Source organism: Pleurodeles waltl, chromosome 4_1, assembly GCF_031143425.1.
Source record: "Pleurodeles waltl isolate 20211129_DDA chromosome 4_1, aPleWal1.hap1.20221129, whole genome shotgun sequence".
Taxonomy (NCBI): Eukaryota; Metazoa; Chordata; class Amphibia; order Caudata; family Salamandridae; genus Pleurodeles; species Pleurodeles waltl.
Window position 1 is genome coordinate 558,017,863 of NC_090442.1, and position 288,358 is coordinate 558,306,220.

Genomic DNA, 288,358 nt, shown 5'->3' on the forward strand with positions numbered 1-288,358 from the left:
TCATCTATCAAGACTGTCATTGAGGCTGCACCTTAATCTGTGACATCCATATTTGAGAAATCAAGGGGTTGTTGCAGAGCCGGCAAGAACTTCATCAACAGACTAGAGACCAGGAATTGCAATAAAAAAATTAAGACAACATATCTGTTATAGGGCAAACGCAGGGCGAATCACCCTGCCACAAGTCCACCACACCCCAGTCATCCTGCGCTTCAGGGAAGAGCGCAAGACACTCCTTTTCAAGTCACCTCATCTACATTTCATTTCTGGGCCATGAAGCTATCTAACAAAAATTCTGTACCATTTCTTCCTTCCACCACTAAACATTACCATGACATGTGGGTTCTTCAGCTACGTGCCCACCTTCTCCCTCTCTCCTGACTCCGATTTCCATGCCCCTTGCACCTGCTCCCAACTCCACTGTTTTGAATGGCCTGCTGTACAGTCCTCCTTTGCTCTGTATCTAGGGTTGCGCTGTGTAAATTCACCACCTACAAGAACTTGGTAGCCCCTGTCGATGGATTGAATATGACGAGGAAATCTGGAACAGGTCTACACTTCTGCCATTACCTTGTAGCGCTGTGGGCTTCCTGTTGGTGTATTTCCACAAAGTTGTGGTTGTTTCCTGGGAGCCGTGGAGTGTCTAGTGGAATGTTGTCTCCCAGAGGCCGCCTGCCCTCCTAGAACCTCCCCCTTAGTGACAGTGGAGACTACAATGTGCTAAACTTCCAGGCAACACAACTGACCTTCAAACTGATCTAAGCCTCTGTTTCTCCCCCCCCAAACTCGACACAGCATAACACCAAGGCCCTCATTACAACCCCGGCCGATGGTGGTAAAGCAGCAGTAATACCACCAACAGGCCGACGAAAAAAAAAATGAATCACGACCATGGCGGAAACCGCCAACATAGACAGCCACTTTAACACTCCGACCGCCACAGCGGTAGAAACTAACACGCGGCGGTAACCGCCAACAAACAGGCGAAGGACAAAGTACTGCCCACTGTATTACAACAGGCTTATCCGCCACCTTTTCCGGGGTGGAACCAAAGCTATCAAAAGCACGGCGGAAACAGTACACAGAAGGGAAACAACTCACCTCTCGACACCCAACGAGGAACCAGGACGCCATGGAGCCAGAGTTACACGTGCTGCCCATGCTGGTCTTCCTCCTGCTGTATCAGGAATAGGACAGACGCCGTCGGCAACCACGGTGAGTACTGCACCTACAACACAGGGGAGGTGGGGAGGGAAAAGAGTGTGACACAAACATGCAACATGCAATACCCCCACCTCCACCCTCACCGACAACACCATACACACAAATACATGCAACAACATTACATATACCCCCCCCACCACCTGGAAGAACGCAAGGACAAAATTAAATGATTGTAATCATGAAAAATCAGATAGTGAAAATTCAAAAATCAGAATATATAATTATGTACACCAACTACACAAGTCCGGATAGTGTACCAATCATTGTCCGTGGACCAGTGGTCCCAAAATGAATGGGTCAAGTCCACACAAGATACCTAAATCGAAACAGAGAGAACAATGCAGGGGCATCAGGTGGAAAATAAACAGGCACCTCAGGGGGAGGGGGGCACCTCAGCCGGAAGAACGGACGACGCCACTGCTCCTCGAGGGGGCTCCATGCCCATTGCTGTATCCTGGGGAGTGCAAAGCCACAATCTCTCAAGTGTATAACAGTCTCCACTGGTTCTGGAGGGGGGCTTGTGCCCAGAGTGCTTCATCCTGCCAAGGACTGAGGTAGTGGATGTGCTTCTCCACTGGTTCTGGAGGGGGCCTTGTGCCCAGAGTGCTTCATCCTGCCAAGGACTGAGGTAGTGTATGCCTTTCTCCACTGGCTCTGGAGGGGACCTTCTGCCCAGAGTGCTCCACATGCAGTATGGCAGGTCCCATTTCCTCACCTGGGTGTGTGTGTCATGAGATTGCCTGGGAACAGGTAGCATGATACGCCATGGAGGCAGAGACATACCCCACCCTGCTGCGGCTTCGCCTTCCACTTGCAGGTGCAAACATTGATGAGAGTCATGCCTCATGGAAGGGTAGGGTCCAGGAAGTCTCCTCCAGCCTCGGACGGCTGCCCACTGGGGATGGTAGCCATGTCAGCTGTGGTGTCACTGTCCGAGCACGTCACGGGGCTGGTGGCGTGCTTGCGGCAGTGTCTGTGGCGGCGGTGCTAGCGGTGGTGAATGTGTCAGCACCTGTTGAGGGACACAGCAGGACATCTCCTGCAGCCTCGGACAGCTGCCCACTGGGGAAGATGCTGGGGACTGTTGCTGAGGCTGCAGACGTACATGTGGTGGTGCAGGTGGCTGTGCAGGTGGCGGTGCTAGTGGCGGTGCAGGTGGCGGTGTTTGCCGCCATACAGTTCGGTGTAGTCGTTGACAGAAGGGGTGACACTAGTCCCTCAGTCGGTGCCACCATGCCCTGTCCTGACCTGCTCTTCTGCTTTTGTCCCTTCCCCACCTTTGATGGTGCCGCAGGTGTCTTGCCACTGTCCCCTTTTGTTTTGGCGGAGCCCTTGGTTGCTGGTAGGTGCAGCTGCTTCCTCTGGGTTGTGGGCACCTTCTTCACCTTGGCAGGTGGCGGAATGTCCTTGGCCTTGCAAGGTAGCACACTGGCAGCCCTGATGGGTGGCGTACTCGATGACCCCGCAGTTGCTGGCACCACTGTGCCTGGGGATTTGGTGGCTGAGGTGCTGTGCTGGGACTTGGAAAGCCTGGCCCTAGGGGAAGGACGGGGGGAGGTGTAGGGAAGAGGTCAATGTTAGCCAGGAAAAGCTTCTTAGACACACGGGGATGGGATGATGGAGGGGCTTTGGGAGTGGAGGAAGAGGTAGTGGTTGTAGGAGGTGTTTGTTTGCTTAATTTGGGTGAAGGTGCATGGGCCGGAGGCTGTTGTGAGGTAGATGGCTGTTGGGTGGATGTGTGCCTGCGTTTGTGTACTTTGGGAGGAGGGCTCACAGACACACTGGGAGAGGACACTGGGGATGTGTGCATGGTAGAGGGGGTGGTATTTGCACGTGAGCGGTGTGTGGTGATGGGCGTGCTGGTGATGGAGGTAGTGGCTGAGGATGTAGTGCATGCAGGTGTGAGTGGAGATGAGACAGGGAGGGAGGCAGAGGCTATGGAGGAGGAGGACACAGTGGAGGCAGTGGATGTTGCTGTGTCTGCATGGGGATGGTGCTTGTGTGATGTGTGGTGCTTATGTTTGCCATGTCCACTCTTGTTTGTTGATGAGTGTGCATGCTGGTCTGATGGTGAGCTTGGGATAGGCTGAGGTACAGGAGATTGGGTCTGGGTGTAGGAAGTTGGAGGGAGGAGGCTGGACACAGGGACAATGGCTGCCATCAGTGCTGAGGCCAGATCCTGAAATGCTCTCTGTTGGGCTGCCTTCCCAGAATGGATGTCCTCCAGGTATGCATTTGTTTATTGCAAATGCCTCTCAACACCCTGGATGGCATTCAAAATGGCAGATTGCCCAACAGTGAGGGATCTCAAGAATAGCCTCCTCACTGAGGGCAGCAGGGCTGACTTGGGCAGGGCCTGAGGTGCCTGGGGCGAAGGAGATGCCCACCTTCCTGGGTGAGCGTGCACAGGACACACGCTGAGGGGCTGCTGGGAGGGCCATGCTGGTAGGGGGGGTGGCAGAGGTGCCCGCCACCGCAAGGGAGCTCCCATCAGAGGAGGAGTCTCTGTCGCTGGTATATGCTCCAGTCCCCGTCGTGGAGCTCTCCTTGCCCTCCGTCCCACTGTGCCTTCAGACTCTGTTGCTTCACCCTTCATGGCCAACTGGGTTGCAGCTCCCTCCTGCTCCAGTGCCACTGCTCCTCCGTCAGATGATGCTATTGCAAGCAAGAACAGGAAGACAAAACAAAAAGTGGGGGAGACAGAAGAAACACATGTTCAGTTCATGCAACACCACTACCGTTGGTGGACACAACACACAGGGAGCAGCCCTCTGCTCTAAGCTATGCACTAACAGTTTCTAGCAAATTCACATGCACATGGGGGACGAGGCCTAAGCCCAATTGCTGCACACCTGGAAGTCACAGGAGCCTGACTAGGCGTAGATGGCTATTACCAGTAGCCACAGAGCCTGCCTGACAAGGGACCTAGCCTACCAAGTTCGCCCTGGCCTAGGGGAACCCACAGCCCACTTCGACCACCCAGACACCTCGTAAAGCGTGCAGTCAGCTGAATTAGAGTTTACCAACTCCCATGTGGTTGCTGTGATGCCCTCAAGCGCCCATCAACTACGGAAAGGCTGGATCTGGTACATCAGGGGGGTCATGGTGCGACGGACACCCCTTCCACGTTGGGAGGCCATCCCCAGCTGGGTCTCCGCTGTCTTCTTGCTCCAGCGGCGCAGGTCCTCCCATCTTTTACCTCAGTGGGTGCTCTGTCTATGATAGACCTCCAGGGCCCTTACGTCCTTGGCGATGGCACGCCAAATACCCTTGTTCTGGTGGGTGCTGACCTAAAGAAAAAGTGAAGTAAAAATGGATGTTTCTAGCCCGTACATTTCATCTCACGCATTGCCAAACACCTCCCATCCTGGCCCAGCCATACATACACACACAATCCTGACATGTTGGCCTGTCCCCCTCCCCGCCCTCTTCCATCCACGACACTCCATACACTCAGGTGCCATCCACCAAGCTCACAGTGTGCTCACCTGTTTGTCTGGAGGACCGTACAGTTGCGTGTACTGGGGGAGGACCCCATCCACCAGTTTCTCCAACTCCTCCGAAGTGAAGGCAGGGGCCCTTTCCCCAGACACTGTAGCCATCGTCGCTTCCAGACACAGGTCACAGCAGCACTTGAAGTGTAGGTCCTCTCCTGTTGAAGGTCAGGTATCAAGTGGGCAGATAGTAAGAAAATGGCGGCCACGTCCGCAGCGCTGCGTACCATCACTGCCGACATACATCGTCATTGGCTCCTGGGACGCATAGGGCCCATTGTTAACCAATGCTGAAATGCACTGCAGTCTTCGACCGCCCACCGCGCCAGTGTACAATGCCAGCGCAGTTACCTCATTTCCCCTTGTCCCACCTTACAGGTCAGTCAGCCGCCATTTCAGGGGGCCACATGGGATGGAAAAAAACTGTGTCACACCTATTTAGGCCTGGAATATAGACAGATACCTGCACATTTCGATTTTCCAACGTTATAGCAACTAACACATTGTGATACCTAAGTATTGGATGACCCTCTTCTCGCTGTTCTCCTCCATAGGGCACGTCTGCTGGGGCAGGTGATGAGATGGCTGCATCCTCCGGTGTACAGACCCATGGTGGACCTGTAGACAATGGAAGAGAGACACATCTTTATCACATACAGACTTGATTGTGCAACAATTCTGGAACTGTGTGCCCAGTTGGAGCCAGACCTGATTTCAGCTATCCGCCATCCCACAGGAATCCCCCCTCTAGTGCAGGTTCTGTCTGTACTCCATTTCCTGGCCAGTGGGTCTTTTCAAACAACAGTGGCCATGGCATCAGGAATGTCCCAGCCAATGTTCTGTAACATGTTGTCCAGAGTGTTATCTGCCCTGCTGAAACACATGTGCAGCTACATCGTTTTCCCTCAGGTGGAGGATTTGTCCACAGTGAAAGGGGACTTCTATGCCCTGGGACATATCCCCAACATAATTGGTGCCGTTGATGGTACACATGTGGCATTTGTCCCCCCGGCAGGAATGAACAGGTGTACTGAAACCGGAAAAGCTACCATTCCATGAATGTGCAGATGGTGTGTTTGGCAGACCAGTACATCTCCCATGTGAATGCCAAGTATCCTGGCTCTGTGCATGATGCTTACATTTTGAGGAATAGCAGCATCCCTTATGTGATGGGGCAACTCCAGTGGTACCATGTGTGGCTAATCGGTGAGCCCAAGGTCCCAACACAGTTGACATAGGTGTCTGGGTATGGGGTTGTCCCTAAGGGTTAGTGTCTTACTGTTGTCCCTCAACATTTGCAGGTGACTCTGGCTACCCCAACCTGTCATGGCTACTGACCCCAGTGAGGAATCCCAGGACAAGGGCAGAGGAACGTTACAATGAGTCACATGGGTGAACTAGGAGGATTATAGAACTCCATCTTACAGGTGGCTCCCTATACTACTCACCGAACAAGGTGTGTGTCTTATCCAGGTGACTGATCGACACCTGATCTGTTCAATATAAGTCAATAGGGACGCTCAATGAAGGACCACATGCCAATTATGAACACGATTTGGCTTTACTAGAATTTCAGGTAAATGTAAGCATTTGGCACATCAACGACAGTAGAATGAGAAATAGCAATAAAGGGCATCTATTTATATATGAGCCCACGACAAAGAGCATCTATTCATATATAAACAAAGGATTCATTGACAGATATAAGCTTTGATTAACTGTATGCGAAACGCGTATTTCAATTACTGCAGCAAGCTCACACTAAGATGTTCAGGAAGAAAAATATAAACAATCTGAATACTTCAGATTATAAACATAGTGCAGGCATAATAACCAATCATAGTAATAGAGCAGAGAAACAAAGGCCATTCATCCCTGGGTGGAACTTAACTTAGTCCACGAAATGCTGGGAAGCCCTCTACCGCCCGCTTGGACCTCTCTCCCCCTTGAGCGTCACGGTCTCTGAACAGCAAAACAGGGAGGCAGCGTTTGGGCCTGGCTATGGCAGCTTTCACAACCCCATCTGTGAGCTTCAATCCCCTCACCCGCACTTCAGTGCTTAAATAACCTGAAGTTTGGATTCTATCCCTTTCTCGCATTTTCTAGCTATAATATCAGCACGTGTCCCTTGGCTGCTCTGCCATTCCGTAGCCAGTGTTTTCATTCCATCTTTTTCCTGTACTCCCGTTCTCAAGGTTGAGACGACCTCCGTCTTTCTCTCCTACACATCCTGTTTCTTACACATGCAGCTGCAAATAATTTTATCAATGGAATGTTGGAAAACAAACTTGAAAACGACATTGTGGACTTTTCCACGTTGTTCAGGTTTCAGCAGGCATCCCGCTCATCTACACTGTTCAAGCTAATTAACCCTTCGCGTCACAATGTCTTCCGCACCTTTCCCTATTATGATCACTCCACCCCTTAGATGAGCGCGATGCATGCGAAACAAAATCATTTATTTTGAAGTTTCGCTAGCTAGGTTGCTATGAATACTTGTCAGCGTTATTCTAAGCGCCTGCATCTTAGTATAAAGCTGTTTTGTGCGTACATATATTCTACATAGTATAGTCATTAGCGTGACACAAACAATCAATAACCAAATTAACGGATGTAATACTATATTTAGCGTCTTTGTAGCTCCTGGTGCCCAGCCTAAGAAGATGTCATACCAATGGTGCTCGGTTACTTGCTGGATGTGTGAAGCAGTGTGCATAAGCTGCTTAGCGTCTATGGTCATCTGTATGGCGGTATTCTTGGTATATTTAGCTGCCATACCAAATTTAGCAAATGTGGCTTATGCGTAGCGCCTGATTGCCTCTAGTCGAGTTAGCTTAACAACAAGCGGGATGTTCCATTCTAACTGTGCTCACATTTGCGTCTGTAATATGGTTGTAGTGAACTTAGTCGGTCGGTATAAGATGTGAGTGCTTCTGTCAATAATGCTGGTAATATTGCACATACAAATTACTTGCTCTCTGGTGGTTTGTACAAATCCGTTAATAAGTAAGGGATGATTAGTAACGTAACATATACTCTCTGTCCCTATCTGATATAAGTCTGTGCCAATAATAGGATAAGGTAACCATTCACATTCTACTGGTATTGGGTGAAGGCATGGATCTAACACCCAGCCAGTGTGGGTACATACCCACCCCTTAGACCAATCTGCACATCTAGTGGGATCTACAGTGTGATTTGTTTGATCAATCCACTTTTTGTCAGTGTGAGGTATCCACCATTCTTTACCTATCACTACGGGGAGCAATATAAAGGGGCACCATATTTCAGGAGGAAGATCACTTCTTGCTATGTCAAAATGAGCATAACACATTTCTCTCTGACAGTGAAACTGTATGGGCTTTACCCATATTTCTTCAGGCAAATGCAGTTGTTGTCTCCAATATTCACCCTGAAGCTGTCCCCATTCCGCTTTAAAGTCTGCATACTGTTGATTAACAATGCTTTGCCATAGTATGCACTGGATGCCTTTGGACACTGTTTGTGTGTTTTGAAAGCTTTTTCCGAATTGTTCATAAGTGAAATTATGCAATTGCCAATCACGATACAACCCACGCAGGACCTTCCATACTTCTTGTGAGTGTGTGGGTCCCCATTGAGAAATTTCTTTTATAGCCTCTCCTGTACTATATCCTGTAGAAGATAGATTATTCCTAATGGCTTCAATATCAAGAGAATTCAGGGCCCCTACCCCGATTCCGGTGGCCCCGGCTGTCAAGAATCCTAGATCTCTTCTAATGTGTAACTTTGGCAACGGCCATAACTGTGGTGTCCATGGCATAATGGATCATACTTTGAGACATTCCCCATGGCAATATTTATCTGTAACACAATATGGTTAATTATGGTTGCATGCAAAGTTTGCTTACATCCTATTCTATATCGAACTATGGAAACGTTGCCTAAGTTGCTAACCATGCGTCTTTCGGCTACATAAAACATGAAGGCTGGTGGTTTGTAATATCTAGCTCCTTTAGTTCCATTGTTCATCGTAACAACCACCATATGTCCTGGTACGAGACTTTGTTTGTCAGCACAATCATAGGGTGTGCACAGATATGCCTGTGCTGGTTTAAAAGGCTCAATGGTATCACAATATTTACATATCATGTTTAGCATATAATTCAAAGCCTGTACTGTTGCTGGCGTTCCCTGCAACTCGTTCCGTCCGTTGGCATGTTGGATTTGCTGTCCAGTTACCTTCCAGGTCACAGCTTTGGTGGCCATCCACTTGCCTCCAGGTACCTTCACGTTGCAAAGTGAAACATTTCCCTGGTCATCAGTTACGTTAGCAGCTTGAGGTGCACAAGTGACATGAAGGTCCGTAACGACATTCTCTGCTACATTCAGTCGAACCCAAACACCCCTTCCGGTTGTAATTATGACCGCAAACAGGAACCACGTCATTGACTCAGATGTCATCATTTACGACTGTGGGGTAAGTCTCACTGCAGGTACAAACACAGGTACATTAGAGTTCTTTAAAAGTACAATATACGTACTCCCCACCCCTTGACTCAATATCTCTCCTGCCTCTGGCTTTTTCCCTGGATGGTGCACCCATACTTTTCTTCCTGTGCTTCCAAATACACCCTCACCTCTCTGGGTGTTATCAGGGGGGCATATCTTTCTTCAATATGGGGGGTGTACGCTTGTTCACAAATCATTTGAACAAGTCTGTTATGTGCTTGATATGATACAGCAGCATCTCCTTGGTTCAACAATACTACTTTAACTTCTCCTCTTTAATCTGGGTCTATGACTCCCCCTAGCACCGACACTCCCTTGATGGCTAAGCTGGATCGAGGGGCAATTCTACCATATGTTCCAGGTGGTACTCTTACTCCTATTCCTAGGGGAACAGTTTTAACCTGTCCTACAGATATTTCTCCATCCTCTGGAGCAAACAGGTCCAGTCCCATACCGCCAGAAGTAGCCTGCAAAGGTAATCAAGCTCGAGGGTTTGTTTTCCAGACAATCATTGTATGGGCGGTTTCTTTATCATGCCCTGGCATCCGAATGAAAGGAGTCTGCTGCCCAACTGGTCTATTGTTTAATTCAAACAAAGCTTTGTCTAAATTGCTACTCCATCCAGAGTCTGATGTGCTGATAACTTTTTTAGCTGTTCTTTCAACAATCCATTATATCTTCCAATCATGCCTGCAGCTTGTGGATACTAACTAAGGTGCAAAATCCACCGAATTCCCTGTTCCTGTGCCCAGTCCTGCACTGTTTTCCCTGAAAAGTGTATGCCCCTATCTGTTTGGATCTCATCAGGTACCCCATGATGTTTTATCAGGTAGTTTAACCCTCGCAAAGTGGACTTCTGGTCTGCAGACTTACAGGGCATACCCAACATAAGGCCAGAGTAGGTGTCCACCATGGTCAATATGTAGCTTTTTCCTCCTTCTTTTGGTAGCGGCCCGATATAGTCCAATTGCCACACCGTAGCAGCTGCAGTTCCTCTTCTGATATGGCCGCTAGGATTCTTTTGCAGGGGCATTTGTCTAATCTGGTTGCATGTGGGGAATTCCTTTACTGCTTGTTGCACTTGCTATTTAGTAATAGGAATCTGTCGTTGCTGTGCCCATTCATAAGTGCCATTCTCTCCTAGATGTCTGGATGTTGCATGGGCTCAGTTTGCTAAAGCAGCTTTAGCTTCCTCATTGATGACCACTGTTCGTGTTTTGGTCATCTGATCTGCGGTATTGTTGAATAGAGATGCAAGTGAAGTGTCCGATGGGCAATGGGCATCCACATGTCCCACATAGATTTGAAATTTTTGCCCTTTCTCCCACATCTCATCCCATAGCTGCTTGCTTCCCCAAATGGGGGTGCCTTTAATTTTCCATCCATCCTTGCGCCAAGCCAGGGGCCCAGCTTACTAGTCCTTGGTAAGTGGCCCAGCTGTCAGTGTACACAAATGTTTTCTCTCTGATGGGGGCCTGTTCGATCACTGCTGCTACCCCCTGCAGTTCTGCAAGCTGGCTTGATCCATTATCTCCTCCTTCCAGCAACAGCGTTTCTGTAGCAGGCTGGAATGCGACTGTTTGCCATTGCCTTTTTCCTTGATGGTACCAGGCAGTGCCATCTGTGAACCATGCATTTTGCAGTTCTTCTTCAGTGAGTTGTTCAAAAGGTGGGGCTGTTTTAAATGGTGAGGATTCCATTTCAGAAGGTTCTGGTGAGGGGGCATTGCCTGCAAGTCCACCGCCCCTAGCATATCTTCTTGTAACTTCGACACTGCTGCTGGCCCCAGCTTTGCCCTCTGCTGCAGATACCATTTCCACTTTACGATGGTAGACTCTTGCGCCCTGCCTACTTTAGTGCCAACCCCTCCTTCTCTTATCCAGCCTAGTAAGGGGACCCGTGTTCTTAAGGTAACCGGACGGTTACCAGTTATGCGTTCTGTTTCCACTAATGCCCAATATGCCCCTGCTAGTTATTTTTCTAACGGGGTGTCATTTCTTGTGGATGGTGTTGATCTCTTTGACCAGAATCCTTGTGGCACCCTGTTTTTCCCCTGCCTCTGCCATAGGCTCCACATCACTACATCATCCTGTACTATTATTTCCAGCTCAAACGGGTTTCCTTCTGTCATGGGACCTAACGCAAAATAGTTTTGTAATGCATCATTTGTTCCCTCAAAGGCCTCTTGCTGTTCAGGTCCCCATTGGAAAGCGTGCTTTTTTCGTGTGACTTGATATAATGGTCTCAGTATTAATCCTAAGTGAGGGATATGTTGTCTCCAGAAACCCATCAAACCAATAAATCGTTGTGCTTCTGCCTTAGTTGTAGGAATCTTTAGCTGCTGTACCATATCAATCAGTTTCTGTGGTATTCGTTTTACCGGCCCTGACCAAATTGTGCCCAGGAATTTCACCTCTTGTGCAGGGCCTTGGACCTTTTTCGAGTTAATAGCCCATCCCCTCTGCTGTAAGTACTCAATTAACATTTCCAGTCTGTCTGAAACGTGTTCTTTGGTTTCCCCAGTGATCATGATATCATCAATGTAACATGCAAGTCGGGTGTTTCCTGCCAAGAAGTTGGCTAAATCTCTGGCTATTAGTCCATGACACAATGTGGGACTATGCATGTATCCCTGGGGCAACTTCCTGAATGTGAATTGTCTGTCCTGCCAGCTTATTGAAAATTGGTCTCGACATCAATGTCAATTGAGAAAAAGGTGTTTGCTAAATCAATTACGGCAGGCCATTCCCCCACATCTTTACTCAACTATTCCACTAGCGTGATGATGTCTGGGACTGTGGCTGCCAAGAGTGGAGCCACTTTATTCAGTTGTCGACAGTCACTCGATGGGTATCATCTGGTTTCTTTACGGGCCATGTGGGAGAGTTAAATGGGCTCACAGCCGGCCTTAACACACCTGCATCTAGCAGCCCCTGAATGGTTTCTGAAATCTCTTTATGACCTCCAGGTATGCGTTACTCTTTATTGCACACCGGCTCCTTTGGAGGAGGCACATGTAATGGGCTCCACTTTGCATGCCCAACCAGAACTGTCCTAGATTTCTTTATATGTACGCTCCTCACACCAAAAGTAAATGTTCCCCATTGGGTGTCAATAGTTTTGCCTAGTAACACATCCATGCCAATAATGTATTCTGGTACTTCAGCTATTAATACCTCTGCCAAGAATGGGGGTCCTTTACCAATTGACAATTTGATTTTAACAGGTTTGGCCTCTGTCTCTGCACCCCGTAACCATTAATGATCACACCCTTTCCTGGCAGCCTCTTAGGGTTTCCATTTATCAAAGTTACTTCTGCATCTGTATCGAGCAGTGCCATAACATGTTGTGTTCCTTTTTGCCAATAAATGATGAGAGGTACATATGGCCGTCTGTCCCCGGGGCTTACCTCTTGCACTGCTCTGACTCCCGGGGTTTGGCCTGACCTCCATAATAAGAGGTCTGGGACTTCCCAGCCATCGCTGGACAAGTCGGGATATAGAGTTGAGACAGGCACCTTCCTATTTTTCCCTGATTCTGTTTTTTCTTTCTCAGACTCTTCCATTGGTAGTGCTGAGGGCTGCTTCTCATCAAATGCCTCCTTCTCTTTCTGTCTATGCTGCAATGCTTTCCATTTATTAAGCAGATAAGGGGTAGGGTTCCCATTTATCTCTTCTTTCTTCACCCCAGCATTCAATAAATCTATCCACATTTGTCGTCTGGTCACTTTTATGGTAGACTCTCCTCTCTTATACTTATTGTCCTGCCCCACGGCTCTTGTTGATTTTTGCCTGTCAAGCCCTTCCAATTGTGCCATTAATAATACCACATCCCCCACTGGTCTTCCCTGAGTGGGTCCTAGAAGAGCCAACAAAGCACCTTTCATTTGCGGAGGCGCATTCCTGATCAACTGTGCCCTGATCCCTGGTGTTACAGGTTCAACGTCAGGTCCTAAAAACTGTTGGGAATACACTGTGTTCAGCATCCCCATTTCTCGCAGTTGTTCATTTACCTCTGAAATTGTATGCCAAGGGCCCCAACTCTCTTCCACATCTATAGCAGTTGGGTACAATTGCTTCACTCCTTCCATCAACCAACCCATTAGAGAGAATGCTTGTTGCCCGCTGTGCACCTCGTAACCATTGACCTAACATGGCATGTGTAGTTACTGATCCCATTTTCAAAAGTTCATTTGGTGATAAATATGTACCATCTGCTCCAGTGTCCCACAATCTCACCAACCATTTAAACAAAGGCTCTGCAGGCATCTCCCTAAACATATGGGTTATCTCCAACAACTCACTCTGTGTATAATCTTACCAAACGAAAATTCTGTATTCGCCCACCATTCACTCCCTTTGATTTGTTTTGCACGAGTGGGCGAGCCTCCATTACACTTCCTCTTCCACCTTCTACTTCACCTACACTTCCTTCTCCACTTTCAACTCCACCTAGTTCTGCTACACGTACTTCCACCTCATCCTCCCAATTCCAGTCATCATCATTATCCGAGACTGTTCCATCCCAAGTATAAGGATCCCAGTTGTCTTTGCATACCAATGCCCTCACTTGCACAGCTGAGGGTATTTTAGGCTTCTGCCTACTCTTCTGCTACTCGTACTGCTAATGCGTGCACCTTGCCTCCATTTGATCACCCTGAGTCACTGCACTTTCTATAGTCTCTTTCATGAGTAACTGCCTTTCCTGCAAGGCTACAACCTCAGCCCGCAGCTTCCTTATTTCTGCATCTTGGGTTAATGTCTTCCTGAATACCGTACGGAGCGCAGACAAGAAAAGCAATCCCACTTGCCCTGCTGCTTTCAGCTACAGCGTCGCCCCTCTTAGCTTCACACTCTCAACCGCATCTTCCACTAAGAGAGGAGTCACTTTCTCATTTAATGCTTCCCATAAAACCGGCGCTGCCCACCGGTTCAGGAGTCCTGCCACACCAGAGAACAGGTCAGTTGCTAACCACCGGGGAATGGATCTGGCTATTGCCCCATGCTGGCTTCAACTCTCTGCCCCACTCTTCTTACGTCCCCAAAGAGGTATTACTGACTTATACTCCACTTCTGGTACCCTCTTATCAAGTTGACTGATTGACACCTGATCTGTTCAATATAAGTCAATAAGGACGCTCAATGAAGGACCACATACCAATTATGAACACAATTTAGCTTTACTAGAATTTCAGGTAAATGTAAGCATTTGGCACATCAACGACAGTAGAATGAAAAATAGCAATAAAGAGCATCTATTTATATATGAGCACACAACAAAGAGCATCCATTCATATATAAACAAAGGATTCATTGACAGATATAAGCTTTGATTAACTGTATACGAAACCCGTATTTTAATTACTGCAGCAAGCTCACACTAAGATGTTCAGGAAGCAAAATATAAACGAGCTGAATACTTCAGATTATAAACATAGTGCAGGCATAATAATCAATCATAGTAATAGAGCAGAGAAACAAAGGCCTTTCATCCCTGGGTGGAACTTAACTTAGTCCACGAAATGCTGGGAAGCCCTCTACCGCCCACTTGGACCTCTCTCTCCCTCGAGCGTCATGGTCTCTGAACAGCAAAACAGGGAGGCAGCGCTGTGGGCCTGGTGAGGGTAGCTTTTACAACTCCATCTGCGAGCTTCAATCCCCTCACCGCACTTCAGTGCTTAAATAACCTGAAACTTGGATTCTATCCCTTTCTCGCATTTTCTAGCTCTGTTATCAGCACGTGTCCCTTTGTTGCTCTGCCATTCCCTAGCCATTGTTTTCATTCCATCTTTTTCCTGTACTCCCGTTCTCAAGGTTGAGACGACCTCCGTCTTTCTCTCCTACACATCCTGTTTCTTACACATGCAGCTGCGAATAATTTTATCTATGGAATGTTGGAAAACAAACTTGAAAACGACATCGTGGACTTTTCCACGTTGTTCAGGTTTTAGCAGGCATCACGCTCATCTTCACTGTTCAAGCTAATTAACCCTTTACGTCACAATGTCTTCCGCACCTTTCCCTACACTGAACAGTGTACCAGATAATCATGGCCTGCTGTATGCTGCACAACCCGGCTTTGCGACGCCAGGTGCCTTTTCTGCAGGAGGATGGGCCAGATGGTGGTCTTGTGGCAGCAGTGGAGCCTGTGGACAGTGAAGAAGAGGAGGCAGAAGAAGAAGATGTCGACAACCGAAACAACATCATCATGCAATACTTCCAGTGAGACACAGGTAAGAAGATGTAACTGCTTCTCACATCTCATACTATTGTTGGAGCTGTCATTTTCACTCGGTGTATGGACCCTGACTTGTCACTTTGCCTCTCAATTTCACAGATCTGGGTCCCACTTTGGGCCCTCTGCTGTGTTTACTGCTGGCCTACAGCTGTGTTACATTGGTATGTGAACAAGTACATTGACATTGCTATATTCCAGAGGTTTTGCAATTACACATTAGTGAAAGCACAGACAGACTCCAGATTGTATTGTGATTCAAATGTGTTTATTTCTGTGCAAATAAGTGGAGGTGTGTGTGTGAATTGGCCTGATGTGATGGTGGCGGAATGTCCATGGCAGAGTCCAGTCTATTTATTTCACAGGTGCATTGTCCAATGGGGCATAGGAAGTGGAGCAATGGCAGTTTAAGGTAGACAGGGTGACAAAGTGAGACAGAAGGGTGACATTCATGGGGGTCTTATTTCCTGGCAGGGGTCTTGGTAATGTTCTCTGTCTTGTTCCTGGATTTCAGGGACTTTTTGCGAGGTGGTTCTCCTTCTGCAAGGGGTCTGTTGTTCCTGTGGTGGTGCTGTGGGCTGTTCATCGTCTAGGCTAGTGTCAGGGGCCCGTTGGTGTGCCACTGTGTCCCTCCTGGTGTTGAGAAGATCTGCCAGCACCCCTGCAATGGTGACCAGGGTGGTGTTGATGGACTTCAAGTCCTTCCTGATCCCCAGGTAGTGTTCTTCCTGCAGCCGCTGGGTCCCCTGAAACTTGCCTAGTACCATGCCCATGGTCTCCTGGGAATGGTGGTAAGCTCCCATGATGTTGGAGAGTGCATTGTGGAGAGTGGGTTCCCTGGGCCTGTCCTCCCCCTGTCGCACAGCAGTCCTCCCAGCTTCCCTGTTATCCTGTGCATCTGTCCCCTGAACCGTGTGCCCACTGCCATTGCCCCCAGGTCCGTGATCGTCCTGTGTTAGTGGGGTTGCCTGGGTTCCCTGTAGTGGTGGACACACTGCTGATTGACGTGTTGTGGACAGAGGGATTGGCCCGCTGGGTGGGTGCTGTGGTGGTGTTTCCTAAGGGGGGAGGTTCAGTTCTGGTTTGTGACTGTGTCAGGGGAACCGACTGTCTAGAGGTCCCTGATGGGCTGGGCTGGTCATCTTGATCCAGGCGTGCAGAGCTGCTGTCATCACTGTGGGCCTCTTCTGTGGGGAGACTGGATATGTCTGGCACCCCCTGTCCGGTGATGTTGGGTATGGGTCCTGTTGGTGTGTGAATGTATAAAGTTAGTATCTGTGTGTGCCATCTTGTGCAATGGGTGAGTTACCCTCTACTCCTGTGCTTGCATTATTGCTATGGCCCTTGTATGATTGGTGATTTTGGGGCATGAGTGAGTCTCTCTACTGGACATGCTTTGGTGATGGGTGTCCATGCATTGGTGTTACATGCAGGGCTTGATTTTGGGATGTGTGGGTTGTGTTAGTGGGGTATCTGTGGGTTGTTGGGTTGATGGGTGGGAGGGTGAGGGTGGGAGTATATGATGGCATGTGGGTGGGGGGATAAAGTAGTCAAGATTTTCCTTACCAGAGTCCAGTCCTCCTGCTACTCCGGCGAGGCCCTCAGGATGCAGCATTGCCAGGACTTGCTCCTCCCATGTTGTTATTTGTGGGGGAGGAGGTGGGGGTCCACCACCAGTCCTCTGTACAGCAATCTGGTGTCTGGATACCACGGAAAGTACCTTCCCCATATGTCGTTCCACCTCTTCTTGCTGTCATCCCGTGTTTTTGGATGCTGTCCCACTGCGTTGACCCTTTCGACAATTCTCCGCCATAGCTCCATCTTCCTTGCAATGGACGGCTGCTGCACCTGTGATCCAAAAAGCTGTGGCTCCACCCGGACGATTTCCTCCACCATGACCCTGAGCTTCTCCTCAGAGAACCTGGTGTGTCTTTGAGATGCCATGATGTGGTGTGGGTGATGTGTGAGGTGCTGTCTGTTGTGATGTGTGAGGGGATGTGTTGGTGTGTGTTGTTTGAGGTGTGTGGATGTTGTACAAGTGATTGTGTTGTGTGTCTGTGGATCCTGGTGTTGTGTTAGGTAGTGTCTCTCTCTGGCCTTCTTTCAGAATTTTGGTTGTAAGGGTTTCTGGGTGATGTGGGTGTGTGCTTTATATTGGAATGTGTGTCAGGTGTGTGCATTTTGGATTGTCCAATATGGTTGTGTGTAGTAAATGTGTGTGTATTTTGAGGACGGCGGTGTGTACCGCCAATGGATTACTGTGGTTGAAAGACAGCTGCATTGATTCGTGGGTCGTGATAGTGTGGGCGTATTCCTGTTGGCGTGACGGTGTAGGTTTTGGGATCGCCAGTTTATCACTGACCTTTGGTGTGGCGGACTTGTGTGGGTGTCTGTATCACCTGTCGTGTCGTAATACCTGTAGCGGAATTCCGCTGCCGCAACGGTATGTTGGCGGTCTTCTGCACGGCGGAAAGCGGGATTTACCGCCAGGGTTGTAATGAGGGTCCAAATGTTTGAGGAAAACATGACTCCGGTCTTCAAATATTTGTGGAAAGTGTTAGATTAAAATGCATACACGTGTTAGGGCAGCATTCGTCCAGATGTCACAGTTCATTGAAAACAATTCCATACTTTCAGACTAACAAACTGCACTCCGCCCAGGAAGTGGCACTGAATCAGCACTCATAGCAATCTGAGATGATCTTAAAAACAGTGGTGCGCAATGGAGTTGCTGCACTACTTCTCTTGGACCTCTCGGCTGCCTTTGATACGATTGACCATGACACCCTAATTCAAAGACTCGGAAGCTGGCATAGAAGAGACTTCTCTCGACTGGATTACATTCTACCTTCAAAACAGAGCTAACATTATCTATTCTCCCCCCTTCTAGTCCAAACCCTACCTCACAAAAGCAGCGGTCCCCCAAGAATCAATCAGCTCACCTTTGGTTTTCAACATCTACATGATATCATTATCAGAACTGATCAATGATTTTCAACTCACATGCTAAAACTATGCAGATGACACACAAATACTACTTAAATTGGAATGCCCCATAGACATTGAAAACTCACAAATCTTCAATTGCCTCAGAGCCGTTGATCAGTGTATGACTTGAAGCCATCTCAAACTAAATGCTTCAAAACGTAAATACTCACATGTGGTGACTGGAAAAATGATGACCCACTGTGCGCCTGGCCTGGCGATCTCGGACCACCTCCTCAATTATCTGAGGAAGTTACAAACCTTGGAATTACCATGGGCTCCAAGTTAACAATGAATACCCAAGTGGACAAACTAGCATGAACAAGCTTCATCACCTTGAAGACTCTGCGACTTATCTTCCCCCACCTCGGATTTCCACACAAGGTGCAGGCTACTATAAATGACAACGTATTCAGAACTCCGTGCCAGGCTACTATTACATGTAAAGCCACAAGCCCACATCTCCCCTGCCTTGAGAGAACCACACTGGTTACCACCTACAAAGCTATACATGGAACAGGACCACTTTTTATCAGAAACAAAATTACCAAATACATTCAACAAAGAAACCTCCACTCAAGATTGGCACCCCACCTTAGAACACCACCATACAAGGAAAAGACAATAGGCGGTACATCCTTCTCTGTTCAAGTAGCCAAACTATGGAATTCATTACCTCCGAATATAAGATCCAGAGATAACTATCTTATCTTCAGAAGACTACTCAAGAGTTGGCGCTTTCCTTCATGGCCACCATATTCAAACAGCAATGAATGTGCCTGTGTTGATAAATAGTTTTAATCTGATTATGTGTATATACTAAATATGTATAGTTCTTTAGGAAATATGTATTGCTATTACGTCATAACAATAAATTACACACATACTCTTTAAAATGTATATTTAATCATGGTTAAATGTATATATATATATATATATATATATATATATATATATATATATACGTGTGTGTGTGTGTGTGTGTATGTATGTGTGTGTATACATATATATTTGTTATGCTATACTTAACATGTTCATAGGTCATTGCATAGCTCCTAGATAAGTTGTTATTAGATACTTATGAAGCCCTGCTCTAGTTTTAATATCACAATGATCAAATGTTTTATTATCATAAGCATTTCCCTATTCAAAAAATGAGGAAAGATAAATAAATGTTAGAAAAGTACACTTATTAATTAACTTCAAATATTACAAATCTTGAAAGTCTGTGTTTATATAATACTACGTGTCTTCTCATATTATTATACCCACTATTATATTCCTTGAACATATATTCCCTTACTATGTATTTACAGATCTATTTATTTGTCCTCTCCTACTGTACTAGGTAAACTATTTAATACAAATAAATAAAATAAAACCTATAAATACATTTCAAATTATAAATAAGTAAATTAAAGTTAAATAAATAATGTATAAATAAATTAAAGAAAAATAAAAGTGATTAAAAATGTATATATATAAATAAAATTATAAATAAATTAAAAAAATAATATAAATGTACTTTATATTGTGTGCTTTACTTTGTCTACCCATCACCATACGTCAAGTCTCTATCAATCTCTCCTCCATCCCCACTCTGACTCATCCCAAACCCATTCTACTACTTTCATCTCCAAACTAACCCTGCCTAAGCTCTTCTCTCCTCTTCCAAATCTAGCTCACACAAACCTTGGTTTACTACCATGATCTCCCCAACAACCCACTAAATTCTTCCTCATTTATCTCTCTTTTGACTCATCCAAGACCCCTCCTGCTACTATGATCTCCCTAACCCTTTCCACAGACTCCTCCCTCCTCCATCTCTCCTTTACTCATCCAAAGCCTCATCCTATTACTATGAACTCCCAATTAACAGTTCTGGATTCTTCCCTCCTCTATCCCTCCATTACTCTAGTCAATCCAACTAACAAACTTGCATACCCTCTGCTAAAATTAAACCATAATAATACAAAAACGTTACTCATATTTCCCTATACTAATCCACCACTAATTTCTCTTAGGTTCCAGAGTAGCGTGCTCTGAAAAGTGCTTTGACGCCTCGTCAGGGGTAGTAAGTTCTATACCAATACTATCACAATACAATACAATGCAATTAGCCCAAATATTGAGACACTTTTTTGCAGTTAAATTGTTGGTGACATAACTGTGCATGATGGGGGTGCAAGTTATAGTTACCTCAGCTGTAAACTTTGTTTTTTAAGTGACTAAGGCCCATATTTATACTTTTTGACCCTGAACTGCGGTAACGCAGTTCAGCGTCAAAAAGTTTACCGTCAGCTAGTGTCTTACCAAGACGGCAGCCGGGCGTCATATTTATGGTAAGGCCCGGCTAGCGTCATAGAAAAGGATGCTAGCTGGGTGGGGGAGGCATAAGGGAAACTGAGGGTTTAGCATCAGAGGATGACGCTAGTAATACCTCTGCCCAGACTAGCATCATTTTCAGATGTTAGAACCCCATGGACATCACTCCATTCTCAGTTAAGACAGGAGTCATGCGTCCCAGCCCGATGGCCATGCCCAGGGGACTTAAGTCTCCTGGGTTTGGCCATTGGGCCCCATGCCATGTAGGGGTGCCCAAGTTAGGCCCCCCTATTGCACTTCGTAAAATAAAAATTAATACTCACCCATACCTACCTCTACATACCTGGGATGGGGTCCCCCCATCCTCAGGTGTCTTCCTTGTGTGGGTGGGGGTGGGGGGTGGGTGAGGGTGTCGCTTGGGCCAGGGAAGGGCACCTGTTGGCTCTTTCCATGGTCTCTGACCATGGAAAAAGGCCCACAGGTCTCCTAACTCCTGCCCTGAACCAGGTGTTAAATAATGGCGCTAAGCAAGCAAGCTTAGCGCCATTACTTAAGGCCCCCATCCCCTGTGCTAGATTTTAGCACGGGGGATAAATATGGCACTAAGGCCATATCATTTTTTCTACATGGGAACGCCTACCTTCCATCTCATTGATGTAAAGTAGGTGTCCACGTCCAGAGAATGACATAAACTCCATAACTTTGGCGCTAGATGTGTCTAGTGCCAAATTATAAATATGGAGTTAGATTTGTGCTGAATTAGCGTTTAAAAAAAAAGAAATTACGGTAATTCAGCACAAACCGAGTATAAATATGGGTCAATATATATTCATTCATTTCATTCACTCCCAGGTGATAGTGGCTTGAGCTCCCCTTGGGGGCAGTGCAGCCTAGACTATGGCCAATATGCTCACCAGAGACCCCTGCATGAAGCTCTGAAGAAACTGACCTGCTGACCAGTTGTCATTTTTGGATTTGAGCATGTGCATTCTGGGAGTTGGAGTCCTAACCCGCAAGGAGCAACTCAGATCTTCTGGAACCTTACAGTGAGTTATGGGCTCTTCAAGGTCCTTCAAAGACCTTCTGGAAGAAGATCCAGACATTTGGAGAAGTCTTTCCTTCCAATGCATGAAAGGGGTTAATCAAGTTCATATATTGTTCCTTTGTTTGTTGAAGTGGCTAACTTGAATCAAGTCAACAAGAGAGTTGATGCTAAATTCTGCCAAAGGTGACCCCTTTCTTTGACATAATTGTGCACATTCTAGCACCACTGGCAGAGGGTCACAAATCCAACATCCTTGCTTCACCTAGAGCTTTAAAATGGGGAAAGTATACATTTGCAACACTAGTAGCTGTATGTACCTTTTGAAATGTCTTGGTGAAAAATATATATAGGCAAGATATGAAAACAAGTAAAGCACAACAACACATGACAAACATAAGGGATAAACCAGAAAATGTAACAGGGACAATAATCTAATGCTCCTTAATCGGTTCAGTCATAATAAGACCAGCTGACGGGATAAACAAAGCTCACTAAGCATGTGGAACATTCAGAAGTGATCAACCAGTGTCGCTACGCGGTGGGTCAAAGATGAGCTTTATGGGTTAGATAAACCCTGATGTTCTCATTGTAATTTACAGTTCACAGATGTCAGAAATAACCTGCATCCATTTTTGTTCATTAGGTTTTTTCTGTTCACCTCCAGAAGAGTACTGTATATGGCCAGACGATCATGCATTACTAAGTATAAATCATGTCACATTGGCCAATACATGTTTAATCTTGAAAGCCTATGTTTAGTTAAGAAATTAACAATGCATGAACATTGCATAGAGATTATTCTCTATTTTCATTTTACTATTTGTTTTGTTTGCTTTCAGAAACCATTGTATAAAAGTGGTTTCTAAAGGCACCTGATGAACAGCAACCTCTGAAGGACAATGGGAAAATGTTAGAAACCAAGAGCCATATTGTGATGCCATTGTATGCACTGTGCCAGCGCAGAAGGGACCTGTGCTCTTCTTCTTGGTGTCATAAACATATCATGACTGTGACATATTTCCTAAATGATACACATATTTTTTACAGCAGAGCTCAGAAATACAAGGGCAATTGCTGTCTTGTCTTTCAGGGTGTTGCATCAGAAAAACATGCATTAACTCTGAGATATTTCAAGTTAAAGTAAGCACTCAAAATGGCAATAAGAAGTGCACTAACCCCTTTGGTTTTGTGATGTATAGAAAACGGCATCATGCAATTCCCCAGGATCCAACAGCTTTTTCAATTCAAATAAAAATTTATGAAATGAGAAGCACAGTTGGGTAAAGAAAAAATTAATAAAGAAAGGTGAAGTTTGTAGTGCCTTCTGGTGTATTTAAGTCTGTGTGACAGGAAACACACATACGTTTGTAACGTGTGCTCCACCATAACTTTAAGGTCACATCTCATCTTCCTTTTTGCCTTGGGTCTGATGTCATAGTACTCTGTGCTTGGTACAGACTTTTTCATTAAGCCACTTTTTTGAAGCAAGGTATGTTATTATTAGCAGAGATCCAAAAATCCAAGGATAAAACAGACTGAATTATATTGACCAATGCCTCACGATATTGTTACCATAACTATCACACTGTCAGATACTTCTTCATACATTAATAGCACATACTGACTAAGAATGGTGACTGCTTTTCTAGCTTGGCAGTGAGTTCTTATTCTACAGAGATAGGTTCCAGACACCAATTACAGGGTGAATTCTAATCACATGTATTGTGAATCATGCACACTTTGTGTTGTTTTGTTAACAGAAAATCCCAAATGCCCTAGAAATATCACATAAGATGAATATTAAAACTATAATCAATCAATGTATCATTTGCCATAATTGCTCTGTTGACCTGGCATTTGCAGCTAGCTGCTCCTTTATTTATTGTGTCTCAAATCTCATTTCCTATAGTAGAGAAGGACCAGTGATCTGCTGTTGACACTTAGGATTTTCTCAAAAACTACAGGGGAATCCTCCAATAAGTATTTTATTCTACAGCAATCTCTGGAATTGAATTCTTACACAACTCTTAGCAAAGAAACAACCAATCTAGCATCAAGTTTCAACATAACTAAGCCATTTGTGCTATGTCGATAACAGAAATATCAATTGACCACAATAAGTTTATTACAAATGGGACCTTCAACACAAGCCCAAATGTGACACAGTGCCAACATATGGGGTGTCTGAGGAACTACAGATTTATTTCTGCAGCTGTAGTGATTTCCCAGGGCAAAAACAAGTATGCCTTAGAGAAGTCTCTTCTGAAAAGTAATGGCAGGCTACATAAACCTTCTGTTTTTGCATGCAACATAACCTATCAGACACATTTATTCAAGCATACTTTTTCAGTGGTGTAACAGCTAGGTAAGCACATCAGAACTATTTATTATTTACATAACTCAAAACCAAGAACAAAATGTCCAAAATCCAATTAGTAGAATTTGAGATATGAATTTTTAAAGATTAAGGGCCTGATTAAGATCTTGGCAGAGGGAATACTCCATCACAAATGTGATGGATTTCCCATCCACCGTATTATGATCTCCATAGGATTTAATTCCTCAAACTGAGCTCTTGTCGAAGTTGAGAGACTGGTGTGTTGCCATTGAGCTGTGCAAAGAGGGTCCCACGTCATCATTGAGCTCATTTGAAATTAATGCAGTGCGTTGTCATCAAGCCGGGCTTCATGGTCAAACCACATAGACTGTGAATCTGCTGCCATCAATGTTGAGCTACTCAATCTGTCGGCATCAAGCCACGCCGGGCGTTGAACCTATGTTGTCAGGCCACCACTGTGTCGGCATCAAAGGGGAGATGTGTCGACTCTGGTCAGTGCAAGTCCCCAAAGCATCAACATTGAGGGGGAAAAGCTGCTAAAACCTAGTTCTGAGGCCAGTACTGGATGAGGGCACCTCGGGCAAGGGAAGGACTCATAGATGGCAAAGTCCAGAAGCACCAGGAAAGTTGCAGGCAGTTGTTGATGTCCCTCAGACTGCCGGAGAACAGGGGGCAAGCCAACAAGCCTTTGGAGAATCTTGGGTTCAAGGAGTCCAGTCCAGTCCTTCTCACTCCAGGCAAGATGCAGCAGTCAGCAGGCAAAAACAGCAAGTCAAGTAGCAATGTGGCAGTCCCTCCACAGCACAGCAAGCAGTAGGCCAACAGAGCAATGAAGGGGCAGCATGGCAGTCCCTCCTGGCACCACAGCAGTCCTTCCTGGCAGAGTGTCCTTGGTTCCAGTAGAGATCGGATTTGCTGGAGTTTGGGGTCCAGTCCTTATACCCAAATGTGCCTTTGAAGTGGGGGAGACTTCAAAGGAGGCCTTTTAAGATCACATAGTCCCTGCCCTTCCCTTCGCTTGCTCCAGACATTCTAGGGGGGGGGTTATGTAGCCCTTTGTGTGGGGAGAGGCATAGACCTATTCAGGTGTGTCAGCTCCTCCCACCCATCTAGCCCAGGAAGACACATCAGCCTGGTGGTAGGCCACGAGGATGGAAATGTCACACCCAAGCATCCTTTGTGTGTGACTGTCTATAGGGAATTCACAAAGCACAGTTGTCATCTAATCCAGACATGTATTGAGAGACAGGCACAGGCACAGAATGGTTAAAGTATGAAAATATCAACTTTCTAAAAGTGCCATTTTCAAACCTACAATTTAAAATCTGACTTCACCATAAGTTATGATTTTAAATTTAGAGTCCAGAGACATGAAACCCCAAATTTCTATATTTTCCCAATTGGACATTACACTTAAAGGATACCTCAAGGTAACCCCAATGTCAACCTTTGGCAGAGATAGGCCTTGCAGTAGTGAAAAATGCAAAAATTAGCAGTTTTTCACTACCTGGGCATGTTAAAATTAAAAGTACATGTCCAACATGTTAAATACACTACACCCTGCCATTGGGTCTAACCAGGGCCTATCTTACCGGTGACTCAGAAAATGTAGAGTTTGGGCATGGCAAGTGGGTACACTTTCTGGGTTTTCATGACAGTTTAAAACTGCACACATAAGCTGGGCAGTGGCAGGTTTGAGACATGATTGAAGCGCTACTGTAGTGGGTGGCACAATCAGTGCTATAGGCCCACAAGTGGCATTTCATTTATAGGCCCTGAGCACATACAGTGCACCTTACCAGGGATTTACAAGTAAATGAAATACGCCAATTTAGGATAAGCCAGTGTTACCATGTTTAGAGTACAGAGCACTGATCAGCAGTGGTAAAGAGCCCAGAATTCTAAAACCAACCTGAAAAATGGGAGGTGAGAGGGCAAAAAGGGGAAACCACGCCAAAGATGCCAGGTCTAATACAGAGAAACCTGAAGGGCTCTCTGTACCCTTGTGGGATTCTGAACCACATGAGAACTTTACCCAAAAACTGAAATGTAAAAAGAAACTGAAAATCCTCATGTTATCCCATTAAAAAGAATGTTTGGCACAAATTGATGACTGTGTACTATTCTGCTTCTGATGGAATCTGGAACAATATTACTGCTGGATTTGGCACCACTGGGCACCAAGGAACCACAAATGTGTTTATCTTTCAAAGATCTTGAACAGTTCTCCATTTGCCACTCAGCTTTTTAATTGCCTTCACCAGAGAATTGCAAGAATTACCAAGAACTTATTGAACGATTCCCTGATTTATAATCTTCTCAGTTACTAGCTTCATTACCTCTTCAGGCTTTTTAGGTAATCCATATTGCCTAGTTCTGGAATGTATTGCATCTGATTTCACCTTAATCTTTACTGGTTCTGCTGTTTTAATCAAACTAATTCTATTTCTAGTAAACTCCAATGTCTCTTCTCTGTTAGTAGGTCTTAAATCCAGAGGTATGTCTTCTTTTGTCATTCTTTTGTCATAACTGGGTACATTTCTACTCTTGTGTTTTCTGAACTTAATTTGAAAATGTAGGGCCTCATTATGAGTCTGGCATCCATGGACCACCAGACTCACGGTGGTGGGCGGACTGCCGCAGTAGTGGCGGTCACCCACCATGTTATGATTGCAGCATTTGAAATCCAACAGGGCTCTGTGGATTATGAGTCCCATTCTTCCAGCTTTTTCTGGGTGGTGTACACTGCCAGGGCAAGACTGGCGGAATGGGTGACTCAGGCCCCCCCTTGGGGTCCCTGCACTGCCCATGCACTTGGCATGGGCAGTGCATGGGCTACCACTCACAGTCCCGTTGTGCATTTCACTGCCCAAAGTACAGGCAGTGAAATGCACTACAGGTGCTGCTGCACCCACCACACCGCCACATTGACGCAGGCTCCATTAGGAGCCGGCATCAATGTAAAGGCCGCTTCCCACTTGGCAAGTGGGAAAATCCTTGTACGGCAGGCGAGGGCTTCACCCTACTGGCGGTGAAGTGGCTGCAATGAGTTCAGCGGGCAGTTAATGACCCCCTTAATCTTCATCTTGCATTTCTACTGCAACTGCATCAGGTTTGCAATAAATAACGCAGTTCATCACCAAAGAGGATTCCATTGAAGAAAGTTCACTGTACTTGAATCACCCAAAATAAACTGATTTTTATTCTCCATTTGTCCTATTTTAGCTGTAACATTTGCTGAAATCTGATTAACCTGATAAACAATTTGGGCATATTTATGAGCCCCTTGCACTCTTTAGTGCTGCTGTAGTGTCATTTTTTACGCTAACCAGCCCCTCACCGTGCACTGCATTTACAAAATGGAACAATGCTACCATTGCAGCACTTTGTAAACCCTTGCACTGCATTGTACCTGCGCCAGGTATAATGTATGCAAGTGGTGCTTTCCCCTGCAAGGAGTCCCAAAAATGGTACAGTGAAGTTTACAATATTTCAATGCACCATTCCAGCGTCATTTATTATCGCCTGCCCAAAGCAAGGTGTTAAAGTGCCGCCATGCTACTTCTTATGGGCCTCCCCAAGCTTTGCTGGAGTAACATCACATTTTTGGCACTAGTTCAGTAAAGCACCACAATAGCATCAAAGATATTGACGCTATTGGGCTAACGTGTCAGGGTGCGCTGAATTGTAAATGCAATGCTACCATGGTGTTGTTAGGGGGGTGCAGGGCGGCACAAAGCAATTGGCGCATCTGAGTCAATGTGCCAGTTCCTTGTAAATATGCCCCTTTGTTTCTTTTTTTTTCTCTTCTTTTTTTTTGTTTTGCAATTCTTTATTATAGAGATTCAATAGTACATGCGGAAACTGCTCAGCGTGAATGACATTTTAAAGGATATTACAAGGTCTATCATGGCGGCCAAACGAAACGGCCAGAACACATTTCTCATAAATGAAAGACCAGAAAGCTAGGTTGGCAATTGTCCATTCCTGGAATGAGGAAAATAGTACTCAGGACAGGGAAAAATGAGGGGAGGAACGGATAGAGGGGAGAAGAGGAGGGGGGCCCTAGGCCAGGGGGATGTGGTAGGGAAGCATAATACTGTCGCAGACAGTGGAGAAACGTAAGCTGTCGCTTAAGACATGTTGCCCTGTGTTCCGACATATTGGGGTGTACTAACCGATCTCAACCCGCTCGTGGTTCATATGCCCGATAGAGCAAGAGACATAGGGGGTCATTCTGACCCCGGCGGGCGGCGGTTGCCGCCCGCCTGGAGGGAACCGCCATTTGGCCGCCCTGCGGTCAAAAGACCGCTGGGGCCATTCCAACTTTCCCGCCGGCCCAGTGGGAAAGGGGCCTGCAACACTGAAGCCGGCTCCGAATGGAGCCGGCGGTGTTGCAGGTGTGCGACGGGTGCAGTTGCACCCGTCGCGCTTTTCACTGTCTGCTAGGCAGACAGTGAAAAGCATGCTGGGGCCCTGTTAGGGGGCCCCTGCACTGCCCATGCCATTGGCATGGGCAGTGCAGGGGCCCCCAGGGGCCCCAGGACACCCGTTCCCCCCATCCTGTTCCTGGCGGTAAAGACCGCCAGAAACAGGCTGGCGGTAAGGGGGTCGGAATCCCCATGGCGGCGCTGCTTGCAGCGCCGCCATGGCGGATTCGCCCAGCCGGGGGAAATCCGGCGGGAAACCGCCGGACTCGGTTTTCTGACCGCGGCTTTACCGCTGCGGTCAGAATGGGCAAGGAAGCACCGCCAGCCTGTTGGCGGTGCTTCCGTCACCCGCGGCCCTGGCGGTCTATGACCACCAGGGTCGGCATGAGGGCCATAGTCCTGATGTCCTACATCCAATGACAGAGTATTCCCTGTATGTGGTTCTACAAGCAGGCTGTCCATCTTGGGTGGCAGTGTAGGTGCTAGGTGTTGGCCTTTAGGGTAGAGCTTAAGTGGGGAGGGGTCACTGGTCCGTGAAAGGCATAGTCCTTAACAGTATGTGTCAGTAGGCCATATCTTCTTGCTAGCAAGGGTAGGGTTTGTCCACAATGAGGTGAAGGGAGGGCCTGTGGGGAGTGGAGGAGGGTAGGTGATAGAAAGAGAAGATAAGAGGGAGAATAGAGAAAAAGAGTAGAGAAAAGAAAGAGAAAAAGAGGGAGTGGGAAAGAGGTAAGAGGGCAGAAAGGAGAGGGGATGGAGGGGAAAGGGGGACAAATGCTAAGGGCCCTATCGCAATTCAGGGGGTAGGGTGGGATGCAGCGAGGCTGTGGTCGAGGGTCCACAGTTCTTTGTGTGGATTAGGGGGGAGGGAAGTAGATAAGGAAGGAGTTATGATGCCTCCACTAGGATGCCTGATCCTGTAGATTGTAAATAACACGTTCATTGGTGGCTATCATAGCCGTCATCCATTCTTCTGGAGTTGGGGATACCGGTGATCTCCAGTGCCGGAATATGCAAATCTTAGCTGTCGCAAGCGCCACATGTAGCAGTCATTGCGGGTGAGAAAGAGTGGGGAATGGGTCCAGATCGTGAAGGAGGATGGTCGAGGGGGAGAGTGGTGGTTGAAGTGGCATGAAGTCTTCGAGGGTGGAGCTCACCGCTTCCCATAGGGGCAGGACTGAGGGACATTCACACAGAATATGGAGTACGTCGCAACGGGTCTCCGGACATCTCCAGCATTTCGCATGTAGTAGTAGTCCAGCTCTGTGCAGTTTCAGGGGGTTCCAGTACCAGTCATGTAACACCTTGAAGAGACTGAATTTTAAGCAGGCTTCTCTTGTTCCCCTGTATATGGCATCCAGTATGTCTGTCCAGTCTTCCACTGAATAGTCCATCTGTAGACGGACCTGCCATTTAGAGCGTAGCGTTTCGAGGAGGGGGTTGCGAATGAAGGTGACGCGTTATGACATTGTATAGGCCTGCCAATACTCCTTTGTGGTGACCCCAGGTGTTTAAATAAGTGACCACAGGAGAGGCCTTGAGTTCCCAGGGGGCAGCACTCAGTGTTTGTCGGAGACAGTGTTTGAGTTGCAGGTAGCGCTATTCCTGCCTCATGGGTAGATTGTATTCTGCACGTAGGCTGTTGATTGACTGGAGGGATCCCTTATCGACTATCTGAGCTAGGCATTTAATTCCCGCTTTGTTCCACTGTGGCCATTTAAGGGTAGTTCCCCTGAACTTGAAGTTGTTGTTCCCCCAAATGGGGGCTTGGGTATGTATGAAGCAGTGTACACCAAGTAGGCGGTGTGCTCTGCACCAGGCTGCACGCATAGCCGCTATCATCGGATTGGCTGGGTTACATTGTGTAGGGTCCTTGCAATATAGGCCATTTAGGCTGCCAAAATGGGAAAGTAGGAGTTTCTCCATAGCTACCCATTGTGGTTGTTCAGGGCATCAAGGTATTATGTATGCCAATTGTGATAAGTGGAGAGCCAGGGAGTAATGCTCGATGGAGGGGACACCCAGGCCCCCACAGGATCGACGTGCCAGAAGTTTTGCTGTTGTCAGTCGTGGGCATATAGAGCCCCACTCGAAGGCTCATAGTGCTACGTCTATTTGTCTGAGGGTCGAGAGGGGGACTTGGAGAGGGATCATGCCTAAAATGTAGGTTAAGCGTGGGAGCGTGATCATTCTCACTGCTTGTACCTTACCCCACGTGGTGAGGCCAAGTTGTGACCACTTCGCAAAGTCTAGTCTCATGCGCTCTATAAGGGGGTCCAAGTTGTCTGGCACCATACGTTCTAAACCCCGGTTGACAAGTATTTCCAGATACTTGAGATGGGACAGGGTCCACCTAAACTGATAGCCGTGTAGTGTCGTTCTCGTCGTCATGAACGAGAGGGGCAGTGCTTCACTTTTGTCCCAGTTAACCAGGTAACCTGATTGCAATGCAAAATCGTTAATGATCTGCAGTAAAGCCGGCAGGGATCTCGGCAGGTCAGTTAGGGTGAGTAGGACGTTGTCCATGTATAGGTATATTGTGGAGGTTTCCCCTTTCAGAGGTATACCTGTAATCTGTGGGGACTGACGGATAGTGGCCGCTAGAGGTTCTATCACCAGCAAGAACAGGAGCGGCGAGAGAGGACATCCCTGCCGTGTCCCTCTTTGGATTGGAAATGGGTCTGATGTAAAACCCCTGCAGTTGAACTGAGCGATAGGGTGGTCAGAGTGCAGGCGAACTTTGGCTATGAATTGTTCCCCTAATCCAAATTATGACAAAGTGGCAAAAAGATAGGGCCATTCAATCCGGTCAAAGGCCTTCTCAGCGTCTAAGGACAGGGTGAGAGCCTCTTCCGGGATGTACCTGGATTCCCACAGGGTGTGGCCGAGAGTGCTCAAATAGTTCCGGGAAGTGCATCCTGATACAAATCCCACTTGGTCATAGTGTATCAAGGACGGGATGAATTTGTGCAGGAGGGCCGCCAGGACACTGGCAAGTATCTCAATATCTCCATTTATGAGAGATATGGGATGGTAACTACCACATAGTAGCGGATTCCATCTGGGTTTAGGTATGATTGCTATTGTCGCTCTATTGGATATCCCACCAAGAGAGCCTTCTCTACAGGCCTCATTGAGTGCATCATGGACACCGGGCCATTTATAAAATTCAACAGGGAAACTGCCTAACTCCCCCTCTAAGAGAGAGCGGCCTCCGTCCGAAAGGCACGGCAGAGCTGTAGTGTCGAGAAATGCTTCTATATGGGCAGGGTCAGAAATTGGTTCTGGGGTATACAGATGTTGATAGAAAGTTGCGAATTCGTTTATTGTGTCCTGGGTCGGGTGAGTATCTCACCATTCACGGATATGATGGTGGTATAGCAAGAGCAGCCTCTCTTTGTCTGAGCTGCGCCGCTAGTAGTCGTCCAGCTTTCCCCCCCTGTTCATAGTGTCTTCCCTGCAGACGCTGTAGCGCATATTGGGCTTAGGATGTGAAATGCTTGTTGTGCGCTATTTGGGTGTGTTCCAGGGAGCTGCGAGTACCCAGAGATGGCTAGATGGTATATTGTCTCCTTCAGCAGTCTACCAGACCCACGTCTGCAGTCACGTCAGTTAAGAGGGCTCTGTCGTGGTTATTGCAGATGTTGAGAGGGCCCGTCCTGTCCAATACTGTGTCTTGTGTCAAATTCCAGCCCCCCCATGACATAGCTGTCACTCCTATTTTGTCAAGAGGGCGGTTGAGTTGCAAGAGGAACTGTCTTTTGGGACCGGTTGGCATGTAGATGGAGCCCAGGCAGATCGATGAGTCTCCCAGCCTCAATTTAGTGAATACAAATCTCCACTCGGTGTCTTTCCATGTTTTGCTAACCGATATGGGCAGTGTCTTCCGGAGCAAGATTGAGACCCCGCATTTCTGTGGGATGCCACCTCCCGCATCTTGAGTTCGAGGGTAGTAGCTAAAGAGTACCTTTCCCACCCAAACCCTCTGTAGTTTACTGGATTCAATGCTATCCAGATGTGTCTCCTGGATAAGAGCGATATCAGCCTGTTTGGACTGAAGATAGGACAATATTTTGTTTCTGTTTCACAAAATGCGTCAGGCCATGGACATTCCAGGAGACAATCCGGAGGGCGCAGGCCATAGGAGAATTAGGGCCAGCCATGATGGTGGGGCCAACAGAGGTTATTGGGATAAGGGTGGGGGAGGTAGGTGCTGTGTAGAGCAACAGGGCTGCCAAGGAGGGGTCACGGAGGAAAAAGAAGGGGAGAGGGAGTGACTAGTTTTACATGTCTCCCTGTGGGGAAGGGGGAGAGGGAGAGAAGCTGGGGGGGGAGGAGAAAGGATGTTGGTGGTAAAGAGAGGAAAGAGATATAGATAGCAGACATAGAGAGAGGAGGAGCGAAGAGGAGGATAGATGGAGGGCAGAGAGGGAGAGGGTAGAGAAAAGGAAGAGCTAGGGAGCTAGGGAGAATAGAGGAACAAAAAACTCCAAGGGACCGGATCTATAGACTTTGGGTCCAGACATATTGGGCTCCCATGCTCAGCCATATGATCCCCACTTGGGGCAGTAGTGTCCAGGGCCTATCTGCCCAGGGAGTAGAAGAGGGCAGACCACTGGAGTGGGCGGAATCACCAAGTGCCGCAGGAGTGTGTGTCATCTGAGAGAGGGGATGGGGGGGGGGCATCCGCTATAACATATGATTATTGAGATTCTTATTGCCTAAGTAGAAGTAGGAATAGAGGGGAGGCGAAGAGGGCATACGGCTGCCCCATGGACGTGAGGATACAATCCGATCATATTGGGGTGGAATATCTCTGATTTGCGGGACTGTATTGGTCGCAAGCGGGGGTCATAAAGGGTTGGGTCTCCCTCTAACGTCAGTAGGGTGAAGATGCTGTGTAATACAGTGTGAAGCAGGGCGCGGGTACTGCCAGTGCCGACCGTATTGCTAATCATCTTGTGGCTCAGTTTGTCACACAATCAGGAGCGTGTGTCAAATCTGAGGAAAGGATTAATCGCGTAGGTCCATGGTCGGGTTGGGTCACATCAGAACTGAATCCTCGTCGTGGGGTGGGAGGGGATATCTGGGCTGTGGTCACGCCCACACATGTTAGGGCGAGGGGGAGGGGAAAGAATGGGGGAAGGTGGGGAAGGTGGCGAGAGGATGGGGGGAGCGGCGGGTCACAGGAGAGCCGCTCTTGGAAAGCATAAAAGGTGAAACAACGGCATAAAAGGACCCATCAACATAAACATTGATATATACATTGAGAGGCAGGGTGTGTGTCTATCCACACTTGGTTTACTTGTAAAACTCAGTTAAGACCATATTTAGGACCAAAAGCTAAATGTATAGCACGCATTTAAAGTATGATGCGAGAAACCAGAAACATTGTAAATATATAACATTATAACTTCAGCATGAGGGTAGATACTCATCTGTCTGCCAGTCAGTTGACGAGTTCTCCAGTCTCTCAGCAAGTCTCTGGGCTTTCGAGGTCTTCACATCGCGACCGCGAGTATGGGTAAGTGCGGGTGGGGCAGATGAGTTCAAGTTCAGATGGGATCCTGTGTGGGCTTCATGTGGGAATGGGATTTTGTCTCTGTCCGAAAGCTGCATGTGGAGCGCCACTGTTTGCAGGATCTGTCCCCTTGCATTGTGGGTTTTTGCAAGTCTATCTAGGTCTCTGCCTCTGGGCTGATGGCCGGGTTCGAATCGGACAGGCCCCTCCTGGCTGGGCAATGGAAGCGAGGTGTCTCGGTTGTCGCAAGGTGGACGCAAAGGTCAGTCTGAGTCCGTTGTGTCCATGGACTGGGATTGTAAGCTATTCAGGTGAATTCGCAAGTCTTCTAGGTCATAAAATTTCTTGGATACTCCATTCTTGGTGGTCAATAGTCTTGCTGGTTTGAACAGGCCGTATGTTACTTCCAATTGTCTCATTTTAGTTCGGAGTGTCAAGAACCCCTTCCGGCGTTTGTTGGTTTCCTTGGAGAAGTCGGCCGTTATGCGGATCTCATAGCCAGCTGTTTTGAAGGGTCTGTGTGTTCGGGACGCTGACAGGAGTTTGCGGACCTGCTCGTGTCTCAAGAGACATGCAATGATCGGGCAAGGTTTGGAGGTTTCGTCTTTCCTCTTTGGGCCCAAACGATGTGCTCTCTGGAACTCCAACGGCGGTTCAAAGACTATTCCGGTAAATTTTGGGAGGACGGAGCAGAGGAAGGAGCAGGTGTCTATGCCTTCTGCGTGTTCCGGAAATCCAAAAAGGCAGATGTTGTCCCTGCGACTCATGTCCTCCAAGTCTATAAGTTTACTACAGAAGAACAGGAGTTCCTGGTCTTTATCTAGGTCTGTGTGAACGTGATCCTCCATGGTTGCCATTCGGTGTTCCACTCCTGTTACTCGAGACTGAAATCCTGCTATTTCTAAGCGCATTGATTTGGTCTCTGTCATCAAGGAGGTTATAGCTGTATCCATTCCTTCGAGATTTGGTCTCTGTCGTCAGGGAGGTAATAGCTTTATCCATTCCTTCGAGTCTACGACTGACCGCTGTAATCTCCTTGAGTATGTGGTCCATTGTTGTTGCTTGCTCCGTGCTGGCCATCTCTTGGGGCTGTATGAGTGAGGATGCCGGTTTGTTAAGCTGGAGGGCCTCCAAGAAGAGCAGCTGTCGTGCCGGATTGCCTGAGGGTTTACCCGTCGTCTTCCCACCAGGCATCGCAGGACATCGATTTTGGAATGGCCCTCGCGGCTAGAGGTTGGAAGCCTAGCCTATGGTCCCAGGCCTGATGGAGCGGTGGGAGAGGAGGAGGTCTCAACGTGGGGCCTCTTCTCTGAAATCCAAAATCTCCTCTGTGCAGTCTGGCAGGTGGGGGGCACGGGGCCCTAGTACAGGATAAGCACAGAGGAGCCATATTGACGCACCATTGATGCTGAAGGAATAGTGTTCAGATATGCAAGCTGGTACAGTTGAAGGATACAAATTGTTGAGCGGTGGGGTCTCTGCCTGTCTTCCACTCCCTCTCTGAGCCGCCACATCAGAGCATGGTGCCCCCCCCCCCCGGGTGGCGAAGGAGGGAGGGCGAGTGAGGGAGAATGGGACTGCGATCTCTCTTCGATGTAATGATAGAAGGGAGGGAGGGAGGAGTGGAGCGGCAGGAGCGGTCCTCTTAGGTATGGTCGGATCCCGTGCGACTCGAGGCACCTCCCAAGGCGATGTGGAAGGGGGGTGTAAAGGGCACAGCGGGGGGGGGTGCAATGTATCTGCAGTCTGTTAGAATAAAGATCCCTTACGACCCCGTTCCCCTCCTGGGATAAGTTTCAGCTTTAGGTCATTCAGCCAACTTTCTTCGGGCATTGTAAAGGATCCACTTGGGGGACATATATATATATATATATATATATAGGAACGTCCGGGTACCTCAGGATCTACAGGTCGTTAGCGCTCCCATCGGTTCTCCAAAGCTGCTATTGGGCTCGCGGGTGAAGGTCCGGGTAAGGAGCGTCAGAGCCTCTCCCCTGCCGCGCCGCCCCTCCACCGTTCCGCCGTGGCCTGCGCCACATTCGCCTGCAGGTTCCCGAGGTCATCTGTCTCCCAGGGGGGGTCCTCCACTCACCTCCCCTCCAACCCTGTTCAGTGTGCCCCACACCCCAACCAAGTCATCAGACAGTTTCCAGTATTTCCAGGATCCCTCCAGGCTCCGCGGTGCAGACACGGAACCTCTGTGCCTCCTACACCTCTCACGCGTGCACAGCTGGCCCGATTCAGTGACCACATCCCGGTCTGGCCATGGGCCGCGGCTCGCGATTACCTCGCCCATCCCTCTTGTGGTGTCTCTCCCCTGATATAGGGCTCTGCTCGAGGTTCCGTTGCCTGTGATGTCTCACGGCCACATTACCGCTGGCCCGCCCCAGCAGCCACGGCCCTCAGGGCTCCGAGGTGTGGACACGGAGCCCCCCTGCCTTCGTTGCCTCTCGCACGCAGGGCCAGCCCATTCCAGTGGCCATGCCCCGATCCTATTGTGGGCCGCGGCTCGTGATTCCCCGGCACACCCTTACTTCATGCCTCTCTCCCCCGGCATGGGGTTGTGTGCTCTGGCAACTGCTCCACTCACACCATCCCTCATCGTCAGAGGGAAGCTCATGGGTCAAAATGAGAGAGTTTGCTGCACCCGGAGTGCATCTTGCCCCGATCAAAGCCCAGAGCCTTGCAGAGCTCCAAAACTAGGCGGCCATCTTCTTTTGTGGCCAGGCCATGCCACTGCCCCTTTGTTTCTTACTAATCCCTACAATTTGGACTTCTCTTCCAGAGAAGGGTCGAACTGGGACAATTTGTTGATAGCCTGTATTGTATGCCATTTTATTTCTCAGGTTTTGTTGCATTACTGTGGATGGTTGCATTGGCATTCAGAATGTTTTCCGATTCTCCATGTTCTGACCCTTTCTAGGCCTAACCTCTTTCTTAGGTTTTGTAAATATTCCACCCATATGGTACACTGAAACAAGCTCAAAACAATAAAAAAAAATCATCCACTGTAAACAAGCTTAACAAACAACAACAAATAACAGTGCGGCTCTGTCAACGGTCAACCAATCAGAGAGCGACTTTGATGTCAATCCCATCCCAGCACAGTTCCCTGGCTAAATACATCTGTTATTCACATAGTATTTTTCACCATTGGATTCTTGAGATACTGAAATCGCCCACTATCGCCTGCATGTGCAGGTAAGAATTCTGTCAACTGAACTTCTCAATTCACTATTTGCCCCACTCTGATCTAACATAGCCACTCCCATAGCAAGAGCTACAATGCAAGAAGGTCTGCCTAATGATTCAGCATATGTGCCTTTTTCCATAAACTATGCAGCACTCACATAAGAGGTAAATATCTACAAGAATGTAAATGTTACCTTCAGTGAGCTAAAATCCATTTAATCAATTTTTTCAGTTTTCGCTGCCCTGCAGCTGTGCCTCAAAAACATACAGTAGTGAGCAGCAGAAAAATGTAACACAGCCACTAGTATCACTTTGGTTGACAGTGTCTTTACAGCTCTAGATGGACTGAAATTATGTGGGGCTAGCCCAGCCATCCTAGCAACATGTTATGCAGACTGTACATTGTTAGCAACATTAGTTATTAAAAACACATTTTCTAAATCCAATAACAGATGCTGTTAGTTACCAACTGAAACAAACAGAACAATGTGCGCCACATGTACAAAGCATATTTCTAGTTGCAAATGGATCAATTCACAGAATTGGCCTGTTTGGGGATAGAAAAATGCTTTTTGAGATGTTCAAAGCCCAAATTGTGATTTGGGAGCTTGTTACCAAATCACAATTACGGTTTTGCAATTCATTGTTAGGGAGGGGCTTCTTTAGGGCATCCCTTCCAAATACCGAATCTGAATGGTATGTATGATTGTTTTGGGGATGTGAATGCAGTCACAAAGCAATCCCAGTTAACACCAATTTCAAATTGGTGTTAACTCATTAGCAAATAGAAGCAAATGGTAGCAAATGAATGGTGGCAAAAATATTTTTTCAGAGCAGGCAGCAGTCCCATGGAGTTGGCATGGTCACACGGTTAAGAGTGGGTTTCTGGAGGAATGGTAGACCCTAACCTGTATTGAGAGAACTTTTCGAAAGATGCCTTGCATAAAGGATGCATTGACAGTGGTAAGTAGAGGTGACAGTGCATCTCTAAAGAGCTTTGATGAAAGGCAGTGAGACATCCTTATACGGAGTGGCTTTGAGGCAGTGGACTTTGTTGGCTAGCTCTGCTAGAGAGAGGACTTTCAAGAATGGCAACGGATGAATTTTATAGGAAAGGGTAGTAAAAATAGAAGAAACAGGTTAGGTGTTGTTGATGTGCCATTGGAGCTCCTGTATATTTTCACTGCAGATGACGTTTCTGGTGTTGCCCTTTTCAGTGGAGTGAGGAAAATGTGAGTCTGGCAGTAGGGGTTAATGCAGTGCTCAGGTGTCTTGAAGAGCATTCTGATACTGTTGGTGGCTACACTGATAGTGCTGGTTTGTTACTTTTCTTAGGCTGATGTGATGAGCTGTTTGCATGTTGAACAGAGGGAATTTGTTATCAAAGTAATCTGTAGTTTTGTTTTTCTTCCATTGCCTTGCCAGTGAAGTGGTCTCTCCAGTTCAGGAGAATGGGTGTTTTGCATTATGTTGCTGGTGATGTTGAAAATACAATGAACAAGAATGTGCCATTTGAAGTTTGTTAGGTGCATGACATGACATGCTGTGTGTTGATGAATTTGAGGAACGTATCTCTTGTTTTCTTTGTCCAGGAAGTTAAAGTCACCTGAGGATAGTGTGGCATGTAGGATGGAGGAAGTGGTGAGGAGATCTGAGAATTCATCAATGAAGTTATTTTTCAGCTTGAGAGGCCTATAGATTAGATAGAAGGTAGTGGTCTAAGTTGCAGAGAGAGAGAAATGGCATGTAGTCTTGAATGTTATTCTTCCCTCAGAAGGACTTGTGATTGACAGTGAGGCCTTCTCCCTTCTTATGTGTTGTCTACATGATAGATACTAATGTCGATGGTAAGGAGGACATGTAGAATGCATGAGGATGTGAGAAGGATGAACTGTTTCTGTGATGAAGAAGGCATCATTCTTGTAATAGGTGATGAGGACTGTGAGGTCTGGTGCATGAAGTACAGCAGAGTGAGTGTTAGTAAGCATAATTTAAAGCATGAGTTCTGTAGTCTGAGGGTGTGTGATAGTAGGTGGTATATATTCAATGTTGGGTCTACATGCTGTGTGAATGCTATGTGAGAGTTTGAGTTGTCGAGGTTTGGGTGTGATTTCGGGGATTGGCAATATGTGGCACTGAATGAAGCATATCTTATATTTTAAGTTGCAAGTCTCTGTGGAACAGTGGTTCTGGCTGTCAAGTGAACAAGAGCGATGTCACCTCTTGGATGACCATCGATCAGTAATTTTCACAGACCGTAATTTAGCCCTACTGTCCATTGTCCGTGAGGCATGGGTTAACGGACTGCAATTGTCCATAATTTTAGCCTTTCAGCTAAAGGACAAAAGGTAATTAGGACAATTAGGTTTCTCCAGCTGGAGTGGAAAGCAGGGAGTCTCCTGTGCTCTGATCCCAAGGGAGGGGCAGACAGATAAGAAACAGGCCTTCTTGCCTGGGAGCCTGCTTCCCGCAAGAAAAGCAAACATGTGCGACTGCGGTATATGCAAATGTAAAGGGCTTAGAAACATGTACTGGCTTTAATTGATGGAGTGGCTTGCAACTTTCTGCTGGCAAAGATGTTTTCTTTTTGAGAGGTACTGTAAATATGTTCCAAACTGAGCTGTGGAATGTGTGGAGTGTGTGCTTTTGCACTAGGTGTAATCTGTTTATTATTGAAATTAATAATTTAGAAGCATATTATGCTGTGTATAATATATGTTTAAAATAATGACTTATACATTCACAGTGCTTCCAGTGACTGTGGGACCTCATAGAACTAACAAGCAGTGGCAAAGCCAATAGGTCTTGTCTATGCAAGAGCTATTGGCTATGCCAATGTGTTTTAGCCATGTTGAACACCAGAGTGGATGCTGTCCAACACGGCTAAATGTTAGTGGCATAGAGGAAAGCGGTGGGCAGTGTCTTAGAGTAGAATGGCGAAGAATAGAGCACAGTGTTGTGGAGTGGCAGAAATTGTAGTGTTTAGGAGTGGCATAGTGTGGAGTCACGTATAGTGGAAAATGGTGGATTGGCATGCAGTACACTGAACTGGTGTAGAGTGCATTGGTGTACATTGTTGCAGATGATTCAGCTGCCTTCGATGCAGTGTCGTAGAATGCAGAAGCACAGATTAGAGTGGTGCATAGTAGACTGGAGAAGTGCAAAGTAGAGTGGCACAGAGTGCGGTGGTGTAGAGTGCAGAATAAAGTCAACTGGCATAGAGTACAATGGCATAGAGTGGTGAAGTGCAGTACAGAGCTGAGTATAATGCTATAGTATGCAGTGTCGTAGAGTGGAGTGACGCAGAGTATAATGGCATAGAGTGTATTGGCATAGAATGCAGTAGTAAAGAATAGAGTGGCATGTAATTCAATGGCGGAGACTGCAGTGTTGCAGAGTAGAGTCTCATAGAATGCAGTGGTATAGGGTAGAGTAGAGTGGCATATAGAGCAATGGTGCAGAGTACAGTGGTGTAGAACAGAGTGCAGTGGCATTGAGTGCCGTTGTGTAGCGTGCATTGGTGTAGAATGAAGTGGTTTAGAGTCCAGCAGCATAGAGTGGAGTGTGACCGAGGGGGAGTAGAGTGGCATAGAGTGCAGTAATGCAGAGTAGATTGTTTCAGAGTAGAGTGAAGTGGCGTGGAGTGGAGTGGTGCAGGGTAGAGTGTAGATGCATAGAGTGGCAGAGAGTGTAGAGGCATAGAGCAAAGTAGTGTAGAGATCAGTGAAATAGAGTGCAGTGGTGCAGAGCTGATTAAAGTGACTTGCAGTGGATTGGCATAGAGTGCAGGAGCATAGAGTTGAATGTTACAGAGTAAAGTGCATTGGCACAGAGTGTATTGGCATAGACTACAGTGGCAGAGATTGCAGTGTTACAGAGTGGCGCAGAGTGGAGTTGTGCATTGTAGATTAATGTGACCTGGACTGGAGAAGCGTAGTGTGCAGAGGTACACAGTGTGGTCATTTAGAGTAGAGTAGCACAGAGCGCACTGGCATTGAGTAGAGTGGTATAGAGCAAAGTAGAGAGGTGTAGCGTGAAGTGGCATAGAGTGCACTGGCGCAGAGTGGAGTGGTTCAGAGTGGAGTACAGTGCAGTGACACAGAGTGTCATGGAGTGGTGTAAAGCAGAGTGATGCAGAGTAGCGTGGAGTGGTGTAGAGTGGAGTATGCATGGTGTGGTAGCACACTGCCATTACAGACAACACGTTTGATTGAAATGGCCATTACATTTGCACAGACATACACTATTACCAATAAAATTATACAGTACACAGATGATATGTGGAGATTACAAACCTAGTGTTACAATTTGTTCCATCATATTAAAGTATTTGTTTCCAACACTTCGGAAATAACAAAAATGTGCTTCATTTGTGTGCCTAATTTTGATATATTATGAAATACTTGCAGTTTATTTAAATCTTGTCGCGTGATAGAAAAAAACTCATTCATACCCCCAGTATCTAGTAACATTGTCACCAGCCACGGCCCGTCCTTTAGGGCAGACGGGCCACACCCACCCCACCTTTTGCCCTCATGAAGAGTGCCTGTTAGGCTGAGCAAAGGTCAGCCTGACAGACACTCTTCTTGTTCAGCTCAGGCAGCCAGGAGCGAGACAAGCATGATTTGCGAAGACTCCTAGCTGCCTGAGCTGAACCTTGCTTGGCTGAAGAGGTCACAGATCCCATGGGTGTGACCTCCTCGGCCCAGCAAATGTGCCTCAAGGCCCTCCCCTTGGAGATGAGGGGAAGCGTCACCCAGTGACTACGACCTGGGCGCTTCAGGTTTAAGCCCTGAAGCACCGAGGGCAAGTGTCAATCAGTGACACCTCGTCACAGAGTGGGGTGGGGTCAGAAGTCTCACTGACCCCATCCCATTCTGTGACGAAGTTAGGACTGCTGCCTTCCCTCACTGGCTGACCTAAGGCCTCAGGTCAGCCAGTGAGGGAAGGCAGCAGTCCTAACCCTCATTGGACCTCCGAGCTGAAGGTAAGTGTGTGTGTTTTTTTTTAATGTTTGGTGCGTGCGTGTATGTTTGAAAGTTGATGAGTGTTGTGAATGGATGTGCATGCGTGTGTGAATGAATGAGTGTGAGTGTGCTTCCTGCCCACCCTCCTAAAATTACAGGCCGTCACTGATTGTCATATAAATCCTCTAACTTTGAGTCAGCGAAAGAAAAGTAAAAAATAAATCTGCTGAGATTTGGCCTTGTTCTTTGAATGCACAGCAAATGTGACGAGATAAGAACAAGATTTACAAGCCTATTTACAGAAAGGGAGCGCTCAGAAGGATACTGTAAATAAGGTTTGGACAAGTGAAGGGACAAACTCAAGCTGGGCAGCTTAAAATAAATAAAGCCAGCAAATCAAAAGCAAGGAAATGTGTTAAAAAACAAAGAGTCCATGGTAAGCAACTGGTAGAATGTGCTCCCATGGAAGCTCTCTGACTATACTTAAAGTGGCTGCTGAAGATACTTTGTATGGTATAGTCTAACATTTTAGCCCAGTCTATATCTTGCCGAGGTTTGGCCATATCAGTTTCCCAGGTAGTATAGAGAGAAGCCCTGGCGTGGTCTCCATGTTACAGGAAAAGTCTATATACCAATCTTAACAGTTTGTCACTAGACCCTATGGTGTAGAGCTTCTGGCACACCTCATCTGGGGTTAGTGTGAGGTACCAGACATGAAATAGGGAATGTAATGATCAATTAAGGTGTTTGCAAGTAAGGAGTTGACCTGGGTGAAGACTGTAGTCTGGAAATCTAGTAGTTTGCTGTCCACAAACAAATCCCCCAATTATAAGACCTCTGCCTCATGCCACTGACGGAGTTGCCCTGAGTGCAGCCATCCAATGTGAGTGGGAAGGCTTAGCAAAGGGTGTGCAGGAGCGTAGGGTTCCTTCATGTTAGTGAGTTTACTGGTTCTAGCAAGGCAACAGAAAGCTGTTCAGGATAACTCTAGATGGCAATGATAGAATGGTAAGTAGGAAACAATGATTAGTGCAGTAGGCCCTCCTTAAAAATTCATAATGGACAAACCCCCATCTCATGCAGGAGGGGGCCAGACAGTCAGCGAGCCACCGGGTGGAGCTGTGCAGCTAACTAATTGTGTTCCAAGTCCAGAAAGGTTAATCCACTGGCAGTCATGCATAGCTTTAGAGTGGAAAGAGCTTCTCTATGGTGCCCCACCAACCACATTAAATGTGGGGCATCTCTGAAGAAGGAGTGAGGGATGAGCGGGGAAAGTTTGCAAAATAATACATTAATTGAGGTAGCAAACCATCTTTACTGCAGATCGGTGGGGAAATGGTAGATATTAATCCCTACGTATCAAAGGATTACTGTTTCCCAGTTCAATCTGAGGGCTAATTGTATAAAAAGGGGAAAACACAACCATATGTTAAAGAAACACCAATTGCATTTTACAATATTTTTTCATGTTCTTGTATTTTGTTTGTGAAATTTGCATGCCAAATATTTTGAAGATTTGCTCAGTTGCAAATCCATTTTAAGACATGGACAGAGTGGGCAATTGCCTAGCATACAGCATTGCAACCGGTCTAGGCCCCTGTTCACCCTTCACAAGCACGAACAGCAGGCCATTGCACCAGAAGAGTTTGCCATGGGGGGTGGGTGCTGCTTGTTCAACCACTTGACAGTGCCTCTTTTATTTCTCTCCTCTACGCTGAGAAAACTCTCCAGGTACGCAACACTTTCTGATACTCTTGGTGGACCCATCTTGTCTGATTTTAGAAATTGCCCCACTTTGTTCTTCTCTTCCTTATTTATCCACATGTTAGCAACAACCATTTGAATAAGTAGCAGTGGATCTCCCACCTGATTTCCATTTCATCCTCCTCTTTTATTCTCAATGTCATCCTCCTAGTTCATTCTCTTTTTATTTAAAGACCACTGGAGGTTGAGATGAGCCAGATGTTTTTGTTCAATTTGTTTAAACTAGCATAAGGTTACTTACCTTAATTTTTCCCAAATTGTTTGCCATGGGTTTTAAATTGTCTAGACACATAATCAATTTTTGCTGTTGTTTTCTCTCCAAGAAAGAATGGGTAGATTTGGGTAGGGGTGATGGCCTTGACACTGTGCTGAATGGAATTAATCTACTACTGAACAACAATGTAATGGGACACCTGAATGTAGCATACCAGGAAGCAATCACAAAAAGACCATAGTGAATAAATAATTCTATGTAGAAAATAGTAAATAAATGCACTGATAACTTAGTCAGGTATGGCCTCTCCTTTGATGTGTCTGTAAAGCTGTTATTTTTTTCTCAAATTTCTTTCCTGAATTTTGACCCTTCATCCTAAATTTTTGACCTTTTGTCCCGAATTTGCCTACATGCCTGGTGGTCAACATAGTCTCTTTCTATGCAGATTGGTCCTGGGAAATGAAGTCCTCTTGTCTAGCTGTCCAAGTGAAGTCACAGGGCATGCGGGAATAACTATGCAAACTCTGATTTTCTTTGTAGCATTACTCATGGCATGCCTAAATTCAAGGGATTTAAAATATTTCCATTTACCACCTGCTGTGAATCGGCATTACATTTCTGGAAGGCGGGGAGTGCAAGGAAAGAAAGGGAGAATAGATATAGTTGTGCAAGATGAGAGGACAATGCAGCCTGGCAGTGGCCAACATTAATTACATGCTCCCGCTTTGGTGCTATTCAGGCAGGGATTGAGACAGAAGCCAGGCTGCACTCTCACAAAGCGATTATAGTAGCTGTAATTTTGGGGCGTTAAAAGTGGGTCAGGTGTTCCTGCACCCAGTAAATCCTGGGACAGAATCACAGGGGAACTTCATCACTGAGCAGTGCGGAATTTCACACAGTAATTCTGGTCACTTAGGGCCAGATGTAGCAAAGGTTTTTACCCATTCTGTGTCTATGGGAAAATGTGTTCATACATACGGCCCTTAACTCCTAAATGTGGCACATTCCATTCAGCCTTCTTGGTTGGTGCATAAAATGCTGCGAGTCTCTGCTTTTGCGCGTTAGGTGTGTCAGTTTGCTATGTGATCCACGACTGCCATCTCGGGACCTCTGTCCTACTACCACTATCAAATGGCCTGAGAAAACGTGAGAAAAATGTTGTGGAGGAAAACCTTACAGTGTTGGTTCAAGTACGTGGCCACTGGGTGTTGAAAGCATGCCCGAGATGCAAGAAAGCTGGGATTCAAATGATAATGCAGCCGCTCCTACCTGCTCCACTATCACTAAAACGCATGCCTCACTAATGGTCGGAACTGGGCAAGGAGATGCCACTTCTCAATAAGAAGGATAACAAATCCTACTGTCGGTGTTTCTTTAAAGAAAAAACGTGTTTTTAAATGTTCACATCAAGGCCTTGAGCATTCGTTCTCAAACTAATGGAACTCTCATGATATCGCTAGCTTAGCCTAATTCGCACCTCCACGAACAATAGTATGGCTCACGAGTCTGCAGTCACACTAGCAAAAAAGATGCACACATGCACAATCCATATGGACTGAAACTCGTAAGACCCTCTCTGAAACGGTAAATAGGTAACTTGTAATGCCCTGCAGTTAACAAGGCACAGAGAGTACATTCATAATAATCAATGCACGATGACAGGGACGAATTAATGTGGAATTCCGCTCAACATTCGCCAATAATCCTTTTGCAAGAAGACAAAACATGAAGAAGCCCAGATATAACTTCAAACCAAGAAAATAAAGATTTCGTTTTTTTATTTTAAAAAAAGTGTTTGGGTTTTAACGGAGCTCAAATCCATTTGAAAATACACGCAACAATATAAAAATATCAAATAGCTTCAAATTTGCATCCTTGCGAAAGGTACAAGAAATTGTAATCAGGTTAATTTCTCATTAAATATGGATAATTATTGCAATGTTAGCAATACAGCTTCACATTATATAATTGTATTTGTCTTTCCTTTAATACACTGGGAGCATATACATTTTGAATACAAAAATCATAGAAGAGAAGTTAAATTTAAAAATAAAAATGTCTAATAATATAAAACCTAATGTTACAAACAAGAGATTCATATTGCAATACTGCTAGAAGGTATGAATAGATTTCATGCGTCTATACATTAACAAAAATCCACTGATTAAAACAACTATTGTTAGTAATAAACGTTACACTACTCCATGGACTGTTGTTGATCCAGGCATGCATACTGTCAATTAAATAAAACACTACTTATTTTACAAATCGAGAGGGTCAGGCAGAGAGAGACTTGGATGAACTCAGTGAAAAAAGAGCAATAGTGAGAAAGAGTGTACATGAGAGACTGATAAATGTTAGACAGAAAGGCAGTGATGGTGAAGAAGATGCTTCTAAAGAGGCAGGATTAAATGTTTGTTCTTATTATATATTCGTGCTAGGTTAGCATTCGGAATGGCCCCTCGAAAGTCAATTACTAAACAAAAATTGATCAAACTCTTTCCAGCACGTGGCTATTTTCCATGAACCGACACAGCAGTGAAAGAAAAGCAATAGAGAAGTTGAAATCTAAAACGTGTGAACATATGTGACTGACTTGCTTTACTGCATTTCACCAATGCATTACACTTTGCCTGCAAGGCACTTCGTAACCACATGTTGCTAAAAATATGGGGTTTTAAGTAAAATATAAACATGATTAAAGAAGGATGGGGCTGGTGTGGTGCGTTTAATTCTATTTAAATGCTTAACAGTATTTCCAGATTTGATTTAGGAAGTCAGATTAGCCGATAATAGAAAATTGCTCATCTTCTGCGTCTAATAATAAAAGGATGATACATTAATAGTCTGAAATTAAAGAATTGTAAAAAATAAAAATCTCTCCAATTCTCTTGCTACAATACAGTTTTGAGGCAGACTGATGCACGCAAGCAAGAGTAGGACTGCACCTACACAATCCTAAAATAAATATAAAACAGCTTATATTTTTCATGCAATTGACTATCATGACGAGAAGGGCGTCACAGTGCTTTAAAACATGTAATAGTTACAAGAAGATAGAAAATAATTATTTTTATATAATTATTGCCTTTTTAATGACAACAAAATATATGTGAGAGGAGTTGTCGCTTTCAGACTGGGCACAATAACAGAATAATTCAACGAGCACGTTCTTGGACCGTGGAGCCCTCCTCGGTAAACACCAAGATATCTTTTTTATGTGGGTGCCAATGTAACTGAATGCCTTGTGTCATGTTCGTAGATCAATGCGCATCATTGAAATGTACTACAGTTCAGTGCAGACGGAAGGTGCCTGAGCATCTTAGTGGACACTCGTATGAGTGACATGGCAGCTCTCTCCAAAGGCGGAGTTGGAGTACCTGTAAATATTCATTTGCAGCATCCTCCCATGTACCATTCATGCATGAGTCATTTGAATTAGTATCCCGAGACAAATACATTTGGATATGTCACTAGCCACACCCTTACATGCAGAATCATTATATATTATAAAAATCTACCACCGTAAATGGATGGCCGGGTAAGCATCACCGTAAATGCAGTACCACAAACACAGTAACTTCGCTGCTTTATTTCTATGGAAAACCACAGCAGTGTAAATTGCCAGCTCATTTGCTGCATAGTGAATATAACATTAAAACGAAGGAGACTGAATTTCTATCTTTGAAAATCATTTGATCGGGTAGAAACATTAAAGTAACATCGGACAAGGTTTGCTAGTCAACACAAGTGGACAATATTTTTAAGAGTTTCCGCTTTAAAACAAGTACTCTATTGTGAAAAGTAGGCAATAAGTTGCAACAATCAGACCCAGCTAAGGGGCTTATTTACAAGACCCTTGTGCCACCGGAGCATCACTATTAGCGATGTTCCTGTGGCGCAGTGCCCTGCGCCATATTTACAAGGTGGCGTAAGCTACTTTTTGTGGCTTAACGCTGCCTTGTAAATACGGCCCATTTACATGCATTACTTAGTGTGAAAGGGGCATACCAAAGCAAAGCTGTGGGCGTTCCAAAGCAAACACCTATTGAATTTTGACGCTGCCCCAGATTTATGAGAAATCATAAACCTGAGGCAGCACCAAAAACTAATGCCACCCCAGGGGCATGGTGCAAAAAGGAGGAATACTTTTATTTGTCCTCACTTTTGCTTTTTCTATGTGTGCTGCATTTGCTAGAAGTAACAAATTATTGATTGTCTACGTGCAGGAAGGGACACCTTTCTGCACATAAACAATCATTCCCTGCAACACAGGCACCATTGCTCTAAGGTCCAAGGGTGCCCACGTTGGCGCTAGGCAGCTAAAGTTAGCACCAGTGCTTGGGAAAAAACAGGGGTGCACTGTATTGTCTTAAATACGGTGCATCCAGGTGTTTCTGAAGTGATGCAGCGTGGTGCTGCCAAATGTGGCTCCGCACCGTGCCACTTTCCAGTAAATGAGGCCTTAAGTTTAATCCATCCTTATTGAGTTTCTGCCCATGTACGCATATTCTTAAGGTAAAATATAAACCAAAAAAACAAAAAAAAACTTTGGAAGGTTCTACGCAATAGAGATGTTTTAGTGAGCCATGAACCGTGAAGTATGATTTGAAATTGAAAATACTTTTAAGCAATACATGTAGGGTTCACAGTGCAACAATTCTAAAAATGTTAAAAATATTTCCACATGCTACCTTAGCTGAAACTTCAAAATGAAAATAAACTCCAGTTTTTAATTACATTGAAGAATAAATATCTCATGTTGGAAAGCAAATTCCGCAGCATTCCATACAGATTTCCAAGCAGTCCGATGATTCGCAACAGGTGTCCATGATTCCACAGTCCATGTCGCAAGGACAGTTGCAGTCATCCCCCATCTCCTCTCCGCAGCAGCAGCAGCAGGCCTCCGAAGTGCAGACCCCGCACGAGGCTTGTCCAAGTACAAGGTTACAAAAGGCGAAGAACTCACAGAACAGGCAGGCCAGGATACAGTGCACGCAACAATCTTGACGTTGACATTAGTTGGAAGCCAGGCATTGAGAGAAAAGAGAAAATATATGGAGTTAATGTGCAGGCTAATCCTTCAGGAAAAATGAACACTTAACACAGGCACACTTAAGCTGGTATCCAAACTCTGGTTCTGTAGCTGACTGGTTAACATAAATGTGAATATTATTATATATTTAAATTACATTTATTGTGTTTTCAGTTCAGGGTGTGACACGCTGCCTTTAGGACAAAGGATAAGAACACATCTAGTTTTCGAAACATCTACTCAGACACTCATCCTTCTGAAATATGACGAATAACAACTGTATTCTATTACTTTTATGATACACAAAATAAATTGGGTGTAATCTGCTGTTATTAGTTTACACCACAAACCAAAACAGTAGGCAAACCATGTAGTTAACGGTGTGTACAAAACCATTATGTTAAAAAATATTATAATAAATACCCCCCTGCAAAATGGTAACCCTTTTGGGTCTGAATAACAGCAGAGCTGTCTTCAGACCTTAAGTGATCAACAAAAAGGAGCTTTCAGTGTATTAATGAAACAAAGGGTTTAGGATCAACCCCCAGGCGGGGTCCCCGAGTACAGGATTTGATTGCTCAGAAATTTTGCGCTTCCACTGAAAAAACTGCATGAATTGCAGTTTTTGGCTTGTGTCAAAGTTTATACTCAATACTACATGACTAAATTGATTATAGTCCTGATCTGTTTATTATGAAATGTTACAATAAAGGTGGGTAGGCGCTTATTGTGAAGAGCATATGTTAAGTTCAATTAATTTAAATGTTGATTATTATTACCCTTTATGAAAGCCGGTCAAATTACATGGAATAGTATGGATTGCAAAGGTTTTAATGTTTGTTATCTCTTGTGACAAACAACTGACATAGAAGATTGGCTTGTTAGACCCTCCTAGAATTCCTTTGTAATTTTATGACTGTGTGTCAGATGATCCCCTTGTGGGAAAGCTTACACTCAAAACAGTAGGCCTGAGTTGTCTATGGTGCACCCTATAAGCCTAATTTGGTGTACTGGAAAATGCTATGTCCAATGTTATAGGTGTGATCGCTCTTTATGAAAAGTTATGACAAAGGAAATAGGCCTAGTTTATTTACTATGAAAGCATTTGTGAAAGACAGTGGCCACTTAATAGTGGGTAGTTATCGCATTGTGTTACAGGTAATAGACAAGCATTTTCATACAAGTAATCTCAAAGACTACCATAGTAGGAGCCCCACTCAATGGGTTTTCACTGTGATAATACTTAAGAGGAACTGTATATAGCTTAGATAAATGCATTTTCTACACATAAGTAATAACTGAATGTGTGATGGATGCCAGTTTATGTGCACTGGAATAGGTCAGTGCTGGTTATGGTGTCAAGCCAAGGGTACAGGCTTTAGGCCAAATCAGTTATTTGGGAACAGTGTTTGGACTTTGTCTTTTCCGCAGGGTTATCTCCAGGCTTTTTGCCTTCACCAATCCTGTTTTCTGAAAACGTTTTTGTTGGCTTTTAGGACTTTGCACTACCACTGATAACCATTGCTAAACTGCCTGTGCTCTCTCTCCCCTTTAAACATGGCAGAATTGGCTTACAGCTAATTGGCATAATTAATTTACTTGTAAGTCCCTAATAACGTGGTACTACATGTACATAGGGCCTGTAAATTAAATGCTACTAGTAGGCCTGCAGCACTGATTGTGCCACCTACTCAAGTAATCCTTTAAACATGTCTCGGGTCTGCCATTGCAGCCTGTGAGCACAGTTTTTAAAAAGTCATTTCGACCGGGCATCATAAACCTTTTGCCAGACCCAAAAGTTCCTTTTTAATACATGGAAGTCACCACTATGGTAAGCGCCAGACAGCCCAGGGGGCAGGGTACAGCACATTTAAAACTTTATACATGTCCTGGTAGTGAAAAGCTACTAACTTTGGTTTTATTACTGCAAGGCCGTCCTCACCCTCTCCATTAATAATCTGTAACATCCGATTGGGAACAGGTATCAAGTACATGTTTGGTGTCTTTGGAACTGCAATGAAAGTCTCTTACGATAAAGTCGGATTTTAAATGACAATTCTGAAAATGCCTCTTTTAGAAAATTGCCATTTTCCTGCTTTAGCCATTTAGTGCCTGCAGCCTGACATTGTGCCACATGACTGGGTGCTGCTGGCAATTAGGGGTTGTGTATTCCTCCTGCACAGCCACACACAATAGAGAGCTGAGGTGTGCCAGGATGGGCCATCACTGGCAGGATGGGAGGGCAGATTTCAGCAAATTTGAATAGGCTGTATCCTGACTCCATACAAAGGGTTGCAGATCCCCTGTAGTTATTCTGGAGCCAGAGCAGGGAAGGCAGGAAACCTGTGCACTTTGACATGAAACCTCTAGAGGCATCTCCCATTGCAAATGAGGCACCTTATATACATATTGGACCTCAGACACCAACTCTTCACTGCACTTTTGAACCTGTGGAAACTATGTCAGGAAGGACCGCCACTATGCTGGACTGCTGCTCTACTGGACTACTGCCTTGCTGGATTGCTGCCCTCCTGCCTGAGTCAGAGGGATTGGTTCTGCATCTGAACCCAGTACTCATACAGCCACAGGGATATTACAAGCTCACAACCACCTTACTCAGCACCCAGATGCGGCTGGAGCAAGCCCCTGACCCCCAAGTGGTGACGCCCATCAGGTCAAGGATTGGTAGGGTGGCCTCAGAGGGGCTGATCTAAAGTTTTTGGGCTCTTTGCACCCGCCAATAGACCCGTTGACACCAAATCCTTGTAACCCACACAGACACCCAACACGAAGTTCCATCAACCTGACTCTTCGTGCCACAGAATTGACCACTCACGGAAAGCAATATCGCAAAGCTCCAGCCCATCAGCTTGTGAAGGCAACAGGATCTTCCCACTACAGAGACGACCATACATGATGCCAGGCCTCCTCTATGTGCTACATCAGCAAGTGTTCACAACAACTCTCTGTTCCTCGTGGGCCATTCTACTGTGATTGAGACTTCTTTAGCTAGACTGAGAAGGTAACTTTTCAGCAGGACTATGGTGGTCGCAGTATTTGACCTGTATGCCATTAAGTTGGACCTTAACTTGTGATTTTCTCCTGGTCTCAAAAGACCAGATAGCCATGAGTGGTGCTTTGTACTTTTTGGCACTATTTTCACTTAAATATTTAAAATTGCATCTCGCTGGGTTCTACTGCTTGGACTTTTGTTGTTTTGGTCTAGTTTTATTCGTTAAACATCACTCTGTTTTTTAAGTTGGAGAGTGTAAGACCTGACAGCCTTAGGGTGATCATACCCCAACTTTGTGCCTTCCTCCCTTCATTTTCTGGACATTGTTTTTGCTGGTTTTAGGACTCTGCACACTTTACCACTGCTGCCCAGTGCTAAAGTGCAAATGCTCTCCCCCCTAAACATGGTAACATTGGTTCCTACCCAATTGGCATTTTAATTTACCTGTAAGTCCCCAATAAATTGCACTAAATGTGCCCAGGGCCTGTAAATTAAATGCTACTAGTGGACCTGTAGCACTGAATGAGCCACCCACATAAGTAGCCCATTAGCCATATCTCAGGCCTGCAAGTGCTGTTTGTGCAGTTTCACTGCCACTTTGACTTGGAATTTAAAACTACTTGCCAAGCCCTAAACTCCCCTTTTTCTGCATATAAGTCACCGCTAAGGTAGGCCGTAGGTAACCAATATGGCAGGGTGCCATGTAGGTAAAAGGCAGAACATGTACTTATGTGTTCTACATGTCCTGGTAGTAAAAAACCCATACATTCGTTTTCCACTACTGTGAGGCCTGCTCCCCTCATAGGCTAACATTATAACTTTTAAGAGGTAGAATCTAATCTGAAAGGAGTAGCCATGTCTTGTTTGGTATTGCTATAATGGTAACAGAAAATCCTGCTTACTGGTGAAGTTGGATTTAATATTACTTTTAGAAATGCCACTTTTAGAAAGTGGGCATTTCCCTGCACTTACTGCTATCTGTGCCTTAAGCCTGTCTCCAATCCATGTCTGGTCTGTGCTGGTTGACAGCTCTCCTTGTGCATTCCACCAAGCCAACCACAAACACAGGACACTCAGTCACATCTGCATTCATTTGCATACTGAATGGACCTTCCTGTGCAGGAAGGGTGGAGGGGCTCACACTTACATTTAAAAAGCCAGTGGCCTGCCTTCACACAAAGGACTGATAACCCACCAACAGGGATCCTGGTAGACAGGACTGGGCTGACAGGGGAAATTGTACACTTCAAACCCTCTCTTTGATGTCCCCCTACTTCAAAGGCATTTTTGAGTATATAAACTGGGTCTCTGACCCCACCAAATCAGATCTGGATCTGCACCTCAATTCTGTCAGAGGAGCTGCCTGGCTGCCCAAAGGAATCATCTGTACTGCTTTGCTGAGAAGGGCTGCTGTCCTGCTGTTGCCCTGCTGCTCTGCTGGCCTCAGACTTTGCTGGAAAGACTCTGCCTTCTCCAAGAGGGCTCTCCAAGGACTTGGATTGAGCTTACCACCTGTTTTGAAGTCACAGGGACAGCAAAGACTTTACCCATTAGCTTTTAGCTAGTTTTCTGACTTCAGTAATGCAAGGAACAACTTCAGCGACACCAGCAATGATGCCGTAGCCTGCTCCCACTCCGAGGACATCACTGCACGCCACAACCGTGGCCTGCAATGCACGTCCAATGTTGCCTCAACACTGCAAGGGTCATCGCGACACCACGAAGTTGACACATCACATCTTGACCGACTGGATCCATCGACCCCGTTTGGTCACAAGGGACTGACGCATCACCACCAATGCTGCACCAGCTCTCCCTGCAACCGGACAGAACTGATGCCTCGCATCCACCTGTCTCGCAGAGCGGAACTGACAACTCATCTCCCCAGATGCCATAAAGGACTGACGCTGCACTGGCCCAGCGAGGCCTCATCTCCCCGACTCTGTGTGACATCTTTGTTCTCAAAAGGTACTGTACCTGCGGGTCAGTGCGACTCCGTGACTGGCACCTATGACGTCTGATTTGGAGTACGACTCCATCAATGACACCGTGATAGCCCCAGTTGGAGCTATTGTGTTTCAAGGCTTTTTAGTAGGATTTAATCTTTAAAAATTGATAACTCTGCTTGTGTAAATTGGATTTTCATTGTTTCAACCTTATTTTAGTCAGATAAATATTATCCATATTTCTTTTAGGTGTTTTTGTGGTGTTTTCACTGTGTTACTTTATGGGTTATTGCACAAATACTTTACACATTGCCTTCTAAGTTAAACCTGACTGCTCAGTGCCAAGCTCCCAGTGGGTGGCCACAGGATAATTAGGATTGCGCTGTGGTTTATCCTGACTAGGACTGTTTTGTACATACCTTTACTTTTATAACTCTACGCCAGATGTTTGCACTGTCAGAAAACATACGCTTAATACAACATACAACATGCCTGAGTTGGTTATTGTGACCAGCCAGACATAACATCTATATTCTTGACTGATTCACTAGGAGAAGGTACTTCAGATGCAATATGTCTCGTGTTTATTTTGAAAAGTTCTGACAAATGCAAGCAGTAGGACTGAATTGTTTATTATGTAACACACATGTTAAATCCAATTCACCTTTGAGGGTGATTTGTCTTTGAACAATGCTCATGCCTGCTGTCAGGTATTTTGTAACATGAAACCTCACGGATTACCATTGTATAGAAGGATGTTGGTGTTAATTACCCCCTGTAACAAATTCTAATGTTATAAGATTTGCACGGTAATAATTCTTGCCAGAATCTCTTCTAAAGGGCTGATAATTGTAGCTGTCTGCCAAGATTATGTAATAAAGTCAATATACAATGCGTACGATAGATAGATAGATAGATAGATGGCTGTTAGTCAGCCCTTGTCTGCCATTGGTCTCTCTGTCATTTACATTTTGCTTTCATCCATGATAGCGAAGAGCAGCATGGAGTAATAGTTCAGTCCACATCAGTCATTGGCTCTCTTGGACTGTGATAATGGCATTTTCTGATCACTTGCACTTTCACCTGGAAATGAGTGCAATTCAGTGTCAATGTTGGTTGATCAGTTCTTCACTCTCCTTTTATAGCTTGTCTTTCATTTCTTTGCTTCCCCTTTTTTATTATAATTGTTCTTAGCCAAATGCTGCAGCTTCCCAAGCAGCGATAATGAGCTGCTGCTTGACACTCATTTGACCTGCAGAGTGCCACATTCTGTGTGGCCACTTCCTTTAAACCAGATGACCATTATGAATGCTGTTGTCCATAGTGTATCAGTGTTTTATCATTCCAAGATGGGATCTAAAAGTGTTGGCCATGCTAGAACTTTGAAACAACAACAAATGATGTAAAGCACCCCTGAAAGATGGATATGCCCACTATGTTCAGTTTAATTATTGCAAGTAAATGCAAGCTGTGGTTAGACTGCAGAGTGTTTTATTTTTTTGCTTGTATTTTTTTAACTTATGTTGTATATGTTGTTCGGTTACTGAGTATTACTTTGGTTGTGTCAGGCGATGAATGCAAGAAAGAGTAAGTTGAAGGATGAATTGATGCATGAGTGCAGAATGAGTGACAGTGAGAGTGAATGTATGATGACTTTAGTGTCTAAACCCACCAAGGACACAGAAGGCATTTCGTAAGTCAGATCTACTGGCATTGCCAATGCTACTTACTTTTGCATTTTTCACTTATGTGCTCATCACGGATACTGTGAAAAATGTCTATTAATTAACAGAACTTGCAATTAACAATATCTGACGGTGCAATAGTTACGCATGAAACATTCTCATCCACTTTCAACGTTTTCCTTAAAGTAAGACATTATATGCAGAATTGCTGTTTTGCTCAACAATTACCTCACATTTTTCCTCTTCCTGAGCAATTTTTGCCAGAAGAAAATTAAACGTTTTCTTGGTAAAATATATCTGGGGAAAACATTCGATGTGCAGTGTTTGTTTGCCTCACGAATTGAAATCCCAGTTTGTGCATAAACTCTGGTTTGCACATAGTTCAGTAATCTGTCAGAACCCAAAGTAAACCTGTTAGCCCTAAATGTCCGTTATTCCAAAGAACAGTTTTGCACAGTGTTGTTTGATATTCCCATAATCTTGGCATGGAACTCCTAAATAGCTAATACTGGCAATACTGAGAACTTTCAGTTATGTTGAGTATGATGCCCCTGTGGATTATGCACTAAGAAAAGTGTCACAATGCTTCACAAAAGAAACTGGCGAATTTAGGGTGCAAATAATCACAGTGTTAGTAGTACACATCAGGTCATGCAAATGCATGTAGCCGCAATGATTTGAAAATATTAGAGGTCGAACGAAATACACTTTTTTATCATGTCAATAAAAGTCCAAAAATGTGGTTACTGTTATTTAAAAAAAATACATCCGTGAAAACTATTTTGGAGACTTGAAATTAATTTAAAATGAAAGACTAACATTTCGAGCCCTGACACATTAAAAGGATCCTCTAAAATTATCCTAGGCACTCTGATGTAGCGCAGCAACAACATGCTCATCAAACGGTGGTCCAGGAGAGCCCTTAATTGGGATGGAAAGATAGCATTCATCATTTTCAACCCTGGGGTCTATTTTTCCACTGCATTTACATTCTGTAGAAAACTTCAAACTTACTTAAATCCTACCTTTCGCTTGATACCCACCCAAATACATAAAACATTCTCATTGTGTATCTCATCATGCAGATAAAATTCATGTATTTAAAACAAATCTCATAAAGCATTCAAACCAATTGCAAAAAGGTGTTTTTTCCTGAAGAGAGATTGAAGATGCAACAGAATGGTTAATTTCAAAGAGATCTTGATCTACTGTTCATCTATTTCTTAACAAGAAACATGCCTTATAAATATAATTAGAAATTATTTACTTTACCACACATTACAACAATGCATGTTACCTGTACAGTTCAGGCACTGTACAGTAATTTAGCTACATATATGTGAGAAAATGAGACAATCGTTTAATTTAAAAAAATGGAAATGTTGACCTTGTTGCATTTTCAACAGCGCTTTTCATTTGTTTTCAAAATAATTTTCGATGCACGCGCATGTGAAGAAAATGCATATATATATATATGTATTTTCTCTTTTCAATGAATGCATAGATCACGTATTTATGAATACCTTTTTCCCCCTAATTAAATCATATTCTCTGTGTTTGACACAGTGAACCGTGGCAGTCTCTATGGCCAGAGGTAAGAAGACAGTAAATGTGAGTAACACTTAAAGAAAGGTGAAGACATGTTTGTTGTTTTGCCCATCAAAATATTCAGAACCTACAAATAATTTCACCCAAATGAAAAGATTATATGATTATTCACAGGGTCGCTATCAGCATGAACATTCACAAACAATTAACTTGATTGTTAGTTTACCATCCTTTTGCCACTTATTCAAATCCTGACCCTTCTAGAAGTTGTGGATTACTAAGAGAATATGACTATCCCATTCATGTTCAGAATTCAGTGTCTCTCTTTGTGTCTGAACTTTTTATTTTTACGCCCACTTCATAAAAATGAATTTCAGGTGTTAGAATTATCAAAAAAAATAAAGGCCAGGTCAACATCCTTGTTTGAAGAATCCACCAGAAGCTCTCAGCTTGCCTAAAAAGCAAATGGTAAAAAAGAGGCCTTTGAATGTTACACCGGCATCATAATGACAAATCAAATTGGAAAAAAAGAATACCCTATGAAATGCACCAAGAAGGACAAGAAACTTGCCCACTGGAACAAAAGGACCATTGTCACCACTAAACAAATACACCCGGGGCAGTATTTCAAATTGGGCATAATGCCCCAGTTCGAGCCACTGAGCACCTTCAAATTGGAGTGCTGGACGCAAACAGGGAAAGTGCGCCATATTTCTGAAAATGCATTGCCACCGGGGCAGATACAAACATGCAGCTGCCCAGGAGGTAGCATATTAGTGAAATACAGAGAAGCTGATTGAAGATCTACTCCATATTTCCCTGTGCAGGCGACATCCGTCTGCACGTCAGAGGGAGGACAGGGACATCTCTTTAGCTGGGTGCAGTGAGTGACTGCACATACTGGCAACGGGATGTCTGTGGTTTCATGGACCCTCTTTCCCCCTCCTCCAAGAGGTCTGCACCTGTAACTGTGCACCACCTTTTTGAAGTTTGAAAGTCAGTGCACCTCCTGAAGGTCACTTCGCCTTTGCACCCACGTCAGAACTTGGCGCGGACAGAGGCAAAGTATTTTCTTCACACACAATCTGCTATGCCCCAAGCAAATGAGGGAACATCCTCTTAGGATAGCACTGGCAGTATCAGTATTTCAGAAGGGGCTGCATACGTTTCTTTTGGCCCTTCTGTAATACAAGTGTCCCGGGGTGCTGAAAATAGCCACACATGCTCTTTGAACCCCTGGTCACTCTCTTTAGTGCAGCCCCTGGAAGAAAATCACGTTACTTCTAATAACCATTTGGTTAGTCTAATAAAATAATTCCTAAATTTGTACTTGTTCCTAAACTGTTCACCAATCAGAAGAATTGTAATCTCAACTGTTATCTGGCCAGACCCTAAATCAAAAGCTCAGCACCTACTAGAACTACAGCGTGGGACCTTCTAACTTTGGTAGGACACTACAGCAGCAGGTCATGTACATTCCATATGTTCACGTTACTTTTGAGCACAAAGAATATAGGTTATCCTACAGCTTAGATAAATGAACATACTTGGAAGTGTCAAGAACATATTAATGAACCTACAGGTTTTATCAGGTGGAAATCCTAACATTTTATCTAGTCAATGAGTGTCTGGGACAAACCACAGCAACAGAACTTTAGTTGCTTCTTGTCCCAAATAATTTCAAAATGTAGATGTTAGATCTGTGACTCTTGGCATGGTTTCCCCTCTCGTTTTGCTTCTGACCTCCTGTCTTTGATTCTGTGCTGAATTTTGTTTTTGCTACCTTTAGGTCTCTGGGCACTGCTGACCAATGCTAGAGTGCAAATTCTCTCTGTCTAAATTGTATTGGTGATTGGTTTATCCATTATTGGCATATTTGATTTACGAGTATGTCCCTAGTATAGTTCACAATGTGTGCCCAGGGCCTGTAAATCAAATGCTACTAGTGGCCTGCAGCACTGACTGCACCACCTATATGAGTCGCCCTGTAGACATATCTCAGGCATGGCATTTCAGTGCCTGTGTGTGCAGTTTTACACTGCCATGTAGACCTAGCAAGTGCACCCACTTGCCAGATCCAAACCTTCCCTTTTACTACAAGTAAGTCACACCTAAAGTAGGCCCAAGGCAGCACATTGGGCTGGGTGCAGTGTATTTAAAAGGTAGGACATGTACTGGTGTGTTTTACATGTCCTGATAATGAAATAAGGCTAAATTTGATTTTCACTATTGCAAGGACTATCTCCCATAGGGTAACATGGGTATTACCTTGTAATATATTTTAAGTGTAGTTTCTCATTGGGAGCAAATAGTGATTTGGAGTTTGGGGTCTCTCAACACACAATTTAAAAATCCATCTTTTGGTGAAGTTGTTTTTTGAACTGTGAGTTTGAAAATGCCACTTTTATAATGTGGGCATTTTCTTGCTTAACCATTCTGTGTCTCTGTCTGTCTGCTGCATATGTCTGGGTCAGGATGACACTTGAGCTGTTTGTGCATTCACTCTAGACAGTCACACAAAGGTAGCTGAGGTGTGCCCTGCATATTCTGATGACCCATCACCAGGCGGATGGGTCTTCCTGGGCTACAGTAATGGGAGAAGCTGACACCTACACCTGAAGAGGGTTGTGCCTGTCCTCATACAATGCAGTCTCCAATCCCCTTGAGTGTGTCTGGGGCCAAAGCAGGAAAGGCAGGGTCTTGTACACTACAAAGACTTTTGTTTCAAGGTAGCCTAATTCAGAGACAGAAATGAGTATAAGTACTAGGCCTCTGACACCACATAGAACATATATGGACTGAGACATTCTGACAAGAAGAAGAGCTGGAGGGACGGTTGCGTTGTTGTGGTGCTTGCTGCTTCTGTCCTGGGAGTGAAAGAACTGAACTTGGCTTTCTATAACCTGCAAACGCAGGCCTGACGCCACAGCAGCGCTTCCGAAGTTCCACCACAATGTGAGTCCCAAGTGCTGTGTCACTGACATCTGTGACACCCTACTCCACTGCAGCACCTGTGGTTCCATGGTGTGATTGCGACACTGTGAAGTCAATGCCTCGCATCTTGACCTGCTGGATTCATCGACCTCGCGTTGTCATAAGGAACCAATGCCTCACAACTGATGGTGCATCACTTCCCTTCCACCTGTAACAAACTGACGCCTCACCTCCCCTGCCTAGCAGTAAGGAACCAATCTCTCATCTCCCCTTTAGCAGTAAGCAATCAATGTCACACTGGCTCCAGCGAGGCCGGACCACCCTGACTCCATGCAACGTCTTTGTTTCGTCATTGTTTTCCAAGGTAATGTACCCAGGGTCCGTGCTACTCCATGACGGAATAGCACTCCCTCGCAAGTGGCGTTATGCTGTTGGAAGTGACTCCGTCCAGTTACCGTGATAGAAGCACAATAGCTCCAACTGGGGCTAAGTGTTATATTAAGATTTAGGGGGTCATTAAGAGGTTGACAGACAGAAGAGGCCGTCCGAAAAACTCCAGCGGTCAGGTTACTGCCAGTGCAGTACCCGTCCTGCGGGACCCATTATGAGTTTTCCGCTGGCCCAGCAGGAAACAGCCCACAACATTGATGCTGGCTCATAATTAAGCTAGCGGCAATGTTGCGGTGCGTAGGGTGCACCAGCACCCATCACGCTTTTCACTGTCTGCAAGCCAAGCGCATTAGCAGTGCAGGGGCCCCCATGGGGCACCCCATCTCTGCCAGCCTTTACATGGCTGGGCAACTGCAATGTAAATGCTGGCGAGGGGGGCGGGGGGATCGTAATCCCCAGGGCAGTGCTGCTTGCCGCCGGGTGGCCGAAAAGTGGCAGTGCTGGCGGTCCAACCGTGGCGCAACCGCCACAGTTATAATGTGGTTGCCAGACTGCCACATTGGTGGCAGTTTGACTGCCCCGCGACCCCTGTTATAATGACCAGCCTGATCTTTGAAAATTAATATATTTTCTTGTGTATCTTGGATTCCTGTTATCTCGTCTTGTTTTACTCAGATAAATAGTGGCTATTTTTCTAAACTGCTGTGGAGTACTCTTGCAGTGTGGTCACTGTGTTACTGTCTGTGTGTACAAATACTTTACACATTGTCTCTGATATAAGCCTTATTGCTTGAGCCAAGCTACCAAAGGGTTGAGCAGGGGTTACCTTAGCTGTGTAACTCCCTTACCCTGACTAGAGAGAAGTACCCTACTTGGACAGGGTGCAAACCATTGCCAACAAGAGACCCCATTCCTAAATGTGGGTACAATAATCTTCTGTAGATGCTACATTAAAGGAATACAATAACTGCAAAAGAAAATAACAAGGAATTATTTATTTGGGAAAGCCATTTATAATCTCCATTTAAATGGAAGCAGATTATATATGGATTTTTTATCGTCTGAACACATCTGTGGAAAGACAATTGTTTTACTACAGACTGGTGATAGCTTATGACAAGAAAGTGGTAATGGCATGGCACTTTACCATTTTTCAATCTACCAGGGTAAAGGCTAAAATGTTCCTCCCTCTGAGATCACTATCATGAAGGAAGAGAATGATTTACATTCTTGTCTTTCAGAGGAACAAGTCAGCCATGCAAAGCAATACCTGCCTAATATGCATTACTCTTCTTTACCCAGGGAAAGGAGCCAGGCCTGCATGTCAACGGTTGCTCTTTCAAAGACTGGAGACAATTGTGCATGGTATAGTCTGCCCAGCCAAATTTCTCTTTACCTACCTGTGGCATTGAAGTCTAGGAGCACTCCATTTGAGCTGGAAAGAGCATCAACTATGCCTTGCTCACCAGCCAGCAAGTCCTGAATGTAATTATGTCTTTAAGGTAGGCCAAGAATCAAACGGTTGGCAGTGGTACACTAATGACATGGAATAACATACTGTCTCTCTAGACATAAAAAATGTTGCAAGCAGCTTTGGTGTTCCATTCTACTCATAAAGGCGCTGTGCTTTTGGCGCAGGCTTTTATCAGATCATGGAACTTTTTGGTATCTTGTAGTACCCTTATAAGCTATGATTTGGGTACAATGTCCCATTTATTTACCAAATTGTTTACCATTTACAAGTCACATTCTAGAAGGTTGCTTTCTGATTGGCATTTTGATTTACACCTGGATAAAATACTATACCTAGATAAAGGGTCACCAACCGTTTTTGTCATAGGAGATATTAATGTTCAATGAAAATAATACAGAGCTACTAATATTATTAGTGTGGTAATAGTGAATGTTTCAAACAAGATTACATTAGTAGCCACACCATGCAAGATTACCTGAAGTGATCACCTGAGTGTATTAGGCAGGGTGACCAGCAGTAATACAAAAAAGTATTTACCAATTTGCATGGCTCTAAAGGGTTACATTATGACAGCCATAGTTGTAGTGCCCCTGGCAGCAATGTCCCCAGAATCTCATAATTTATCACTCAAATATCAGCTTTAAATATTTTTTTTGAAATACAACCATTTGTCTTGAAATTATTATGAGTTCTGTAAATAAACACATTTTTTTGCTCAAATACATACTTTTCAATTGAGTATACATATGTGAACTAGACCAAGCAGAAACGTATACTTTATTTAGTATCTATTTATCTCATAATTTGAGATCCACATTTCTGGTTTTGTGGTCCTTTTTTCATATCAAACAATGATTCGTCCTTATATTTCACTTATTTATATATAAATATAAAAAGATTATTTTAGACTTTCTGTATTGGTATACTTTCTGTCCTCCAAACTTAAACACTCTAGTGGAATAGCTAATTTTAGTTATCTTGAAGCTGCCACATGGTGCACTTTCAAAGCTGCTGCCAAACCAGAAGAACGAATTAGAAAAAAGAAAAAAAAAAAAAAAAAAAAACAATTCCATGATATTTTCATTATCCTTTTTAAATAATCGTTAATATTCTCGATTCATGACCCAATATATATCCATGTCATAAAAGATTTCAGAAGCATTGTAGTGAAGCAATTTTAGTGATGTTTATGGGCATGTTATTTTAGCAACTAGGCCTGCTATCTGTGCCCCTTAGCCTAGTAACACTTCATTTTATTTATTCTTTTAGAAACTATCACATTTGTGGTGATGTTTTATGTTCCTTTATCTTTCTTTCCTTTGCTTAGAAAAGCATTTGCATTTCTTAGCACAACATTCTTTCACTCTGTGTTTTATGTAAGACTGTGGCAAGATAGGATTGCCGCCACAAAGTAATACGCATCTCTAACATTTCAAAGCAACATATATATTTTAACATTAGGACACTTTTCTAAGAACGCTAGCTGTTTTATTACAAAAACATCTCTCTCTCTCCTACACGTTGGAGGGAGGTTGCGGCCAAATGACTACTACCGCATGCTGTCTGACTTCTCCACAGCTGCTTGCTGAGACTGCCGGTTTCCTTACTTATATGGGGAAGGTGTCCTAAAAGGCCACAGAATTCTTCACTACTGTCATACTCTGGTAAGGGGAATGATGTCTTCCCAAGGGGGCCTGAAGGGGAGATTAGGGCTTATCCTGCTGTGCTCTAAAAGAGAACATTAGTGGAGTAGGTAGGAATCACACATCTTGTGTAGTGACAGTATGGTGGGACTTTTCTTGTGTTTCACTTTTCTTGTCACCATTCTGTTTCTAGTATGTTTCATCATCCTTGTTATTGCTGTTAATGTCATTTTTATCTAGGATGCAGCTGAGTCAATAAATCTTATTGAACCATCCCTTGCTTCTGTTTGTATTTGCAAACAAATGTAACTGAGAGAAAAAGATGGGATCTGATCAACCACGATTTCCCTGAGAAGTCACAATGTCATGCACCCGGTTGCCACAAATCATCCCTGCCCTTGGGCATAGGTGAGGCACTGCTAGCTGGCCGGAAACGGATCAAGCTGACAGTTGTCACATGGTGTGGGATTGATTAAAGTTCCCCACAATTCAGGTGATGCCACCACCCAAATCCAGCAGCCTCATTAGTACAATGAGAGCCAGTGCAATGATAAAATCATTTGTATTCAAGTTCATTTCTTGGCAACTAATATAACATTCCAATACAAATGAAAGTTCTAGCTTATGAGTGCCAATGCATTCCAGGTCACTAGGACCTTTCATCAAGTCAAAGCTATAAATAAACACAAAATAAAATACAGTCTTGATTGAAACTGGTCAAGACATATATAGAAAAATGAAACATCTAATTTGTACTAGTCGTTTGGTAGTATCTGTGACAGTGCAACTTGGGACTGGTTTCCTATTTTTTACATCCACATATTCAGGATCCAAATACCTTCAATGCTGATTTAAGATGGCTAGCAAGGTATAGCATTATCTAATCTGTGGAAGTGTTCTGGCTAAAGAACTTCAATTTAATAATCCCTAATTTCTTCTCATTGTGGAGCCCAATAATTTGCAATTGTCCTCAAGCCACCTAAATATTTGTGATTACCCTCCTTTTCCATGTGGTCATGCAAAACCTTACTAATTTGTAGGTGACCACACCTGACAACCTCCTTTCCTGCTTCTACCAATAAACTTGCAATGTTTGAATGTCTATTGTAATGTTAGACTCTATGCCAATGTAACTGTAGAGTACAATTCTAACATTCCAGTTAGATGGGGACTTCGGCTCATAAATTATTTTCTGTGTACATAGATTCTATTGTGTTGTATAAACAACATTGTGACTTGGGTCCTAATCATTTATAGAAATGCAATCCAACATACTATGCATTGTACAACCACTTAATTTACAGATGCTACCGGAAGCCCATTTGAAAATTATCATTTGCTTGACCTTTTCAAGGAGGAAATGTTGAGTTAACATCACAGATATCCAACCTGTTACTTACATGTGTTACAAATATATGCAATAGGCAGAGAAAAACATTGAGCATCCTTGTACTTGGTATTGGAACTGTTAATGTTACAGCTTCAAGGGAAGTGAGTCATGGCTTAGGTCCGCCATGTGAAAATAGATCAGGCAATATGAAGTGGAAAAATTATCATATGTACAAGAATCCACCTTTTTGTGGCCTTACACTATCATCTGCATCTGGAATTGTAGAATTATGGCACCCCACTGATGATGATGCAGTACGAATATGTCAAACAATTTCACATCTTCAAATTTACTCACATGACATAAGGCAACTGTAAAATGTGCCTAGTAGGCAGAGGACCTGCTGCATAATATTCTGAAGTCAAACATTCAAGTTGTGCTAAGGTCACTCGGGGTACAACCTGGCTGGCGACTGAGTTGGCCGCCTCTGTGTAGAGCTTTGCCAGTCTGTGGAGAGAAGCCTTGCCCAACTCTGGCACAACTGTCATCCTTCAATGAGGCAGATGGTGAACAAAAGCATCAGGGCTCCCGCTGCTGAGATGCACACCTGTGTGGCCCAGAGGCCTGCTGCGACATTCCCTGCATGCGGCTCTGGTTGCCGGTGTTGCGCAGCAGAGTTGTTCAAAACCATCACAGTTGCTGGTGGTATTCAGTAGAGATATTCACAACCATCAGAGGACTCACTATGAAGTGGGAGGTTAATAGAGACTCCAGTGCTGGACAATGCCCCTACTACCCAGACCCCCCGGCCAGGCTTCAGAGATACAAATGGCCATACCCAGGTAGAGCGCAGTGCCACCCTCAGGAGCCTGATTCTTGAAGCCTCTGTACAGCAGCACCCACTACAGGTCCTGTGTTGTCCTTGGCAGGCCTGCACATCACCTGGTGCATGGCCCTAACATTGATGAGTGGCCCTCTCAGCCAAACCTGCAACCAGATTCTATACCTCCTCCTACCTGGGGCCTTTCAAAGTGAGGGGAGGGAGTTAGACTGTCCTTCTTGCCCTATCCGACTCTATTCCGTGGCCTCCGTTCAAGGTACCATAAGCTGCACAGCAACACTGGCCTTGTGAATCTGCACCACACTGAGGATACCCCTCAGATGAGGTGGAGAACAATATGGCAGAATGTTTTCCGTATCCTACACACAGGACCGGCTAGATCCTTTGCAGAGTTGTGATATGGAGCAGTTAGAACCTTTCCTGTCTACCTACAGTGTCGCTCGCTACAGGGATGAAGTAGTTGTCAATGAAAACTAACTAGAGAATGGACCCCCAGGACCCCATCCCCTCTCTACCACAGAGTAGAGTCAAATGGCTGATGAACCAGAAAGTGACTGCAGGGATCCATTTCACCTGCACATCGCTGAGGCCCCACCAGTCTGAAGTTCGATCAAATACGCCTGAATGGTAAGGACTCTGGGTCCTCATCTGTGCCCCCTTACTATCTTGCTTCTGAGAACACTAAGACAGGAGTCCCAAAGTACATTACCCCACTTCCACCACCCAAGAAAAAAGCCTTGACTACTGACATGGCCAGTTGCAAGGATAGGAGACAACTGTTCTCAACGGAGGTGGTAGAGAGCACAATATCACTAGGCACCACAACCATGGCCCCGCAGGATGCCTTCATGGAACTCCTCCTGAAAGAGGTAGATATGGTGGGAACACAACTAGGTTCCATTAAAGTGAAGATGTTGGACAACAGAAATGAAAACTCTATGTGTGGACATGGGTTCGTTCAATGCTAAAGTGGACAGTCTGGACAAACAAATTGCACTGTTAGAGGAACAACTGAACAACACAGGCTCCTGGGGTCTGGCTATATGACACCTCAAACAGAAAGTGATTGATTTGGAGAACAGGGTGAGACGGGGTAGCATCAGATCCCACTGGATTCCAAAAAAGATGGAAACAAACAATGACATGCAGCACCTAATGATGGAACTACTGCTGCAACTACTTGGCATGACCTTCTCCTACCCTCTTGAGATACAGAGGGCCCACCGAATATGCCCCAGAGTTCTGCTTAGATACAATACGGCCAGATCGAGACTAATCATAGCCTGCTTTCTCCACCACCAATAGGTCCACCAGATTTTAACACCAGCCTAGAAGCACTGCTCCTATGGTGTTGATGACAAAAAATCCACATTGCTGCAGACTTCTCAGTAGAAATTAATACCTACCAGAAAGTGTTCCTGTAACAGAGGCCAAGAATCTATAAGTGGGGCTTAAATATGGCCTCCTGGAGGCAGCCATGAAGTGGATTATGATGGATAGGAAATTGAGAGGTTACATGGAACCAGAAGACTTGATCTGATTTTATTTTTACAGTCTTGATGGCCAATGGAGGGATCTCGGCCCACCGCAACCTCAGGCCAAGGATTAAATGGTCCCCAGGTCCCCAGGCCATCGCTACAGAAAGGCGCAACTACGTACCATTCTGGCAGACTGCATGATAGGTCTTCCAAAAAAACTGATGGACGGGGAAAAGAATGTCCAAAGTGTGGAAGAACTCACTCAGGACACCCACAGGGACAAATCCAGATCATCATTAAAACCAGCTTCAGCTGACCAACAGAGGAAGTGATGAGTGACTGTTCATGATTGCCTGACAGAAGCAGCGGAGTATACGCACAGATTGCTAGAATGGTTATACTGTCATTGTTTCCTGAGGTGCCTAGGTCATTTACACACTGCTGCACCATCATTTCATCTGATTTGAGAACTACATGGAACTGGTAGACTATGACCCTCTACTCCAAGCCACACAGTCCATCAACTCCATTTGACACTTAAACATCTGAGATTTGTGCCGTGCCCCACCTCCTCAAAAGGGGATGTGCCCACCTCCAACTTTGGAAATAGTCAATTTCTTCCCCTTGGAGCATGGCATTGTGCCGGAGCTATAAACCTGACTGATGAAAGATGTTAGCCCACTGGGACCATCACTGTGGGCAATCGAAGGATGCCCTGTACTACAATTTCCAGAAACATTGGGGTGTGCCTAAAGGGTGGTTTCTGGATTCTACAATCTCACAGTACACCACCTTCACTCACTTTTAAAAGCAACTGAGCAGTACATGGAAAGACTGCTACAAATTGACTATGGGGGCAACGACTGGACTGATGCAATTTGGAATGTGGACAGGTGGGTGAGAAAAGCCAGGATAAAGTTTGTCCTCTTGAAAAAACACTCCAAAATTGGCACTGGCACTGGAAACCAAAAAAAACTTCGGGACAGCAGATCTACAACATCTAGCCACATGCAGGCCTGAGGGAATAGTATCCTTCCATATGGGGCACTTAATATGCCAATCGCCTTACTGTGCAAGCTAGTTCTGCTGCACAATGCAGTTGACTTCCCAATCTTAACAGGTCACACAAGATGGATGTAAGCCACTGCAATAAACACAGCAAAAATATGCATACTGTACCACTGGAGAGCTCCACAAAGACCTACCCATGATGAGTGTCTGATCAAAATGTATGAAAATGCATTGTATGACAGGCTTATTGACAGACTACAGGACAATGTAGAGGTATTTATATGAATATGGGAACTATTCATAAATGGTTTGTGTTGGAAAATGGGTTATAGGTAAGGGCAGGTAAGTACCTACACTTAGCAATAGGCCACCAACCTCCACTTAGATCCCGTTAGGTCTCAGTAAATTAAACCCAGCTCAACCCTTGGTAACTTGGCAATGAGCGGCAATGAGCGACAAGGCTTAACTTAGGCGACAGAGTGTAAAGCATTCAAATATCACAAAACAGTAATTAAATAAAACACAGGAAACTGTTTAAAAATCCAAAACCAATTTATAAAAATAGATTATATTTGTATCTTTAAAATGACACAAAAACAAATAAAATCGGATAAGGGGAACCGTAGATATGAATTTTTAAACAATTATTGTTTTCTAGCACCTAGAAACAAAAAGCGCCAATCTGGTCATCTGGTCGCACCTTGACCGGGGCAAAGTCAAAGTTGAAGGCTACCCGCGATGGAGCCCGGCTCGGCTACAGCCCACAGGAGGCCCCGGTCAAATGTTTACCTTCGGACTTAGTTGTTTTTCTGAAGATTTTCTTCAGCGGGACGAACCTGCCAGTCCAATCCGACCTCCTAGAACCCTTCTCCAGATACGCGTCGCGGGAGCCCTCAGTGGAGATCTTTACCTTCGGACTTAGTAATTTTTTCGAGGTGAAAATCCTTCGACAGTGGCAAACTTGGATCTTGATCCGACGTCCTTGGAGCCCTCCTCGGATACGCTGTCTGGGAGGTCCCGGTCAACTTCCTACGTTTGGACTTAGTCTCTTTTTTGGAGATTTTCTTCACTGGGACGAACCTGCAAGTCAGACCGGGTCGCGGTTGAGGCAAGCCGGTTAAAGTTGCCGTGGCGGGTTGGTCCCTCTATGGAGCTTTTTTAAAAAGTTCTTCAAACTTCTCCAAACTTCTTGGGTCTTTTGGGGTCCACAGTTCACCCCAAGGTTCTAGAAGCTCTGAGACGATCCTTGGGAGTGTGGACTACAACTCCCCGAACGCACCTGGCGCAAACTCCTTTTTGGCCACTGGACAGTAGTCAGCTGGTTGGTTTCTTCAGTTGGTGCAGGGGACTCTGGTTAGCTATTTTTCGCCTGTAGCAAACAGGGAGTCCCTCCTTGCACCAGATGAAGCCAGGCAAAGTCCTTCTTGTGGTGAAGCCCAAATGTGCAGCTGGTGCAGTCCTTCAGAGTGCAGGGTCCAGGTGCAGGCCAGGGGTCCAGCAGGGCAGTCCTTCTTCTCCTGTGGTTCTTCCTTGTTGGAATCTGATGGGGATCTGAGGTGTGGGAGCAGGTCTGCCAGTTTTATCCCTGCTCCTGGGTGAAAAATAGGAGGGTCCTGGTTCTCCAATCAGGTGCAGGGTCCTTCCCCCTGTGATGACCACTTCCTGGGAAGTGTGGCAAAAATCAATCCCAGGGAGCAACATTCCTCAAAAATTCATTATGACTGAAAGTGATTTTTGGAGGTCACATCTGGCTGAGCCCACCCACTGGTGTGGCTAAAAATCCTAAACACACCCCTCTCCTGCCCTCTCCTAATCTAATCAAGGGGGCACCTAATTGTCTGGGTTTGCAGGATGTGGGGGCGTTGCTGGGTTGCTCCAAATGTCCTTATCTGCCTTTGAAGACCAGCTTGGTTGCCCTCCCCCTTCCTGCCTCACCATCTGCTGAAGGGAGACCTCCTCCCACAGGCACATCTCTTTGTGCGAAGCCAGGCCACTTCACACCTCATCAAGGCAGCCTTGTCAGGCTGCCAGAAGCTGGCCAATCAGAGCACAGCAGCAGAAACACTGCAGGGCTGAAGTTGTCAACTTGTCAGGTAATGTTTAAAACTCTTTACCTGAACAAGTTATATTAAATCCCACAACTGGAAGTTGTGGGGTTTATTATAACAATTAATTTGATACCAAACACGTGGTATCTGTTACTTAAGGGGACTTTTAAAATTAAAATAAAGTCTCCCCATTCTAGCCTATGGAGGCCATTCACTACAATGAGGGAAAAACAAATTTGGCTGTTTTACCTCACCAGAGCTTATAAAACTATTTTTATAAGGTCCCTGCTTATAGTTACATAGCACCCAGCCTTAGGGGCACATAGGGCACACCTTAGGGGTGACGTATATGTAAAAATAAGGTAGTTTAAGACTTTGGAACTACTTTAAATTCCAAAGTCGAATGTGCATCTAACTTTAATTTAAAAGCAGCCAGCAAGGCAGGCCTGCCTTTAAAATGACACTGGGCACCTCAGCAGTGCACCTATGGGGGCACTACCTATGCTGGGTCCCTAAACCTCCTTGCCCGACCATATACTAGAGACTTATAGCTAGGTTAACTTTGCCAATTATAATTAGCCTAATTTACATATCCACTTTACACAGAGCACTGGCCCTGGGACTGGTAAGCAGTAATCAGGGCACAGCCAAGAGTTAGTAACCATCAGTACCTGTCCAAAAAGTGTGGGGGTGACAAGGGCAAAAAGGAGGACTTTCCTACAGTTTGACCCCGTTGATAATGGCAATATCCCACTCAACTCTCAACCAGCCTTGGTCAACAAGCCATCCTAATGTAACAAGATAGACACACAGGGCTTCCTCCCCTCTGTTGCATATCCCCTCCCACCGATGCTGATGACCATCATCTCTACAGTGTAGTTCTATACACCTTGTGTAGAACGCCCACAGCAACACCCACTATATGCCCCACCGCCGCTGAAAACTACATCAGGGGCATATTTACAAGGCTGCGTTAAGCCACAAAAAAGTGGCTTACCTCCACCTTGTAAATATGCAGAATGCACAGCGCCACAGGAGTGTCACAAAAAGTGATGCTCCAGTGGTGCCATGGGCTTGTAAATATGCCCCACAATACCATCAAGAGCTGGCCAAGGGAACTAAACATGTTTAGGCAAACTAACGTTTAAAGAACTAGGGATTAAATAAAGGTAACACAGAATATCAGCAAAAGTATCAGAAAACAAGTGTTGCTCAGTTTTAACAAGCACCTAGTCAGTTTGAATCATTAAAGTTCAATTTAGCTGGGCACAGGAAAACTCTAACGATTAGCCAATCAAGGAATAACATGTGTGGGGCAGAGCACACGTGGATAAAATACAAAAAGAACAAAAGGGGACAAAAAGAAATAGGAAAAATAATCTTGGGCATTATAACACTAACTATGGTGGAAAAAACAAAGATAAAAAGAAAAGGAAAGTGTCAGCAGGTCAGAAGCTCAGTTAAGAGTTTTCTGTATGGGCTAGGGAGAAAATCTCTAGGTCTCAGCATGGCATTTCTAGGGGTGTGGAATTTAATAAAATATCTACTTGTCCTTAGGACATGTTCCTTCATAAATCAACATGTCCTGTAAACATCAACTTATGCCTTTGGTGTCATGTAGAATGGCTACACATTCTGGGAACAATCTCAAAATGTAAAAGCTCTGCTAATAGCCTCTCTGATTATTCCAGGGCTAATACTATAGTAAGGCCTGAATACTAGCAATTCCCTTATTTTGCCTTCTTTCAGCAGATCTACATACTTGGGCAGGAGCCAGCAGTAAGCAAATGTTTCAGGATTGGAATGGCCTTTAGAGTCTGTGCAAACCTACTATTACCTTTTATGGGTTTTCACAAGCGCTTGCCTAAACGTCTACCAGGGTTGGAATATACACATGTATATGTGCTTGTGCTAAACTGCAGTTCACAAATACTTTCTAGGAGTATGATTTCCTGGCCTACTTCTGTGAATTCATGTGAATTAATGAAATATGTAAATCTGCACTACTACAAAGACATGTAGCATGGATGCACTTTCGTGACTCCCTTTAACAGGTGGGCCCCTACTTAGGTCTGGCATTAACGAAGACAGTTTTTTTTTTTAAAAAAGAAAGATTTCTATCTTTCACTCTATCTATCTATCTATCTGCTGGCTTCAATGTGAGTGATAGCAATCTGCTCTTTCACAAGGAGGATTTTGGCACACAAAGTAGTTTTGTTCAGTGCCAGAAATACTGAGGCAGGGTGTGCTTTTAGAGATCAAAAATATCTTTACTTTTTGCCAATACTTGTTACACAAGTTTTACAAAAGTCGTGTCAAATTAAGACACCAAAAGACTGACCACCAGCTTTGGACCTATTGGCTTTGTCAATGCTTATTTATTTTCATGTTTCTCATAATATTGTTGAAAGTTTTTTCACTGATTTTCCATTATGAATATTTTTTGGAAATACTAGCATACATCAAAACATTTCACTGAATGATGCTTCAAAGAAATGGTTTCTAAAATCTCACAGTAATTCAGCAAAACATGTTTTTCCCCCAGTTGCATTTTTTGTGAAAATTTTATTTTGAAAGCAATGAATCATCAATCTTGCTTTTAAGCTTCTGCAAATAGTTGCATCTCACCGGAGAGCATTCTGGGAGCATTACATGTAGCCTCATATTGTTAAACTTTGCAACCATGTGTACACATTATTTTTTTGCTGGAACCAGCAGCTGCAGTTCGAGCTTGAAACATGTATTTAGAATGTTCACTCTAATAATAAATGCTTTACATTAATGAACCATAAATGCAAGCTCAAACAGTTTTAGTTTATGGACAAGTGTTACCTCAACTGCAGACAATCCTTTTTTGCCTGATCCATGATGTGGTACTGTATACTGTCAGCCAAAGGGTTTGTGCTGCAGGGGGTTGGGCCTACCTGTCACAAAACACAATAATCATGAAAACTAGTTGCCCTTGACTCCAAACAATATGTCCTGGGTGTTAGGATACAGGAATTCCACACCCCTGAATTTCAAAAGGGCAGGGGCAGAGAGGAAGATACCTCTTCAAGGCGTTCAGCATTTGTGATACAAGAATCTAGAAAATCTACTTCTCATCTCTCCTTCTTGTCACCAAAGTCCAAGTGGTCATCGATATTTTAAAGTTCATACGGCATTATGATTTGTCAGTTCAACTGACGTTGATAGGGCATCATCCAATAGCAGTCGACCATGTGTCTCCAAAATGAAACATTCACATTTCTTCCCAAGTCTGTCATGGGAACATCATCCATCCATGTAGCTTCACACAAGTTTGAAACAAATGTTTATATTGCTAGCCCACAGTCCAGGATGGTTCACTTTCAAGGTCAAAGTTCTACATCTCTCTAGGTGTAAAACAATATGGGTGCATTACCAAAGCTAGACTTGTCATGAGAACGAAGTCTGCAAGAAAATTCACGTTAAGGAAATTACTTTTCATTTTTTTGCACAATCATGAAAACAGGGTTTAGCAGGCCTCACTTAGACTAACACAAGTCAATTAATACAGCACATCAATAAATCCACTGAACACACATTTGAATATGCAATTATAAACTCTGCATTAATAATTCTTCATTCGCATTCATGTTACAGTAACTTTAAATAAAATAGCTGTCAATACATTTCAGTCAGTACAACGTGGAACTGCATTTTCTCTATTTTTGTATTTATATCATTAAGCATTAGAAATTCAATACTGTTTCAATACATACTACTAGTCTATAATATAATGTTAATAATTTTTTTCAAACGTGTAATTAAACCTTAATACCACATGGGTTTCTAATGTTCCCCTAAATGAATGTCCATTTAAAATGACTTCTCAAAGCATAATTTTACAAGTAAACCATAAAGCTGGGCGCCACATTTAGTTAGGAACACACAGCCAGTCAGCACATAGCACACAAAGTGACCATATGGTTAACATAATGACTAAACTGTCATTTAGGTGCGCACCGTGACATGAGGGAAAATACTAAGATTTTGATTACATCAGTCCCTTCTTCCATGGCAAGCCAAGCCATCACAATAATCTCAACCTCACATTTTCAATGAGGCAGCTCAAAATTTCAGAAGCTTATTCAGGTAAGGTCTTCTAAAGTCCTCTAACTGCTTGATGTTACTATAGTAAATGCTTCTCCTAGTCTCCATCTCAATCACCTCTTTTCACTGTTTGTTCTTCGCTCTTTTCTACTTCAGCTTCTTGAATAATTTGTACAAGCCAACTGCAACTAGGGCACACAAAACCATTATCAACAGGGGTCTCAAAATGGTTCTTACATTCCCTTTTCCTAGGGTTCCAAACCACTTTCCAATAGCTGAAAAACCACCACCTATTGCTTCCTCTGGACCTGCCGCTGCTAGGCCTTTCAGGTCCTTTTTCAGATCAGTCATGTTTGTAATGTCTTTTTTTATCTCCTTACTTTTACTATTGTCAGATATGTAAATGCAACAGTGCTGGGCAGGTAACATTTTGCAAACTCCGCCTTCCTTTGTTCGAAGAATGTCTAACGCAATGCAATTTTGAAAAACGATTGATCTTACAGCAACTATTTCTGTGTCCATTAATAGTGTGGCACCTGCAATGTCTGTAGATAATTTATCTATTATAGTTGACAACTCTCTAGTCTTGAGATAATTCAAGTTGACTCCTACTGATGAAGTTCTGGTACCAAAAATATCTCCTACAATCTCTGAGGCACTAGCTCTTCTTTTAAATCTAGTGTTTGATTTCTCACTTCAGACTTGATAAATAAAATGGTCCACAAGATATATCCTTGGAAAAACTACTCCCAGGTAACATTAAGAATACCAACATTTCAGCAGCTTGTAATAGGTGTTTTCCCACATTGAAAGTAAACACCTGGTATGGCGAGGTCTTCTCCATTCAGCATAAAAGTCCAAACACTCCTAAACAAAATTAAATCTTTACCTTTGCTACTTTCTACATAACATGTCAGTCTTTGATCTGGGTCTATATATACATAATAATTTCCCTACAAGTTGAACCTCTATAGACAGGAATCCTTGATTTCCAGCAACTGCCTGTATCTCAACTTTTGCCTAGTTTAGTAAAACTATTCCTCTTTCTATTTTAACTTTCATAGCTTTTTCGCCTTTCCTCAACATGTCCAATGAATTCCTTCTCAACTGGGCTAAGAATACAGGTCAAATTGTTCTTGTGGGCATAAACTGCACCAAATGTCAATGTGGCTCAAAGAAACCTACCAGTGTCTCAATGTTCATTGTCATTACAATGCTGCTTAAATGTTTCATAATGGGGACAATTTAAAACATGGGTCATAATTTGAGTAGAAGTAGTCATAATACTCCTGCCAATACAGCAATGGTATTAACAGGCTATAGGAACTTCTATAGGTTAGATGTAAACTATGGTATGTCATTCCCTCTCATTATGATGATCACACCACTGTGTGCAAACATAACAATCTCTAGCTTCTATGTTATAATAAACATTTGTAGATAAATCACCTCTAGAACCATCAGTTTGTAACTGTTTCTCATCACTGTAAAGTGAATTCTGATTAACAATAGAATTAGCTAAATTGGGAATACTTCTGGATGTAACCTTCTCAGAAACACATGCTATGGGCAAACTAAACCAAATGAGCATTAATATAATTACAATGACTACCACTACCACTAAACCTATATATGTGTATTTATGTTTACTACATCTACTTCAATTCAACTCCATGAGTTCTCTAATTTCAGACTGAAAATCCAAATTCAAAATAAAAGTAAAAAATGTGAGGCGGTCTAAAATATCACTGTATCTTTTCAGTCCTTCCATTTTGCATGCAGAACAAATAAAAAATAGGGACTTCAATGATTCAAATTATTTACAAAAAGTTCCTTGATATTCTAGAAAGTTCATCAAGAGCAAATGTTCAAAAGCTTCTACTAATTGTTCAAATGTCTATAATAAAGGCATAGCTCATAATCACGGATAATCACTTGCAAAACATAATAGCCCTCATTACAACCCTGGCGTGGTGGTTTTGTGGTAATTACCACCAAATTATGACCATGGCGGTGAGAACTCCGATAGACAGCCACTTTACCACACCGACCGCAAGGGCGGAAACAACAGCCACTACGGCGTTAGCCGCCTACAGGCAGGCAGAAGCCAATGTCCCGCCCACCGTATTAAGACCCTGTAATCTGCCACCTTTTCCAGGGCGGTACCAGCAACATCAAAACCCTGGCGGAAACACTGCACAGAAGTGAAAGGACTCACCACTGGAGACATAGGGAACAACCACACTGCCATGGATCCCAAGCTGCATGTCTTCCCAATGCTCTTCTGCGTGCTGCTCCACCACCAACACCAACGACGGCGAATACGATGATGGTGTGTACTGATGCCTAGCACACAATGGGGGGAGGAAAAAGAGAGTGACACACACACGCACGCACAACATCCCCCCACACACAAACCATACACACAATCAGCTGCAGTAATAAAACATATATACCCCATACCTCAGATGGAAAATGCAAGGACAACATGAATTTACAAAAGTGAGTGTAATAAGATCAACACAGTAGAAATAAGAAATATGCAATGTAACTGGTATATACAAATGTACAGTTCAAGGGACACTGCCCAGACCTCAGTGTGCATGGGCCACAAGCCAAAGTCCAAGGCCCCACTTGTCACCTGCACCAACACGGAGAGAACACTGCAGGGGCATCAGTTGGAAAATAGGCAGGCTCCTCAGGGGGGTGGGAATGGGGAGGCACCTCAGCTGGCAGATGGAACAACACCACTGGTTCTGCAGGGGGCAACATGCCCCCTGCTTGGTCCTGGGGAGTGCAAGGCCACAGTCTCTCAAGTGGGTGACTTGCCCAATGGCTCTGGAGGGGGCAACATGCCCCCTGCTTGGCCCTGGGGAGTGCAAGGCCACAGTCTCTCAAGTGGGTGACTTGCCCACTGGCTCTGGAGGGGGCAACATGTCCTGTGCTCTTGATCCTGGGGAGGCTGGGGTTGGTGGGTGTCTTACCCACTGGTTCTGGAGGGGGCATCGTGCCCTGTGCTCTTGATCCTGGGGAAGCTGGGGTTGGTGGGTGTCTTACCCACTGGTTCTGGAGGGGACATCGTGCCCTGTGCACTTGATCCTGGGGAGTGCAAGGTCACAGTCTCTCAGGTGGGTGTCATACCCACTGGATTGCAGGGGGTAGGCTGCACAGCAGCCCATGGAGGCAGGACTACATACTGTCCGCTGGCGGTGACGAATGCTCAGTGGTGGTAGCGCGCTGCTGCAGCCGCTGGTGGGGGGAGGCTCCAGCCCATCCCCTGCGGCCTCGGTTGGCTGCCGACTGAAGGTGGAGGTGCTGCTGGTGGGGGGAGGCTCCAGTCCATCCCCCGCAGCCTCGGACAGCTGCCCACCGGTGGTGGTGCGGTTGCTGCAGCTGCTGCTGGTGGGGGGGGGGGGGAAGGTCCTGCCAATCCCCTGCACCCTTGGATGGCTGCCCACTGGAGGTGGCGGTGCTGCTGGTGGGGGGAGGCTCCAGCCCATCCCCTCCCCTGCAGCCTCGGACGGCTGCACAACCATTGTTGGTGGTGGGGGCTCCGTCTGAGTCCCTGCCCCTGGCTCCTTGCCCTTCCTGGCAGCAGCTGGGTCTGGCTCCTTGCCCTTCCTGGCAGCAGCTGGGGCTGGTTCCTTGCCCTTCCTGGCAGCAGCTGGGGCTGGTTCCTTGCCCTTCCTGGCAGCAGCTGGGGAAGGCTCCTTGCCCTTCCTGGCAGCAGCTGGGGAAGGCTCCTTGCCCTTCCTGGCAGCAGCTGGGGAAGGCTCCTTGCCCTTCCTGGCAGCAGCTGGGGAAGGCTCCTTGCCCTTCCGGGCAGCAGCTGGGGAAGGCTCCTTGCCCTTCCGGGCAGCAGCTGGGGAAGGCTCCTTGCCCTTCCGGGCAGCAGCTGGGGAAGGCTCCTTGCCCTTCCGGGCAGCATCTGGGGAAGGCTCCTTGCCCTTCCGGGCAGCAGCTGGGGAAGGCTCCTTGCCCTTCCGGGCAGCAGCTGGGGCAGGCACCCTTTCCTTGAGGCTGCGTGGTGCAGGTTCCTTCACCCTCTGCACAAGTGTTCTGGATCCTATCCCACCACGAGTGGGTGTGGAGACTACTGGGCCCATGGGCTGGGTGGCTGAGGTGCATGCCTGGGTTTTTGCGGCCCTGGCCAGATGTCAAGGATGGGGGGAGGGGTAGGGAAGGGGTCAATGGTGGAAAGCTTCTTAGGGACAATGGGGGGAATAGGGAGAAGGTTTGGGAGTGGAGGAACAGGGAGTGATTGTAGGAGGTGTCTGTCTGCTGATTTTGGGGGCAGGTGCATGGGATGGATGCTGTTATGAGGTGGATGGCTGTTGTGTATCTGAGTGCTTGCGTTAGTGGGGGGGACAGACACAGTGGGAGAGGACACAGGGGACGTGTGCATGGCTGTTGTGGAGGTGGCTGCCAGTGAGTTGTGTATTCTGCTAGGTGTGGTAGTGATGCTGGTAGTGGATGAGGATGTAGTGCATGCAGGTGTGAGTGTAGACGCTACTGGGAGGGAGGTGGAGGAGGGGGAGACAGTGGAAATTGTGGATGTTGGTTTGTCTGCATCTGGATGGTGTTTGTGTGAGTGCCTGTGGGATGATGTGTGGTAATGGTGTTTGCCTGTGCCACTCCTGTGTGTTGTCTTGTGTGCATGCTCATCTGCCTGTATGCTTGGGATAGATTGGGGCTGAGGGGACTGGGATTGGGATGAGGAAGTTGGAGGGGAAGGGTGAAAACAGGGACAATGGCTGTCATCAGAGAGGAGGCCAGAGCCTGGATTGATCTCTGTTGGGCTGCCAAGCCAGTGTGAATGCCCTCCAGAAATGCATTAGTTTGTTGCATTTGGGCTGCCAGCCCCTGGATGGCATTCACAATGGTTGACTGCTCTACAGAGATGGATCTCAGGAGGTCAATAGTCTCCTAACTCAGGGCAGCAGGGCTCACTGGGGCAGGGCCTGGGGTGCCTGGGGCGAAGGAGATGCCCACCCTCCTGGGTGAGTGGGCACGGGCAACTCGATGAGGGGCTGCTGGGAGGGTGGTGTTAGTACGGGGTGGTGGCTGTACCTGTAGCTGGGGTGAGCACAGAGGTGTCTGCCACCATCAGGGAGCTTCCATCGGAGGAGGTATCAGAGTCTGAACTGTCTCCGCCATGGTGCTCCCCTCACCCTCCGTCCCACTGGTGCCCTCAGCGTCAGTGTATTTGTATTTTGTATTTGTATTTATAAAGCGCATTCTGGCCGAGGCATGGAAGCGCTCAGAAGGTAAGGTGAGGTGCCAACAGAGTAGAAGTTAATACAAAGAAAACTAGCGCGGAAAAAGCCACGTTTTGACTAGCCTCCTAAAAGCCAAGAAATGTTGTTCCTTCCTGATAAAACAGGGGAAGAGAATTCCAGCATTTGGATGCAGCCACTGTAAATGCTTTATCACCCCATTTCGATTTATAGGTGCGGGGGACCTGAATACTGAATGCTCCTATCGAGCGGAGTTGCCGATTGGGTTTATACCAGCATAGCAGGGAAGCCAAATATGTAGAACCATTTCCATGTACTGCTTTATAGGTCAGACATAAGGTCTTAAAAATAATATGTTGAGCCACTGGAAGCCAGTGCAGTTGTTTTAAATGAATGGGGAAGATTTAAGATAGCCTGGGCAGCAGTATTCTGAATCAGCTGAAGCTTCTTCAGAGATGACTTATCCAAATTGAGCATCAAAGCATTGCAACAGTCTAACTTAGATATTGCCAATGCTAACGTCACTGTAATTCTCGATTCCCTTTGAAGAAAAGGTAAGATCTTTTTCAGCATTTTCAATGTCCAGAAGCTAGTTTTAACAATATAATTGACATGCGATTTAAAGGAGAGACAGTTGTCAAAAGTGACACCTACATTTTTGGTGGCAGTAATAGGAGCCGGGGGAGATCCAAAGTCTATCAGCCACCAAGAAGAGTTCCACAATTCCTTTCCAACCTGCCTCCAACGCAAGTACTAACTGTTCCTTCTTAATACAAGTCTGTCATAGGAATATCATCCATCCGTGAACGTTCACATGATTTTGAAACAAATATTTATATTGCTAGTCCATTGCCCAGAATGTTCCACATTCAAGGTCAAAGTTCTACATCTCACTGTGTGTAAAACAATAGCGGTCCATTACCAAAGCTAGATTTCTCATGGGAACGAAGACTAAAAGAAAATTCATGTTAAGGAAATGACATTGCATTTTTTTTGCACAATCATGAGAACAGGTTTTAGCAGGCCTCACTTAGGATAACGCAAGTCAATTAACACAGCATCCATTAAACACGCATTTTAATATGCAACTATAAATTTTGCATTAATAATTCTTCATAATTCTTCATGTTGCAGTAACTTTGATCGAAATAGCCTTGTCAATACATTTCAGTGAGTATAATGTTGAACTGCACTTTCTCTATTTTTGCACACGTATTCAAATCATTAATCATTAGAAATGTAATATTAGTTCAAAACATACTATTGGTCTAAAGTCTAAATTATAACATGTTATCAATTAAATTCTTCAAACATGTAATTAAACCATAATACAACAAGGGTTTTTAACATTAGTCTAAATAAATGCACGTTTAAAATGACTTCTCAGTGCATCACTTTACAAGCAAACCGCCAGTGCTATGGTTAACATAATGCACAGTCTGTCACATTTAAGCGATTACTGTAACATGAGGGACAGTACTAAGATTTCGACTACAACAAACACATTTTGATCCGTTTGCAGTAAACTATTTATAATGCAAAACACAAAATATTCAATTAGGTGTGACAAAAAAAGTCTGTTTTCCAAATTAAACTAAAGTTTCTTAACCCATACGAAAAATGTATGATTCGAGTAATGGGTAAAATGTCCTAGGAGACAATGAAATTAATACACAGCTGTTTAGTTTATACCCACATGCATGGTTGTCAAGTGGAAAACATAAAGAGGCCAGTGGTATAATGAAACCTGAGGGGGCACCCCAGCACACTACATGAAGGGGCCCCCTCTCCGGACTCCCTCAGAAGGTCTTATGCCAGCGCAGTGCTGAATTTGTGCTTGTTGTTTCCGGTGCTGAGCACCGGCACTTATTTTTCGGGGCTGGGGCTTATGCTTCTGACTCAAGCATTTGCTGCAACCAAAAGACACACATGGGAAAGATGGAGGAAGAGAAAAATTAAAAAGCGTCACTAAGGGAGAATGCAGAAAGCTGCAAGAGTGAGATGAAGGTGCAGGGAGTGGCTTTACATGGATTGAAGAGGCCCGAGATGGCTTTAGGATTAAGCTACCTCAGTATTCTGTGTTCGCACATTTAATTGCAGCAGCTGCGTGTTTAAGAGGAGGGCTTTGGATACCAGCACCTTTTTATTTACAAATGAAGCACTGGGCCAGCGTACTGTGCTGAGGGGCCCCCCTGGAGCTATGGCCCGCCCTGCACCTCAGGAGCTGAGGGGACCTTTGTTACGCCAGTGAAGGATGCCTACTTGTGTTGGCTTCGCCAAAGCTGGGAGTACACTTTGTGAGATACTTTAGCTTGTTCTGCTCCCACAGTAAGATGAAACTGTGTGCCTGAGTACAGAAAGATTACTATGTTCCCATGTGGCCCAGCAAAGTGTATACAATCACGTCCTGCCTGCCAATGGTTTTCAATGTCCAAAGGCAGTCACTTGTCCTGCCTTTCCAATACCTGAGTGGTTGCAAGGCAAGGTTCCACCTTTCTGCAAGTGGTAACCAAATGTCTGCAGCCTGGACTGCTTTCAGTTCGCCAATGACTTGTCTAATATCCATTATGAAACACAAAGATGCAATAATGAGAGACTCATTTTTGCATGATTAAGTTTGGTCTAATTGTGGAGCATTGGGTTTAAAAAGTCGCACAGGTATTCAAAAGGTGGCAGTTCATGTGAACTATTTTTCATGCACCAGTCCCCCACTCAACAATATGGAAGCTTTCAACTTACCTTCAGGAGAAGCGCCTCCCTTTTGAGAATAAGTCGAGCTCTCTCTGCTCTTTTTGCTGCCATCGCTGCTTACGGATAAACTGGACTGGAGCTTCCGGTGCATTTTCTGAGAAACAGGAGCTGAAAGCTTTCTGTGATCTGCGGTTCCATGCCTGACCCCGTTGTGAATGCCATTTCCGTTACTCAAACCTGCATGGCCATTTTGTATCATAGCAGTTTCTTCCGGGCTTTGTTCCGGTACTGAATCGTTGGGCTTTGGCAGACGTTGAGGTTGAGCTGAAAGGTTAATAAAAGCAGAGCGGACATGTAATTTCAACGCATTAGCGCTCTGATTATTTCTCACATTGAAAAACAGCATATTAAAAGAAAAGGTAAACAGTATTAGCAGCAACAAATGCTCATGCTTTGAATCACACGTAGACCCAAGTGGTCAACGTCCATCTTCAAACATGTTTCAGTTTTATGCGGAACCTGTTTGACTTGCACTTAAGTGGAAAAAATGATACATCTAGATTTCAAATGTCCCACGTGCAAATAAAAAATGAGAGTTGTAAAATAAATTACACTTCATGATTGGAGTCGGAGCATAATTCAGAAATTGCACCCTTTATTTTTTCTGCAAAGAGTGGGTGTCTTTCCTGGCTTTATTCTTCTCTTTGAAAACCCGGGCCGCTTACGCTCTTTTGCTAGGTAGAGTATTTTACAGCCAATGTAAGATTTCTTATTTTGTGAAGTACCAAAATTCTAGCGAGAACAAATATGTGTACAATCATATTGCTCACAACCTGGCTGATGTGCTCCGAAGAGATCATTGTAATACCCATTTGCACGAATGGAGTTCGAAATGTATGGTAGTGAGCATCCTTTTATAAGGTCCACACAATAAGTCATACATGCCAACAGACTCGATTCAGATGGGAGATTCCAGATTTGTTTTAAGCCAAAATCGTCTTTATTTAACAGTCATAGTCTCTCACGTGAAATTGCTCCTGTTTTCAATAAAAGTCTTTGTGGAAAATACAGACCCCCCCAGTTCTAATTCCAAAATGTTGCCATTCATGCAAAGTAGTTAGTTCCATTCGGTGTCATTAATTTCTAGGCCAATATGAGTTTTTGGAGAGCAAACGTTATTTTAGTTTTCAGGGATTTTTTCTACATTGACGCGGGCCTGGCAGCTTCCCTAACAAAGTTTTGCAAAACCCATGAGACAAAACAAAACAAGCATTGACAAAGCTAACAGGCTAGCATCCAACACCAGACCTATTAGTTTGTCAATGCCTGTTCACTAAAAGCTTTCAGTATAGGCCTAATTGCAACGGGACAAAATTCCAAGTTGCGCAGACTTTATTACGTCAAATTATTATTGGGTGCTATAAAGTGTGAGTCCCTGATAAATTTCAACAGGCTAAAGCTGTCAGAACTTAACAGGAGGAAAGGCATGGTATTTGACTGATGAAACAGGGGTATCCCAAGACCTCATACAAGTCCAGCAATGGGATTTCAGCATTCAGTTAGATATGGCTGTCAGTGTTCTGGAATACTCGTGCAGGCCCAGCATAGGCCAGGAGTAAAAGAAAGCTGCTGGCACAGGGGGCCAATAAAGCAACCATGTTAGTTATGGCAGTAGAGGCAAGCAACGGTTAGTTTATTGTCTTTATTCTGTGTTGTCCATAGCCCTTCATCTGCCAAGTATTGTATAGCTGCTGCAGTCTATCAGAGTCAGGAATTTACGGAAGGGAGGCTGTAGGTCGCCACAGTTAGAGCATATTGTGCATGTATATCAAAGGTTGCATCTTTAGAATATGTTGTTTTCATATACTACAAGTAAAGTATGGCTGTAGCATAGAATATGTATACTTGATGTAAGACTGGTAGCTGACACAGGTGGGTGAACTCCATGCCGTATACTTCTATAAACAATTACGGAAAAAAATGCCACCAAATTGCATGAGTCAAAACGTTTCAACTATAAAGAGTTAGTTGTACATAACCTTGGAATGTTGTAGAAGGCTTAGTAGCTATCTGAGCTACATGAATTAACGAGTTGGAATAATTATCTCAGCAACACTAAACTACCTCTTCAGTGCTAAATATGTATTAGATAGGTTAATACTATAATTTTGCAGAAAGTGGTCATTGATGGGAGACTCCCTACACCACTCAAAACAAATACGAAAGGTTATACCTGTAACAGGTGAAACAAAAAATCCTGCCCATGCAGGTAATATATAATTGAAAAGTGCTCCATGTAGATGGCTAAGGGAGCGGGAGATAAACAACTGCTTTGACATGTTTACCATTATATAGTTTAGAAAGTGACAGAGACATTTAAAAATTATTTCCTTTGGATTCAACAAGCACACCGCTCAGCAAAAAATGCTTGAAATCTACTTTTCATATTGTTGTGCGTGGACATTGGCAAATTCTTTGTCAGAATCAACAAGGTTATGACTAAGTCACCTCTATTCAATCTAGTAGGCCAACCACTATAAATTGGTGGGTAGCAGTGTGTTGCCCGTGCACAAATCTGTTTTGAAAAGTGCAGCAAATTTTATGTTGAACAGAATTAATCTTTTAATGATCTGGTAAAGACTTTAATGTTATCAACCATCATGCATAATTTCCACAAAATATGGATCGCTCATCACAGTTAGGTCCATAAACATAGTGGGGGGGGGGGGGTACAAATATGTGTAACATTATTATTAACATTTTCAAATTACACTTTGGAGCACAATGTCATTGTCTGGTATTTTGCACTCCTGTTTTTTTTTTTTATCCGAGAGTTCGCTTTGCATGATACATTCTCATAAAATACCTGCTGGAGGCTGGCCCAGGCAAACCAGTCTTTCACTGGTATTTTACAGAAAGTGCGCTAATTTAAAAATGTTACAATGTATTTAGTATTTTTAAATTTTGAGTAACTACTGCAATATGAAATTCTGAAGTTTTGTGGTTTTGCCACCATATTTAGCAATTAACCCCATCTTAAAATAAGACTAATTAAATAAGGAAAACCCAACACAATCTAGCACAGTGATGGGAACTCCAGACGCCCCACCCCCGTGCTCTAGCAGCTTAAAGGGGGGTGGGGGGGCTTGATAACTAAACTTTGATTAGTTTTACAATGGCACTTTTCAGTCTACAGGGCTGCAGACAAAAGCTCCTAAAGCACTTCAGGGAAGGGCAGAGCTAAGAGGTGCGGGTGGAGAAGTGTTGTAATGTGACCTAAGTTCAATGAAGGGGATAAAGAAATAATGCAAACAGTAAAAGTGACAGAGAGGAACAAACAGCGGAGGTGGGAGAGAGAAAAGCATATACGAAAAATAATGGGAGAAAAGAAAGAACTGGGATAGTTTGAAGTTGGACATGAAAAAGGAAAAAAGGAATAAAGGGATAAAGTAATTTGTTGCAGGAAAGGACATGTTAAAGGAAGGAGGAAAATGAGAAAGTCAAAGTGAAAGCAAGGGTGGGAGAAAAGAAAAACAGGTGAGTTCAGGAACGGATGGTTCAAGAATGGGGAGAAGGATGAAAGGATCATTTGGGGAAAGCATAAAAGGAAGGGGAAATGATTGGTGAAGGGATGGATATGCAGGTGACAGTAAAGGCTGGAAAAGTGAAAGCATGTATAGATATATGGGTAAAGCGAATGCTCACTGGATGGACGGAGAAATGGAAAGGTGAACTAATTTAAAGGATTGATGAACGTGTGGACAGTCAAATGGGAATTAAATAGGTGGTGAAAATAATGAAAAGATGGATTAAAGGATGGAAAAGTGAATAGATGATAATGGGTGAATGGAATGATGGGAGGGTGGATGCAAATCAAATTCTGTGGGATTCCCTGGCATGCATCCAAAATCAGGATTTTCTATACCGAAAAAGAACCTGATAGAGAGCCTGTCTCATTCTCTCAGTATCTGCCGATGGACGGACAATCTGCCCCTTAAATTTTGACGGGTGACTGAAGTCCCCTTCCCCAGTAGAGCAGGCACAGTCTGTGAATGCTGGCACTGTTGTAGAAGCCTTCAGAGTAACACTCGGAGTCTGTTCGGCATGTCGAAACTAGCAACAATTTGCTGGTCAACATCTATTCAGTGTGTACTACACAGTTTTTTATACTTGAAACATTTTTGGAACACTTTCAGAACATCTTTGCTTTGTATAATGGGTGCCTGAGCCACCCATTTAGAGGCTGGTCAGGATAATCTGGAGCTCTATTCTAATTTAGTAGGATGGCTTCCTTAGACAGACTGACAAAATTATTTGCATACACGGATCCACCAGATGAATATCTGCATGTGCAAAAAGAGCTGACGTATGCTGATTAGGTTTCTTAACTGCAAATGCCTCTTATGCAAAGTATGTACTATGGGTAAGTGACAATGGTGTAGCTGGCACTTATCTTGCTGCATTGCTTTTTCACAAATGAATGGGAGTGATGAACAACTCTTTATCCTGAGCAAAATCTATCTGATGCATGGCTGGTAGAGTTGAATGCCAAATAGTAACTGGGGATCGAAGTACGCAATGGTTTCCGACTTCCATCTGCAATCAGGAAGTAAATGTATTTACCTTTTTACCTTTCAGGGTAGCTAAGAAATTGTTCCTCAATGCCTTGATGTGCTTCTCGGCTTTTAGGCCTGTAGATCCAATCCCACACCCCTAGGTGATATGTAAGCAGGCCCACAGCAGATTAAATGTAACACACCTGGGTGATGTAGACAGAGGAATGGACCATAGCTCCGTTTTCTATACACACATAATACATGGGTGCAAATGAATATCTGAACTGAAGGTGTACCCAAGTAGCTCTAATGCGTCTTTAGACTTCATCTGGGTCTGGGAGCACAGCATCTCCTCTCAGGCCTTTGCTCTGTCTCCAGGCTATAGTTATTAAGCAGAACGAGCAAATCTCAAAATGTGGTCACACATTTTTGAGAGGCTTGTCGCTGCTCTCAAATGTGAAGCCATATTTTCATGTTGGGAACTCCAATGTTTTTAAAGATAAACCAACAACAATTTTATTTGATCCATAAAACCGCTAAATAATTCCTATTGGCTTCAAAGTAGTCAAATATGACCACAGATTAACCCATCATTTGTCTCCCTCCAACCACATGTACAAATGTATATATTTTCTCCGTACATATCATATTTATTATCAGGTTTCTCCGAGGAGAATTAAACTGCATGTTTAAAACACTCAAGATTCCAATTAGGGATATTGCAGTGTTACTACATGACAGCGTTACCCATGACACCCACAAGATTAAGACACTATGCTATGATTAAATTTGCCATGTTTTAGTTAAACACACATATGGCAGGATTGTGTTCGAAAACAGGGAATGGGAATAGGTTGAGACAAAACTTGCTTCAAACACTGTGATGTCGAGGGACCCGAACTCTTTCTTTAATGATCCATTTCTCTCATTCAGCTGTCTTTCGTTTTTCAGATTTTACATATGTGACAGCTCAGAAGTAGACCACAGACCATCTGGCATTTTCAGAGGTGTAACTTGTGCAAATTCAGCTCTATTGGGAACACAATGCTGCTATCTTCTGCCTGCGTTATAAAAGATACAATAGAATGCAAAACTTATGGGTTGTTTTGAATTATTCATTTCCTGCCTTTACATTCAACACATTTTACAAACTCTGCATTTTGTACTACATAATCGCACGCGTTAAAGGTACAAAGAAACTTTTTGACACATTTTTTTTTTGTGGAAAGCTAGCATTTTGTTTGATATGTGAACTTTCAGTGTCTGCGATATCATTCTAAACAGACCACGCGTTTCTAAAAAAAGATTCCATTTTGCTCAATTTTTGTGCAAGAAATGTTTGTATTCTTCCTTTTCAGGAACTAATTCAATACACTTGACAATTTCAAATACCAATTGTCCTGACAACATCAGGATCGGACTGGCCTGCTGCTATATTTTTAAAGGCATGTGCAATGTATTCACTTCCTGACAGAGAGACTGAACATCTAATATCCATGTTGAAGAATTCCAAATGTCTTAAGAAATATTCTGCTTTCCAGGGTATTTTTAATCTGTAGCAAACCAGCTGATTTAGATAGGTCTATATTTTATACACTGCTGAGTTGAATTTTCAATAAGAATTATAAATATTGGATTAATGATTCAATAGAGAGAACTTCTTTTCAGGGAAAACTAGCAGATATTGTAACTAGTAATAACTATACATGAAACTGCTGTCTGTGGTGCAGTAATAAAAAGATAATATATTTCTATATCATATATTCTATTACCATGTTCCTCCGCTAAAGTACATTGTCACAGGTCTCTGCGCAAAGAAGAGTTTAAATGTTACATAGAAACTTTTCAGGACGTTTGCAAACTTTGCACAGTAATGTATTTTTAAGCTAGATAAACATTGCCCCAGCTTTAACAATTCTAACATTTTAATAAAGAAATCGTACAGCAAAGTCTTCTGTGGCGTGTACTAAAGTATAACGTGAGTGAGGAAATATGTTTAAACTATTCTTGCTTAGTTTCTGATTCAATGTTTTTTAGGCATACAAGGGACCTCATTATGGACATAGCAACAGGAACTACACCAACAATAATTAGCAATTAATACTAACAGTAAATATCAAACGTTACAGAAGGAGAAAATATCCCTTGGGAGTTAAACCAACTCTACAGGGCTAATGCCAGAGAAAGACATACTTGCAATAACAATTAGGAAAAATATTTCGTTCTGAATGGGTTCAATGTGTACTTTTTGACTTGCAATGTTTTACTGCCCTGGACTACATTGTATTCTTGGTAACACTTTGTTGCCCGGTGCCCACACACTAAATGCATAGCACAATGTATTGCATAACATAAACCACGTTTTATTATGTTTATTTAGTAGAATATAGGGGCAGAACACTGATGAAAGATTAATATAGTCGGTTTTATATTAAAGGAACATGCACAAGGCCTGTGGTTTAGCCACTGGCTAACTAAAGACAAAATAAGTAGAATGCTAAACATGGAACTTTCACTGTGCGAACTATGCACTAGAAGCTGGAACACTGTATGCCTAGTACGAAATGAATTATGCCAGAATTGAGTACAAACAGTGGCTTAACTTACACTGCTTTTGTATTTAGAGTCTTTGAATTTTAATATTCGGTATGGAGAATAGCCAACATAATGCTGTACACTAATGTAAAGTAAATCTACAATTGTATCTGTAGCTGGGGGTTTTGGCAGTATAAAAATGCTCAAGCAGTGAAAATTAATTTGAAATATTCTTACACCTACATTTGTTGGTCTTATGTTTTCAAAGTAACAATATCATCAATAATGGCATTTCTGATACAACCAATGATGTCATGTAAGAAGATGAGAGCACAGGATGGCAAAGGGCATGATTTATGGCCACATACGGAACGTCCGGGTTTCTCCTAAATATAGATTAATAAAAAGGAGAATACATATTTTCACTTTAAGGGAAAGATTGGGGCTTTTTATAACTACTGCATTCATCTCACAAACAACCGACCCATGCTGCATTCGACCCTCAGCCATGCACAGTAAATGCTGACACGGGGCTAGACTTTGCTAGTCAACACCACCAGTGCAGCCAAGATCAAGCTGCGAGTGGTCTTATGCAGGACTGGGTGCACAGCACACCACATTGTATTCTTCACCTATCCCTATATGTGTTTAGTTTTTTCTCGTGTCTCTTTACTCTAGCTTCATTTTAAAGAACTGAAAGCGGCTAGGTTTCACTGACATGATTTTAGTAAAACTACAAGATTAAAAAAAGCAATAAGAGAGGAATAGAAACAACTTTTTTTAGAGCCAGATTTACTAGTTCCAAACAGACTCCTTTCTGTTTTGTTTACATTGCTTCTTCTGCATAAGTATAAAGATTTTTCTCTGAAAACTTGTGATTTGCTATCTTTCTGTTAGTGTAACCAGATTAATGAAAATGTACAATGACAAAGACCATTCATAGCCAGAAGCTAGACATTTTAATCAGGTGCCATATGCATACAACGAAAAATGGGATTACTCCAAGGAGTAATCAAGAACAAACGCAAATTGCTGACTCCTAAATTAAAAAGTGTTTTTTGGAAATCTCAATATATGATTCTCTTCTCAGTTCAGCCCACTGATTCGAGAAGACTGGCGAATGATATATTTGTCTTTATTCTTTCATCTTCCAACATATACTTTTTCATCCCAGCCAGTAAAGAATATAACAAATATATCATTCACCAGTCTTCTTGAATCAATGGACTGAACAGAGAAAAGAATCACATATTTGGACTTTAAAAACACTTTTCAATTTAGATATCAATAATAATTCTTAGAGTGCTCCCCTTTTTTGTTGTATGTATTTGATAAGTTACAGGGAATCTGTTGGCAGTGAGACCCAGGGGTGTAAGTAACACAGTTTGACAATCTTGTGATTGCAGATCAGTGTGGTGGATTGTAGCCACCCCTGCTTTTTCTTATTGTGCTTTTTGTGAGTGCTATATGAGGCTGAAGTTTCCTGAAGGGCATGACCTCTGCCTAAGCTTTAAGCATGATGCCTCACCATGCAGGCAAAGTGTGCTCACGGCACACAGTCTTTGACCATGAGCAGTAGCAAGGGGCCACAGTATTAGGCTGTAGACCATGCCCTGTGCCCAACCACATGTATGACCAACAAATGTAGCTCAGAGAGTGCAGTGCCCAGTGAAATCCAAGGTTCTAATGTTCTGTAAATATTAAAATTACTATAGGAGTTTGTACCTCTGTGGAAGACATGGATGTCCTTGGAATGCTAGAGATTACACAGACGTTAAAAAACTGCATTTTAGTTATAATATGTGAAGACATTTAGGTGTCATTGGCCCCAGTCCAAATTCTCTCAGATGTCAATGGATACTCGAAACCACCACATGAGATGAGGGCTTGGATGGTCTTGCACTGTGTAATGATATAAAAAAACAGACATTTCCTAGTGGCAGCCAGCCATTTCAATCATGCTAGTCAGTGGACACTGTCAGTGTATGTTTGATTAATTTGTTTTTTAAAACTCAGAGTCCAAAAACCATCCACAAACCCAAGCATGTGGAAAAGATTGCAAATTAATGCTCAAGAAATACAAACTTAAATTTTAAAAGTCATTAACACTGATTTGTCACACAAATATCTCAAAAACATTTAAGAATGGATTTAAATCAAAACACAAAAATAGTCTGTTCTGAATTAGGTTCTAGTTTTGTGCCAAATCTGGTGTCCTTTGCTTCAGTGGTTTTGCTGTAGTGGTGAACAACAATTCCAATGGTATCTAAAACATGTTTTTTTACCCCCTCCTTTCACTGTTTCCCATATAGATATATGCAAACCTTGATATGCTAAATGGTAACATCCAACAAAACAATGTGCTGTTCCTACAAAGGGTTAAAATAAACACCAATCATGTTATCTAACAAATCTAAGGTCAGAAGGGATATTGATAATAACGGAGCAAGAGCCCTCACCCACCACTTAGGGGTGGAATGCTTCATCACTGGGCCAGCTCCTCACTTGTCTGGCGTTGTAATGTCCGACAGGCCAAAGGTTAGCCAACTGCATAACTTGTTTGACACATTTTGTACAGATTCATCAAATGGTATCAAAATTATCAGCAAAAATATTTCCTTTCAGAGAAAATAAAGACTTAACCATAACTACTCAAGCAAAATAGCCATCTGTGGTATATTGTGGAGGAATTGTTGTATGGGACATGTAGCAGACAATAAAACTAGCTAATAGTCAATCATTACTTTTTATCAAGTTTGTTTATTGGTGGGAGATAAAAAGTCAAATAAATTAATAAAGCCTATTAAAAAAAGTCTGGAACAATCCTCAGGACTGGGGTTCCCTTCTGAACAATGCCTCAATATCTATATATCGGGCCACTATAGAATGATCATTCAGTTAATGGTGCCAAAAATCGAAAAGGATGAAAACAGCAGACATTTAAATTAGAACAATAGGGTAGGTTCCCACAAAGTTCCTAATTGTTTCAGTTATTTCAGACCATAACCTGCTTTTTTAGTTAACTCCCATGCCATTTTCAAAAATGCATTCGTTTGTGCATTGAAATGAGGGCCATTCATCCTTCCTACAGTGGTTCCAGCTATGCTCTGTGGTGGAATTTGGATTTATGTCAATGCCAGAGGTACACTGAGGCCTGATTGACCACATCTAACCAGTCTATAAGTAACTACTGAGTCTTCTAAGCAGCCTATAAGTATCTACTGAGTCAATTGGCATTCAAGGTCTGTCTCCCAACCCATTTACGGTGAACCATGTAGCATGTTTCCTGGGCTTTTACAGATAGAGTGCTTCTTATAGCATTGGATATTTCTTGGGACAATTATGTAGGCCAGATATCATCTGGAGAAGGTAAGTAGTTTGGTGAGAGGGCGGTAGCATAGTTGTTAACCAGTTTTGCTTCAACATACATTTGAGTTGTTCACAAGAAAAGAACTGTAAGCAATGAATATTCCATTCTACATTAAGAGTATTAAGTCTAGTAAACAGTGTAAGAGGCATGGTAGTTTGTGCTCGCCTTTTATACTGTAATCTGTGTGTGACAACATTTGAGCAGTCAACAGTGATATCCCTGGGAACTGTTACTATTTTGCTATGTTAAGCACCCTAATTCTGAATGACACTGGGAAATTGTGAAAGATATTCCTAGTTTCACTTTTGTGGCAGACAACACGACCAAGTGTGATCATTTTGACTAGTGCCTCCTATTGTAATATACATATTGACATTTGATACGATGTAGCTAATGTGTTAACAGAGACAACGAGAGCAGTAAAGAACACTTGTTGACCTGAATTAATCAAAAGTAAAAGATCATAAAAAGTGATTAAACAGTTTGGAAACCCTCACTGAAAGGTAGATGGATTCAAGTGGAGTCAATTTCTTAATTCTCTATAATACCCCACATTCTAAATAATAAGACTGAAGCTGCATTCAGTAAAACAAATTGTGGATTTTCATTACAGCAATTCAAGATAGCATACATGTCCACATGGCCAGTGGAAAAGGATAAATAATAAAATTGACAGAAATTGTTAAAAAGAAGGTTTACAAATTAGTTGCAATACATGCTTAGCTATGTGAACTCAAAATTAATGTAGCCAAACCACTGGGTATTCAGTTACTGGCATTATTGTGGGACAATATGAAAATAGCACACGGTTGAACCCTCATCATTAACATAAAATATGAAATCTCTAAGCTGACATTGGAAATCTATTTTAAACCCTAAAGTTTATTATATTTTGCAATGTAAGCAAAAAACTAAGATCAAGATAGCTAAATGGAAATTGTGAAATATATCTTGTATGTCTGAGCATTGTAGAGTGATATCCAGAAATCATGTGAGCCAGAATATAGATGGGGAAAAACACATTATTTGCATCGCAAAGGTTATTTTGTTCAAAGCATTCTGAGGCCAAAACAAGAGGACATGCAAAATGTTACCAGTAGTGCAATGTAGTAGGATTTGTCTCTCTCGTTAATGTTAAATAAAAATATGTTTGTAATATTAGATTTGTCAAGACAACATTGCTTGAACCTGATTTGTATTGCCTTGGTTCTGAACCTAAGGTGAAACAATATTTTACTTTGCTTTGACTATGAGGTACGCCTTTGAAATTGTATTCCTCTCTGATCCTCTGTGTGCATAGAATGTCATAGGTAACAGGGTTGTACACAGCATTAGTTGTGCGCTGTAGAGGTATGCTGTGAATGGGTGATTTCTTTTTTTTTTCCTACTGGGCTTCAGATCCGTTTGTACCCGCATATCCCTCGCAGGTACCCAGAAATCTGCAGGGGATCCATGTACCTAGAGATACAAATTTTTATTTCTTCAATGACCCCAAAACAGATTTGCACCAAATAAGAAAGAGAGATGTGTTTTGCATCAATAGCTAGCTTTCTGCCAAAAATATATAAATTGAAGTTCTAATTGTAAAGATTAAACAATAATCTGTGCAGCCAGTTGCATATACATTATTACACAAGGGATTGAAACTATATTTATAACATTATATAAAGAGCTTTGGAACTACCTCTGCACATAAAACATGATCTTTATTTTCAATGTTTCATATGTACTTGACCAGGCTTAAAAAAAAATAAAAAATAAAAAAACTTTTTTTTTGGGGGGGGAGGGGTTCTCCAGGAGCCAAATGTAACCCTATTGTGATTTCAAAATTTTTAAAACATCATCTATGGATACTGCACAAGAAACCCAATGTGTCCAATAATGCTGTATGTTTTTCAAAGAAAATCACAGATAAGCAGTACACAATATTTTAAACTATATCAATATGTAGTGTGCATCCTAAAGACTGCTAACATTCAGATTACAAGATGTACCACTAAATCAGTCACTGAAATGGCTTTTGTCAGCAATTATCTTTGAATATGTTCAAGGCAGTAAATAGCACATACTGCATCTTCTGTAACAAAAAGTGCATACATTAAAATTAATAACAAGGTGCAATCTTATCTTTTACAGTGAGTTTTCATTTCACACTGAATTTTTTATGCATTGCTGATTTTAAAAGGGAAACACAGTGACAACTAACATCATAAAGAGGTGTGAAAGAAATATTTTCATGACCTAAATATAGCAATTTAAAAGGACATGGTATACTTTTTTCTACACACTGACTTTTCAACGATTTAATGCAAAAAATTCACAATACAGTTTTGCTTGATTTATTTTGCATGCTGTTTCAAATTTGAATATGACAGTGCCCAGATATGAATGTTTCACAACAAACAACTGGTAACAGATACTAAAGGTATTCAAATACACTAGTTTACTTGAATTACATTGCTAATTTATAAAGTAACGATGGTTGACTTTTAAGAAACATCAACATGAGATACACAAATAATTTAGTAAATCACCCGCTCCCCTTCCCTGAAATGACTGTGACTGCATGTTCTAAGCAGTACAAATGTAATCCTATGTGATTCATTGGATACATTGCAGGGGGGCACGTATGACCAGGTGTCGCCTCAGCAATTGCCTCAGTATATGGCACTTGGGCCCATATTTATACTTTTTTAGCGCCGCCTTTGTGCTGGTTTTTGACACAAAAGCGGCACAAACTTACAAAATACAATTGTATTTTGTACGTTTGAACCGCTTTTGCGTAAAAAAATGATGCAAATGCGGCGCTAAAAAAGTACAGATATGGGCCTTGGTGTCCCTGAAGACTGAAAGACGGATGCTAGTTCTATTAACATTGGCTAGCTGTGCTCCTAGGTCACAAGGAGAAAGCAGTGGAAGGAATGGCTGTACTGAAAGTCTATTTCATGGCACTCAAACTCATCCAACAAGCCAAACCTGAAACTCTATGCAAGGAATAGGCAGTGAAATCGGACAACTTTGCTACAAGCTCCCCTGGATGGCTCTGGTAGTCATGGGGGTTCAAAATATCTACAAGTTCAAATTTTTCAGTCTAAGGCTCCCTGAAGCTCCGGAACTATATTTTAGGTGCAGGACTCAAATCAGCATATGCCACCAGCAAGGTACACTATGGGCCTCATTACCACAATGTGGCTGTCAGACCACCACATTACCACTGTGGGAGTGTGAATTTTCTAATATGTTTATTAATGATTTCCATACTAATATGTGTAATGAATTAACGTGTAACACGAGTGACTTTTTAAAATGATCGTTCATGTTTGTTTTCTGTCCTTAACTGAGCAAAATTCTAAATAAATGCTGTGGTTATTTTCCATAATACAAAGCTTACAAAAAGTGTTCTTGAAGTTTGTGTAAACGTGCCCACAGCTACCCCTAGTGGGTTGCAGCGTTATGTCCTACAAGGTCATGTTTTAACCGAGCATTGCATAAGTTGGAATGTCCTACTGTTTGAGAATGTTACTAATATCTGGTCTTTCCTCGAGGATAGAAGTGAAGTGAAACAGTAAAAGTTTCTTCCTGAGATAGGACATTTGGGAGGCGATGAAACAATGGAGCTACAGACAAGACAGAAGAGGAATTTATATTACTGAAGAAAAAGTTACAGTCGTGTAAATTTGTTGTGTTTTAGGTCATCAGTTTAGTTGTTGACTGGCTGAAACGTAACCACCCCACAGATTGCCCAATCATAAGCTTACTAGGATTTAATATAACAACTGGGTAGGATCCTTGGGGGTTTGCGAGATTTGAGGATTTGTGAGAGCAGAATTAGAGGTCCTACGTTAGAAAGTTTCAAGTTTAGCTGAGTGGGTTTAGCTGTGTTAGGCCCAACTCTTCGGACGATACAACTGATGGTGTCCCCTGGCTGAAGCAAGCTATTGACTGTTCACTATTGGTAAAGTATGTCATTGAATTATATGATGTGTCACTTTTGCTTTTCAGGTACCAGCTGCAACTAATCATTACATTGCTTCACATTAAAAATATGTCTTTCATTAATCAGGTTAAAGAGTTTTCTAAATTTGTGTAACTAAGGGCCAGATGTATGAAAAAGTTTTGCACTCACAAACGGTGCGAATCGGTAAATTCGGCCGTTTGCGAGTGCAAAACAGTGGTCTGCAATGCATGAAAGGCATTCACAGACCACAAATAGGAAATCCCTAAAATTGCGATTTCTTGTGTTGCGACCTCGCAAATTCCAGGTCACAAGGCAATGCTGCAAAAAATCGCAAATTGCGATTTTTCACAGAATGGCATTTTGCACATGCAAAATACCTTGGACTGCAACCAGGTGGTAACCTGGTGCAAAATTTAAAAATGCATTTAAAATGCATTTTTAAATTGAACATGTAAAGCACACATGCCCTTATGGCATGTGTGTACTTTACATGTCCCCCAAAACATTTTTGGGGTGCAGCAGAGGGGGCCATAGGCCCCCAGCACCCTGGGGATTTGCATTTCCAAAATTGCGATTGCTGGTTCAGAAATCGCAATTTTGGAAATGCAAAAAATTCGGAATGGGGCCGGTATCGCAATTTGCCATTCGGTAATAGCATTTGCGATTTTTAAGAAATCGCTATTACCGAATCGCAAATGTGATACATGGCACTTTGCGAGTCGGTAACCCTAAATTCTTTTTACATGAAGACCAACATGTTGATGCTAATCCGTGGTTAGTGAGGGAACTAATTTGAAATGCTCATGACTTATTTTGAAATCATTTTAATGCTGAACTAATGTATACTTTGCCATTATTACTGTTTTTTGCCATTATTGCTGGTTTTTGTATTATTAATCCATTATTACTGTTTTTTGTATTATTAATAAGTGTGATTCTTTTAGAGGTAATTGGTTTGATTGTCCTAATCAGGTTAAGATATATAAGACACTTTAATCAACCGCTATTGATCCTATATGCTTGTCATTTGTGTTTGAGAGTTATTTTCTTGACATTAGCATTGTTAATATAGGGAAATAAATTCATATATTCTTCTAATAAGCTGGTGTGGTTTTTGAGTGTGGTTTAATATTATTGAATTGTGATTGACTTTTGTTGATGCTCACATTGCTCATTGACGACATCCCCTTAAACCTATGTCGCTACGATCCATCGTTCTCTAGCGCAGAATACACTATTCACTGTAAATAATAGCTAGGATTCTGTGGCGATGCAGCACCACCATGGCGGTAGAGCCATGGTCGGACCACCAGCACCACCAGTTTTCATCCATAGGAGGGGCTGGAAGTGCTGGTGGTCCTAATCCGCCAGGGCTGAGCTGAATGGAGCACCGCCCTGGAGATTACGACCCCCTTCTCCGCCAGTGGTTACATGGCGGTAGCAGTGCCAGGTAACTGCTGGCAGAGATGGGGTGGAGGGGGCCCCAGGGGCTTTGCAGACAGTGAACATCGCAACGGGTGCTGGTGCGCCCTACTCACTACAGCATTGCCACCAGTTCTGTTATGAGGCCCACGGAAAGGCGGCCGCACTAGCGGAAACCTGACCACTCGGGACTTCGGCGGATAGCTTTTTCCATCCGACGATGATGTAATGATCCCCTATTTGTCCAGTTGGTACCAGTCAACTGACCTCTTCAGGAAAGAGGAACATGTCTATGTAATTTCTCACAATATTCAAAAGCATGGGTATCCCACCTCTCAAAAAGGGTATTTTCACAGGTCTGTACATCAGGCTTCATACTTCACAGCGTAGGTCTGAAGCTATGTTTTCTCTTTCACTCTAGTTGATGTCACAGTCAGTGCTACAGTCTACAACTGGCATTTAACATCCCATGCTATAGGTTATTTGTGCACTGAATACTATTGCCTTATAGGAATGTTAAATGTGCCAATTATGGTTAAGCCAAAACAGTTAAGATAAAAACTGGTGAGACCAAAAAAAAAGGTCATTTTGTTAATGCATGCATTGTTTGAGGATTATTATCATGGACTTTAGTGGGATGTAGGCGCAAGGCCATTGTCCTTGAGTATCAAGGTCATAATGCAATAAACAGAAGCACTTCATTATATGGCTTACTGCATGGAAGTTGGTCTTGAAGCGGTTCTTTTTAATTGAGTCTCTCTAATTAATCTGTCATAAATCTCTCTTGTTTCTTATAAAAACATTTTCTAAGGAAGTGGAGCCTTACTGAGTGGCTAGGGTTTGGCTGCCAGTATCTTGAAATTCTAACTCTGGTCACTGAAAGTCGGTACTCAAGGGACTTCACATATTTAAAGCTACAGAATTCCAATTAATAGTAATATTAATATTACCTTTGGGACTAGGATGTGTCATTTGAGGTGACACACGTGACATGTTAAATAGGCATTTGATGTTATGCAGAGAATATTTAATACAATCTTAGATACTAGTCTGCATCAACAAACTCAGAGATTGTGCAAACACGTATGGTACTTAAAGGAGGTTTACCAACTCCACAGGAAAGGATTGAAGAAGTAAAGCTACATGTTCCATCTCAAAAAGCATGCTCTGTGATTGCAATTAAGTATCACGGGTAATAGCGGAAGCGTTCCAGTCTTTAAACCTCCTAAGGAAGTAGAGCGACAGAATGATACTAGCATGCACCTTGTTGCCAGAATGTTGGAATAAATTAATTACGTTGTCCCTCCATCCACTTTGGCATTATCAATGACATTTGTCACTGCCTTGAAAGCTTTTTTAAATCATGCCCCAAGGTATATTTTAATTATGTATTTGTTTCTTTTTTTATGCATGTATTTAATATGTTTTATTTATCAACACGTTTTAAAAATGCGTTAGATACGTTTCCAATATGAAAGCCTTTAAAAGTACTAAATAAAAGTTGTTTGGCGCTTTGAATGAGAATCGGGGGCAGTATGACTGAGGAACACTTGGCATTATCAAAGGCTAGTCTGTGCGGAAATCGAGTCTTGTAGAGGGTAGCCATTTTAAGTGCTCAAAAGGAAATTAGTGAAATTAAATTATTTTTTAATAATGTCTTTATCAAACCGCTTGAGTACACTAGCAAAGCCAAACATAAAGACAAGGTTTTCTAAAAAGTTCAGTGGGCAAGAACGTTACAATGCGAGCAATTAAACTATATATGTAGCACAGATGAAATAGTAATAATTTATTGATACGAATAGTCACTAATATAAAAAATGAAAACATTGCATGAACCACTTAATTTTATAGTAGAAGAATATGTATTGGATAAAGTACACTCACTAAACATTATAAGGATATTGCAAGTCACCTAGGACTTCTGTGGCCACAAACAGAAACTAGGCAGAAGGCTGAGTTCCTTTATAAAGTCATAATAAACGTATGACAGATCATTTTAAATTTCTTATAACGCACGGTGACACCACTACTCTTCACTAAAAGTTCTAGGTCTCTCGCTCCATCATACGGGTAAGTATGGTTGTTAATATGCGAATCTATAGTGCCGAATGAAACAAATCCAACACAGTTGGTAATGTGTGCAGTATACAGTTTTTAATTTGTTGAATAAACAAAGGATATGCAGTTCCTGTTGTCACTTTAAAGAAACTGCTACGGTCCAAAGTGTGTGGTAACAAGCTGAGCCATTTCTGCTCTTTTCTACTGAACTACTGCTATTCAAAACATTGATATGCAACAAAAAAAATCCGTTCTTTTTCTGTTCATTTTAGATAGTCAGTTCGGAAGAGATGAAAGGCTAGTAAATATTTTCATTTTTTTAATTGCACATGTAAATCTGCTTTTTTACATCATGTCTGCTAGCTGTGATATCAGGCACTGAGAGTCAAAATTCGACAGTAATATGATATTACAGTTGCCTTCATTGAAAGCGTTAATCTGCCTGGCAGTGCCAGCACAGAACACAAGAAGGTAGCCCTTGACTTTCTACCTATTTTGCTAAAAATACATTACCACATTACCAAGCTTATTCACTGAAAATGCAACATTCTGGACCTCATATTCTCAGCACTCTTCAGCATGCACTGTCAGGTGCAATACTCCTATACCAAACTGATCATCTCAGCATTCCCTTCACTATTACACATGCCACTCCTCCATATGAAGAACTTTAATCTACTTGGCAACTGCAGCACAGAAAACATGAAGCTCTTCCTTGAGTCTCTACTCATCCTAGAAATAAGTTAGAATATCAACCTAATGCACTACAAAAGCAACTCATGGGACCTCATCCTCCCAACTGTGATAAAGCTGCACTGGACTGATCATCTCACCATCCCCTTCACTATCATACACGCTACTCCTCCTTGTGAGGGACAGCATAAAAGATGACATTTACGGCATTCATTTAAAGTGTTCATCACAGTCTGTGGACCTGCCCCTTTTACCAAAAAACGATAATAAACATAGTTTCTAATCGTTTTTTGATTAAAGGGTTGCAGGGGCGACACTCCTCTGCCCTAGCAGTATTTGTTAGGTTTGCTTAGCTCGGGGCACTATATTGAGCATCTCAACTGTGTTGCATGGATTTGCAGGATAGTATCTCACATGCTGTGTTCAGTCTTTGTTGCTGCTTTGAGTTAGTATTGTGGCGTGGTGAAACGCATCAAATGGTGTAACTGCACTGTGTTGGATGCATTATAGGTAGTATGTCTAATGCTTTATGTTGGAGGTTGATTCGTGTATTTGCATAGCATTGCATGTATAGGAACATAGATATTCAGCCACCTCTCCTTTTTGACCTCCCACTCTCCAACCTCATGTCTGTTGCAGCAGCTCAGTTTTCTCATCATAGTTGGAGCAGCACTGTTTTTTCCACCCAGAGTACAAGGGACAGAGTCTCACACACCAGTCTGTCTCATCAGTTGACTCGGATTTCTAGTATTCCCCTTTAAATCCTTCATTTTGCAGATGGGATCATTGGCAATTGTGGATTTGCAGTGTCTGTAGACAACATTAAGGGTAAAGCTGAATCTCCTGTGAGCTGTGCTAGTCACAACTTAAACCCTGAATATCAGCATGCACAACAAACAAAGGTATGTTCTATATGTTCTGCATGGACGGGGGGCAATGAGTAATATCACAAAACAATTATTCACTGTAGCCTTTTTCTAGGTGAGGCAATTTAATCTAATAGGGTGATGTATAATCAATCCAAAGAAAATCGTCAGATAAACATATTTCAAGGTCATCATCACAACAGGGAGTGTTAGTCCGTCACTGTCAAGAGGCTAGGTCTCCAAATGTTTGGTAGCAGGTTAAGGTAAGAACAGCGTCCCGGATAACCAGATCGAAGCTCAACTTATTCTGCTGCCGCTTTCGATTCATTACTTGGATTTAATCTTTTTTTTCAATAGTTTACTTATGGGGGCACTCATTTTGCCTGCCTATTCGCCTGCAATTTGGAGGATCCGGATACCTTGGGTCTCTAAGTAATGGAGTACTCCATCACCTTTGTGAAGAGGTCTCCTCAGTCGCTCTGCTTTGTTTTCTTGTTAGGTGCCTAAGTCTGTACCAGAAAAAGTTGGCCACAAGTTTGTCGCAGGCTTAAGAGACTTATAGGGCTGCTATGAGTAAAAGCTGTGTCTCCGTTTAAGTAGGAAGCCCTGAACAGCCTGGCAGCCTCAACGGGGGGGGGGATGGGAGCTGGATACCTGGAGGGAGAAGATCTATAGCACTTCACTGTTTAATGCTTTTTTAAATGTAATCCTTTCCAACAAACTGAGTAGCATTTTCTTCTGCTTTATTGTCGCTTGGTGAATTCATCCATCGTACCCCAGTCTGCTATGTGTGTTGGGTACTAGATACTGCAGGTGACTAGTCGCTCCCTAGGCCTCTTGGTGCCCACTTCGCCCCTCTCCACCCAATAGGATCACAGGTGCAGATGTGGGTAATAAGCCTGAGCTGCATGCCCTGTGGAGCTTTTGTCTCGGGTAGCACGAGCAGTCAGGCCCTGAGTGTTCGGAGGATGGATGCCAGAGACTCACCATACTGCACTGCTTTGGATGCCTCCATACTCCTGCCAATGATATCAGATATTTGGTCAGGTAAGATATCTCTGATGTGAGCTCTTGTACATTGCCTTCGAGTTCAACAGTCCGGCCCTCTGTCTGCAACACCCACTACACAGCATTCTGAAGATCCTGATACAATGGGGCCATGTCCACTCCCACCTCTCCGATTTTTGTCTCCAGCACTAACATGGAGTATTAAATGTCCTGTTGTATTACTAATGGGTTATCACTGTTGTGTGGGATTGACTTACAGGGTTCTCTCCCCATAGTGCCCTTCTCACCTGCTGTGGGGGCAGTGAATTTATCCATTTTAGTTTGTACTTGTTGGCCCTTATCGTGGCCCATAATGCCCCAGGCTACTTCATGTGGTGGGGTCCAGATACTGCAGGTGACTAGTAACTCATCACACCTCTTGGTTTCCACTCTGCCCCTCCACACAACAGGACTATAGGTGCAGATGTGGATAGGGAGCCTGATCCGCTTGCCCACTGGAGCCTTCTTCTGGGGCAGCATGAGCAGTCAGGCCCACAATATTTGGAGGATTGATGCCATGGGCTCACCATCCTGCACAGCTTGAAGTCATCCACCCTCCTGCCAAAATTATCAGATTCTCCAGCAGGCAGCCCTAGTCCCAGCCTCCAGGACCAGTGCCCAAGCAGTTGGGCCATCCTGAAGGGGCACTGCACGGGGCCATAGCTGTGGCCTGGGAATTCACCCCCGGACCTCAGTGACCCCACTGGTACACACACAGCCCCCAGTGCAGAGTCAACAGGGGGCCTCCTGATGGTCTCAAGAGAGCATGAGAAGCCGCAAGCTGCCCACCACCTCGGGGGCTGAGCAAGCGTGCAAGTCACCACCTAAGCCCCCAAAGAGTGTGCGCTGACATCCAGGGGCTGAGATCCATAGACAGTCTGCACAGGAACCTGAGTAGGTGCTGAGGCAAGGTGCCTCCCTGCACAATGTGCCTGCGAAGCGGCCCTGCCGGTTAGATACACATGGCAGGCCCTCTACTCTGGCAGCCCGGGACCTCAGCAAATGCTGCTAGGTACCACAGAGTCAGCCCAGAACACAGCCCTCAGCCCTGGGCCAACATTGTGGCCTGCTTGCAGTCCATTGCCCGGGTCCCTTGGGGCCACAGGAAAGCTACACGGAAGGAAGTTTTGTGCCACCCATGCATCTCAAGGTTAGGTGGGTGCCCAAATCACTGCTCTGACCACACAAACACATGCCAGCACCCAGGAAGTCAGTCTTGAGCTGCAGCCAGGTGGGAACTCAGAGAAGCCACACTGCACATTTTTTAAGGGATGGTGAGATGAAGTGATCTGTCTAAAATCACAGAATGCTGAGCTGACACTGGGCATCAAACCTGGTTCCCCAGCTCCAAAGTCAGCACCTCTGACAGTTAGGCCACATCTGCTTCCCAGTTACTGCTAGCAGTCTTTCGAAAGGCATTAGCTGAAGACCATTTTCTTTTATCTCATCACTGATAAGATTTGTGGACGTTATGAAACAAAGTTCAGCATTTGCGACTGACCAAGAAGAATGTTGATTATTTCCCGTGTGACATATATATTTCACATTAAGTATGATATGGGTCAGCTAAAGCTCAAACAAGCCAGGGATCTGCACATAAGCTGTATGCTTAACCCTCCCTAACAAATAACCAGCTCACTGGCCCTGCCTACGGATCCAACCAACCTTTCCACTCCTAATGGGATCAATGGTAGAACTCTTTTCATAAAATTAATTCAAACTCACGCTTTCTGCTTCAAAGCATTTCAGTAATTTTAATCCTTCATACTAATATAAAGCATTTTTATATACCCGGTTGCATTCAGAGCCTCCCAGACTCCTTTGTATCATTTTCATATTTGGAGATAAAAAAGCTTATCAAATAGTATATGCTTTTAAGACATCCAATTGAAACCTAATTAAAAATATTTCAACATTGTTTTTCTGTTCTAAGAATTCCCTTTACAATCAACACTTTTTAATTTCCTCGAACTTTGAGTCAATATGGGAGCCAAGGAGGTGTTCCCGATCAAAGGTCACATTAACCAGATGATGCTGCACCTCAGAGGGGAACAATGATACTCAAAGGCATATGTATCAGTGGAAGATCACACTAGAGTTGAAATCTCTACAGTGTTCCCTGCATCTAAGGTACATCTAATTTTACCATTATTCTTTCCCTCCTGCACCAACACCCTGCCTCTCTTCATGTATGTTTTCAGAAGGTGTTATACAAGTCATTTCATCTCCTACCAATGACACGTGTTGTACCTTTAAAGGAGACCCACCAAGCATTCCACTGTACCACTGTGTTGCTGATCCTACTGCATCATTGTTCCTTTAATGTCAATATTTTGGCATTCCCTGTTCGGAGGGAGTGCATCACCTATGTTGTGATCCAAGGTTAAAGTTTCAGGTGTGTGCACCGTCAAAGAAACTGGAGGCACATGAACTTAGATGCAAAGTGGGTTCTCTGGAGCTGCCTTATATGTTTTCCATTCTAGGAGTGATGTCCTTGATATTCACCTGATCCTTTTCTTTCGACTGCACACCTTGTCATGCCTCCTCCTCCTCACCAACATGACATTTGACCTTGTGGTGGTAACTTGCCCTTTCAATTACAGAATGATATGCTGTGGTGCTGACAATGGTTACTGCATATGGCTCTAAACCACAGTGGTCTTCCCACGGGTCACCCCATTTATGTGATGTGATTGGGTGACAAAAGGAATCCTGAATGACATCTTGATTATCCTGGTCAGAGCCTGAAAAGTATGAGATGTGACTTCTGTTGGGATGGAAACGTGTGGTATTTGTGATGGAGCTGGCATTGGGCCCAGAAGTCTGGCAGAAGCTGTGGTGCATGAGATTCTGGACAAGTGTCTGACTGACTGTTTTTTTGGGAATATAGTATCCCTCAAGTTTTTTTTTAATTGCCTCCTCAGCGCAAGTCATCTCTTCTTGAGAAACATGGAGGAAGGCTCCTGCAGTGGTGCAGGCCATGTGAACATCTTTCTAGAAGTTAGTGTTTCCTCCACCTTACATCTGGGACCTCTGGGAGATCAGTAAATAGAAGAGATTCACCTGAAACCAAAACTAACTTCAATTTTTTCTTTAGCACAGATTTCAAGACTGACTACAGTGTCAAATGTGTAGGGTTCCTTTCTTGTGGTCTAACCAGTATCTTATCTGGGTAAGGCTCTTGGCCTTTTGTTCAAGCTTCTTCAAGTTTGAGGCTGTCTCTCAGCACCAGACAAGCTTGATGATCTCAGTCAAAGCCAAGTGTCAAGGCCTCTTTGGTTGGATATCTTGGTTCAAAGTCAGACACCCTTGCAAAAGGTGCTAGGTCTCTGTCAGGAATCCCCAAGGTGCCTCCTGCGTTATCTGTCACCATCCCCAGGGATTAGGGGTAAATCATATCATGTTTCTAAGTAAACATAATGTGCTGTGTTACACAATTGGTTTTATCAATGCTTGTTTTACCAATGCTTGTTTGCTAATGTGAGCAGGTGTAGACATGGGCTTCTAATTGAGTGTGGTGTATACATGTGCTTCTAATTGGGTGTGGTGACTCATCCACATGTGGAAACTCAACTGCTTGCCTGATTGGCTATAAATAGCAGAGTGAAGCATGCCTCCCTGCTTGGCTTTGTTTTGCTTCTTGATCTCAGCATCTGATTTGGCAGTCCAGACCCTGCTGTCATCCTCGTATTCAGGACTTTTGAGGCAATTATTTTCTTTGTTCCTGTACCAGCTTACACCAGGCATTCCTCCAGCACTCCGGAAAAGTCTGCAGCTAAGTGACAAGTATTCTCCAGGGAGTTTCTTCTTTGAGCGCTGCGCTTTCGTAGAACAGCTGGTGTAATTCAGACCTCGTATTTTGGCAGAGTACTTATCTTGAAGAGACAAATGCATTTCTGAACATTCTACATTATTACTGTAGTTACTTGCCTAAATGTGCTTCAGGAAATCTGCTTGAGCTCAATTACTACAAAAAGTGACCGTCCAATTTTAAAAGAGCATTTACGTGACATTTCTTTCTCTAATAGCATAACTCTTGGATTTAAATTGTGTCATTCATGCCTGTGTTTCAGGTTTGAGGAATTTGCGTTTGAATGGTTTTTCACACACACAGTGAAACCAAACCAAACTGTGACACCCTAACTGTTTAAACCCAGAGTGGACATTTGTATTTCTTGAACTGTTTTTGTTCCTTTTAGTTTAACCTATGCATGCAGGAAAGTTATATGTGATACAATTAATGTCCTTGTTTGTCTTTCTTGTGCATGATAAGTGCAAACACAGTTCTAATTGTAGTGTGCAACAGTGAATCTCTGTGAAGCCGGCCCTAGTATCGCAGTACTTATTGTTATGGTACTCAGTTTGGGTTTTTGGTAATGCAGTGTTAGTAATTGTGCCAACAGTTATTATTATCCAAGAAAAGTGCTGGAGCACCCCGGTGTTCTTCTACCACCCCCTTGCCCATATCAGAAAGAGTTTCAGTTTCAAGGAAGGTGAATGCACTAACTGTACTATCACTCTGTCAACAACAACCTGCCCCCACCCCCCCCCCCGAAGATACAGGATGCCTGGCTGGACCGGCAGGACGTGGAAGTGTTTTGTCTCTTTCTCTGCCATTCCCCCTTTCCTTCTGGGACACCTGCCGGGGTTTCTGTGTCCACCAGGATGTGCCGGGAGGTGTTCCAGGAGGTTGGGGGGCATACCATCGTCCCTGCAGACATCCTTCTTTTCAGGTGAGTGGCCCGTCTCGACAGTCTCTGTGTGATATGGTTTTTGATGCTGAATGAGTATCAATTCTCTGGCATAGGAGAAGCTACTGGTACTCCTGAGGTGTGTTTTGTCCTCAGTGCTGCCTGCCCCTGAATGATCTTCCTCCTCTATGTCAGAGTCTTCTGAGAAAAGGGCATCAGGGCTTTCATCAACTTGCCCAGCTGGTGCACCTAAGGACCCTCTGTCTGCAAATTCCTTGAAGTACTCCAGACATAAGAACAGCTCTGACTCCAACTGGTCTTGCTGCAGCATCCTATAATGTGCCCAATCATGTTCTCTTGTGTATCAAATGTTTTTCACAATTCTCAAATTTAAAAAAATGATACATTTCTGTTGCAACATTAATAGGACAGCGACTCCCGCTTCATGTCCGCTCCAATTTGCGAATCAGAAATGATCTCAAAAGTTCTTTTGTAAGTTTTGTTATTTTGCACATAAAGAAGTATCCTATAATTGCAGCACAATAGTTTTCTGCCAGCCATTTTGAGAATATGATGGTGAGAGGACACCATTTATCTCTTGTGCATTTAGGTGAGGAGAGGGAAAAATATTCCAAAGAGTGTTGAGAAAAGTTGGCAAGATGGCAAAGTATTATTAATAAGTAGGCAGGTGGAGGATGAAGGATGAGAGGATCGCCAAACGGTGGGGGTGGTGAGGGGAATACGAGAACACCTGGTATACTCTATTCTTGCAATAGATGTAGGGTGGAAAACTTAGAGATAAATTGGGCCATTTTATGAATGGAACCCCCATGAATCATCTACCCATATGCTCCTGATCTATTGGATTAGGTTAACAGCAAAAGATAATTTATGTCAGGGCATACACAATATAAAAATATATACTGAAAGCTTTTCATAACATGGAATTTTCCAAATTGAGTTCAAAGTAACATTACAGGCAACTCAGTCTTCACTCTTATTGACTAACTCATGTCAGTTTGAAATCTTCAATATTATGCATCCCTGGTACTGACAACTACACATGTATGATTCTATATAAAATCAGTTATTCCCTTACTGTAAAAAACAGTCACTGCAGCATCTAAACTGTGTTTGAAAACAAGCTGCAAAAAACTCATAGTATCACAACCAAGTAGAGTTAACTGATACAAAATAAAAGATCATAAGGCATAAGAGACTATTGGATAGAAAGCTCACAGCAAAATAAATATTAATTGCAACCTATCATCAAATCAGTAGTGGTTATTTGGTTTCCTTTTCTAATGGTATCTGTGATAGCTGATGAATACAAGCCATCAGTTAGAATAAGTGGTAACTCTTACCCACTTAAATTGTGTCACAACCAATACCACAGTAAGAATGTTTTACCATTCAGCACTAGCAATTGTTGTGCAAATAGTGTTGGAATCGGCTCTCATTAAAACATTTAGTTTTAAAAAACTCAAATGACCTCTGAAATAGGAATAAGAACAAAGCTTCCAAGAAGCTTTCTCTTGCTTTGAAAAAGAAATAGAAGCAGACTAGGGTATGCAAGTTCATTGGTTCTGAGTGACAAGCAAGTACATAAATCCATTACCTTGCTTACATCCTTGGAGAACAACACACAAAAACATCTAAACTTTTCAAGTTCTTAATGTTGATTGTGCAAACAGCTCTGAGGCGTTGAAATATAACTAGACGAGTACACATCAGTCCAGAAAGCAGCTACAACCATACTTAATGAGTACAGCTGGAAACATTTTGAGCGTGAAAATGAAACAGCTAGTATTACAAAAAAGCATGCATGGACACAGTGTGGGGGTGGACAATCTGTTTCACACAAAAATAAGGATAGCATGGTTGTTTAAAGGACTAGACTGGGCCCTCATTTGGACTTTGGCAGTCAATTCTACTGACCGCCAAAGCCCAACCCACCAGACAACCGGCACTGCTGGTGGTCAGCAGACCACCATATTACAAGTGCTGGCTGCTTTCCACCATTATTGAGGCGGACACGAGCCAGCAGTCGTGCTGGCGGTCAGCGCTGCAGCGGCGGGTCCCTCGTCGGCACCGCCACGCCAGCTGGACTCCGCCCTCCATATTACAAGCCGTAATATGGCTTGGCAGAGTCCTGCTGGTGTGGTGATGGCGGGAGGGAAGACTGACAGAACCCATCCCCTCCCATAAGTCCTCCTCAACGAAAGAGGTAAGTGGGTGTCCGAAAGGGGGTCTGTTGTGTGTTTGGGCATGTGTGTGTTTGAGGAGGGGGGAGGAGGTGCTGAATGCGTGCATGTTTGCGAGTGTATGTGCGTGTGCATGTATGTGCACGTGTATGGGGGTGTCTATATGGATGAATGCAAGTGAGTGGAGGTGTCTGTGTTGATGAATGTGAGTGAGTGGGGGTGTCTGAGTGCATGTATGCGTATGCTGAATGGGTGTGGATGTGAGTGCCTGTGAGTGTGTGGATGGGTGGGGGGATGTGTGGATGTGTAGTGACGTGTGTGTGTGTGCCGGTGACAAGAATGAAGATTCCTGTCGCCGGGTGCGTGACCGCCAGGCTTTTTGTGGCAGGGTGACCGACACGAAAAGCCTGGCGGTGTGCAACCTCGTAATTCGGATGGCATGCTGAGGCCTATCTCCAGTCTGGAGGTGCTCCCTACCGGCCAAGGCGGTGTAACTGTACCGGCGGGCCAGGCGTGGTTGTGGACGCTTGGCAACTGCCAAGCCCCACAACTCCTAATGTGGCGTCCATTCCCCCGGCTCCATGGTAGGACCGCCATGACAAGTCTGTCGGTCTCATGACCGCCAGTCTTGTAAGGAGGGCCCGGGTTCTTTGTTGCAATTAATTTAACCGCAAAAATGAATTATATGAGTTAGTAGATTTACGTAAATTATTTGTATACTGATATTTTGTGTAGGAAACATTATTTGCCCAACCGCATGCTTGCCTGTCTGTTTTTTAATAAATGTGCTTTCAACTTCAAAGGACATATTTTATGAGCTGCATTTAATTACTTTAATGTCAGGTTGAAGTACCTTTATTATGAAATATTTTTAAGTATGTTTTCATGAGAAATCTGTTCTTAAAATAGAACTGGCGAAAAAATAGAGAGGGGACTCTCCTGTATACAAAATACCGGCGGGAAACAGGGTACCGTAAAACAGTAAGTATATAGAAGACCCCCATCGGGCAAACTAATCCAATCACACCTCACTCACACAAACGATGAATCTCTCTATTGATCAGCTAAGAATCCGACAAATCAAAGTTAAATATTTAATAAAATTCCGAGCAAATACCATAACAAAACAAACACATAAATATTAAAAGATCAAGAATATAAAATTGACATTGAGTGCCATTACATAAAGGGGAAACAGACAAAAGACATATACAATTATCTATAAAATGGAACTGTCCCAATATTGATAGGAATCAACCTATCGATAATTATCAATACTCCTTATTGGATAGGGTCCAGTAAAGGTAAAGCGTCAACGCGTTTCAGTGGTCTTCCAAACTTTTTTACCACCTTCTTCAGAACTAAATATTGTACTCCCCAAAGTTATTCATTCATACCCCCAAAAAGGCCAGTACACAACAGCCACATTCATATATATGGAGATACTTTCCTTAACATCCACCGTCTTTATGGTTTGTGTTTCATGGAGTCCAAATTTGTGTAAGTAATTTATGGCAGAACCAAATATTATTCAACTGGTTCAAACCTTAAATCTTCAAGTCGGCATTCTACTTCATATTCTTATTTAAACGGTTGCAAATGGCCTACCGACCCCAAAACGGATACAATTGTATGTACCATAGACACATGCAATCTGCGAATGAGTCTGCGACTGGTTTGTGAGTCATAAATTATGACTTCAATTTGCGATTAGGTGCAATTTGTCACGTTTGCAAGTGCAATTTACCACCATTCCAGAACAGATCGTAAATTGGTGCAAACCATATAAAGTGGCCCACAATGCAAGGGCCTTTCCATAATGGCTGTCCTGTACCTGTGCATTCCGGCCCTGCAGCAAAGAAGAAGGTGAAGACAGGAAATAATATTTTGCACCAGGCTCACACTATTCAAAAAGACCGTGGAGGAAATATACGATCAGTACAGACTAAGGCGCACAGTCATAATGGACATAAATGAGTTTTTAAGGCCACATCTAGAAAGCACTACTCAGCGCAACTATGCTATCCCTGCCCATGTGCAGGTGTTGTGCTCATTACACGTGTTAGGTAGTGGAAGTTACAAGGAAGTGATTGGCCAGAAAGGATGTGTGTCACTAAGTCCGCTTTCTGTTTCTTCAGGAGATTCCATTTCTTCAGGAGATTTTTAAATGTAATGCTCTGCTACATGCACTACTACTTATACCTGCCCAGGAACGCGCAGGAAATACAAACCACCAAAATTGATTTCTATAGGATTGCCAATTTCCCACAGCCCTAGGGGGCACAGATGGGCCACCATCCCAAATTGAGTACTTATTCAGGAACTGCAAAAATACACATTCCGTTAATGTACAGGTTGTGTGCAATTCCCAAAACCTCATCACTGATATCTTTGCACAATTTCCTGGAGGCACCCATGATTTGTATATGCAGAGCAGCATTTACCGACGCCTTAAAAATCGGGCATTTGGTGATGGATATCTATTAGGTAATGCAAACACATCACACACATATGTAGCTACATGTGACGCATCGTAAGTTTTCAGTATAACACATTTGCACTTCTTGCATGTGACAGCGCTTACACCCTACACCCATGGATCTTCACGTCTTACTTCTTGGCCAACAACCAGAATGAGTGGAGATACAACACAGCCCATCTTTGCGCACGAATAGAACACACATTCGCCTGCACAAAAGTGGGGGTGCCCTGTAACATGCCCCAGAGCTTGCCTGCAAGATGGTGGCAACATGGGCCACCCTAAACAACATTGCCTGACGCACGGGTCTACAAACTCCTGCCTCAGATTCCGAGTCTGAGGGTGAACAACCTTCACCCCCAGTTCAGCTGCCATCAGAGAGTAGAGCAGTGAAGGAAAGGCAACACAGGGGACACATTGCCACACACTACTTTGCAAGGTACATCATGTCCATGTCAACCAGATGAATCAAATTAACTCCACAGGATATTGAATGATGCTTCCAAATAAAATTGTATTGACAGCTTTGGGTAAATGTATTGTGCAGAAGTATTGAGCACCTGCATGTGTTCAACAGAAGGCAAAATGTGGGTTGGTTGCACCACCACCCACACAACATTCAGATATATGAATACCAGAAGCCATACCGTCATTTTTTCTTCTGTGTCATTCAGTATGTTTAGCCACATCATGTGAAGGTGCAGGGGTATGGGTAGAACTGCGGCTCAACACTCAGCCTAGAGTGGCAGAGGAGCAGCTAACACTTGGCATTACCTCACTTTCTTTTTGTTGCTGCACACCCCCACCACCAAGTTGGGGTCTGTGTACGGCCTCCTCAGCAGTGGGAATCTAGCCAAGGGCCCTTACCATATCCCCACTATGCTGACCCATTTTGGCCTGAAGTACATGGTGCACCTGGATAAGGCTTAGGTGACATGCACCAGGCATCCATTTAAGCTTGTCAAGGCAGCCATGCACACATCATCGCTCCTCACTCTGTGCCTCCTGTTACTGCTGCTCTCTGCCAACTGCATGCATGATTTGTCAATCACGGTCAGTCTGTCCATTTTGGCAACCATCAAGTTAAATCCTATTGACATTGCATGCTGCATGGCATTTCATTTTCTGTTCACCCCTTCCATTTCCTTGTATTGCAGGCACTGAATTCAAAGCATGGATGCCTCCAGATCCCCAAACATCCTTTCCTGTTGTGCACTGGGCTATGAACCAGAATGCACATAGACCTGGGCTCCTACACAACACCTATGGAGAGGTACTGTAGTATGCAGGGTTGTGGTGTGACAACCTGACTGGGGATGGTCTTCTGCGTCTGGATGGGCTCCACTTCATCACCTGACAGTGGCTGTGGTGAGAATGATGCACTGCTGGAGTGAGTGTGAGTTGTTGCAAAGTCATTATCCACAAAGACTGCTTCTTCCTCATCCATTGGGGCCTGTTAATCTGCCTTACCTATTGGAGGATCTATTTCCTCATCACATGCAACTAATGTGTGAAATGAAATGCTATTAATTTTGTGTTGTGGTGATGTCATATATATTGCACATTCCAATTAAATAAAATTTCTGATACTGAGTGCATCTTTCAGATTTTTCACTTCAAGTCCCATGATGCACCATGATGGCTACTGTTGGTGTGTAATGATGCTATGTTAATCTGCCTGTCTGAGTTCTAGGTTCACATGCATCTACCATATTGTGACACAGGGCAGCACTTACCTTCCGTTGCTGCAGGCTCAGATGTGTCAAGGCTGCCTAATCCTACAACTGCCTCAGGCTCCAGTATAGTCTCCACCATTGCCTCCAGTGCTGTATAGAGGGGGTGGAGGGGTAGCTGATTGACCACCTCCTGTTGCCAATGAACCATGAAGGCAGTTGGCCACTCGTTGCTTGGTGCAAGACTGGAGGTTGAACCACCTCTTCCGTATTTCCTCAACTTAGTGCAGGGCAACACCAACATCATTTATTTTCAGCTGTATGTCCCTCCAGATTTTGTGCTTCTGGCTTTCAGGCACAGTCTGGGATCTCTGTCCAAACAACTGCTTGCGATAGATGCAGCACTCCTCTGTCAGGATCCAAAGTTCTTTCTCTGAAAACTTGAGTTTGTGCGTCCTTTCAGGTGTCTCCCTCTGTGACTGTGGGCTGGACATATCTGCGTAATTTAAAAAATGCCTGTCACACTCAAAAGCTTACGGGTGTTGTGCTGCACCTCTGACCTACACACTGTGGCTGCTTCGTAGGCTTCTTGTGGGCAGCACTTCCTGCCGCTTGGGTGCTTTCCCATGACACAGGACGCTTTTGGTAGGCTTGGGGTCAGTTCAAATACAAATTGCGGCCGTGGTAATCGCAAGAAAGCAAGCCATGCCCTTTTGCGAATCGCAATTTGAGAATCACAATAATTCACAAATTTCAATTCACAAACTGGGGAATGGATACATCTGGCTCTTAGAGGATATGTTTATTTAGTATGAATGTCTATATTGCCAACAAAGCTACAGGACTTCCTTGTGTAGCCTGACTATTGCAATGAAAAACCTGCAGATCGAACCTGTTTGAAAGGTATAGATCACCATTTTTATTCATATTATTAAGACACCACTATGTACGACTTATAGCCCAGGAGGCAGAATGCATGGTATTTAAAAGGGGGACAGGCAGAAAATTAATATTGTCATGTCACTACATTGACAAGGCCCTAAATGCTATTTTCACTATAGTGGGACTAGCTGTTCTAGGTTACAAATCAGAGTACAGATTAAAATACTGATGCTTTATCTCTAGAATGGACCTGGCTAGAGAAATTAAGCAACTACTTTTAATACTTATTAAAAATCCAATTCAATGGTGAAGTTAGAATTGTAATAATATTAAGGAAAGTAACTTGTATAAAGCTCCCTTTCCCATAATCTAAAGTTGCTAGATGCAAATTTGAATTCCTCTCAGGAGCACAATATAGGCTGACCTGAATGGGGAGAGACACTCCTCTGTGCTCATTAGAATATGCAGGGTGGGGACCATAGGCATTCTTTTGACACCACAATATTGAATTCTACCCAACTGGTCTGTTGAGGCACATGCAACACTGGCATACTTAGAAGTGAGGGAACAGGAAGCAAGGAAACTTTTTTGTGTATCCCCAGTCTGGCTGTGGAAGGACTCTCCTTTTGTCCTATCAGAGTTGTGTCTCTGGGTTAGCTGTGGATATAGTGCCTGTTTCTAACTTCATTTTAGTGTTAGATGTGGAAGTACGCTAGTGATTATGCATTCTCATTTACACCCTCGGCGCTCAAAGACCAAGTTAAGTCTCAAGTAAGTGTGACCGAATACTTTACTCTTTCTGAAAATGCCGTGATGCACAGCATTTGTGACCTGCTTGCCGTAAAGCAAACAGGAACTATTGAAAAAGTGGGACGGGTTTCCCCCTGGAACTTGTACCCCATTGGTCAGGGAGTGCCCAGGTGCCACCCCACCCACTAAGATGGCATCAGCAATAATTGTAGTGTCATGAGGACCTCCTGGACCAGACTTGGTCCCCTGATTTTGGCTCCAATTTATATTTACACTTGCATGCATTGAACTGTATTGCTTTTAGCATAGTCTTCTTAGTGAAGATCTTTTGCACATTTTTATCAGCTTGAATTTATTCTAGGAATGTACAGAATGTGCTACTTGTTTAGTTAGCCTCTGCATAACATATAGGTCATCATTACAACCCTGGCGGTCGGTGTTAAAGCGGCGGTAAATACGCCAACAGGCCGGTGGTAAAATAAATGGAATTACGACCGTGGCGAACACCGCCAACATAGACAGCCACTTTAACACTCCGACCGCCACAGCGGTACAACCAAACACCGTGGCGGTAAATGCCAACAGACAGGTGGAGGACAATGTACCACCCACAATATTACAACCCACCAATCTGCCACCTTTTCCGGGGCGGATTCACTGCAAACAAAAACACAGTGGAAATAGGACTTCGAAGGGAAAACGCTCACCTCTACACACCCCACGAGGAACTAGGACGCCAGGGAACTGGAGCTCCAAATTCTGCCAGCCTGTATCTTCCTGCTCCTCTACCAGGAGCACGAACGCCGGCGGCGAAGACAACGGTGAGTATTGCACCTACGACACAGGGGAGGGGGAGGGAAAAACAGTGACACACACACACGACCCGCAACACCCCCACCCCCACCCTCACCCACTACAACACACACACAAGTACATGTTGATACATCACAGTTACACCTCCCAAACCATCCTGGAAGAATGCAAGGACAAAAGAAAATGAGTCGAATAATTGGATATATTCAAAGACATGAATCTAAAATATATACAAATATATACATTTATACGATATACAATTATATACACCAAGAACACAAGTCCAAGGGATTCCACCATCATAGTCCGTGGATCACTGGGCCCAAAAGGCATGAGCGAGGCCCACACTCAATACCCAATCAAAACGGAGAGAACACTGCAGGGGATTCAGATAGAAATAAAACAGGCACCTCAGGGTGAAGGGAAGGGTGGGGCACGACGCCAGATCCACGAGGGATCCATGCCCATTGATATATCATGGGGAGTGCAAAGCCACAGTCTCTCAAGTCTCTACAGTGGGTGGTTTGCCCACTGTTCAATCCTGGGGAGTGCAAAGCCACAGTCCCTCAAGTGGATAACAGTTGCCACTGGTTCTGGGGGGGCCTTGTGCCCAGAGTGCTTCATCCTGCCAAGGACAGAGGTAGTGGATGTATCTCTCCACTGGTTCTGGAGGGGGCCTGGTGCCCAGAGTGCTTCATCCTGCCAAGGACAGAGGTAGTGGATGTATCTCTCTACTGGTTCTGGAGGGGGCCTTGTGCCCAGAGTGCTTCATCCTGCCAAGGACAGAGGTAGTGGATGTATCTCTCCACTGGTTCTGGAGGGGGCTGTATGCCAAGAGTGCTTCATTCTGCCCATGGCAGGCTCAGTAGCGTCTGAATCATTTGCGCTGACTGGCCTGCGGAGCTGCTGGCGGCAGGGTCCTGGGCAGCGGTGCTTGTGGCAGTGGTTCAGCTGCTGGCGGTCTTGTTCTGCCCTGAGGGGCTGCTGGCGGCGGTGTCCTGGGCAGCGGTTCAGCTGCTGGAGGTCCTGTCTGTGGCAGCGGGGCTGCTGCTGGCGGTCGCTTCCTGGGCAGTATGGCTACTGGCAGTCCTGTCTGTGGCAAGGGGCTGCTGCTGGTGGTCACTTCCTGGGCAGCGGGGCAGCTGGTGGTCCTGTCTGTGGCAGCGGGGTTGCTGCTGGCGGTCGCTTCCTGGGCAGAGGGGCTGCTGGCGGTCCTGTCTGTGGCAGCGGGGCTGCTGCTGGCAGTCGCTTCCTGGGAAGCGGAGCTGCTGGCGGTCCTGTCTGTGGCAGCGGGGCTGCTGCTGGCGGTCGCTTCCTGGGCAACGGGGCTGATAGCGGTCTTGTCCGCCATGCTGATCTTCCCAGACTTGCAGCTTTTACTGTGCCCCTTTCCCCCCCTTGGATGGTGTTGAAGCTGTCTCCACACTCCCAACTGGAGCCCTAGGAGCGGGTTTGGTGGCTGGTTTCTTTCCCCTCTCCCGCCGGGCACTGTCCAACTTTTTATGCTTGACAGGTGGGGGACTGTGCGTGCTCTGGCTCCTTGCCACACTGCCTGCCCTGCTGCACTCCATAATCCATTGACTACTGGCACCACTGGTCCCGCCGATGTTGTGGCTGAGGTGCTAGGATGGGACCTGGGAGTCGGGCCCTAGGAGACTGACGGGGTGGGGGACTGTGAGGGAAAGAGGTCAAGACTGGCCAGGAAAAGTTTCTTAGGAACACTGGGATGGGTAGCTGGAGGGGGTTTGGGAGTGGAGGAAGAGGTAGTGGTTGTAGGCGGTGTACGTTTGGTGACTTTGGGTGAAGGTGCATGGGCTGGAGGCTGTCGTGAGGTGGATGGCTGTTGGGTGGGTGTGTGGCTGCGTTTGTGTACCTTGGGAGGTGGCCTCACAGACACACTGGGAGAGGACACAGGGGATGTGTGAATGGTAGTGGGGGTGGTGAGTGCACATGAGCAGGGTGTGGTGGTGGGTGTGTTGGTGATGGACGTAGTGACTGAGGATGTAGTGCATGCAGGGGTGAGTGGAGACGAGACTGGGAGGGAGGAGGGAGACGAGGAGGAGGGGGACACAGTGGAGGCAGTGGATCTTGGTGTGTCTGCATGTGTGTGATGCTTGCGTGAGTGCCTGTGGGATGTGTGGTGCTTATGTTTGCCAGAGTTTTCCTTGGGTGTGGAGGTGTGTGCATGCTGGTCTGATGGTGTGCTTGGGATAGGCTGAGGTACAGGGGTGTGGGTCTGGGTGGAGGAAGTTGGAGGGGGAGGCTCGAGACAGGGATAATGGCTGCCATAAGTGCTGAGGCCAGAGTCTGAAAAAGCTCGCTGAAGGGCTGCCTGACCAGAGTGAATGCCCTCCAGGACAGCAATGGTTTGTTGCAACTGTCTCTCTACACCCTGGATGGCATTCAAAATGGTGGACTGCCCAACAGTGAGGGACCTGAGGAGGTCAATGGCCTCCTCTCTGAGGGCAGCAGGGGTGACAGGGGCAGGGCCTGAGGTGCCTGAGGCGAAGTTAATGACCACCCTCCTGGGTGAGCGGACACGGGGCAAAGGCTGAGGGGCTGCTGGGAGAGCGGTGCTGGTAGGGGGGGTGGCGGCTGTACCTGTAGATGCGGGGGGCACAGATGGGGCCGCAACCGCAATGGAGCTCTCATCAGAGGAGGAGTCCATCTCGCTGGTGTCAGCTCCTGTCCCCGCTGTGGAGCTGCCCTCGCCCTCCGTCCCACTGGTGAATTCTGAGTCCGTAGTCTCACCCTCCAGGGCCATGTGGGATTCAGCTCCCTCCTGCTCCGGTGCCACTGCTCCTCTGCCTGATGATGCTAATGCACACAAGTACAGGGAGACCACAAAAAGGGGGGGGGGGAGCAGAAGAAAGACATGTTGAGTGCATGCAATACCGCTACCATTGGCGGACACGACAGACACAGAAGCCCCCCTGCACTACGCTAAGCACTTGGGGTCCACTTTTCAATCCCTGGGACATGGCTTACAAGGCTATGGCCGATTTCTGCACACATGGATGTCACAGGAGCCTGACTAGGTGTAGTTGGCACTGTACACAGGTGGGGTGGGGTGCCACAGGGCCTGCCTGAAGTAGGGAACTTAAATAGCAAACTCGCCCTGGCCTAGGGGAACCCAAAGCCCACCTCCCCCACCCAGACACCTAAAATGCGCGCTGAATCAGCAGATTGAGAGTGTACTCACCCCCTTGTGGCTGCTGTGATGCCCTCAAGCGCCCATCCAATTCAGGATATGCCACCGCCAGGATCCTGAACATCAGGAGGGTCATGGTGCAACGGGCACCCCTCCCACGTTGGGAGGCCATCCCCAGCTGGGCCTCCGCCGTCTTCTTGCTCCAGCGGCGAACGTCCTCCCATCTTTTCCAGCAGTGGGTGCTCCGTCTGTGGTAGACCCCCAGGGTCCGGACTTCCTTGGCGATGGCACACCAGATGTCCTTCTTCTGGTGGGTGCTGACCTACAGGAATTGTACAGGGGAAAAGAGAAGTAATTACCAACTGCACCGTCACAGTCATTGGCCCGCATCCCTACCCTTGCCATGACGCACATGCACTCACCGTCGTTTCATGAATGCCTCATTCTCACCCCCCTATCTTTTATCCACACCACTCCACACAGGCATTGCCCATACAGCATGCTCACAGTGTACTTACCTGTTTGTCTGGAGGACCGTAGAGTAGCGTGTACTGGGGGAGGACCCCATCCATGAGTTTCTCCAACTCCTCCATGCTGGAGGCAGGGGCCCTTTCCCCAGACACATCAACCATTGTCTCTTCCAGACTGAGGTCACAGCAGCACTTGCAGTGTAGGTCCTCTCCTGTCGAAGATCAGGTATCAAGTGATTGAACAGATAGAAAATGGCGGTCACGTCCGCGGCTGTGCGCACTGTCACCACCGGAGTACATCGTCATTGGCTCCTGGGACCAGTAGGGCCCAATGTTAACCAATGCAGAATTGCACTGCGGTCTTTGACCGCCTACCGCAACAGTGTAGAACGCCAGCGCAGTTACCTGATATCCCCCTGTCCCACTTTACAGGTCAGGCAGCCGCCATTTCAGGGGCCCACATACCTAGGCCTTGCCTAACCACTCATACAGGCAAATTTAGATTTATGAATACTTTCAGAGTAAGTTGTGTTTACGTACCTCAGAGTTGGTTGATTCTCTGCTTGCTGTTCTCCTCCACAGGCACCATCCGCTGGGGCATGTGAGGAGATGGCGGCATCCTCCGGTGTACAGACCCCTGGTGGACCTATCGACAATCGAGGAAAGACATGTGATCATCACCTACAGGCTTGATCATGCCACAACACAGGAACTGTGTGCCCAGTTGGAGCCAGACCTGATATCAGCTATCTGCCATCCCACAGGAATACCTCCTCAAGTGCAGGTGCTGTCAGTACTCCATTTCCTAGCAAGTGGGTAATTTCAAACAACAGTGGCCATAGCATCAGGGATGTCCCAGCCTTTGTTTTCCAACATGTTGTCCAGAGTGTTGTCTGCCCTGCTGAAACAAATGCGGAGCTACATCGTTTTCCCTCAGGTGGAGGATTTGTCTACAGTGAAAGGTGACTTCTATGCCCTGGGACATATACCGAACATCATAGATGCCATTGATGGGACATAAGTGACCTTGGTACCCCCATGCAGGAGTGAACAGGTGTACAAAAACCGGAAGAGTTACCATTCGATGAATGTGCAGATGGTGTGTTTGGCAGACCAGTACATCTCCCATGTTAATGCAAAATTCCCTGGCTCAGTGCATGACGCTTACATCCTGCAGAATAGCAGCATCCCTTATGTGATGGGGCAACTCCAGAGGCACCGGGTGTGGCTATTAGGTGAGCACCTGGACCCAAATCAGTGGGAATAGTTGTCTGGGTCTGTGGATGTCCCTATGAGTCAGTGTGTGTCTAACAGTTGTCCCTCGCCATTTGCAGGTGACTCTGGTTACCCCAACCTGTCAAGGCTACTGACCCCAGTGAGGAATCCCAGGACAAGGGCAGAGGAACGCTACAATGAGGCCCATGGGCGAACTAGGAGGATTATAGAGCGGACCTTCGGCCTCCTGAAGGCCAGGTTCTGGTGCCTCCATATGACAGGTGGTTCCCTATTCTACTCACCAAAGAAGGTGTGCCAGATCATCGTGGCCTGCTGTATGCTTCACAACTTGGCTTTGCAACGGCAGGCGCCTTTTCTGCAGGAGGATGGTCCAGATGGAGCTGTTGTGGCAGCTGTGGACCCAGTGGACAGTGAAGACGAGGAAGCAGAAGAAGAGGACATCGACAACAGGAACACGATGATCATGCAATACATCCAGTGAGACACAGGTAAGAAGACAACACTGCCTGCTACATCTGATTTTAAACCACTACCTCTCTACTGTGTCATTTTCACCCAGTGTATGGTCACGGAGTTGTTACTTCCCCTTACGATTTCACAGATGTGGGTCCCACAGTGTGACATCTGCTTTGTTTCCTCATGGACTAGAGCTGTGTGACATAGGTATGTTGACATTACATTTGAAAGAGCATTTTGCCACTAATTGCTAATACACTATTTCAAAATCACAGACAGACTCCTGATTGTTTTGTGCTTTAAGGGTGTTTATTTAAGTGCTCAATATTGGAGGGGGTTGTAAAATGGTGAGGGGTGATGGTGGAGGAATGTCCATGGCAGAGTCCAGTCTATTAGTCTCACAGGTGCATTGTCCAAAGGGGCATAGGAAGTGGAGCTGGGGCAGTTTAAGGATGGAAAGGGTGACAAGGTGGGACAAAAGGATGACAATCAGGGTGGTCTCATTTCTTGGTGGGGGCCTTGGTATTGTTCTCTGTCTTTGTCTTGGATCTCAGGGACTGCTTGCGGGCAGCTCTCCATCTGCAGGGGGTGGGGTGCTGGTGTTGTGGTCCTGAGGCGGTGCCTCCTGTCCACTAGCGCCGGCGGAGGTGGTGGGCAGTTCATCATCCAGGCTAGTGTCAGGGGCCCCTTGTTGTGCCACAGTGTCCCTCCTGGTGTTGAGGAGTTCCTTCAGCACCCCTACAATGATGCCCAGGGTGGAATTGATGGATCTGAGTTCCTCCCTGAAACCCCAAATACTGTTCCTCCTGCTGCCGCTGGGTCTCCTGAAACTTGGCCAGTACCGTTGTCATCGTCTCCTGGGCATGGTGGTAGGCTCCCATGATGTTGGAGAGGGCCTCGTGGAGAGCGGGTTCCCTGGGCCTGTCCTCCCCCTGTCGCACAGCAGCCCTCCCAGTTCCCCTGTGTTCCTGGGCCTCTGTCCCCTGAACCGTGTGCCCACTACCACTGCCCCCAGGTCCCTGGTGTTGTTGGGGTGGGTGGTTATCCTGGGTTCCCTGTAGTGGTGGACACACTGCTGCTTGACCTGTCCTGGGGACAGAGGTATGGGCCCGCTGGGTGGGTGCTGTGCTGGTGTTTCCAGAGGGGGCCAGCTCTGTAGTGGCCTGTGCCAGTGTGAGTGGAACCGACTGTCCCGAGGTCCCAGATGGGCTGGCCTGGTCATCTACATCCAGTTGGACACAGCTCCTGCCATCACTGTGGGAGTCTTCTGTGGGTGGAGTGGACATGTCTAGACCCCCCTGTCCGGTGGCGTTGGGTAGGGGTCCTGCAGGGGTGTAAAGTCATGATTATTGCATCTATATGTGCCATGGTGTGCAATGTGTGGGTGACCCTGTACCCCAGTGCTTGCATTCCTGTGTAGGACATTGTGTGATGATGGTTTAGGGGGGTGTATGGGTATGTGCAGTGGCCATGCATTGGTGATGGGTGTCCATGCTTTGGTGTTGCATGCAGGGCTTGGTGTTGGGATGGGTGGTTTGTGATATTGGGACATGTGTGAGGAGTAGGAGTGATGGGTGAGGGCGAGAGTGGGGGTATGTGATGGCATGCAGGTAGGGTGGGGGATGTAATAGTAAAGAATTGACTTACCAGAGTCCATTCCTCCAGCTACTCCTGCGAGGCCATTAGGATGCAGAATAGCCAAGACCTGCTCCTCCCATGTTGTTATTTGTGGGGGAGGAGGTGGGGGTCTGCTGCCAGTCCTCTGTACCGCGATGTGGTGTCTTGAGACCACGAAACGCACCTTCCCCCATAGGTCTATCCACCTCTTCCTGATGTCATCCCTATTTCTTGGGTGCTGTCCCACAGCATTGACCCTGTCCACTATTCCTCGCCATAGTTCCATCTTCCTAGCTATGGAGGTGTGCTGCACCTGTGATCCAAATAGCTGTGGCTGTACCCGGATGATTTCCTCCACCATCACCCTGAGCTCCTCCTCAGAGAACCTGGGGTGTCTTTGCCGTGCCATGGGGTGGTGTGGGCGATGTGTTGTGTGGTGTGTGTTGTAATGTGTGGGGTGATTTTAGAGGTGTGTTGTGTGAGGTGCATGGATGCTATGTGGGTGATGGTGTTGAGTGCCTGTGGATGCTATTGTTCTTTCGGATGGTGTCTCTCTCTGGCCTTCTGTCGCAATTGTTGTTGTAAGGGTTTGTGGGTGATGTGGGTGTATGTTTTATATTGTATTGGGTGTGTGGAAGTGGTGTCTGTATGTGTATCAGGTGTGTGTATTTTGAATTTTCCAATGTGGATGTGTTTTGTATATGTGTGTGTATTTTGAGTGCGGAGGTGTGTACCGCCAATGGAATACCGCGGTTGAAAGACCGCCGCGTGGATTCGTGGGTCGTGATAGTGTGGGCATATTCCTGTTGGCGTGACGGTGGAGGATTTGTTATCGCCAGTTTATCACTGACCTTTGGTGTGGCGGACTTGTGTGGGTGTCTAGATTTTGGCGGATTCCGGGCTTTGGGTCTTAATGACCGTGGTGGAATTCTGCAGCCACGGCGGTGTGTTGGCGGTCTTCTGCACGGCGGTATGCAGCTTTTACCGCCAATGTTGTAATGACCCCCATAATAAGTACTTTCTCTCCAAAGCTAAGAACACTGTACATGATATTCTAGTTTGTTTTGCCCATGTAGGAGACATCTTCTAACTCCTACACACAGCATTGCACCAGGGCTGTGCTTCCAACAAAGTATGAGTTTATTATAAAAATGATGCACTGCCCCGGAAAGGGCAAAGGACATTCCAGCCAGACAACTTGCTTATGTCTCAACCTTGACATGCATGAGTAATACCACAAAAGGTAAGATTTGTTTCCATTACTTCCCTGGGAATTCAGAGTGTTATATTCAGGTAGACATAACACCATCCACCTAGTTCGGGGGTATACGTGAGGCACAGAGAGGTAGCCAGGATTTGGGCCTACAGATTCTGATGGTGTGGATGGAGCTAGTCCCCCACATTCTGAACTCCTGTTGTCCTAATACACAGTCAGAGGTACCAGTATTGGCAGTTCACCAACGACTTGTGCAAGTTCCTTTAATTTATCAGAAGCACAAGTTACGAAATATGACTGCCCAAACCTATACATCTATAGGTCACAATAACAAATGGGCCAGACCAAATAAGCCACAGCTTAAAGGTAATACTGAAAGGGATAGTACCAAGAAGCAAAAATCAAATAAAGGTAATATAAAATCACAGGGAAAATCTTGCCACCGGAAAGCTCTGAGAAACATAATAATTTATGTAACTGTGAAAATTCAAAACAGCCTGACAGGTATATATACACTGGTACATGATCTTCTTGTTCCTTTCAGGTGTCATCTGACAAACTGTCCGAGAGAGTGGGGCAGACAGAGCACATACAAGAGAGTACGTGAAACCAAAAAAGGACTCACAATGCTCATCTGACATAATAATAAAGAAGGAAGAGAAACTTCCTTAACAAAAACCTCAATTCAAAAACAAGAAGGTTACAGGAATTTTGGCAAAATATGCCACACATACTGAGAATATTACTGCGGAACAGGACGTGGGCAATGACTCTGCTAGACAGCATGGCAGCAGTCACAATAGTTGGTTTGAATCTTCAGGAGTTTCTGGATGTGTGAGCAATGAATGACTACATAGAAGCTGAAACTCCAGATAGGCAGATAGGTGTCACCCATCCAGTCCGGGTCTATATACTAAACATACAAATTGACTGGGACATATCGTGCACAATTAAAGACATTTTCTGGGAAACACTAACAATCAGCTATTACATTCCCTTGGATGAAAAAGATTGGCCACCAGAGTTTGTCAGAACCCTCCCTCAAGAGGAAGATGTGATTTTACCATCTTTCGTAGTCCTCGTTCCTGAGCAAAGCAAGCATACGATGCAGAATGGGGTCTTGTACAAGCCCCGGCACTATACCGCAACCATGTGGGCTGGGATAGGGACATATAAATCACATTTATATTCCGGTGCTGAAATGTGTTTTGTGTCCACTGAAAAAATACTGGCTGCTGTTCCAGTGGCCGTCATAAAGGAAATACCTCTGGCTTGGGAAAAACACATTATTGTTGTTACTGCAGTCCCAGCCTTAGAGGGTGTCCCAAAGACTATCATTCCAAATGCAAAATCCTTCTATCCTAGATAGGTACAATGGGTCACGTCATTGACCGCAACTGATATAAACTGTATGTTTGACCCTACGCTGCAAATTCAAGAATTTCCACAGTATGAGTTGGGATACTCCATGCCCACTAACATTTTGGCTCTTGGTCAGTATAAATATATATTATCTATACTGATAGTTCAGCCCAAGAAGCAATAGGTACCAAACATCAATACTCCAGGGCTTGCACAGCTGTTTGTGGAGTAATGAGGGATGAGAATTTCACCCTCAAAAAACTTTCACGCAGTCCCTTGGGTCTGCACCGCACATCTAGCTCAACTAAAAGCTTTGATTCCGGCCCTGGAACATATGGATGCTGAATTCCCCACTCTCATAGTATGTGATTCGTATTACTATTTCCAGTCATTTAATGAAAATGGACTTGCATTACTGGCACCTAAATGGATTCAGGGACTTTAAGGGAAATACCATCAAGTATAAAGTGCCTTGGGGAAAGGTTGCAGAACTCAAAGACAGTCTGCAACAGGCTCATGTAATACATACAATGGGTCATCAACGTATTGGAGTGTACGTTGTTGGAAATCCATTGACTGTTGAAGCTGCCAAATCTGCAGTTATTACTCAACTGTAACTGTGATTACTTAATCTCATACGCGGGTGGATTAAGAAATACTGTCTGCCGTAAACGCTTCAGCTAAAGATGCCCCGTTACATAAGGCATGTCGAGCAAAATATTCCTACCACTTAAGTGCACAAAACATTCCTTATGTAACCATTCCAGGACTGGGTGATCGGGTGATCCTCAGCCAAGACCACAGACTAGAATTAATTAAAGCAGCCCATGAGGGGGTAGCATTTGTCTATGCTGGTGTGGCAGCTACAGTTGCTTTGCTACAAAAACACTATTGGTGACATGGTCTGTACAAACAGACAAAGCAATATCTCCTTAGCTGTGACATTTGCCAACAAATTAAAGGTTCCACCATTGAGCAACCACAGCAGACAGCCATTGTGGTCTCTAACAAGCCACTACAGTGTGTATATCTAGACCACTGCAGTGCTCTGAATTGTGGTGGTGCGTTCAAGTATATACTACTTGCAATTGATACTTGGTCCAGATTTCTTTGGGTTTGGCCACAGTAATTGGTTGATGCTTGCACTAAAGATTTACAAGTCTTCATCAGGACATACGCAGCAGCTGCATCCACTCAGACCAGGGCTCTGTCTTTCCCTCCAAAGCATACAGGGATAACATGGGAACCCTGGATGCAGCTACGCAGTATTTTTTTCCTATCATCCCAAGGGAAATTCGATAGCGGAAAATAAAAAACAAGAATTAAAGCAATCCATAGCAATAAGAGTATTATGTTCAGGTCACAGGTGGATCTACCAGCATTACGGAGTCCAACGTTCATTAGTTAATCTGCCTAGAAGATCTTTGGATGGCCGTACCCCATATGAAGTCCTGTTTAGCATCCAGATGTATGTTCCAGAACTTGGTGGTCCTGGTTCAATGGCAGCAGAAACACCTTTTGCCATAAATGAATGTCTCACTGTCTTACAGGAACTTCAAGATGTCCAAGATGAGTGTCTACTATGAGGGAATGAGGGATACACCTGCACCCACAGACTTGATTCAAAAAGTTGGGGATCTAGTTTGAGAAAAGAATGCAGTAAAGAAAGTATTTAGCCCATCATATCATGCACTGGTACCTGTCCTTGGAATTCAATGTACCAGAACTGTGATTTTGCCAATCCTTGATGGTTGTAAAGAAAAACGCTTTGTCTCAATTGAGCAAGTCAAACTGCATTATGTAGCTTATCCTACACAGTAGGCCTCGAGGACTCCTGGGTATTTTTCTGACCACTCTCACTACCAAACAGGAAATACCTCTTCAATCATTGAGTAACACCAATATTGTTTCCCCTATGTTGGGGAGGGTGGAGATTGCACTTCTGCTCACTCCATTTACCACTACAAGTGCAAGAAACACACCAGACATAAGTCTACAGTTCTCAACTAATTCTCAAAGAAACAGAGTTGTTTATGATAAACCACATATAAAGGCTTCTACCAGTTCTCTTTCACCTGCTGCAGCTCCTATTTTTAGACACAGTGCTTCTGGGTACATTGTCAACATTGATGACTTCTCTTCTGACTCTACTGATACTTCTCTTCATTCATACGTAAGCTTTTTCATTAGGTTAAATGCACTTATCTGATCAGTCCATGATCCTATTTTTTTTATTATACCTGCTTTGTTTGCCCTTTTCCTGTGGATTAGATTTGTGGGTGTTTTTGTCTTGCTTTTAAATGGCCATTATCTTCCTGAATGCTTTGCTGTTCAACTGATTTATCTTTCCATAAGGTTCAAAGAGACTTGTCCCTTGTGAACATTTCTGCTGTTCCAGTTCCTGATGGCATTGTTAGGGATAAGGTTCCATATGATATTTGTGGTCCTACAGAGACTATTTATATTCCATATGTCTTTAAACTTTCGATCGATGATGTAATCACACCTGGGATTGTGTTGGAATGTAAAAAGAGTTTCATCAATGCTTTCTGAGCTTGAATATTATACTGCATTTGAAAGTGAGGATTTGTACATTAACTCTGTAAATTATGGTAAATTGTTTTGTTACCATCACTATGCACACCATTACATACATAGAGCTAGCACACCAAGTACAGTTATTAGTTGCACACAGTGGGAACATTGTCTGACTGCACCAGTGGGGAATTTTAGAACATATTCACATATTTTTCTGGGCATAATACTTCAGATCTTCAGTCCTATTATTTCAATTACCATCAACAAAAGCAAGGAAAAATATGCGTACTGGTACTACATTAATTTACTCAAATTCATTTGTTTCCCAATTGATTACTGGGAAAAACAATTGATTTTATATCAGTTTGGAGAAAAAACATTAGTGAGTGCAGGGCATGGATGTCTTATTTAAAGCGTCTCTGTTCCCATTATAGATCAATTTCCTGGATGACACATTTCAACTGACTGCTTCCCTAAGTCTAGCAAAAATGAAAGAAATGAATGTGCCCAGTATCCCTTCAACTGTAAAATTTGACAACTGACAAAGTTTAGTAAATTACGCAGAACAGCAGTTCTGTGTGGTAAAGAAGGGTACATTTCATTTGACATTCCATTTGACATTTTCAGGTCCCGATAGGTGGTTACTGTCGGCAATTTGGCATGTTACTTGAAGGGTTTTCAGTCACCTTGATTTGCCCAGTGTTTCAGTTGCTTTCAAACAGAATTGATTTGATGCTGATTAAACAAGGATGTTGTGGGATGAGAGCATGTGTTGATGATGTGATTTATATTTCTCAAATAGTGACCTGCTGTGGTAACATAATATTTCCCCCATGCATGGGGTTAGGGCACCAAGTCTGTGGCCTTCCATTTCTACCTTTAAAGTTAACTTTGACAAGCTGAGCAGGCTAAAAGCACTATTTTTTCAAAAGCATGTGGAGCTTACATCTGCCCGTTAAACATCTGAATTGCATTAGGCAAGGTCATCCCCAAACATACACTTTCTTATAAATACCTACTTTCCAAGGTACTTCGGGGTACTTCTTAGCTACATTTTTAATGCTCCCAACTCCAAGGATGTTGTACACTTTTTTAAGGTGATTGAGTCTGGTTTTGTCAGCAGTTTCAGGACTGTCTTCAGAGTGATTCCATCTTTTATACATTCTATGTTTTCAAGTGTGTTTAGAGGCATGTTGTTCTTAATTGGTGGTAGTTTATTACTGCTTTTTCTGCTCTGCAATAATGTCCCATTTCAAAGCACAATGGTGATGGAACTACCACCCATCCAGCTGTGTCATGAATGCATGATACGTGATACTTTGGAGTCCCTTTGTTGAATAAATGTAATGACATCTAGTCTTTGTCTTCCCAACCAGCATGGTTCTACTGCGTGCAGCTTATATTCTGCTGTCTTTGTATGGCCTTTCAAGTGTGCACTGGATGTATGTCTGGCAACGCAATTGGTACTTTCAATGGACATGAATCTGCTAAGTTCCAATTGAGGGCTCATTTCCAGAGATGCCCTATGAGTCTACAGTTGTTTGAAGATGCCTTTAATGAGCCACCTGACATGGATATGGGTGCTAAGGCTCCAGGAGTATTTTTGGCTTTACTACTGGAGCCATTACACATGATGCTCCTTCTCAGCGGAGTCTGAGGCTTTCCATCATCTCTGTTCCTTTAACTTACTTACACAGGCTTTGGTGGTTATGTCTTCTGCAGGTGCAGGATCCCTCTTGGATTCCATCCCCAGTGATATGGATGAGATCATGGCTGCCTCCAATGTCTTTTACATTCGGCCTTTGTTTTTAAGAACCTTGCAGTTTTTGTTGGATTATTTTTGTTTTGTGTGCTTGTTGGCGTGAACAGTTTAATGCTTTTAATTTTGATAACGTTTTAGAATCTGTTTTTCCTGACTGGCAGTAAGAGGGTGCTGTGAAGGCCTCTTGGACCCGAGTTGGTTCCCCTATTTTTAGCTTAATTTTATATTTTGCATTTACACAATTTTAGCCGCATTGCTTTTAGCATGGCCTTTTTAGTGATGACCTTTTGCATATTTTTATCCGCTTGATTGTATTCTAGGAATATTAAGAACAAGCTGGCCATTTAGTTAGTCTCTGCATAACATATAATCAGTACTTTCTGTCCAGCGCTAAGAAACTGTACACCATACTCTGCTTTGTGTTGCCCGTGCATGAGACAGCTTCTAACACCTAGACACAGCATTGCATCAGGACTAAGCTTTTAACACAGTATGAGTTTTTTTTAAATAAATGATGCACTTTCCCAGAAGGGACAGAGGGCATTACAGCCACGACCATCATGGAATGCATGCCGTGTTTGACATGCAGCTCTGCTGGTGCTAATCTATCAGCCCTGAGAAGATTGCCATCTACACCTCCGGCTGACTCCTAACACTGTCTTTGTCAGGAATCCCCAAGGTGCCTCCTGCGTCATCTGTCAGGATGCCCACGGATTAGGGTTAAATCAAATCACTGTTCTTAGTTAAACCTTCACGTTTCTAAGTAAACATAATGTGCTGTGTTACACAATTGGTTTTATCAAAGCTTGTTTTACCAATGCTTGTTTGCTAATGTGAGCAGGTGCTTCTAAATTGGGTGTGGTGTAGACATGTGCTTCTAATTGGGTGTGGTGACTCATCCACATGTGGAAACTCAACTGCTTTCCTGATTGGCTATAAATAGAGTAAAGAATTCCTCCCTGCTTGGCTTTGTTTTGCTTCCTGATCTCAGCATCTGATTTGGAAGTCCAGCCCCTGCTGTCATCCTTGTATTCAGGACTTTTGAGGCAATTATTTTTTTCGTTCCTGTACCAGCTTACACCAGGCATTCCTCCAGCACTTCGGAAAAGACTGCAGCTAAGTGACTGGTATTCTCCAGCGAGTTAGTTCTTTGAGCACCGCGCTTTCCTAGAACAGCTGGTGTATTTCAGACCTCGTATTTTGGCAGAGTGCTCATCTTGAAAAGACAAATGCATTTCTGAACATTCTACGTTATTATTGTAGTTACTTGCCTAAATGTGCTTCAGGAAATCTCCTTGAGCTTAAGTACTACAAAAAGTGACAGCGCAATTTTAAAAGAGCATTTACATGACGTTTCTTTCTCTAATAGCATAACTCTTGGATTTAAATTGTGTCATTCATACCTGTGTTTCACATTTGAGGAATTTGATCCTAAAGGGTTTTTCACACACACAGTGAAACCAAATCAAACTGTGCCACCCTAACTGTTTAAACTCAGAGTGGACATTTGAATTTCTTGGATTGTTTTTGTTCCTTTTAGTTTAACCCTATGCATGCAGGAAAGTTATACGTGATATAATTAATGCCCTTGTTTGTCTTTCTTGTGCATGATAAGTGCAACCACAGTAATAATTGTAGTGTACAACAGTGAATCTCTGTGTAGCCAGCCCTAGTGTTGCAGTACTTATTGTTATGGTACTCAGTTTGGGTTTTTGGTAATGCAGTGTTAACTCCTTCTGTGCCTTGGACGAGATGATCTCGTCCAAGGCTACAGTTCCCCTGTGCCTTGGACGAGATCATCTCGTCCTAGGCACAGGGGAACTTCGGGGCGCGCTAGCGCGCCCCCCGTGTACCCCCCTTCCCGCCCCAGGTGGGGATGGAAGGGGAAGACCTTCCCCTTCCACCCCCGCCCCCCCCACGGCAATCCGATGACGTCAGCGCGCGCGCAGCGCGCCGACGTCATCTAGTGTTGCCGGCGCGCTGGAAGCCATTTGCTTCCAGCGCGTCTTCGGAGCAGGAGCTCAAAGGTGAGTCCTCTCCGTTTTTGGGGGGTGGGGGGGTTGAGAAAACAGACACAGTGGGAAAGGAAAGGGTCTTTCCTTTCCCCCTGTGTCTGTTTTCTCAAGATTCCTGCTCGTGGAGCAGGAATCTCCACTAGCCACCAGGGATTTTCTTTGTGGCTAAATTTGGGGGCGACCCCTTGGGCAAGGGTCGCCCCCCCGGGGGCAATTTTTATTTGGATTTCGCCCCCCCTGGGGGCAGATCGGGCGTTTTTTCGGTGGATCTGCCCCCGGGGGGGGGCGAAAACCACTAGACACCAGGGATATATTTTTTTATGTTTGTTTTTGGGGGCAACCCCTTGGGCAAGGGTCGCCCCCCCGGGGGCAAATTTTATTTGTATTTCGCCCCCCCCTGGGGGCAGATCGGGCGTTTTTTCGGCGGATCTGCCCCCAGGGGGGGGGGGGGGCGAAAACCACTAGACACCAGGGATAACCTTTTTTATGTTTGTTTTTGGGGGCGACCCCTTGGGCAAGGGTCGCCCCCCCCCCGGGGGCAATTTTTATTTGTATTTCGCCGATTTTTGGGCTGATCTGCCCCCAAGGAGGGCAGGGATTTTTTTTGTTTTGTGTTGTGCTGGGGGTTCCCCCTTGGGGAAGGGTCGCCACCTGAAAGGGGGCACAGAGGTGTTGCCCATTTCTGCCCCCCTTGGGGTCAGATTGGCCAAATCTTTTACGCCCATCTACCCCGAGGGGGGCAGGATCCACTTAGGTACCAGGGACAACTGCTAAGTTCTTGGTGGTGGGGTGTTTGTCAACTGGCAAAGTATTTGTATTTGTGATTATAACAATTTATTTCTTCTTTTTCTTCTAGTTCAACGCTTTTGCTTCCTTTGCTGTGGATCTTTGCGGTTTTGGCAGTAGTTGTCCTGAGGTTTGCATAGTTGCATGTTTTAGGTAAGTGAACGCAATTTACTCCAAAGCAGTATTGTTGACATGTTTGTAGGTGGTGTACTAAATGCAGTATTGTGTGTTTGACATTGTCCTTAGATTTGAGCACAGTGGTGTTTGTGTTGTCATATGTCTAAATTGCTTTTTTCTTTTTTCTTTTTAGTGGGATATCATTGGTGATTGCAGAGTAGTTGCTTGGTGAGTAGCTATTTCAGGCAACTGTGTGGTATTGTTTTTTGTAGTACATAACTCTTTGTGATAAAGCTACACTTTGTTTATTACTTATTTTAGTGCTAGTTGTTGTTGGCAATCCATTTGTTGTTAGGATCATGGCTAGCCGCAAAGTGACCGCTCAGCAGGTTGTTCGCATGCTCTTTGAGTCGTCTTCAGACCATGATTACGACACTGACTCTGCATCTGAGGCAGAGGAGGAAGCAGGAGATTCTGGAAGTGAGTTTTCTGTCCGAGAGTATTCTTCTGATGAGGAAGCTACTCTCAGTGCAGATGAAGGGCCTGTGTTAGAGGAGGACATTGATGTGCCAAGAGTGCAGCAGCCTGGGGCTGCAGGGTATCCCATTGGAAGACCTGACACCTGGATTGCCCCAAACATGGAGCAGCCACAGTTACCTGCATTTACTGGTCTCCCAGGGTGTAGAGTTAATACGGAAAACTTTCTGCCTGTCCATTTCTTTCACTTGTTTATGGACGATGTATTTTTGGAAGAGATTGTGGAGCCGACAAATGTGTATGCAGAGCAATATTTGCGGGACAACGCTGCCAGACTTAAACCTCAGTCTAGAGCTACTCATTGGGTTCCCACATATCTGGAAGAGATGAAAAGGTTTTTAGGTTTGTCTTTTTTGATGGGGTTGATCAGGAAGCCGTCACTGGCTTCTTATTGGTCTACTAGGCCCTTGATGGCAACTGCTATATTTCCTGCAACTATGACACGTAATCGGTATTTGCTTCTTCTTCGTATGCTGCATTTTGTAGACAATGCTTTAGCCTTGCCACGAGATCACCCTGATTGTGACCGCCTTTTTAAGATTAGGCCTGTCCTTGATCATTTTGTGGATCGGTTTTCAGAGGTCTATGTCCCAGGCAAAGAGATAAGTGTGGACGAGTCTTTGGTCCTTTTCAAGGGGCGTTTAGTTTTTAAGCAGTACATTCCTAGTAAGAGGGCACGGTATGGGATTAAATTGTATCTGCTGTCAGAAAGCAGTACAGGATATGTGTATAATTTCCGGGTCTACACTGGTAGGGATTCCAGTATTGACCCTCCTGGTTGTCCGGCCACTTTTGGAGTTAGCGAAAAAATTGTGTGGGAACTTGCTAGACGGCTGTTTAACAAAGGTCACCATTTGTACGTAGATAATTTCTACACTGGAGTGCAGTTGTTCAAGGAGTTGTTTAGGGTGGACACTGTTGCTTGTGGCACAATCCGTTCTAACCGGAAAGGCTATCCAAGGGAGCTTGTCTGTAAAACACTTGAGAGGGGACAGTGCAGTGCCTTGCGGAATAATGAGCTGCTAGCTCTGAAATTTTCAGACAGGAGGGATGTGTACATGCTATCGACCATCCATGATGAGAGTACTTCCCCTGTGGCTGTTTGGGGTCAGGTTGCGGAAGTGCGCAAACCTGCGTGCATTTTGGACTACAATAGGCACATGGGTGGTGTTGATAGAGTAGATCAGAGGTTAGAACCTTACACTGCTCTTCGTAAGTCATATGTGTGGTATAAAAAGTTGGCCCTACATTTATTTCATTTGGCAACTTTTAATGCCTTTATTGTATACAAGGATTGTTCACCCGAGTCAAGGATGACATTTGTTAAATTTCAGGAGTCAGTGATAGAAAGCCTTATTGTGGTGGAACCGGCAAGAGTTCCTAGAGTAGAAGTGGTGGAGGATGTGGCTAGATTGAAAGATCAGCACTTTCCAGATCACATTCCTCCCACTCCCAAAAAAGACATGCCCACAAAGAAATGTAGAGTATGTGCCCGGAGATTAATCCGGAGGGAGAGCCGGATGTACTGCCCCGAATGCCCTTCAAAGCCTGGGCTGTGTGTTCCCGGCTGTTACAGAAGTTACCATACCCAAAAGAATTTCTGGGAAATACCTTGAGCGTAAGCTGTCTGTTTTATATTTTCATATGTTTCACGGTTGGCATCTGTTGTGTATTTAGTTAGAGCTTTTGTGTTTGTAGTTTTGTGCTTATTTTATAATTAGTAGTTTCTTTGTTGTTTATAAATAAAAAAAAGTGATTGCGGTGTGGGTGGGGTGGCGCTTGGCTGGCGGTGTGCGTGGGGTGGCGCTTGGCTGGCGGTATGCGTGGGGTGGCGCTTGGCTGGCGGTGTGCGTGGGGTGGCGCTTGGCTGGCGGTGTGCGTGGGGTGGCGCTTGGCTGGCGGTGCCAGCCGAACGGCAGTCCACACTCCCATCAGCTGGTGTGATTCTTGTATCAGGCATGTGGGCGTATGTAAGTGATGGGCCCTTGAGTGGCGCGGTCTGTCGATGTGAGTGTTGTAATGTGCTGGGCCCGTGGCTGGCGGTGTGAATGGTCTTGTGCGTGTCATGTATGAAAGGTGTGTGAATGGCCTGTAAAGCGGTTGGTGCCTTGTCGCGGCTTTACAGCTCACGAGCTGTGAGTCATTGGTTCACTTTTTTGCCTTTCAGTTATTAGCAGTGCATTTCATTTTTGTGAAATCTCTTGTTAATAAAATTTGATCCACTGAACCATCACTCACCCTCGTGCCAAATCCAACCAGTATGTGTTGTAAAAAAAAGACAAAACCTGCTCCGCTGTAATCAGGCGTCGCAGCACACCTGTGACACGCTAGGTGCCTCGGGTGGGACCCCGATGATGAAGCATGCCACCAACTTGGTTGGTGGGTGAGGGGTCTTCTTCACATAACCTAAGTGTGTTTCTTTTCACAATTTTAGTGTTTGGCACATCACGGACGTATGTGCACACATCAAAGTGATATATTCCAAAAATGCCTGTGTTTGGGGGGGGAGGGCCCACCTATGTTTTTGGTCCAGGGTGCGGCTGTCATGTAGGGAAACCTACAAAACCAAGATTTTTTTTTAAAATAGGCACCCCAAGGAGTCCAGGGAGGTGTGGCTTGCGTGGCTCCCCCAACTATCCCTTCTATCCCTTCAGGTTTTGGGCCTTATTCTGTTCCAGGCACCTGGCCCACCCACACAAGTGAGGTACCATTTTTATCGGGAGACTTGGGGGAACGCTGGGTGGAAGGAAATTTGTGGCTCCTCTCAGATTCCAGAACTTTCTGCCACAGAAATGTGAGGAACATGTGTTTTTTTTAGCCACATTTTGAGGTTTGAAAAGGATTCTGGGTAACAGAACCCGGTCCGAGCCCCGCAAGTCACCCCTCCTTCGATTCCCCTAGGTCTCTAGTTTTCAGAAATGCACAGGTTTGGTAGGTTTCCCTAGGTGCCGGCTGAGCTAGAGGCCAAAATCCACAGGTAGGCACTGTTTTCTTTCAAAAAATGGGATGTGTCCACGTTGCGTTTTGGGGCGTTTCCTGTCGCGGGCGCTAGGCCTACCCACGCAAGTGAGGTATCATTTTTATCTGGAGACTTGGGGGAACGCTGGGTGGAAGGAAATTTGTGGCTCCTCTCAGATTCCAGAACTTTCTGTCACCGAAATGTGAGGAAAACTTGTTATTTTAGCCAAATTTTGAGGTTTGCAAAGGATTCTGGGTAACAGAACCTGGTCCGAGCCCCGCAAGTCACCCCTCCTTGGATTCCCCTAGGTCTCTAGTTTTCAGAAATGCACAGGTTCGGTAGGTTTCCCTAGGTGCCGGCTGAGCTAGAGGCCAAAATCTACAGGTAGGCACTTCGCAAAAAACACCTCTGTTTTTTTCCAAAATTTAGGATGTGTCCACGTTGCGCTTTGGGGTGTTTCCTGTCGCCGGCGCTAGGCCTACCCACGCAAGTGAGGTATCATTTTTATCGGGAGACTTGGGGGAACGCTGGGTGGAAGGAAATTTGTAGCTCCTCTCAGATTCCAGAACTTTCTGCCACCGAAATGTGAGGAAAACTTGTTATTTTAGCCAAATTTTGAGGTTTGCAAAGGATTCTGGGTAACAGAACCTGGTCCGAGCCCCGCAAGTCAGCCCTCCTTGGATTCCCCTAGGTCTCTAGTTTTCAGAAATGCACAGGTTTGGTAGGTTTCCCTAGGTGCCGGCTGAGCTAGAGGCCAAAATCTACAGGTAGGCACTCCGCAAAAAACACCTCTGTTTTTTCCCAAAATTTTGGATGTGTCCACGTTGCGCTTTGGGGTGTTCCTGTCGCCGGCGCTAGGCCTACCCACGCAAGTGAGGTATCATTTTTATCGGGAGACTTGCGGGAACGCTGGGTGGAAGGAAATTTGTAGCTCCTCTCAGATTCCAGAACTTTCTGCCACAGAAATGTGAGGGACATGTGTTTATTTAGCCAAATTTTGAGGTTTGCAAAGGATTCTGGGTAACAGAACCTGGTCCGAGCCCTGCAAGTCAGCCCTCCTTGGATTCCCCTAGGTCTCTAGTTTTCAGAAATGCACAGGTTTGGTAGGTTTCCCTAGGTGCCGGCTGAGCTAGAGGCCAAAATCTACAGGTAGGCACTTCGCAAAAAACACCTCTGTTTTTTCCCAAAATTTAGGATGTGTCCACGTTGCGCTTTGGGGTGTTTCCTGTCGCCGGCGCTAGGCCTACCCACGCAAGTGAGGTATCATTTTTATCGGGAGACTTGGGGGAACGCTGGGTGGAAGGAAATTTGTAGCTCCTCTCAGATTCCAGAACTTTCTGCCACAGAAATGTGAGGGACATGTGTTTTTTTAGCCAAATTTTGAGGTTTGCAAAGGATTCTGGGTAACAGAACCTGGTCCGAGCCCCGCAAGTCAGCCCTCCTTGGATTCCCCTAGGTCTCTAGTTTTCAGAAATGCACAGGTTTGGTAGGTTTCCCTAGGTGCCGGCTGAGCTAGAGGCCAAAATCTACAGGTAGGCACTTCGCAAAAAACACCTCTGTTTTTTTCCAAAATTTAGGATGTGTCCACGTTGCGCTTTGGGGTGTTTCCTGTCGCCGGCGCTAGGCCTACCCACGCAAGTGAGGTATAATTTTTATCGGGAGACTTGGGGGAACGCTGGGTGGAAGGAAATTTGTAGCTCCTCTCAGATTCCAGAACTTTCTGCCACAGAAATGTGAGGGACATGTGTTTTTTTAGCCAAATTTTGAGGTTTGCAAAGGATTCTGGGTAACAGAACCTGGTCCGAGCCCTGCAAGTCAGCCCTCCTTGGATTCCCCTAGGTCTCTAGTTTTCAGAAATGCACAGGTTTGGTAGGTTTCCCTAGGTGCCGGCTGAGCTAGAGGCCAAAATCTACAGGTAGGCACTTCGCAAAAAACACCTCTGTTTTTTCCCAAAATTTAGGATGTGTCCACGTTGCGCTTTGGGGTGTTTCCTGTCGCCGGCGCTAGGCCTAGCCACGCAAGTGAGGTATCATTTTTATCGGGAGACTTGGGGGAACGCTGGGTGGAAGGAAATTTGTAGCTCCTCTCAGATTCCAGAACTTTCTGCCACAGAAATGTGAGGGACATGTGTTTTTTTAGCCAAATTTTGAGGTTTGCAAAGGATTCTGGGTAACAGAACCTGGTCCGAGCCCCGCAAGTCAGCCCTCCTTGGATTCCCCTAGGTCTCTAGTTTTCAGAAATGCACAGGTTTGGTAGGTTTCCCTAGGTGCCGGCTGAGCTAGAGGCCAAAATCTACAGGTAGGCACTTCGCAAAAAACACCTCTGTTTTTTTCCAAAATTTAGGATGTGTCCACGTTGCGCTTTGGGGTGTTTCCTGTCGCCGGCGCTAGGCCTACCCACGCAAGTGAGGTATAATTTTTATCGGGAGACTTGGGGGAACGCTGGGTGGAAGGAAATTTGTAGCTCCTCTCAGATTCCAGAACTTTCTGCCACAGAAATGTGAGGGACATGTGTTTTTTTAGCCAAATTTTGAGGTTTGCAAAGGATTCTGGGTAACAGAACCTGGTCCGAGCCCCGCAAGTCAGCCCTCCTTGGATTCCCCTAGGTCTCTAGTTTTCAGAAATGCACAGGTTTGGTAGGTTTCCCTAGGTGCCGGCTGAGCTAGAGGCCAAAATCTACAGGTAGGCACTTGGCAAAAAACACCTCTGTTTTTTTCCAAAATTTAGGATGTGTCCACGTTGCGCTTTGGGGTGTTTCCTGTCGCCGGCGCTAGGCCTACCCACACAAGTGAGGTATCATTTTTATCGGGAGACTTGGGGGAACATAAATTAGCAAAACAAGTGCTATTGCCCCTTGTCTTTCTCTACATTTTTTCCTTCCAAATATAGGAGAGTGTGTAAAAAAGACATCTATTTGAGAAATTCCCTATAATTCACATGCTTGTATGGTCACCCCGGAATTCAGAGATGTGCAAATAACCACTGCTCCTCAGCACCTTATCTTGTGCCCTTTTTGGAAATGCAAAGGTTTTCTTGATAGCAATTTTTTACTCTTTATACTTCAGCAAATGAATTGCTGTATACCCGGTATAGAATGAAAATGCACTGCAGGGTGCAGCTCATTTATTGGCTTTGGGTTCCTCGGGTTCTTGATGAACCTACAAGCCCTATATATCCCCGCAACCAGAGGAGTCCAGCAGACGTAACGGTATATTGCTTTCCATAATCTGACATTGCAGGGAAAAGTTACAGAGTAAAACGTAGAGAAAAATTGGTGTTTTTTTCACCTCAATTTCATTATTTTTCTTTTTCAGCTGTTATTTTCTGTAGGAAACCCTTGTAGGATCTACACAAATGACCCCTTGCTGAATTCAGAATTTTGTCTACTTTTCAGAAATGGTTAGGTTTCTGGGATCCAGCATTGGTTTCATGCCCATTCCTGTCACTGACTGGAAGGAGGCTGAAAGCACAAAAAATTGCAAAAATGGGGTATGCCCCAGTAAAATGACAAAATTGTGTTGAAAAATTGGGTTTTCTGATTCAAAAAGAGTAATGTGACAAGTGCAGCTCTGCTTTGCAGATACATATGTTAGACCACAGAAAAGTTCAGAAAGGCATGGCTTTTAGTTAGGATTTACTTGTTCCCATTTGGATGTACCTTCTCTGAAAAAACAAACACAGCCATAGACTATATTGATGCTGCTGGGTACATAAGGAAGAACAGCTGCATACCACAACCCATTGCAAGCTTTGTTGATACAGTAGGTCATAGGTGCAATCAGTAATACATTCATCATAGTCAAATTATGTTAAACCCATACATAATCTAGCAGCATGCTTTTGAATTTGCAGCAACTATTTTATTTGTGTATTGTGTAGTTCTGAGTATGCAATGTTGCATTATTCCAGTTCTAAAGATGCCAATATGTTCATCAGTAGTATGGGACACTCCCCGTGCAGAAGTGGAAGCACTTTCATGATTTTATTACCGTCTCTAATATTGTGTTCAGTTTAGAGCACCACGTCGGACAAAGTGCACAGTGTTTCAGTCTTTCCCACCTAGATTCAGCATGTTGCTTGGTTACTTTCATCAGGATTACTGATCTTTATAACGTGGTAGATATGATTAGCTTGTTTCTTAGGTCCATCTCCATTCAGAAGGTGGCGCTCAATGTATTTTCATGTATTTGTAATTCTAGTTGTATCAGGTGGATTATCTCAAATATTAGTCATAGGTGAATATTTAATCTTTGCCACCATGTTAGAGACTAAATACACCTTTTTCAAAATTACTAGGATTCAATAGGAGATAATGAACAACTTCCTCGTGAGAACAGCTGATTTAAAAATCAAAATTACCAATGTAGCATAAAATAAACAATCCTCTTATTAATGACCTCCATAACAGAGTGGTCTGAGTCAAAATATAATATACAAATCAAGTGCATTAAATTAGTATCCGAGCATCTCTTTGCATCTTAACCCTTCTTTCTTTAAAGTCATCATCAGTTATTTAAAGTCAAAAGCATCATTTTGCAGACCTAACATAGAAACGTCTAGACTTCTAACTATTTAATAAACTATTTTGATTTGTTTCTTAAAAATAGGTTATTACATGTTACATACGGAAATATTAAATATGCACTATTTTATATTTTTTAAACATTCGGTTATATTTATTTATATTTTACCTATTTAAATCACTTAATTAAAGATTATTTCAACCGGGGTTTTATTTCAAGTTCCTACATCAATTATTATCTTTGGGAGGATGTTGCAGTACCAGTGGCCGGCCTTGAGAAGTCCTGGACCTCACAAAAGGGAAGGTTAATACAAACGTGTAGTTTGTGAATACCAAAAAGTAGTAAACCTACTCAAAAGGGCGAACATACTTGAAAGTGTAAGATGCCTTTGTGAATCAGACCCAAATTGTTGAGGAACTCAAAGTAGCACCACACTTTTTCACAGGTAGGTTACTTCAGTATGGCCACGCAGCATTATAATGGTCTGTGCCTATTCCATTTTGTTTTCCTTCTTCACTTAGCAGTAAAATATTGTTAATTTTTCAATTAGGTAAATTGCCTTTTATTTAAACAGCTAGTGCAGGACAGTTTTCACTGCATTAATCTCATAACATGAAGAGGTACTGTCAGTTAAACTCCTGAGAGGAACTTAACTCTGTTAATGAAAACAATTAATGCACATAATAATGATCACATACTTGGCATACATAACCATATATGTGGAACGTTGCAATATAATATTTCACAGTTTATTATGAAAATATAATGTGCTTGATTAAAGGTATGGTGGTCACCGTAGTCAGTGGTGATTGATATGTTTTCCTTCAATTATATATGAAACTGAGAAGAAAGGCAAGTTTGGCTGAAGCATAGGTGTGGTGTTGAAGTAGTATTTTTTGGGCTAAAATAAAATCCAGAGGACAGGCCACAAGCAACCCATATGTCATAATTAAATGGGTTTTCATCAGCTGTAGGCAAATCGTGTCATTTTGAGGCACCGAAAGGGTACTAGGAAAAACGTTTAAAAAAAAAAAGGCAATTATAGGCTCATTGAGTCCAGGAATGAAGAGAGGCACTAAAAATCAATTAATGGTAGATAAGGTAACAAGTGTGTATACTGTAAAGTCAGCCTGATAGAATATCCCTAAAATCACTGGCAAGTGATATTCAGCAAGTGACCACTTCCCTTCACCTGTGAGCTTGAGAACAATTGAGAATTTGGCGCCAATATGCTGTATCCAAACAAGCATTGGCAAAGCCGATAGGTTTTGTTCAGCGAAATTTCTTTGCGTTTGCCAGTTTTTTATTACAGGTTGCACAGTAGCATGGGCTTCTGTGCAACAAAACATCAAAAGTGCTATGAGGTGGTCAGTGCTGGCTGATTCACACAGATTTTTTTGTTTTAAGCCACACTGCAAGCAAAAAGAATGGCAAAGCGAATAGATCTTGCATAGGCAAAACTTATTGGCTTTGCCAATGCTTCTTTTCTTGGGCACAGGACTATTATGTGATTTACCCAGCATCAAAAAAACAAATAGCTGACTTTGAAAGCTGAAAGCCTGATAACATGCACTGACCCTAAGGCTTTCAGAAATAATTTACTTTCAAGCCAAAGTAATGAAAATTAAGAGCTAAAAGGCACTTGTTTTGCAGTTTTACATAGGGCAAAGTCGGACCAAAGGAATTGAAATGGTTTACATGAGCACCAGTTCCTTCACACAAAGTTAGTTTTTTTGTTTTTAAGGCATAGGGAGGTAAAGTGATTTGCTCCAAATCACATGATGTTAACCCCAACGCGAGTACTTAAACCTAGTTCCTCTATTCCAAAGTGGGCAGCTCCTGCAGTAACACCACCTCCTTTTCCAGTTGTTCGTAAACATCGCATTGCACTGTGAAAGGGCAATAATAAATATGCCAATAGGCTTTCTTTCAATAATGACAAAAATAAAATAGAGGATTCAGGTAGTCAACTGCTGACGGTACTGCAACAGACAGTATGTGAATATCAAACATTTAATTTATTGTGAGAAAGAGGGTTTCATAAGTATAGTAAAAAAACAAAGAGAAATGCAGAGACTAAAAGGTGTTGTACTTAATGAGAATTTGCTGCAATTAGATCATAGAGTGGCTTTAATCCCCTGTTCCCCCACTCCCCATGATAGAGCATGCAGGACAACTCTGAGGCCACCTACTTGAGAGGTTCTCAAGTTCGGGTGAAATAAGGATTCATGCTCCGGTGGTAAAAAAAGAACAAAATTGATAATTCAGTGCTTTGGATTATAATGTTTTGAAGACCATTACCATCATGCAATTAGGAAATATGAGCCTGAGGGATGCTCACACACTAAAAACCAAACACATGCTGTCTCCTAGAGTGCAACCCGAAAAGTTGAAAAAACTACCTTCAGGAACATGCGGTCTCTGGAAGGACAATGGCCACAAGAAGTTGTAGTTGGTCCATGCTCCATGCCAGGGACAACACCAGAAAAAGTTAAATGAAAGCAAGAAAACACTAACATTGAGAAATAAGGAAAAGACAGTGATGTCAAAATGACCCAATGTAGGTGAGGGTAAGTATTGGCAGAGCTTTAAGACAGTTTTATTAAGCTTTTTGTATTTGTAATAGGATTTGGCAAGCACAGTGCGAGTGCTGTGCAGATAAAACCTGACAAGGGCTGGTTGAAATAGTCTTTAAATTGGTACAGCCACAAAAAATGGCTGAGTCATGTGGGGTGGCGGGGGGTAGTGGGGAAACATTACAAGGTTACCCTGCAAAAAAACATCAGGTACAAGAGGGAAAGGCAAATCATAACAGATACAGTGAATAATGATGTCTGCAGTCAACATTAAGAACGTGAGCATGGTGGACTTCAACTTTTGCATGGTATAAGGGAATGTTCTATGGGAATGTACTAGGGAGTACATGAATATTGAACAGATTAAAAAAAGGTTTTAGACAATCATGATTACAGATGTTCACAAACCATTCAAGACCAGATTGAGAGTCAGGCAGAGTGAAATGTATCTTATTTTTCACCTTCCCTTTGCCTTATAACAAGTATTTCTCCCCTTGCCGAATTAAAAGAATTTCCACATGTGGGTAATTCACATATGGAAATACAATCATTTAGCATATGTAGAAAGTAATCTGTAAAATTGTATTCAGCATTCCCATACTGAATAAATGAAACTGAAATTATGAGCTGTGTGGTAACTATTACCAAGTGAGGAATTAACACAAAGTTTTTCCTCCTGACCTTATCAGATGCAAATCATATCCAGATTCCAAATAAATAGTGAAATGAACATGTAAAGCCCACACTCAACCAAATGTGAAGCATATCATACATTTTGTTCAAGGTAAAATAAATATTTGTTGCATACATTGTCTTCTTTATTATAAACACAAATATCCGGAAACAAATACTTATGGAAGAAACATATTAGTCATAGACGCTACAAAAGTAGCCAACGCCCATATGTACACGTGTAACTTTTCATCAGACCATATTGCAGAATACTTAGCCCTGTTTGATGTAAAACTCATTGTTAACAAGCTCTCATCCAGGTGCAGGAGAAGGAAAGGACACAGTTTGAAAGGGGCAGGGCAAACAGAATATTGCCTAAAGTTCCCCACAGATGGCTATACCCTTTAATCTTGAGTCAAATCTATGTTTTAAAAACCTACGTACAGGATAGAGCCACCAACAATCACATCCACTCTGCCATTGAAGACACCTCTGAATAAAACATTACTATGAGAACGGGGGTACCACTTGGCCACCACAATACTGTTGTCCAGAGCCCATCTTCTTGAGTATTCTGTCTGATCAGATGTGCAGGACTAGTGCCATCAATGTCCTCTAATAAGAATCGGACAAAGGTGTTTGTGGCACCATCAATTCAGATGCATGTACCATAAATTATGAAGAAACAGTTGGAAAGCAGAAAGGCATGCAGGGCAAGGTTCGATTGACCAGACTGAAATGGAGGATGCAGTTTTGAAGTGAGTGGTGCACAAATTTACAGACCATGTAAGAGATGAAGGACGGGACAGTTTTAGTTAGGATATACTTAAAGGAGGTAAAATATTGATCATCTTTAATCTTGAAGTGGAGGCAGCTGTGATGTACCATGCACTCCCTTTTCCTCTGACTTGGTCTCCATTATAAAATAACATCCTACAACTAGTTGGAAGAAGGTTGGCAATATCATTGCGATATGGAGTCTTTGATTCATGTTTCAGAGGTGGTCAAGATATACAAACTTTGTTGAATTATGAGGTTGCGGATATTAAAGGATTTTTTATATGGTAAACCTTGCATTAAGAAGTCCATCCCAACTATGAACTTTGGCTAGTGATGTAAAAAAGATAAGAGGGGAATAGCCTATCCCTGTGATATGCAAGGGCAGAATTAAATATATAGTTTAGTAGTCTGGTTTAGATTTAAAATTAAGGTGCTGGTGCAACATCATGGGAAAGGTCTCTGGGCAAATTAGTAGAGGCAGAGTTAGTTAAATGCGGTATCATAGGTAGGCTGTCCTGTCTTAGGGTTAAGCGTGTAACAACTGGGAAAACCCCACAGAAAGGAAAACAATGCTTTTCAGTGTAAACATTTAAACACGGATAAACACCAGAACAAATACAACCTGAAATGCATTTGAAAAAAGAAAATTGTAAGATAAATGACTCATTTTTATTCCTTTCTGAAGGGGCCAACACAATGTAACTTTTGTATACCAGTTAGCAGCATTAAAAGACTGGTCTAACATTATGCTGCTTGATTTTGTTATTTAGGGATGTTGCTAAAATATTGTTTTGTGTGCTTACATAAAAGGTGTAGATTTTAGAAGCATGTTTTAGGTCTGCCCTATTATTTTATACACTGTAGACAGCATGGGAATATTAAAATCATATTTGATCTTTTGCAGTATTCAATTAGTTCAGTGATTAGTGAAACTGATTGCTCATAAGAATCATAGTTGATATGTACTATAACATTTACCCACAGACACACAATGGGAAAACACTCTTTGACTCATAAGACCCTTTTCTAACAAATCAGTATTGATAGTAGGTTGCTGGCCAAATCCCACTGGCTTTAAACATTAAAATCATTACAGGTAGCTGTGAAAAGAATGCTTTCACTATGCACATGGGATAGTAGTAAAAACATGACAAGACTTTCCACATACCAACAAAATTCATAGCTGCAAGGTGTCCCATTGTCATGTGTCATACCTTCAGCTAATCCTGGCTTTTTACCCGAGTGCAATTAACTGCTTAGGTTTTTGAGACTATATTTACAATTTTAACCGCAGAAAGTCCCAGACTACAACGTGATGTCTGTTAAAATGTCAATGAGACATTTGTCATTGTGACACTTGGTAGCAATAAATGTCCACACAACAGCAGTACCACCTTAATTTAGTCAGGCAAATATTGCAGAAAAGCAATGGCAAGCAAGTTTATAGCATCAACTTTCAGGTACCATAATATTCAGGGCTACAAATGAATACAGTGCAATTCAAAATTTTAAAGGCGGTTTTACAAAGTACTATGCTGTTGGTGGGGTTGACCACCGTTCAGTGGTGAATAGGTGAATTACCTCCTCAACTGTGTCCAAAAAACTGTTTATCAAAACATTTGAATATAGCACTCTCACTTTGAATCCACTAGTTATCCCGTAAACCAGACAAAGATTGAGAGGAAATGAGATTTGAGAAATGGGAACGTGAAATAACAGTGTAATACAACCAGTTTCTATGCATAAAACAGTCAAGTCTACTGTAGAAACTGTTGGTGAGAAGGCTCTGCATACCTTGCATTACAGTTCCTTTAAATTAAATATGTGCTTTATAATAAGGACTGGAAAAAACTAGAGGTTTTTTAAACACTGGAAAATCCCAGTTTTTGTCTGAATAAACACTGGTAAGCACGGATTTCAAAAGATTTGAAAAACACTAAGAAAATAAACTCTGAAAACAGGACAGACTATGATATGTAATGTTGGTTAATTGAGCTGTCTAACAATCAGGTGTAAGTTATCAGGTCAGCAAGGCTATAGCCTTGGAAGATTTTTGTTTTAGAAAGTGCCATTCCATAGACCAGTCAGCTTGGATTTTTATTGTTGTAAACAATGATTGTGATGGTAGATTTTTTTTCAAGGGGAGAAGACTACTAGTTTAAGACTTTTGAGAATCATTGATCAAAAGGTCTGTAGTTGTGCTGCCTCTTACTGGGTTTGTGTAGGTATCATCAACTTGTGTCTTGAAAATGTTGATGAGGATATCATATTTGTGATTCTCTTTACTTTGTTTTAAAGTCCCCAATGCTGGATATTGGACAATGAAGCATGCAGGGCCTATTGGGATGAGCTGTATATAATTGCTGAGCGGAAGGGTCGCGATTTACAATGACAGACATTATTAGTTGGCAGATACCAGATTGAGGTAAAATAAGCCATTGATGTTAGGTTCTTAAATTAGTAGTTAAAAAGATGAAGAATTCTTGTTTGTATATGAGAGTAGAGACACCAGGCCATACCCAAAGACATTTTCCTGTTTCATTTATCACTGTAAATTGGTTAAATTATTGATCACACCACATTTGACATGACCACCAAAGAGGGCATGCCTATGAAGTCTGGTGGGAAAAGGAAGAATTAGCTACAAGAACTAAGGGGAGATTTAGCATGAATATTGTGTGTCAGGTGCAAGATGTCAACTTAAATATATACAGCTCATTCACTGACAAAAGGCTTCAGCCACAAACCATGCCAGTCAATTATTGATATCCACGTGTGAATCACATTAGGCTCACCTTCAATGAACGTTAATACAGAAACAACTTATGGTAAATTTTAAAAATGGCTTTAACTCAAATCCCTGACAAAAGTGGCTGAGTTATGCATGGTTGAGAGCTAGGCCCGGTAAGTTGAGGGTGGAACCAAGATGGCCACCCCTGCATTATAAAAGAGCGCAGAGGTACTGCTTCACTGTGATTAAGTCCATGCTCCATGCCAGCACAGGCAAGAAGAGCATCTAAAGTCACCAGACACTGCCAACATGGATCAAAATGGTGGTGCGCTGGCGCTTGTCCACTGTATCAGACCAACCATCATGGAGGAACGCCTTGCTCCCAAGGCACATGGGATGCAGCAATCTGCCAAAGCTTTTAGGTCCAAGTCAATCACAGGAGACCGGGACACAGATTCCAAATTGTACCCAGTGTAAGAATTGCTGTGGATCAGCGGTGGATTAAACAACCTAGCCTGAAAGCAGATCGGGGACGCATCTGCTGATCTGTCTCCATTCCTGCTGCAGCGCACCAGTACACTTCCATTGCACTGCCCTGACCAACATGGCTCGACAAATCCCAAACAAGACTGGATGCATCAGGAATACTTCTGACCGCCTGGACAGCAAAGTGGCTTAAAAGCATTGTGATCCCTTGGAGGCTGTCATCAAAGTCCAGAAGAAGATGCTTTATGAGGGTACCAGGGACCTACTATGGTCAAGAGGCTCTTCCCTCCATGATTCACTGTGCTGCTAGTAGGCCACCAGCTGGATAGAAATGAACACTAGAGCAAGCATGCAAGTCACACCAGGGCACCTCTGAATGAGGTAAATGGCTGGTGCATGGAGGAGGGGTGCTAGATGTTTCCTCAATCCAAGAGTTCCAAGGGCACCTCTGCCATCTTGAATCAGTATATTGTAAATGTTGTGGGTTAGATTTTTCATCCTTGGCGTGGTCTCCCTTAACTTTTTGCCTCTGTTCCCCAGGTTGTTGATGTGTGCTGGACTCTGATTTCGCTGTTTTTGTTACTCTGGGCACTTTACCACTGCTAACCAGTGCTAAAGTGCAAGTGCTCCTTTACAAAATGTGTATGTAATTGGCTTATCCATGATTGGCATATTTGATTTATTAGTAAGTCCCTAGTACAATGCACTAAATGTGCCCAGGGCCTGTAAATCAAATGCCACTAGTGTGCATGCAGCAGGGGTTCTGCAACCTACATAGTAGCTCTGTAATCATGTCTCAGACCTGCCACTGCAGTGTCTGTGTGTGCAGTTTTAACTGTAAATTCGACTTGGCAAGTGTACCCACTTGCCAGGCCTAAACCTTCCCTTTTCTTGCATGGCTGACACCCCTAAGGTATGCCCTAGGTAGCCCCAAGGCCAGGGTGCAGTGTATGGTTAAGGTAGGACATCTAGTAATGTGTTTTATATGTCCTGACAGTGAAATATCGCTAAATTTATTTTTCACTGTTGCAAGGCCTGTCCCTCTCATAGGTTAACATGGGCGCTACCTTCAAAGTGTAGATTCCCTTTGGGAGCGGATAGACATGTAAAGTTTGGGGTCTCTGAGCTCACAATTTAAAAACACATCTTTTAGTATAGTTGATTTTAAGATTGTGTGTTGGAAAATACCACTTTTAGAAGTAGCATTTTCTTGTGTATACCATTTCTGTGACTCTGCCTGTTTGTGGATTCCCCGTCTGGGCCAGTTTGACAGTTGGGCTGGTTGCACCTCACAATAGACAGTGACACAAAAGGTGCTGGGGTGTAATATGCATTTCCTGATGAGCCATCTGTGCTAGGAGGGAGGGGAGGAGTGGTCACTCACATCTGAAATGGCTGTGCCTGCCCTCACACAATGCAGTTTCCAACACCCTGGTGAGTGTCTGGGGCCTGGCTTGGGCAAGGCAGGATTTCACATTCAAAAGAGACTTTACTTTGAAATAGGCCTACTTTAAAGGAGAAATTGGGTATAAGAAGGGCACCCAAAACCACAGATTTTAGAACACTTCTGGAAACAAAAGGAACCTCTGCCTGTAGAAGAGCTGAAGAGCTGAGGAAGAAGAGCTGCTCTGCCTGTGACTGTGCATTGTGGAGCTATCCTGCAGTTGCTGCTTCTGCCAGAGTAAGCGGGCAAAGACTGGACTTTGTGTGCCTTCCATCTTGTGAAGAAATCTCCAAGGGCTTGATTTAGAGCTTGCCTCCTGTTGTTTGAAGTCTCAGGGACAGCAAAGACTTCTCTCTGCCAGCACCTGGAGTCTCTGGAGAGACTCCTGCTCTGACAAGTGGTGCCTTACCCAGTCCCTGGGCCCTTCAAAGGAAAAGCTGGTGAAAATTCAAGGAAATCGACTTCGGACGACTCTGGACCGACGGTGCTGCTAAATCCAGTGACGCCGCCTACAACTGACTCCTTGATCCTCGCTGGAACGCGGCAACCTTCGCAGGCCCGACACCGCTGCAGCCCCACCGAAGTCCGCGACTCCGTGGAAGTCGCCGCACCACATCGTGACTGACGCTGCTTGAAGTGCGCAGATTCAACAGACACCGCAATCCCAGTCTTCGCGCATCACTCTTCACCAAAGGTACTGTACCTGGGGGTCCGTGTTAACACCTCATCGAAGCATTTTGTGTTTCCAAGCGCTATTTTTGAGTTTAATCTTTAAAGATTCATAACTTGACTTGTGTATGTCAGATTTTTTTTGTTTTGGACTTGTATTGTTTAGATAAATATTTCCTATTTTTCTAAAATCGGTGTTGTATTATTTTGTAGTGTTTTCATTAAGTTACTGTGTGTGTTGGTACAAATACTTCACACCTAGCACTCTGAAGTTAAACATACTGCTCTGCCAAGCTACCAAGGGGATAAGCAGGGGTTAGCTGGGGGTGATTCTCTATTAGCCTGAATAGAGTGAGGGTCCTTGCTTGAAGAGGGGGTAACTTGACTGTCAACCAAAGACCCCATTTCTAACACTGGTAATCAGGGGTTGGGATTTGGACTTGTATTTGTACTTGACATACAGTGATTAAGTGTACACTACTGTTTGAGTTCAGACCACTACGTGACCACATACTACTTGTCTTGTGATTTTGCTTTTTTCTCTTTGGGACTATTTTTGTTCTACTTCTATTTTTGCTGATCCCTTGATTGACTTTTTTTGGAAACTTAATTTGGGAACTTGTTTTCTGCTTTGGAACTTTGCTCTTTTGTTTAACTCTTTATCATGTCTCAATCTGGAGATACATCAGCTGGAGCTGCTTTTGACATGGAGAAATTGGAGAGCTACACCTTGGCTCAGTTTAAGCAGTTCTGCAAAGATTTGGCCTGTCCCATTAAGAGCTCTTCCAAGAAGGAGGATCTGCAAAAGGCACTGAGGGCCTGGGTGACAGCCAACGAGGTTGGTGGGCACACAGAAGGGGAGCAGGGTGAGGAGGAGAGGGTGCAAGTCACTCACAATGATGTAGTGGGTGGGCCTGTTATGTCCAGGCAGAGAGACTCCAGGGCAGGTAGCATTGTGTCCTCCAAGGGTCTGACACCTGAAGATTTACAGGACAGACAGGCAGAGAGGGAATACCAATTGGAGCTGAAAAAGTTCAGTCTGAAGATGGAGATGGAAAGGGAGATGGAGCAGAGAAGGCTGGTCATTGAGGAAAGGAAGCTGCAGCTGGCTCATGAGCTTAGCTTAAAGGAGTTAGCCACAAGGAGCCAGTGTAGCAGAGATGGGGGCAGCAATCCTACAGTGCAGCCTGAGAGGAGGGTGCACATTCCTAAAGACCTTGTGAAGGATTACAAGAGGGAGGATGACATATACTTGTGGTTGAAGGGGTTTGAGTCTGCTCTCCACATGAATCTGGTCCCTGAAGCTCATTGGGGGGGGGGGGTACGTGGAAGCACTTTGAGGTAGAGGGGAAGGATACACTGACAGCCTTAGGGGATGCTCAGAATCTCACCTAATCTAGCATGAAGGATGGCGTGCTTACAAGGTATGGTCTTACCCCTGAGGAGTACAAGGATAAGTTTAGGTCCTACAAGAAGAAGGAATCCCAAGCATGGTTGGAATGTGTGGATTCTTATTGCAGGTCACTGGATGGTTGGGTGAAGGACAGTAAGGTAACTACGTATGAGGGGCTTTACAATCTGATTGCTTGGGAGCACTTATATAGTTTATGTTTTCCAGAGCTCTGCCAGCACCTGATTGACAGCGAGCTGACTGATCCCAGGAAGCTTCCGCAGGAAGCGGACTGGTGGGAGAGTACCAGGGTCCAAAAGAGGTATGGGGGAGACCACACCAAGGGTGGTCAAGGTCCCTCTCAGAAGAAAGGGGGGGGTAAGGGTAAACAGGGGGAGTTCTCTAAAGGGCCTCAAACTGATTCCCAGGGTAAGGATTCCCAACCCCCCCAGTGAAAAGAAGCCATGGTTCTCCAAAGGGAAGCCAGTGGCAGGTGGTCCCCCACGTAGGTGCTATGCATGTGACCAGGTAGGTCATGTGAGGGGGGACCCCAAATGCCCCAAAAGTACACTGGCACCCACTGGTGTGCCGACCCATGGTTTGGCCAGTGTAGCGCTTGGGGAGGAGTTGGTTTCAGGTGGGTGGGAACCAGCTGAGATGACTCTTGTCTCACTAGGGAACAGTGAGATGGTCCAGAGAACCCTAGTGCCTGAGAACACTAAGAAGTACAGGCAGTGGGTGACCATTAATGGACAGAGGGTGGAGGCTCTAAGAGACACAGGAGCCAGTGTGACTACAGTGAGGAGTCAGCTGGTTTCTGAAGAGCAGATAGATCCCCGGGTACTTCACCAAGTAGTTGCAGTGGACAACTCAGAGCGCCTGTGCACAGTGGCGCAGGTTCCCTTTGAATGGTGGGGGGGGTCTCAGGTTGCTTGAAGGTAGCTGTGAGTCCAACCATGCCTGTTGATTGTTTGCTAGGCAATGATCTGGAGGATTCCCCTTGGAAGAAGGTGGAACACAGGTCTCACTTGGAGATGTTGGGTCTGCCTGGGTGGGTATGCGTATCCACCAGGTCAATGGCAGCCCGTCAGGGTGGTCAAGAACCCCTGGAGTCTGAAACAATGGCCCAGGGGACCGCCAAGAAGAGAAAGGGCAGGGGGAGCGGGAAACCGGCCCCCGAAGTTCCCACGGTCCAGGAGGAGGCAGAGCCTGAGGGTGACACCCCAGAGCCTACAGGGGAACAGGTGGCTGAACTGGGGGAGGTCCCTGAGCTGTCACAGTGTCGCTGAGGCTGTAGACATGCCGGGGGCGGTGCAGGTGGCGGTGCTTGCGGCGGTGTCTGGCGCGGCGGTGCTTGCAGCAGGGTCTGTTGCGGCGGTGCTTGCGGCGGTGTCTGTTGTGGCGGTGCTTGCGGCGGTGTCTGTTGCGGCGGTGCTTGCGGCGGTGTCTGTTGCGGCGGTGCTTGCGGCGGTGTCTGTTGCAGCGGCGGTGTCTGTTGCAGCGGTGCTTGCGGCGGTGTCTGTTGCAGCGGTGCTTGTGCCAGTGTCTGTTGCAGCAGTGCATCGGTCAGCACCTGCTGAGGGACACAGCAAGACGTCTCCTGCAGCCTCAGACTGCTGCCCACTGGGGAAGAGGTGGGGACTGTCGTTGAGGCTGTAGACGTGGCGGTGCAGGTGGCGGTTGTGGTGGCGGGGCAGACAGTAGTGTTTGCCGCCGTACAGGTTGGCGTGGTCATGGACAGAAAGTGGGACACTGGTCCCTCAGTCAGTGCCAAAATGTCCTCTTCTGACCTGCTCTTCAGCTTTTGGCCCTTCCCCAGCTTTGATGGTGCTGCAGTTGTCTTGCCACTATCCCCTTTGGTTTTTGCTGAGCCCTTGGCGGCTGGTACTTTCGGCTTCTCCCTCTGGGACGTGGGCACCTTTTTCACCTTGGCAGTTGATAGAATGTCCTTGCCCCGCTACGTGGCACACTGGCAGCCCTGATGGGTGGCGCACTCCATGACCCCGCAATTGCTGACACCACTGTGCCTGGAGATATGGTGGCTGAGGTGCTGGGCTGGGACCTGGAAAGCCTGGCCCTAGGGGAAGGACGGGGGGAAGGTGTAGGGAAGAGGTCAATGTTAGCCAGGAAGAGTTTTTTAGACACACTGGGACGGGAAGATGGAGGGGGTTTGGGAGTGGAGGCAGAGGTAGTGGTTGTAGGAGGTATACGTCTGCTGAATTTGGGTGAAGGTGCATGGGCCAGAGGCTGTTGTGAGGTGGATGGCTGTTGGTTGGGTGTGCGCCTGCGTTTGTGTACTTTGGGAGGAGGGCTCACTGACACACTGGGAGAGGACACTGGGGATGTGTGAATGGTAGTGGGGGTAGTGAGTGCACGTGAGCGGTGTGTGGTGATGGGCCTGCTGGTGATGGAGGCAGTGGCTGAGGATGTAGTGCATGCAGGTTTGAGTAGAGACGAGACAGGGAGGGAGGAGGAGGACATGGAGGAGGGGGACACAGTGGAGGCAGTGGATGTTGCTGTGTCTGCATGGAGATGGTGCTTGTGCGAGTGCCTGTGGGATGTGTGGTGCCTATGTTTGCCTGAGCCACTCTTGTGTGTTGATGAGTGTGCATGCTGGTCTGATGGTGTGCTTGGGATAGGCTGAGGTACAGGGGCTTGGGTCTGCGTGGAGGACGTTGGAGGGGGAGGCTGGACACAGGGACAATGGCTGCCATCAGTGCTGAGGCCAGAGCCTGAAATGCTCTCTGTTGGGCTGCCTGCCCAGAATGAATGCCCTCCAGGTATGCATTTGTTTGTTGCAAATGCCTCTCTACACCCTGGATGGCATTCACAATGGTAGATTGCCCAACAGTGAGGGATCTCAGGAGGTCAATAGCCTCCTCACTGAGGGCAGCAGGGCTGACTGGGGCATGGCCTAAGGTGCCTGGGGCGAAGGAGATGCCCAGCCTCATGGGTGAGTGGGCACGGGACATACGCTGAGGGGCTGCTGGGAGGGCGGTGCTGGTAGAGGGGGTGGCGGCTGTACCTGTTGATGTGGTGGGCACAGAGGTGCCCACCACCGCAAGGGAGCTCCCATCAGAGGAGGAGTCGCTGTCACTGCTGTCTGCTCCTGTCCCCTCCGTGGAGCTCCCCTCGCCCTCCGTCCCACTGGTGGCTTCAGACTCCATTGTTTCGCCCTCCAGGGCCAAGTGGGTTGTGGCTCCCTCCTGCTCCGGTGCCAGTGCTCCTCCGCCTGATGATGTTGTTGCACACAAGAAGAGGGAGACCACAAAAAGGGGGGGAAAGACAGAAGAAAGGCATGTTCAGTGCATGCAACATCACTACGTTGACGAACACACCACACAGGGAGCAGCCCTCTGCACTACGCCATGCAGTGACAGTTTCTAGAAATTTCAGCTGACCATGGGGTACGAGGCCTAAGACCAATTGATGCACACCTGGAAGTCACAGGAACCTGACTAGGTGTAGATGGCTCTTACCACTGGTGGGTTTCGGGTGCCACATGGCCTGCCTCACAAGGGACCTTGCCTACCAAGTTCGCCCTGGCCTAGGGGAACCCACTGCCCACCTCCCCCACTCGGACACCTCGTAATGCGTGCAGAGTCAGCTGAATGAGATTGTACTCCCCACCCTTGTGGTTGCTGTGATGCCCTCAAGTGCCCATCCAACTCTGGATAGGCCACCACCAGGATCCGGAACATCAGGGGGGTCCTGGTGCGACGGGCACCTCTCCCACATTTGGAGGCCATCCCCAGCTGGGTCTCCGCCGTTTTTCTTGCTCCAGCGGTGTAGGTCCTCCCATCTTTTCCGGCACTGGGTGCTCCGTCTGTGGTAGACCCCAGGGTCCGGACATCCTTGGCGATGGCACGCCAAATACCCTTATTCTGGTGGGCGCTGACCTAGAGGAATGGTACAGGGGGAAAGGAAATGACTTACCCGTCCGCACCATCATACTCATTGCCCCCCAGTTCCCACCCTTGCCCTGACGCGAATACACACCCCATCCGCACATGCAGGCCATCTCCCCCCCCCCATGTATCTTCTATCCACACCACTCAAAACAGGCATTGTCCATGCAGCATGCTCACAGTGTACTCACCTGTTTGTCTGGAGGACCGTACAGTTGCGTGTACTGGGGGCGAACCTCATCCACTATTTTCTCCAACTCCTCCGAAGTGAAGGCAGGGGACTTTTCCCCCAGACACTGTTGGCATTGTTGCTTCCAGACACAGGTCACAGCAGCACTTACAGTGTAGGTCCTCTTCTGTTGAAGGTCAGGTATCAAGTGAGTGAACAGACAGAAAATGGCGGTCACGTCCGCGGCGGTGCGTACCGTCACCACCAGCGTACATCGTCATTGGTTCCTGGAACCCATAGGGCCCAATGTTAACCAATGCAGAATTGCGCTGCGGTCTTCAACCGTCCACTGCGACGGTATAGAACGCCAGCGCAGTTACCTCATATCCCCTTGTCCCACCTTCAGGTCAGGCAGCCGCATTTCAGGAGGCCACATGGGATGGATGTTAACTGTGTCACACCTATCTAGGCCGGGAATATAGATAGATACCGGCACATTGCGGATTAATAACTTTTCTGAGTGATACCTCAGTGTTGGATGACTCTCTGCTCGATGTTCTCCTCCATAGGGCACGTCCGCTGGGGCAGGTGATGAGATGGCGGCATCCTCCGGTGTACAGACCCCTGGTGAACCTTTCGACAATGGAAGAGAGACACATCCTAGTCACATACAGACTTGTTTGTGCAACAATCCAGGAACTGTGTGCCCAGTTGGAGCCGGACCTGATGTCAGTTATCTGTCATCCCACAGAAACCCCCTCTAGTGCAGGTCCTGTCTGTACTCCATTTCCTGGCCAGTGGGTCTTTTCAAACAACAGTGGCCATGGCATCAGGGATGTCCCAGCCAATGTTCTCTAACGTGGTGTCCAGAGTGTTGTCTACCATGCCAAAACACATGCGCAGCTACATCGTGTTCCCTTAGGTGGAGGATTTGCCCACAGTGAAAGGTGACTTTTATGCCCTGGGACATATCCCCAACATCATCAGTGCCATTGATGGTACACATGAGGCATTTGTACCCCCCCGCAGGAATGAACAGGTGTACAGAAACCGGAAGAGCTACCATTTCATGAATGTGCAGATGGTGTGTTTGGCAGACCAGTACATCTCCCATGTGAATGGCAAGTATCCTGGCTCAGTCCATGACGCTTACATTTTGAGGAATAGCAGCATCCCTCATGAGATGGGGCAACTCCAGAGGTACCGTGTGTGGCTAATAGGTGAGCCTAAAGTCCCACACAGTTTAATTTGCTGTCTGGGTATGGGGCTGTCCCTAAGGGTTAGTGTGTGTCTAACAGTTGTCCCTCAACATTTGCAAGTGGCTCTGGTTACCCCAACCCGTCATGGCTACTGACCCCAGTGAAGAATCCCAGGAAAAGGGCAAAGGAATGCTACAATGAGGCACATGGGCGAACTAGGAGGGTGATCGAACGCACCTTCGGCCTCCTGAAGGCCAGATTCCGGTGCCTTCATCTGACAGGTGGCTCCCTATCCTACTCACCACAGAAGGTGTGCCAGATAATCGTGGCCTGCTGTATGCTGCACAACCTGGCTTTCCGACACCAGGTGCCTTTTCTGCAGGAGGATGGGCCAGATGGTGGTCTTGTGGCAGCTCTGGAGCCTGTGAACAGTGAAGAAGAGGAGGCAGAAGAGGAGGATATTGACAACCAAAACAACATCATCATGCAATACTTCCAGTGAGACACAGGTAAGAATATGTCACTGCTTCCCACATCTCATACTATTGTTGGAACTAGCATAAGTCTGTCATTTTCATTTAGTGAATGGACCCTGACTTGTCACTTTGACTTTCCATTTCCACAGATCTGGGTCCAACTTTGTGCCCTCTGCTATGTTTACTGTTGGCCTACAGCTGTGTTACATTGGTATGCGAACAAGTAAATTGACATTGCTATTTTGCATAGTTATTGCAATTACACATTTGTGAAAGCACAGACTGACTCCAGATTGTTTTGTGATTGAAGTGTGTTTATTCCTGTGCTAATAAGTGGAGGGGGTTGTAAAATGGGCTGGGGGGATGGAGGAGGAATGTCCATGGCAGAGTCCAGTCTATTTGTTTCACAGGTGCATTGTCCAAAGGGGCATAGGAAGTGGAGCAATGGAAGTTTAAGGATGGACAGGGTAACATAGTAGGACAGAAGGGTGACGTTCAGGGGGGTCTCATTTCCTGGCGGGGTCTTGGCAATGTTCTCTGTCCTGTTCCTGGATCTCAGTGACTGTTTGCGGGGTGGTTCTCCATCTGCAGGGGGTGGGGTGCTGGTGTCCTGTTGTTCCTGTGGCGGTGCCTCCTGTCCACTAGCGCCGGCGGAGGTGGAGGGCTGTTCATCGTCCAGGCATCGTGTCAGGGGCCCCTTGTTGTGCCACTGTGTCCCTCCTGGTGTTGAGAAGGTCTTCCAGCACCCCTGCAATGGTGACCAGGGTGATGTTAATGGACTTCAAGTCCTCCCTGATCCTAAGGTAGTGTTCCTCTTGCAGCCGCTGGGTCTCCTGAAACGTGGCCAGTACCGTTGCCATCGTCTCCTGGGAATGATGGTAAGCTCCCATGATGTTGGAGAGAGCCTCGTGGAGTGTTGGTTCCCTGGGCCTGTCCTCCCCCTGTCACACAGCAGCCCTCCCAGTTTCCCTGTTATCCTGTGCCCCTGTGCCCCTGAACCGTGTGCCCACTGCCACTGCACCCAGGTCCCTGATTGTCTTGGGTTGGTGGGTTTGCCTGGGTTCCCTGTAGTGGTGGACACACTGCTGATTGACGTGTCCAGGGGACAGAGGGATGGGCCCGCTGGGTGGGTGCTGTGCTGGTGTTTCCTGAGGGTGGAGGCTCTGTGATGGCTTGTGACAGTGTCAGGGGAACCGACTGTCCCGAGGTTTCAGATGGGCCGGGCTGGTCATCTTGATCCTGGCGTGCAAAGCTGCTGTCATCACTGTGGGCCTCTTCTGAGGGGGACTGCATATGTCTGGCACCTCCTGTCCAGTGAGGTTGGATAGGGGTCCTGTTGGGGTGTAAATGCATAGTTATTGTATCTGTGTGTGCCATCGTATGCAATAGGTGGTTGACCTTCTACTCCAGTGCTTGCATTATTGGCTTGGTCCTTGTGTGATTGGTGATTTTAGGGCATGGGTGAGTCTCTGCACTGGACAAGCTTGGGTGATGGGTGTCCATGCATTGGTGTGACATGCAGGGCTTGGTTTTGGGATGTGTGGGTTGTATTGGTGGGGTATCTGTGGGTTGTTGGGGTGACGGGTGTGAGGGTAAGGGTGGGAGTATGTGATGGCATGCAGGTGGGGTGGGGGGATAAGGTAGTAAAGATTTGACTTACCAGATTCCAGTCCTCCTGCTACTCCTGCAAGGCCCTCAGGATGCAGTATTGCCAAGACTTGCTCCTCACATGTTATTAGTTGTGGGGGAGGAGGTGGGGGTCCACCGCCAGTCCTCTGTACAGCAATCTGGTGTCTGGAGACCACAGAACGCACATTCCCCCGTAGGTCGTTCCACCTCTTTCTGATGTCATCCTGTGTTCTTGGATGCTGTCCCACTGCGTTGACCCTGTCGACCATTCTGCGCCATAGCTCCATCTTCCTTGCAATGGACGTCTGTTGCACCTGTGATCCGAATAGCTGTGGCTCTACCTGGACGATTTCCTCCACCATGACCCTAAGCTCCTCCTCAGAAAACCTGGGGTGTCTTTGAGGTGCCATGATGTGGCGTGGGTGATGTGTGAGGTGGTGTCTGTTGTGATGTGTGAGGGGGTGTGTTGGTGTGTGTAGTTTGAGGTGCGTGGATGTTGTGTAAGTGATGGTGTTGTGTGTCTGTGGATGCTGGTGTTGTTTTAGGTAGTGTCTATCTCTGGTCTGCTTTCAAATTTCTGGGAGTAAGGGTTTGTGGGTAATGTGGGAGTGTGTTTTATAGTGTTGTGGGTGTGGTGTATGTATGTGTATCAGGTGTGTGTATTTCGAATTGGCCAATGTGGTTGTGTTTTGTATATGTGTGTATATTTTGAGCGCGGCGGTGTGTACCGCCAATGGATTACCATGGTTGAAAGACCACCGTGTTGATTCATGGGTCGTGATAGTGTGGGTGTATTCTTGTTGGTGTCACGGTGTCGGTTTTGATATCACCAGTTTATCACTGACCTTTGGTGTGGCGGCCTTGTGTGGGTGTCTGTATTGTTGTGGATTTCAGGCTGTGGGTCGTAATACTTGTCAGGGAATTCCGCTAGCCACAGCAGTATGTTGCCAGTCTTCTGCACGGCGGTAAGCGGGATTTACCGCCAGGGTTGTAAAAGGGCCACAGTAATGTGTTTTATATGTCCTGACAGTGAAATATTGCTAAATTCATTTTTCACTGTTGCAAGGCCTGTCCCTCCCATAGGTTAACATGGGGGCTACCTTTAAAGTGTAGATTCCCTTTGGGAGCGGATGGACATGTGGAGTTTGGGGTCTCTGAGCTCACAATTTAAAAATACATCTTTAGTAAAGTTGATTTTAAGATTGTGTGTTTGAAAATGCCACTTTTAGAAAGTGGGCATTTTCTTGCTTATACCATTTCTGTGACTCTGCCTGTTTGTGGATTCACCGTCTGGGTCAGTTTGAAAGTTGAGCTGGTTGCACCTCACACTAGACAGTGACACAAAGGGAGCTAGGGTGTAATATGCATTTCCTGATGAGCCATTTGTGCTAGGAGGGAGGGGATGAGTGGTCACTCACACCTGAAGGGGCTGCGCCTGCCCTCACAGAATGTAGCCTCCAACCCCCTGGTGAGAGTCTGGGGCCTGGCCTGGCCAAGGCAGGAAATTTACATTCAAAAGAGACTTTACTTTGAAGTAGGCTTTCTTCAAAGGAGAAATTGGGTATAAGAATGGCACCCAAAACCACAGACTTTAGAACACTTCTGGAAACAAGAGGAACCTCTGCCTGTAGAAGAGCTGAACTACTGAGGAAGAAGAGCTGCTCTGCCTGTAACTGTGCTTTATGGAGCTATCCTGCAGTTGCTGCTTCTGCCAGAGTAAGAGGGCAAAGACTGGACTTTGTGTGTCTTCCATCTTGTGAAGAAATCTCCAAGGGCTTGATTTAGAGCTTGCCTCCTGTTGTTTGAAGTCTCAGGGACAGCAAAGACTTCTCTCTGCCAGCACCTGGAGTCTCTGGAGAGACTCCTGCTCTGACAAGTGGTGCCCTATCCAGCCCCTGGGCCCTTGAAAGGAAAATCTGGTTAAAATTCAAGGAAATCGACTTCGGATGACTTCGGACCGATGCCGCTGCTGAATCCGGTGTCACCGCCTGCAACCAACTCCGTGATCTTTCCTGGAACGCAACGACCTTCGCAGGCCCAACACCGCTGCAGCCCCGCCGAAGTCCACGACTCCGTGGAAGTCGCCGCACCATGTTGTGACCGACGCCGCTCGAAGTGCACGGATTCAACGTTTCGTACAGACACTGCGATCCCCGACTTCGCACATCGGCTTGTTTTCACTCTTCACCAAACGTACTGTACCTGGGGGTCCGAGTGACTCCGTGGCCGGTGCCGCTGGTGTCGGATTGTTGAAAACGACTCTGTCACGACTGTTAACATCTCGTGGAAGCATTTTGTGTTTCTAAGCACTATTTTTGAGTTTAATCTTTAAAAATTCATAACTTGACTTGTGTAAGTCGGATATTTGTCATTTTGGTCTTGTTTTGTTTAGATAAATATTTCCTATTTTTCTAACCCTGTGTTGTGTCATTTTCTAGTGTTTTCATTAAGTTACTGTATGCGTTAGTACAAATACTTTACACCTAGCAGTCTGAAGTTAAGCCTACTGCCATGCCAAGCTACCAAGGGGGTAAGCAGGGGTTAGCTGAGGGTGATCCTCTTTTACCCTGACTAGAGTGAGGGTCCTTGCTTGAACAGGGGTACCCTGACTGTCAACCAAAGACCCCATTTCTAACATTGTGCATTTTAGAGTATATGCACAAAGACTGTCAGTCTTTGGCTAGATGGCCTTAAAAGGTCAGCTAGTGCTCCAGTGAGCCAGAGATGTAGCACAGTCACTGGGGTGGCTGCTCTGATGTATTCTTCAGCAGACTTAACCATGAACTTTGTAAGGAGTAATGGGGTGCCCCCTTCAACTTGGGGCCTGTTGCAATTAACCTTGGCTGCTGGGGAAGGTGAAGGCACCAGAAGTGACCCTGGCTCTTAAAACCGGGCCCAAAGGGCTCCAGGCCACCGGGAAAATGTCCGGTGGATTAAAAGGCCCAACTGTGTGCAATTCATATTACGTCTGTCGACGAGAACCTATCACAATATGTACAACTCACATTTATGTATGCAATCATACATTATGCACACTGCAACAGGCACAAACACTTCTTCCAACCCGTCGACTTAATATTAGTTGCTCATTGACTGACTTTGTATGCACATGAGTTAACTATATTGCAGACCACTGCAAGGCAAATGGAAATAAACGGCACTGGAACAGATTATTTCATTTCTTTCGATGGACACAATTTTTAGACAATATAAAAAGTAAACTATTTATATAACACAAAACATGATCGTTTTAGACCTCCTCTATGATATTGTTCCTTCCAAAAACACTACCACGAAGTAATCCTATATAAAGAGGATTAGAAAGTCTTTCAAAGCAAGTTCAAAGTATTCTTGAGTTTACCCTTTCTAATGTTCACACACACAGTTTTTCAATCATTGATGGTTAGATAATCATGTGAAAATACCCACAGAAATAATTTCCCATAGCCACAGAGTAAGGCATGAACATCGTGCCATTTTTTCACGCTGTATCAAATTGATTCATCATTTTGTATGGCGGAGTAGATTTTACACTCACCTATGTAGAAGATGGTGTTTTGAAATCACGTAAGAAATAGGTGAAAATAATTTTGCAACACTAAACCCACTATTGTTACATTTGTCCTGACATTCTTTATTATTTAAGCACTTGACACATCTTGGAAAAGTGAAATATGATTCTGCACACAGTAAGTGAATGAAAGACCCGGTTCTACAAAATCCTGCTTGGAGTTTAATCTCTGTGTCGATAAAGTAGCCTTGAAAAGATGCATGCTGTTAACAAACTCTGTTATATACACCCATAATATGTGGGAAAACAAGAGTAGAAAACAGAAGGCTATATCCCAAATGAAAATCTTCAATGGCACAAAATGAATTAATTATATTACTTAAAAGATATCAAAACCTCTTGCTGCTCAATGTTTTCTGGAAAAGAAGGGTGTTGCATCGGACGAACATGTGAAGTATTCAGCAGAACCTTCATTGCATTAGCAAAGCAACATCAAAAGCAGCAATATGATCTAGAAAAGGACTTACTTTTGACGAGGTCGCCATAAGCGTGATCTCTCCAGACAGACTGGTCTTGTGTTTCTTTTGTAGTGCTTCGGTTCATAGAGGATTGCTCTAATTCTCTCCCATTTAAAGCTGTGCTTTCCTTTTCACATTTTTCTGAGGTTTAAACGAAGAGAACACAGATTTACCCTGTTGGTAAGCACTGAAGTTATGTTATACTTACCTTACAGTATGAGGTTTAGGGTCTTGAGATGAGTATAACTATTGAATTTCTAACTCGCGCCCTCACCATGCACAATTGTTTTATGAATAATGAGTGCTGTAATATCTGTGGTAATTAGCAATGCATGACAAGGGTGCGAGGTATAGTTACCTTAGGGCACGTGTTATGCTACTTGAGATAACTTAAGTATAAAAGGTGCATTTCTGTGGTTTCGTACATTTAAAATGTGAGCCTAACTATAACGGCCATGTAACCTTTGTTTTTTTCTGGTTCTGGTGACATCATAAACCATGAGTATCATAACCACAACTCTTTCACGCCCACAAATTAACCATATCTCAAATGACTGCAAAATTAAAAAATGTATTCATTTATCATTAAATGTTCATAAATCAACTAAATACAATGCAGACAAGGTCTTTAACAGCGCACACAACAGGGGCCTTGTTTTTAATTTATGGAGTAAGGTGGTTCTTGATTTGGATTGTGTTGTTGTGGGACTTTGTGAGTACAGAATGAGTTGTTAATGGAATCAGGCTGTCTTTAGAGTGATTTTTGTGGTTAAAAATTGAGCCTTATACAAAGAAGAATATAGGGTCACGAGATAAGTTGTGGGGAAGAACCAACTTCTCTCCCTAAAAGTTGTATGTTTCCCTGTACTGCAGACTCAGGCCCAGATGTAGAGTTTGGTGGATGGGGTTACTCCATTACAAGTGTGACAGATATCCAGTCCATCATATTATAAATCCATTATATCCAATGGACATTGTAATACAGTGGTGTTTGTGACAGAGTAACTTGTCTGCCAAACTCTAAATAAGGCCATTAGTCCCAAAACCAGACCAATTATCTTCTGGTTTGGACTACAGGCTCAACTGAGTTCCTACTTTACTTTTTACCATGAGCATTAGTGTCTGAGTGTATGGAGTCTTTTTACAGATAGCTATACAGTCCTAAAGGAATGAGATCGCTTCTTCAATCAAAAGCTATGTGCACTGGAGACTTACACCCTGGTCTGGATTATCTGGATTTCTTAGCCCATTTGCAAAACGTATGGCCACTATCCAGGTCCAAGTAGGTTGGTAGTGAGGAACTCAATGCAAATGAAATATAAAACAAAATATGAGGAGTAGCCCTATCACAACGCAGGTACAGCCAGCCACAAAATTATAACTGAAAAATATTTTCAACACTTTGAGAACCGTCCGGCACTGGTCTGGAAAATCTTCAGGCTACAAGACTCAACATTACTTTATTATATCAATAGAAAATCAAAACTTGCAGCCTCATAGAAATGCTGCCCCAAGCTTGCAAAGCCCATATTGCCTTTTTGGCCAGTCTTTGATAAATAATTAATTTAATTTTCAATTTGAAAATACTTTATTTAGCAATCAAGTTCGTTAAAGTGCCAGTAGCATGAAGTCATAATGTAAGTAACTGTGGGAATAAAAAAATGGAGCAGGCCTTGCCCTCGGCCATGGTTGCCCGGTGCTGAGGACGAGACCAGCTCATCCTGCTATGGGCCCCCAGGGGGAGCGCTAGTGCTCCCCCCAAGAGCCAAGCACCCCACTCTTCTGGGCAGGGATAGAAGGGGAATTGCTTCCTCTTCCACCCCCACACCCTGTGGGGCAGATTGGCCTAATTATTAAGTGTACTTTTCTAACATATATTTATCTTTACTCAATTTTTGAATAGCCAAAAGCTTATGATAATAAAACATTTGATCTGTGTGATATAAAATGAGAGCAGGGATTCATAAGTATCTAATATAACAACTTATCTAGGAGCTATGCAATGACCTATGAACATGTTAAGCATAGAATAACATACATATATATATATATATATATATATATATACACACACACACACACACACATACATACACACATGAATACACAAATATATATATATATACACATATACATACATATTTAAACCGTGAGTAAATATACATTAGTTAAACAGGTTTAAAGACTATGGGGGTTATTACAACTTTGGAGGAGGTGTTAATCCGTCCCAAAAGTGACAGTAAAGTGACGGATATACCACCAACCGTATTACGAGTCCATTATATCCTATGGAACTCGTAATACGGCTGGTGGTATATCTGTCACTTTACCGTCACTTTTGGGAAGGATTAACACCTCCTCCAAAGTTGTAATAACCCCCTATGTGTGTGATTTATTGTTATGACATAGAAGCGATACATATTTCCTAAAGAACTATACATATCTAGAATATACAAATAATCAGTTTAAAAATATTTATCAACACAGGCATATGCAGTCCACAGCTGTTTGAATATGCTGGTTATGAACGAAAGAGCCAACTCTTGAGCAGTCTTCTGAAGACAAGATAGTTATCTGTTGATCTTATATTTGGGGGTAATGAATTCCATAGTTTGGCTGCTTGAACGGAGAAGGATATTCCACCTATAGCCTTTTTCATGTATGATGGTGTTATAAGGCGGGGTGCCAATCTTGAGCGGAGGTTTCTTTGTTGAATGTATTTGGTTATTTTGTCTCTGATAAAGAGCGGTCCTGTTCCATGTATAGCTTTGTGGGTGATACAAAGCAGCTTGAAGGTGTATCTTCTGGCAACAGGTAACCAGTGTAGTGCTCTCAAGGCAGGTGAGATGTGGGCTTGTGGCTTTACATGTAATAGTAGCCTGGCAGCGGAGTTCTGAATACGTTGTAGTATTTTCATATTAGATAGAGATGATCCATGGTAGAGGCCACTGGCATAATCCAGTTTGTATAGTACAAGCGAGATAGTAGCCTGCACCTTGTGTGGAAATCTGAGGTGGGGGAAGATGCATTGTACAGTCTTCAAGGTGATGAAGCTTGTTCGTGCTAATTTGCCCACTTGGGCATTCATTGTTAACTTGGAGTCCATGGTAATTCCAAGGTTTTTAACTTCCTCGGATAATTGAGGTGGTGGTCCGAGATCGTCAGGCCAGGTGCACGGTGGGTCATAATTTTTCCATTCACTACATATGAATATTTCTGTTTTGGAGACATTTAGGCGGTCATTCTGACCCTGGCGGTAAAAACCGCCAGGGCCGTGGTCCGCGGGAGCACCGCCAACAGGCTGGCGGTGCTCCTTTGGGCATTCTGACCGCGGCGGTACAGCCGCGGCCAGAAACGGAAAGCTGGCGGTGTACCGCCGGCTTTCCGCTGCCCATGGGAATCCTCGATGCTGCGCCGCCATGGGGATTCCGACCCCCATACCGCCATACTGTTCCTGGCGGTTTCGGCCGCCAGGAACAGGATTGCGGTATGGGGTGTCATGGGGCCCCTGGGGGCCCCTGCAGTGCCCATGCCAAAGGCATGGGCACTGCAGGGGCCCCCGTAAGAGGGCCCCACTTAGAATTTCAGTGTCTGCGAAATTCGCGACGGGTGCTACTGCACCCGTCGCACCCCTTCCACTCCGCCATTCGGAGCCGGCTTCCTCGTGGAAGGGTGTTTCCCGCTGGGCTGGCGGGCGGCCTTTTGGCGGTCGCCCGCCAGTCCAGTGGGAAACCCAGAATGACCGCCGCGGTCTTTTGACCGCGGTACGGTCTTCTAGTGGTTCCCGCTTGGCGGGCGGCTCCCGCCGCCCGCCAAGCTCAGAATCACCCCCTTAGTTTGAGATGGCTCCAAGTCATCCACTGATGAAGGCTCGGAGGCAACTGAAGATTTGTGAGTTTTCAATGTTTTTGGGGCATTCCAATTTCAGTAGTATTTGTGTGTCATCTGCATAGCTGTAGCATGTGAGTTAAAAATCATTGATCAGTTCTGGTAATGATATCATGTAGAAGTTGAAAAGCAAAGGTGAGATGATTGATCCTTGTGGGACCCCTGCTCTTGCGAGGTAGGGTTTGGACCAGAAGGGGGAGAATAGATGATATTAGTTCTTTTTTGAAGGTAGGATGTAATCCAGTCAAGAGCAGTCCCTTCTATGCCAGCTTCGTGGAGTCTTTGAATTAGGGTGTCATGGTCAACCATATCAAAGGCGGCTGAGAGGTCCAAGATAAGTAGTACAGCAACTCCATTGCGGTCAACTGTGTTTTTAAGATCATCCCATATGCATATTGTTATGAGTGCCGATTCAGTGCCTCTTCCTGGGTGGAATCCAGTTTGGTAGTCTGAAAGTTTGGAATTGTCTTCAATGAATTGTGACACCTATCAGTTTAGTTGTTGGGGTCTTGAGGGTTTAGGTTTGTTTTCCTTAATAACGGTCGTATGTATGCTTTTAGTCAGGTCTACAGGAAACGTTCCTGTAGTTAAAGACTTGTTGATGATTCTTCTTAAAGGTGTGGCAGCAGAAGTAGTTAAAAGAATGTTCTTGAAGATGTGTGGTGGGCAAGGGCCTGAAGGGCACCCAGAAGATCTGCTTGCTTTGACCAAATCCATAAATTCACCTTGTGATATTTGTTTGAAGGACTGTAGAGGGAATGACAGAAGGCTGCGCATATTATACAACGAATGGCTGAGAGTGGTCATGGTTTTCTCAGTGAATAGGCAGGAGGAACCTACAATACTGGGTCTTCTAATAAGTCAGGTGGATTCTGATTGCTTGTATCTCATTATGCACTGTTTTCCAATGCCACAAGCACTACAAATTCTTCCCACCCTCCACTCCCAAAATGCTTTTTTTTTTTTTTGCTGAGAGGCTGTGGACTCGTAAATAGAAAAGCAAATCCTAATGTTTTTGGGCAGGTCGAAAACTGTTTTACACTGAAAAATACAATTACCTTGTTGTAAAAGGCTTTGAACTGAATTATTTGGGCAACAGTGAGGAGAGTGCCCTCGGGGCAGGTAGGGGAGTGTTTCTGGTGGTTTGCATTATTCTTGCATTTTGTGTAGCAGAGGATTAGATTCACCTGGGTGCAGATTACTTGTGTAAGCTGAGTGAGAGTACCTGCTAGATGATTGTCAGCAGATAAGAGAAAGAGTTTAAAGAGATGAGCAATCATGGAGTGGACGTAGAAGAAGCATGTCCTTACCATAGAATATATCTGTTGTGTTAGCCTAAGGTCCAGGTCCATCTGGATGACCAGGTTTTTTGTCACCTTCAACCGTTCAGGTCTTGGCCCTATGAGTTCCAGCCAGGGGAAATGGTCTGGTAGTCCAGTTTGTTTTGGGGTCAGATCGGCCTATTGTAATTAAATCGATCTGCCCCCAGGGGGCGCAGAAACCCCTAGGAATCTTTTTTTTTGTGTTTATTTTTTTATTTTTATATGTGGGGAGCGACTCCTTAGGCAAGGGTTGCTCCCCTGGCAGGCAAATTGTCTTTAGGCCATTTCTGCCCCGCTTTGGGGCAGGTCTGCCTATTTTAATTGTTACAAGCTAACACGGAGTTTATAAATGGATCATGTATGTTTTTTTTGTTTTTTTTAAATCTGTTTATTGAGATTTTCAGTTGTTTTACAATGAGCGCAACATTTTGTCGGGCTTGTGTGACAGGTTACATCACCTGAGTTGCATTTCCATTTATATCACAATACGTTATCTTGACCGACATTCTATATTTAAATAATAAACATCTCTTATCAATATATCGCTCGAGTAAGAAAAAAAAAAAGGAAAAGAGGGAGGCGAAGAAGAAACAAAAAAGGAAATGAAGAAGATATAGGTTCGCTCTGTGGGATAGCCGAGAGCTGCGCAACGGACGGCCAGGGGAGGGAGGAGGCACGCAGAGACACAGGGGGTGCGGCGGGTGGGCCAGAGGACATCGGCGTCGTTTTGGGGGGGGGCGGTGAAAGAGGAGGGAGAAATACCTCAGTCGTGGCGTCGCAATGACCCATCCCGGCTTTGCATTTTCACAGTTGTTGCCTGTGATCTGTGTGGCATGTTGGTCTGTGTGGTCGGCCGCTTCCTATGTTTATCTAGTGTGGCGTTTTTTGAGTGAGTGTTGTGCCAGCAGTCTAAGGTGGACGTGTGTCATCTTTTTCCTTCAACTGATCTAGGAAGGTTTCCCATATGTCCGCGCCCTTGATCTCGACCCCGATGTCGCGGAGTGTACACAGTACTTGTACCTCTGCATTGGTCCAGTGTGTCAGGTCTTTTGTCCATCTGTGTATGTCTGGGGCGCTAGATGACTTCCATTGTGTTGCGATGAGCCGCTTAAGCATGACAAACGCTAAATCTGCGCATCTGTGTTTTTGTTTATCTTTATTACGCCTATGGCCTATTCCTAATATGCAGGATTCGGGTGTGGGGGTGGGAGGCAGTCCCGACCATGTAGCGATCTGTTTTGTGACATCGTGCCACACGCAGAGCAGCGTCGGGCAATTCCAGGTCATATGATAAAAATCTGCTTCTATGCTACCGCACCTCGGGCATTCAGAGTTAGCCTGTGGGAACATGCGTTTTATGCGAATTGGAGTTAAGCATGTCTGATGTAGATAATTGAGTTGAGTATTTCTGAAGCAGCGTTGCATGATACCTCCTGTGTGGTTGTGAGGGCCATGGACCATGCTTGTGCTGTGAGGGGTGTTTGTAGGGCCATGTCCCATGTGGTCTTGGCTTGCGATTGTACTTCTTCTGGGCAGGCCTGTAATGTACTGTATATCCAGGAGATGCTTGCATGTGTGCCAGCGCCCATCAGCAATTCGTGTAGGGTGGGTGATGTTGGCGGATCTGTGCTGCCGCAGCCCCATATATTGTGTATTAGACACTTTAGTGCCCCATGCGTAATAAACCCACCCGGCCCCAAAGTGTATGTTTCCGCTAGCGTTGCATAGGAGATAAAGCGGCCCTCTGCGAACAGGTCGCCGACTAGTTGTATACCTTTTGTGGCCCATGAAGTGAGGGCCGGTGTGCCCTGTAGTTTATCTATTCCTGGTACAGCTAGTAATGGGATCTTGGGTGAATATGGTGGTGTGTGGGCACCCGTTAATACGTAGCAGCGCCAGATACGGTCAGCCACTGTTATCAGAACATTTCTATGATGTGAGGGGGCCTCGCGTCCGATGAGCCAATCCAGCACGTCTGAGCAACCCAGGCGTGTTCTCACTTTGTGACTCTCCGGGCTGAGGGGATCCTGTAGCCAGTCCAGGATCCAATGTAGGTCTGCTGCTGCTGTTTAGTAGAGTTCGAATTGTGGGGCACCCATCCCACCCCTCTCCACTGGGAGACAAATCTTGGCCATGGCCACTCTCCTGCGTCCGCTACCCCATATCAGTTTGGTCAGTAGCCTGGTCAGCTGTGTAAAGAAGGTTTTTGGCAGTATGAGTTGTAGTTCAGCGAAGTAGTATAGTAGCCGAGGAAGTACAATCATTTTGGCCAAGGCCACTCTGCCCATGTGCGAGAGAGGTAGCGAACACCAGAAGGGTATGGAGCCCTTTATTGATCTGATAGCCCTGTCCAGGTTCCCCTCTCTTAAGTCTGAGGCGCTGTGGTAAATATGTACTCCTAAATATTTAAAAGTTGTATGTTCCCATTGTAGGTCGCTGCCAGTGAGAATATTTTCTTGTGGATCAGGGAGCGGCTGCATGGGGAATATGCATGATTTGGCCAAATTGACACGTAGGCCAGATAGGGTTCCATAAAGATTGAGCAGGTGTAGCAGATTCGGTAGGGATTCGGTGCTGTTGCGTAGGTATATTAATGCATCATCTGTATATAGGGAGACAATGCAGAATTCCTCTCCGTTCGGGATGCCCCACCTCATTGCTTCGTTGCGCAGTCTAGCTGCCAGGGGTTCAATTGCTAATGCAAACAATAGTGGTGACAATGGGAAGCCCTGACATGTACCTCTACCTATCTCGAATTCCTCCGAGATGATAGCACCGGTCTTGACACGTGCTTTGGGGCTAGTATATAGTATGGATATCCAGCGCATAAACACTGTGCCGAATCCCATTTTCTGCAGAGTTGCCATCAGGAAACGCCATCCCAACGTATCGAAAGCTTTCTCGACATCTAGTGAGACCGCCACAAGGGAATGGTCCGCTTCAGGGGTCTCAGCCATTAAGCGCAATAGATCCCTAATGTTGACAAAGGTGTTACGTCGGGGTATAAAACCAGATTGGTCTGGGTGTATCAGGGTGGGCATCAGTGGTAGGAGGCGATTCGTTAGTACCTTCCCTAGTAGCTTGCAGTCTGAGTTTAATAGTGACAGGGGTCGGTAGTAACGGACGTCCTAAGGGTCACGGCCCTTCTCGTGAAGGACCACGATTGTCGCTCCGCGCTATGAGTCCGTAAGGTGTTCTATTTTGTACCCTCCTGCTACATTGTTAGGTATGGCATGAGTGTCTGTGACAGGAAAGTCTGGTAATATTTAATTGGTAGCCCGTCTATCCCCGGGGCTTTATTGTGGGCTAGCTGCTTCAATGCCTGTAGTATCTCCTCCTTTTCTATGGGTTTGTCTAGGTCCGCTAACTGTTCTGATTGCAGATGTGTCAGCAGGGCATCTCGGAGGAACTCCGACAATTGTGTTGGGCGTGGGGGGGGGCTCAGCCTTATATAGCGTGCTGTAATATTGTTGGAAGGCATCATTAATCTCTGGTTGCATATTTACTATTGTGCCCGTATTATGTCGAATGGCATTTATGGGGGTATACCGCTGCGTCCCTTTTACTAACCAAGCCAGCATTCTGCTGGAGCTGTCTCCCTTAGCATGTAGACGTGCTGTATAGTGTCGGTAGTCGAATTTTCACAGGCGGGTTTCAGTTTCACTCCATTGTTTTTTAAGATTGATTATGTCATCACTGGTGTCACTTCTCGAGACCACTTTGCACTCCATATTCCGTAATTTACCCTCAACATCATGTAGTTCTAGGGTTAATGCACGCCGGACCCCTCCCGCCATTGACATGCCTCTCATGACAACCTTGTGTCAGTCCCATTCTATTGCACGTGATGTGGCCGTCTGAGTATTTGTTGCGAAGTAGGACTCTATGGTGTCTGCTAGCTTTTCACGGAAGGGGGATCTCGCAGTAGGGTGGGTTGTAAGCGCCATGTGGGGATACGTGTTAACTGTCTACCCCACTTGAGTGTGGTGATTAGGGGACTATGGTCCGATAGGATTTTAGCCATGTAGGATGCGCTGTGTATTGAATGTGCTCGCATGGCCGAGCATAACAGTAAGTCTATCCGTGTATGGAGATGGTGTACCGGTGAGCAGAAGGAGTATTCTTTATCGGTGGGGTGTAAACATCTCCAGACATCATGTAATCCCCGCTCTTGTATCCGGGCTCCCAGCGTTCAAGACAGATTCCTACTCTGGGCGCCCTTCACTGGGGGATGGGATCTGTCCAGCGACACGTCTGCGACGCTGTTGAAATCTCCCCCCCAAATGATAGATATAGACGGATCATGCGAGATCTGTGCGGATGTATCATGCCTGACCAGTTTTTACCGATTTTGCCCAGTTTATGTGCGGTTGCATGAGTCTCTTGGAGTATAGCAATGTGTATTTTGTGGCGTTTGAGGTAGGTGTGTATTCTGTGTCTTTTAGTGGTATTGGCCAAGCCCCTGAAATTCCAGGTTACTATGTTATATGACATCATTATGCTTGGGGGTTGTGAGGTAGAGTAGCACCCACCTCTGGAGTAACCCTGTCACGCCCCAACCCCCCACACCCCCACTGCCCCCCAACCCCTTGAGCGTGAAGGAATGTAAAACATATTAAAAGAAAAGAGAAAGGAAAAGACATATTACAACTTACATTGACTAAACTAACTGTGAGCTGCCAGGCACAACTGGTGCAACTAGGGACATTGGTCCCGTCTAGGTCCATTCAGTAACCCATCTGGGTTAGGGGGAGTGTTTGATGCATAGTCCAAGACAGCTCCTAGGTCCTGGCCCATTCGGATGTGGCTGTCTCCCTTCCTGGTCCCTGTGTTGCGCCGTCCGGAGCCTTTATGTGCATGGTGTGGCGGGTTGTATATTAGTGTATCCTCTGCTTATATTCCGTGGGGGTCTATGATTATTTGTGAGCATCAAAGTCTGTTCGATCACCACAATTGACTGGACAGGCAGGTCACGGGCGTCGCTGGGTATGATTTTGTGTTGGTGAGGACGCATGAGATTGTATGGTTGCAGCCGATGCATACTGTTTTAGAGGTCATCTGCCGAGCGTGGTGTAAACATTGGACCAGAGGTTAGAGGTGATGCAGAGGGGCCATACTGGCTACTCGCTGAGTCCGAGTCCGTGATGCTAGTGTCTTGATTGGACTGTGGTCTAATACTCAAGAACCTGTTTACCTCCTTTAGAGCTTGGGCTTGTTCGACCGCTGCTTGCGACTTAGTTGGTCTTGACTCAGCTCTGGGCTTCGACCTTTTCTTTCCTCGTGGCTGCTGGGTTAACCATTCCTTTTGATCTCGGGCTCTGCAGTGGGGTCTACCAGGCCCTTAACATGTATCCAGGTCCACGCGTCCTCCGAGGTCGGTAATACATGAGATCTGTCACCATCCACCACGCGCAATCTGGCTGGGTACATAAGAGAGTATGAGTAGTTTTTGTCCCGCAGTACTTGTTTAGCTGTGAAGAAGGTGGCACGTTTACGCTGGACCTCGGCTGTGTAGTCCGGGTAAGCCGTGAATTTTGAATTCTCAATGTCTATTGGACCAGATGTGCGGAAGCCCTTCAGGATCTGGTCTCTGTCCTGGTAGTTTAAGAATCTTGCTATTAAGGGGAAAGGGGGGGCTCCTGGGCGAGGGGGACCAATGGGCTTGTTCCACCGACAGTAAAGGTGAGGTCCCTTGCATTAGTATGGTATCTTTCAGCCAGCGTTCCAGGAATAATTCCGCATTAAGAAGTTCAATCCGCTCCGGGAACCCCAGGAATCTCACGTTATTTCAGCGAGAGCGGCCTTCTGCTTCATCCACCCGCCTGTGCAGCCGCAGTATTTCAGACTCCTACTGCTGGATTCGGAGTTTCATGTCCTCGATGTCAGGTTGGGCTGTTTCGAGGGTTGATTCAGTGGCAGTGACCCTATCTGGTAATTTCCAATGTTCCATACGGAGGATGTTGACTTCCGCCACCACTGTATCTATCTTACCCTCTAATGATGTCCTAGTGTCGAGTACCGCTTGCAGCACTTTATCAATTTGTGTGGATTGGGCGGCCAATGTCTCTGTTACTTTGCGCAGAGCGACTGAGTGTGAGTCTGTGTCTGCTTCCAGTGATGGAGCTATGGGTCTAATTTTGAGTTGGCCCCTCGGGGTTTCGGCTTCATCGTGATTGCGCACAATTTAGTCTTGCTGTGCATTAATTATAGGGCTGATTGGACGGCTTGTGCTGCTTCATGTGCACCCTGTGATCCCAGCCCCGGAGCGCCGAACGACCGGCTCGAGCCGACACGCGCGGCCCAATTTGTGTCAGCACTAAGTGCGCTGGCTCATATAGGTGGTGTCCTTTGCGTGGGTGGCTGCGGGGAGTCTTCCAAGGGGGTCCGCTCGGGGTAGCTGGTTAAAAGTTGCGATGCGGGCGGTCGCAGAAGAGGCAGAACTCGACTGGTGCTGTGTGGTGAGGCAGGCCGGGGCAGCGTACTCTATCTGGGTTCCCTGATATGTGGTTCCTAAGGAGGCTTTATTGGGGCCCCCAAGCCGGATGACTGTTGATAGCTTTCTTGTCCCATGTGCGGCAGAGAGGCGCTTTTATGCCTCCTGTCTCTCTCGGGCGGGCCCACGCAGTATGCAGGTCTCAGCGCTGTTGGTTTCCGCGCCTGACCCTTTTTTGATTTATTTGTCGCGGCATCCTTGGCCCCCTTGACTTTGTTTGGCCCAGCGGCCCGCCTCAGTGCCTCCACGAGGACCGGCAAAGCCGGGCTGCGCCTCCGGCTCATCGCCCGCGCCGTCCGCTCACCTCGGGCACCTCCTGCCCTCGGATGCCGCCGTCACCAGCTCCAGTCGTCGGGCATCGCAGGGTCTCGTCGAGTCCTCGCCGCGGCCTCCTCCCTGCCATCAGCTCAGGCTGGGATCAGACCGCGCCGACAGCAGCATGCACAGTGGCCGGGCCGGCCCGCTGGTGTGTACAAAACCACGGCGCTCCAGACACTCCGCATCCTGAGTTAAAGTGTCCTGGGAGCGGTCATTTTACAGGATCTTTGCGGGCCGTTTGCTTAAAAAAACATATTTTTCTGACTTTTGTTTGTACGATCACCGCTCCAGCACAAAATTCCTACTCCCCAGCGTTCCTCTCAGTCTCCCAAGTAATATGACATCTCACTTGTGTGAGTCCCCAAAGCAGAGTCAGCCTAAAGATGTATAAAAGAAGAATATGTGCTTATCAACTAGCTGTGCTATCCCCATAATCTCTACAAGTTTGTGGCCTTTTTCTGTTGCAGGCACCTGGCCCACCCACACAAGTGAGGTATCATTTTTATCGGAAGGAAATTTGTGGCTCCTCTCAGATTCCAGAACTTTCTGTCACCGAAATGTGAGGAAACCGTGTTTTTTTAGCCAAATTTTGAGGATTGCAAACGATTCTGGGTAACAGAACCTGGTGAGAGCCCCACAAGTCACCCCATCTTGGATTCCCCTAGCTCTCTAGTTTTCAAAAATGCACAGGTTTGGTAGGTTTCCCTAGGTGCCGGCTGAGCTAGAGGCTAAAATCTACAGATAGGCACATTGCAAAAAACACCTCTGTTTTCTGTAGAAAAATGTGATGTGTCCAAGTTGTGTTTTGGGGCATTTCCTGTCGCAGGCGCTAGGCCTACCCACACAAGTGAGGTATCATTTGTATTGGGAGACTTGAGGGTACACTGGGTGGAAGGAACTTTGAGGCTCCTCTCAGATTCCAGAACTTTCTGTTACCGAAATGTGAGGAAAACGTGTTTTTTTAGCCAAATTTTGAAGTTTGCAAAGGATTCTGGTAATAATCTCTAGTTTAAAAAAATGCACAGGTTTGGTAGGTTTCCCTAGGTGCCGGCTGAGCTACAGGCCAAAATCTACAGGTAGGCACTTTTCAAAAAACACCTCTGTTTTCTGTAGAAAAATGTGATGTGTCCACGCTGTGTTTTGGGACATTTCCTGTCGCGGGCGCTAGGCCTACCCACACAAGTGAGGTATAATTTTTGTCGGGAGACTTGGGGGAACGCTGGTTGGAACGAAATTTGTGGCTCCTCTCAGATTCCAGAACTTTCTGTCACCGAAATGTGAGGAAAACGTGTTTTTTTAGCCACATTTTGAGGTTTGCAAAGGATTCTGGGTAACAGAACCTGGTGAGAGCCCCACATGTCACCCCATCTTGGATACCCCTAGGTCTCTAGTTTTCAGAAAAGCACAGATTTGGTAGGTTTCCCCTAGGTGACGGCTGAGCTAGAGGCCAAAATCTACAGGTAGGCACTTTGTAAAAAACACCTCTGTTTTCTGTAGAAAAATGTGATGTGTCCACGTTGTGTTTTGGGGAATTTCCTGTCGTGGGCCCTAGGCCTACCCACACAATTGAGGTACCATTTTTATCGGGAGACTTGGGGGAACATAGAATAGCAAAACAAGTGTTATTGCCCCTTGGCTTTCTCTACATTTTTTCCTTCCAAATATAAGAGAATGTGTAAAAAAGACGTCTATTTGAGAAATACCCTGTAATTCACATGCTAGTATGGGCACCTCAGAATTCAGAGATGTGCAAATAACCACTGCTCCTCAACACCTTATCTTGTGCCCATTTTGGAAATACAAAGGTTTTCTTGATAGCTATTTTTCACTCTTTATATTTCAGCAAACAAATTGCTGTATACCCGGTATGGATTGAAAACCCACTGCAGAGTGCAGCTCATTTATTGGCTCTGGGTACCTAGGGTTCTTGATGAACCTACAAGCCCTATATATCCCCGCAACCAGAAGAGTCCAGCGGTTGTAACAGTATATTGCTTTCAAACATCTGACATTGCAGGGAAAAGTTACAGAGTAAAACGTAGAGAACAATTGCAGTTTTTTTCACCTCAATTTCAATATTTGTTTATTTCAATTGTTGTTTTCTGCAGGAAACCCTTGTAGGATCTACACAAATTACCCCTTGCTGAATTCAGAATTTTGTCTACTTTTCAGACATGTTTATGTTTCTGGGATCCAGCATTGGTTTCACGCCCATTTCTGTCACTGACTGGAAGGCGGCTGAAAGCACAAAAAAAATCGCAAACATGGGGTATGTCCCAGTAAAATGCCAAAATTGTGTTGAAAAGTTGGGTTTTCTTATTCAAATCTGCCTGTTCTTGAAAGCTGGGCAGCTGGTGATTTTAGCACTGCAAACCCTTTGTGGATGCCATTTTCAGGGAAAAAACCACAAGCCTTCTTCTGCAGCCTTTTTTCCAATTTAAAAAAAAAAAAAAAAAATGTTCACTGTATTTTGGATAATTTCTTGGCCTCCTTCAGGGGAACCCACAAAGTCTGGGTACCTCTAGAATCCCTAGGATGTTGGAAAAAAAGGACGCAAATTTGGCGTGGGTAGCTTATGTGGACAAAAAGTCCTAAGCGAGAACTATTCCAAATAGGCAAAAAAAGGCCTGGCACAGGAGGGGGAAAAGGCATAGCAGCAAAGGGGTTAACATCCAAACACATTGCACTCCAATCAGGCTACTAACAACAACATCACCAATGATCACTCATTACTACCAATGGCTTTAATACACAGATATATGCCGGGCATAGGCATGCCTACATATGCAAAAGTAGTTAAGCAATGCCCCATAGTCACATTCATCAAACTCTAGGAATATGCATTCACAACTCATTGAAGTAATGACATTCACCTAACACAGGAGAAAAAGAGTTCATTCTCCTAATATATCACGTATATCATCTTTACAAACCCAATCAGACTCCCCTCTGCGTGTAAAAAATCAAAAACTATTCGGATGGTCTGTCGGGGCTCAGAAAACACTATCAATTGTAATTGTAATCGTATTTATATAGCGCTTACTAACCCTGACGAGGCGTCGAAGCGCTTTTCGATGAGTAGCACGCTACTCCGGTACCCAACAAGAATTAGTGATGGATTAGTATAATTTAATAAGGAGTACAGTTTTAGTATTATTATGAGTTAATTTGAGTTGCAGATATGAGAGTTTGTTAGTTAGATTGACTGGAGTAATGGAGGGGTGGAGGAGGAAAGAAATCCAGAAGTGTTAATTGGGAGTTTAACCTTCATTTACTCAATCCAAAGGCTTGAGATGAATAATAGGGGAGCGGAGGGAAAAGAAGATGTGGATGGGTTAGGGAGAGCATAGAAGTAGGGTGAGAAGAATGCAGGAGAATTTAGTAGGGTTGTGTGGGAGGTCACAGAGGTAGAGTGAGGTTTGGTGAGTTAGATGTGGAGGTGGAGGGGAAGAGCTTAGGCAGAGATATTTAGGAGATGAAAGTGGTCGAAGGGATTTGGGATGAGTCCGAGTGAGAATGGAGGATAGTTAGATAGAGACATGACATAAGAGTGATGGGTAGATAAGTGTGATAAAAAGAGAGCAGAAATTCATAGATCTCAGGAGCCATGCAATGATCCACAAACATGCCAGGCACAGAAACAACATATACACATACATACACATATATATATATTTATACACACACACACATGAATAAAACACACATATGCACATACAATACATAATTAGAATCATGGGTAAAAAATACTTAGTCAGACAGGTTTAAAGAGTGTGTGTGTATTTTATTGTTATTGGTTTAGTTTCTGTAAAATGAGCATCGTGGCCTACCCAACCGGAGTATTTTCTACGAGTATGTCAGTAAGCGTAACCTAGCATGTTTTATGCGCCCCGTTTATATTGTACACTAAGGGTACGTGATGGGCCACGGGGTAAAACGTCTCCAGCAAACCTTGTGTGCCATTGGCAATATGATTGTTACTAGTGTGTCTTTGTGGAGATGTCCTCGTGCTTCTGAGCATCAACAACGCACCACCGGAATCGGCGGTAAACGCATTGGGGTCGTTTTGGAAAGCTGTCCATCATCCTGGTAAAAAGGCGGGAGTTCCTTTACCTACTTCGAGGGTGGACGGGGCGTGGCTCAGCGGGCGGAGCTTACAGGTGCTTTATAAAGGGAGAACCTACTACAAAAACGATTTTGTGTTTATATTGTACACTAGGGGTACGTGATGGGCCACGGGGTAAAACGTCTCCAGCAACCTTGTGTGCATTTGGGAATGTTATTGTTACTAGTGCGTCTTTGTGGAGATGTCCTCGTGCTTCTGCGCATCAACAACGCACCACTTGAATCGGCGGTAAAACGCAGTGGGGTCATTTTGGAAAGTTGTCCATCATCCTGGTAAAAAAGGTAAAAGGCGGGAATTCCTTTACCTACTTCGAGGGTGGACGGGGCGTGGCTCAGCGGGCGGAGCTTACAGGTGCTTTATAAAGGGAGAACCTTCAACTCTGTTTCTCCAGGAGAGGAAGATAGAAACCGCGCGTCACAGTCAGATACAGATTACGCTCCAGTACATCATCAGTTCACCTCCAGGAAGGATTCTAGATTGTTTTCTGCTTTGGAATCTCTGAGCGCACAGCCTTGCTTTATCTTTGCCAAGCCCAGGAGTTAGGGTGGCTTGTCCTTTCCAGAAGCTGAGCTTCAACTGGGGCACCTGCTACGTTTATATTTGTAAGTGCTTCCTGTTGAGATTTAGTGTCTGTAAAAATGAGCATCGTGGCCTACCCAACCGGATTATTTTCTACGAGTAATTCAGTAAGCGTTACCTAGCATGTTTTATATGCCCCGTTTATGTTGTACACTGAGGCTACGTGATGGACCAGGGAGAAAACGTTTCCAGCAACCTTGTGTGCCTTCGGCAATGTGATTGTTACTAGTGCGTCTTTGTGGATATGTGCTCCTGTGCATCAACAACGCACCACCGGAAACGTCGGTAAACGCAGTGGGGTCGTTTTGGAAAGCTGTCCATCATCCTGGTAAGAGGCGGGAATTCCAATACCTACTACGAGTGTAGACGGGGGCGTGGTTCAGCGGGCGGAGCTTACAGGTGCTTTATAAAGGGAGAACCTTCAACTCTGTTTCTCCAGGAGAGGAGGATAGAAACCGCGCGTCACAGTCAGATACAGATTACGCTCCAGTACATCATCAATTCCCCTCCAGGAAGAATTCTAGATTGTTTTCTGCTTTGGAATCTGAGCGCACAGCCTTGCTTTATCTTTGCCAAGCCCAAGAATTAGGGTGGCTTGTCCTTTCCAGCAGCTGGGCTTCAACTGGGGCACCTGCTACGTTTATATTTGTAAGTGCTTCCTGTTGAGGTTTAGTGGCTGGAAAATGAGCATCGTGGCCTAACCAACCGGAGTATTTTCTACGAGTAAGTCAGTAAGCGTTACCGAGCAGGTTTTATATGCCCTGTTTATATTGTACATTGAGGCTACGTGATGGACCAAGGGAGAAACGTCTCCAGCAACCGTGTGTGCCTTTGGCAATGAGATTGTTACTAGTGCGTCTTTGTGGATATGTGCTCCTGCGCATCAACAACGCACCACCGGAATCGTCGGTAAACGCAGTGGGGTCGTTTAGGAAAGCTGTCCATCATCCTGGTAAAAGGCAGGAATTCTTTTACCTACTACGAGTGTAGACGGGGCGTGGCTCAGCGGGCGGAGCTTACAGGTGCTTTATAAAGGGAGAACCTTCAACTCTGTGTCTCCAGGAGATGCCGTAATCAACGATAGACTGAGGGACATAGACCGATCAATGACATACCACGTCTATTCTAAACAACTTAATCAAGTAAGGCACAATAGTCTACAGAATACACTGCACACTCCTGTTAGTAATATACAACGTTCATTGAGCACACTCTAATTTAAAAGTATTACATTTCCCCAAAATATTACTGGCTACGTTAAAAAAAAATTTTTTTTTAAACTTCAACCTAATTTACAATCTTCACTTACTTTATTTGGCAAAGACAATCTCTGTGTTAACGGCAACATAACCCTGCTCTGAGCTAACTGGGTTGGTTTCTGAGAAAGGAAACCTGGTTTACAAAACACAGAAGCAGCAGGTCAAAACCAAAAAGGCAAACAAGGTATATTTTTAGCTAGGACAGGAAATTTGTGAATAGACCATAATTGCAAACTGTGAAACACATAACTGCGTTTGCTGCAAAAACCTGTAATTTATAAACGTGTTAAAGAATCAGGAGAAAAAAAACAAAAACATTTTTTTTGAAATATAGAAAACACCACTTTCAGTACAACGAAGATACAATGTAAAGACGTTAATTTGCAGGCATTGCTGTTACTCTTCATTGGAAATAAATATATGGCAGTTTTATTCAATAAAAGTCTGGAGTGTTTTCCTTATGTCGTCCATTTTTAAGAGCTGCTTCACTGACTGATTAACACGTCGCAAGCATACACTTCTCATGATGAAAATAGAACTGCATCATGCATCTTGGTATCAATGTCTGCTGTTGCCTTCGTGGGGAAAAAAACCTTGTGAAAATAACTTGTGTAATCACCTTACGAAAAAAAAGGAAACACCACTTATATTTCATTCCAGAGAACCTAACGATGAAGTGAGTTTTGCTGGAACTGCGCGCCGTGTAGTGCTGGCAAGTTGCGTGCACACCAGAAGACTTCTGTGTTTTGATGGTCATTGTTTCCATTACATTATTGACGTCACGTAGTTCAGGTCAAAGTTTCAGTCAACTCCTAGGTTGTGTTAGCCAAAATATAATAAACGCAGATTGTACATTAGGCTTACGCTTTCAGCCTAAAAATGTTTTGCAATCGCTGAAGCACACATAGTGAAACTAGAGGTAATATGCCTACACCTTGCTATGTATTGTCCAGAGAATAAAGAAATCTTAGGACTTACCCAGCCCCTCTTACATCATCCTAATTGGTAGCAGGAGTTTGTGGGAGCCCCAATGTAACCAGTAGAACCTACTATAAAGACCACTCTAATGAAATCACGATTGCTTCTTCTCTAATCATAAACAGACACATAGGACACTGGCACTCTGTACATTGCCCTTGCTCTGCCATTGTTCAAACTATTAGCAGCACTTTACAAACCATGCAACTCACAGAGATAATACACATCTCCAAACCTTACACCTAACGAAACCGAAGACCCAACTATCCAGACATAGCAAAGTGCCTCAAATTAGAACCGGTCAATTATGAATTTAAAAAACAGAATCAAACTGATATTTGCTAATAATGTAATCCACCAAAGGACAAACTACTACACACCATCATCGTCAAATGGAAAAAAATTATACCATATTGCATCTTCTCACAGATGGCAACAATCAATACTCACACTGCCTGCTATCTCAAAAAGCTTCTCATCCCACTATATTCCTAAACTCCTGCATGAACTGATCTTAAACTATATTTACTGATTCTCTCTCCTTCCTTTCTACTGAATGATCCTCCCTTTAGATCTCTATCTTTTGGATGCCCTATTGTCCCTGTGTGTAGCCTACTGTGTTGCATGTATTTCTGTCTCACTCTCTCCTGTATGTCTGCAAATTTGCCATACCTTCCCTCACAAACTGCAAACTCTCCTTAAGTGTAATAATCCCTTGCAATCTAACAACATCAAATATCCTCTAGCCAATATGTTCAGTACACTTTCTTTTTACATGTGCTAATCGTAATCTTATCTAACTCCTATTAACTTAATCTACTACAACGAAACACGATGAAGTGCATGAAAGTTTCCTAAGAGCAGTAGGGTAAGCCCAATAGTCAACAGTAACTATTGACAACTGGAATAACCACTAACCTTAGGTTCCGGAGCAGCATGCTACCCGCCATAAAGTGCTTCCACACTTCAACAGGGGTAGTAAGCCTTATATGAGTAAATTTTCAAAACAGAACACTACACTCTCAAACTTGAGGTAGACCTTGAACCCAAGGTCCTTCTTCCACTCTCGCATGGCACTCTTGAGCCACAACAACAATATTATGATCAAGAAATAACAGGGGTCTAGCCCATGACACTCACAATGGGTTATAGTGCCAAAGGTATTTTCATTTGCATATGAGGCTGAACATATATCAATAAATTGCCCCCAGCATACATAAGTGAGGTTCTATTAAAGAATGAAGAGTGACCATTTCTAATGATATCTCCAACTCAAATACCTAAAGTTGGATCCTGGAGTGCTTTTATCTTCTTGCAGAAATAGAAAGGCACCTTCAATGAAGTGAAATGGACAGATCATGTCCAAATAGCCACAGAGAAATGGTAATGTATCCTACTCCAAGAGTGGCTGATCCAATCATGAGTAACAGAGACCATGGGCTCTCTAAGGAAGTCCAGGATTCACCTGTTTTAAAGATATGATTTATATAACCATTACATAGCCTCAAGAACAGGGAGAACATAACCGTCCAGCCCAATCAGAAAAGCAGATGAATTGCAATACAAAGTAGAAACTCTGACTTTAAGGGATTCTTGCCTTCTGACACAAGATGGGCTATTCATTATTCACCACAGCCAATATACTGTTAGTAAAGGGCAAATTACACATATCTGGCTAGTATAAAGGTCATTATTACAATTTCTAAACACCATGAATAATATTGGCAAGCAAATGTCACCTAGGAGTTTCATGACCATACAAAGGACCTCAGCCTTTGGGCTTATTCCTCCACATAGCAAGAAATTAGTTGCTATCTTGTGATATCCTTATAATGTACTTTATCCCATGCATTACCAATGTGTTACAAGGTCAGAAGGTATAATTATAGGGAGATTTTACCCTTCCAATTATTACCTAGGCATTGGTGTTCTTAGAATCTAATTACATTTTTTCCTAGGATCAAAGATCTGTGGCATTCCACTTCACATTTCATGCTTGTAGTGGTGTTTGCGTCTTCTTCATGCAGTGAGTAACTGCTTTTGGGCATTTGCTCTGTTCGGAGTAAGGAGGTAAGTTAATTCTCAATTTCTGCTTCCAGCATTCTATCAAAATGTCTGTAACTCTTTCAGTATGTCCTTTTGTTGTTCTCCTAAGTGTACAACCATGATGAGATATTCTGGTATAATTTTACTAGAAACTCTCATGCTCTGTTGTACCTTTCATTACTGAATTTTGTTGCAATGTGAGCAAGGAGGAATGTCATTGTTCAGGGATTTCATAATGCTTAATGGACACATGCACATGCCATTCTCAATGATAAATATTTTCTAATTCTCAGCTGCCGGCAAGATGTTGTTAACTATGCCCATAAATAAGTGTTTATCTTCTTGCCAAAGCCCTATAAGTAGGTGCCTATCTATTCACATGCCGAAAGGCCTACCACAATGACAATATTCGCTAATGCCTCTCTAAGTCTGAGTGGCTCAGGCAACAGAAGTTGAGTTAACAACAATTTTTGGGATAGGACTGGGCAGAAGCTTGTTTAAGGGTAGTTAGCGATCATTGCTGAGAAATGTTCAAGCTATTGGCATCAACAAGACTTAATAAAGGTGTTCTATATCATGAAAAGAAGGTGGAAAATCACATGCATCATTGACCTTTGATCTGTCTTGTGCTTTTTCATTAATATGTGATCATTCATAGGAGCCGGATAGTAATTTAAGGTTGTTAGTGGATGATTCAATCTTCTACAATATTGATACAGAAGATGAACTGGATTACAGATACTATTTTTTTTAAAGAAGTATTGATTTTTGAGTGTGTTAATAACGAAGTCAGCCAAGACAAAAACAAAATGCAGATATTCAATTCATATAAACACGGCATTGTTATATGGAAGAAAACCAAGTGAAAAATGAATGTCATTAAGAATACAGTGTGATGGGCAATTGGGTGAGTAGAAGGAATTTAAGAGTTCATAGCAAGACAGTACTAGAAGAGAAACTGAAGATAGGCTACCATTTTTTTTAATGTTTGTTGAATTTTCCACAGAGTATTTTGTGCTGTTCAGTCGACATTCTTAGAAGAACATAACATGACTTTTAATAGTATAACTATAAGATAATAAAATGGTACATGAGTTATATAGCAAGCTATAAACCAGTGACTCACTGATGCAACAATGACTACAGCAAAGGAAGGGAACGCATGGTAATAAGATATAAGTATTGATAGGGAAAAAGTACTTCTTGTCCCAAAGTTCAGAATATAAAACTATAGCAACAAGCACACTCAGAAGCAATATTACAGAATATGTTTGTATAAAAGAAAATCACAAAACTGATGTGGTTGACGCAAATATATGACAGAAAGAATTGAGTACAAAGGCTAAGTGCCAAGCTTAAACTGTGCAACTGTGATATAGATCAATCATCAAATTCAGAACCACTTGACTATTAATTTTGGTCACAGAAATATATACCATGGCTAAACAATTGGAGATCCTATCTTATATCTTTGCAAGGTCTGCCTGGCTGAATAATGCTCTTGCACTACTGCAATGCAACATGTAAACTCAAAAAAAGACTTAAGGTAATGACTATGGAATTAAGGAAAATGAAAGAAAATGAATTAGTGAAATCAGAAAAGGCTAAGCAACATTCAAGGAGATGGATGCAAGAAATAAGACAGCAGAAGGAGCAATTTTAAGAATGTGATATCAACAAAGGTGAAATATAAGCGTCAGATCATGGTGAAAAATTAGCAAAGAGTTTTAAATATTAGTTTGTGTATCATTCATCTCTGTCATTCTTAATGTGACTAAACTGCACATAAATTCGCAAAGGAAATTCACTGAATTGTCAAGAGATAAAACAGCATTTCTGTTACTTGACTTAAAGAACAAGGATAGAGGTGCAAGGGCTAAATATGTGAAGAACTGAGAAAAAATGGATTGTGCACAGGCTAATATATAAAAGAGGGTACAGTGTCACTTAGGTGTACTGTCAAAAAGTGTGCAACCACATGTGCAACTAGTCTTTTTTGGGTACAATTTCCCAGTATCACTCTATGAAGGTTTGCTGTCTGACAATGCAGGCTCAAACTTTAGGAGTGATTGCACCTACTTTCAAAAGGTGTACACTTTCTCAAAAAAGGGAATTGAGGAAGTCTGTAAATGGAACGGTGTATGTAGCTTGCTCCTACGTGTAGCCTGCTGTCGGAGGACTCTTCTGTAATATGGATCAGAGTTGTCTTGCAGGGATCTGGGTAACCACTGCTTCTCCAATGACCCATCAGACAGGCACAGTTTGTTTATACTACAATTCATATTCACTTGTGGCTCCTAGATATAAGACGACAGAATATCCTTCCATTAAGATCGACAAACAAACAAATTCGACACCAGCTCGCCTCTATTTTTCTTAAGTAGTGACCTCAACATCTTGTCTAAGGAGAAGGAAGAGGACGAGCATAGTTTAGCAGAGTAGATTAAAATGCTAGAAGCGTAAGTGAAGACACATTGAAAAGCAACTGTTCTGCGTTTTTAAATATAGAAATCAAAACACTTCTGCACACCTTTATCAGAAAACATACAAAGGCTTTCTTTCCCTAAGGTGGGCGATTTATATTTGGTCTCACCCCAACCTGTCGGTCAACCTTTGGATAGAATGTAGCCTATATTCACAAGTAAGATAAAAAAGTAGCGCAGCTACTGAAATAAACTGTTAGTCTTATTTAAAAAGTGCACGCTCTCGGCGATCTGCAAAAACCTCCACAAATGCAATTCTTACTGTAAACAGATGATGCCAGTCCCGGATTAATGTTCATCTACAACAGCAAGCAGTGTATCCTAATCCAATTTCCATTGCTGTTTTGATATGAAGACACGGTCACACTTCACTGAGGAATTTTGCAGATAATGACTCACTTACAGGAAATGCTATTAGTCATGTGGCATATTCTCTCTCTCAGTCACTCCCCTGGAATGGATTCATTAGCACGTGTATAACCGAGACGCCAAGCTAGCATGATACAATCAGTTACATTTTAGGCAAGACTTTTCCACTGTCAGAAAAGACAAGGAGCTATGAGTCATCACAGTGGAACTCAACATCTGTGCAACTGAAAGCACAGTAATGACTATAAGCCACTGGTCTAACACTAAGAAACTTACTGATTTTAAAAATTGCCAGCATCCAGTCATGATTTACGTGCATTAAAACAGAACAGTTACTTAAATTATTTTTGGTCCAGGACTTAAAACCTTGAATAATTAAATCTTAACGGAATTCCCCAAAAGAAGGAAATGTATGGTAATGCTATTGGCATTACTGATTTAAAGGGTCATTACGAGTCTAGACTCGTGGATGGCAGTCAGGCAGCCACAAATGTGGCAGTCCGACTGTCACATTACAACCCTGGCGGTCGGGCCGGCAGGGAACCACCAGCTCCGTGGTTTGGAGGTGGTGGCAGTCCTAATCTGTCATGGTAGTTCTGACCTGCAAACTGCGAACGCCTTGTCCGCCAGCAGTTTCATGGCCGTACCGCCGCCATGAAAATGCTGGCAGAAAATGGGTTCAGGGGGACTCAGGGGGGCCCAGCACTGCACATGCACTTGGCATGAGCAGTGCAGGGGCCCCCCTGCCTAGCACCATCGCGATGTTCACTGCCTGCTTTGAGGACAGTGAACATTGTGAGGGTGCTGGTTCACCCTGCAAGCTACAGCAATGCAACTGGCTTGATTACGAGCCGGAGACGATGCTGTAGCCTATTTCCCACTAGGCTAGCGCGAGGAAACTTAGGTTTCCGCCCACTAAGCTTGCGGAAGACTCTTACTAACTCCAGTGGGGAGGTCACCACGTAGGTAGCAGCCACCCTGTAGGGAGTTTGGCAGATGGAGTTTTCCGTCCGCCAAACTCAAAATCGGGCCCTTAGTGTGTATGCCTTATAATATAGCCCAGAGGGGGTGTTGGCTCTGTCAAAAAATAATCCCTGGCCACTGGTTAATTTAAAACATAAACCATACCTACACCATGCGACTGTGCAAGGCTGAGCTCATAAACATTCTGCAAATTACCCCTACATAGGTGAGCTAAGTTACAAATTAAACTGGAACTTGATGTACTGCGTGATAATAGGAGAAGGGACCAGGAGTGTAAAGTTGAAATTCGCATCAATACCAGGAAATCATTCCCCATGATTGGAAAAAACTCTCCCCCATTGAAAATATTCAAAAAATTCTAGATCAGTGGTGGCTTTTCACATTTTGAAGAGTGGCAGCGCCATTGCTGCCAATGTGAGGTGTACATTCATATGCTCAAAAGATGCAACAGGTGGTAGATGCATACACATTTTAAAATTATAGTAATGTGTTGCTCCAAATGATATCCTTTACATTAAACTTTAATTGTTTTTCACAGATAAAGCAAACTGTAGGACAGCATAGTAGTTTAAGATAACTTTTTCTTTAATAAAGCCCAAATAATCATCAAAAGAAGTTATCATGGTGCTGAGTCAAAACCAGTGCTGAGACCCTATGGATAGTAACATGGTTAATTCAGTGATGGGTGAAGGAACCTGATTCATCTTTAGAGGCTTTCTGGAACATTAGAAGAGAAAACAAACTGAAACAAAATCAGAAGAGAACTGCAATGAACAGCTGTTGCCAAAATGTTCCACCACCTATGGAGGAGCAACTGAACATAGGCACTTGCACAAGAAAAGAATCCTTCAACCGTAAGCAACGCTTAGGCTTGTAAAAGAAAGCTGTGGCACAGGAATAGGTGGAGGATGAAAGCACTATTTACAGACCAGACAAAGATTTAAACACACTATGGGCTAGATTTATGAAAAGGGTCACATCATGGCATGATGCGCCACTTGTCTTGCGCCTCCTTATGCCCGTGTTTTTGATACGGTACACCATGGCGGATGTTAGGGAACTAGCATCAAAACTTTTGATGATAGTTTGGCGCTTTGCAGGATAAGCGCCAAAAATGTTGACACTAATCCTGCAAAGTAAAAGGAGGCCCATTTGGCAGATTCCACTGCACCATTTTTCTGGGCCTCCTAACGCCGGAACACCCCCCTTTCATACATTATGCCTGGTGCATGCATAATGTGGCGCAAGGGTTCACAAATATTGTAAATATGGCACAGCATTTTTGCCAATCTAACGCCACATTAGCGTGAAAAAATTACGCTAATTTGGTACAAGGTGGCGCTAGGGGCTTCTTAAATTTGGCCCTATGTGTCACAGGCAACCAATGTAAACAAGCTAAGGGAAGAGAGACATGCTTAGTTCTCTTAAGTCTCAGTGGAAGCCTACCACTGAATTCAGAACAAGTATGCACTGCATAGGCCAGCAACTTAGGGCATACTATACTGCAAAAGTCTATGCGGCCAGCGAGAAAAGCTTTCTGAATTTAAACCACCCTGATACTTTCCAGGAAGGAGCAGATGTGGATAAACGTTTTCTTGAAAAGTTTTGCAAAGATTCATCAGGCTGCATTATTAGCAAAAGAAGTTATTAACAAAACAAAAAAGCACCCCCTATGAAAACTGTGACTTACATATAGCTACACAGTGGCAATATAGGTCAGAGTTTCTTTTGGTTTTTATTTTCGTTAATAATTTTGGTGCCATTTAACAAATCTGCACGACAGAGTAAAAAAAAAGTTCATCTACCTCGGCTCCATCGTGGAAAGTTTTGCACTGATCCGTCAAGACAGGCCAAGAAAAAGGGGGGGATCCCAAAATATTCATTTCCCAGATCAATTCCGATAGGATACTTTGCTCTAAGCCAGAGAAAAAAATGGCAGAATGGAATTACACCTAACTTTAGAAATTTGGATATTGTGTTCAGCCATTTTCTAGAAATTACCACTTAAAGAGAAGCTCTGGTTGAGCTTTAAGGAGTTAAAAAGATATGTATTTCTGGATGGTTGTTCCTGTAGAAGTATGCACTGCACAAAATAAAAAAATGGGGCCATCTGGTTGGTCCAGGGAGATTTTCCTCCTTTTGTCTATTTCAGTACCAAGTTATCAGTCCCAGTCTAGCAGTTTTAAGCAGTCTAATTAGATGGCCGCTACTGAGAAGAAAATGTTGTGATCACCATTACAGGACTTGGATATTCAGTTCCCATGTCCTCAAACAGTTCTGAAAAAAGAATATATGGGGGCAGAGTAGGAACACAATGACCCCAGACACGTTTTGGGGCAAACTAGAGAGAACCCTCCCCTCTAGAGGCCAAACTTAAATTTAAAAAATGTGTTCCTGGTACCACAGTATGCCCACAAGCCCCATCGCTACTGCCCTCCTGTGAGATACTAGGGTCACCTGCGGGAACCACTACACAAGATTATATTGTCAAAACAATTATGGATTTTCCTCTTATGGCCTAAACTCCCATTCTGGGATAAACATCTGCTAATCAATTAATCAAAAGTGAATACCTAGTATTAAATCCAACTGACATTCTTTTCATATTGTTCTGGTCTGCAAATATGATAAATAAAAAATACATGTAAATTTCTGATTTGGGTTGGCATATTGAGTCTTTAGTGCTGGGGGGCGAGGGGGTCTAGCACATGACAACTGTGGCTCTTGGAAAATCTAGAGAATGTATCCCCATGTTACTGCAGTACCATGAAAGCTTCCCTGAGGAAGCTTGCAGAGAGTTGTGATACCATGTCTCCAGACTTTTGAGGTAAAAAACTTCAAAAAGAAAAATGAGGCCAAAAGTAAGGATTGGTCTCTTGTGAATGACTGGGCACCCACATTGGGGTTCAGTTCAGGGACTGTCCACCGACCCATGGCTAACAACTCCCCCTTGGCACATGACCCATTGGTGTACACAGCAAGGGTGAGGGGGGTGGACAGCCACAGCATGGTTCCAAAAACATCAATGTCTGAGGTTCAGCAAGAAGTTGGTCATGGTGGGGTTGGCCAGGCCCTGCAACCAACCCCCCAACAATGAGGGCTGCGGGGTTGGCTGGAGGGGGCTGGAGTGGGTTGGGTGTATGCTCAACTTGTATATGTGAAAACATAACTCACTGAAATTCACCAAAAAAAGTAAGGATAAATTGACATTATAGTTGACATGGTAATAAGATCCTAGGTTACGTTAAAAGCTAAAAATATATATTCACTGAAAAAAAAATAAAGTGAAGAAATAATTAGGTGTTGAACTGCGATATCAACGATAATGTAAAAACCAAATAACTCATGAAATTCGTCAGAAATAGTTTACTGAGCCAACTATAACTTGTGCCCCCGCCATGCACTGCTTAGTACCTCACATATTACATCAATCATGACAAGCAGAATGACATTATTAATATCATCACTGATGACATTTGAAATGACATTGATAACATCCATATGGTTTGTGGATTTGAGGCAATTCAACATGATACACCTGTGGCCATTTTTCTATCTACCTTAACAGTGTTACTCTCTAAGACTTCATATCACCTGCAATTTTAAGCCATATACCAAGCAATTTTAAGTCACATCAAGATGTGCATTTGCCACTGAAAAGACACCTTCTGTCAGCGTCTATGGACAACCCACCATAGTTTATTATAATACACTACAAACACTCCTGTGATGGGCATAAAGTCACAAAACGTTAGAGCCTGGATTACAATGCCAGTGTTAGATAACTGTGGGACTTCATTATATTCCATATTATTCCACAATATGCACCTCCTCAAAATGTTCAAAGAAGTTCAACTTAGGTGGTTCAGTAAACATTAACTGGTGAATGTCAGTGATTTATTTGGTTTTTAATGGTTTTTAAACGTCAGTTTTTATCCATTTCCAACAATTACCTATAATGCTACCTTAACCTTGTTTTTTTTCCAATTTCAACCATTACAGATATGCATATGTGATTCAGTTTCATTTACATTCTTGCTATATGTTTATACATTAAGGGGGTCATTCTGACTCCCGCCGGCCGCGGTAACCGCAGGGCCGGCGGGAGCCGCCAGAATACCGCTGCGCGGTCATAAGACCGCCGCAGGTATTCTGGGTTTCCCGCTGGGGTGGAAGGGGTGCGACGGGTGCAGTTTCACCCGTCGCGATTTTCAGTGTCTGCATGGCAGACACTGAAAATCTTGGTGGGGCCCTGTTACGGGGGCCCCTGCAGTGCCCATGCCCCACGACACCCCATACCGCCATCCTGTTCCTGGCGGCCAAAACCGCCAGGAACAGGATGGCGGTATGGGGGTCGGAATCCCCATGGCGACGCAGCAAGCTGAGCCGCCATGGAGGATTCCCCAGGGCAGCGGAAAACCGGTGGTACACCGCTGGTTTTCCGTTTCTGACCGCGGCGAATGCCCTTGGGAGCACCGCCAGCCTGTTGGCGGTGCTCCCGCGGTCCCCGGCCCTGGCGGTCCATGACCGCCAGGGTCGGAATGACCGCCTAAATGACAAATAATAGTGTATTCAATGTAGTTTATGAAATAAATGTCTCCAAAGGACCCTTATTGTAAGACAAAGATCATATTTAGGGGAAACTGGCATTGCGCATATTAAACAGCCATTCATAAACACATATCAGGCAATATTGAAACATATACATATATAAATGATTACATATGTCATAACTTCTAACACTTATGTCTATACTGGCATTTTCATTTTCAAGAAAACTTTATCTTCCTGTCGTAGTCCTCACATCATAAGAGAGAGGTAGGTAAGTATTTTTACTTTTATTTACTTTGTTAATCAGAAATAAACAAAAGAAAAATGGAATGAATCCAGTCAGTATGAATCACTGTCTATGTGGTAAATGGAGGAGCTAAAGGTGCATGTTAACCAAACTAACTGCTAAGGGCACAATCCAGAACAGCAGTGCACATAAGTAACACTCTCATTCATTCATCAAAATACATACAAGCAGGGGCAATATAAGGATTTGGGGGTCGCTGAGCCAAACTTATTATGTTTGGTGAAAATGCGAATTTAGAAACCATTTCAGATCACTCATGCTTCTAGGATAGTCTCCAGGCAGGGCCAATTTAAGAATTATTGGGGAACTCTATTTAAACCATAATAAGTGATAAAGATTATACATCTTCAATATCCAACTCCCCACATAAATTTCTTGGTAATGAAGGTCAGACTTGAACATCATTTAAGTTACAAAGCAGAAAGGTATGAACATTATTTTATTTGTAATCCATGCAAAAATGTATGGTGCATTGCAGTATGTTTTAGTAACTTGTTTTTTATGCTTGCTGTGTTCATTTTGTAAACATCCAAGTGTTCTTATTGTTTTGATGGAGACCTAGTTGTGGTCAGTACAGATGCCTCAGGCTTTGACTTTAGAAAACAAATCGTTCTTTATGTAGCTCAAGTCATACACATCGTGTTTGACTGCAAAGCAAGGTTCTAGGTAACACAGGTGTTAATATAGGCACAGGCTTGACACAAGAAAACTCTCCCCATTGTTACACCTGTAAAGGTTATAGGTTCAGGTATCACATTCTCCAGTTGCAGAGGTCTTCTAAACTTGGATAAACTCTCTCAGGTTACATAGATTGTACAAACTCAGGCATCATCCAGTAGACATTGTCCAAGTGCTACACAGGTCTCATGGATTTAAGCTTCGGACAGCAATTGTTTGACTTCGATATTGGACCGCAATGATTTCACTCAAATTACAAATATCTTACAAACTCAGTCCTTTGACAGCTTGGCTACACTTATGTTACTTTGATATTACATGCTTAAGCATCTGATAGAAAACTATCCCTTTGGCTACTCAGATATAACAGGCTCAGACCACTGACAGCAAATTAAATAAGTAAATAAATATAATGGCTCAGACACCAGGCATGTAACCTATATCTTAGTTACATAAATCTCAATAACTCAGACTGAAGTGTACCATGTTACACAGATCTCACTGACTGAAGCATCAGATGACCAAGGTAGATCTCAAGCTTCAAATGTCTCATTATAAAATCCAAAACATAACCAGGCACTACCTTGTTTCTGACTAATGTGCTTTAGTCTCCAAACTGGTAGTGGAGACTTCCCCCTACTTGTGAACAATTACTAGGAATAACTGTACACTTGTAATCCTGTTCTAGTCTGGAAACATTATACTTTAAATGTACACTTAGAAGTGGTGAATATTTACACGCAACAATGGTGATTAGCAAAAACGTGTAATGTAAAGTTACTGCCAGGTGCATCGGTAAGTACAAACGAGTAGATCTACACATGCAAATTTATATTACTGAATTAGGCTCCATACGTGTAAAGTACTGTACTTATGTAGCTTTCTATAGTAACATTTATCATTTATTGATTATACAATACACACCTTGAACAATATGTTGCCCATTTCAGTGGTATTCATTTTATTAACATCCAAAAACAAACGTGTCTGTTAAAACCTGCATAGATTCAAACGTCCACATCTCACAGGTTGCATGCAAAAGCTAGCTAGTAGTGGTCTACAGTAACTGAGCTGTTTCATCAGGGTTTAGGTTATGTGACCTGCATGTTTCAAAAGTACCTCTGAAACGAGCACCATAATCCACAGAGCGATGTTGCTAGGACCTGAACTGGTGATGTTCAAGTTACATGCAGGCCTTTGCAGCAAACACATTAACTCTCTAAGATATTTAATGAGGATTCTTATTTGTGATCATCTAATTACACACAGAACTCAGCAGTAAGTGAAGTAACCATTTCAGGTACCTTACCAATATGTTGACCCACAACTATATCATTGACACTGTGGTCCATATTTATCATTTCCTCATGCAACGCAGCACAGCAGGACAAGCAAGATAGCTTGCTATGTTGAATGAAAGGGAGAGGGCAGGAATGCACTATATTTACCATTGTATAGTGCATTCCTGTCCTCTCCTTGCACTGGTGCACTGAGTGCAGCCTAGCGCAGGGCAGGCACCCTTGCATCATGGTGTAAGAGTGCCTGCATGGTAGACAGGATAATTTTGTGCAGGAAGGTAAACCTTCTTGCACAAAAACAATCCTAAGAGGCAATTTTCTATTTCTAAGTGTTCTGCAGAAATAGAAAGAGGAAACAACAAGGACAGATAAAGGTATTTCACCTCATTGCACCGCTGGTGGGACTTTCATTGCATTAAACCAGATTTACCAGGTCATGCAGGGTGGCCTTGCATGGCTTGGTAAATCTGATTCTAGGTTTTGCGTTGCTCTAAGCCACCTCGAGTGGCACAAGGGTGATGCAAAGCAATGATCAATCTGCCCCTCAATGTCAAGGGCATGCTTCTACTCAGAACAGTGCAAGTTTCTGTTTCTCCTTTTCAATGAAATTCAACATCCCTCATTCATATACATAAAGCTAACTTGCAAAAGGTTTGAGTAGATGCTTAATACTAACACAAATACCAAAGGAGCTCTAAATGGAAGTGAGATGGCGCAGTCCCAATGGGCTCTGATAAGGTGACTAGAGATATTGCATTACAAGTCTGCACCAATCCTATTGGCTATGATAACAGACGCTGATCATGACACAGTAATTCATGTGTTAAATTGCCCGTCGACTTAACTAATCTACAGTTACAGCCAGGATTCAGGCTCTGTGGTCTTCATTAGAACAAGACTGAATGCACCCGGAGGAAACTCAGATAGAGTCACTGATGTGCAAACAAGACTAAAAAATGCACATGATCAATCTAAATTAAATATTCTCACCTCTGTCCAAGTGGAAACACATTGCACCATAACGGTCAAAAGAGAGAAAAATAATTAGAAACAAAGGGAGTGTGGTGCAAGTAAATAGCCACACAGCAATCCAAACATTCCTGCTCTGTTAAGCATGAACTTCCCAAATATATGCTGACAGTAGTCTAGTTATGCGTCGCTAGAGAGAAGCAAAAATAAAAAAATGGTATGATGTACATGACTATTGCAGGAGTGTGAGATGAAGTGTTAGTTATATAGATTTACTCCTTGACTATGCTGCAAAAACCATGTCCAAAAGATCCCCTCACAAGTCTACAGAACACAAAAAAAAACACAAAACAAATGGTTGAAAAAACACACAGTAGAAATAAAGCTTGCTTGAGGGAATACATATGGAATAAGTAGAGAAACATCTCTGTTGTACATTAATGTAAGTAATTAAAGAAATTAGTTGGAATGGGTAAGTGCAGGTGGACCAGGCCCTTTCTGCAGGGTCATTCCTGATTTTTGCCTTCCATTGCTGAACCAATTTATGTTGCCTTTTAGGACTCTGTGCACTTTAATCCTGCTAACTAGGGGGTAAAGTGCTTATGATCTACCTTCTAAAGATGGTAAAATGTGTATAAACCTGATTGGTCCATTTAATTTGCTTCTAGGACCCTAGTATATTCAACTCCATGTCCCCTGGGCCTGTAAATAAAATACTACTACTGGTCTGATATGCTCATTGTGCCACCTATTAAAGTAGCACTGTAAAACCTGTCTCATTCCAGCCACTGCAACCAGTAGTGAAGTTTTGCACTGCAATTTCGACCTGGCAAAATGAACCTTTTGCCAGGCTTAAAGCTTTTTTTAATACCTCTAAGTTAGCCCTAAGCTAGGTCTTAAAGGCTCACAGGGCAGGGTGCATGGTATTTAATAACTAGGACATGTAAAACACACTAAAGTCATTTTGAACTGTGGCAAAGCTACCGATCCCATAGACTAACACTAGGTTACTTTTTGACACCTAATAACCTCGGACTGGGAAAAGATTGTGAAATGTATCTTCCACTCATTTGATTTTTAATGTAAGATCCTCTTTAATGGTAAAGTCGGATTTTAATTACTATTCTGAAAACGCCACTTTCAAAAAGTTGGCATTTTTCTGCTTAAACCAAATGTGACTGTGCCAATGTCCAGGGTCACATGACTGTGAATGGCTCTCATGTGGTGTGTTATGTATTCCTTCTAGGCATGGTGACAAAAATGGTCTGAATGTAGAGAAAGTGGGTCTCTCTGACACGATGGTCAAAGAGGAAATGTGCCCTTCCTCGATTTTACTTCAAAGTACCCAGTCTACAGCACACACAAAATAACCTGACACCAGGCCTGCCCTTACCTATTCCCCCTAAACAGATGAAGCCAAACCCAGGGAACTGGCCAAAACTACTTTGGGAGTAGGCCAGGGATAGCAACCCCACACATAGATGCTAGCACTGAATATAAGAATAGCACCCTCAGAACCTCTCACACTACTGGACCTGTGGAAGACTGAAATGACAGACCACCCTGCTGCTGGAAAAGGAAGACTGGACCTGTTTGCCTTAAACCCAGATGTGACTCCAAGGGTCTGTTGGTTGACCTCCTGTTTGAAATACGGGGCATAGCAAGCTTCCAGATGCCTTTCATGCAACGGCTCAGCTGACCAACATCAACTGGATCTGCCCGAGCCAGGCTGCCTGCCTCTGCTGGAGTGGGTCCTTATGCCCAAGGGGTGCCCCCAGGTCCTAGATCCTTGGCTGGCATCAGAGTGTACTAATTTCCTGTCTTAAATTTGAACTCCAGGTAAAAACCAGAGATTTGGGGTTGTTCGTAACCGTGAGTGGAAGCTTCACATCAACAACAATCACAGCATCCTCCGCCAATGCAAAGTTTGAGAAATTAAACTCTTCAACAGGACAAACCTAGTCTATGTATCTGACCCGTGCTAAATTGCAGTCAGCCTGAACTTGTGACTTTCACCTAGTCCAACTTGGCCAGATGCCTACTAGTGGCACTTTGTGCTTGTTGGTGCTATTTTCATCTGAAACATGAACAATTAATAACTCCAGTTCTACATATTTGACGGTTTCTGTACCTAACTACCAGTGGGTTAAGGATGGGTTTATTTAGTGGATTTTGTGGTTCACCTTGACAAGGTTTGTGTTTATAATTTGGGTTGGGCCTCTAACATTCTCAACTAATAACCCATACTATTATAATAATCACAGTCATCCCCTGTGGTCACTCTAAAAAAGGTCTTGTGGCAGCTCATCTTGTTTTGGGCTTGGTATGGGGACACATGAAAGGGGTAGGTGAAAGGAAAGTTCACTGTGTGAGAAGTGGGTGTGGCTTGAAGAGGTGGGGCTATTTTGCCCAAAACAACCTGAGAGGCCCATCTGCCTCTGCCCCTTTCCCAAATCAATCTCTTCCTTTCTTCAAAAAATGTAAAACACAAATGGTTGCTGAGGTTTCTGCCAATGTACATGGGTGTTTTCAAACCCATTAATGTACATCAGCTGCTCAGAACATCCAAAGACAAGCTGGAAAGCAACTCTGTGCAGTGATTTGCAGCTCATCTTTCCTGCTTCTAGGTGATATTGGGTCCTCACTGAGTGATTGTGTGAAGGAAGCCAAAATTGCATGACACACAGTGGCACCATGTGAGTTGGAAGGTCTGATTATGTATGTGATCTCCAAGCATATATCATATAATGTATACAACAAATATGACATACTCATGACCCAATCAAATGCAGTTGGTGCTTATGAAATTGTAAGACATGGTTATGTCTATGCCACCCTGTCCACACATGAAAAGGGGATGACATGTTACTTTTAAGGAAGGTGATGCTACACAGGGTCAGTCAGAAAGGTAGTGAGGGGAGAGGTCAGTGTGAGTTTACAGATATGAAAAAGAACATATCACAACAGGATTGCTTGGTGCAAATAGTTGATGGCATGCAAATGATTGTCTAGTGCAAATATTGTTGTTTGCATATATTCGTTGTGGCCCTTCACACTTCTTTCCTAGCCATGTAACTTGATAGCACTTTATGCCACATCCAATGAATCTATGGGATGTCAATGTACTCTAGCATTCCACTCTCTGTGGGTTCATTAACACAAATGGCCTCCTCTTTCTGCAGACACCTAAGAACCACTCACCATACTCTAGTCTCTTCAGCACAGATGTGGTGAAAGTTGTCATCTTGACACAGACATTCCTGCTCTGCTACAGAAAGGTATTCACCTGCAATGAACTTCAGCTTCCATGTTCACACAAGAAGATACAGAGGCACACACACCATCTGTGTATGCCTACCTATGATTTCAGTCTCATTCTAATGGGTTAGCTGATAAAAAAACATACTTATTTCTGCCCAGGCCTACCTTCCACTGTGACCTGGTAATGAAATTACTGCATAGCACACAAATTGAGTAAGCTACAATGATATTACCAAGGATATGATTATTGTTCTTGCTTGCTCAAGACAATGCCTCAATTTTAGATAACCCCTAAATTGTCTACTTATCCTTCTCACTGGATAGAATGGCCTAATCTAAACCAGGTTCAATGATGAGAATGACTAATGCCTACCCCTTAGCCCCTTAAACAATTGCCTGCTAGAAGAATCCCTCACTCAACACTAACAATTATCTGTAAATGTTTTTTTTGTGCTTCCTTATTCATATTGGCCTTATATGACACCATCTTCGGAGGCTGCACCAAATTAATAATTATGTTGGGTGGCTAGTAGTAGTTTGCTGGCATAGATTTGTATACAGAGATGCTAAATTGTTGGTCTCTAACACAAGTGCCCTCTTTAGAAGGGCAGAATGTGCATGTCTACAGTTCATTGAGATCTTCTTTCCTGAAGGAGAATGGACAATACCCAAGTCGCAAGTAGATGGGGCGTTGATCACTATCAGTTCTGGCCAACAGCTATGTTTGTAGATGTTGAGATGGCTGATTGTTTGTTGCTGGTACTGGGCATAAATCATACCCTGGTGTTGGTCTGGACCTTGACATTAGCCCAGTAATGAAGGTACTTTGAGATGTTATTTTATGATTACTGTCATTGTTATTAAGGTTATGATAGGTGATAGTATCAACATCCATCTAATATGATTGATTATGGCATGAGGAACTCAGAAAACATTAATTGCAGTGATTGTAGTGGAATTGGTGATTTCTATGGATGTTCATGTTAGGGAGTGTACTTAATTGCATGTATCAAGGAATCCGTCTTTGCTTGGCATGAGTGCTTCAAGCATGAAAGAAAAATGACAGTATGATTGGGGCAGAATGGGCATCTTATTGGTGCAGAGCACCTGGGAGTTCCTCACGGATTGCTTCATGAATTGCCCTTGTACATTACTATTCATGTTTTAGCACAATATCCATGGCTTGTCGTAAATCTCTGACATACTCAGTAGGTGGCATATTTGTTATGACCAATACAAACAGGTTTGATTTCTGGCTTTGTCTTGCGCTCTAGGTAATGCATTCTGAGAAAGGAGAGGTGTAGGACAGCACTCTGCTATCACATGCTTTGACTGTGCAGTTTGGTAGGGATGTTGAGTGGCTGCACAAGTACTACACAGCAGTTCACTTGTTGGGCCTTTGTTGAGGAAACATCTGTGCCATATCATTTATGCTGTCATTCACTAAAATTATAGTTCAGCAGGATACAGAGTGTTGTCAAATTCAGTGGCATTTTATCTCTAGTGCCAGCCTGTGTTGCTGTGTAATTGCTTTTCATATCTGTGTTTCTATCAGTGATGCAAATCCGTAGTCTGGGACCGAGGAAGCACACCTATTTATCTCATCTGTTCATTACTGTAAGAGATGTAAGTAGAGACTCTGATCTACTTTCAGGAACACTTTTGTGACTTAGACCTACTAATTTTAAGGGCGAGACAAGGAGAAGGAGCGAAGGAGGAGGAGGGAAGGGCTTGAGGTTGTGAAAAAGAGGAAAGTGAGAGAGCTTTGTTGATGAGAAAGGCCTTGTTCCATCATGTATTAATTAGATGTGTGTCTGCCTGTTAGTTTTTTGTGAATGCGGATTAGTTTGTGAATGCAATCTTGTCTTGTTCATCTCTTTGTAGGAGGATCCACTGAGAGTACATACACTGAGATGTTCACAATCGATTTTACATCCTCCGCGGTCCCTAAACCTCTGTTTGCACAACTTTTAACTATCTTGTAATTAAATTATGCACAAGAAGACAAAGTACACAGAAAGCGGAATGAGTTGAGAAGTAGGTTGAATCCAGCGATTCAGTGGTCCTCAGTAGCACCTCCCCCCTCAGTGTCGCAAGACGCTAGCAGACTGTCAACCCAAATAACTCTCCTTTTTCATGCCCTGGCCTGGATGCTCGGCTTACCAGAGAGCAGTTCCAAGGCAATTCAATACTAGGATCAGGCCGGCCTAGGGTCCCTGGCCTAGCCACATGCCAACCAGCACATCTGACCCCACTGACGTGAGTGCTGACAGGAAAGAATCATTCTTCTGTGTACCTTCTCTGCATTGCAGTGCAGAGTAGAATTACTTAGATATTTCAGGTAGTTAGCAGAGTCAGCCTGCCATAAAATGTAGCAGCTGGTACTTTGCTCATTTATATGAGTAATTGTTTGGCACTTGAAACATAAGCTGCAAAAGTTAGACGTTTTCGTAAAAAATCCCATTTACTAATCATTACTTTAAGGTTGACTGTTTGTAACCCTCTTCAAAAAGCTGTTATATGCCAGGAGCCTCACTCATACAGAGCAGGAAAAGGTCCTATATGTCAACTCAAGGTACTGTTTACCTACAATGTAACAGGATGCAGCAGGTCACAGCAAAAGAAATGTGGTTATTCCCATCAGGTGCTCAGGAACCCAAGTGGGCCCTGCACTGCAAGGTAAACTGACAACCATACAGATGGAAGTCATAACAGTAATGAAAGATGGGCTAAAAAAGGGCAAATCTTGTCATGTTTCAGTTACAGAGAAGATGATTAAGTTAAAAAAGAACCCTGAAAGAGGAAGAGTGTAATCATATATACGCCTATAAATTGCATGGTTACTTGGAATTGTGCAGCAATAAGGAGTACTAAATAACACTAGAAAAAAACTACAAATATTTTGTAGAAAATAAGTGCGGAGAATTATTTGACAACCGTCAGAGGAGAATGTATTACATTTTAGGTATAGCTGCAATGTTAATCTCAGAAAACAAGAACTAGGAGAAATGTTCTGTACTTATGATAACTTTCCTGTATTACATTCTACGTATAGCTGAAATGTTAATATCAGAAAGGAAGAACTAGAAAGAGAAATGTCCTGTACTGATGATAACAACTTTCCTGTAATACAAAATGCTTCTCATTCAATGCCACTTGGAAACCAGGATACGCAGGAAGCAGTTAGTAAAGATTATTTTGCTACATTCTACCCTTGAGGTGCAGGTTGGGAATATCGAATGCCAAACATCGACGAAACAGAAAATGGTTATAACAATATCAAGGGAAAAAATATAAAAAAGGTACAATTCTATACATTTTCTATACCTAACTCTTCAGGTGCGTATGCACCTTATTATTTATACACACACACACACGCCTGTTTAAAAAACCCACTGCAGGTAACAGCCTTTTGCACACCCTCAGTGGGCACCCTGAAAACCTGAAATAGAGCATTCCTTTGGTGAATTACTGAAAGGAACTGCAGCACTGAGCAGTGAACGTAAAGTGATGTTACAACACTTTAAGGAGAGAGGTTTTCCCAACTGGGTACCTGAGAAAGCCAGCAAAAAGGTATAGGGTATAACAAGAGACCAGATACTCTTTACCAACATGTCTAGCAAAAAGGATGACCCCCACACTGAGATTGATTTTTATGTACAATAGTAGTTTCAAAGCTATGCGCCAAATCTTGAACAAATATTGGGGTATAATTAAAAGTAATGCCATTATTGGCAACAAAATAACATCAAAACCCAGCATCACATACCGCAAAGCAAAATCTCTGAGCGATACCCTGGTACATAGTGAGATTACCATGATGCTGCAAGGTGTGTAAATATAGTTAGACAAGAAAAGAGTACACTATAGTAGGCAATTACACACGCCCTATTAGACAATTATCTAGCACGCAGCACCCAATTTTTGATATATGTGCTTCAATGTTTTTGTTTGTTGAGATATGTTGAGAGCACTGCTAAGAAGCAGATGCTTGAACACATGCAGACTATTGACAATGGTGATGCTAAGTACCCTGTAACAAGACAATTTCAGGTTGCTCTCTTCAAAGATCATACGAAGTTATCATACTATGCTGTTGAACACATTGATAGAAATCCCAGCTGGGGTAACCAAACCTTGTAAAGGGAATCTGAGTTGATTATTGACCGCCATCATTAACCCTTAATGGACTGAATTGTGATGAAGAGTTAAGTGTACATCCCCTTAGAGGTTAATCTTTTTTCACTTGTACAGTTCTGTAGGCTGTTCTACATTTTTTATAAGAATATCATTATTGCTTATTTTGTCTTTTTTACCTGCTTGTGTTACTATACACTTTTAATGACTCTTTACATGCTGGGTCTTTATGTTACAGGAAGAATTGAAGGGGCATTCAATATACTTTCTCATGCATGTGTGGGGGGCACCCCTACCCTTTTCTTCATCTTCACTTCTCTGGTGACAGTTAAGATAAGAAATGTTTTTTTTAACTTTTGTTTTGTTGTTTAACACTCTTTCACTGTACATTAATGACTTGTTTAGCGCCATTAGAGAGAAACAGATATTGGATTGTGCTTGTATCTCTGATAGCATTATGAGATTAATGAGCCCATTTTATTTTAATACTTTACTAGTTTAATACTTTTTCTACAGTTGGGCTTAGATGAATACAACTTGGTTTACGGAACACTTATTGTGATACAGAGTTTGTTGGGGGAATTCAGTTCGGTAGACCCTCTACTATGTGCATTTAACATTGTTTTGCATATTTTTGTACATTTTGGATGAAACAGTGCAATAACAGTCTAGGATATAGGTATTCAATTGTCTTGAATTGAACTGAATTACATACATATGCTATTATGCTTAGCACTAGGATCTTTGGTATATCGCTAGATTCTTTCTAACAAATATCATTTTGCTAATGACTTTTACTATTTTGTTTTGCTGAATTGGGGATATTTTGGCTTTATAAACAAATTATTCCCCAGCAGGCGGTCCCGTCGCGAGACAAAATTACATCCTCCTGCTCGTACTGTGGTAAAATATGACCCCCTGTCTATATCTTGCAGGATTTGGCATACGATTTTGAACGTGGATTGCAATGACTATGTGCCTCAGCGTGACTTTGGTATTTACAGTACATATACATTATATACACTTTTTACCTTGACCTCGTTCATTGTTTTACTGTATGCTATGCAGGATTTGAATAACCCTGTATGGACAAATATTATCAATGATGTTATATACTGTCGATATACTATACAAATATGGACATCATCGATTTTGGTGTCCTTGGGGATTTAATCACTGTTCTGTATCCACGCTTGTTGTGTGAGCAAGGTCACTTATTTGGCCGAAACGCGTCTTCCTTTTTTTTGGGGACTGTGGATATATAGCTAGCTTAAAGGTACATTGAAGTGGAGTTAAGAGTAGTAAATTCATACTTACTTTTTTCTGTGCAGTTACTTTTCAGTATTTTGACCCTTGATATTCGGAATGTAAAAATATTCCCAGCCACAATCTACTCTTGCAATGGTTTTCTGGCTGCTACATAATCACTTTTTTTACAATGCTTTATTATTAGTTCAATTTCCTTCCATGACTGACAGAATGGTCTTGATCCTGGATGTGAGAGGTAAGGCAATTTCTTATGTTCTGAAACAGATTCTGAAAGTCAAAGGGGAAGAGCTTATGACAATCTATGGCAACGCTGGTGGCTTAGCAATGGGAAATAGTATAAGGGATCGGGCATTAGATGGGACAGTCAGGGACTATGAACAGAGTAATGTTAATTAGCAGAAAACAAGCTTAAAACTAAATGGCTGTATCCTTAAGTTATAGAATAGCTATGCAATGGTGCATGAAACTCAGACAATTTAAGTATAGTGTTATGATTTAGAGCTACTGGAGAGGAGAACTGACAAGAAAAATAGACAAAGTAGGTTGTTCTGCCTCTCTCAAAAGCCTCGACATTAATAATTCATGCCTAAATACCTGTCAGCATTATGTTACAGAACATGGGAAGCAGAAATGTTTCATCAGCTCCCCACAGCCTAAGCAAGGCCTACTGTTTTAATACAGTGGTGTGGTAAAGATTCCACATGGCACTATTATGACACAAAGGATAACTGGGGTTGTGTCTAGCTGGATAGTAATAGGCAGCCATAATTGGCGTGTAGAAGGCCCCTCAATGGTATGGAGTCCCATTGGCTTAGTGTTACTGAACCTGCTGCACTAATTACATTAGTTTCAACTAATTCCCCTATTTCTTTATTGAAGCTGGAAAGGGAGGAATTATTGTTACTTGGAACCTAAAGGCAGTATTTTCATTGCAAATGCATATGTTGTTTCTTTCTCTTTCTAGTAAACTGGATAATTATACAGAAGACAGAGGACATATTGGCCCTCATTCTGACCTTGGCGGGCGGCGGAGGCCGCCCGCCAAAGTCCCGCCGTCAGGTTACCGTTCCGCGGTCGAAAGACCGCGGCGGTAATTCTGACTTTCCCGCTGGGCTGGCGGGCGGTCGCCTTCAGACCGCCAGCCAGCCCAGCGGGAAAGAGGCTTCCACGATGAAGCCGGCTCGGAATCGAGCCGGCGGAGTGGAAGCTGTGCGACGGGTGCAGTTGCACCCGTCGCGTATTTCACTGTCTGCACAGCAGACAGTGAAATACATGTAGGGGCCCTCTTACGGGGGCCCCGCGACCCCCCCTACCGCCATCCGGATCCCGGCGGTCCGACCGCCGGGATCTGGATGGCGGTAGGGGGGGTCGGAATCCCCGCGGCGGAGCAGCAAGCTGCGCCGCCGCGGAGGATTCAATGGGGCCGCGGTACACTGGCGGGACCCCGCCAGTGGTGCCGGTCCGACCGCGGCTTTACCGCCGCGGTCGGAATCCCCATTGGAGCACCGCCGGCCTGTCGGCGGTGCTCCCGCGGTCCTCCGCCCTGGCGGTCAAAGACCGCCAGAGTCAGAATGACCACCATTGTCTGTAATAAAACATGACCATACTGTCCATAATGAACCATGACAAGAAATGCAAAGTTCCAGAGCTAGCTTAAACAATTGCTTGTACTAAATGTCTATCCAAATGCAAGCTGCAGAAACGGAGGCAGAACACAACTGTATGCCACTGACCATTCTTAAAGCCACAAGTGAAGATACTGAAAGTTTGAAGCACTGGACAATCAGCATAAAACAGCAACTGAAAGGCATGGAATTGGTTATATATTCAGGAACAGAGCAGAGTGACTGACGCCCAAATGCTTGGCATCTCTGAAATTATGCTATTATATACTCACCAGTGTTCCAGCTACAGCTTGGTGTGGATGCAACCTTTTGAGTGAAGATGCTTCTTCTTTAAAAAAAGCATGTTGTTAAATTGTGATCAGCCTCATTTTCAGTTATTTGAAAATAAATAAGCATTTACCAAACAGTTAACTGTCATCTGGACTCAAGCACAACAAAAACTAAGCAGGCTCCAGTGATCTGTTCTTTCATTGTACCTTGCCAAGAAAGTCACTGTGTCTCAGAATATCTTGCTGAATATTTTCTTCTAGTGTTTCAGCTCATCTGTCGGTTATTATCTTTAAAGTAACAGCTTGGCGACATTACATCTGAAAAAGACCTAGCTCTGTGTCACTTGTGGCCTGCTGTATGGGAGAAATTAGAGCAGAAGTACTGGAAAGAGATGCAGGTTTTTTCTCTTAGGGATGTTCAAACATGACCATGTATGGATCCTCATACCACACACTTTGGAACAACGTTCACATCAAGCCTCCCAACTTGACTGACAACAATTCACATATGTGACTAATGACAGACTACATATGAAACAGCAAATATTGAAAATGTGTTTGCTGTTAGATGACCTCATATCAGTTTGATAAACTAAAGATGACTGCCAGTCACCCATTAAGTAATGAGTTTCAGGATGGACAGTGTAGGAGTGCACTGGTTTGGTGTGTACTTACATGTGAACGTGTCTATCACACAAGTCAGAGAGACAAGTTTGCCCAATACACTGTCTGTACTTCACAGACCTCAAGGCACATGCAGTTGTGTTTAGCCCCATACTTCAACCACACTCAAAAGTGGTAGTAGCTGTTTGCTCCTGAGAAAGAAAACTCCAGTCTGCCTTTAGAAGTTGTGAAGACCAGACTTAGTCCTTAGTCTGATGGAAACCTACCTCTGAACAGAGGCACATAGCTACCACTCCTAGTGAGCACAAGTTGCAGTCCACCCTAAAATGGATTTCAGGTTGTAATGATCAAGGAGAATTGTTGTGCCAACAGATTATTTTTCTGCCAGGTAAAATCTGGATTCCAAAACTCGCACCAGGAACTGTATTGGCAAGAAATACACACTGCAGTGAGTGGAGCTATAGTAACCTTCTGTGTTACAAGGGTTCTAAAGCTAAATGTGCAGCAGCTGGAAGGATAGCAAATGCCTGTTTTGAACTGGCACAAAACATTTAATCAAAACCCAAGTTGGAGAAAAAGCTCTATAAAATGCCTTCTTTGTCTGTAAAACTCACCCTTATTTTATTCTATAGGGAAAGACATCTGAAGGAAGCTCTAAAACACACAGGACCGTGTCTACAAATGGCATGTCACAACTATTGTACCTGCATCATGGATGACACATGCTTGCGATATGCACATAACTAATGTACACCCCTCACTTTATTTATTTCTATCACTCTTGTGGGTGGAGACGAAGAGCCCTCCTCAAATTAGAAGGCTTGCCTACATCCCACGTGGGTGATGTGATTATGTACAGAGTATAGAGATTGAAAACCTGTCCTCTGAATATTTTTTTCCACCTAGATTCTGTTAAATAGTAGGTTATGAAATAATGTACAGCTACACTCATGCAGAGAATAACTGTCCAACACTTGGAAAAACATACAGAGGTTAGCTATGACAAGGCGTAATGCATGGAAGGTGAGTATGTATATGAAAGCAGTCCTCGCAGTATTTGTAATGCAGTCAAATGTACTACCCATGCCACCCGGCATGTCAGCTTCAACTTTGAGCCCTAATACACTAACCCTAAAGACTGCACATCAGGCGGCTCATAATGCTCTTTGTATTTTTGCGTTTCCTAAGTTGCACCTATAATTGGAGTTGCGCATAAGCACGGACAAATCAAAGGAAACTACTTGAACCCTTGTACAAAGTTGCTCCTGTGTCCACCTAGGTGTGTCTCTATTGGAGTCCTCCCTTTGTCACATCCTTGTCCACTTCATTCTTTTAGGTCAAGCCTAGACAGTGCTTGAGCTGTCTCTTTGGGACATGTTGTATATACTTTGTGGGGTTGCAGCCGCACATTGCTTTTCATCTGTTTCTTTCAATGTCCTTTATAAATCTTTGCTTCCAAGTGGATAATCTTTCCTATTTGTCCTTCCCTTTCATTGGTTATTCACTCCCACAGAGCAGTGCCCCATTATTTGTAGGCTTCCACTTGTCCCATTTTAGCAGCTGTAAAAGGGACTACTTTTTCCTTTGTGGTAAGAGCACTCCACGGAAGTGCTTGATGCTTTCAGAACCTCCCAGCTCAGGCTTCTGTAAACAGGGCTGTAATTCTTCCTATCTCCTCATATTTGCAGTGCATTCAAATACCAAGATGAAATGTCAAATAATTCAGATGCTATTTTCATGGGCGGCACTTTAATTATTTTCTCCGACTTCAAAGTAAGAGGATCTCCTCCAAACCCTTCCTGCCTTGCTGCCTGTTGCTTTAGCGATTCTCGGTCACTTGACCTTCAGCAGCCTAATCTTGCATCACAATTAGGGGCAAGGATTGGGCAATTCTCATCACATTTACTCTGACACTTGCTCATATAATGTGAACTTGAGCTACCCGAATGTGTTGTTGGAGTGCTTTACAAGAGAGCTAGTTACATTGCACAAGGTGAGATCATTTTTTAGGGCAAATTTTATAGAGTGCAAACACGATTGATGTGAAGGTACTGGAGTGCTTTCCAAATGCGCCAATTACATTACACAAGGTCATGTTACATTTTTTGTTTTTAGATGCACGGAGTTTAAGTGATGCAGGCACTGTCCCTGTTTATTCATTATTTCCCCTCTACCTGACAATGGAGCAGCAGTCATCCCTCCCACCTCCTTCCATGTCGCTGCATGCCCACCCTGCTGCCTCTTCCTGTTGTCCTCCTCTTCTCAAATCTCTAATTTCAAAGCAGATTCACAGCAGCTCCCCAGGGACTTTGAGACATATTTTACCATATAATGCGAACAAAAGCGACCCAAAGGTGATGGAGAGCTTTACATGAGCACTAGTTACATTACACAATGTCATATTATTTTAGAGGAGTCATTTTTATAGAGTATGAGCTCAAATGACCCAAAGGTATTGGAGTGCTTTACAAAAGCGGCAGTTACATTACACAAGGTCAGGTTTTTTTTTTTTTTTTTTAGGTGTGTGGAGATTAGGTGATGCGGACACCATCCCTTTTTTTTCATTATTTCCCATCTACCAGACAAATGGGAGCATTTTGTTGTGGTTGCTTTGTCCACTGCTCCTATACCCACTGGGCTGGGATAGTGAGCGGGCCTGGGACTTGCTGGTAAACGGATGGTGCGAGCAGTGTTTTGAAATGGAAAACTCTGGAGAAGGGCGCCTGGTGATTAGAGACCTGAGGGAGGAGGGATGTGATAACTCCACTATTGGAAAGTACTTCACTGCTTTTTGTCATACGCTGTTTTATACTCTAGTGATGCAGTCATGCACAGAGTGTTATAGTGCGTCTAACTTGCATCGAGGTGCTTGTCTTTCTGTTTGTGTATTAAAAAGCCTCTGTGATGGCACAACACTCAGGATAATGTCCTGCATGGTTAAACACTTATAAGGTCCCAGAAACAAGACCTTTTGGCTGTCCCAATGCACGTTTGTCTTTTACTCTTCCCCTAAATGATCAGTACCCTGAGACATGCCCATCTCATGTGTTATACAATTACACTCAATCACAGCTGCCTCTCATCAATAAGGATAATGAGATCCATAGTCTAAAACAGTGAACTCTCCTGGCCCTTTTACCTATGCTATAACTAGGTTCTCCTTCTCAAAGGTTTTTCAATTTAGAAAATGCAAACTAAATTTTAAGTTCAATTAACAAAATGAAGAAGAAAATGAAGTGTTGTGAGAAGGATTGTGTGTACATCATGAACTTAAATCAAAGCAGTAATGCTTGGTATTTGCGATTTTCTGAAAAGGATAATTTTAAACAACACATGAAGCCAGAACTGTATGCCAATACAGGACACGTTACAATGCAGTTCACTTTCCAGCTTTTGTCTCCTGCTTCTCAAAAGTTTGTTCGAAGGTAAGTAAAAAAAGAACTGGAAAAACATTCAAAGCTGATTTCAAACAAAAGAGGTATCTTCTGCTTAGCTGACAAGCATTCCCCAATTTTCTGCTGAAGATATGAATCAAAATTCACATGTCATTGCAACATATTTGGATAATTTTAAGCTCCTTTGTAAATGCATGAGATAGCTGACACATTTTCCGAGGGATTTATTGTGTCTCTGTTTTAAGGCACAATTCAGTTTGTCATTGCCTTGTCAGTTGTTACAATTGAGTCTTTGCTGCTCAGTCCAAATACAAGAAATAGAACTTAATTTGTCAATGTAGAATAATGAACACTCTCTGCCAATCAGGTAACCTACTTAACTTTATTTTCCCTCCCAGAATGGCCTAAAACAAACATTAATGAAGATGAACACCACAGACCATTCTGGTTTGACCATTTCCTTACCTGCTGCATAAAATCTGAGACTGCCTAATTCGTATCAGTATATGCCCTTGTCTTTCCTGAAAACTAGGAAACACTTGAGATAACAATATTATGGTCAATGCTCTTTTAAAAGAAACCATTTACCTTTAACACAGCAATGACAAGCTGCATTGATATTCAAAAACCGCTAAACAACTGTAGGGCTGATTTAAGAAAAGTAGAGCTGCACCCAGCGCAGTGCCATTTTCCTTGTGCCCTTAGCACCCCCCCTACTGCTACATTTAAAATACAGTGCACTATGGAACAGGGTAGGGGGCAATAGTGTCAAAATTCCTGATGCTATTTATGTACTCTGCAGGAGTAGCGCCAAACTTTTGGTGCAACTCCTGCAGAGTACATAAGGGCCCATTGTATTCAATGGCATGTCCCCTTTTAACTCCTGCTCTGAGCAGGAGTTTAAAGTACCGAAAAAAATGGTACAAGGAAAACTCCTAGATTTCCTTGCACCATTTTATGGGTCTCCTAATGGGAGGGAACACCCCCTTTGCAATATTATGCCTGGAACAGGCATAATGTAGCACAAAGTGTTACCAAGTGGAGCAGTGCATGCATTGTGCCACTTTGCAAAAATGGTGCATGTAAAAAGCCACTTCAGCTCCACCTTAGCATTAAAGACAATGACGCTATGGTGGTGCTAAGGTGGCGCTAGGGCCTCTTAAATCAGGACCTGTATTTGCAACACTCCACATAAACAGTTGGCTGAGTTATAGTATAGACCTACTGTAAAGCAACAGCAAGCTCACAGAATGTTGAAGCCACAAGCAAAATAGAGCTGTGGAGCCACCTCATAATATTTGGGCATTTATCACTCTGCCCAAACTTGCCATTTGACCCTAACAGAGGGCCATCAATACAACTCTTAGATGCCTATATGTATTAGAGGACCCTGGACAGGTCCCTACTTGAAATTAGAGGTGGTAGGGAACATGCAAGTAGGAACCCAGAGAGACAATTACTCTCTTATTAAGTAGAGTCAAGCAGACGGACACGTCACCCACTAAGCAACTGACAAGGAGATGCAGCCTAACATTTTAAGCCCTCAGATATATGTAATACAATCCTCATACTCTGAGTGTTGCCTCTCAGTGGGCACTCACATCATTTTGATGCTGTAGTTTCCACTAGCTTCCCAGATTAGTCAATGCACACTGCATATCCCCCGTGAGCTCCCAGATCTTCACAATGAGGTGTAAAGCATGGGTGAAATGCACATTCACTCTCTCTCACCATGAGAGAGGAGACTATTTGATCTTCGTTCGCATGGGCAAAGATGGTGCACTGCGGATACAATGTACAGTGCCTCATTTGAAAAACATGTGAAATGTGCAGCATCAAATGTGATACATTGCTAACACCATATGACTTTTCTTGGAAGGGGGAATTATGCAAGAACACCTGCTGCATATAAGGAAAAATGGTGGGCTTAAAAATCAAATGTAAAGGCTGGATCACATTGTCCTTGGATAACTACTGGATGAGGTATATATATATATGGAATTACTTATTTGGAGGAGGACCTCTTTGTGCTTGAATTCCTACCAAGTTCTGTTTATTTGTAATTTTACTGTCAAATGTGCCTTCCCAAAGCCAAGAAGGCCCAGGGTTGTGCAGTGTCATAGACACAGTGTTTGTAGTGTACATGCATATGGAGTGAGCCAGCTTGTTTCCATGCCTCACCATAAACTACCCTCCTTAGAGACATGTTAGATACTGTTCAGCTAGTGGACACCATTGAGTGCAACACACTGCAGCATAGTCAACAAGCTACAACGGCTAAAGTCTCCCTACTGAGGGCAGCCGAGTGCACATATGTGCACGCTGGGCTGAGAAGTGGGTATACATCACACATCTGAGACAGAACCAGCCATTTCTTGTCCCATGTTTTCCCACACCGCGCCCTGACTGAGCCAGCCAAGTTGGCAGCTGCAGGTACTGCCCCATTACTGATCCTATCCCCAGACCACCTCTACTAATAGCAGGCAGAGCTGAAAGGGGTAATGGTGGACCATCTGATTCCCTGCACAGTGAGTGACTGACCAAGCATTCAGTCAGTCAGTGTGAAGTACAGTGTCTATTGTACCAATGTTAACATATACCATGCCTTCTGCATTTTGTACTCTGGGAATGTTTTTTTTCTGCAATCACAAACTCCCATTCTTTTCTACAAAAATATTTGCTAATTATTTCCAATCTAAACGCGAATTCTGGATATGAACTCTGATCGTTCTGCATTTTTTTAAATCCAGCAGTAAAATTTCCCTTCATTTTATTTCATTACATTTGTTAGACCTTGAATCCTTGGTGTACTTTCCCCAAACTTGTTACCCTCTCTCCTTCAGGTTCGTTGACATGGTTTTTGCTGGCTTTAGGATTTTGGGCACTTTACCACTGTTAAGCGGTGCCAAAGTGCATGTGCTCTCGGCTTAAAACACGATAATATTTGCTTATCCACAATTGGCATATTTATTTATGTATATGTGCTTAGTAAAGGGCACGAGCTGTGCCCAGGGCCTGTAAATGTAATGCTATTGGTAGGCCTGCAGCACTGATTGTGCCACACATTTCAGTATTCCTTTAAACCTGAATTAGGCCTGCCACTGAAGAGCTTGTGTGTGCAGTTTTAAACTGCCATATCGACCTCGCAAGTTAATACTCTTGCCAGGCCCAATCCTTCCTTTCAACACATATCCGTCACCCCTGAGGTAGGCCCTCAACAGCCCCAACGGCCAGGTACAGTGTATTTAAAAAGTTGGACATGTACTTTTAAGTTTTACATGTCCAGGTAGTGAAAAACTCTTACATTCATTTTTCACTACTGCAAGGTGTATCCCGCCATAGGTTAACATGAGATTGCCTTATTAGATTTTATAACTGTAATTTCCAATATGGAAGAGATAGAAACCCCCGGTTTGGTGTCTCTGGAATCACAATTTAAAATCACAACTTATGCTGAAGTCAGATTTTAAATTGTAATTCTGAAAATTCCACTTTTAGAAAGCTGGCATTTTCTTACTTTAAATCAACCAGTGCCTTCTGCCTGTCTCTGAACACAAGTCTGACTGAGTGGCATCTGGGCTCTTGTGCATTGCTTCTAGACAGCCACATACAAAGGGAGCTTAGGTGTGACTGACGGATGATCAAAATCTCAATGGCCCATCCTGGGCAAGATGGAAGGGAGGAGCCGACACTTACATCTAATGTGCTCTATCCTGATCCTACAGAAAGGTCTACTTAACCCCCTTTAGTGTGTCTGGAGCCAGGAAAGGAAGGGTAGTGACCCTGTGTACTTCAAAGTCCTCTCTTTGAAGTCTTCCCCACTTCAAAGGCACCACTGGGTAAAAGAAATAGTCTCCTGACCCCAACACATCAGTATACTTCTGGACCTGAGGACATTCTGCCAGGGAGAACTGCTGTGCTGCTAAAGGGACTATCAATGGTGTTCAGTTCACACTCTAAAAAAGAATATTAAGCTCCAAATCACATAAAAACTGTACACTGTTATTGTGTGACTCCATACAGTTGTTTATAAAGGGTCATCATTAGAATGATGATATAGCAATGGGAAGAACTTAGGAGGGAGAAACCACGTCAGTTGGCTTGCAAGTAGTAACAATTAATGAATGGCATAGTAGGTGGATGATATAACCTACAAAAAGGATGGCACTTCTGTGGTGGATGTCTATTAGTACAAAGGAAAAGAGATCCACCATAATGGTCAGATGCAATTAGGCATGGCAATTTTTAAGTCTAAATAAAGTAAAGTATATGCATTCAAGTCTTAACAATAAGTGTACTGGAGCATAAATGACTGATATGTAACTACTGGTTACCATGTAGGGATCAGCTAGCCATTGCGGGAACCTACAGTAATGATTGGACTATTCAAACATTCAGTGCAAGGGGCCAGTCAAAGCATCTCCCACCACACTGATCCCTGGCAGTGTTTCACATGTAACTGGGTGAGTTATAGGCCCTCACTTGCCACATCTGCAATTACCAACGTGGATTGCAATTGCTGCCATCCATGCCTATTTATCTCAGAGTCACCTGGAAGAATCTTGCATTGATTTTACCTTTCTACCACACCATTCATTAATTGTTACTCCCTGCAAAGCAACTGACGTGGTTTCTCCTTCTTAGGTGCTTTCCATCACTATTTCTTCATCCTGATGATGACCCTCCATAAACAACTGTATGGGGTCAAAACATTGACAAAGTAATAATGTAATGTTTGTATATGATTTGGAGCTTATCACTCTGTTCTAGAGTGCAAATTGAACACCACTGCATCCTTAATAGTCACTAATCATGTGCATGTACTGTATAGCACTTTCGCACTCCACACTCAATTATTTCACTTTCAGTGTGCCATTACATCGTTGGGAGTACCACTTTATCATGAAAGTCTTCAAATAAAAAAGCTTCATGATTTTCTCTTTTGATTTTGATGTTAATTAATTGACTAAAAGTGTTTCTTTTTTAAGTCCAGTCATTGAATGGTTATGTTCTATTACAGAGGAAGTAGAGGTTTACAATTCCCCCTCAAGAAATCACAGTTTGCTTGTATTATTGTATTACTCTGGTCCCAGGGTTACTTGACTGCCACTTGCTCTTTAAAAGCCGCTGAGGACAAAGACATTGCATTGCCAGCTTCGCAGCTCAATGACGATGCATTGCTTACATCACTAAGAAACTGCCAATGACATATCATGGACTTCGTGGATCAGAACTGAGGCATTGCCTACATCCAGTGGGATCAATGGCAATGCATTGCCACCTCTGCTCCACGCATCAGCCCCGTTCGACAGTGCAACAAGGTGCTTTTTCAGAGGGACAAGCTCAGTCCCTGTATCCAACCCATGCTCAATTGCCATCGGCCTGCTTTATCAGATTTCACCTGGTCTAGTGTGACCAGATAGCCCCAGTTGCCGCTTTATTCTTTTAAGCACTTTTGCATTTTAAAAATATATATTGCAAAACTATTTACTGGACTTTTATTGCTTTGGTCTTGTTTTGTCCATTAAAGTAACTCTATTTTCCAAATATGGTGTGGTATCTTTTTATGTGATGTTTACACTGTTTTACTGTTTGAAAGTGTTGCACTAATACTTTACACATTGCCTCTTAGTTAGCTTGTATTTTCAGTGCCAAGCCACCAGAGGGTAATCACAGTTTTTTTTATGGTGTGTGTATAGGACGTTCCCTGACTAGGAGTGCGGTCCATACTTGGACAGGATGCATACCTTTGCCAACTAAAGACCCAAAATGTAACAATATTTAGATAAAATTTTTGAGGAAATATCTTGCAGAGAAAGTACAAAGTACAATTAAGTGATTGAAAAGTGTCAAAAAGAAAATATAATAAACAATAAGTAAGCAGCAAAACCACTGGCAAGAAGTTGGCTATTTTAGCAGGGAAGGAAAAAGAATGAAGAGGTGGATAACAGTGTGGGGGAGAAGAAAATAATTCCAGTTTGTAATAGTTAAAAGAGAAAGCCTAGAAGGGGGACTAGGCAGTGACAGGAATGGCAGAAGCAAGGAGAAATTGAGATGTAGACTTAAGGAAACGTTTGGGCAGGGAGAGGGAAATAGCAGAAGATAGACTAAAGGGTCAAGCCATAAATAATTTGAAGGTAGTTCACAAAAATCAAAATGGCAGATGAGAATGAAAGCCGATCGAAGGCAGGAAGAGGGTGACTGAAAAAGGTTGTGAAAGCGAGGCAGAAGAGGATATAGATAGAAAACTTATCGATTGAGCAAGAGGATTGGCCTGAGTCCAACATAAATGGATAAGCAGTAGCCAATAACAGACTGGATGAGTAAGGAGATTCATATTTTATTACCTTTGAAAGTGAGAAATGACCAAATGCAAAACAAGGATTCTTTTAAATAATCAGAGAAGGGCAAATAATGATACACATGTTAAATGCTGGGGTGGAGAAAGGGAGAGATGAAGTGAAAATGGTACAGAGTGGAGGAGAGGAAAAATATAAGAGGAGGGAGCAGGGAAAAAAAGACTATGGGGGTCATTCTGACCCCGGCGGTCAAGGACCCGCCGGTTTTCCGCTGCCCACATGAATCCTCCATGGCGGCGCAGCTTGCTGCGCCGCCATGGGGATTCAGACACCCCATACCGCCATCCTGTTCCTGGCGGTTCGCCCGCCAGGAACAGGATGGCGGTATTGGGTGTCGTGGGGCCCCTGGGGGCCTCTGCAGTGCCCATGCCAATGGCATGGGCACTGCAGGGGCCCCCGTAAGAGGACCCCACAAAGAATTTTAGTGTCTGCTTTGCAGACACTGAAATTCGCGACGGGTGCAACTGCACCTGTCACACCTTCCCACTCCGCCGGCTCCATTCGGAGCCGGCTTCCTCGTGGGAAGGGTGTTTCCCACTGGGCTGGCGGGTGGCCTTTTGGCGGTCCCCCGCCAGCCCAGTGGGAAACCCAGAATAACCGCAGCGGTCTTCTGACCGCGGTGCGGTATTCTGGAGGGGGAGAACTCTGGCGGGCGGCGCACCCCCTATCTGTTTTAGGTGGATTGAAACTAAAAGAGTAAGTGTGTTTCTCATGCTCTATTGCTGAAAGACAGCTTGCAACACAGTTACTAAGGTAGAGGTAAAATAAAGCACAGACTCTTAAGAATTTGGGTGTCATCAATGTAGAAGACAGAGGAAAAACAGCAGGATGAAATTGGTGAACCTAAGGAAAAGTGCATAGTTGAGAAAGGGAGAGGAACCAGAACAGACCACTGGGAGACACTGTGATGGAGTTAGATTCTGAGAACTTCTCAGACATCTTTCACAAGACCCATTTAATAACTGTAGGTGGTGGTGTACAGACATCTTTATCCAAGTGTGTTTTGAGGCATGTTCAGTGAAGAAGTGTCAATAACATATGAGACCCAGTTTTTAAACTGTGTACCTATCCCATTCCTGTAATGATCTAAAAGGGTTGTGTTTCTCTCTTTCAATGTTGTGAAGTACTGCAGATAGTTTCAGAACTTTATATCCCTAGTGACACCATAAAGCACTCTGATATGTATTGGGATCCCAAACAAAATGTTTCAGTCAGAAAAAACAAACATTAGAAACACTGATAGGTCTTGAATATGAAGAACCAATCTATTGGCTTTTTCAATGCACACTACAGTTAACATAAGCTGAGGCCTAAATGGCCGCCAGTTCGTCATGATGCATATGACTGCAAATACATGCATGGGGAACCCACCAGAAGCTATCTTGGAATTAATTTTGTATTATGGAAAAACCATTCCAAGGTGACCACCATTGTGTAAGCATATTTGTGATGTAGGCATGCTAGTGTGTCATGACACACATATATGATGCTATTCCAAGACAGGTGCTGATATGTATGTGTTGGAAAATGGCCCTCTATGAAGGGTCACCTGAAGCTTTTCGCCTTCCTCCTCCTTTTCTAACCTAATTTTTGTTGGCTTTAGGACTCTGGGCATTTTACCACTACTAACAACCAGTGCTGAAGAACGCGTGCTCTCTCCCTGAAATATGTTAACATTGGGTCATACTCAATTGGCATATTTAATTCACCTATAAGTCCCTGGTAAAGTGCACTATATGTGCCCATAGCCTGTAAATTAAATGCTACTAGTGTGCCTGAAGCATTGAATTTTCCACCCACATAAATAGCCCCTTATCCATGTCTCAGGCTTGCCATTGCAAGGCATGTGTGTGCAGTTTCACTGCCACTTCGTCTTGTCATTTAAAAATACCTGCCAAGCCTTAAAATCTCCTGTTATTACTTATAAGTCACCCCTAAGGCAGACCCTTAGGTAGCCCATAGGGAAGGGTGCTATGTAAGTAAAAGGCAGGACATGTATTTGTGAGTTTTACATGTCCTGGTAGTGAAAAAATCCCAAAGTTGTTTGTCAATACTGTGAAGACTGCTCGTCTCATAGGCCAGCATTGGAAATTCACTTATTTTCTTATCTAAAAGGAGTGGCATTGTCATGTTTCGTATAGTTGTATGGTCGGAATGGTAGTGAGAACCTCTAAACCTCTAAAAAGTGATATTTTGACTTGTGCATATTGTTTTTTGTCGTTTTGGTCTTGTTTTATTCAGATAAATAATATCTATGTTTCTAATCTGGTGTGGAGTACTTTTTGTGGTGTTTTCACCATGTTACTGTATGAGTTATTACACAAAAGCTTTACATATTGTCTTTTAAGTTAAGGCTCCCTGCTGTGTGCTAAGCTACCGGTGGGTTAGCACAGGATAATTTAGGTTATGTTGTGACTTACCCCGTGTAGGATTGTGGTCCTACTTGAACAGAGTACATATGTCTGCCAACTAAAGACCCAATGTCTAACAATATGTATGTGTGTTGTAGCCCTTTTCTGCTTCCCGATCCCTTAATAAGAGGAATGACATGGAGAGTGGGGCCAAGGAACAGCAGAGAGCAATGAATAACTAGGGGAGGGGAGAAAATAGAGAGCACTCGGGAAACTGGGGTGATAGTGTGAACAAGGGAAGAAAAGAACCCAACTGTTAGAAATTGGGTTTTTGGTTGGCAGTCAGGTTACCCTCTGTCCAAGCAAGAACCCTCACTCTAGTCAGGGTAAGTCACACACAATCCAAAATTAGCCTGTGCCCACCCTCTGGTAGCTTGGCACGAGCAGTCAGGCTTAACTTAGAAGGCAATGTGTAAAGTATTTGTGCAATAAATCATACAATACCACCATATAGCACCACAAAAATACACCACACAGTGTTTAGAAAAATATATAATATTTATCAGGATACTTGTAGGTCAAAAACGAATAAAGTTGCAATGTGAATTTGTAAAAATATCACTGAAAATGTATATAAAGTGTCTTAAGTCTTTAAAAAGCAAACAAAGTCTCTTTCAAGCACAAAGTACCTGGTTTGGAGTGGAAAATCTCCACAGAGGGCCGCAGAAGGAGAGATACGTGGAAAAATGGTGTGTGCGTCGATTTCTCCCCAGCACACACGGACTTGCGTCGTTATTTTTCACGTGGGGAAGTCGTGCGTCGTTTTCCAGCGCGCGGACAGTCTCTTTCTGTGGGTCGCAGGGATTACCAGATGTCCCAGGTCTGTGCGTGGATCCTCCTGCTTGTTTTCCGGCTGCGCGTCGTTCTGCGGGGCTGTACGTTGATGTTTCAATCTCACAGCAGGCGTTGCATCTATTTCTCCTCTGGAGGTCAGGCGGCGTTGTCCTTGCGAGGCCATGCGTCGAAGTTCCGGTCGTCCCGAAGGCGTCGCGTCGATCAGCGCCGGTGTGCGGCGTTTTTCTCGCCACGGAACAAGTTGTGCGTCTAAATTTTTGGTGTATGAAGCGTCCAAGTGAAAAAGAGAAGTCTTTTTGGTCCTGAGACTTCAGGGAACAGGAGGCAAGCTCTATCCAAGCCCTTGGAGAGCACTTTCACAGACAGACAAGAGTTCAGCAAAGCAGCAGTCCTTTGTAGAAAGCAGACAGGTGAGTCCTTTGAGGAGCCAGGCAGTTCTTCTTGGCAGGATGTAGTTTCTGGTTCAGGTTTCTTCTCCAGCAAGTGTCTGATGAGGTAGGGCAGAGGCCCTATTTTATACCCAAATGTGCCTTTGAAGTGGGGGAGACTTCAAAGAGTGGTTAAGAAGTGCACCAGGTCCCCTTTCAGTTCAATCCTGTCTGCCAGGGTCCCAGTAGGGGGTGTGGCAGTCCTTTGTGTGAGAGCAGGCCCTCCACCCTCCCAGCCCAGGAAGACCCATTCAAAATGCAGATGTATGCAAGTGAGGCAGAGTACCCTGTGTTTGGGGTGTGTCTGAGTGAATGCACAAGGAGCGGTCAACCAAGCCCAGCCAGACGTGGATTGTAAGGCACAGAAAGATTTAAGTGCAAAGAAATGCTCACTTTCTAAAAGTGGCATTTCTAGAATAGTAATATTAAATCCGACTTCACCAGTCAGCAGGATTTTGTATTACCATTCTGGCCATACAAAAATTACCTTCCTGCTCCTTTCAGATCAGCAGCTGCCACTTCAACAATGTATGAGGGCAGCCCCAATGTTAGCCTATGAAGGGAGCAGGCCTCACAGTAGTGTAAAAACGATTTTAGGAGTTTTACACTACCAGGACATATAACTACACAGGTACATGTCCTGCCTTTTACCCACACAGCACCCTGCTCTAGGGCTTACTGAGGGCACACATTAGGGGTGACTTATATGTAGAAAAAGGGGAGTTCTAGGCTTGGCAAGTACTTTTAAATGCCAAGTCGAAGTGGCAGTGAAACTGCACACACAGGCCTTGCAATGGCAGGCCTGAAACAAGTTTAAGGGGGCTACTTAAGTGGGTGGCACAACCAGTGCTGCAGGCCCACTAGTAGCATTTAATCTACGGGCCCTAGGCACATATAGTGCACATTACTAGGGACTTATAAGTAAATTAAATAGTCCAATCAGGTATGATCCAAAGTTACCATGTTTAAAAAGGGAGAGAGCATATGCACTTTAGCACTGATTAGCAGTGGTAAAGTGCGCAGAGTCTAAAAGCCAGCAAAACAGGGTCCAAAAAGTGGAGGGAGGCAGGCAAAAAGTTAGGGGTGAACACCCTAAGGCATGTCAGGTCTAACACCAACCAAATGCACCCCTATGGAGTTCTGAAAGGGCAAATAAAAATATTCCTCTTAAATCAGCACAGGAGGAAGCAATTTATCTAGTCACATCATTGTGAAACTGAAATGCTTCTGGGTGGGACAAGTACAAAATGGGGAAGAATGTGGTCTGTAGTGGGGACCTAAATATTAGAAGGGTCCGAAACCAACTGGACATATTTGCTATTGTCCCAACAGGTCACTTACATGTTTAATGCATTTTAGGGCAGTTTCTGTGAAAAGCTTTGGTTGGTTGATTGAGCGCTCTGAATATATCACCAATAGTCGACCCTTGGCCAGTGATTCTATTAAACTCTGTTATTCCGTCATTTCCTATGTTTCACTGGGAGCGTTGTAACTTTGAAGAAGCTGAAACAAATCCTAGAGTGCCACTTTTTAAGTTTGGAGAAGTGGTAGTAATCCACTTATCTTCCACCATGTTTCCAGCATACCCTTTCAGACAAAATACTTGAGCTGAAAGTGATGCAACAACTGTAAGATGAATTGAAAAATGATCATTCCCTAACAAACTGCCAATGTGAGTTTAGGCAAGCTCGAGGAGCAGAACTAATTAATCCTAATGATTGGTTATTTATTGTAATGTGGCTTCATTGGCATTCCACTTAACTGCGTGATCTGTAGGGTTACACATGCATCTAATCTGATGTGCAGTGCTCCTGCCAAGGATTTATTGTGGTGGCTCACAGTTTAACGCTTTGGAGAAATAAAGGCTTTTTTATTACAACACAGATCTGTTCCCAGATTATTTTTCAAACAATGGATAAGGAATACTAGTGAACACGGGCTTTTAGAAATGCAAGTTAATACTGTTCATTTGTACATTACTTATAAAATCAGTTTGAACAGTGATACTAAGCAGCTGTTGATTTTTTTTACTGAATAATCAACTCTTGGCTTTACATAGTATAACTTTTCTGAATGAATTTGAAAAAAATGCTCAGAGGTGGGGGCGTAAGTCAGCTCTAGGACCGCCAAATGGATGACAACACCGCCAAATTGATGACAGCAAGCCACCTCAAACTAAACTCCAACAAAACCAAAATCATCATCTTCGGCCCCAACAAAACATTATGGGACGCCTCCTGGTGGCCCACCGCCCTAGGATCACCCCCAACACCCGCCACCCACGCACGCAACCTCAGCATCATCTTAGATTCTTCCCTCTCCATGACCCAGCAAATCAACTCCATCACCTCCTCCTGTTTCAACACCCTCCGAATGCTGCAAAAAACCTTCAAATGGATACCCATAGAAACCAGGAAGACCGTCACCCAGGCACTCACCAGCAGCAGACTAGACTACGGAAACACCCTCTATGCTGGCACCACAGTCAAGCTTCAGCAGAAACTCCAGAGGATCCAGAACGCAGCTGCATGTCTCATCCTGAACTTCCCACGCCATGAACACATCTCCGCCCAACTCAGATCCCTTCACTGGCTTCCAATCAGCAAAAGGATCATCTTCAAAGTCCTCATCCACGCACACAAATACCTCCACAACACTGGACCAGCCTACCTCAACGAAAGAGTGAACTTCCACACTCCCACTTGTCGCCTCCGCTCTGCTGACCTCGCCCTCGCCACAGTCCCCCGCATCCAACGCACCACCTCCGGAGGCAGATCCTTTTCCTACCTCGCCCCAAAACCTGGAACTCCCTCTCCACCAACCTTCACAAGACCCAGGACCTCCTGTCCTTCAGAAAACACCTCAAGACATGGCTTTTTGAACAGTAAAACGGCATCCCCCCTGTTCTGTTCCCCCCCACCGGCGCCTTGAGACCCTTGCAGATGAGTAGCGCGCTTTATAAATGTTTTGATTGATTGATTGATAGGGCTGGATATACCCTTTTGACTACTGTAATTATTAAAGAAGTTCAATTGGTGGTTTAGGGTGCTGGAAGCTCAACTGGTTTTGACCCAGCAATGTTTTTAACTCGTAGCTTAAAATGTTTTGACGCTCTCTCCTATATGTAAAATAAATTCTCCTTGACATTTGTAAATTTAAAAAAAAAGGTTGGTTTATTCTTGTGCCAGAATAAGAAGCTAAAGATTTTACATAAAGAAGATGCAATTTTTGAAGATTTACAGCCTAAACAGCAAACATGGTGTCATTCTATGTGCTTGTAGGCAAGAAGACGCCAAGCTGTCTGTTTGGGATACACTGACTTTTAGCAGAATAAGGTATATCACCAAAGGCGTCCAGATGTGACATAACGACAGTGCACCCCTTTTACTGAATACGTTGTTTGACTAAAGAAAGTCCCACAGTGCTAATCACCATGGTGAAACATTTGTTGTTACACACTTTCACAAAGGCCCATTTTATGTACAATTACGCCAAATGAACATCAACCTTATGTTTTTTTTTTAATAAACTAACCTCTTTTAAAATGTACTGTAAACAAGGGACACTGATCATTATTGCTTCGAGATGAAAGAAATGCTGTTATCTCTACGATTCAATTCAGTGTTACCAGCTGGTTTTCCTTCAATGTTATCCTACTGGTTAATTGTCAGAAAAACCTGATTTCAATCAGAATTTGCACTTTAAGATCATCTGAACTTCATGGTTCGGTTGCTGCTATGTTTAGGTCTAATGCTGCATTTTATATATTTCTTAGAAAACTGAGTGAATTTCTGAAGTATTTTGCTGTATTTTATATTGTGTTGTTCTTGGTCTTGTTTACTCATTGTTGTACATTTATATATACTTATGCACATCCTTAGTATGGGGCAATGACTGAAATGCGTTCAAAATAAAAGATAAGATTAGTTATGCATCATGGTGCGGCAGGGGTGGCTCCTCCGCTACGGCAGAGGAGCATCACCCCTTCCCCCTCCCCCCCGGCAGCAGCAGCACCTGCAAAACCTTTACTACAAAAACCATAATAAACTATCTTTATTTTGATTTTGTTGTAAAAGTGGCAGGGACATGGGGTGAGCCAGGGACCAAGAGAGAATCCACATGTACGTTTGCAGGCTGTCTCGGAGAGCACTAGAATCCCCTCTGCCTTAGAGTGCCCAGCCAGGGACCCCATCCAATCCTGATGCCGCTTTCATGCATGAAAGCAGCATTAGGATTAGATGCAGGGCAGGCTGGGAGCCTATGCATGTAACTTCTGGCAGCCAGTGGAGCATCGGAATGGCGAGGCGTAGCGAAAAAAGGTACTTTTTAAAAATTATTATATATTTTTTCGTTCCCCCGCCAACTGCCACGGACCATGGCACCCCGCTCCCTTTTCCCTCCAGTGAGCCGTGACTGTGCAACAATGCAGAACTAACTGATTTCTGATGGAAGTCTGTGCATACACCACAGTAGCCAATATCACATTTTATGACCCTGAATAGTACACCGCAGAGCACATAGTCTTCTTAATACAATTCACAAGCTAAGCACATAATTATTTTATATATTTACAAGTAATCTTGTGTAACATAGCGTATACGTACCCACTCCAAACATTTAAAAAAGCCAAGGAATACATGTGAGCTAGCATGGCAAAAAGCTGCCTACCTGGAACTGTATCACAGATACAGCGCATTTGCCTTGTTTGCACCAGGATCACCTTTTTAAAGGTGCACCTGGCGCAAACAAGAAAAATGCACTGAATGAGGATTAATAATCTGCCCATAGGGCAGGCGCAAACTCGCAATGCCCTGGGGACAACTCATTCATGTTAAAAACGGAGCAGCTGCTTTGAAGCTGCTCTGTGTTTCACAGTGCAGACGGCAACCCACCTGAACTTTTATGGGGATTAGAGATCCCCTTGTAGGCAATCTGCAAGGAGATGTCTGGGGGGTCCATGACACTCTCTTTACCCCCCCCCCCCAGAGGGCTGCCATCAGGTAGCACACTGTCAGTGCGCATCCTGACAGCTTCTTTGCCTCTCTCCTGCTTGTATAATACGGTGCGGGTGCAGAGGCAAAGGGATTGCCTCATTTGCATGGGGCCACGCCCCCATGCAAATGAGGGAACGCCCTCTGATGATAGCATTGGAGCTTTATGTGTGCCAGCGTTATCGGTATTACAGAAGGGGATGCACAAGCATCTGTGGCCTCTTCTGTAACACCAAAGTGGCCCGTGTGCACTCAAAGCAGGTGCAAATGCCTAATGCGCCCTCTGGGCACTTCCGTAACATAGCCCCTGGTAATCAAACATGTTTTCTAGCTCTTCACTTCTAAAGTGTACAAATGTATTATTTTTGCTTGGCAAAACCACAAAGAGCTGACAACGTGGCTGAATATCATCTCTTAAAACGTCAACAACATTGGTTTACTGCTTTTCAAAACTCGTTTTATTGTGAAAAACTGAAACTGCACTCAAGCAAACAAATTAGGCATGCATTTAAAGGGAAATGGTTTTAGCCATGAATGTGTGATGTCTAAAACTTAGCCTACATTCACTGATGTGACAACCATCTTCAGTTGGGGATACATCCTACATTGATATGCCCATGTTTTTGCCTACAAGTTTAATCCAGTGCAGTAAAGGGGGACTAGAGTGGAACTCTTAAAGGGAATGTATTGTGCAGATCCGAACTATGCATTCAATCGTTTTCTAAACTGCTGTACACAGACATACATTTGGTGTATTCTAACCACTGATTAAAATAATGTGTCAACATTTCAATACTTAGGGCCTGACTTAGATTTCAGCGAACGGGTTACTCCATCACAACTGGATGGATATCCCATTAGCGGATATATAAACCCCATTATTTCCTATAGAATTTATATTTCAGCGGATGACGTATCTATCACTGTTGTAACCCGTCTCCAAAAATCTAAATCAGGTCCCTAGTTACTTTTCATTGATTTGAAACTGCATAAGGCACATGACTTTCTCATTAGTGGTTGGAGGTGGGGAGAAAATCTGAGTCTATTCAGATAAACTGTGGGGATAGGGATAGGCAGTCCAACAGCCAGTGCTAGATTGCCTGGTTAGAAGTGCAGCCGTGTATTCTTGATAGAAGAAAATGGTGCATATCAGTTTGCATGTTTCTCAGCCTGTTATTGCTTTTATGACTTTCTTGCTGCTCTGTATTGTATTTTGTATGAAAGGTAGCAAGACCAAACACAAAGATGTGCTAGCAGTAAGAAGTACAGTGCTACTGAAACATAAAGTCTATAAAATATGATAAAGGGTTTATATATTTCACTGATACACTTTCTTCTTTGATGTCTTTGTGAACTTACTGCATACTCTTTTCGATTTATTTAAGACATAAATGCATTGCTGATAGCAGATTATCAGCATAGAGACTTTATTAAATGCTTGTTCTGTGTCGGTGGTGCTTTAAGGTTCGGCTTGCTTCAGCAATCTACCTAAAATGAGGCCGAGCCAAGACTTCTCATCTCATCTCTCCCTCTCTGTCTCACACACACACCTCTCTCTCTCTCTCACACACACACACACACACCTCTCTCTCTCTCTCTCACACACCACGCTAAATGCCAAATTAACAGAAAGACTGGGGACCAAATAATACCCATTATGTACATGTTATCTCAATCAGCCACCTATAGATACTACCTTTTACAAAATGAGGGGCAGAGCAAATTTATTCCAAACCTTGAACATAGTTACTAGTAATATTGCAACTCGTTTATCCACATTCTATATACAATAATACAGTACACGTTTTACCAACACACAGTACTTCATGCTAAAACACACTGTTCATGTTAGAATGGATAATGCAAAAGAGTCGACAAAAATAGAAGCTCTGGCGAAATTATAGCTAAAGTGTTTGAAGGCATTTTTTTAACAAGAGGGACAAGGAAGAACCAACACAGAGGATCACGTTTCAATTTAAAAACACTTGGAGAGCATTGAAATCTTCTGTTTGTACATGTTTTCATTAGTTTAACAGAGTAACACTGTCAAAAGAAAAAGAGTGGCGTTATTTCATATCCTTTATTACAATGTTTGAGAAACAAGCTTGTGTAGCAGCTTGCAGTCCTACAGGTCTCGCCTGCAGCTGTACTGGTGCAGACTTGCAAGATGGTCTTCTTCCCATCACTACTGTATTTACCCAGAGCGTTGCTCCCGGGGGCGCTCATTGGCGAGTACGAGACCACCACACAAAGTGGAAATTATGTAACACTTGCAATAGTGGCATTTTCAGTTCTGAGAGAAAAGGGCAATCGTGTTCTTCTTAAGAATACTTGCCAACAGCGTACAAAAATTGAGGAAACGGGAAGTGCCAAAATACAGCCTGTTTCCCTCTCTTCTCCTGAAGAAGAAACGACAACATTAAGGCGCATGCCATTTGACACCTCTGATCCGTTAACACCATGCGACAACTATAAACGAGCTTCGGGTCTGCATGGATCCCTGTGCTAACATGGTAGGAGGGCACAAGCTGTACAGCATGTCTGCTTCAAATAAATCACAACCAACTCAAGGGAATTTGTTGGATGCAAACTTACCCAGGGGGAGGGAGATCAAAGGGCTGATTTCATCCGTAGCTCGGTGTTCTGGCCCTTCAGGCCCCGGAGGAAGAGGCTCTCTCGCTTGGGACATCTGCCAACCCTCTCACCAAGAAAGAGAAATATCTAACCCAGCCAGGGAGAAAAAACAAAAACAATGGACATGTAAGCGACCCCTCCAGAGCCGAACACATGAAAGTACGTCTCAAGTAACGCACGCGGAAGCAAACAGAATGAAAGTGGCTCGTGGCAATACCATGAGAAGCAGGAGCAGCGAGTCACAGCGCCCATGTGCTGGCACTCCTGACTTAAAACAAAAAAAAAACTAAGTCCTGGTCTCCACCCCTCCACCTCACCTCTAAAACATGAGTTCCTGGGCCTTGCTGGCTGCGTTATTTGTGTAAGGTCTCATCTTCGGTGACAGCAATAAATAGCAATCAACAGCGGGGCGCCGGTGGTTCGTACCTGGGCATGTCTCGCCAGTCTCGTGGGGGCTACTTGTCTCCCTCCCGCTGTGGCCCAGAGGGTCCCCGGAGAAAAGGCATCCCCCTGGGCACTCCGCGGCACCTCGCTTCTCGCACTGAAGCCTGCGGTCTGCACCTTTGGCACGGGCTGTCCCCAGGTCTCTCTGTGGCAGTAGCGCCCACACGCTGCAGCCGCTGCCTCTCGCTTCCAGGCAACCCCCACCCCGTCCGGCGCGGCACTTTTCCCTCGCTCTCTCACAAAAGCAGAAGGGACTTTTTCTTTACGTTTTTTTCCTCTCTCAAACCCGTTTTTCATCATTTCCGGACGGTGAAAACACCCAGCACTGGCTGGGAGCCCACCGGCAGCTAGGGGAGCAGCTCTCTCCGGGTCCTGCAGTCCGCCTGCTTGGGGCCAAGGCTATCCTGAGCGGAGTGGGAGCAGAAGAGACCTCCTCAGATTTTGTGTTCTTTTCCCAGCTTTGCCCAGCTATTCTTAACTGTATGGAATGCTTCCCCTACACCTCGATTTTACCGTGCTTGCTAAAATCACGTCCTCTTCCATAAAACACGTCCAGCCAACTGATAAATCGTTATCAGGTGCTTAGATCAGTCTTTTGAAATACCGCTCATAGTTTCTACAAGCGCCTATTTAGAAGAGGCTTGTGCAGGATGTTGTAATGTGTGTTTTTATTTACAAGTTTAACTCTCCTAAAACGCATCCGAGTTCAATGAATCTTAAGGGCGAGTTGTAACACCCCCCTTTGTCACTTGTCTCCGTGACCCTTCGAAGATTCAGAAGGTTGCAAGTCTGACTCCAGTCACTTACTGTAATTTTAAAATGTCGCACTTATTCGGCACTTCCCAGCAGCAGAGCACTGCTTCTTTTCTACCGCCTACACTGCTCTCCTGTGGTTTCTCAATCGCGATGCTCCTGTATGTCAAAGTTAAGAATAACAATTTACTCAACTTGATCGCAGGACGAGTGTTTGGCACTGGGAGCACTTCTGAGTGCTACAGTAGCACGTTCAAAGTTAACGACTGAGGTGGGTGGATTACACTCATACTTTATTTTAGAGTTTAACCAGTTATATATTGCGTAAAGGTGGTGTTAGACCTGGCAGCTTTTTGACATATCTCCCATGTCTTTTGGCCTTCTGACCTGTTTTTATGGTATACGGCTGATCAGTGCTAAAGTGCTAGTGCTACCTGTGTAAATTGTATTGTTGATTGGTTTATCCATGATTGGCATATTTGATTTACCAGTAAGTTCCTAGTACAGTGCACTAGAGGTGCCCCGGGCCAGTAAATTAAATGATACTAGTGGGCCTGCATCACTGATTGTGCCACCCATATGAATAGTCTTGTTAACATGGCTCAGACCTGCCACTGCAAAGTCTGTGTGTGCAGTTTTAAATTGCCAATTTGACTTGCAAGTGTACCCACTTGCCAGGCCTAAACCTTCCTTGTTTATACATGTAAGGCACCCCTAAGGTAGGGCCCATGTGGCCCCATGGATAGGGTGGTGTGCATGTTAAAAATGGGACATGCACTGATGTATTTTACATGTCCTAACACTGAACTACTGCCAAATTCGGTTTTCAGTGTTGCAAGACCTATCTCTCTCATAGGTTAACATGGGGGCTTCCTTTAAATATTCTTAAAGTGCAGCTTCCCTTTGATAGCAGATAGATATCTGGAGTTTGGGGTCTCTGGACTCACACTTTAAAAATAAATCTTTTAGTGGAGTTGGTTTTTAGATTGCTAGCATGAAAATGCCACTTTTAGAAAGTAGGGATTTTCTTGCTTAAATCATTCTGTGACTTTGCCTGTTTGTGGATTCCCCATCTCAGTCAGTTTGACAGTTTGGCTGTTGTGAATTCCCTCTAGACAGTGACATAAAGGGAGCTGGGATGTAGCCTGCATATCCTGATGAGCCATCGGAGTTAGACTGGAGGGAGGAGTTGAAACGGCTGTGTCTGCCCTCATAAAATGCAGTCTCCAACACCCTGGTGTGTGTCTGGGGGCTGGCCTGGACAAGGTAGGATCTTGCAAACAACTGAGACTTTCCTTTGAAGTTTGCCAACTTCAAAGGCAGAAAGGAGTATAAGTAGTGGACCCAAAAACCCAGACTTTTAGAATCTTTCTGGAATCAAGAGGAACCTCTGCCAAGGAGAAAAGCTGAAGAGCTGGAGGAGAAGTACTGCCCCTTTGCTGTGTTGCTTTGCTAGGTTGGCCTGCAGTTGCTGTTTCTGTCTTAAAAGAGAGCAAAGGGTGATCTTTGCTGTGTGTCCTGCTTGAGAAAGTTCTCCAAGGGCTTCGAGTAGAGCTTGCCTCCTATTGGAAGTCTCAGGGATATCAAAGACTTCAGTGTCACCTGCATAAAGCAGTGGGAACTGTGTGTTTTGTGCTGTTCAAGAAGAAAAACCACTGCAACGCTGCCAACAATGCCGCACGGAGTCACACTGCCCCACTTTGAACCGCAACCCTGGTCTCATCGACGCTGCCATCTGACGCCGCCACTGAGCAGCTGCTTGCATTGTGACCTGTGGGCCACACACTCCGGCGTAGCCTTGCTCACATCGCAGCCTGGGCATCCCTGATGATGCCACTCCTGCCGACACCGGCGCCGCTGCCTGCACCTTGGCCTGAGGACACGGTTTGTGAGGTACACAAAGCATCATACGTACCGCACCGCAGCCCTGGCCCACCGACGCCAGCACCATCGACTCCATTATCATGAACAGATGTCCCTGTCTGCACCGCAACCTGTAGATGCCGTACGGAACCCATCCTGCACCACTCCGCAGACTTGGGCCTACTGATGACAGCGCTTCAGCAACAACGACGCTGCTGCCTGCACTGTGACCTAGTGAAACCGCATGCTGCAGCACCCTGCTCCACCGCTCAGTCCTGATATTACCGATGCCACTGGATGGCGTCACTGCCTACACAGTGACCTGTGGGCTTGGCATCGCATGTTGCATCATCCCACTTCGCACAGCAGCCCTGACGCCATCCATACCAGCGCTCTTGACTTCATCAGCCGAAGCTCGATCTGTAACGCATGTGACTTCAAAGGCCTGATGACCCCCAACCGACTCCAGAACCGACATCGTGACACCAGCAATGCCGCTCTCCAGATCTTATCGTGAGGACCACAATGCCGTGGCATTTCCGAGGTACTGTTTGCGGGTCTTCCCGACACCATAGCTGGCCCGCGACACTGCGGCCGGCCTGAACTGTTAGTTTTTTGGAGCTATCGACTTCAAGGAACTGTTTTCTAAAGTTAATTCTTGTAAAATTCATATCTTCTACATGTTGGATTTTTCTCATCTTGGTCTTGTTTTACACATAAATATTGGCTATTTTTCTAAAACTTGTGTGTTTTGTACTGTTTTCACTTGTTACTGTGTGTTATGTGCAAATGCTTTACACATTGCTTCTGCTCGTGCCAAGCTACGTAGGGGGTGAGCAGGGGTTATCTGAATGGGTATCTCCCTTATCCTGACTAGATTGAGTGTCCCTACTTGGACAAGGTGCAAACCAACTGCCAACTAGAGATCCCATTTCTAACAGGTGGTAAACAAAGATATCTATGCTGTGATTCTGAACAGGTAGAAAATAAAGAAGGCTTGTTTATCAAAATATTGGCATTTGTCCTATATCTGCCATTGTAGGAGGCTGGCCTGGTTTGTAGTGGGTGCCAAAGGTACTTACACCATGTACCAGGTCCAGTTATCCCTTATTAGTGACATGTAGGCAGTAGGTAGCTGTAGCTGAGCAGCTAAGGCGTATACAGGAAACATGCAATGCTCAAGCAACACCACTGTAGTCACACAGTACTCACACACATAAAAGAAAACAATTAGTGTTACAAAAATAAAGGTACTTTATTTTGGTGACACAAATGCCAAAACTACCATAGAGACTATACTCCTTCAGGAGGTAAGTAATACACAACTTATATAGACTAGTATGCAAAAACAGGTGTAAAAAACAGTTAGAAAACAGTGCAAATAGTGAAAATTACAATAGTTAGAAATGGACCTGGAGCAACACAAGCCATATACTAAGAAAGTGGAATGTGAATGTAGGTTTACCACCTAGGCAAGTGTAGTGTGTAGAGGGTCTCTGGGAGTACTAGAAAACACCAAAGGTAAGTACTAGAACCCACCCCAGAGCCCAGGAAAGTAGGAGTAAAGTACAGTAACTTTCCCAGAATACACAGAAACACGAGAAAGAAGATTATACAAGAACCAGAACAGACAGCAAGACACCAATGATGGATTTGTGGTCCTGAAGACCTGTGGAAGAAAGGGACCAAGTCTAAGAAGCACTGAATAGTCCAGGGAGAACAGGAGCCCCTGCTAACCGGGATGAAGGTGCAAAAGAAGAACCACTGGTAAAGAAGAACGGTCAGTACTGCACCCAAGAAGACAGATGCGGCTACCTGGTTGGTGCAGATGATGTCCCATGCTGGATGGATGATTGTAGTCTGGTTTGCATCTCTAGATTCCACCAACAAGCCTTGGAACACACAAAGCTTGCGGTTAGCAAAAAATGTTGCTGCCCGGGACAAGGAGGGACCTGGTGGACTCTACCCAGGAGGGGGAGACAGAGTGGGCTCTCAGCAGCTGAGAGAGCCCTCAGAAGATCCCAGCATGCACAGGAGTCCCACAGGACGTGGACAAAGAAGGTGCAAAAGAAGGCCCATGCAGCACTACACAAGGGAAACCCACGCCGCAGGAAAACCACACAGGAGGCTGTGCATTGCAGGAAGGAGTGCTGGGGGCCGGAGCTGCACGGCGCATGAAGAACTTCACGGAAGGATGCAAACAAGCCTTGGCAACTGAAAAACACATGTGCATGGTGGTACTGTCTTGCGTAGGGAGGCAAGCTCTTACCTCCACCAAAGTTGGACAGTTGGACGTCTGGACCATCGGGACCACTTCAGTCCACCACCCGTGTTACTGGATCCACGCACTTCTCCAGGAGAGGGGACCCAAGCCACCGGTCGTCGCTGCAGAGGGGTGCATGCTGAAGCATGTAAGTGACTCCTTCGCTTCAAGGGAGATTGCTTCATTCTTCTGGTGCAGGCTGAAGACTGGCTGTCCTCTGAGGATGCACAACCGGGAAAACAGTTGTAGTTGCTGGCAGGAGCTGAAGTCCTCTTTGCTTCTTTGTTGCAGTTGTAGAGTTCTTGGAGGGTCCAGATCCAGTTTCTTCAGCAAGAAAGTGAAGTAAAGGATGCAGAGGATTCCTGCTGGAGTCTTAGAATCGGAATCTGAGGAAACACCCAGAGGAGAGACCCTAATTAACCCTGAAAGGGGGATTGGTCAGCTACACAGGTAAGCACCTATCAGGGGAGGGCTCTGGTGGCATTGTCCACTCAGATGCTCCCAGAGGTCTGGTGGCATTGGCCACTCAGATTCTCCCAGAGTTCTCTACCACCTTGGAATCAAAGATGGCAAAACCCAGGGACCCTCTGGAGGAGCTCTGATCACCACCCCTGAGGTGGTGATGGACAGGGGAGTGGTCACTCCCCTTTCCTTTGTCCAGTTTCACGCCAGAGCTGGGACTGGGGGTCCCTTAACTGGTGTAGGGAACAGGGAATGGATTATGCAACGCGGGCACAATCTGTGCCCTTCAAAGCATCTCCAGAGGCTCTGGGAGGCTGCCCCTCCCATGCCTGTAACACCTATTTCCAAGAGGAGTGGGTGTGGCATCCCTCTCCCAAAGGAAATCATTTGTTGTGCCTTCCTGGGCTTGAGCTTCTCAAGGAACAGGAGGGTGGAAACTTGTATGTGAGGTGGCAGCAGCTGGAGCTGCCCAGATAACCTCAGAAGGCTGTAATGGCAGTACTGGGGGTCCTCTAAGGGGCCCCCAGAGTGCATGGAATTATACAACCAATGCTTGCAAAAGCCTTGGGGTACGATTCCAACATGTCTGATACGAAACATGACCATGTTCTGAGTTACCATTGTGAAGCTGTACATAGGTAGTGACCAATGTATAGTGCATGCGTAAAATGGCATCCCCGCACTCACGAAGTCTGGGAGAATGGTCCTGGATGACTTGGGGGCACCTCTGCTAGTGCAAGGGTGCCCTCACACACAGGTACTCTGCATCCAGCCTTCAGGGCTGGAAGGCCTGACATATGGGTGACTTATAAGTGACCTGGTGCAGTGTAAATGGCAGTGAAAGGATGCATGCACCATTTGACACAGGCTGCAATGGCAGTCCTATTGGAGCCTTTGCTTGGGCTCCCTATGGGTGGTAAACGAAATGCTACAGCCCAATGGGATCCCCTGTAACTCCAATGCCCTCTGTACTTATAAGGGGTGACCAGTATGCCAATTTTGGGTGAAATACTGGGTTACCAGTATGCAGTGACAAAATATAGAGGAGAGAGAGCATAAGCACCGGGGTCCTGGTTAGCAGGATTCCAGTGACACAGTCAAACACACTGACAGGCAGAAATTGGGGGTAACATTCCCAAAAGAGAGTACTTTCCTACAGCCATACTGATAATATTTCATAACAAATAATTGTTTGACCAATTTTCCCACAAATGCATGATGTGAGAAAACATTTTCTTTACCATTTTTGAAAGATTCATTACAGAAGCAGAACTCAAACAAAGGTCTGGAAAAAGGTCTTGTAAATTGCAAAGGATTTTAATGGATGTCTGTATTCCACATGATGTACAAGTACGCTGTCAAAGTTCATTGCTCCAACAACCCTCCCTCAAACGCCTGCTTATCTGAGGTGCCCCTCTCCAAGCAGCATTGGCCTACCCTACTCAAACATTCTCCCAAATCCTCCACCCTTCCCCATCATGAAGGACAATAAAGAGAGAGACAGCCAATAGTACTTCTTCAAAACCCCAAGTAATGAGGATTGATGTTGTGACAATGGGGTGGGAGGGATGACCGTAAGTACTGGGACAAAGAAGTGCAATCGGAATAATGAGGATTCCCAGTAAAGAATTGGGACATTACCTCCTAAGCCCGGCTTCATCTCAATATGTTTACTCATCTCAACTACCAGACAAACCCCAGGGGAAAACATGCAGGATAAGATAGCCATTAAGGTCAACAAGCTGGACAGGACAGGAGCAAAATGAACCAACACTGCAAAAGGAGTTGAAAGCCCAGGAGATCCCAAACTAGGGAAATAGATATGTAGTAGCAAAACAATACCAGCCATGTGTGCCAAAAACCTCAGCCAGTCAACAACAACCTTGCAACCTCAGCAGAGATGCTGGAAAACACACACCCGTGAGACATTGCAAACAACACAGAGGGGGCCCGAGACCATTGGGAATCCCAAGAAAGGGGACAAACTCACCTGTCTTTTAGAATATGGGTCCACACAACCAACCAACATAGCAGAAACTGCATGCAAGAAAGCAAGAACAAAAGAAGGCTCACCGAGGAAATACCAACTCCATTGTTATACCTTCCTTGTGCCAGGAGAGGAGATCGAACACAGGAGTTCCATTAGTGTCTGCAAGGTGGATGACACAAGGGTGCCAAAACCTGCTACCAGCCAAAGGGATGGGCAACTGAAATGGTGGCAACAATCAACTAACAGAATCACACACAGGGATGGTCAGATCCTGACAGCAAGATCGGTGAGAATCAGACCCACAGTTAAGCCCGTCTAGATGAAACAGGCCTCTTGGTCAGCTACAGTACACACTCTAAACCTCTATTTCAAGAGGAGAGGAAGTACCTGACAACCTGGCCAAATCACGACAGAGTCCAACATAAACCTCTAAGCCTAAAACCCAGAAGGAAGCAAGTAGGGAGACAAATAACCAACCTGTTTCCTACCAGTAAGGAGGCTAAATAAGAGCTGATAGAGAGCCAGCTGCTAGAAGCAAATGAACTAAAATAAAGAGCAGCGGCCAGTGCAGGGACTAAAGAAAACCACTTAACCATGTCAACCTGGCAAACTCCAGGAACACACAATACCAAGCTGAACAATGTGCCTAGGACAGATACATTCTGTGGAGGCCAAACCCCGTACCCCAAGACTTCCTAAAGTTCAAATCAACCCAAAAATCACCTCAAGCGGTGCTGGTACAGGTAGATCTTTGCAAAACAAAAATAGACTCTTCCCAATATCAATTTTGCAGAGCATCAAAATAAATAACTGGTACCATATAATTATTGAGTACTAGCTCAGGAGAAAAAGTTAAGGGTTTTATTACACAAATCAGAAATTCAAGCAAAACAGAAATAATCCAGTGAGGGCTAAAATGCAGAGTAATTAGAGAGCAGTCAAAAATCAGAAAGAATTCTAAGTCCAAAGTGGGCATCAGGAGTCAGAAAGAAATGGGCTGCAACTCCAACTGAGAAGGAAAATCTTCTCTCTCACCCACAAAATTTAAGGGTTTTTATACACAGTTCTTACATAGGACATTAGCTAAAATCACAGCTTCTGAATGACATGATCCAATGTAACAATGCTCCAGCAAATTAGAATGGTTTACATAAAAAATATGATGTGTTAACACTATTCAGTTTCTGAGAAAGCATCCTACTTTTCCATATCACTGTCGTCTGGAGATGTTCAAATTAATATGAATCAGACAATGTACCTTTGCATTAATGAATAAGATTAGGCTCAGCAATGGAACTTCAGCAGAAGGGCCTTGAAAAAATGTTACAGTTACGAACACTCGAAAGTTAATTCAGAGCACAACAGTAAAATTGCATCCCCTTGTTTCGGTTCTGCAGAGGTGTGGGAAGAAAAGATGTGCAAGGGATCCTGATGAGAGAGAGTGAATATAGGAGTGAAAACAGAGACAATAACAGCATTCATTTAATTGAAAACAGCTTCCACCAAAATGTGGCCTAACAAACACGTTAATAAACTAATTTCTATATATTATATAAAACTTGTTACAAACTGCAATTATATTATTTCAGCATCTGCCTATTGGATCCAACATAAAGATCATTAATACTTAATACCATTTGTGCACAAAAATATACTTTAAAAACACCCCAACAATGCCAGTTCTCAAATCCAAGCAATTTAGGGGGGAACACAGTGATATAACCCTGTCAAGTCACTCCAGAACCTAGGCACAACCCACTACAAGCACAATCCCGCAGCCCACACATAAGGAAGCCCATGTTAACAGAGACACTGAATCTAACTCAATTGACCCAACACTGTTGCCTCAGGCAATGAGGGGACAAAGAATGGAAGCACCTAGAGGAGAAATCGGACCATTGCATCCTGTACCTCAGAGATGCATATCTAAAGTCCACTAATGAAGTAGGGTAAAGACCCAGCCAATGTGACACCACCACCCAAAAGTTCAGTCAAGAATGTACTGCCCACTCAGGCCACCAGAACCATAAAAGACAAAAGAAGTACTCCTACACCACAAAGAACCCCACACTCGGGCACAACAACAGTCCACAATGGGAGACCACTAGGGGTGTGCACAACCTACATAATTTGCTGTAGAATAATTACACAAAATTACGACAAAATTATTCATAACTGGGTGAAGTGTATCTCACACTCAAAAAATTACCTGAATGGTACATTTGGGTATAAATTCAACTTGAAAATGTAATTTTGAGTTTGCTCACCTTCACCATGCTGCCGCTTGCATTCTGTTTTGCAGTAATGCACTAAAAGAAAATCCCCCAATAAGTAATTTGGGTAAAAAAGTGCCTGAAACATTTGTTGAGCACCCAAGTTAAATGACCCATTTCTTTAATTCAAAACACTACTGCTTGTGGTTTAGATTTATAGTTTCTCACTCAAAAATTCCCTCAGTGGTCTACTTGCCTAAAGCATCTACCTGAAATGCAGTTCATGTTCAAACATTACCCGAAGTGTACATATCATGTAAAAATGTCTCCCTAAAATTACACCAATATTTTGTTATGCAAAATTACCAGAATTATGCTAATTACACCAGCATGATTAAGACTTTGTCCAGGCCTACAGTACACTTGAGATCTCTAAGCAGAGATGCATCCTAACCCCCAGATATAAAACCACAAAAGAGTCAGAGGATAAGAACGTGTTCACAAGCAGGAAACAAAAACAGCCACAGGAATACAAATTTCGTCAACATGTTTTCATTATTTAAGAATTTGATCTACAAAAAGATCTAAAAACATATCAATGCAATAGAATATAAAAACATTTGAAAAATTAAAACATTGTAAAACATCATTTTATTTGCAAGAAACAACACGAACTGACAAGCTTTTCCAAAAGAGAATACAACAGATCTAAAAAGAGGCTTTAGAAATTGTCAACAAACTTCAGTGCTGTGAGGACAAAAACTACATGTTGAAGGTCTTGTACCCAATTTATGCATAATTCACATCCCCTTAACATTAGTTTTGTTTTGCCAAGCACATGCAGCAATCCTTAATGGTAATATATTTTATTCTTAATAATAAAAACAGACAGTGGCACTCCTGATCTAAATTCTCTGTTAAGTAGGGCCGCATTTTTTTCCCAGTACGAGAATAAACTAAATAATAGAATCATATTTTTCCTTATTAGAACAATAATCAATGGCCAAGTTCATTTTAACACTACAAGAAAGCAGCTTAGGATGGAATTTCAACTGTGACAAAGATATAGATTCAATTAATCTTCATTGACTATACACTTTTCCAGAGCATAAATACAATTTCTGTGGAAAAAACTGTCTTCTCTCTTTTCAATGATTATCTCTAAATGCAATATTTTACAAAGTGAATTGTTTACACTGCACATCAAATGAAACCTGTACCATAAAACTACTTCTAATCCCAGTACATATGCCCTATTCAACTCAAGCTCCAAACAAATAACCTGGGTAATAACTAGGGTGTTTACATTACACAGTTGACGCTTTGATTTGCACTCAGAAGCATTCATAAATGACCATTTATGTCCATCAATAATTTCTGTAGCATACTCAGTGAATACTCAGTGAATGTTTATGCTATTGAGTCAGTGAAGACTCAGTGAATGTCTGTGCTGTTGAGTTTTTTAAAAACATCCTAGGACCATTAGCAGGAGACTTTGCTTTCCTAATGAAATGCTGTACATGTTTGGTAGACCTTTCAGCTCTTGTTGTGGTTTCCCCTGTCATTTTGCTTCAGACCTCCTGTTTTTGATCCTGTGCTGCAGTTCATTTTTGCTGGAATTAGGACTCCTGTCACTGTACCACTGCTGACCAGTGCTTAGTACAAGTGCTTTGTGTCTAAATGATATTGGTGATGGTTTACCCATGATTGGCTTATTCGATTTACTTGTAAGTCCCTAGTATAGTGCACCATGTGTACCCAGGGCCTGTAAATCAGATGCTACTATTGGGTCTGCTTCACTGGTTGTGCCACCCACATGAGTAACCCTGTAAACATGTCTCAGACCTGCCACTGCAGTGTCTTTGTGGGCAGTTTTAAACTGCCATTTTGACCTGGCAAGTGCACCTACTTGCTGGGTGCAAACCTCCTCATTTGCAACATGTAAGTCAACACTAAAGTAGGCCCAAGGCAGCCCCTTGGGCAGGGTGCAGCATATTTAAAAGGCAGGACATGTACTGGTGTGTTTTACATGCCCTGATAGTGAAATACTGCCAAATCTATTTTTCACTATTGCAAAGATTATCTCTCCCAAAAGGTAACACAAGGATTGCATTGAAATGTATTTTAAGTATAATTTCCCATTGGGAGCAGATAAAGGTGTGGAGTTTGGGGTCTCTGAACTCACAATTTAAAAATACACCTTTTGGTGAAGTTGTTTATTGAATTGTAAGTTTGAAAATGCTGCTTTTAGGAATTGGGCATTGTCTTGCTTCAGCATTCTGTGCCTCTGCTTGTCTGTGGAATACATGTCTGGGTCAGGAGGACAGTTGAGCTGTTTGTGAATTTACTTTAGACAGTCACATAAAGGGAGCTGAGGTGTGCCCTACATTTCTTGATGGGTCTTCCTGAGCTAGAGTGTTGGGTGGAGCAGACACTTGCACCTGAATATTACTGTGCCTGTCCTCCCACAAATCAGTCTCCAACTCCCTGGAGTGTTTCTGGAGACAGGGAAGGAAAGGCAGGGTGTTGTGCACTACAAAGACTTCTCTTTGAAGTTTGCCTACTTCAAAGACATAAATGGGTATAAGTACTGGGCCTCTGATACCTCATAGTTAGAAAATGTCTGGACTGAGGACATTCTCCAATGAAGAAGAGCTGGATGCTGTAGGAGAGACTGCCACTCTGCCTGTTGCTGTATTGTGCTGACCTGCTGCTTGCTGCTTCTGTCCTGAGAGTGAAAAAACTGGACTTTGCTTTCTACATCCTGCTTTCCAGGGTTCTCCACAGGCTTCAATTGAGCGTGCTTCCTTTTAAGAAGTCTCAGGGACATCAAAGACTTTATCTGCCAATACCTGGGCTCCTTTGCTGAGAATCCTGAATTGCCAAGTGATGTTAATTCCAGTCCCTTGGCCCTTGGAAGTTTAAGCTGGTGACCTGAAAGAGAAAATCCATGTACAATGCGCCGTGGCTGAAAAATCAATACAATTCTGACAGAATCAATACAGCACCTGTCTTGCGGTTGAAAAATCAATGCTGTGCCTACAGAATCATTGCAACATCTGTTCCAATGCAGTTCCATCATCACAGCGCACTTGGATTTTCCATACATCGTCTCTGGGCATAAATTTCTCACCTACCCCTCACCGCAGTAAAGAAACTAGGCTGAGTGTCCGGAAATCAATGCATTGCCTTTCCTGCACAGAAAGACATGACGCATAACCTCCCCTGCCAGCAAGGATCCGACACATTGCCTCAAAAGTGAGGAAAGAATCAATGCATCACTACCCCTGTGCAGTAAGGAACCAATGCAGCGCTTTGCTTTTTGGCGCCTCATCTTTCCTGTGTCCGGCATCGTCTTTGTTTTTGAGCCATCCCAGGTACTTTGTGCTTAAAATATACAACCATTGATTCCTATGGACTAAGAAACATTTAAACCTTTAAAAAGTGATAAATATACTTGCATTTGTTGGATTTTTGTTGTTTTGGTCTTGTTTTGCTCAGATAAATAATGGCTATATTTGTAAACTTGTGTGGAGTACTGTTGTGGTGTTTTCACTATCTTACTGTGCACATTCAAATACTTTACACTTTGCATCTGAGATAAGCCTGACTGCTTGAGCCAAGTTACCAAGGGGGTGAGCAGGGGTTATCTTAGCTGTGTGGGCTCCCTTACTCTGACTAGAGTGATGATCCCTACTTGGACAGGGTGCAAAGCACCGCCAACTAGAGACCCCATTTCTAACAATGCTCCTTATCATTTAGATGAGAGGAAAACATTTTCAGTAAGTAAGGGTACAATTTTACATTTTCAGCAATTCACCACAAATATATAATTCATATTTATTTTCCGCTGAAATGGTCTACCCACAAAGATAAGAATTTTAGGGCCAGATGTATCAAGAAAGCCCTCTGTGAATCGCGAATAGCGATTTTTAAGAAATCACTATTTCTGAGTCGCAATATGCTATGTAACATATTTGCGATTCAGAATGAGTGATTTCTTAAAAATCGCTATTTGTGGTTTGCGAGGCCCAAATACCGAATCGCAATTTGCGAGAACGCAATTTGCGATTCGGTAATTGAAAATCGCAAATTGCGAGAACGCACACCTGGCAGAGCCTGATGACATCACAAGCAGGAAGTGAGTCATCCCAGGCAGTTTGCAGGTGCCACACCCAAAGGAGCACTGAGAGAGACACGGGCCAGCCACAGGGAGCAAGTCTGTGAACAAGGCAGGACTGCACATCACTATGGACTCTGCACAGGGAAAGGAGAAGGGAGAGAGGAAAAGGAAACTCAAGTTTAGTGAGCATGAACTGGAGGTGCTCACTGAGGAGGTGGTGAGGAGCCATGACCGTCTGTTTGGAAAGAGCTCATTCCAGGTCCCTGAGAGTGAGAAGCGCAGACTCTGCGCTGTGGGAGTTGCGCAGTGCTCAGTGGAGGAGATCAAAAAGAGGTGGTACGACCTGTGTTCCCGTGCCAAGGAGAGGGTGGCAAGACGACTACATGAGGCAAGGAGCACAGGAGGCAGACCATCCACCGAGACACCCTCCACCCCATGGAAGACCTGGTGGAGTCGACATTCCTCCCAGAAGCTGTCAGTGGGGTCACTAACATCAACACATCCGGCACACCAAGCACCAGTAAAGGTAAGTGCAATATTGAAATGTAACCCCATATGTGTATGTACAAATGCCCCTTAGGAATTAGCAAGTAGTGCAAAGCATTGTGAGAAGTATTCCATTCCACATCTTAGAAGCGGCACAACAATGCTTTATGGGAGTGGTAGTCCACAACCCAGAGCTGAAAGTAGCACATAAAATGTAATGAGGCAGAGCGACACCCAGAAGAACACAACACCCACTACATAGTGATATGATGTAACAGTACATTTATTACCATTGTGTAACCTTTGGTGATATATACATAACTGAAATGCTGCACATTGTCGTTGCAGGTGGCCCAGGCCCAGCAGCATCTGCAAGTGCCGTTGTGGGGGATACTGAAACCCGCCCTGCATCAGACTCAAACACCAGTGAGTCACTGAATATTGCTCCTATCAGGCGCAGGGCAAGGGCTGTACCGCTACCCGAATTGAGCCAGGACTCTGACGACATGCGGGATGACGGCCACACACCTTCCCCAGATCCACTGTTAGGCAGGAGTCCCAGCGTAGCTCAACACCCCGCAGGAGGCCTCAGAATGCAGATGAACAGCACATGGAAGCGGGAGAGGGGCCATCAGTCTTCGGTGGCCTGGAATCCACTATGTTGAAACAACAGCACCTGCAAAACAGGAAAATATCAGCAATAAAAAGGCAGATGCAGGCACACAATGCCAACATGGGCGGGCTGCATCGGCAGTTGGAGTGCCTTAATTCCAACATCACAAAACTGCATGAGGGACAGATCCAAGCTTCTGAGAACACCAGGGAGCTGACAATTGCAGTGAGGGAACTGTGCACAGAGCTGCGGCACGACAGAGTCAGCCATCACAGACAGGAGAGGTGTTTTATGGGCATGTTTGGTGGATTCTGACGCTCAGTCAATCGCCTCGCTACTTCAACAGCCCTCACATCACAGCGTGCTGTGGCCGCACAGGTGGAGGCAGCGCACAGCAGTAGGGATGTGGCACAGGGACTGGTTCAGATGACTAATGTGCTGAACAATATGCTGGGTAACTGCTCCGCTACACCCAGCGAACTGGGACTAGGGGAGACTGAGGACACATCTAGCCTCAGCAGCGTAGCAGTGCCCACCACTGATGCTAGGCGTCGCAGTGCCAGGCACAGCACTGCTACTGAGGCCGATAACAGAGGTGCCAGTGAGGCCACTGCGCACTTGAGTGGCTTGCGTGGCCATAGAAAGTGACTAATGGCCACAGGGGCCTGTTTGCTTATTGTGTGATACAGTAAACTATGATTCAATAGTGAGGAACTGTTATCTGCTTATTTTTAAGACACATATTATTTTATTTTTTCTGCTAGTGAAACTTATGTTACCTGACGTTAAGGTAATAAATATTCTAACTACCAGTACACATGTCAGTGAAGTTGTGTTGCCATTGCTTACATCTGAAATGGTTGTGCGTGATGTCAGCACGCCTTTGCCTGCCCTCTGTTGCACTGGTCCTGTCTGCTGGCTGTAGGGGGGGTATGGGATCATCATCCTCATCAGAGTCTGAATCAGATATTTCCACAGGTATGCCCCTGGTGGTAGCTATATTGTGCAAGATCGCACATGTGGCCACTATTCTACATGTCGTCTCTGGGCTGTACTGTAGTGCACCTCCACTTTTGTGGATGCACCGGAACCGACTCTTCAGAAGCCCAAAGGTGTGCTCCACCACATTGCGTGTTGCCCTGTGTGCTGCATTGTATCTCCGTTCTGCTGGTGTTGTAGGATTGAAGTAGGGCGTCATCATGTAGGTGCGCACTGCATAGGCACTGTCTCCTGGAAGGAACAGAGGGTATAATGAGTAAGTGAGCCATCTGACGTCACAACGGCATCAATGCGCCAGTGTACAGATGGACAATACCTAGTAGATATCCTTCACCAAACTCCCCAGCTAGCAGTCTTGTGTGAATCTCGCTGTGGCCAAAGATGTATGAATCATGTGTGCTCCCTGGGTACCTGGCCTCGAGATCAGTTATGATGTAGGAGGCATTGCATATCACCTGTATATTCATTGAATGTTGGTATTTACGGTTGCGGTACACATACTTTGTGGCCGATGGGGGACAGATTGCAACATGTGTCCCATCTATGGCACCTAGGACATGGGGGAACTGTGCTATCTGGTAGAAATCTATTTTTGTCTGTTGTATTTCCTGTGGGGTGTGGGGGAATCTGATGTACTGGTGTATCCTACTCAGCATGGCGTTGATAAATGCATTGAAAAATCTAGAGAGGGCACTTTGTGATACTTTTCCAGCTGCTGCTATGACCCTTTGATAGCTCCCTGAGGCGAGTAGGTGGAGGGAGCACAATACCTGCACATGGGTGGGTATGCTATTAGTCCTATGTGTTGTGCGCCGCAGTATGGGTTGTAGCTCAGCTATCAGGTCCAGTATCATGGCTGAGCTCAACCTGTACTTCTCATATCTCCTCCTCAGTCTGGTCAAAAAGGGTAATGCGCACTCTGAAAATGCGCTCCTGTCTCCTCCTCCCTCTCCTCAAACCTGCCAAGATCCTCATTCTCCTCGCCATGACGTAGAGTGCAGCCATTGTGGAAAAGAGTCTGAGGCATTCTGGGCCTCTTTATATAGGTTGCACCTGGTTACCACCTGGTTTCACTTAGTGGTATTTTGCATGTGCAAAAGGCCATTCTGCGAAAAATCGCAATTTTCGATTTTTTGATACATCGAATTGCGACTTGGTTTTGCAAGTCGCATTTCACGTCTCACAATTTCCGACTTAAAATACCAAATCGCTAATTGCGATTAGGTATTTCATGTCGCAAATTGCGAGATTCAAAATGCAACTCGCAAAACCAGGTCGCAACGCTGAAAATCGCAATTTTTTTGATTCCTTATTTTTGGTCTGCGAATGCCTTTAAGGCATCGCAGACCACGTTTTTGCATTCGCAAACGGCCAGATTTAACGATTCGCACCATTTGCGAATGCAAATTCGTTTGATACATCTGGCCCTTACTTTTATCTTTAGGTAGTGCCCTTCGGTATATTGTTGGAGACTATTCAGGTGTTTATTAAGACCCTTGAGTATAAAATCTATTATTACAATGTCTTCTGCACCCTACTCTTGGGGTACCACCCTCCAATCATGATATACCCAACGGTAAATAGTAAATATAGAGCGAAAACATTACAAGTGCCAATAAGCAACCCTGCTTTAATGCATTTTAGGTTAAAACATGACAGTAAGTCGAGGTATGTAATGCAATAATTAGCAGGAGCAAAATATAAGGTACAGCCAAACTTTGCACTTTTAGCACCAGGTCGGTCTGTCTATACAGTCAAGCATGAGAGGATAACCAATAAAGCCTGTGTAGACAAACAGGCCTCATGTGGAAACATACCTTCCCTGATTAGTTGGAGAATAGAACTATTATTTAATTTACACTATTTACCTTCAATCCTACTGGGAGAAGCACCAAGGTATACAGTCCTCCCCCAACTAACTCCACACACAGGACTAAGCCATTGAAAAAGGAAACTCCTCCTGAACAGGAAGGAACCCTTCTACTGAACCCTCCAAAGCCGAGGACAGAGGTCAGAACCATGGCACAATAAACACGGAGGGCAGCAAAATAACATGTCAAAAGTAGTAAACAGCAGAGAACACCCACAAGGTTAGAAGAGTGTGGCAAGTAAAATACTAGAGCACATCTATGATAGAAAGACCACTAGAAGGAAAGAAGGGGGACAAAGGTTGTCACAGAAGAGGCTGCAGGAAGTCAAGCAATACAAATAAAACACCAGCCTCATGCCTAGCAGGGAGCTGCAAAAGCTGCTAAAGAGCATTCATTAACCTTAAACATCCAACAAAGCACAAGAGAACAAGAGAATAGGTGCCAGACCACCAACCCCCCAACAAATCCAACAGGGAGACAGGTCCTATGCCAAATATCCTTGAGTCGAGGGAATGGCTGGGAGAAACCACTGCTATAAATTGAAGAGTGGACCAACTGGTCAAGAAAGTGATACCAGCACTGTTCCAAATCCACCTAGAACCTGTGGGCTGTCACACCACAATTCAAAAACCTGAGAGAAGTCTAGAACAGTGGGAGTTGGGTGACAGACAGCACAATCTGAGGGTATGAAACAGAGGAATAGGGCCCACAAACCAGTAGGCTACAAGCCAAACAAAGAGAAGAAGGAGAAGTCCAAGGGCTGCCCACATCCTAGAGATTTAGCCAGTATACTCAGCCATCAGTGTGAAGTTTAAGCTCAAAGACCATCAGAGGGCATATAGGGAGGGTCTCCCACCTCATCAACTTCAGAAGCTCCAAAGTTTTGTCACAACTAATATCAGCAGATCAACAGGAGGGGTACCAACATGAGGATCTCCAAACCAAACATGGAGTACAGAAGGAAGCCCAAGGTCAGCCTGAAAATAAGATTCCAAGAGTGATAAGTCCACAATTAACAAATGAACAGGATCAAAAGGGCTCAAAATCAATCACCATCTACATAGAAACAACACCACAGACCTCTTAAACATGCAGGGCAATAGTGCCACCCTGAATTCACCACCAGGAAACAAACTGGATGGAAAGCCTGGACAATCACAGCTCCAACCCCATCTGGGGAACCTAGAAGGCAGACATGACAACAGAACAAGCACAGAAAATCCCCCAAGGCTTAATGGAAGTCCAAGTAACATAAACCAGCAGTAGCAAATTACAGACGGGGCAGGTCACATAAATTAAACTTTTATCCTCAGAAAAAGAGCCAGAGTTCTTAACCACTAGGCCATGACTGACAAGAAACCATTTTTTTAAAGCCAACTGGACAGCTCCATGATGGAATGATGGCCAGTGTTGAACTTTTTTTCCTTATGCAGGGTCATCCTTAATCTTTTTGCCTCCTGCCTCCTATTTTTTCTGACCTGTTTCTGTTGGATTTAGAACTCTGAGCACTTTACCACTGCTAACCAGTGCTAAAGTGCATATGCTCTCTGTGTAAATTGTATTGTTGATTGGATTTCCATGATTGGCATATTTGATTTACCGGTAAGTCCCTAGCACAGTGCACTAGAGGTGCCCAGGGCCTGTAGATCAAATGCCACTAGTGGACCTGCAGCACTGGTTGTGCCACTCACATTAGTAGCCCTGTAAACATGGCTCAGACCTGCCACTGCAGTGTCTGTGTGTGCAGTTTTAAATTGCCAATTCGACTTGGCAAGTGTACCCCCTTGCCAGGCCTAAACGTTCCCTTTTCTTACATGTAAGACACACCTAAGGTAGGCCCCACGTAGCCTCATGGGCAGGGTGCAGTGTATGTTTAAGGCAGGACATATACTAATGTGTTTTATGTTTCCTAACAGTGAAATACTGGTGAATTCGTTTTTCGCTGTTGCAAGGCCTATCCCTCTCATAAGTAAACACCGGGGCTGCCTTTAAATATGATTAAAGCATAGATTCCCTTTGGGAGCAGATAGACAAATGGAGTTTGGGGTCTCTGGACTCACAATTTAAAATTACATATTTTAGTAAAGTTGGTTTTAAGATTGTGGGTTTGAAAATGCCACTTTTAGAAAGTGGGCATTTTCTTCCTTAAACCATTCTGTGACTCTGCCTGGTTGTGGGTTCCCTGTCTGGGTCAGTTTGACAGTTGGGCTGTTTGCACCTCTCTCTAGACAGTGACACAACGGGAGCTGGGGTGTAGCCTGCATATCCTGTTGAACCATCTGTGTTAGGAGGGAGGGGAGGAGTGGTCACTTATACCTGAAAGGGCTGTGCCTGCCCTCACACAATGCATTCTCCAACCCCCTGGGTTGTGTCTTGGGCCTGGCCTGGGCAAGGCAGGATTTCACAAACAAGAGAGACTTTCCTTTGAAGTAAGCCTACTTCAAAGGCCAAAATGGGTATAAGAAGAGCACCCAAAACCACAGACTTTATATCACTTCTGGAAATCAAGAGGAACCTCTGCCTGGAGAAGAGCTGAAGAGCTGAGGAGAAGTGCTGCCCTGCCCGTGACTGTGCTTTTTGGAGCTATCCTTCAGTTGCTGCTTCTGCCTGTGCAAGGGGACAAAGACTAGACTTTGTTGTGCATTCCTGCTTCTGAAGAAATCTCCAAGGGCTTGTCCTGAGCTTGGCTCCTGTTGTTGAAGTCTCAGGGCCATCAAAGACTTCTCCTGCCAGCACCTGGCCTCTTTGCTGAGACTCCTGCCCTGCTAAGTGGTGCCCTATCCAGTTCCTGGGACCTAGACAGGTGAAGCTGGCAGACCAAGATTAAAAATCCACGCACAGACCACTGCACAGGGAAAATATCGACACACCTTCCAAGATGCGGCTGAAAAACAATGCGCTGCCGGCTTTGCAGCAGAGATCGGCGCTCCACTGGCATCGCGCCTAGAAGATTGACGCATGCAGCTGGAGAAACAAAACGCAACACCCGCTGATGGAGGCTGATAACGACGCAACCCACGTAGCACGGTTTTACTGATACCGTGCGGCAGGATTTTCGACGCAAACCTTGCTGGGCTTGGAAAAACGACGCAAAGCCTGCCCAGACCCGAGTGCTTGCCCGGATCGACGCATCGCTCTCCGTCAGAGAGGAAAAACGACTGATGCCTACCCGACCAGTAGAGCAGAACAACGCACGGTCTCACTTGTGGGTGAGAAATTGACGCATCGCTAGCCTTTTCCGACACACACTCACCCATGTGTGTTATTTTGACGCTACCAAGGTACTTTTAAATGCTAACAGTGATTTTATTGTTTTCTCAAGGATTTAAGACTCTTTTGCTTTTAAAATTAATAACTTGACTTGTGTATGTTGGATTTTTGTCATTTTGGTCTTGTTTAGTTTAGATAAACATTTCTTATTTTTCTAAACCTGTGTTGTGTCATTTTGTGATGTTTTCACTGAGTTACTGTGTGTGTTGGTACAAATACTTTACACCTAGACTCTGAAGTTCAGCCTGCCTGCTCGTGCCAAGCTACCAAGGGGGTGAGCGGGGGTTAGCTGAGGGTGATTCTCCTTTACCCTGACTAGAGTGAGGGTCCTTGCTTGGACAGGGGGTAACCTGACTGACAACCAAAAACCCCATTTCTAACAGACGACATTAGAAACAGTTACAGCCTCATGTTGAAGGCAACATAAGAATTGGGAATCTCAATCAATCAGAGAAATATAAAGGCAGAAGCAGCAGCCTCCTGCTACGCCACAGCAGTAATGAAAAGGAGGCAGTTGTATAGGGCAAGCTTCACAACATATGTATGAGGCCAGAGCTTCAAACTTATCTGCACACATATCATACATCTCTACACAGCCATTAGGCCATAGAGGCTCACTGAGCTCCCACAGTTTGTAATGGTATGTTTTGCTCTCCATTAACCCCTTCGCTGCCAGGCCTTTTCCCCCTCCTGTGCCAGGCCTTTTTTTGCCTATTTGGGGCAGTTCGCGCTTAGGCCCTCATAACTTTTTGTCCACATAAGCTAACCAAGCCAAATTTGCGTCCTTTTTTCCAACATCCTAGGGATTCTAGAGGTACCCAGACTTTGTGGGTTCCCTTGAAGGAGGCCAAGAAATTGGCCAAAATACAGTGAAAATTTCGTTTTTTTCAAACAAATTTGAAAAAGTGGCTGCAGAAGAAGGCTTGTGGTTTTTCCCCTGAAAATGGCATCAACAAAGGGTTTGCGGTGCTAAACTCAGCAGCTTCCCAGCTTTCAGGAACAGGCAGACTTGAATCAGAAAACCCAATTTTTCAACACAATTTTGGCATTTTACTGGGACATACCCCATTTTTGCAATTTTTTGTGCTTTCAGCCTCCTTCCAGTCAGTGACAGAAATGGGCATGAAACCAATGCTGGATCCCAGAAACCTAAACATTTCTGAAAAGTAGACAAAATTCTGAATTCAGCAAGGGGTCATTTGTGTAGATCCTACAAGGGTTTCCTACAGAAAATAACAACTGAAAAAGAAAAATATTGAAATTGAGGTGAAAAAAACATAAATGTTTCTCTACTCTGTAACTTTTCCCTGCAATGTCAGATTATCGAAAGCAATATACCGTTACGTCTGCTGGACTCCTCTGGTTGCGGGGATATATAGGGCTTGTAGGTTCATCAAGAACCCAAGGAACCCAGAGCCAATAAATGAGCTGCACCCTGACGTGCGTTTTCATTCTATACCGGGTATACAGCAATTAATTTGCTGAAATATAAAGAGTAAAAAATTGCTATCAAGAAAACCTTTGCATTTCCAAAAAGGGCACAAGATAAGGTGCTGAGGAGCAGTGGTTATTTGCACATCTCTGAATTCCGGGGGTGACCATACAAACATGTGAATTATAGGGAATTTCTCAAATAGATGTCTTTTTTACACACTCTCATATATTTGGAAGGAAAAAATGTAGAGAAAGACAAGGGGCAATAGCACTTGTTTTGCTAATCTATGTTCCCCCAAGTCTCCCGATAAAAATGATACCTCACTTGCGTGGGTAGGCCTAGCGCCCGCGACAGGAAACGCCCCAAAGCGCAACGTGGACACATCCAAAATTTTGGGAGAAAACAGAGGTGTTTTTTGCGAAGTGCCTACCTGTAGATTTTGGCCTCTAGCTCAGCCGGCACCTAGGGAAACCTACCAAACCTGTGCATTTCTGAAAACTAGAGACCTAGGGGAATCCAAGGAGGGGTGACTTGCGGGGCTCGGACCAGGTTCTGTTACCCAGAATCCTTTGCAAACCTCAAAATTTGGCTAAAAAAACAGATGTCCCTCACATTTTTGTGGCAGAAAGTTCTGGAATCTGAGAGGAGCTACAAATTTCCTTCCACCCAGCGTTCCCCCAGGTCTCCCGATAAAAATGATACCCCACTTGCGTGGGTAGGCCTAGCGCTGGCGACAGGAAACACCCCAAAGCGCAACGTGGACACATCCTAAATTTTGGAAAAAAACAGAGGTGTTTTTTGCGAAGTGCCTACCTGTAGATTTTGGCCTCTAGCTCAGCCGGCACCTAGGTAAACCTACCAAACCTGTGCATTTCTGAAAACTAGAGACCTAGGGGAATCCAAGGAGGGGTGACTTGCGGGGCTCGGACCAGGTTCTGTTACCCAGAATCCTTTGCAAACCTCAAAATTTGGCTAAAAAAACACATGTTCCTCACATTTCTGTGGCAGAAAGTTCTGGAATCTGAGAGGAGCTACAAATTTCCTTCCACCCAACGTTCCCCCAAGTCTCCCGATAAAAATGATACCTCACTTGCGTGGGTAGGCCTAGCGCCGGCGACAGGAAACACCCCAAAGCGCAACGTGGACACATCCTAAATTTCTGAAAAAAACAGAGGTGTTTTTTGCGAAGTGCCTACCTGTAGATTTTGGCCTCTAGCTCAGCCGGCACCTAGGGAAACCTACCAAACCTGTGCATTTCTGAAAACTAGAGACCTAGGGGAATCCAAGGAGGGGTGACTTGCGGGGCTCGGACCAGGTTCTGTTACCCAGAATCCTTTGCAAACCTCAAAATTTGGCTAAAAAAACACATGTCCCTCACATTTCTGTGGCAGAAAGTTCTGGAATCTGAGAGGAGCTACAAATTTCCTTCCACCCAGCGTTCCCCCAAGTCTCCCGATAAAAATGATACCTCACTTGCGTGGGTAGGCCTAGCGCCGGCGACAGGAAACAGCCCAAAGCGCAACGTGGACACATCCTAAATTTTGGAAAAAAACAGAGGTGTTTTTTGCGAAGTGCCTACCTGTATATTTTGGCCTCTAGCTCAGCCGGCACCTAGGGAAACCTACCAAACCTGTGCATTTCTGAAAACTAGAGACCTAGGGGAATCCAAGGAGGGGTGACTTGCGGGGCTCGGACCAGGTTCTGTTACCCAGAATCCTTTGCAAACCTCAAAATTTGGCTAAAAAAACACATGTCCCTCACATTTTTGTGGCAGAAAGTTCTGGAATCTGAGAGGAGCTACAAATTTCCTTCCACCCAGCGTTCCCCCAAGTCTCCCGATAAAAATGATACCTCACTTGCGTGGGTAGGCCTAGCGCCGGCGACAGGAAACACCCCAAAGCGCAACGTGGACACATCCTAAATTTTGGAAAAAAACAGAGGTGTTTTTTGCGAAGTGCCTACCTGTAGATTTTGGCCTCTAGCTCAGGCGGCACCTAGGGAAACCTACCAAACCTGTGCATTTCTGAAAACTAGAGACCTAGGGGAATTCAAGGAGGGGTGACTTGCGGGGCTCGGACCAGGTTCTGTTACCCAGTATCCTTTGCAAACCTCAAAATTTGGTTAAAAAAACACATGTTCCTCACATTTCTGTGGCAGAAAGTTCTGGAATCTGAGAGGAGCTACAAATTTCCTTCCACCCAGCGTTCCCCCAAGTCTCCCGATAAAAATGATACCTCACTTGCGTGGGTAGGCCTAGCGCCGGCGACAGGAAACACCCCAAAGCGCAACGTGGACACATCCTAAATTTTGGAAAAAAACAGAGGTGTTTTTTGTGGTGTGCCTACCTGTAGATTTTGGCCTCTAGCTCAGCCGGCACCTAGGGAAACCTACCAAACCTGTGCATTTCTGAAAACTAGAGACCTAGGGGAATCCAAGGAGGGGTGAATTGCGGGGCTCGGACCAGGTTCTGTTACCCAGAATCCTGTGCAAACCTCAAAATTTGGCTAAAAAAACACATGTTCCTCACATTTCTGTGGCAGAAAGTTCTGGAATCTGAGAGGAGCTACAAATTTCCTTCCACCCAGTGTTCCCCCAAGTCTCCCGACAAAAATTATACCTCACTTGCGTGGGTAGGCCTAGCGCCCGCGACAGGAAACGCCCCAAAACGCAACGTGGACACATCCCATTTTTTGAAAGAAAACAGTGCCTACCTGTGGATTTTGGCCTGTAGCTCACCCGGCACCTAGGGAAACCTACCAAACCTGTGCATTTCTGAAAACTAGAGACCTAGGGGAATCCAAGATGGGGTGACTTGCGGGGCTCGGACCAGGTTCTGTTACCCAGAATCCTTTGCAAACCTCAAAATGTGGCTAAAAAAACACATGTTCCTCACATTTCTGTGGCAGAAAGTTCTGGAATCTGAGAGGAGCCACAAATTTCCTTCCACCCAGCGTTCCCCTAAGTCTCTCAATAAAAATGGTACCTCACTTCTGTGGGTAGGCCTAGCGCCCACGAAAGGAAATGGGCCAAAACACAACGTGGACAGAACATATTTTTTCACAGAAAACAGAGGTGTTTTTTGCAAAGTGCCTACCTGTGGAGTTTGGCCTCTAGCTCAGCCGGCCCCGGGAGGGGGGGGGCAGAAATGGCCTAAAATAAATTTGCCCCCCCCCAGCCCCCACTCCCCCCGGGAGCGACCCTTGCCTACGGGGTCGCTCCCCCTGCGTGACATTGGCGCCAAAAAACAAGTGGTTTCTGCCCCCTTGGGCAGACCTAAAATTGACCTAGATTGACCTAAAATCTGCCACTCTGCCCCCAAGGGGGGCAGAAATGGCCTAAATACAATTTGCCCCCCAGGGGAGCGACCCTTGCCTGATGGGTCGCTCCCCATCTCGAAAAAAACAAACAAACAAAAAAAAAAACACAACAAAAAAATTTGCCCTGGTGCCCTGAGGGTTCTGCCCCCCCCCCGGGGGCAGTTCGGCCTAATAATAGGCCGATCTGCCCCCAGGGGGGGCAGAAATGGCCTAAAATAAATTTGCTCCCCCCCAGCCCCCACCCCCCCCCCGGAGCGACCCTTGCATACGGGGTCGCTCCCCCTGCGTGACATTGGCGCCAAACAACAAATCCCCGGTGCCTAGTGGTTTCTGCCCCCTTGGGGGCAGATTGACCTAAAATCGGACAATCTGCCCCCAGGGGGGCAGAAATGGTCTAAATACAATTTGCCCCCCAGGGGAGCGACCCTTGTCTGATGGGTCGCTCCCCATCTCTAAAAAAAGAAACAACAAAAAAAAAATTTGCCCTGGCGCCTAGAGGGTTCTGCCCCCCCCCCTGGGGGCAGTTCGGCCTAATATTAGGCCGATCTGCCCCCCAGGGGGGCAGAAAAGGCCTAAAATAAATTTGCCCCCCCAGCCCCCCCCCCCATCCCCCCTGGGAGCGACCCTTGCCTACGGGGTCGCTCCCCCTGCGTGACATTGGCCCCAAAAAACAAATCCCAGGTGCCTAGTGGTTATTGTCCCCTTGGGGGCAGATTGACCTAAAATCAGCCAATCTGCCCCCAAGGGGGGCAGAAATGGCCTCAATACAATTTGCCCCCCAGGGGAGCGACCCTTGCCTGATGGGTCGCTCCCCATCTCGAAAAAAAACAAACAAAAAAAAAAACACAACAAAAAAATTTGCCCTGGTGCCCTGAGGGTTCTGCCCCCCCCTGGGGGCAGTTCGGCCTAATAATAGGCCGATCTGCCCCCAGGGGGGGCAGAAATGGCCTAAAATAAATTATTCCCCCCCAGCCCCCACCCCCCCCGGGAGCGACCCTTGCGTACGGGGTCGCTCCCCCTGCGTGACATTGGTGCCAAACAACAAATCCCCGGTGCCTAGTGGTTTCTGCCCCCTTGGGGGCAGATTGACCTAAAATCGGCCAATCTGCCCCCAGGGGGGCAGAAATGGTCTAAATACAATTTGCCCCCCAGGGGAGCGACCCTTGCCTGATGGGTCGCTCCCCATCTCTAAAAAAAGAAACAACAAAAAAAAAAAAACACAAAAAAAAAATTTGCCCTGGCGCCAAGAGGTTTCTGCCCCCCCTGGGGGCAGATCGGCCTAATAATAGGCTGATCTGCCCCCAGGGGGGGCAGAAATGGCCTAAAATAAATTGCCCTCCCCCCCAGGGAGCGACCCTTGCCTAAGGGGTCGCTCCCTTTGCGTGAAATTCACGCAAAGAAAAAATTCCCTGGTGTCTAGTGGTTTCTAACCCCCTTGGGGGCAGATTGGCCCCATCAAAATAGGCCAATCTGGCCACAAGGGGGGCAGAAATGGCCAAAATATAATTTTCCCCCAAGGGGAGCGACCCTTGCCTAAGGGGTCGCTCCCCACCAAAAAAAAAAAAGAAATGAAACATAAAAAAAAAAAAAAAAAAAAAAATGGTCCCTGGTGCCTAGAGGTTTCTGTCCCCAGGGGGGGCAGAAAAGGCCTTCTCAAAAAAATGCCCCCCCTGGGAGCGACCCTTGCCCAAGGGGTCGCTCCCTTTTGTGTGTTTCAATAAAAAAAAAAAAATCCCTGGTGTCTAGTGGGGTTTCAAAAGCCGGATTGCAAGCAATCCGGCTTTTGAAACCCTCGGAGGGACTTCAAAGGGAAGGAAATACTTTTCCTTCCCTTTGAAGCCCCTCCGGGCCTCCCAAGTGATTGAAAAAGAAATGCTTTTGCATTTCTTTTTCAATCGCGCTGGAAGCAGAGCTTCCAGCGCGACTAGGGAGGCCCCTGTGACAAAGCGCGCGCTCGCGCGCTGACGTCACAGGGGGGGGGGGGTGGGGGGGGTCAGGGGTGGAAGGGGAAGGTCTTCCCTTTCCATCCCGACTTGGGGGGGGGGGAGGGGGGTACACGGGGGGCGCGCTAGCGCGCCCCCAAGTTCCCCTGTGCCTAGGACGAGATGATCTCGTCCAAGGCACAGGGGAACTGTAGCCTTGGACGAGATCATCTTGTCCAAGGCACAGAAGGGGTTAACAATACTTTTGGCACTGCTGGTATGATGCCTTATGACATACAACAGAGTAGTGCAGAGCAGTAGTGCTAATCATTTAGTATTTGCCATTGGTGGTCACCTCATATATGGCTAAGATGGAAACATTTTGGTGTAACTGCATCTCAATTTGGTACCATCACTTTCTTTGTATTGGTTTGCCCTTTTTTATTTGAAATGTTTACAAATATTACTTCCAAACATGGTCAATGTATTCGTTCAACAGTGAAAAAAGGGAAAAAATATCAAAAGCATGAAACCGTGACTGCCAATGGCATCTATCTGACATCAGCAAATGTGCATTTGAACATCACTCCTGATGTAGTGTGTCAAGAACTACTACATGATTGAAAAACCTGAATTTCCTATTCAAATAAATTAGAAATTGTTTATTTTAGTGTCATAGCCAAAAAGTAGATTTTTGGCAAAGAAATTACTCTAAAAGTACATATCTGACCTCTGAAATGAGAGCCAGTATTGAGATTGTCACTTCAACATGATTGTCTAATTATTTTACCATGGACAAGAACCACGCCGTAATAGAAATAGGAAATACTGTTTTGAGTCACATGTAAAGTGAACAAATGTTTTTTTGGCCACAGTAGCTAACAAAAACTAACAACTGTGGAGAAGTCTCAGCTAGGGAGAGTTCTCAACTATTATAATTCATAATTCTGAATAATCATGAAATCCTGCAATTTGCAAATTGTATTTGGGTTTGATGGTGATTTAGTCCTTGCTTAGGAGATCCTTTTGACTATAATAACACAAAGCAGTTTCTTGGAGAATCTGGAAGGGAGAAAGAGAAACTCATGGGATATGTTTATTTTGTTTCTATTGTGCTTGTCCCTTTATGAATGGCAATGGCTGTCAGTACCACCTACAGGAAATCAACATGCTAACTTCTGCTTGGTGTTGCCTTCCGTACTGTAGCCATTATAGAGATGCATGCAGGACTGTTGTTTTCCTGTAGATGTTACAATTATCTCACCCACAGAGAGATTGTCAATTCTCTGGCACCAACTGATTGGATGTAATGTACCTTCATCAATATACTGTCAAGATGTGCTCTTGTGGAGTTGGACACAGAGTACCCATGCAGTCCACATCTAGAAAATATTTGGCTTTATGAAGCAATACAATACTGCAGATTTAGAAGGGTGATAGAAAATATAGAAGAAAGGAGATATGCAGTACTTGAATGTGTCTGTTTTTTGGTTGGACATACCAAAGGAGATCTAATTAACCACAGAAAGCTTGATTGCTTAACTCCAGAGAGAAGAGAGTTTTTCTACTTGATACTTTTGCAGCTGTTCAAGCCATGGTGTGCTGAATCAGAATTACTTGCAGACTCACTGTGGTGGTCTGAACCGCCGCTGCTGTGGGGGTCTGACCGCCACATTATGACCCTGGCAATCTGACTGCCAGGGTACCGCCGTCTCTGCTGGGATCAGTGATCCCAGCAGGTTGCTGGCGGGTGCAGGTTGCAATTAGCCAGGCTATGCTGTGTGCCCTGCTCATTATAGCCTGGTTCTCTGCCAGCCTTTTCATGGTGATTTCATTCCTGTGAAAAGACTGTTGGAGAACAGGTGCAGGATGGAATGGGGGTTGGCTGCACTGCCCATGCCCTTGGTATGGGCAGTGCAGGTGTCTCCCTGCCCACCACCCTCATAATGCAGGGTGGTGCAGACAGTGTGGATTATGAGAGTGTTGGTGCCCCCTGCAGTCAGCAGTATTGCCGCAAACTCGATTACAAGCCGGCGACAATGCTGCCACCACTTTCCCACTTGGCTGATGGGTTGAAACCTTGGTTTGTGCCCATCAGCCTAGTGGGAAAGTTATGCTTGGCAGGGAGGTTGCCAGTACAGTGGTGGCCACCCTGTCAGGAGTTTAGCAGACGGGTGTTCCCATCCGCCAAACTCGTAATGAGGGCCTATGACTACTAGGAAGACTCTTTCAATGCTGTGGAAAACAGCATTGAGTATTCAGTGATTCCAAACTATTTTTAAATGTTGAAAGATGAAATTGAACAGGAAAAAAATGTTGCTGCTGAGATAGCTAAGTAGAGTTCACAAAGCATCCAAAGTTATTCACCACTGAGTCAAGATACTCTTGGAGAACATATTATTCAAAATGAAGCAGCAATAGCTATGAATGAGGTGGAGAGTAAAATGCAGGAAGCGAGAGAGGGAACTGTTTATTTAGAACACTTAGTAGAACAATTGAATGATGAACAAAAGAACATTTACATCAAAGTAAAAGCTAAAACAGAGGATGAATTTCTTCACCAGAAGAAATAATGTATGTTAGACCGGGCAGCTCTGAGCCTGGTTCCCTGTATTTTTTGTTTATGACCCCTTGCTTTTGGATCCTATGCTATAATTTGTTTTAGCTGGTTTTGACACTCTGGGAATTTACCACTGGTAACCAGTGCTAAAGTGCAAGTTCTCTCTTTCTAAATTGTATTGGTGATTGGTTATCAATGACTGGCATATTTGATATACTAATAAACCTCTAGTAAAGTGCACTAGAGGTGCCCATGGCCTGTAAATCAAATACTACTAGTGGGCATGCAGCACTGATTGTGCCACCCACATGTGGCACATACCTTACACCTGTCAGTGCTGTGTCTGTGTGTGCAGTTTTAAACTGCCAATTCGACCTGGCAAGTGCACCCACTTGCCAGGCCCAAACCGTCACTTTTAGTACATGTAGGTCACCCTTAAGGTAGGCATTAAGTAGCCCCATGGGCAGGGTGCCGTGTATTTAAAAGGTAGGACATCTACTGATGTTGTTTACATGTCCTGATAATGAAATACTGCCAAATTAGGTTTTCACTATTGCAAGGCCTATCTCTCTCTAAGGTTAACGTAGGGACTGCATTTAAATATCTTTTAAGTGCATTTTCCCATTGGGAGCAGATAATTATCCGGAGTTTGGTGTCTCAGAACTCATAATGTAAAAATATATCTTTGATAGAGTTGGTTTTTAAACTGTTTGAAAATGCCATTTTTAGAAAATGGTCATTTTCTTGCTTAACCATTCTGTGCCTCTGCCTGCCTGTGAAATCCATGTCTGGGTCAGACTGCTTGTGAAGTTTTTCTAAGGACTTAGACTGAGCTTGCCCCCTGTTCTGAAGTCTCAGGGATATCAAAGACTTAGGGGGTTACTCTAACTTTGGAGGAGTGTTAATCCGTCCCAAAAGTGACGGTAAAGTGACGGATATACCACCAGCCGTATTACGAGTTCCATAGGATATAATGGACTCGTAATACGGCTGGTGGTAAATCCGTCACTTTTCCGTCACTTTTGGGACGGATTAACACCTCCTCCAAAGTTAGAATAACCCCCTTAATCTGCCAGTACCTGGGCTCTTCTGCTGGAAGTCCTGACTTGCTAAGTGGTGCAAACCCAGTCCCTGGGACCTTAGATGTGGAAAGTGGTAACCTGCAGGGGAAAATCCACACACAGCCATGTGCATGACAGAAAAATCGATGCATGGCTCATGGCTGAAAATTAGACGCAGCACCTGCCTCCTGGTTGGAGAAACGATGCAGTGTCTGTTTTCACTGTGGCTTCTTCGCACAGCACGTTGGAAATCTCCACACACGGATCCTGGGTGTCAAAATCTTCAACATCCTCGCATGGACCTGAGGCTGTGCACCCAGAATCAAAGCACAGCCTTCCTTGTGAAAGAAGAATCAACGCACAGCTTTTGTTGCAAGTAAAGTATCAACACACGGCCTCACTTGCGAGTTAGGAATCGATGCATCACTTGCTTTTCGAATGCGCCATCACCCTTACAGCTGTAATTTTGATGCAGACCAGGTACTATATTTGATTTTGTCACTTTGGTCTTGCTTAATTTAGATAAATATTGGCTATTTTCCTAAACTGGTGTGGAGTCCTTTTGTGGTGTTTTCACTATGTTACTATGTGTGTTTGGTACAAATACTTTACACATTGCCTCTGAGTTAAGTATGACTGCTTGTGCCAAACTAGCAAGGGGGTGGGCAGGGATTATCTGAGCTGCATATCTCCTTTACCCTATCTGGAGTGAGGGTCCCTGCTTGGACAGAGTACAAACTGACTGCCAACTATCATTTCTAACAATGTGAATGTTCTTCATTTAAGCCAGTATTATTATACATCAGTGGTCAATCTGGCTCTAGAAAGAGATTTATGATTAAGGTTCTCATTGCTTGTCTACAAAGTACAGAATACAATTTGTCATGTGTAGTAGCAGCACCAACAGGATTAGCTGCACATAACATTAAAGGAATTACTTTACACCAACTACTTATCCTACCTATTGAACATGACAATAAAATGGAATATCAGCAATTATCTGGTAAAGCTTGTAATGAGGTGTAAAGAGTATTGAAGAAACTGAAACTTTCACTCATTGATGAGGTGAGCATGGTATTAAACTTAATGCTTGCCTTTATACACTTAAGAATGCAGCAGATTTTAAGAGCAAACTATGATCTGCTCTTTGAATGAAAACATTTAATTTTATTTGGTGACCAACTGCAACTTTCCCCCCAAATAAGACATTTAGGTGGTCATTATGACATTGGCGGTAAAAGCCGCTTACCGCCGTGCAGAAGACCGCCACCACACCGCTGTGGCCGCAGAATTCTGCCACAGCTATTATGACCCACAGCTCGGAATCCGCCAAAATTCAGACACCCACACAAGTCCGCCACACCAAAGGTCAGTGATAAACTGGTGATAACAAAATCTCCACCGTAACGCCAACAGAAGATGCCCACACTATCACGACCCACAAATCCACATGGTGGTCTTTCAACCACGGTATTCCATTGGCAGTACACACCGCCGCGCTCAAAATACACACACATTTACAAAACACAGCCACATTGGACAATTCCAAATACACACACCTGATACACATACACACACCACTCCCACACACTCAATACAATATAAAACACACACCCACATCACCCACAAACCCTTACTACAACAAATCACGAACGAGACTTGAGAGACTGTGGCTTTGCACTCCCCAGGATGGAACAGTGGGCAAACCACCCACTGTAGAGACTTGAGAGATTGTGGCTTTGCACTCCCCAGGATGGAACAGTGGGCAAACCACCCACTGTATAGACTTGAGAGACTGTGGCTTTGCACACCCCAGGATAATGCAGTGGGCAACCCACCCACTATAGAGACTTGAGAGACTGTGGCTTTGCACTCCCCAGGATGGAACAGTGGGCATGTGGCCCCCTCGTGGATTTGGCGTCGTGCACTCAACCGGCTGAGGTGCCTCCCTTTCCCTTCCCCTGAGGTGTCTGTTTAGTTGCTCTCTGATGCCCCTGCAGATGCCCCTGCAGTGTTCTCTCCGTTATGGTCGGGGATCTTGTGTAGGCCTCGCCCATACCGTGTGGGCCCAGTGTTCCACGGACTTAATTGGAGCACTACCTGGACTACTATGCTTGGTATATATTTTGTAAATAGTATATATATATATTTCTGCCTACTTGATTTGAATATATTACAATGGTTACACTCATTTTCTATTGTCTTTGCATTCTTCTGGGGGGCTGAGGGTTGTAACTGTGATGTATTAATATGCATTAGTGTGTGTGTTGTAGTGGGTGAAGGTAGGGGTGTTGCGTGTGTGTGTCCCTGTTTTTTGCCTCCCCCTCCCCTGTTTCGTAGGTGCAGTACTCACCGTGGTCTTCGCCACCGGCGTTCATGCTCCTGGTAGAGGAGCAGGAAGACTATCGCAGGTAGAATTTGGAGTTCTGGGTCCATGGTGTCCTCGTTCCTCGTGGGGTGTGTAGAGGTGTGCGTTTTCCCTTCGGAATTCCTGTTTCCGCCGTGTTTTTATCCGCGGTGAATCCGCCCTGGAAAAGGTGGCGGATTGGCCTGTCATAATAGTGTGGGTGTTACATTGTCTCCCGCCTGTCCGTTGACGGTGACCGCCACACTGTTGTAATGAGGGCCTAAATGCTGATGTAAGCTGTGTAAGAGAGTACAACCGGTTAAGAAGTCATTACGCTCCTCATTTAGGTCAATACCCTATTTATGAGAAATGGATAATCTGCCTAAAGCGGAAGCTTACAAAAGAATTAATGGATGTTCAGTAACAAAAGGATGAGTAAGCCGGCTTTACGAAAAAAAATGGCATATGTGGGAGATATTGTAGGTTACCAGTTAGAAAACAGTTCAGGGGTCAACTGCTATACAAATGTTGTTCTCAAAGTACTCTTTTAATTACCACAACTTGTAAATGAAATTCCACAAAAAATAGATAACCAAAGTAGGCAAAGGGTAGGTAAAAAGGAAAGACGTCAGCATTTCAGAAGCTCGATTAAGAGTCTTCTCCTTGGGGCAGAGAACAATTTCTAAGTTTCAGCAAAGCATAGAAAATGAACCAAGGGCAGAGAGGTCTGTACTTCTCTGGGTCCAAGGGGACCCAGAAAGAAGAAGAATGCCTCTGATAAAGATAGGGAACAGTATATTAAGGTCCGAAATGCAGGATGATTTGTCAATCACTCACTCCACATGAATGAATGTAACTTTCTAATCACAGTCCATCATATAACAGTCACTTGAAACATCAGGAAAGATTCCCATTGCCAACGTAGGAAAGGCATCGATCCTAGTTCATCTGTATGGTTTGAAACAATTGTATGCTGTTCATTTCCACAGTTCCTCAATGTATTGGGTTCAAGGTTACCTTCTCAGGCTCACTATGTGTAGAACAATAGGGCATCTGTTTCCAAGCTAACATTCTATGGGAACAAACTCTGAAAATGGTTACATTAGGTAGAATGACTAAACATTTTGCTTTAGTTTTATGAAACAGGGCACAATCATTTACATAAAATAATACACATGTAACATTCAGAATTATAAATTCATCATTAGTAAACTCCGTCAGTGATCATGTTAAAGTGAATTTAAAACAACATAACTCTGTTAGTACATTTCAGTAGATATAATGTAGACCAAGATTTCAACATTTTCATGTAACATTAAAACCACTTTTTAAAAACATTCATTATCATTTTACTGAAAACTATTAATTAACACCATAAAAACCATTGTTGGAAATGGCCTTTCTACAGGATCACCCTTAAACATTCTGCCTTCCTCCTTCTCTTTTTCTGACCTCATTTTTGTTGGCTTTAGGACCACTGCTAATCACTGCTAAAGTGCATATGCTCTCTCCCTAAAACATGGTGACATTGGCTCATACCCAATTGGCATATTTAATTTACTTGTAAGTGCCTAGCAAAGTGCACTACGTGCGCCCAGGGCCTGTAAATTAAATACTACTAGGGGACCTGCTGCACTGGTTGTGCCACCCACATAAGTTGCCCTTAACCCTGTCTCAGGTCTGCCACTGCAAGGCCTGTGTGTGCAGTTTCACTGCCACTTCGAAGTGGCATTTAAAAGTACTTGCATATAAGTCACCCGTAAGGTAGACCCTCGGTAACGCATAGGACAGGGAGCTATGTAGGTGTAGGGCAGGAGATATACCTGTGTAGTTCATATGTCCTGGTAGTGTAAAACTCCTAAATGTGTTTTCCATTACTGTGAGGCCTGCTCATTTCACAGGATAGCATTAGGACTACCCTCATATACTGTTTAAGTGGTAGGTTCTGATCTGAAAGGGGTAGCCAGGTCATGCTTAGTATGGCCAGAATGGTAATAGTGAATCCTGCTTATTGGTGAAGTTGGATTAAATATTGCTATTCTAGAAATGCCACTTTTAGAAAGTGAGCATTTCTCTACACTCAAATCATTCTGTGCCTTACAGCCTGCCTCCAATCCACTTCTGGCTGGGCTGGTTGACAGCTCCCTTGTGCATTTCACCCTGACAACCAAAAAAACAGAACGCTCAGTCACACCTGCACACGTCTGAATACTGAATGGGTCTTCCTGGGCTGGAAGGGTGGAGTGCCTGACACTTTTGAAAGGACAGTGGCCTGTCCTCACACAATGGATTGGCAAACCCCCTACTAGAACCCTGGCAAACAGGATTGCACTGAATGTGGACCTTGTGCACTCTTTGAAGTCTCCCCCACTTCAAAGGCACATTTGGGTATATTGATTGGGTCCCTGTCCCTACCAACTTAGACACATCTTGACAAGATACCTCCTGGGAAAGAAACTCTGAACCAGAACTGGCAACCTGCTAAGAGGAGCTGCCTGGCTGCCGAAAGGACTCCCCTGACTGCTTTGCTGTAAAGGACTGCTGCCTTGCTGTAAAAGACTGCTGCCTTGCTGTTGTCCTGCTGCCTTGCTGCTCTTTGGCTCTGCTGAGAAATGCTCTCCAAGGGCTTGGATTGAGCTTGCCTCCTGTTTCCTGAAGTCTCAGGGCCAAAAAGACCTCATCTCTGCAAAGAACTCCTTGTTTGTCAAATCTCAACGCATAGCCTGCCAGAATCGACGCACAGCCTGCCCTGTGGTAAGAAAATCACTGCATCGCGGAACCGGAACGACGCAGCCCGGTTCCCCAAGTGGAGATCGACGCAACACCAATGTTGCGACCGGAACTTCGATGCATGGCCCACCGGATTGACACATCGCCGAGCCGGAACAACGCAGCCCAACTTCCTGCGAGAGGAATCGACGCAGTGCCTGCCGTGTGTCAGAAATTTTCCTGCATTGGCCACCGGATCGAAGCAGCTCCTGTGACTTTATCCTGCATGCCCAGGATTTCTCTGCATCATCCCTAGGGTGTCTAAATACCCATCAATCCGAACAGGATCCAAGTCTGCGCACTGGAAATTGAAGGAAAAACCCTTGTTGCGTGGAAAAGCATCAATGCATTGTCTGTGTGCGCCCGAAGAAACTGATGCACAATCTCCCCATTTCCCACGCATCTCCTCCTCTGCGGTCCCGTGCGGATAATTTAGATGCAAACCAGGTACTTTATGCTTGCAAGAGACACTTATTGCTTTTTAAGAACTAAAGACTCTATTTATCATTACAAAAGTGATATTTCAACTTGTATTTATCAAATCTTGATAGTTTTTTACCTTAATTTACTCAGATAAGTATTTGTTCTTTTTCTATACCTGGGTGGTGTATTTATATGTGGTTATACTGTGTTATTGCATGATTTATTGCAGAAATACTTTACACATTGCCTTCTAAGTTAAGCCTTACTGCTCAGTGCCAAGCTACCGGAGGGTGCGCACAGGGTAATTTGGATTGTGTAGGACTTACCCTGACTAGAGTGAGGGTCATTGCTTGGACAGGGGGTAACCTGACTGCCAACCAAAGACCCCATTTCTAACAACCATAAAATCAAAACAAATGATTATACTTTTAGGTATATACCACATCACTCAAAATCACTGTTCTACAGTAAATGCACCTTAATATAGGCTTTCAGTGCACCACATGACTGCTAACTGACAGCTAACTTCTTAGGACTTCAAATAACAAAATGCAAAGATTGTAATGTATATTTGATTACTGTTAAAATGGGTCTGTTTACACCCTGTTCAAGCAGAGACCCTCACCCTAGTCCAGGTAAGAGAGTCAGACTCCTAAGACAACCCATGCTCACTTCCTTGGTGGCTTGGCATGAGCAGTCAGGCTTATCTCAGAGGCAATGTGTTAAGTATTTGTGCCCACACACAGTAACACAATGAAAACACTACAAATGGACACCACACCAGTTTAGAAAAATAGCCAATATTTATCTAGGTAAAACAAGACCAAAATCACAAAAATCTAAGATATAGAAGCAAAGATATGAATTTTTAAAGGCCCTCATTATGACATTGGCGGTAAATCCCACTTACCGCCCTGGTGACAGCCGCCAACATACCGCCGCGGTGGCAAATATCCATTTTATGACACACACACATCAATCCTACAGAATACAGCCACATATACAAATCCGCAAGCCCAAAGGTCAGTGCTAAAGTGGCGTTCCCAACACCCATACCGTTACGCCAACAGAACAACGGCCACCACATTATGACCCATGAACCATGGCAGACATTTAATGGCGGTAAACCATTGGCGTTACATACCACTGTGCTCAGAATGGAACCCATATACAGAACAACACTACATTGGACAATACTAAAAACACACACCTGACACCCATACACACACTACGCCCACCCACAGCACTAAAAAACACACAACCACATTACCCACAACCTTTTACAAACAACAATTACTGCCAGGCGATTGACACGAACAGCCCAGAGACAACTAGACACACACACACCACACATACACCCATACATCCCTCACGCAACCCACATCACACACCCCACCACATTACTCAACACACTCTCACCAACACACAACACCCATGTCCCCACAAAGGCACTCCCGTTTCAATGATGAGGAGTCATGGTGGAGGAAATTGTCAGGGTAGAGCCACAGCTGTTTGGAGCACACAGGTACAGCAGATATCCATTGCCAGTAAGATGGAGCTATGGCGGAGAATCGTGGAAAGGGTGAACACCATGGGACAGCATCCAAGAACAATGGACGACATCAGGAAAAGGTGGAATGACCTACGGGGGAAGGTATGTTCTGTGGCAGCAAGGCACCAGCTTGCCATACAGAGGACTGGCGGTGGACCCCCACCTCCTCCCCCACAGCTCACAGCATGGGAGCAGCAATGTCTTGGAAATACTGCATCCTGAGGGACTCGCTGGAATAGCCGGAGGACTGAACAATCGTAAGTCAACATTCACCACTTATCACCCTCCATACCTGCATGCCATCACACCCCCTCACCCTCACCCCCATCACTCCACTCCATCCCACACACTGCACCTACACATATGACTAACCCCGATGCTTAACACTGCATGCCATACCAATGCATGGACAGCCGTCCCAGCCCTGTGTGGACACCCATCACAAAAGCATGCACAGCATAGGGAAACTAACAATTACACAATACATCACCTTACACAAACAAAGGTGGCAGGGCAACAGCAATGATAGAGGGGAAGCAAGGGATGTACAATATGTCACAGCCATGAAGCATAATACATCACTTACATCCCCACAGGTGCCCCAGCCAATGTCAGCAGAGAGGAGGTGCCACGACAATCCAGTCCCCCAACAGAAGATGCCCCCAGTGATTACAGTAACTCTGGACTTCTGGATCTGGAACAACAACCTGGCCCATCAGGGACCACTGGACAGTCGGTCACCCAAGCCCACTCACAGTCCACCACAGAGCCTTCCCCATCAGTATCCAACACCACAGCACCCACATGGCATACCCACACCTCTGTCCCCAGGACACATCAATCAGCAGTGTGCCCACCTGTACAGGGACCCCAGTCCACACCTCATACCCAAGACAATCAGGGACCTGGGGTCAGTGGCAGTGGGCACACCGTTCAGGGGACAGAGGCACAGGCCAACAGGGACTCTGGGAGGACTGCTGTGCACCAGGGGGAGGACAGGCCCAGGGAACTGACCCTCCAGGAGGCACTCACCGAGATCCTGGGAGCCTACCAACATTCCCAGGACACAATGGGCAAGTTCCTTGACAACGTGCAGGAGAACAGGCGGCTGCAAGAGAAATGGTATCAGGGGATCATTGAGTACTTTCGGGCCATCAACACCACCTTGATATCCATAGCAGGGGTGCTGGCAGACATGGCCAACATCATGAGGGAAGCAACAGCACACCAGCGGGCCCCTACCACTAGCCAGTCCATTGACCAGCCCTCCACCTCCGCTGCAGCTAGTGGGCAGGAGGCCCAGCCACACGACCCACAGGCCACAAGCACCCATCCCCCTGCAGAAGGTGAACCACCCCACAAATGTTCCCTATGACCCAGACAGAAGCCAGAGATACTTGCCAAGACCACCGCCAGGAAATGAGACTCAACTGATTGTCCCCCTTGTATCCCACACTGTCACCTTGTCCACTTTACACTGCCTTTGCTCCCCTTCCTATGACCCCTTGAACACTGGACCTGTGCTACAAACAGACTGGAACAATACACTGGACTTTCCTCCATCATCACCCCATTCCATTGCACTTTTCCCTCAATTTCATAGCACTACCATAAACACCCTTGAACACAATTCGACTACTACTATTTTATGTGTTGAAAATGTGCATTTATGGAAACAGTGACATCTAAGCCAAATGATCTGAGCACTGTGAGAGCATAGAAATAATGACCTGTAGCTGTCTGTACTCATCACATCAGTACACAGTTGTGATCTCATCAACATCTGTAAAATGATAAGCCATAGGTGACAGTAAGTTGAGATGTAGTGGAAGTTAATGCCATCAAGCTACAGCCACACAGAAAACATCAATAGTCAGAGGAATGGTCAGTTGCACTGTCTCACCTGTGTGTCATTGGAAGCATTGACCTATAACTGATGTTCTGTTGTCCTCACTCGCATCCTCTGCCTCCTCATCCTCACCGTCCTCCTCAGGGTCCACTGCTGCCACAGGGGCATCACCAGTCTCCTCCTCCTGCAGAAAAGGTACATGCCGTTTGAGGGCCAAGTTGTGCAACATGCAGCATGCCACTACTATCTGGCAGACTTTCCCGGGTGAGTAGCACAGGGATCCACCTGTCAGATGGAGGCACCTGAACCTGGCCTTCAGGAGGCCAAAGGTCCTCTCGATGATCCTTCTGGTTCACCCATTTGCCTCATTATAACATTCCTCAGCCCCTGTACTGTCATTCCTCACAGGGGTCAGCAGCTACAATAGGTTTGGGTAGCCAGAGTCACCTGCAAGTATTGAGGGACAACATTTAGGGATGATACCTGAAAGCATACACTATCATACAGTGGGTGGGGACCATGACTCCCCTATTAGACACACCCTGTGTCTCTGTAGTTGGACCATCACATTTGGGATGCTGCTATTCCTCAGAACAAAGGCGTCATGCACCGACCCAGAATACTTAGCATTGACGTGGTAAATGTACTGGTCTGTCAGGAACACCATTTGCAGATTCAGTGAGTGGAAACTCTTCCGATTCCAGAAAAAATGTTCGTTCTGTCCAGTCTATAGGTGAATATAATGTGCCTGTACTCCAGTGTAGCCAAGTCAACAAGGGGCCTGTACACGGGGTATGTCTCCTCCTCCTATTTATCCGCAGCAGTAGGTATCTAGGGGACACAAGAGTAAATAGGCTGTCACATTTTGAACAATTGAACCCCAACCGCAGTGTACATAGTGCATTTATGTGATGGGACAGTGGGAATGGTGAGGTCTGTGCTAATCGAGGGCTGTGAGCAGTTAAGGTTGATATGACTGTTGTCCGCCACCATGAAATAGAGACCGCCTGTCCTGTATGTAGGGACAGTTGGAAGTGAGATAACTCCGCTGTCGTTGGGCATCGTTTCAGAAGGCGGTCTTGCACCGCCGTGCAATTCCTTACTGGATAATATGGGGCTCTACGGAGTACAGTGGCCAATGCGGATCTGCACCGGCGGTGACGGTGTACACCGCCTCGGACGTGACCTCCATTTCCTATCTGATTCCTCACTTGTTTCCTGACCTTCAACAGTAGAACACCTACACTGTGTGTGCTGCTGTGACCTGTGTCTGGCACCTACCATGGCCCGTCTGACCGGAGTAAGGGTCCCTGCCTTCACTTTGGAGGAGTTGGAGCATTTGGTGGATGGCGTCCTACCCCAGTACGGACTGCTGTATGGGCCTCCAGACCAACAGGTGAGTACCCCTTGGGCATGATGCATGTTGGAAGGATGGATGGAGATGTGTGTGCAAGCATCATGTCATCGGGGAAAATGTCTTGTGGTGGTGTACATGGTGTGTGCCGGCCGATGTGTGTGCCAATGGTGACGGAAACGGGTATGGTGGGCCATACGTGTGACAGGCTGGATTGTATGTGTAATGGTGTCCTCCGGTCTGTATTACCTCTGCAGGTCAGCGCCCATCAAAAGAAGGGATTATGGCGTGCCACTGCCAAGGATGTGCAGACCCTGGGGGGTCTATGGCAGGCAGAGCACCCACTGTCGGAAACGGTGGGAGGACCTGAGACGCTGGGCATGGAATACCGCAGAGGCACAGATGGGGCTGGCCTCCCAACGAGGAAAGGGGGCCCGTTGGAACCTGAGCCCCCTGATGGCTTGCATACTGGCGGTGGTCTACCCATAGCTGGATGGGGGCTTGAGGACATCACAGCAACCACAAGGGGGTGAGTACAGTGGGCATTACTACAACAATTGGGAGGTGGCATGGGATCCGGATGGTGGGTATGACTTAGTGGGAACTCCTGAGGCCAGGCCAGACATTGCAGTGTGATCCAGCTCAAGGGTAATGGGTGTATAGCAAATGCAGGTAACCTAGCTTATTAGCATTCCGTGTCAGTCAGGGCTTTGTGGGTACCAGGAGGGCTGCAGTTGGAGGTGTGTGGCCCTCATCTTGCTGTGGCATCTAGCCAAATCACTGACAGTGCAATGCATAGTGCTCAATCCTGATTGATCCCTGTGTGTGACGGTGCTTTGTATGTCAACTGTGGTGTTGGTGTGGTAATTGACCCAGCGTTTCCTTTCTCTCTCTCCCCCCTTTTTTCTTCTGTCATCCTGTCAATGTATGCATTAGCATCATCTGGCGGAGGAGCAAGGGCACCGGTGACAGAGGGAGCTGCATCCCGCAGGACCCTGGAGGCAGAGTCCACCGACGCCAAGGGAACCACTGGGACTGAGGTCTAGGGGAGCACACTGGCAGAGACAGGAGGTGACAACACAGATTCAGATGCCTCTTCCGATGGAAGCTCCCCGATCGTGGCGGACACCTCTGTGACCACCCCAGCTGCAGGTACAGCTTCCATCCCCGTAGCAGCACCGCCCTCCCAGTAGCCCATCAGCGAGTTGCCCGTGCCCGATCAGCGAGTTGCCTGTGCCCGCTCACCCAAGAGGGTGGGCATCTCCTTCGCCCAATGCACCTCAGGCCCTGCCCCAGTAAGCCCTGCTGCCTTGAGTGAGGAGGCTATTGACCTCCTGGGATCCATCTCTGTAGGGCAGTCAATCATTGTGAATGTCTTCCAGGGGCTGGCATCCCAGATGCAGCAATGCAATGGATTCCTGGGGGGCATTCACAGTGGATTGGCGGCCCAACAAAGATCGATTCAGGCTCTGTCCTCCTCTCCCATGGCAGCCATTGTCCCTGTTTCTTCTGTCCCCCCTCCAACTACCACTTCCCAGTTCCAGTCTCCATAACCCCAACCCATCCCATGAACACATACAGACGAGCATGCACACAAGACAACACACAAGAGTGGCACAGTCAAACACAGGCACTACATTTCATCCCACAAGCACTCATGCAAACACCAGACAGTTGCAGACACAACCACATCCACTGCCTCCACTGTCTCCCCCTCCACCTCCTCCACCTCCCTTACAGTCTTGTCCACACTCACACCTGTATGCACTGCATCAAAATCCACCACCACCATCACCACACCCAGCAGCACACACACCTCACTAGCAAACACCTCCACATCATCCATGCATGATCTCCCCTGTGTCCTCTCCCACCCTGTCTGTCCCCCCTCCTAAAGGACACAAACGCAAGCACTCACACACCCAACAGCCATCCACCTCATATCAGCATTCTGCCTATGTACCTGCACCGAAGTCCAGCAGACACACACCTCCAACAACCACTCCCTCAACCTGCACTCCCATCCCTCCTCCCTCATCCTGCCCCACCGTCCCTAAGAAGCTTTTCCTTGCCCAACATGACCTCTTCCCTCCCCCTACTCCGTCCTGCATTCTTGTCCTTGCATTATTCTGCGTGTATCATGTGCCATTGTTTTTGATCTGCAGCTGGTTGTGTGTATGGTGTGTGTTTGTCTGGTGTTTGTTATGCGTGTGTGTGTCACTCTAGTTTTCCTTCCTCCCTCCCTTGTATGCCAGGCGACTGTACTCACCTTCGTCATCTTCGTTGGTGTTGGTGTTCCAGGTGGAGCATGTCGTAGATGAGCATCGGGAAGACTTGCAGGTCCGGTTCCATGGCCGCATTGTTCTTCCCTGTATCTCCGATGGTGAGTCTTTGCTCTTCTGTGATGTGTTTCCGGCAGGCATTTGATGGTGTTGATACCGCCCCAGAAACTGTGGCGGATTGTAGGGTCAAAATATTGTGGGCGGCACTTTGTCTTCTGCCTGTCTGTTGTTGGCTACCGCCGTGTTCAGTGTTGCTAACACCCCGGCGGTCGGTGTGGTACATTGGCTGTTTATGGGAGTTTTGTCCGCCATGGTCATCATTTGATGGTAATTACCACCAGCCTGTTGGCGGTATTACCGTCACTTTATCACTCACCACCAGGGTCATAATGAGGGCCTAAATCTCAGTATAGCTCTTAGAAACACAATAGTTTCAACTGGAGCTATCATGATATAGTTGACAGAGTCATTACCAACAGTCTGTCGCCACATGAAGGGGAGCACGGGCTGGGCACAGAGTCGCACGGACCCCCAGGTACAGTACTTTTGAAAATGATGAAACAAAGTTGTTGCACGTAGCTGGGAAGGTGAGGGGTCACTGGAGCCGGTGCAGCCTCAGTCCCTTACTGCTACAAGGAAGGTGAGGCGTTGGATCCTTACTTGCGAGGCAGGGGAGGAGAGGCATCGGTTCCTTACGGTTACAGGGGAAGTGATGCAGTGTCGGTGGCGAAGCATCAGTTCCTTACGAACCAGCTGGGTCGATGAATCCAGCAGGTCAAGAAGTTCAGTATCGACTATGCGGTGTCGCGATCACACCACAGGGCCACAGGTACTGTGATGGAGTCAGAGTCAGGAGTCACCGATGTATGGGACACAGCACTCAGAACTCACGCTGTGGCTGGACTTCGGAGGTGCTGCAGCAGTGACCGGCCTGCCACCTCTGTTGTTGCACTCAGCAGAGACCACGGCTCCTGGGGCATGCAGCGATGAGGAGTCAGACAATGGCGCCAGATCTGAAATTGCTCTGGAGTTAACCCACTTGGTTTCTTCTTGGTTTCACCAGAACTCACTTCCAAGGGCCCAGGAACTGGATTTTGCACCACTTGCCAAATCAGGACTCTCAGCAAGATAGTTCAGGTGCTGGCAGATGAAATCTTTCATGTCCCTGAGACCTCTAAAAGGGGACAAGGTCAGTTCAAGCCCTTGCAGAACCTTGGAAAGCAGGATGTAAAAACATAGCCTAGTCTGTTCACTCCCAGGGTAGAAGTAGCAGCAGTAGGCCAGCACAGCAAAGCAACAAGCAGAATGGCAGATCCTCCTTAGCATCCAGCTCTTCTCCCTGGCAAAATGTCCTCAGTCCAGAAGTGTTCTGAGTTTGTGGGGTCAGCAGTCCAATACTTATACTCATTTCTGCCTTTGAAGTAGGCAAACTTCAAAGCAAAGTCTTTGTAGTGCACAAGACCCTGTTTCTCCCTGCCCTGGCCCCAGGCACACTCCAGGATGTGAGAGACTGCATTGTGTAAGGACAGGCACAACCCTATTCAGGTGCAAGTGTCCATTCCTCCCACCACTGTAGCCCAGGAAGACCCATCAAGATATGCAGGACGCCTTAAGATACTTTGTGTGACTGTCTAGATTGACTTCACTAACAGCCCAACTGTCAGTCTGACCCAGACGTGCATTCCATAGCCAGACAGAGGCACAGAATGGTTAAGCAAGAAAATGCCCACTTTCTAAGAGTGGCATTTTCAAACTTACAATTTAAAACCAACTTCATCAAAAGATATAGGGGGTCATTATGACCCTGGTGGTTCGGCACCGCCACCCCGGCGATGGCAGCCAGACTGCCGACAGCATGGCGATGCACGACCATCAAATTTTGACAATGGTAGTGAACTGGCTGTATTGTAGCCAGTTCACCACCTGTACCACCAGGGTGGAAGGACCGCCTGGACGAAGGTAGACCACCTTCGACCCGGCGGTCCACCTAACACCGCCTGTGGTATTTTGTGCATCCTTACCACCAGGGATTCTGTGGCGGCAGACCCGCCACGGACTCCTTAGCGGTAACGATACTGGTGACAGGAATGCTCATTCCTGTTGCCACTGCAGGACTCCCCAAACTCCCCCTCCATGTAGGACCCACCCCCCAAACCGTGACACCCTCTACCCCCAATCCCCATTCCAAAACCCCACCCGATCCCCATTCCAACCCCCCACGCCCCATCTCTATTCCAACCCCCTCAACCCCCACCCCCGTATATTCACGCAGGCACACATCACACATACCTACATACACATACACGCACACTTATTCCCACACACATACACACGGTCACAACACCCACCTACCCCCGCATGCACGCATTCACACACGCACACATACACTTGCATACACATGCACACAAACACAAACAACACCCCCACCACCCCCCATTCACACAAACACACACCCCCATTCATGCACACAACACTCAACACCCCCACCCACTTCCCCTCTCATGCCAGTCGATCACCTTACCTGGTGGTTGCGATGGTCGTCTGAGAGTGAACAGGGTCCATCGTGCTTGCTCTGCTGCCAGCGCCCCACCAACACAACACCGCCACGCCTAATACTAAGTTGTAGTAAGCATGGCGGTGTTGTGTTACCGTGGCAGTGCCAGCAGAGCAACCTCCACTGCACCGTCAACTGCCAGTATGTCTGCCGGCGGCTCTCTGCACAAATTATGGTGGAGAGCCTCCAGCAGTCATAATATGGCGGTCGAATGACCTCCATCACCGACGGTCCTGTGGCTGGCGGGACTTCGTCAGTCTACGTTGTAGACTGCCAAAATCAAAATGAGGGCCATAGTTTTAAATTGTGAGTTCAGAGACCCTTAATATTTTAAGGCGATCATCATGTTAGCCTATGGGAGAGATAGGACTTGCAATAGTGAAATCCAAATTTAGCAGTATTTCGCTATCAAGACATATAAAACATACCAGTACATGTCCTACCTTTTAAATACACTGCAACATGCCCATGGGGCTGCGTTAGGCCTAACTTAGAGGTGACTTACATGTAGTAAAAGGGAAAGTTTGGGACAGGTAAGCAGATGCACTTGACAAGCCGAACTGGCAGTTAAAACTGCACACACATATACTGCAGTGACTGGTCTGAGACATGTTTACAGGGCTACTCATGTAGGTGGTAAAATCAGTGCCTTAGGCCCATTAGTAGCATTTGATTTACTGGCCATGGGCACACATAGTACACTTTACTACAGGCTTACTAGTAAATCAGATGTGTCAATCGTGGAGGAACCAATCACCAATACAATTTAGGCAGAGAGCACTTGCACTTGCACCAGATTCCTAAAACCAACAAAAACAAGTCAGAAAAAATAGGAGCAAGGAAGCAAAATATTTGGGGATGACCCTGCAGCAAGGGTCAGGTCCAACAATTACTATGACGTCAAAGTAGCAATAATATTTCAGATACATCACATCAGTGGTAATATCACAGATCAAAGGGATAAGGCATTTACACCCCTCAGTGTGATGTATTTTCATGGTGATTGTTTTAACAACCAGTCTGTTTATTTCATGCTACCCTTCTAAAATCATGAATTAATAATTATGAATACACTACTTTCTTCTTATCCGATCCGCCGTATAAGGTCTGTCCACGGCTAGTAAACAACATATTAGAATAGAATAGGATAGAATAAATAGATCTTTCTGATGTACTTCTTTTGCTTAACTTGATAAGTTCCAAAACGTTTAGACATAAACCATGACAACAAATACCCAAAGATGTTTTTCTGTTTCCTGTTTGCAAATATAATCAAGAGGTTTACTGATAATAGTAGCAAGTTATAGTTATCTTAGGGCATGAATTACTTGAGGTAACTCTAACTGTAACTGGTAACTTTCTATGGTTTTGAATGGTTTTGTTCATTTAAATTATGAGCCTAACTATAACGCCCCTGTAACCTTTGGTTTTAATGAATTTCTAAAATTCTATTAGTTCTTTGCTATAACATCCCTGTAAACTTTGATTTTTGAGTGAATATATCTATATATCTATATTGTATATATATATATATATATATATATGTATATATATATATGTATGTATATTTATATATATGTACATAAAATTATATATGCATATATATATAAAGCCAGATTCACAAAGATAAACTTAAACCAGACTTCTAAGTTTACATCTTTGGGAATTCACAAAGGGTATTTATGAGTAGTATCTTTAGGTCTGTACTCGTGGACACAGAGAGGAGTCCTGTCTGCCCAGCAGCCTACCTGCTCCTGTTGCGGCCTTCACTGAAACACAAGGTGACCGCAAGACATCCTGGGCCTCCAGGTGGCCATAGCCCTCCTACTCTACACATGGGGCACATACCTAACAATGGGGGGGGAGGGAATTCAACCTGCTCCACTTTTAGGACGCTAAGGTGGCTGCTGTTCTCTTTTGCCACGCGGACTGGAATCCACACCTATAGTGGCTCATCCTCCACTTCATCAGCCAGCCCCTCCAAACCGATGATCACCTACACTGAAGATAGCAGTGGGAATCCTCAGTTGCCTGCTTTGTGAGCCAGCAAGACACAGGAGCATGTACCCACGATGCACACACTCATGCTCTGATTCAGGTTATACTGGTAGCTGTCCGATGTTGTATTCTGCTAATTCCCTAGTGAGCACATTAAACCTACTGCCTGTGGACTGTCCTGTTCCACACTGATGATTCCTGCACAACATCACTGCACAATGAGAAGAGAAGGTCATCCTGAGCAGTGGGCTTCTGCAGGGGCACTATCCCTCCTCTTTCCAAAATACTTATTGTAGTGGCACCTATTACTTTCTGCAGATCTCGCCAGGGTACACAGTGCTGTGCCACAGCATGATGGTGATGCCTAAGTCACCAAGCACTTACAACAGAAGTGCTCGACTCAATGCCTTCTCCTTTCCCCACAGACTGCACCTGGGCCACTCTGCAGCAATTAGAAGCAGCTCTCCATATGCACTCCACCCTGTTTGAAAAGGTTCTGCAGGCTATCCTGGACATGAAAACATTTCTGGAAGCCAAGATCAACACAGTCTTTCAAGACGTTAAGCTCCTCCATGCGGAACACCGCAAACTGACTGGCAGGATGAAGGAAGCTGAATCCTCTCTTGTCCTCTTGAGAGGCACAGTCCAGGAACTGCAGGTACAGATGGAATGCTTGAGCGCAGTGGTGGTGACCCTACATCACAGGTCGGAAGATACGGTGGGGCACTCCAGGTGCAATAAGATACGCTTTATGGCTTTACCTGAGCAAATGGAGGGTCCAACTGCAAAACTCTTCATTGAGAAGTGGCAGATGGACACTGTGCTAGTTGATAACGTGCTAACACTTTTCTCGATCAAAATGGTGCATAGAATACCTGGCAGACCACTACCCTTGGCGGCCCCACCAAGGCCGATCATTGCCCGTCTCCTCAATTATCAGGACCGAGATCTGATACTTCAGTGCTTCTGAGCTCAAGGGCAGAGGAGGTTTGAAGATACTTCCCTCACGTGTGTCCTGACTTCATGGCATAGCGTAGGTACAGCAGCTATGGGGCTCATACTCCAAAGTTAAACAGCACCTTTGTGACAAGAACATTAGGTATGCTTTGCTGTTTTCTGTGAAACTCCTGGTCATGGATGATGAGACAGCACACATCTTCTCCATACCTGTGGATGTCTGGACATGGTTGAACGCCAAAAGTATGGCCCAACCTAAAACTGAAGATTCAGTGGCTGGCGAATGGCTGACACCTCACGCTCACTGCGATTCTGTCAAGGGCTAAATTCACCAAAACCCAAAAAGTGGAGGAGTGGGCCAGAGCACTGCTAGAGGCCACCCAGTGCACCAAGAATTCCTTCATAGGACCTAAGAAGGAGTGCCTCTCAGACTCTGGTTCTTACACAGGGACCACCCAAACTTCATCTGTGGATAGGGCCAGATGTCACTCATTGCACAGCTGAGGTGTGACTTTCAACCTGCTTGTACTTCTCTCTTACTGTTAATGTCCCTGTGTGTCATTGGTGCAATGCTTTTAGTAACTCAACAATAAACGTACAACTGGCTCCTACTTTGTCTATGACAAAATTTCGATGCAATGGCTCCATGCCTTCTGAGTGCTGCAACAATATCACACTGCGGTTCGAAAAAGCTTCAGAGTATGTGGCTGGGTGACCCTGGGCTGCCAGAACTCAAGGGACCTCTATAGAAAAGTTTTTGTTACTTTTAATGGGGACTAGAAAAGGAACCACTCACTTGGCCCTGAAGTCTACAGGTAAGAATTCTTCCATACTACAAGAAACTTCCACATGGGCACCTTTTAACCCTTGTGTAGTTTCTGCATAAGTTGTTTTGGGGTACTTGGCCAGAGGCTGGAATGTCACCTCCCATGGGGGTATTAACTAGTACTGTAATGTTTGTTATTTCATATTTGTTCATGCCAGGCCGTGGTATGCAGATGGAAGCTAATTATGGAGGGAGGGGCCGTTGGGAACATCCTAGGTGTGTCACCTATTAGTGGAATCGTGGCACACTTTCCGTTGCCATGAGCACACACACTGACAACGTTATCCCACAGTAATATGTGCTGACATGGAATGGGAATGTTATGGTGACTCCTACCAAACTCTATCAGATTCACACATATCTTAAGTGCTGCCATACACATTTCAATATTTTACAGGAAATCCATTTCACTGACACAGATCTCCAGAAGCTTATATCCACATGGCGAAGGCAAGTATACAGCACATCCTCATCGAAGTCCGCCCGGGGAGTGTTGATATGGATCATGCTGGGAGTCCCTTATGTCCTGGAGCACTATAGTACAGACACAGGTGCTTGATATGTAATGCTAGAAAGATATCTGAATGGCTTACCCGTGATGGTGATGTAAATTTTCTCACACAACCATATCCTTAGAGAATTCCTCAATACCCTTCCCCGGCACTCTTTCATAACTCAACAGCTCCCTGCTTGTGGGGGGGGACCTTAACTGAGTACTAGATGTAGGCCTTGATCGGTCTATCCCTCACTGCATGGAGCGCTGAGTAGAAAGGTAGCCCATTGTTTTGCCTCATGGCTTACAAACATGGGGCTCCATGCCTTGTAATGTATCAGCACCCTCTGGACTATGAGTACTCCTTTTATTCCCTGGTCCAAGCCCTCCACACCAGGATGGATTTGATCCTTGTTTCTGCCTACCTGGGACAGGTGATTGTGGGGTAAGAATACCTAGCCTTCCCTTTTATCTGACCACTGCCCATTGCAAGCTGAACTGCAATGGGGCAGACTGTACCCATGTATTCCCACATGGCACCTGCAGACTGTGGCACTTTCAGATCTCCAATTTAGGGAATTGATTTCAGTGTGTATCAGGCAGTACTTTGAACATATCAAAGAAACCACTTCCCTTCGTGCCACAGAGTGGGACACCCACAAGGTGGTGGAGATGGCCATTGCCTGTCAGCTACCTGGGGAGTGAGACACATGTTGCACAATGAATTGATATCATTGGAGACTAAGCTATGACCCTTCGGAAAGGGCAGTTGCAGCAGAGACGGTCCAGCCTGATCGCCTCTGGGACTTCCGAAAGAAACACAGGAAGCGGAGACGTTATTAAGCAGACATGACTATAAACAGGGCCTGACTAGACTAAACATCCAGAGCCACCACCTGGGGAGGTTATTGGCATGGCTCGTTCCAAAACAGGACTAACGTAGCTGGATTGGGGTTGTTAAAATGGGTGACAACCCAAGCTGTTATTAATGATGCCTTCCACAACTATTACCGCACGCTGTATGCTGCAAATCCATTCCCTGCCCCTGAGCAGATGAAAGCTTCCCTGAGAGATCTCCATCTGACCTGTCTGTCCCCACTCCAAAAAGCTTAAATCGACAAGCCCATCTGACTCAAAGATCTTCAGGCTACAAAAACTCAGATAGCTTGGAACAAAACTCCGGGTACCGATGGAATACCGGTTGAATATTAAACCACATTCTCGGCATACCTCACCCAGCTCTTGTTCGATGTGTTCAATGAGGCTCAGACTCATGGTAAGCTTACGGACTCTCAGCACATGGCATTGATAGTAGTTCTTCTCAAGCAAGGACTATCCACTAGATGTACGCTCCTACAGGCCGTTATCCCTCCTTAACCTTTGTTGTGCAACCATTTTAGTTATAGCTCCATGCACGTTATTTTAGCACACTAGGCCTGCCGCTGTGCACTTTAACTTAGATATATTTTATTCAGCTTTGTTTATTATTCTAACAATAGGCCAGCACTGTGTTCTTAAACAAAACATTTCTTTCACTCTGTGCTTCTCTCAAGGCTACAGTAAGATAGGTTGCCGGTAAACATCGTAAACGTTTTGTCTCAGGTATTCATAGAAACACAGACATCCTTATGTAGGGACATTTTCCCTGTTCCATACACGTTAGAGGGAGATTCCAGCCAGATGACCACGACTGTATGCTGATTGCTGAATGCTTCGCTACAGCTGCTTATGCAGACTTCAAGCCTTTTTTCAGGTATGGGGGAACCTGAAGGGCAGAACTAGAGCTGAACATGCTATGCTCTAATATAGCCTTGGTAGGAATTAGTCTATTGACTCTAATGGCAGTATGGTAGCGTTATTTCTATGCTTCACTCTCCTTGTCACAATTTTAATCTTGTCAAGCTTTATCGTTCTGGTTATTGCAGTGCAAGCTTTATTGTCTAAGATGCAGTTGCTTCATTAAAACCTTATTGAAACATATACTGCCTTTGCTTGTCCTTGTATATGTGAGACTAATGTAACTGTCCAATCATCCCTGCTCTTGGGTAGAGATGAGGCACTAATAGTTAGCCAGAGCAAAACATGGATTAGGGCAACAGGTGTCACCTGTAGTGGGTTAGGACTCAGTCTCCCACACCGCAGGCAATTCTGCCGCTCAAATCCAGTAGTCTCATTAGAATAATGAGAGCCTGCGCGACATGGTGCCGCCAACGTCTGGTCAGGCTCTCATTTTCGGGTCCTCCTGAGTATCTCTCTCCCACAACATACAAAGACACCTCAGTACTATATACGGAGACGTTCGTGGTATTGAGGATTTCGTCCTCAGATAAGTAGGGAACACCTATCTGACGCTGGAGGTTGTTCAAGCTTGAACTCTAAAAGGATAATCCCCATTTGGTGTGCTTATCTCTGAACAAACTTACCATTCATTATGGCGAATCCACAACAGGTAGCAATTTCAGTCAATATGAGACCACCCCTTACTGCACATTTATTGGCACATGGCCTAACAGCCCAGGGGGGTCCAGTCACATTAGTTGTTGATGCACATGCAGTCTATAGAACCAAACTTTTTTATTCTTGAGTCACATTTCCAGCAGTTGATGGGAACACAAATACATTTCATCACTATACACCTGCAAACGTACCTGCACAATGCAGAGCATATGCATATCTAGAGATACCTCTATTTTATCAAGAACATAATAATTGGCTTGATGGCGCCCTACCCCACACAATTTTTCATGTTATGTTAGGTCCTCTAAGTAATGAAGGTCCTACCTGGCCTTCATTGGCCACTTATACACCTCACCCTTCTGCAGCGAACCTAACGGTAGCTGAAGTCCGTCGCTTATATGCTGATCTGATGGCAATATACAGACGATTGGTACAGTTTGTAATGCAAACATTAAACACAGACCCTGCACATGCTGCACCAGCGCAACCACATGCAGTAATGCCAGGTATTAACCCTGTGACTGTACATTCGATCATGGGTAAAGTACCCGCCAAATGAGAAGAAATTCCGTTTTGGTTAGCTCAAAAAATAAATGCACTGGAGGCAGTATTTCCCCATATGGGGCCTCAGGATAAACATAGAATATTAACAATGTGCTTGCCATTTGGGATGGTCCCCACAGTAGATAACTGTAATACACGGGGCACGATATTTGCCATGCTCTATACAACTACACATGGTACACACCGACACTTGCCAATTTACCGAAAGTGTTGAAACAAATTCAAGATGAATACGGGTCTGCCCTGGCCCTGGACTTGGGGATGCAATTAATGGGCAACTTTGCCACCGTATCCTCAATTATATTAAGTAACCTTAAAGCGGAAGCCGTTGCACTAGCGGTGCGCATGCGGCTCCTGGACATTCCTCCACAGGATCAAGAATGTGAGCTGCCAAAGATTATCGCAGAGACCTACTCTAGCATTGATTGGGATAGTCTGGGGGCCAGAGAAACAAAAGCACATTTTCAAGGTAAATATAATAAAGATTCTACCAAGCAAGCTCCTGAGGGTACTAAGAAACGCTGGGATAAAAAACAACAAACTCCCAAAAAAGAAGGGGGAGAATCTCTGCATACGGAGACCTCATAGAATAGATACAATCTCAGAAATAGAGATAATATAAAAACACCTAACAGCTATCAATATACTGATACAGGCCTATCTAGTTCCTTTCAGGACTCATTGGAAAAACGCAGTGAGAGAGGTGGGCGGTCAGAGCAAAGAACTGAGTACGTGAAACCGAGACAGGAATCACAATGCTCAACAGAAGTGTCTGTTAAAAAGGAAGAGAAACTTCCCCAACTAAAACCACAATTCAAAAAGAAAAAGGTGGCAGTAGTTGCAATTCGACATGCCACTCAAGAAGAGGGCTCTCTTCATTAACAAAGAGTGGGCACTAGTGCTATAAGACAGCACAGCAGAGGTCACAATAGTTTGTCGGAATCTTCTAGAGCATCTGGAGGTGAAAGCAACTAATGACTTTCTACAAGTGGAAACTGCGGACACACGTGTCTTCACACCAGATACGGTGTACAAAGTAACATTACAGTTAGAAGGAGACATTGAACACACAATAGACAAAATCTTTTGGCACAGTGTCATAAACATATATGATATTCTATTGGCTGAAAAGGATTGGCCGCCTGAATTTGTCCATACTTGCCCTTATGGAGAAGATGTTATTAAACCTTCTTTCTCACCTCTAGTTCCGAGGAGCTCGCTGAATCCTACGCCATTGCCTGGGCATTGGCGCAGGCCCCTGCGTTATATCACAACCATGTAGGATGGAATAAAGATTCCCCCTACCATGTAATTCCTATTAAAAATCAACCCCAACCTCAACCCCAATATCCAATAAAACACGATGCTAAAGCACCCGTGAGGGAGATCCTCACACAATTCGAGTACCAGGGCATAATCGAACCCTGTGTCTCACCTATGAATAATCCTTTATTCCCAATAGCTAAACCGTACCATTCGTACACAATAGTCTTAGACTACAGACATTTAAACAGTCATACACCCACATACGCTATACAAAACCCACATAGCACAGCACTCATGAATAACATAGTGCACAAAAAATACAAACAACACTGGACATTTCCAATGGTTTCTTCTGCCAAAATATAGCGCCTGAGAGTGGAAACTTAACAAGTTTGAGTGCACTAGGCTCCCAGAAAAAATGCTGTCATTTACCCCAGGGGTATAACAACAGTCCAGGACTGTTCGCGGATCGTGTGACTTCAATATTGCACGACATTGACCCTGAAGCATTGTCATATGTAGATGATATTTATCCCACGGATAATTAAATACTGAAACATTTAAGACGGGTAGCCCGCATTGTTGTGGGATTTGCCGAGTTCAGCTACAAATTCAATAAAAAAAAAACTAAATAGCCTTCCTTAGCATCCTGTTTTTGGCATATGAGCTATCAAGTGGAGGAAAGAGCATAGTGCCACAATTCTTGGAGAAATGTGCACAGTTACACCCTCCAAATACCATAAAAAAACTCCAATCTCTATTGGGTTCCCTAAATTGTGGCAGAACTTACATTCCTGATTATGCATCACGCATAAAACATTTATATGACTTAATACGTCCTGATTTTTCAAGTAAATTTTGGACAGTCGAACATACACTCATACTCAGAGCTTTGCAAACAGACATGCTTGCAGCACAACATTTTCACACAAGGGACAACAAAACACATTGGTCATTAAAGCAATTGCTGGTGCCATTGGTTTCACCTAAATAACTTTCAATGAGGGTGAGACAGTCCCAATAGCTTACAAATTACATTTGTACTCAGCAACAGAACAACACTTTGTTCCCATTGAGAGAATTCTCACTGCTGTTCAGATGGCTGTGATTAAAGAAAGACCACTAGCCCAAGGCAAACGCATTATTGTCCCATCTCCAATTCTAGCCTTTAAGGCTGTTACCAAAGCCAGCATTCCTAATGCTAAAGCATTACATCCACGTTGGATTCAATGGGCAACGTCTTTGAAAGCCACTGATGTAGACTACATTTTTCACTCAAAATTACAAACTCAAGAACTTTTGCAATATGAGCTAGAATATCCAGTTCCAGCAAATACACTGCCTATTGATCAGTATCAAAGAGTCATGTATACCGATGGCTTAGCACAACCTGCAATTGGCACAAAACATCAATACTCCGCTGCTTGTGCAGTCATAAGTGGCTATCTGGAGGATAATACATTTTGTTCCCAACATATGTTTGTACAAACACTAGGGAATTGCACAGCACAACTAGCAGAGCTAAAGGCTCTGCTGATGGCACTGGAACACACGGATCCTGCAAAGCTAACACTGATTGTCTGTGATTTTGTACTACTGTGTCCAGTCTTTCAATGAATACCTGCATTACTGGCACCAGAATCCTAAAGGCAACACCATTAAACACAAACTCCTGTGGGGGAAAGTAGCGGATCTGAAGGAAACGCTAACAAACGTCCATGTTGTACATACACTTGGACACCAGCACGTTGGAATACACGTTGCTGGAAATACACTGGCTGATGAAGCCGCGAAATCAGCAGTAGCTATGGCCACTGTTTCTGCAGTAACCCACTCAGGTTCGAAACCGGACGACGAAATAAGGGCTGCCGTGAAAGCTACGGCTGATGGCACGCCCTCCCCAAAAGCATTTCCTGCTAAATATTCCTACCAAATGGAAGGCTGTTTAGATGCTGAAGTAGTGATACCAGGCATAGGGGTTCAAGTAATTCCCAACAAAGATTCAGAGTTGATTAAAGCAGCGCATGAGGGGGTAGCATCTGCTCATGCTGGTGTGGTGGCTACAATATCATTGTCACAAGCACATTAATGGTGGCCAGGGCTATACAAACAGGCCAAGCAGCATGTACTTTGCTGTGACATCTGCCAACAAATTAAGGTTTCCACAGCTAAGCGCCCACTGCAAACACCCGTTCTAATTTCCAACAAACCATTACAATGTGTGTACTTGGACCACTGTGGTCCCCTAACACCAGATAGTGCATAAAATACATTTTAGTCACTGTTGACTCCTGCTTCAGATTTCTATGGGTGTGGCCACAACGCTCGGCTGATGCTTGGACTGTCATTAAAGATTTGCGAGTCTTTATTGTTACATATGCAGTTGCAGCTTTCCAATTGGACCAGGGTCCTGCTTTCGCCTCAAATGCATTCAGGGATGCCATAGCTTCCTTAGGGGTCCAACTCCATTTTATCCCAAGGGAAATAATGTCATGGAGTGACTAAACAGTGATTTAAAGCAGTCCTTAACAGCCAGAGTCTTAGGTACGGGTCATAGTTGGCTTAACCACCTGTATGGGGTCCAGAGAACACTTAACAATCTGCCTAGAAGGTCCCTGGGTGGGGGTCATATTTCATATGAGTGCCTGTATGGAACTCAAATGTATGTTCCAGATCTTGATGGTCCTGGCGTGGAGGCGGCAGAAACACCCTTTGACATAAATGAACGTGTCACTTACAGGAATTACAACAGTTCTGTGATGACAACGCTTCTGCCAGTGCTGCCTCCACAGGAATTAAGGATGTACCAGTAACACCTACTGACTGGATTCCTAGGACATGAAAAGATCACCCTGAAAAAGGAGTTTGGTCCTTCTTATCGTGCACTGATCCCAGTCTTGGTAATACATGGTACCAGAACTGTTGGTCTGCCACCGTTGGCTGGTACTAAAGATCACCGCTTTGTATCTATTGACAATGTCAAGTTACACCATGTGGCCGATCCTGCACAGCAGACCAAGAGGAACAGCCAGTAGGTCCCGAATCCCTCTCCCTACCAGTCAAGTTGTGAGGAGCAACACTGACACCTCTCCGAGCTTGGGGAGGGTGGAAAATGATCTTGCATTAGTTCCACTGACATTTCTTTCAACAAACAATACAGAAATAATTGATCGATTTGACACAACTTCAACACAGACGGATGGCATCATTTGCTCTGAACCACCATGGGAAAAACCCACCGGTTCTCCACCTACAAACACGGTTCCAGCTTTTGCATGAACTGCTTCTGGATACTTTGCAGACATCAACGACACCATTTCGGACTCATTCGCCTCTTCAACATCTGAACTGTCAAAAACACGTAAGCTGATAAACTGGCTTAAGGCAACATACTTTATGCACCCATGGAAGTATCTGTGGCTTTCTTTGACTATACTGGCTTTCCTACTTTAGATTGGTTTTGTTATAACATTCTTTTCATTAATACATGGTCATTTTCTTCCTGAAAGATCAACAGTTGAACTGGTGTATGAGGTCCTAAAACCACATTTTTCTTCTCATGAGGTCTGCAGAGAATTGTCTTTTGTGAACATTTCCGGTATACTAATTCCTAATGGGATTGTTTGGGATAAAGTAACATTTGATATATACAGCGCGACAGATGTCAGTCAAATACCATAAGTGTTCAAACTTTCAATGACCCATGTAATAATACCCGGAGTTGTGTCTGATTACTGGGATGTGAAAACAGTTGATTCTATGATGACTGAATTGCAGCATTATACTGTATTTGAAAGTGAAGATGTTTATCAATCTAAAGAGAATTATGGTGATATGTTTTGCTATAATAATAATGGGCACCATTTCATTAACAGAGCAAGTACCCCAAAGACTATTTTTAATTACCCACAATGGAAACATTCTCCAACTCCACCACAAGGGGGTTCTAAAACATACTCTGCAAAGTTTCCATATTTTTCTGGGCACGCTATTAAGAATGCTGAGTCGTATTATTTCAAATTGCCATAAATGGAATTATTATTAACAGATACGAAATGCATTCATTTGGATTCCTTTGTTTCCCGGTTGGCTATAGAAGGCTATGAATATTGGCTGAAGTCGATTGACTTAAAAAGTGTGTGGGGAACACAAAATTGGCAAATAAGGGGGAAGGAAGCTTTATTTAGAGCATGCCTGATACTTGTTCAAATTATATTTTAAAATGAAACTGTACAACAAACAAGTTGTTTAGGCTTAGCAAAGATTAAAGAATTGAATGCGCCCAGTATTCCTGCCCCCGCAAAATTTCATAAATGGCAAAAATATAGAAATGCAACTGAAGATCAGCTTGATGAATGGGTCCAGAATGGTATGTTTAATGCTTCATTGTCACGTCCTGGCAGTTGGTTATTGTGGCCAATAGATACCATGGTGTCATGAACGTTTTTTAAACTCCATGGCGGGTTTTAGAACTAATCGGCCGGACCCTTGCTATGTATCATCCGAACATGCAGGTATAGTAACAACATACAGTGTAGGGAAACTATGGCAGCAATGGTTGAAACGTTCCTCACTAGACACTGTTAGAGAACACCTCAGTCTTCTGTCTAATAACACTGACTTCCTGGACTTCAAGTTAGGCCCCAGAAAACAACGCAGAAATAGATTTTTA

The 288,358-nt window shown here is 44.6% G+C and overlaps 1 protein-coding gene across 3 annotated transcripts; it reads right to left on the reverse strand.

Moving 5' to 3' along the window:
- Positions 1-45,985: 45,985 nt before the first annotated feature.
- On the reverse strand, positions 45,986-229,116 carry MDFIC (MyoD family inhibitor domain containing). 3 transcript variants are annotated; one of them, XM_069228938.1, is made up of 5 exons: positions 228,777-229,116; positions 228,312-228,437; positions 163,514-163,645; positions 82,651-82,926; positions 45,986-49,229 (listed from the first exon to the last, which is right to left on the reverse strand). In XM_069228938.1, the coding sequence occupies exons 2-5, from the start codon at positions 228,403-228,405 to the stop codon at positions 48,982-48,984; spliced, it is 750 nt and encodes a 249-aa protein (XP_069085039.1). In that variant the 5' UTR covers positions 228,406-228,437; positions 228,777-229,116; the 3' UTR covers positions 45,986-48,981. The 3 variants fall into 3 exon arrangements, with proteins under 3 accessions (XP_069085039.1, XP_069085040.1, XP_069085041.1); XM_069228939.1 differs by having other exon boundaries at positions 228,668-229,113; XM_069228940.1 differs by lacking the exons at positions 228,312-228,437; positions 228,777-229,116 and adding an exon at positions 187,259-187,338.
- Positions 229,117-288,358: the final 59,242 nt, after the last annotated feature.

What these genes read in the sequence shown, in the direction of transcription:
- MDFIC (XM_069228938.1), bottom strand. Translation starts at nt 228,405, where the DNA reads ATGTCCCAAGCGAGAGAGCCTCTTCCTCCGGGGCCTGAAGGGCCAGAA. An exon ending in TTTGATCTCCCTCCCCCTGG is followed by an intron (nt 163,646 to 228,311) that starts GTAAGTTTGCAT and finishes TTTAAACCTCAG; the next exon opens with AAAAATGTGAAAAGGAAAGC. An exon ending in GGGAGGCGCTTCTCCTGAAG is followed by an intron (nt 49,230 to 82,650) that starts GTAAGTTGAAAG and finishes GTCAACGTCAAG; the next exon opens with ATTGTTGCGTGCACTGTATC.